At 45.4% G+C, this 288,358-nt stretch overlaps 1 long non-coding RNA gene across 25 annotated transcripts; it reads left to right on the top strand.

The window, feature by feature from the left end:
• Positions 1-104,371: 104,371 nt before the first annotated feature.
• LOC125552569 (uncharacterized) lies at positions 104,372-112,037 on the top strand. Of its 25 annotated transcripts, none has more exons than XR_015599483.1 (6): positions 104,375-105,048; positions 105,911-106,026; positions 106,127-107,326; positions 107,645-107,717; positions 107,820-108,166; positions 108,801-111,528. It is a non-coding gene; the product is annotated as an uncharacterized LOC125552569 (long non-coding RNA). The 25 variants fall into 25 exon arrangements; XR_015599489.1 differs by having other exon boundaries at positions 106,127-108,166; positions 108,801-108,953; positions 109,895-110,014; positions 110,791-111,528; XR_015599485.1 differs by having other exon boundaries at positions 106,127-108,166; positions 108,801-108,953; positions 109,895-110,014; positions 110,123-111,528.
• The last annotated feature ends 176,321 nt before the right edge of the window (positions 112,038-288,358 follow it).

Genomic DNA, 288,358 nt, shown 5'->3' with positions numbered 1-288,358 from the left:
TATCAGAAATGTTGTAGTGCTCCCACTCACTTTCTTGTAAATACAGGCTTCACCGCAAGTCTGCATAAAACTATATGCTTTGATCAACTCATCAAAGCGTATATTCCAACTCCGAGATGCTTGTACCAGTCCATAGATGGATTGCTGGAGCTTGCATATTTTATTAACATCTTTAGGATCGACAAAACCTTCTAGTTGCATCGTATACAACTCTTCTTTAATAAATCCATTAAGGAATGCAGTTTTGTTTATCCATTTGCCAGATTTCATAAAATGTGGCAATTGCTAACATGATTCGAACAGACTTAAGCATAGATACGAGTGAGAAACTCTCATCGTAGTCAACACCTTGAACTTGTCGAAAACCTTTTGCGACAATTCTAGCTTTGTAGATAGTAACACTACTATCAGCGTCCGTCTTCCTCTTGAAGATCCATTTATTTTCTATGGCTTGCCGATCATCGGGCAAATCCATCAAAGTCCATACTTTGTTCTCATACATGGATCATATCTCAGATTTCATGACCTCAAACCATTTTGCGGAATCTGGGCTCATCATCGCTTCCTCATAGTTCGCAAGTTCGTCATGGTCTAGTAACATGACTTCCAGAACAGGATTACCGTACCACTCTGGTGCGGATCTCACTCTGGTTTACCTACGAGATTCGGTAGTAACTTGATCTGAAGTTTCATGATCATCATCATTAGCTTCCTCACTAATTGGTGTAGGTGTCACAGAAACCGGTTTTTGTGATGTACTACTTTCCAATAAGGGAGGAGGTACAGTTACCTCATCAAGTTCTACTTTCCTCCCACTCACTTCTTTCGAGAAAAACTCCTTCTCCAGAAAGTTTCCGAATTTAGCAACAAAATTCTTGCCTTCGGATCTGTGATAGAAGGTGTACCCAACAATCTCCTTTGGGTATCCTACGAAGACATATTTCTCTGATTTGGGTTTGAGCTTATCAGGTTGAAACTTTTTCACATAAGCATTGCAACCTCAAACTTTAAGAAACGACAGCTTAGGTTTCTTGCTAAACCATGGTTCATATGGTGTCGTCCCAACGGATTTAGACGGTGCCCTATTTAACGTGAACTCAGCTGTCTCTAATGCATAACCCCAAAACGATAGTGGTAGATCGGTAAGATACATCATAGATTGCACTATATCCAATAAAGTACGGTTATGACGTTCGGACACACCATTACATTGTGGTGTTCCAGGTGGCATGAGTAGTGAAACTATTTCACATTGTTTTTAACTGAAGGCCAAACTCGTAACTCAAATACTCTTCTCTACGATCAGATCGTAGAAACTTTATTTTCTTGTTACGATGATTTTCCACTTCACTCTGAAATTCTTTGAACTTTTCAAATGTTTCAGACTTATGTTTCATCAAGTAGATATACTCATATCTGCTCAAATCATCTGTGAAGATCAGAAAATAATGATACTTGTCGCGAGCCTCAATATTCATCGGACCACATACATCAATATGTATGATTTCCAACAAATCTGTTGCTTGCTCCATTGTTCCGAAGAACAGAGTCTTAGTCATCTTGCCCATGAGGCATGGTTCGCAAGCATCAACTGATTCATAATCAAGTGATTCCAAAAGCCCATCAGCATGGAGTTTCTTCATGCGCTTTACACCAATATGACCTAAACAGCAGTGCCACAAATAAGTTGCACTATCATTATTAACTTTGCATCTTTTGGTTTCAATATTATGATTATGTGTATTACTATGATCGAGGTCCAACGAACTATTTTCATTGGGTGTGTAACCATATAAGGTTTTATTCATGTAAACAGAACAACAATTTATTCTCTTACTTAAATGAATAACCGTATTACAATAAATATGATCAAATCATATTCATGCTCAACGCAAACACCAAATAACACTTATTCAGGTTCAACACTAATCCCGAAAGTATAGGGAGTGTGCGATGCTGATCATATCAATCTTGGAACCAATTCCAACACACATCGTCACTTCACCCTTAACTAGTCTATGTTCATTCTGCAACTCCCGTTTCGAGTTACTAATCTTAGCAACTGAACTAGTATCAAATACTGAGGGGTTGCTATAAACACTAGTAAAGTACACATCAATAACATGTATATCAAATATACTTATGTTCACTTTGCCATCCTTCTTATCCGCCAATCACTTGGGGTAGTTCCGCTTCCAGTGACCAGTCCCTTTGCAGTCGAAGCACTCAGTCTCAGGCTTAGGACCAGACTTGGGCTTCTTCACTTGAGCAGCAACTTGCTTGCTGTTCTTCTTGAAGTTCCCCTTTCTTCCCTCTGCCCTTTTCTTGAAACTAGTGATCTTGTCAACCATCAACACTTGATGTTTTTCTTGATTTCTACCTTCGTTGATTTCAGCATCACGAAGAGCTTGGGAGTTGTTTCCGTTATCCCTTGCATATTATAGTTCATCACGAAGTTCTACTAACTTGGTGATGGTGACTAGAGAATTCTGTAAATCACTATCTTATCTGGAAGATTAACTCCCACTTGATTCAAGCGATTGTAGTACCCAGACAATCTGAGCACATGCTCACTAGTTGAGCGATTCTCCTCCATCTTTTAGCTATAGAACTTGTTGGAGACTTCATATCTCTCAACTCGGGTATTTGCTTGAAATATTAACTTCAACTCCTGGAACATCTCATATGGTCCATGACGTTCAAAACGTCTTTGAAGTCCCGATTCTAAGCCGTTAAGCATGGTGCACTAAACTATCAAGTAGTCATCATATTGAGCTAGCCAAACGTTCATAACGTCTGCATCTGCTCCTGCAATAGGTCTGTCACCTAGCGGTGCATCAAGGACATAATTCCTCTGTGCAACAATGAGGATAAACCTCAGATCACGGATCCAATCCGCATCATTGCTACTAACATCTTTCAACACAATTTTCTCTAAGAACATATCAAAATAAACACAGGGAAGCAACAACGCGAGCTATTGATCTACAACATAATTTGCAAAATACTACCAGGACTAAGTTCATGATAAATTTAAGTTCAATTGAATCATATTACTTAAGAACTCCCACTTAGATAGACATCCCTCTAATCCTCTAAGTGATCACGTGATCCAAATCAACTAAACCATGTCCGATCATCACGTGAGATGGAGTAGTTTCATTGGTGAACATCACTATGTTGATCATATCTACTATATGATTCACGCTCGACCTTTCGGTCTCCGTGTTCCGAGGCCATATCTGTATATGCTTGGCTCGTCAAGTATAACCTGAGTATTCCGCGTGTGCAACTGTTTTGCACCCGTTGTATTTGAACGTAGAGCCTATCACACCCGATCATCACGTGGTGTCTCAGCACGAAGAACTTTCGCAACGGTGCATACTCAGGGAGAACACTTCTTGATAATTTAGTGAGAGATCATATTATAATGCTACCGTCAATCAAAGCAAGATAAGATGCATAAAAGATAAACATCACATGCAATCAATATAAGTGATATGATATGGCCATCATCATCTTGTGCTTGTGATCTCCATCTTCGAAGCACCGTCATGATCACCATCGTCACCGGCGCGACACCTTGATCTCCATCGTAGCATCGTTGTCGTCTCGCCAATCTTATGCTTCCACGACTATCGCTACCGCTTAGTGATAAAGTAAAGCATTACATCGCGATTGCATTGCATACAATAAAGCGACAACCATATGGCTCCTGCCAGTTGCCGATAACTCGGTTACAAAACATGATCATCTCATACAATAAAATTCAGCATCATGCCTTGACCATATCACATCACCACATGCCCTGCAAAAACAAGTTAGACGTCCTCTACTTTGTTGTTGCAAGTTTTACGTGGCTGCTACGGGCTTAAGCAAGAACCAATCTCACCTACGCATCAAAACCACAACGATAGTTTGTCAAATAGACTCCGTTTTAACCTTCGCAAGGACCGGGCGTAGCCACACTCGGTTCAACTAAAGTTGGAGAAACAGTCACCCGCAAGCCACCTCTGTGCAAAGCACGTCGGGAGAACCGGTCTCGCGTAAGCGTACGCGTAATGTTGGTCCGGGCCGCTTCATCCAACAATACCGCCGAACCAAAGTATGACATGCTGGTAGGCAGTATGACTTATATCGCCCACAACTCACTTGTGTTCTACTCGTGCATATAACATCAAACCATAAAACCTAGGCTCGGATGCCACTGTTGGGGAACGTAGTAATTTCAAAAAAATTCCTACGCACACGCAAGATCATCGTGATGCATAGCAACGAGAGGGGATAGTGTTGTCTACGTACCAACACAGACCGACTGCGGAAGCGTTGACGCAACGTAGAGGAAGTAGTCGTACGTCTTCTCGATCCGACCGATCCAAGCACCGTTACTCCGGCACCTCCGAGTTCTTAGCACACGTACAGCTCGATGACGATCCCCGAGCTCCGATCCAGCAAAGCGTCGGGGAGGAGTTCCATTAGCACGACGGCGTGGTGACGATCTTGATGTTCTACCGTCGCAGGGCTTCGCCTAAGCACCGCTACAATATGATCGAGGTGGAATATGGTGGCAGGGGCACCGCACACGGCTAAGGAACGATCTCAAGGATCAACTTGTGTGTCTATGGGGTGCCCCCTGCCCCCGTATATAAAGGAGTGGAGGAGGGGAGGGTCGGCCCTCTCTATGGCGCGCCCTAGGGGAGTCCTACTCCCACCGGGAGTAGGATTCCCCCTTTCCTAGTCCAACTAGGAGTCCTTCCATGTATTAGGAGTAGGAGTCAAGGCAAGGGAAAAGAGGAGAGAAGGAAGGAGGGGGCGCAGCCCTTCCCCCTAGTCCAATTCGGACTAGGCCTTGGGGGGGCGCCCAACCTCTCCTATCTCTTTCCCCTAAAGCCCAATAAGGCCCATATACTCCCCGGCGAATTCCCGTAACTCTCCGGTACTCCGAAAAATACTCGGATCACTCGGAACCTTTCCGATGTCCGAATATAGTCGTCCAATATATCGATTTTTACGTCTCGACCATTTCGAGACTCCTCGTCATGTCCCCGATCTCATCTAGGACTCCGAACTCCTTCGGTACATCAAAACTCATAAACTCATAATATAACTGTCATCGAAACCTTAAGCGTGCGGACCCTACGGTTCGAGAACAATGTAGACATGACCGAGACACGTCTCCGGTCAATAACCAATAGCGGGACCTGGATGCCCATATTGGCTCCTACATATTCTACGAAGATCTTTATCGGTCAGACCGCATAACAACATACGTTGTTCCCTTTGTCAGCGGTATGTTACTTGCCCGAGATTCGATCGTCGGTATCCAATACCTAGTTCAATCTCGTTACCGGCAAGTCTCTTTACTCGTTCCGTAATACATCATCTTGCAACTAACTCATTAGTTGTAATTCTTGCAAGGCTTATGTGATGTGCATTACCGAGAGGGCCCAGAGATACCTCTCCGACAATCGGAGTGACAAATCCTAATCTCGAAATACGCCAACCCAACATCTACCTTTGGAGACACCTGTAATGCTCCTTTATAATCACCCAGTTACGTTGTGACGTTTGGTAGCACCCAAAGTGTTCCTCTGGCAAACGGGAATTGCGTAATCTCATAGTCATAGGAACATGTATAAGTCATGAAGAAAGCAATAGCAACATACTAAACGATCGGGTGCTAAGCTAATGGAATGGGTCATGTCAATCAGATCATTCATCTAATGATGTGATCCCGTTAATCAAATAACAACTCTTTATCCATGGTTAGGAAACATAACCATCTTTGATTAACGAGCTAGTCAAGTAGAGGCATACTAGTGACACTCTGTTTGTCTATGTATTCACACATGTATTATGTTTCCGGTTAATACAATTCTAGCATGAATAATAAACATTTATCATGATATAAGGAAATAAATAATAACTTTATTATTGCCTCTAGGGCATATTTCCTTCACAGCTCGGGACCCACTACCCGAGATCCGCCGGTTTTGACATCGACACCAGGCCTTCGGCATCGGCCAGGTCCAGACTGAGGTCCGGATCTGCCTGCTCCGGCTCCTCCTCGTCTCGGTCTACGGTGCCAGACCGACTCCTCCGAAGCGCGGCGCCCTCGACGGACTCCACCTCCACTGCCAGTGAGATCGGCGACCTGAAACACAAGACAAACTAAATACAAGACAAGCAGAGCCGCTCGGCAACTCGGTCCAAGCTAAGAGAAAAACTCACCTCGGCACCACCGGAACGGCGGGCCTCGCCGCCCTCTCCTGCGGCACGGCGCGCCTCCTCTTGGCGGGCAGTTTCGACACCCCGGTCGGGTCCGCCACGCGCTATGCGACGCGGCGCGATGCTATCCTTCCCATGCGGCCGCCTCACCGCCGGCACCCCTCGCAACGACCCCGCTTCGACTGCGTCGCCACCTCCTCCGCTCAGTGTTGCTACATCAATAGCTCGCGTTAGCCCCTCGAGACCGTCCCGCGACCCGGAAACTCAAAAAGAAAGCACAAGACTTACCAGCTCGGCGCCCTGCGCCCGCGTAGCAGCTGCCTCCTCCTCCCCGCCGTGGTCCTCGGGCTCCTCTAAGGCAGCGCACACCACCTACGCCCGTGCCCAGTCGTAAGGATGCCGGATGGCATTCAGAAGCACTTCCCACATTGTGTCGGGGCGGATAAGAAGATAAGCACCAGCAAAGAATGGAGACCAAGGACTCACCATCGGTGCCGGGTTCGCGCGGCTGTACGGGGCTTTCCTGAACTCCCAGTCCTTCTGCAGGTTGGCCTTGGAGATGTCGTTGACCCGGTGCGCAACCTGGTCCGCCCCCAACCGCGTGTTCGCCATGCGGTTGGGGTCCTGAAGGCCGGTCATCTGACCGATGAGGTGGCTTCGCTGCTGCAGCGGCAGCACTTAGCGGAGGATGAAGGCGGTGATAAGGTCGGTGCCGGTGAGCCCCTCCCGCTTCTTCATCACCGACACCCGCTCGCACAGGTTGAGCACCTCCTGCAATGGGCGCTTGGGGTAGTACCCCCAGTTTTGCTTCTCCTTCGGCGGCGAGTTGATGAAGGGCGGCAAGTTGATGTGGTCCGCACCGAGATTGCAGACGTAGAAGAAAGAATTTTGTCACTTCTTGGAAGAATCCTCCAGCGGCATCTTCGGGCAGTCAGCGCCCGACCGCTTGGAGATGACGGTGGCCCCACATCCGACATCTCCCCAGCCCTCGGCCCCTACTGCTTTAGGGAGAAGAAGCGCACCCAGAGGTCGATTGAAGGCTCGACCCCTAGGTACCCCTCGCAGAGGGTAACGAAGCCTGACAGCTGCACTATGGTGCCGGCGCCCAGATGATGGGGCTAGAGCTCGAAGAATCCAAGAAAACATGGAAGAAGCCGCTCGTAGGAAGCCCAAACCCGCGCTTGAAGTGCGGGAAGAAGATGACCCGCTCCGTGCCCTTGGGCCACGGCTCCCGCTCACCCTGCAGAGGGCGCGCGGCGACCTCCATCTCCCCCGGTAGGCGCTTGGTGGTGCGGAGGTAGGCAATGTCATCGAGGTTGACGGTCGAGCCCATCCACGAGCCTGACGGCAGCGCCATCGACGAAGAAGTAAGAGAAGAGGAAGAAGATGGTCGCAAGGCTCTGCTCGAAGCAACGGGTGTCGCGGTGTGCAGCATTCGCAAGAAGCGGAGGAAGGAAGACGAAGGCAGGGGCGCAGGTGAGAATGGTTTCCGATGCACCCTCCTAGCCCCAATTTATAAGCTACGGTTTAAAACGTGGGGGAGTGGTATCGTTTGCGCTCGCCTTTCCCACTTCCCCGCAATAACTGCGCACGTACGCGCGCAATAACTACCTCGAGAATGGCAACCGACTTGCGGACGCCGTAATAAATCCGCGCGCCAAGGGCGCGCAACCACGGGCCCCTACGCATCGCCCTGTCCTATCGCGCGTGTGGCCTATCAGGCCCCTCCGGCTCCCAGACACCACGTGGCGCCCGCGCGAAGCCCAAAAGATTGCCTCAAAGATTCGGTGGACTCCTCTGTTTCCCGTCGCTGTCAAGATGCCACGATCCAGCTTCCGGAAGCCGGCACACGGTGGGTGTTGCCGGACCCGGCGGCCTCAAGATTCACCTCCTTTAAAGGGGGAAACTGTGAAGGCCCTCCCATCCGAAGACGGCGGACCTTCACAGCTTCGGGGACTACTATCGGGGGGATGAACCCCGGGCAGGCAACGGAACCCGGATCCTTTTCAAAAACAATGGGGCCAGCATCGCCCCTAGAGACGGCTCACGCTTCGCCGGGTCGCTCGACCTGACCAAGCCCCCTCGACCCGGCCTAATCCCCAAGACTTCTCCAACAAGCCAGCTCAAGACAGTTGAGCTCGGCACACAAAGACTTCTCCAACAAGCCAGCTCCCCCTTGGCATGTTCCCCAACTCGGCCAAGGGTCAGCGGCCGTCCCATCCCGGCCGTACGATGGGACGAGTTGCCACCAACTAATGACCAAAGCCACAGTGCCCCGCCCATGCCTTTGGTTAGTCGTACGAGGCAACAGTGCCCCCCACCTACCCGCTGACCAGGGCCGGTGTGGCAACAGTGCCCGTCGTCAACCATGACACCAGCAAGTAGCAATCTGACGAAGCACCATTGTAGCCGACTGCTACCTCTTGAGCACTGCGTTGGTTTTCCCTTGAAGAGGAAATGGTGATGCAACAAAGTAGTGTAAGTATTTCCCTCAGTTTTTGAGAACCAAGGTATCAATCCAGTAGGAGTCTACGCGTGAGTCCCTTGCACCTACACAAAACAATTAAATCCTCGCAACCAACGCGATAAGGGGTTGTCAATCCCTACACGGTCACTTACGAGAGTGAGATCTGATAGATATGATAAGATAATGTTTTTGGTATTTTTATGATAAAGATGCAAAGTAAAATAAAAGCAAAGTAAAAAGCAACGGAAATAACTAAGTGTTGGAAAATTAATATGATGAAGATAGACCCGGGGGCCATAGGTTTCACTAGTGGCTTCTCTCAAGAGCATAAGTATTTTACGGTGGGTGAACAAATTACTGTTGAGCAATTAACAGAATTGAGCATAGTTATGAGAATATCTAGGTATGATCATGTATATAGGCATCACGTCCGAGACAAGTAGACCGACTCCTGCCTGCATCTACTACTATTACTCCACACATCGACCGCTATCCAGCATGCATCTAGAGTATTCGGTTCATAAGAACAGAGTAACGCCTTAAGCAAGATGACATGATGTAGAGGCATAAATTCATGCAATATGATAAAACCCCATCTTGTTATCCTCGATGGCAACAATACAATACGTGCCTTGCTGCCCCTACTGTCACTGGGAAAGGACACCGCAAGATTGAACCCAAAGCTAAGCACTTCCCCCATTGCAAGAAAGATCAATCTAGTATGCCAAACCAAATTGATAATTCGAAGAGACTTGCAAAGATAATCAATCATGCATAAAAGAATTTAGAAGATTCAAATATTGTTCATAGATAAACTTGATCATAAACCCACAATTCATCGGTTTCAACAAACACACCGCAAAAGAAGATTACATCGAATAGATCTCCACAAGAGAGGGGGAGAACATTGTATTGAGATCAAAAAAGAGAGAAGAAGCCATCTAGCTAATAACTATGGACCCGAAGGTCCGAGGGAAACTACTCACACTTCATTGGAGGGGCTATGGTGTTGATGTAGAAGCCCTCCGTGATCGATGCCCCCTCCGGCGGAGCTCCGGAATAGGCCCCAAGATGGGATCTTGTGGATACAGAAAGTTACGGCAGTGGAATTAGGGTTTTGGCTCCATCTCTGATCGTTTGGGGGTACGTAGGTATATATAGGAGGAAGGAGTACGTCGATGGAGCAATAGGGGGCCCACGAGGGTGGAGGGCGCGCCTGGGGGTAGGCGCACCCCCTACCCCGTGGCTTCCCTGTTGGTTTCTTGACGTAGGGTCCAAGTCTCCTGGATCTTGTTCGTTCCAAAAATCACGTTCCTGAAGGTTTCATTCCGTTTGGACTCCGTTTGATATTCTTTTTCCGCGAAACTTTGAAATAGGCAAAAAAACAGCAATTCTGGGCTGGGCCTCCGGTTAATAGGTTAGTCCCCAAAAAGATATAAAAGTGAATAATAACGCCCAATAATGTCCAAAACAGAAGATAATATAGCATGGAGCAATCAAAAATTATAGATACGTTGGAGACGTATCAAGCATCCCCAAGCTTAATTCCTGCTCGTCCTCGAGTAGGTAAATGATAAAAACAGAATTTATGATGCGGAATGCTACTAGGCATAATTTCAATGTAATTCTTCTTAATTGTGGTATTAATATTCAGATCCGAAAGATTCAAGACAAAAGTTTAATATTGACATAAAAAATAATAATACTTCAAGCATACTAACTAAGCAATTATGTCTTCTCAAAATAACATGGCCAAAGAAAGTTATCCCTACAAAATCATATAGTATGGCTATGCTCTATCTTCACCACACAAAGTATTTAAATCATGCACAACCCCGATGACAAGCCAATCAATTGTTTCATACTTTTAAAATTCTCAAAAAAATTCAATCTTCACGCAATACATGAGCATGAGCCATGGACATAGCACTATATGTGGAATATAATGGTGGTTGTGGAGAAGACAAAAAGGGAGAAGATAGTCTCACATCAACTAGGCGTATCAACGGGCTATGGAGATGCCCATCAATAGATATCAATGTGAGTGAGTAGGGATTGCCATGCAACGGATGCACTAGAGCTATAAGTATATGAAAGCTCAACAAAATAAACTAAGTGCGTGTGCATCCAACTCGCTTGCTCACGGAGACCTAGGGCATTTTGAGGAAGCCCATCATTGGAATATGCAAGCCAAGTTCTATAATGAAAAATTCCCACTAGTATGTGAAAGTGATATCATAGGAGACTCTCTATCATGAAGATCATGGTGCTACTTTGAAGCACAAGTGTGGTAAAAGGATAGTAGCATTGTCCCTTCTCTCTTTTTCTCTCATTTTTTTATTTTTTTATTTGGGCCTTTTCTCCTTTTTATGGCCTCTTTTTTTAGTCCGGAGTCTCATCCCGACTTGTGGGGGAATCATAGTCTCCATCATCCTTTCCTCACTTGGGACAATGCTCTAATAATGATGATCATCACACTCTTATTTACTTACAACTCAACAATTACAACTCAATACTTAGAACAGAATATGACTCTATGTGAATGCTTCCGACGGTGTACCGGGATTTGCAATGAATCAAGAGTGACATGTACAAAAGAATTATGAACGGTGGCTTTGCCACAAATATGATGTCAACTACATGACCATGCAAAGCAATATGACAATGATGGAGTGTGGCATAATAATCGGAACGGTGGTAAGTTGCATGGAAATATATCTCGGAATGGCTATGGAAATGCCATGATAGGTAGGTATGGTGGCTGTTTTGAGGAAGGTATATGGTGGGTGTATGATACCGGCGAAAGGTGTGCGGTATTAGAGAGGCTAGCAATGGTGGAAGGAAGAAAAGTGTGTATAATCCATGGACTCAACATTAGTCATAAAGAACTCATATACTTATTGCAAAATTCTACAAGTTATCAAAGCAAAGTATTACGCGCATGCTCCTAGGGGGATAGATTGGTAGGAAAAGACCATCGCTCATCCCCGACCGCCACTCATAAGGAAGACAATCAATAAATAAATTATGCTCCGACTTCATCACATAACGGTTCACCATACATGCATGCTACAGGAATCACAAACTTTAACACAACTATCTCTCAAATTCACAACTACTCAACTAGCATGACTCTAATAACCATCTTTATATCTCAAAACAATCATCAAGCATCAAACTTCTCTTAGTATTCAACACACTCATAAGAAAGTTTTTACTAATCTTGTATACCTAGCATATTAGGATTATTTAACCAAATTACCATGCTATTTAAGACTCTCAAAATAATCTAAGTGAAGCATGAGAGATCAATTGTTTCTATAAAACAAATCCACCACCGTGCTCTAAAAGATATAAGTGAAGTACTAGAGCAAAACTATATAACTCAAAATATATAAGTGAAGCACATAGAGTATTCTAATAATTTCCGAATCATGTGTGTCTCTCTCAAAAGGTGTGTACAGCAAGGATGATTGTGGTAAACTAAAAAGCAAAGACTCAAATCATACAAGACGCTCCAAGAAAAACACATATCATGTGGTGAATAAAAATGGGATAATTAGATTTATGCCCCTAGTTGTGTCACACTCGTCTGTTTTACCCCTAATTCCCAAAAGTCACCAGTTCTGTCCAAGTCACTTTGATCCTCTTATGTTGTTGCCCTTTGAACGTTTGACCGTCAGTTTGAAAACTTCATAACTAATTCATACAAAATCAACAGAATGCAAATAAGATTCCAAAATGTTCAGAAAAGCATCACCTATATGTCAGTGTCATTTGCATTCATGAAAAAAGTGTTGGAAAGTGCACATCTGAGTTTTAGCTCTTTTGATACCACCATGAATAGTAAACTCTAAAAAAATTCAAAAAAATTCAAAAAAATATGGTGGCAAAGAACGACAAGTGTTCTAAGTGCTTGCCAAGTTTCATTAGGGAACGACATTCTTGGAAGTCGTGGCAAAAAAATAATCTATTTTGGAGTGCTGATTGTTTTTTTTTGCCGCGGCACCCACGAATGTTATTCCCTGATGAAACTTGGCAGACACTTAAAACATTTGTCATTCTTTGCCACAAAATTATTTTTGAATTTTTTTGAACTTTTTTAGATTTTACTATTCATGGTGGTAGCATATGAGCTAAAACTCGGATGGGCACTTTCCAACACTTTTTCGTGGATGCAAATGACACTGCCATATAGGTGATGTTTTTCTAAACATTTTGGTATCTTATTTGCATTTTTCTGATTTATATGAATTAGCTATGAAGTTTTCAAACTGACGGTCAAACGGTCAAAGGGCAAAACCATAAGAGGAGCAAAGTGATTTGGACAGAACCGGTGACTTTTGGGAACTAGGGGTAAAACGGACGAGTAGGACACAACTAGGGGCATAAATCCAATTATCCCAATAAAAATATAGCTCCAAGTAAAGTTACCGATGTAAGTAGATGAAAGAGGGGATGCCTTCCGGGGCATCCCCAAGCTTTGGCTTTTAGGTGTCCTTAGATTATCTTAGGGGTGCCATGGGCATCCCCAAGCTTAGGCTCTTGCCACTCCTTGTTCCATAATCCATCAAATCTTTACCCAAAACTTGAAAACTTCACAACACAAAACTTAAAGTAGAAAATCTCGTGAGCTCCGTTAGTGAAAGAAAACAAAACACCACTTCAAGGTACTGTAATGAACTCGTTCTTTATTTATATTGGTGTTAAACCTACTATATTCCAACTTCTATATGGTTTATAAACTATTTTGCTAGTCATAGATTCATCAAAATAAGCAAACAACACACGAAAAACAGAATCTGTCAAAAACAGAACAGTCTGTAGTAATCTGTAGCTAGCGCAAGATCTGGAACCCCAAAAATTCTAAAATAAATTTCTGGACGTGAGGAATTTATCTATTAATCATCTGCAAAAATAATTAACTAAATAGTACTTTCCAAATAAAAATGGCAGCAGTTCTCGTGAGCTCTAAAGTTTCTGTTTTTTACAGTAAGATTAACAAGACTTTCCCCAAGTCTTCCCAATGGTTCTACTTGGCACAAACACTAATTAAACACAAAAACCACAACCAAAATAGAGGCGAGATAAATTATTTATTAAATAACAGCAAGGAAAAATATTGGGTTGTCTCCCAATAAGCGCTTTTCTTTTAAGCCTTTTTAGCTAGGCATTGATAATTTTAATGATGCTCACATGAAAGACAAGAATTGAAGCACAAAGAGAGCATCATAAAACATGTGACAAACACATCTAAGTCTAACATACTTCCTATGCATAGGCATCTTATAGGAAAACAAATTATCATGGCAAGCAAAAACTAGCATATGCATGGAAGAGGAAAGAAACAATAGTAATCTCAACATAACGAGAGGTAATTTAGTAACATGAAAATTTGTACCACCATATTTTCCTCTCTCATAATAATTACATGTAGGATCGTAAGAAAATTCAACAAAATAGCTATGACATAAAATATTTTCAACACGATCCACATGCATGCAAAGTTGACACTCTTCCAAAATAGTGGGATTAACATTAACTAAAGTCATGACCTCTCCAAACCCACTTTTAATAATATTGCAAACACTATTATCAATCTCATATTCATCATGGGGCTTAAATAAATTTTCAAGATCAAAAGAAGAATCACCCCAATCATGATCATTGCGACAAGTAGAGGTCAGAGCAAAACTAGCATCCCCAAGCTTAGGGTTTTGCATATTATTAGCACAATTTATATCAATAGAATTTATACTATCATCATTGCAATCATGCTTTTTATACAAAGATCCATCGGGAATCACTCCATAAGGTACTTTATCACAATTTTCAGATTCACGAATTTCAAGCAAAACTTCATAAAGATAATCTAGTGCACAAAACTCACTAGCAAATGATTCATCATAATTGGATCTCTTAAAAAGATTAGCAAGCGGATGAGGATCCATAGATCTTAGGTTCTCTGTTTAGTAATAAATAAACAACTATTACAACCATACGAGTAAACAAGAAACGGGCAAAAGAGGCAAATAGAGAAAGAGAGGGAGGATAGAGAGAGGGCGAATAAAACGGCAAGGGTGAAGTGGGGGAGAGGAAAACGAGAGGCAAATGGCAAATAATGTAATGCGGGAGATAAGGGTTTGTGATGGGTACTTGGTATGTTGACTTTTGCGTAGACCTCCCCGGCAACGGCGCCAGAAATCCTTGTTGCTACCTCTTGAGCACTGCGTTGGTTTTCCATTGAAGAGGAAAGGGTGATGCAGCAAAGTAGCGTAAGTATTTCCCTCAGTTTTTGAGACACAAGGTATCAATCCCATAGGAGGCTACACGTGAGTCCCTCGCACCTACACAAAACAAATAAATTCTCGCAACCAACGCGATAAGGGGTTTTCAATCCCTACAGAGTCACTTACGAGAGTGAGATCTGATATATATGATAAGATAATATTTTTGGTATTTTTATGATAAAGATGCAAAGTAAAATAAAAGCAAAGTAAAAAAGCAACGGAAATAACTAAGTGTTGTAAGATTAATATGATGAAGATAGACCCGGGGGCCATAGGTTTCACTAGTGGCTTCTCTCAAGAGCATAAGTATTTTACGGTGGGTGAACAAATTACTGTTGAGCAATTGACAGAATTGAGCATAGTTATGAGAATATCTAGGTATGATCATGTATATAGGCATCACATCCGAGACAAGTACACCGACTCCTGCCTGCATCTACTACTATTACTCCACACATCGACCGCTATCCAGCATTCATCTAGAGTATTAAGTTCATAAGAATAGAGTAACGCCTTAAGAAAGATGACATGATGTAGAGGGATACATTCATGCAATATGATAAAAAAACCATCTTGTTATCCTCGATGGCAACAATACAATACGTGCCTTGTTGCCCCTACTGTCACTGGGAAAGGACACCGCATGATTGAACCCAAAGCTAAGCACTTCCCCCATTGCAAGAAAGATCAATCTAGTATGCCAAACCAAACTGATAATTCGCAAAGATAACCATCATACATAAAAGAATTCAGAAGATTCAAATATTGTTCGTAGATAAACTTGATCATAAACCCACAATTCATCGGCCTCAACAAACAGACCGCAAAAGATGATTACATCGAATAGATCTCCACAAGAGAGGGGGAGAACATTGTATTGAGATCCAAAAAGAGAGAAGAAGCCATCTAGATAATAACTATGGACCCAAAGGTCTGAGGTAAACTACTCACACTTCATCGAAGGGGCTATGGTGTTGATGTAGAAGCCCTCCGTGATCGATGCCCCCTCCGGCGGAGCTCCGAAACAGGCCCTAAGATGGGATCTCGTGGATACAGAAAGTTACGGCGGTGGAATTAGGGTTTTGGCTCCATCTCTGATCGTTTGGGGGTACGTAGGTATATATAGGAGGAAGAAGTACGTCGGTGGAGCAACAGGGGGCCCACGAGGGTGGAGGGCGCGCCTGGGGGGGGGGGGGTAGGCGCGCCCCCTACCCCGTGGCTTCCCTGTTGGTTTCTTGACGTAGGGTCTAAGTCTCCTGGATCTTGTTCATTCCAAAAATCACATTCCCGAAGGTTTCATTCCGTTTGGACTCCGTTTGATATTCTTTTTCCGCGAAACTCTGAAATAGGCAAAAAAACAGCAATTCTGGGCTGGGCCTCCGGTTAATAGGTTAGTCCCAAAAATAATATAAAAGTGAATAATAAAGCCCAATAATGTCCAAAACAGAATATAATATAGCCTGGAGCAATCAAAAATTATAGATACGTTGGAGACGTATCACCGACTCGACCCGGCCACTCCATGACGATCGACAAGGTGGCCAACAGTGCCCCCGTACCCGGCGGGTCCCGCGCCCGGGGAACCCGGCGAGGCCTGGTACCCAGCGGGTCCCAGCCCTGGGTTCCTAGATGCTGACGACCCGGCCCTACAACCATGTAACATTACCATTGTACCCCTGGGGGTTGACTTATAAAACCCCCAGGAGCCCTCATGCATACGGGCAGAGCAGTGGTATCGACACAATCATCGGCGGAAGCAAGATCATCTCCTCCCGCTTACACACACACCTAGCTAGCAACACCCGAGGAGAGGGAACTACCTAAGCCTTGGCCAGCCTTCCTTCTTCCTCCATACATCTCTAGGAGCATCCCTGTACTGTTACATATAAACCACACTCGGCAGGACTAGGGGTGTTATATCTCCGGAGAGCTCCGAACCTGGGTATGTCCTGCGTCCCACGCTCGCTCATGCCGACCTCGCCTCTGGAGCCCACCAGTGACCTTGAGCCTCCTCCTCTCTTTAGCCATCCCATGGCATCTGCCGTGCGCCCACCACGACACTTCTTATCTTCAGGACGGCCTCCCGGGGCTCCAGGAGGGAGAGGCGACTATGACACCCCTGATTCAATCGTAGATTAATCATACATGCAAATGTGTACGATTAAGATCACGGACTCATGGGAAGATATCACAACACAACTCTAGACACAAATTAAAATAATACAAGCTTCATATTACAAGCCAGGGGCCTCGAGGGCTCGAATACAAGCTCGATACACAAGCGTCAGCAAAAGCAACAATATCTGAGTACAGACATAAGTTAAACAAGGATGCCTTAAGAAGGCAAACACAAATGCAACAACGATCGAAGAGGCAAGGCCTCCTGCCTGGGACCTCCAAACTACTTCTGGTCGTGAGAACTCTCCATGTAGTAGTATCCGCCGGCGGTGGCATCTGGCTCCAGGGATCCACCATCTGGTTCAAACAACCGGAAAGAAGGAAGAAGAGGGAAAAGGGGTAGAAAAGAAACCGTGAGTACTCATCCAAAGTACTCGCAAGCATCAGATCTGTACTAAGTATGCATTGGTATCAAAGGAAGGTATGTATCTGTGGACTGAACTGCAGAATGCCAGAATAGAAGGGAAGGCCGAGCCTATCAAAGACTAGCATCTTCAAGCATCTTGCAACATTCAGAAGAGTATAGAATAGTAGTTTAATTAACAAACATGTTGTAGTATTAACACCCAGATATCCTTCCTCGACTCCCTGCGAGAAAGCAATCTCAGAGCCACATATCCATCACATATCTCAAGTAACCAGTTCTAGTTGTAATAGATCAGGATACAAGTCTGAACGTCCATTACCGTGGACACGGTATTCGAATAGATAACTTCCCTATAGGGGTGCACCACATTACCCAACACGCTTGATTATTCTGGCCGGACACACATTTCTGAGTCAATGCCTAGCCTCGGAAGAACAACACGTCGCAGCCCTACCTTGGCTTAGCAGAGAGGTCCCCGCCGGTCTACATCCTAAGCACTCCGCGGTCTTGGGCCCATCTCTCATTGCACTTTGGGTCGTTGGGTGCAGGGTGGATACCAGCACCGCCTTGGATGGCCAGCATGATCCGACCCTGCCACAATGCTTAACTGGACGTCTGATAAAGCTTTGGCTGATACTACGACGTCGAGGCCCACAACTATTCTCGCGTGGTGTTTATTGTGTAAAGGACAAAGGCCAACTTAGAAAAAATACCCAAACCTATTAGTGCATTGGGGGCTCGCGGAGACGAGCAGAGACTCACGATAATGTGGCCCCGTCACCCCGTCTCGTGGGCTTACGGCAATGTCCCAGAATTCCCGGTCGTGCCTCGTAGAAAACTCGCGGGGTACTCTACGGGCCCGCCCGACTTTCACATCAACTCGTGGGTACCCCTCAGGGCCAACCCAACTTCCACAATGGTCTGAAGTAAAGTCCGGGTAACCATGTGTCCAAAACATCAAGGGGGGGGCCGAGGAATCACCCTTGATGGATTCCACTCGATGTAATCATCAAGGTGAACATAAGAGGAACCAGCCTCGAGGTTCACACTTGAGGGGTTGCACGACAGAGTCGTATCGGGAGTGGTAAAGGAGCAATCACCCTCGATGACCACGACCGAATAGCTACACTACAAAATTATCATCAGGAGTGCGTTACGAGGTATCACCCTCGACACTCGATAGTAGCTCCGCGGAGTCGAGAAACAAAAGGGGTGTGATGTGATGTGAGGTGTCAGGCTTTGGTCGTCGATCACGTTGATCGAGTCGTCAACGATGAAGCGGGGGCAACAAGGACAAGGTGGGGGTCACTGATGGATCACTAACCAACCTATACTAAGCAGTTTAGGTTAAGCAGGTAGGTAACAATAAACAAGTTACAAAAGCAGGCTATGCATCAGAATATGAGCAATCAATTACAGTAGCAAAATATAATGCAAGCATGAGAGAATGGAATGGGCGATATCGGGATGATCAAAGGGGGAGGGCTTGCCTGGAAGCCACGCTAAAAGGGAAGAAGAGTCGTCGTCGACGTAGTCAATCACAGTGGCATTAACAGCGGTCTCGGGATCTACTGGAGAGATGAGGGGGAAGAAATAATAAATATAGAGCAAAAAAAGCATCATAAGGCATAACATGGCAATACGCAGCGCTAGGAGTGTTCTAACGCGGCACTACACGATATAGGTGAAGGGGGAAAACATCCGGGAAAGTTTTCCCGAAGTTTGGCATTTTTGGACAAACGAACCGGAGGGGGCGGTTGCATGTTCGCTATGCTAGGGATGTGTGGCACATGAATAGACTGTGTATTCAGATTCGTCTCGTCTTTCTGAGCGACTTTCATGTACAAAACTTTTTCATCCGAGTTACGAATTATTTATTATGATTTTCTAAAGTTTTAAACATTTTTTGGAATTTCTGGAATTTATATTAATTCGAATTAAAATAAAAAAAACTCTAAGTGCATCGGGTGTAGTGCACCTAGAGTGCACCTAGGGGCTGACAAGTGGGTCCAGGGGGTCCCAGTTGACAAATCAATGTTTGACTAGTCAACAGGGGGTGGGACCCCTGTCATTGACTGTTTAGTCTAGTCTAACAGTTTAGTTAACTTAACTAGGTGATTAGGCTAATTAAGTTTATTTAATTAAGTTAATTGATCATTTAACTAATTAATTATTTTTAATAATATATTTTTAAAACTTCTTTTTTTAACAGGGGTGTGGGGCCCTGCCGTCATTGGCCCAAAGGCCAAGCGGGTGAGCAGTTATGGGCTATCAGGCAAGGCTGAACCCGGGCGACTGTTACGCGTGGCGAGGCGCTAGAGGCCCAGGGCGACGGCGGCGAGCACCGATGTCGGGCGGTGGCTAGCAAAAGCCCGGAGCGGCAGCAGCAGGCAGCATCGCGGGCGGAGCAGCACGGGACTGCTGCGGCGCAGGCGGGTGGCGGGGCGACAACGGCACGGCTCGGCAGGTGCGGCCAGTCGCCGACGGGGTACGCGCGGGTGGCGCGGCGGCGGGCTGCGATGCAGTAGTAGCACACATAGGCAAGGGGAGCAGGGGCGTGCGATGGCCAACGGTGGGGCGTGGGTGAGCGAGGGGGCTGTGGGAGGTTGGCGGGGCGCGGCCGGCAGCCGATGGCCGCGGGAGGAAGCAACGGCAGCTGGCGATGGCCGGAGCATGGCGTGCTCGGGTTCGTCGTTTCACGACGAAAATGAGCATGGCAGCAGCATGGTTGACACCAGCAGAAGGCCACGACCACATGGGCGTGCTTGATTGAGCCAGAGCGGTGTTATAGCTATGGCACGAGGTGTAGTGGTGGCAGGGAAGCTCGGGCAATGGTGACAGTAGCTGGAAGCAACAGATCGAGTAGCAGGTAGAGGGGATTCACGCAGGTGCTCACAGCGTTGACGAGAAGGCCCGGGGACGCCGGAGGAGCTCGAGGTGGCACGGATCGACATTGGCCGCTGAAGCCCGACGAGGAAGTCGAGGTTGGGGGCGGCGTCATGGGGCCGTTCGGCGCCGTGTGGCTCGACGAGGAGGGGTAGACGACATAGGCGAGGAATAGGGAACTCCTGGACGCCCTGGTGCAGCCCGGGGTGGTGCCGGAGCGTGCTGACGGTGGTGGCGGGACGAGCTCCCCGCTGGGGTGCGGTGGATCTGGAGGTAGGTGCGAGAGGGAGGGGGAGTGGGGGAGGACTAGGGTTCGACCCGGGGGGTTTTGTAGGGGAGGGGCGCGACCGATGGCCGCCACGCATGGCCTGGCACGGCCATGGCCGACAGATGGCCGCCGCACCCTCCCCTGTCCTTTGTAGCGTGAGGAGGGGATGGGTGAGGTGGCTGGGCCGGCCTATTTGCTAGATGGGCCATAGTGCCCAGTAGAATAGGCCTTTTATATTTTACATTTTTATGTTTTATTTATATCTTTACTACTTTGCATTTTATTTGAGCTACTAAAAGAGTTTTGTTTAATATAAAACTTGGCACAAAAATACAGGGCAGTAACTAGGGTTGGTACAAAAAAATTTCAAAGCATTTGGGAGTGTTCAACTATTTTTAGAAATTGAAAAGGTCAAATAACTGGTTGATGGTCCACTGAATAAATTTCCAGTGGCACTTTGGGAATCCAAAAGAAGTTGGTTCCAACATGAAAATTACTCAGTGATTATTTGCAACATTATGAACATTTTTGTTTGCATGTTTGAGGAATTTGAATTTTGGACTTTAATTTGAATTTAAATTTGACTTATGCCTTGGATCAGATGAGGATTAGCAACAGTAAGAGTGATGACTTGGCATCATTAGCAGAGGTTACTGTAGCTTAATTACCCATGCGTCACAATTCTCCCCCACTACAAGAAATCTCGTCCCGAGATTTAATGGGTAGAGTAAGGGGGAAAGACTCGGGAAGGGAGGAGCTCAACACATGATAGGTACATGGGGGCTATCTCAGTGAACGTGGCATCGAGGCATCTCTCGAGTTGAAATTCAAGAAAGTCATCGAGAGCAAGGTAAGAAGGCGCAATAAGAAGCTTCAAGCGGGTAGGTAATCGTTCGTTGCCTCAAACAGGGGGTGAAAGGGGTTGAGAGCAATGGGATTAAGTATTGCGTCTGATTCCAGAATAGACCACTAGGAATGTGGCTCATGAATTACATGTGAATCCAAGCACGAGGAATAACTCTAGAAAAAGGGGTGTATAGGTGAGTCAGATTTCGATCATGTGGAACTGTGGGTTATGGGCCCACCATGTGGGTTAAAAGTAGGAAGTGTGCTAACTTTTTGCGCGGTCATGATAGCAAGGCAGTCAGAGAATAACCTGCCAGTTTTGTCGGTAACAACGTCGGTACCAAGGGCGAGGGATGAAGAGGACCATTTTCCTGCTCGTTGAATGAGGCAGACCGATAGGCAAAGTTCTCGTCCATCGGTGGCTACCGGAATGTCATCAACAATAGTAACATGGTCTTACTAACAGAGTTTGTACACCAAGATGTTTACATAAGCAGGGAATTATCACTACTCAGATATGATAGGTTACAGGAAAGGTTAAACAACACAATGGAAAGGAAAGTGTAGACTCGAATCAGTTATCGGTGCTCTCGAGTGTCTAACAACTCAGAACCCGTGGAAAATTGGAAACGGTGAGAAATAATAGTTGATGAAGAACTCATAAGAAGTTATGTAGTTCTGTGATATACTCAAGATACCAGAGGGTAATAATCGATGGTAGAACAATATAGAGATTGGACAGGTGAAAAGATTTGCATAAGACAAGTACTTCAACTTGTCCGAGAAATGGGATCAACGAAGAACGATATGGTCAGAACCACGGTTGTAAAGGACCAAATATAGATACAAGATGAATTTATCACAAGGGAATTATTGTTACAACAAGAAGCTTCCATGATAAGTTCCACATCAGGTCCATGGGCATGAACACAAAGTTCAAGGTTGACTCCCACTTCTTCAATGCATAACCTTCCATTTAATTATTGTCTTCAACGAAGTTGTAGAATTGAAAATTTATCCGAAGAAAAGCCAGTAGGTATAACCCGCATAACTTTCAAGTTCACACGGATTTAGGGAAGACATAGATTCAACCCATCGGGGCATCTTAGGAACATATACCACCACTTCACAAGTAAATAACTCAGGTATGAAAGCAGCGTATGGTTGACAAGAGCTGGGGATACAATTTACCAAAGGCATTATGTATCCGAGGAAAGGCTCACAAGGTTATTGAATATGAAGGATGCTGTTAGATAAAACCCAACAAAGGATTTGACAGTTCACAAGGGATCTGATGCGAGCATCGGTACCCTACCAGAAGAAGAAATTATACAAGGAGATCAGAACATACAAACAATTGACTAATTCAAAGCTCAAATACAGAGGAATTATGATTTCCAAAATGGGGGATCAGAAGTAGAGGCTCTGATCAAAGACAAGTAAGTTGAATAGACATAGATCGATAATCAATCAAGATTTGATTTGTTGAACACCAGCTCATGTTTGGGGTGATGTATGAGCCGAAGGGAAGGATTCTAATTGTGATGGATGATTGCAAGCATTCATAAACATATCGAATCAAATGTTTAAAAATGATGATGACAAAGGATACTACTAAATATTATCAGACATATGGAAAGTATCCATAATGCAAGCAGACAAGTATTTGCAGAGCAGTAGTTGGAGAGGATTATCAAAATATCGGATAGTATTTCAAAGTACCTTGTGAATCATATGAAAAACTGGGGAAGAATGGATACCTGTAAGTGCGAGGAATTATTCGTAGGGGGGTATTCATGTGGCAAAGAACTGCAAGGCAGTAGCTCAAAGGATTCTCGAAACAACAGAGAGTATTACGAGGCATCTAGTGATAATAAGAGAAACTGAGAACAAATGTATGAATGTTAAGTGTAGTTAGTTATCCAGAAGGATATACAGGTGGTAGGGATTGCAACGACGAAGGGCACAAGGGTCTCGGGAAAACAACAGAGAGTATCTTCAGAATCTTCTGGTGCACCAAGCGATCATCTTGAGTGAGGGGCTCTCCGGGGTAAAGTATTTATGAGAACCTAGAGTTAGAGTTAGCAAAATCATTTAACCCAAATAGAAGAGAGATCAGAGTCCCAGAGTATAGACGAGGAGTAAAAGATACTAATACCACCCATTGGCGACGTGGGCCCCTAAGCCACATATCCATGTTAGTAAAATAGTTTTCAAAGACTAGACTCAACTTCGGGCAAGGAGTTGGAAAAGGGGGTTCTTGCAGGAAGTCGGCTCTGATACCAACTTGTGATGCCCCCAATTAAATCATACACTAATCATACACGCAAATGTGTACGATCAAGATCAGGAACTCACGGGAAGATATCACAACACAACTCTAGACACAAATTAAAATAATACAAGCTTCGTATTACAAGCTAGGGGCCTCGAGGGCTCGAATACAAGCTTGATACACAAGCATCAGCGGAAGCAACAATATCTGAGTACAGACATTAGTTAAACAAGGATGCCTTAAGAAGGCAAACACAAAAGCAACAATGATCGAAGAGGCAAGGCGTCCTGCCTGGGACCTCCTAACTACTTCTGGTCGTGAGCGGTCTCCATGTAGTAGTATCCGTCGGCGGTGGCATCTGGCTCTAGGGATCCTCCATCTAGTTGCAACAACTAGAAAGAAGGAAGAAGGGGGAAAATGGGTAGCAAAGCAACCGTGAGTACTCATCCAAAGTACTCGCAAGCATCATATCTGTACTAAGTATGCATTGGTATCAAAGGAAGGTATATATCTATTGACTGAATTGTAGAATGCCAAAATAGAGGGGAAGGCCGAGCCTATCGAAGACTAGCATCTTGTAGCATTCAGAAGAGTATAGAATAGTAGTTTAATTAACAAACATGTTGTAGTATTAACGCCCAAAGATCCTTCTTCGACTCCGTGTGAGAAAGCAATCTTGGAGCCACATATCCATAACATATCTCAAGTAACCAGTTCTAGTTGTAATAGATCAGGATACAAGTCTAAATGTCCATTACCGTGGACACAGTATTCGAATAGATAACTTCTCCGCAGGGGTGTACCACGTTACTCAACATGCTTGATTACTCTGGCCGGACACACTTTTCTGAGTCAATGCCTGGCCTCAGAAGATCAACACATTGCAGCCCTACCTAGGATCAGTAGAGAGGTCCCCGCCGGTCTACATCCTAAGCACTCCGAGGTCTTGGGCCCATCGCCCTTTGCACTCGGGGTCGTTGTGTGCAGGGTGGATACCAGCACCGCCTCGGATGCCCAACACAATCCAACCATGCAACAATGTTGAACTGGACGTCTGACAAAGCTTCAGCTGATACTACGACATCGAGGCCCATAACTATTCTCGCGTGGTGGTTAGTGTGTAAAGGCCAAAGGATAACTTAGAACAAATACCCAAACCCGTTAGTGCATTGGGGGCTCGCGGAGACGAGTAGAGACTCACGATAATGTGACCCCGTCGCCCTGTCTCGTGGACCTTGATAATGTCCCGGAGGAGGAAGCGGTGATCGAGGGGAAAATTCCTCTCCAGACTAGGAATCCCCTTTCCTCCTTAGATATTGTTATGGAGACTCCACCATCCTTCTCGAACCAGATGGCAATGGTGCCGGCGCAGTTTGGGACTGGAGCCCCTGGCCCGTCCATGACGATGGGCACAGAGCTTGATAGAGAGCTGCAACGTCTCCTGGCACCACTGTATCAGGGAGTTGGGGAGGCAGATGATTCAACCAACATCGCTTTGGACTTGTCCTTCCTGGAGTCCATGGCGGCGGGTGTAAAGGAGATGCAGGCCTGACACGATCAAAAGTGGCAGACGCTCAAGGAGCGTCGTGAGTCCGCCAGCAAAGTGGACCAGAAGCTGAAGGACAAATGCTTGGAGCTGCATGAATGGCATGACAAGAAGTTCAATGTGCTTATGAGGCCGCAAGAGACGCTCCTGGTGACAAGGGAAGACGTCATGGCCCGTGAAACACATCTGGTGGACTGCAAGGCACTCCTGGACGCCAGAGAACAGGAGATCTCTCTCCAGGAAGAGAAGCTTGAGGGCACCCTTCGTGCCAAGGATGACGAGTTTGAGGCTCTTGTGCGGCAGCGTACCAAAGAGCTGGAAGACAAGCATGAAGCTGCATTGGACGCCCTTGCCGTTGACTCTGCCGCTCAACTGAAGAAGCTCACTGAAGATCTAGCTGCCGCGTCTACCGCCAAGACTGACTTTGACAAGCAGGTGGCTAAGTTGGCCGAGGACCTTGCCAGGAGCACCAAGGAGGTGGAGGCCCTCAAGGAAGAAACACGGAAGGCGCAGGTCCTCCTGACCGATGTGCAGTCACAGCTCTCCTCCAAGGTCCAAAGCCTTGAGACCGCCAATGGCACCATCATAGATCTGAAGGCCACGATCGACTCTTTGGAGAGTGCGACAGAGTCTAGCGAATCCCGCCAACGGCTGCTGTCCAAAGATCTGGACACTGCCCAGCACCTCCAGAAAGATGCAGAAAACAAGCTGGCAAATCAGTCCGAGCAGGTCGATCTTTAGATCAAGAGCCTGGTTGACATCGCCATGCGCCTTGCTTCTCACATGGTAGTGATGGGCATGGATGGCCTAGCTTTCACGATCTACATGCATGAGGTTCCTAGTGCCAAGCTGGGGGTCTTCTTCAACGAGTTGATCGACAATTTGAAGGTGCACGAGGAGGGGAGGGCCAAGTGCTTTGAGGTTGAGTCTCAAAGGCTTGCTCACGATGCCCTCCTCATGGTCCTGAGCAATATCGCTTGCCGCCATCCGGACCTCGACCTGGATGACGGGTTCAGGAATCCGCCAGCGGGTGCCGACGTCACGACCACCAAGGAGAAAGCTGCTTCCCATGCCACCAGGGTCCTCCAAGTCCCGAAGGCCTCCCGCAGTCGTTAGGCCAAGTGATGGGCCTTTGTTGCTCTTGCGTTGCCCTGTAACAAAACATAACGTGTGCTTTGTGTTTTAGGCACTGTATCATGTATGCTTGTTTGGAACTAATGCCTTCTGTTAAATTCTAAATGCGTGTTTATCCCTTTGAGCTTATAAGTTTGTGTTCATATGATCAGTCCCTATGTATGTCCTGGATGCTTGCCGGTGTCATATTGCTGCTATTGTCGTAAGGGTCGGGCCCTTAACACTCATCTTGGCGTGGATGCGTCCCGACAAGTTTTTCCTAGGTAGTTCTTGACGCAGCCTCTTGTTCTACGAGAAGGGCTCGAAACAGAATGATGTTGCAGACAAAAAGACTAGCCAAGGTTCCATTAAACGAGGGTTTTCATAATACACACACTTATTAAAGCTTAAGGGATAAATGATTGCAATGAGATGTGTCAACAAGAATCAAAGGCATGTAATTAGCTTCCGGCTCACGCACATTTGGTGTGCTCGTGACGTCTGGAAGAGTTGAAGTCAAGTGAAGGATTCTATGGTTCCTGGTAGGGATCAGTACACGGCACGTGTGTCTGGAGGCCAACGGGGTATGGTGCTGGGCTCTCTCTGGTCCCCCTTTCCTTCCCTTATTCCCTTCGAACAGCTTTGGCGTCCGTTGTCGCAGGGTTCATGCCAATGTGGATAGCCTTGCCGGAGCGCGCTTGCCGAGGCATCAATCAATGGATTCATACAAGCATTTCACTCAGGATTTCCCAATGTGGGGTAAATACTGAACCGAGTATCGCGTGGTAGTCATCGACATTTACGATGCCTAGGCCAAGGCCGCTCGACTGCTGAAGAAGGAAGGGGATGGTAAAGGAGGAACCTCGTGCCCGCGCTTCTTGTCCCTTTTCTCCAGACGGCGCCTGAGCAGCGGTCACGCTGCATGGGTCACTAGGGAGGAACAGATCACCGTCGCGGCTGCGGCCACGGCGGAATGCGGTAATGGATGAGAAGGGCGTGGGGGCGGCCCCGCTTGGCCTTCGTATCTTCACAAGCACCACCGACGCCCAAAAGCTTGGGGTGGACTTCCATAGGTATGGCACGCTGCTCATGCTTTCAGGTTAGAGCAAGTGATCCCCCTACCTGGCGCGCCAAAGATGTCGTGGGAAACCATGGCCACCTATGGGACCAAGGGCCCCTTGCTGGTTTGGCAGGGGGATGTCATGTTGCACAAAGAGCAGAGGAGCGTGGGGCAACACATCAGAGATCACACGAGAAATTTTACCTAGGTTCGGGCCGCCATGAGGCGTAAAACCCTACTCCTGCTTTGGTGGATTGATGGTGGAAGAATGGTGGTGGAGAGTAGTACACTTGTCCGACAGGGTTGCCTCAGGGTGGCAGTGGCTACGCGCATGTGAATGCGTGGGTATCCAACCTTCTAACCACTATTACGGTTCCCATGGGCCTCCTTTTATAGGTTAAGGGGTCACCACAATGGCAACCTAGTCATTATGCACTGATAAGATAACAAACAGTGCTATCATACCTAACCCTACAGGCTATCAGAGTGCATTAAATGTGCCACTTCATGTCACATCGTCTCTTGCCCGACAAGCCTTGCCGGGCTGTCTTGCCATCTTCACACCTGCTCGCTCGACACGTCACAAGATGGGTGTCGTTCGTAGGTATTCCATTTAGAAATAGGTTGCCATGTGGCGAATGGCTGCCACTTAGTCACTTTTACAGCTTGACACCACATCGATTGACGATGTGGGTCGTGGTGGAGTAGTTGGGTGAGGTGATTTTGCCTCCGTGAGCCCCGGCAGGCTCTGCCGGGACGTTTTGGATGTTTTCTTCCGGGGCGACCCCACCCTTGCCGAGCTCGCCTGCCTGGCAAGGGAGGCTTTTCTCCTCGTGGTATTTTGCTTCTCTAGCTTGATCTTGGTCCTCTTGATCTGCATGTTGGTCCTTCAAAGATCTTGGTCCCTTGTGCTCTGGCACGGCCTTAGCTTGTCCGTGCATGAGTCAGGGGAAAACATATACCCCTGTCTTTGTTCCCCAACACAAGGTCAGGAATTGCAAGGTCCTCCTTCATTGGTAGCTTGACTAAAGGGTTATTTAATATATCAAGAAAAACATTTGGTGGTACCGGCTTACACTGAGACCCAGTCGGCTTAAAGCATCGGCTGGCTCGTTCTTTCTACGATCAACATGTTCCACTTGATAACCTTTTAAATGACCAGCAATACCATCAACCACCCAGCGATAAGCCGCCATGAGCGGCTCCTTAGAGTCCCAAGTTCCTGAGACCTGCTGAGCCACCAAATCTCAGTCACCGAAGCACCTAAACCGGCATAGGTTCATCTCTTTGTCCATCCGAAGACCATGGAGCAGGGCCTCATACTCAGCCGCATTATTAGTATAAGGAAACATCATCCTTAAAACATAGCAAAATTTGTCACCTCGCGGAGAAGTCAAAATAACTCCAGCCCCCGAACTTTCCAACTGCCTGGACCCATCAAAATGAATAATCCAATACGTATTATCAGGCTTCTCCTCAGGCATCTGCAACTCTGTCCAATCATTGATGAAATCCACAAGGGCATGAGACTTAATATCTGTCCTAGGCATATATTTCAACCCATGGGGTCCAAGCTCAATGGCCCACTTGGCCACTCGGCATGTGGCTTCTCTGTTTTGAATAATATCCCCTAAAGGAGCAGAACTGACCACCGTAATGGGATGACCAAGGAAATAATGCTTCAAATTGCGACTGGCCATGAACACCCCATAGAGTAGCTTCTACCAATGTGGGTACCTCTGCCTAGACTCAACTAACACCTCACTGACATAATAAGCCGGCCTTTGAACCGGATACTCCTTACCCGTCTCCTTCCTTTCCACTACAACCGCTACACTAACAGCTCTGCTGTTAGCAGCCACATATAAGAGTAAGGGCTCCTTCTCAACAGGAGCTGCAAGAACTGATGGCTCAGCCAATTGTTTTGTAAGTGCCTTGAATGCATCATTAGCAGCATCACTCCAGACAAAGTGATCTATTTTCTTCATCATCTGATACAGAGGAATAGTGTAAGTGCATCTAGTGCCCCTTAGTGATTTTGGTGTATTGAAGACTTATAGGTTAAGGGACTAATGTGTTTGTGAGTGTACACAAGTTCTATAAATCTATGAGGAGTTTGATATTTACGATGAATGTTGAACCCTAAGAATGAATGTCTTCAGTTGAAGACTTTGGTTTTCTTGAAGACTTTGAAAGTGAGGAAATTGGTGTGACCATGAAGATTTCGATATTCATGCAAGGATTATGAAGCGTGAAGACTTTTGTTTTCGTAGTTTCATTTTCTCTTTCTTGAGTCATAGGAAACACCGCACTGTTAAAGGGGGTCGAGGTAAAACTAAGGAAACACTTTCCAAGTGATGCTCATCTCAAAATCCTTCACCTATCCAATCTTTTCGAGTGAAGCCATTGGAAATCTCATACAGCTCAGTCAATTTCTTTAGTGACAGAGACAAAGATCTTCTGGTCTCTGAGGAATTTGTTCTGACTAAGGAGTTAGGAATTCACCAATGCAGATTACCTACAAGTGAGGAACATGATATCCTTGAGGAACTTGAGAGCTCAAATTTCCGACCGTTGTTGTGCTATGCGCCAACTGTCCCAAAATATCCTACCCACCTAACGGTCATATCATTGAAGGGCATTTATGTCTTATCATGTCGGGCTACTCCCTAGGCTATAAATAGCCACCCCCTACAACCATTAGTTGGTTGGCTGCTCCAACAGAAACTGACCCTTGTCATTGAGAGCATCCCATCCTTCTAGGACTTTGAGTGGAAATCATCAAGTGAGGAAAAACGCAAACCCAAACACCTACAAACCCAATGTGATTGAGCATCACTGAAGAGATAGTTCCTGTGTGGAACCGACGCTTGCTACCTTTGAGGACTATGCATCCTCCAGACGGTTAGGCATCATGGTCTAGAGAATCCAAGAGGAATTGTGGATCGCCAAGTGACTGAGTCTGTGAAGGTTTGGAAGTCACCCAAAGAATTACCATGAGTGATTTGGCGAGGTCTGCGTGATCTAAGCTCAAGGAGAATACGATGTGCACTGTGTGTCCGGGACTGTGTGTCCTCAGGTTTAAATACCTAGCCGCTCCAACCAGACGTACGACTGTCACAACAGTTGGAACTGGTCTACCAAATCATTGTCTTCACCAAGCTACTGGTTCTAGTTCCTCAACCCTTTCATTTCCTCATTCATGTGTTAATGTACTTGATCGTTACTATTTGAAGACTTTCTCAATTTCCTCAATCCTAATTCTTCAGTCACTTTGTCTTCAGCCTGCTTATCCTGTTTACATGCTACTTGTGCTCTGTGTATGTTTCATTTCATCATGATGACAATGCTACTACACTGTTATGCATGCACATGAGTACTTATTCCGCTGCTAGTAGTTTGTGACTTAGGAAATTCCTCAAGTTTAATTTCCTCAGTGACGAATTTGTAAAAATCGCCTATTCACCCCCTCTTGTCGATATAACACACTTTCAATTGGTATCATAGCAAGGTACTCCCTTGTTTTGTGTGATTTTGGTTTAACCACCTAGAGTTTTAGTTATGTTGACTACAGGCATGAGCAACATCTCAGCTGGGTGTCCTACCTTCGATGGGACGGACTACCCCTACTAGAAGAATAAGATGCGCATGCATCTTGAGGCAATTGACAATGTTCTCTGGTACGTTGTGGAAAATGGTGTTACCTCTCCATCACTCCTTCCGTGAACGATGTTGATGTGAAGAGATTCAAGCAACTCGACTATCAAGCGAAGAATATCATATGTGGCCATCTGAGCAAAGGACAGTATGGCAGAGTGAGTGCTTTGGAGACAACAAAGCTTATCTGGGATAGGTTGTCCAAGTTTAACGAAGGAGTCTCAACTCAACATGACTCTCGAGTTGATGTTCTTTGCAATCTCTTCAACCACTTCAAAAGACTCAACAATGAAAATGTTCGGCAAACCTTTGATCGCCTCACTGACATCTCAAATGAGCTTCAAGCACTGGTGGCACTGACATCACCGACCATAAGGTGGTGAAGAAATTGCAGAGATCGCTTGATTCCTCATTCGACACTCTTGCACTGATGATTCAAGAACATGGAGACTACAAGTCACTTGATCCCGCTGATATCCTCGAGAGGCTAAATACCCATGAGTTCCAACTTGCTTAGAGGAAATACCTCTACGGACCAAGCTATGGAAGATCATGCACACTGAAGGCCAAAGCAGTTTCCGTATCTCAAGGAGAAGATTCTGATAGCAGCCTTGGTGATCCCGAAGAACCGAGTCAGGTGCTAGCAATGTTCGTGAGGAAATTTCAGAAGTTCTCAAGACGTGGTCGCTTTGGAAAATCTTCAAAAGGTGATGACATGAGATCAGATTCCTCATCCCGCGACTACAAGAAGAGGACTTGCCACAAATGCAAGACACCTGTCCACTACATCACTGATTGTCCTCAATGGGCTAAGGAATCAAAGAAGAAGAAGTACAAGGATGATAGTTCTGATGACTCGAAGAAGAAGAAGAAATCTTCAAAGTCTTCATCATCAAAATCTTGAAAGTCTTCATCTCACAAGAAGAGCAGCTCCAAAAAGGCTTAGACATTCATTGCCAAGGAAATGGACTATGAAGCTGAATCTGAGGAAAATGAGGAACAGGAGGAATCTGAGGATTTAGACTCTGGTGTGGCGAGCCTAGCCCCGCTACTACTTTCGTCAGCAAGTCCATCTCAACACTGAGGAAAATGTCTTCTCCAACACTGCTGACGACGGCAATGATGACTACGCTCCCAACTATTGCTTCATGGAAAAAGGTGCCAAGGATGATCAAGGCAAAGCTACCGAGTGGGTCCTCAACAGTGGATGTACAAATCACATGACCGATGACAAGAACTTATTGATGGACACTGCTTTATCTCCATCGCATCTGAAGCATATCACCTACGCTGACAAAGGAAAAAGCAAGGTATTGGGTCTAGATAGGGTTGCGATCTCAAAGGATTGACACATGGACAAAATTATGCTTGTCGAGTCCCTAGGATTCAACCTCATGTCTGTCTCAATGCTTTGTGATCTTGATATGGTTGTCATCTTTGGCAAATATCGTTGCATTGTGCTCATGGATCTAACAATTCCAAAGTCTTCGAAGGCTTTAGGAGAGGAGACTTGTATATTCTTGATTTCTCTGGAGGACCACAACCTACCACATGTCTACTTGCAAAAGCTTCAGAAGCCTGGTTATGGATCGACGACTAGGTCATGCTGGCATGAGGAACTTACATACTCTCGTGAAGAAGAAGCACGTCATTGGCATCGAGGGTGTAAAATTCCTCGAGGACCATATGTGTTGAGCTTGTGAGGCTGGAAAGATGACCAAGTCCAAGCTTCCCTCGAAGACTATCATGACTACCACTCATCCTTTTCAATTGCTTCACATGGATCTCTTTGGCCCTACTCATTATGCCTCACTAACAAATGCCGCATCTCTATATGGCTTTTTTATTGTTGATGACTATTCTCGTTACACGTGGGTGCATATCATCACTTACAAGACTGAAGTGCAGGAAGTCTTCAAACGATTTTCCTCAAGGGCCTTGACGAACTTCGGTGTGCAGATCAAGCACATTAGGAGTGACAATGGGACTGAGTTCAAGAATACTAGTTTTCATGACTATTACAAACTTGGTATTACCCACGAGTTATCTACCCCTTATACTCCTCAGCAGAATGGCATCATGGAGCGCAAAAACAGGACTCTTGTTGAGATAGCTCGCACTATGTTTGATGAATACAACAAGATGCCTCCTCGCTTCTGGCCTGAGGCTATTGATACTGTGTGCCACATCATCAACATGGTATATCTTCACAATTATTCAAAAAGACCTCATATGAACTCCTCACTGACAAGAATCCCAATGTGAGTTATTTTGAAGTCTTCAGTGCTAAATGTTGATTAGAGATACTCATCACAATTCTAAAGTTTCACCGAAAGCACATGAAGGTTTTATGCTTGGTTGCGGAAAGGACTCACACACCTACAGAGTCTTCAACACCTTTCACCACAAGGTTGTTGAAACTATAGTTGTGTGGTTCGATGAAACTAATGGCTCGCAAAGAGAGCACCTACCTCCTGTGCTAGATGAAATGTCACCTGAGGAATCCATCAAGTTCAAGGCTATTGAGGATGTCATACCTACTGAAGAATCTACTGAAGAAGTCATTCCAGATCATGAAGAAAATCATGCTGGTGCATCTGCAGAAAATGGCTTTGAAGAAAATGCTGAGCCCAATCAACATCGTCAACCTGCTCACCCTTGCGTTGCAAATGAAGTGCACATCGAGAAAAGCATCAACGACATCAACGCACCAGGTCCTCTTACATGCTCAAGAGCTTCACATTTGTCTAACTTTTGTGGGCACTTTGCTTTTGTCTCTATCACAGAGCCCGCCAAAGTTGATGAGGCATTTCTGGAACCTGAGTGAATTCAAGCGATGCAAGAGGAATTACATCAATTCAAGCTCAACAATGTCTGGGAACTTGTCAAGCGACCAGACCCATGCAAGGACAATATCATTGGTACCAAATGGATCTACCACAACAAGCAAGATGAAAATGGCCCTGTGGTGAGGAATAAGGCTCGTCTCATAGCTCAAGGGTACACACAGGCTGTAGGAATTGATTTCGATGAAACTTTTGCACCTGTTGCTAGATTTGAGGCAATTCGCATAGTGCTTGCTTATGCTAACCATCATAATATCATCTTATATCAAATGGATGTGAAAAGTGCATTCCTCAGTGGTAAGCTTGAGGAAGAAGTATACGTTGCTCAACCCCCAGGTTTTGAAGATCCTAAGCATTCTGACAAAGTCTTCAAACTCAATAAGGCCCTCTATGGCCTCAAGGAGGCCCCTCAGGCGTGCTTGTTTATGCTTACCATCATAATATCATCTTACATCAAATGGACGTGAAAAGTGCATTCCTCATGTTGGAAATATGCCCTAGAGGCAATAATAAAGTGGTTATTATTATATTTCCTTGTTCATGATAATTGTCTATTGTTCATGCTATAATTGTATTAACCGGAAACCGTAATACATGTGTGAATACATAGATCACAACATGTCCCTAGTGAGCCTCCAGTTGACTAGCTCGTTGATCAATAGATGATTGTGGTTTTTTAACCATGGACATTGGATGTCGTTGATAACGGGATCACATCATTAGGAGAATGATGTGATGGACAAGACCCAATCCTAAGCGTAGCATAAGATCGTGTAGTTTGTTTGATAGAGCTTTTATAATGTCAAGTATTGTTTCCTTAGACCATGAGATTGTGCTACTCCCGAATACCGTAGGATTGCTTTGGGTGTATCAAACATCACAGCGTAACTGGGTGACTGTAAAGGTGCACTACAGGTGTTTCCGAAAGTGTCTGTTGGGTTGGCACGAATCGAGACTGGGATTTGTCACTCCGTATGACGGAGAGGTATCTCTGGGCCCACTCGGTAATGCATCATCATAATGAGCTCAATGTGACTAAGGAGTTGGTCACGGGATCATGTGTTATGAAATGAGTAAAGAGACTTGCCGGTAACCAGATTGGACGAGGTATGGGGATATCAACGATCGAATCTCGGGCAAGTAACATAACGATAGACAAAGGGAATTGTATACGCGACATCGTGGTTCATCCAATGAGATCATTATGGAACATGTGGGAACCAACATGGGTATCCAGATCCCGCTGTTGGTTATTGGCCGGAGAGATGTCTCGGTCATGTCTACATGGTTCCCGAACCCGTAGGGTCTACACACTTAAGGTTCGGTGACGCTAGAGTTGTTATGGGAAATTGTATGTGGTTACCGAAGTTTTTTTGGAGTCCCGGATGAGATCTCGAACGTCATGAGGAGTTCCGAAATGGTCTGGAGGTAAAAAAAATTATATATGAGAAGTCCAATTTCAGTCACCGGAATAGTTTCGGGGGTTATCAGTATTGTACCGGGACCACCAAAAGGTGTCCGGGGGTCCACCGGGTGGGGCCACCTGCCCCGGGGGACTTAATGGGCTGAATATGGGAGGGAACCAGCCCCTGGTGGGCTGGTGCGCCCCCAAGGGCCCAAGGCGCCTAGGGTTGGAAACCCTAAGGCTTTGTTTGGTTAAGCCCATCCCCAAGTGGATTGGAGGGGATTTACAGGGATTTTAGTCTATAGGGGATTAATTCCCCCTCAATCCCCTTCAAATCCACCTCAACCAAACATGCCCTAAGGGGAGGGGTGCCTACCACCTTGCTTGGGGGGCAAGTCTCCTGCCTGGCCGCCACCCCTCCCTCTAGATGCACTAGGGGGGCCGGCCCCCTCTCCCCTTCACGCTATAAATAGAGGGGGTGGGAGGGAAGCCGCACCCCTTCCCTGGTGCAGCCCCTCCCTCCTACAACACCTCCTCCTCCATAGTGCTTAGCGAAGCTTTGCCGGAGAACCACGAGCTCCACCACCACCACGTCGTCGTGCTGCCGAAGTTCTTCCCCAATTTCTCCTCTCCCCTTGCTGGATCAAGGAGGAGATGTCCCCGGGCTGTATGTGTGTTGAACGCTGATACATATCTATCGTATCTATAATTTTTGATTGTTCCATGCCCATATTCTACAACTTTTACATACTTTTGGCAACTTTTTATACTATTTTTGGGACTAACATATTGATCCAGTGCCCAGTGCCAGTTCCTGTTTGTTGCATGTTTTTTGTTTCGCGGAAAATCCATATCAAACGGAGTCCAAACGGGATAAAAACTTACGGAGACGATGCTCGAGGGGCCCACGAGGGTGAGGGGCGCGCCCTAGGGGGTAGGGTGCGCCATGGACCCTCGTGGCCACTCCATAAGGCGGTGTGTGCCCTTCTTTCTCCGCAAGAAAGCCAATATCCGGATAAAAATCGTGTCAAAATTTCAGCCCAATCGGAGTTATGGATCTCCGGGAATTTAGGAAACGGTGAAAGGGCAGAATCAGGGAGCGTAGAAACAGAAGGAAACAGAGAGAGATATCCAATCTCGGAGGGGCTCTCGCCCCTCCGCTGCCATGGAGTCCATGGACCAGAGGGGAAACTCTTCTCCCATCTAGGGGGAAGGTCAAGGAAGAAGAAGAATAAGGGGGGGCTCTCTCCCCCTCTCTCCTGGTGGCGCCGGAACGCCGCCGGGGCCATCATCGCGACAACGATCTACACCAACAACTTCACCGCCGTCATCACCAACTCTTCCCCCTCTATGCAGCAGTGTAACCCCTCTTTTACCCGCTGTAATCTCTACTTAAACATGGTGCTCCATGCTATATATTATTTCCCAACGATGTATGGCTATCCTATGATGTTTGAGTAGATCCGTTTTGTCATATGGGTTAATTGATGATCGTGATTGGTTTGAGTTGCATGTTTTATTATTGGTGCTGTCCTATGGTGCTCTTCGTGTCATGCATGTGTGACGGATCCCTGTTGTAGGGTTTGCAATATGTTCATGATTAGCTTGTGGTGGGTGGCGTGAGTGATAGAAGCACAGACCCGAGTAAGTAGGTTGTTTGCATATGGGAGTAAAAGAGGACTTGATGCCTTATAATGCTATGGTTGGGTTTTACCTTAATGATCTTTAGTAGTTGCGGGTGCTTGCTAGAGTTCCAATCATAAGTGCATATGATCCAAGAAGAGAAAGTATGTTAGCTTATGCCTCTCCCTCAAATAAAATTGCAATAGTGATTACCGGTCTAGTTATCGATTGTCTAGGGACAAATAACTTCCTCATGACAAAAAGCTCTCTACTGAAACTAACTTAGTTGTGTCTTTATCTAAACAGCCCCTAGCTTTTATTTACGTGCTCTTTATTATCTTGCAAACCTATCCAACAACACCTACAAAGTACTTATAGTTTCATACTTGTTCTAGGTAAAGCGAACGTTAAGCATGCGTACAGTTGTATCGGTGGTCGATAGAACTTGAGGGAATATTTGTTCTACCTTTAGCTCGTCATTGGGTTCAACACTCCTACTTATCGATAGAGGCTACAATTGATCCCCTATACTTGTGGGTTATCAAGACCTTTTTCTGGCGCCGTTGTCGGGGAGCAATAGCGTGGGGTGAATATTCTCGTGTGTGCTTGTTTGCTTTATCACTTAGTGGATTTTATTTGTTGTTCTAAGTTGTTCTCTATCTTTAGTTATGGATATGGAACATGAAATACCAAAAAAATTAGGTTTACTTGCTACTCATGGAGATGGGAAACCTCCTAAAACCCTCGATGCTCATTATGTGAAAGATATTATGCACTACTTTAATAATCCTTAGAAAACACCATTCAATTATATAATGGGAGACACGTTGGATCAACGTGAATACTTTAGGGATTATCGCTTGACTCCAAAAGGGAAATTATTACGGGATCAAATTTATATGTTGCATTGGTATGCTCGGCAACTATGCTTGAGATATGATTATACTTGTTGCACTAGGATGAGGCTCCACATCTTCCCTTTTCATGCAAATTTAATGATAACTAGCAAAAAGGCCCATGCGTTGCAACGGGAGAACAAAATTCTCTCATATCTTTAGCTGGGTCAGTTGGACAAACTGTGTGTGGCCGATTGGCAGGCTATGAGATCGAACCATCCCATCATCAATTTTATTTTTGCCAGCTCTCCGAAACTGCGCAACAGTGCGCTGCCGGATGGGCTTCCTCTGTTGGGCAAAAACGGATGGCAAGTAACGAAACCAAATAGCGTATGTGAAATTAATTGAAACGGGACCAAACGAAGCGGGACGAAACCAAGAATATCACCTCCCTTTAATAGTAGGTATACATGAAACCTTAGCTTCTTATGCTAATGGTATATATGATTACTATGATGTGGAACCAATAGAAGAATTTGTTGCTTTTAAGGGTGCTTGTAAAATTGAATCTTTGTTTAAAGAGTTTGAAGATTTTGATGATTGAGTTTATAGACCTAAAAATTTAGCTATCCTTAAATATTTCTATGAGAATTACAAATACAATTATGATATTGATGAATTTATTGATAAAGTCTCCGCTATCCGAGAAGAGACTAATATTTTGCAAGAGTCTATGGAAGAATAAATTGATAAAGTCTCCGCTATCCGAGAAGAGACTAATATTTTGCAAGAGTCTATGGAAGAATAAATTGATGAAACCGTGAGCTCATTGGATGAAAAAGATGATGAGGAGAGCGAAGAACAAAAGGAGGAAGATCGGATTAGCTACTCGTGCCCACCTTCTGATGAGAGTAACTCTCCAACTCATACATTATTTAATGTCCCTTCGTTCTTACCGAAGGATGAATGCCATGATAATTGCTATGATCCCGTTGATTCGTTTGAAATATCCCTTTTTGATGAACTTGATTCTTGCTATTCTTGTGGCCAAGATGCCAATATGAGTTATGCTCATGGATATGAACTTTCTATTGTTCCTTATGTTAAACATGAAATTGTTGCTATTGCACCCACACATGATAGTCCTATTATCTTTTTGAATTCTCCAAACTACACTATATCAGAGAAGTTTGCACTTATTAAGGATTATATTGATGGGTGGCCTTTTACTGTTGCACATGATAATTTTGATGAATATAATATGCATGTGCTTGCTTCTCCTACTGTGGGGACCCCGACTCATAAGTCAAGATCACCGAATGCACGTGTACAGTGATCCCAGAGATCAATGCTCACTGAACACACAGAAGTTGAATAACAAGAGTCTTACATCCATACATACCGTTTTACACAAGTAGGACCATTATGGTCAAGTCTTGAGTGTATCATCGCAGCGGAAATCTTCAATAACAACTTGGACCCAAGCCATCTGCCTTAACCCTACAGGCATTCTGACTGGGAAGCGTCCTAGCTCGCATGTTCGTCACCGAAGTATTCTTCATCATATCCTGTTTTTTTCATGCCTAGCCAATAAAATAACCAGTGGCGAGCCAATGAGTACTTTGAATGTACTCGCAAGCAACCCATGTTTTGGCTCAAGATACAACAATGCATGATATAGGTAAAAAAATTTTGCAGAAAGCTAGTTTTGAGTGCAATGACATGTTCAACAACTTGTAAGACATGCATCAGGAGAATTCAAGTAACCATGAGGACAGGTTACGGATATCAACATAAATAGAGTGGGCATCAACCCAACTCAATCATGCCAAGTCATTTGACTTGACCCAAGTAGTTCTTCCCACTTATCCAAACACATACACTGGTTTCTAAACATGTGGACGTAGCCCAAGAGCGGTTACCCAACTGTCCTTGACCGTGGACACGGCTATTCGAATATTTTTACACTCTGCAGAGGTTGCACACTTTACCCACAAGATCCGGGGAACTTCTGTGTCATCCACGACCCGCGGTACCTCAAGTACCCGGGGTAAGCACCTGATCACTATCTTTCCCTAGACGACACTAACATGGAGTCCACTCGATTGGTAGTAACCCCCGTGCCCAACATATCATAACTTAAAAATTGTGGAGCCTTGCTCCCATATTCATCACATACCACTGGCACGGGGTACCAACGGTGTGTCCGGTGCCCCATAAAAATGTTCTTGGCCGCCCTACCTGGCACCAACTCTCCCCCGTCACTAGTAATGCAGGCTCCAAGCTAGTATCGGCCTAGGTAATCAATAATGCCCTTTCCCATATAAGGGTAGAGTGGTTGCGCATGTAAGGTTGGAATAACGGTCGCAACTTAAACCAATCCGTTTTTGAAAGCAACACACACACTTGCCTCGGTACACCACTTCGTCATCAAGCGGTTACCCATCTCATTATCTCCCTCGGGCATAAGTGGCACCCGACGGGGTTTTCGAAAAGTCCTTTGAAAATACTATGTCTCCATCACCATGCATATTCCCATCCCTTTTTGCATAGCAACTACTTTAGCATCCTATCTACTCCCACTGGCATAACCCTCATAAGGAGGTAGGGTCATGCACAATGCAAGTATCAACGAGGAAGTAACGGAGGCAAACCATCAAAGTGGTTCCACCTCATCATGATTCCGTTGCAACAACAATATGATGCTATATGTCATGCATAAAAAGGGTTTCATAGACATGGTCAAAGGGCTGCTTGCCTGTTTTAACAAAGTCTTCGAGGTCTTCAAATATCTCTGGTCCAATTCCGAGCATTTCGTCTACTTCGTCAACTATCGTCGAAAGCAACCATAATAAGCAACACAACAAGGCAGAAAATAAAAGTGCTCTAAAAATATTGATTTGACTTTTCTAGGACATCTCTGGTTATATGAAAATTAACCAGAGTGGTTTCATTGGAATTTGGTCAGTGGATATTTCTAAACATTTTGATACGATGGAATCAAGGGGTTTATGGATTTGCAAGAAGTGTACAGAAATATATTTTTGAAAAATGAGCAAAGCCACCCATTTAACAAACCATGATTTTAGAAGCATCTGGGAGTTGGTTTCACTGGATTTGGAGTTCAAATGAATTTCCTATGAATTTGCAAAGTTGACAAATATGAAGAAATGTCTCATTGTATTGTGTGGCACAGAAAGTATTAAGAAAAATGTTCATAAACTAAGTTATGAACTTAGAAGCATCTGGAAATTTGAATCATGGCATTTGGATCAAATTTGAGCCCTCTGTGATTTTCTAAAGTTTATGACAGAAATGGAAAAATGGGATTTGATAAATGTTTGTGAAGAAAATCTTTATGGAAAAATGTGCAAATTGCACCATGTGATAGAACGGGAATTTATGAACTTACAGAAATTAGAATCATCAAATTTGGAGTCTATTTGAATTATTTAGGAATTTTACAATATTTATGAAAAGAAAAAGGAAGAAAGGGGGTCAACCTTATAAAGCGCACTAGGCGAAGCCCAGCTAAACAGTGCCTACTGGGCTCGGCTCAGTGGCTCAGCTGCGCGAGGGAGGAGGTGACGCCGAAGGCGCACTGCGGGAGGGCGCCACCCAGCGGGGCAAGCGGATCGGCCCGAAGCCGTTTCCACTTAACCCGACTGGTGGGCCGGCTCGGTCGCCTTTGCCACTGACGGGCGGGCCCCCGTGCCAGCTGGCGGGGCGGTCGTCCTCTACCTCCCGCTCGAGGCAGAGCAGGGGGGGCAGAGCGCACGCTGGCGCTCGTCCAGCGATAGCCGGCGCCTCCGGCCGTCTCCCGCGGCGCTCCGCCTATGGGCGAGCTCAGCGCGGAGCGGCGCATCCGCTAGTGCAGGTCACGACCGCCGGAGGGGGCCGAGGTGACCGCAGCTTTGACGGTGGAGAGGGAGGTCGTCGGCCATCCGTGGCTCTCGGCCTTCGAGCATCCCCGTGACGGTTCGAGGAGGTGGGGAGGTTCGCCGGACCACGGGGAGTCTTTGTGTGGAGGAAAGGGAGGGTGGTGTGCTCGGCATTGCTCGAATTTGAGCGAGGCGAAGCGGCGGCCGTGCGGTGGTAGGAGGAGAAGGGAGGCACGGGAGGAGGATCTGGATGCTCTAGGAGGTCACTGGGGGGAAAGAGAGAGCGAACGGTGCCCAGAGAAGGGGCTCGGGATGGTCGTTTAAGGTGGGGTGACGGTGCACCGTGGAGGAGTGCGTCGGCGAGGTCGTTGCCGTTGCTAGGGGTCATGGGGGCTCGTGTGTGCGTGTCCTGGGCGTTTGTAGATATGGTCTACGGCCAGGGGAAGGGAGAGAAGGAGCAGGGGAGAGCAGAGCATCGCGCGTGTGAGCTCGGCCATTGGAGCTCTCGGGCGGCCGGTGCGCGTGCGAAAGGAGGCAACAGGAGGGAGAAGGAAGAGGGGGACAGAGGCGTGGCGTGTCGCAGACGTCGAGGCGCATCGTCGGGCGCGCTGGGGTGGCCCGAGGTGGTCGGAGGCATCGGGCAAAAGGGCAGCTACAGTGCAAGGGCGCACTGTAGCACGCTCCAGAGCATGCATATGGCCGGCATGGCCATTTTAAAAGGTCAGGGGCATGTCCACTTGTGTCCTGGAGCTTCCTTGGATGCTCTGGAGTGGTCAGGAGCTAGGTGGGGTGCTGCATATAGAAATGAGAGAGAGAGGAGGAGTTGCCATGAGTAAATAGAGAGAAAGAGATGGGTTTTACCCCCAAATAATTGAGCTGTTGAAGGAGGAGAGTTACTGGAGGTAGGAGGTGACCTGGGGCAGCTGTGGTAAAAAGATAGGGTCATGGAGATTAGTGGAAGTGGTCAAAAAGGTGGTTTTGGAAATTTTGCAGAAGGTGTTTGTTGCTTGTTTGGGCAAGGAAAAGGATTCCATTTGGCATGAGACTTGACATGACAAAATGGACAATAGAAATAGGGTGTTTCACCAAGTTTGAGCTCATTTGGGCGAAATTGCCAATGTAACTTCGGTAAACCCTAGAAATCAACAGAAATGGACTTTCCATGATTTAGTCGTGCAAATCTATTCTCCTTGATGCACCACTTAGTGTAGTGTCATCATTTGAGGTTCTGAACATGTCCACATAAGTTGAGATCAAAATGAGAAAGTTGCCAATGTAAATTTGTTCAAATTTGGTTCTGGACAAAGAGGGTTTTGGGGCACTTTGATCAATATAACATTCTCTCCAACTTGTGCCATTTGGTCTAGATGAATAATTAGACCATTTGAGCATGTTCACAAGGTTTGAGAACATTTGGACATGTTTGGCAATGTAAAGTTGCTCAAACTTCAAAATGGACAAAAATGGTTTTGAGGAGATTTCATGGGGTTATACTATTCTCCATGACATGATACTTGGCAAGATCATCAAACATGTCATATGTGACATTCTAGAATTTTCTTGGAATTTTTGGGGAATATTTCCTTTGTAAATATTTCAAAAGCTTGAAATATCCAAAAAGGGTTTTTGAGGGATTTGACCCATATTTTGAACATGACCATGTGTTGAAACTCTTATATATGGAAAATATATGTCCACTGAGTTTCCCTGATTTTTGTCAAATATTTTTGAAACAATAAAATAATTTTTCCTATTAAAGACCATTTCTGGCCTTAAGAAAAAGCTTTTAAATAAAATAGGAAAATAACTTTCAAAATTATATTTTTGTGGTTTCTGGGTATCCTATATCTAATAGGAGTCAAATATATTTTTGGAAAGATTTTTGCTGCCCTTAAATAAGTACTTGCAGTGCAAGCCTTAACTAAGGGGTTTTTGGAAAACTAATTTTTTTGAAAATACTGTTGGGCCAAATTATTTTGCAAGAAATTATTTTTATGTCCTATACACATGGCATGATCATTGGTTCAAGAGTTTGGAGAAAGGAGAAGGAGTATAAGAGTTGGAGGATTTATTTGATTTTTAGAGCACTTGCAAACAACAAACAAAATCCAATCAAGGCAAGGTCCAAAACACTCAAAAGTTTTTGTCAAACCACATTTTATCATGATTGTTAGCTTAAGTGTAGTGGCATGAAAAACAGGGTGTGACACCTACTTGCAATTATTATGAGAGAGGAACTACATCTCCGCCTCTCTATGTTTCCAACATGATAAAATTGCAAGAAACTTCTTATGCTATGCATTGGCCTTTATTTGATGTGCATGAATTGTTCTTGTATGACATGCCGATGCATAGGAAGAGAGTTAGACTTCGTCATTGCTTGATATATGTTGCTTTTTGCTCAATACTAAATGCCAAATCATTGCTAATTCAAATTGGCTTTGATATACCTTGGGATCCAGGTGGATTCATTACTTGAGCACCTTATGCCTAACTTAATGGCTTTAAAGAAAGCGCTGCCAAGGAGACAACCCGGAAGTTTTAGAGAGTCATTTATTTTTGTTGAGTGCTTTTATAGAGTTTAAAAACAAAAAAATAAAGAGGGGAACCCAAAACTTTTCAAAAAGGAAAGTGAAAGTGAGAGAGACAAGCATTATTGAAGTGAGGGAGCTCCTTGAACTTTGTTCATGCTCGCAGAAACTTTGTGAATCTTGATTACATAAACTTTTCAACAAAAATAATTATCCCCTTGTACAATTCCATTGTATTATAAAAATAATGTGCCAAGATTTGCCTTTAGGATGTTTACATTGCTTGTTGGTTTGTGCGGTGCAAAATAGAAACTTTGGCTGTAGTGCGCGATTTTACATTTTTTACTGGAACGTCAAACGGTTATGAAACTTTTCGCACTGTCTTTCTATATAAAAAAATTCAGTTTTCCTAATTGTTTCAGAATTTTTGGAGTACCATAAGTATGGTGAATGTTCAGATTACTACAGACTGTCCTGTTTAAGACAGATTCTGTTTTTGATGCATTGTTTGCTTGTTTTGGTGAAACTATCGATTTCTATCAGTGGATTAAGCCATGGAAAAGTTATATTACAGTAGCTACAATGCAAAAACAGAATATGAATTGGTTTGCAACAGTATTTAGAGTAGTGATTTGCTTTATTATACTAACGGATCTTAGCGAACTTTCTGTTGAGTTTTGTGTGGATGAAGTGATCAAGGATCGAGGAGGTCTCGATATGAGGAGAAGGAGGATAGGAAAGATCTCAAGCTTGGGGATTCCCAATGCACCCCAAGTAAATATTCAAGGAGACTCAAGCGTCTAAGCTTGGGGAGGCCCGGAAGGCATCCCATCTTTCTTCAACAAGTATCAGTATGTTTTTGGTTTCGTTTCGTTCATGTGATATGTGCAAATCTTGGAGCGTCTTTTGCATTTAGTTTTCACTTTTCTTTTATGCACCATGCTGGTATGAGATAGTCCATGGTTGATTTATATAATGCTCGTTGCACTTCACTTATATATTTTGAGTATGGCTTTATAGAATGCTTCATGTGCATCACATATATCATTTGAAGTTTGGATTGCCTGTTTCCCTACACATAGAAAACCGCCATTTGTAGAATGCTCTTTTGCTTCACTTATATCTGTTAGAGTGTAGGCATATCTTTTGTAGAAAGAATTAAACTCTCTTGCTTCACTTATATCTATTTAGAGAGATGATAGGAATTGGTCGTTCACATGGTTATTCATTAAATCCTACATAAAACTTGTAGAGCACTGAATATGATATGTTTGATTCCTTGCAATAGTTTTGCGATATAAAGATTGTGATATTAGAGTCATGCTACTGGGTAATTGTGTATTTTAGAAATTCTTGTGTTGAAGTTTGTGATTCTCGTAGCATGCACGTACGATGAACCGTTATGTAACGAAGTTGGAGCATGAGGTATTTATTGATTGCCTTCCTTATGAGTGGCGGTCGGGGACGAGCGATGGTATTTTCCTACCAATTGACCCCCCTAGGAGCATGTGCGTTGTACTTTGTTTCGATGACTAATAGATTTTTGCTATAAGTATGTGAGTTCTTTATGACTAATGTTGAGTCCATGGATTATACGCGCTCTCACCCTTCCATCATTGCTAGCCTCTTCAGTATCGTGCATTGCCCTTTCTCACCTTGAGAGTCAGTGCAAACTTTGCTGGTGCATCCAAACCCCGTGATATGATACGCTCTATCACACATTAGTCTCCTTATATCTTCCTCAAAACAGCCACCATACCTACCTATCATGACATTTCCATAGCCATTTCGAGATATATTTCTATGCAACTTCCATCATCATCATATACATGACTTGATCATTTATCCTTATATTGCTTTGCATGATCATAAGATAGCTAGCATGATGCTTTCATGGCTTGTCCATTTTTTGATTTCATTGCCATACTAGATCATTGCACATATCGGTACACCGCCAGAGGCATTCATATAGAGTCATATCTTTGTTCTAGTATCCAGTTGTAATATTGAGTTGTAAGTAAATAAAAGTGTGATGATCATCATTATTAGAACATTGTCCCATGTGAGGTTATAAAAATATAAGTGGCCAGAGAAGCCCCCCCCCCAAAAAAATATAGAGAGGCCAAAGAAGCCTACAAAAAAATAAAAAAATGAGAGAAAAGAGAGAAGGGACAATGTTACTATCCTTTTACCACACTTGTGCTTCAGAGTGGCACCATGTTCTTCATATAGAGAGTCTCTTGAGTTATCACTTTCATATATACTAGTGGGAATTTTCATTATAGAACTTGGCTTGTATATTCCAACAATGGGCTTCCTCAAGTGCCCTAGGTCTTCATGACCAAGCAAGTTGGATGCACACCCACTTAATTTCAGTTTGAGATTTCATACACTTATAGCTCTAGTGCATCTATTGCATGGCAATCCCTACTCCTCGCATTGACATCAATTGATGGGCATCTCCATAGCCCGTTGATTAGCCGCGTCGATGTGAGACTTTCTCCCTTTTTTGTCTTCTCCACACAACCTCCATCACCATATTCTATTCCACCTATAGTGCTATACCCATGGCTCACGCTCATGTATTGCGTGAAAGTTGAAAAGGTTTGAGAACATCAAAAGTATGAAACAATTGCTTGGCTTGTCATCGGGGTTGTGCATGATTTGAATATTTTGTGTGATGAAGATGGAGCATAGCCAGACCATATGATTTTGTATGGATAACTTTCTTTGGCCATGTTATTTTGAAAAGACATGATTGCTTTATTAGTATGCTTGAAGTATTATTGTCTTAATGTCAAATGATAGACTATTGCTTTGAATCACTCGTGTCTTAATATTCATGCCATGATTAGATTACATGATCAAGATTATGCTAGTTAGCATTCCACATCAAAAATTGTCTTTTTTATCATTTACCTACTCGAGGACGAGCAGGAATTAAGCTTGGGGATGCTGATACATCTCCGTCGTATCTATAATTTTTGATTGTTCCATGCCAATATTCTATAACTTTTACATACTTTTGGAAACTTTTTATACTATTTTTGGGACTAACATATTGGTCCAGTGCCTAGTGCCAGTTCCTGTTGTTGCATGTTTTTTGTTTCACAGAAAATCCATATCAAACGGAATCAAAACGGGATAAAAACTTACAGAGATTTTTTTGGAATATATGTGAATTTTGGGAAGTGGAATCAACGCGAGACGATACCCAATAGGCCCACGAGGGTGAGGGGTGCGCCCCAGGGGGTAGGACGTGCCCTGGGCCCTCGTGGCCACTCTGTAAGGCAGTTGGTGCCCTTCTTTCGCCACAAGAAAGCCAATATCCGGATAAAAATCGTGTCAAAATTTCAGCCCAATTGGAGTAATGGATCTCCGGGAATTTAAGAAACGGTGAAAGGGTAGAATCAGGGAGCGCAAAAACAGAAGGAAACAGGGAGAGAGATTCAATATCCGAGGGGCTCTCGCCCTTCCGCCGCCATGGAGGCCATGGAACAGTGGGGAAACCCTTCTACCATCTAGGGGGAATGAGGGAGTCCTGGATTAGGAGTTATCCGGACAGCCGGACTATATCCTTTGGCTGGACTGTTGGACTATGAAGATACAAGATTGAAGACTTCGTCCCATGTCCGGATGGGACTCTCCTTGGCGTGGAAGGCATGCTTGGCAGTACGGATATGTAGATTTCCTTCCTTGTAACCGACTCTGTGTAACCCTAGCCCCCTCCGGTGTCTATATAAACCGGAGGGTTTTAGTCCGTAGGACAACATACAATCATACCATAGGCTAGCTTCTAGGGTTTAGCCTCTCTAATCTCGTGGTAGATCAACTCTTGTACTACTCATATTATCAAGAACAATCAAGCAGGACGTAGGGTTTTACCTCCATCAAGAGGGCCCGAACCTGGGTAAACATTGTGTCCCCTGCCTCCTGTTACCATCCACCTAGACGCACAGTTCGGGACCCCCTACCCGAGATCCGCCGGTTTTGACACCGACATTGGTGCTTTCATTGAGAGTTCCTCTGTGTCGTCATTGTTAGGCTTGATGGCTCCTTCGATCATCAATAGAGATGCAGTCCAGGGTGAGACCTTTCTTCCCGGATAGATCTTTGTATTCGGCGGATTCGCACTGCGGGCCAACTCGCTTGGCCATCTGGAGCAGATCGAGAGTTACGCCCCTGGCCACCAGGTCAGGTTTGGAAGCTTAAACTACATGGCCGACATCCGCGGAGACTTGATCTTCGACGGATTCGAGCCCTTACCGAGTGCGCCGCACGGTCACGATGAGCATGATTTAGCTCTACCATCAGACAGTGTTCAGGAGATCGCACCGACGACCGCTCCGACCCTCAATTCGGAGCCAATTGCGCCCTCCAGGGACGGGTGGATATACCCCACCACGGAGGCCGCATTCTCATCGGCGATCGAGCCGAGTATCGACCTTACCCTTCATGAGAGCCATGACGCCAAACTGCCGGATTCTTCCCCGGCCACAGACTCTGAACCGCTTGCGCCCGTGCCTATTGAATCCGACTGGGAGCCGATCATGGAGTTCACCTCCGCGGATATCTTTCAGCACTCGCCCTTCGGTGACATACTGAACTCATTAAGGTCTCTCTCCCTGTTACGAGAGTCCTGGCCGAACTACGTCCGGCAGGATTGGGATGCGGATGACGAAGAAATTCGCCGCCCACCCACCACCCACTTAGTAGCCACTGTCGATGATTTAACCGACATGCTCGACTTCGACTCCGAAGACATCGACGGTATAGACAACGATGCAGGAGACGAACAGGAACCACTACCCACAGGGCACTGGACGCCCACTTCATCATATGATGTATACATGGTGGACACACCCAAAGAAAACGACGACGAGGAACGGAAGGACGCAGCGAAGGTTTGTTCCCTCGAGAAGCAGTCAAAGCGGCGGCGTAAGAGCCGCTCCAAATTCCGCCTCGGCAGAAACAACGATCATATAGACCCAACGATAGAGCAGGGTGAGCCAGCGAACGACAAACACGGCATTGAACCATCGTCCGACCACGGCAACATGGAGAATCAAACCGAACAACCCGACTCCGTCGAAGATAATAGTCCGGACGACATCACACCGGACAGGCACCCGGAGCAACAGAATAAACATCAAAGGCTTGTTGCCATTGCGAGGAGTCTGAAAAGGCAGAAGCAAAGGCTCAGGGCTGCACAAGACACACTCAGAATTAGATGGAGTGAAGTACTCAACACTGGAGGAAAGTACGGCGGTAGTCGCCACACAAAGAGCTACCCGAAGCGAAAGCTGCTACCTGAATTCGATGAGGAGGCCTTAGATCCCCCACAATCAAAAAACAAAACAGCCATCCGGTCGGATAGACGACCTCGTGGCCAACATAGAGCGGCAAACGACGCCGCACACAAGCTAGTACACGATCCACGTGAGGGCTCGCATCAAAAGGACATCCCAACCAGATCCATCTACGGGCCAAGAAAGCGCGCTCCAGCATGCAATGCAACACAACAAACATCCGAACACCACGGTACACCCAAATACAGGGGTGCCGCTCACCCCCTATGTTTCACCGATGAGGTGTTGGACCATGAATTTCCAGAGGGATTCAAACCCGTATACATAGAGGCGTACGACGGAATGACAGACCCTGGTGTCTGGATTGAGGACTACATCCTCCATATCCACATGGCTCGAGGAGACGATCTCCATGACATCAAGTACTTACCCCTCAAGCTCAAAGGGCCAGCTCGGCACTGGCTTAAAAGCCTCCCCAAAAACACCATTGGAAGCTGGGAGGAGCTCGAAGACGCTTTTCGGGCAAATTTTCAAGGGACTTATGTCCGATCACCGGATGCAGACGATTTAAGTCATATAACTCAACAGTCCGGGGAGTCAGCCCGAAAGCTTTGGAACAGGTTTCTCACTAAAAAGAACCAAATAGTCGACTGTCCGCACGCCGAAGCCTTAGCAGCTTTCAAGCACAGCGTTCGAGACGAATGGCTTGCCAGACACCTCGGCCAAGAAAAGCTGAGAACAATGGCAGCATTAACAAGCCTCCTGACCCGCTTTTGCGCGGGCGAGGACAGCTGGTTAGCCCAATGCAGCACCAGCGACCCAAGTACATCCGAAGTCAGGGACGGAAACGGGAAGCCACGACGCAGCAAAAACAAGCGCCGGAATAAAGAAGACAGCCCGAAGAGCATGGCTGTAAACGCCGGATTCAGAAGCTCTCGGACAGGTTAGCAAAAGCTGCCCTCCAAAGGCAACAGAGACGAACTATCCAGCCTAAACAAGATTCTGGACAAAATATGTCAGATCCACAGCACCCCCGATAAACCCGCAAATCATACCCATAGAAAATGTTGGGTCTTCAAGCAGTTCGGCAAAGTCAACGCCGAACAGAAGGGGCAGGATACGCCAAGTGAAGACGAGGACGAGCCTCGCAAGCAAAGCACTGGGGAATAGAAGAAATTCCCACCAAAAGTCAAAACAGTAAAGGTGTTACACATGATGAAGGGAAGAAACAAAGCGGCACTCCTAGAGACACATGCCCCAGGGCCTATCACCGCAGAGTTCTGCCACTGGTCGTCCAAATCGATCACCTTTGACCTCCGGGATTACTCGGCAAGTATCCGGCATGCAGGATGGGCTGCCTTGGTGTTAGACCCGATAATTAACGGATACCACTTCACACGAGTCCTGATGGACGGCGGCAGTAGTTTAAACCTGATATATCAGGACACAGTCTGCAAAATGGGGATAGACCCAACAAAAATCAGCCATAGCAATACTACCTTTAAAGGAGTAACGCCAGGCCCAGAAGCCCATTGTACGGGCTCCCGGCTACTAGAGGTTATATTCGGCTTTCCCGATAACTTCCACAGCGAAAATTTAACCTTCCACATCGCTCCGTTCCAAAGTGGCTATCAAGCACTACTCGGACGCGAAGCTTTCGCTCGCTTTAACGCAATACTGCATTACGCTTCCCTCATGCTTAAGATGCCCGGTCCACGTGGCATCATTACAGTAAATGGAAATATTGAGCGCTCCTTGCGCGCGGAAGCCCGTGCGGCTGCCTTGGCAGCCGCACACTAAACGGCCTCACCAACTAGAGCATCTGACAGGTCATTAAGACCACGGACGCGGTTAGACGAGTCCGGTGCAGCTATATATAATTGATACAGGTTTGATGGCTATACCCCTATAACAATACAAGGGGCTCAACGCGTGTAAACAAGTGACAATAAGGCTCAACTTTACTCATCTTGAACTGTACATGGTTTATTTAGTATAACCTACCTTTTTGCACGACAACTTTTCAACTAAGTTCCTCTCTTTTACAGATGACCATCATGCTACACCCGTCCAGGATACAGCACAACGGAGACACAGGCGCAGACGTGCAGCAGGGACCCGTTCCAAGGATTCTTTTTAGATTAAGACCCTGCGTAAACCTTTTTTACTGTCTCTTGTTGATACGCATCCCCCGGATTCTCAGTACAATTGAGAAGGATGCTGACGTATTGGCATGTGGCCACTTCAGAATATTGCACGTACCTGGACACTAGGGGCTTATTACAAAGGGCTCTGTTTAGGCCCGGTTTACGTCATAAAGACCGAATACCTTAGGGAGTGTTCGATGTCGCGAGTTTGGCCTTATATGCATCAGCTCCGAATCATGTCTTTGGTCAAATGTTGGGTTTGCCTGGCTCCTGTGTTTTGCTGCCTTACGTTCCGCTCTATCGGCTAAGGCGGCACTAGGAGAACTACTGCGATTGTGCCCTGGTTCATCCGGACAAGCACCTCAGTAGAGAAAGCCAAAAACTGACTGTCATGATATAGCGTGAGACTGGTCAACCACTCGATGACCTAGTGGAATCTTCGGGATTCCTCCGCCTTAACGAAGGGCCGTTTCCCAGCCAGGCATGTACGCGCCCTGAATCCGGGTGAGCGTGGAGCCACCAGGGGCTATATAGTAGCCCCACTGTCAAACTCCTCTGGCTAAGTGAAAGTGTTAAAGCATTATAGTCCGATTGCCTAGTTCGTTGCGCTATCACCTCCTTAATGGGCCAAGACGTTGGATCAAGTGTGAACATGCGTCTTCTGCAAACACCCCCGCATTATGTGCGTGGGGGCTGAACCCGACGACTGCCATCTTTCAGGTTATATACATATATACGTAAACGGCCGCATAGGAGGCATCATAGTACTTTTGGGCAAAAGTATAAATACAGCCTTGACAAAATAAAACATTGTTTTTACAATGGGAATACATGTCACTTAAACATAATATTCTTCGAGCACTGAGACTCTATCAAACGAGCGCATTCACGAACTTCTTCAAAGTAGTGCTCGGTGGCCACTCGGCCTATGGCCGAACCCTGTGCCGCAACAGTGGTGGCATCCATCTCCGCCCAGTATGTTTTGACACGGGCAAGGGCCATCCGCGAGCCTTCTATGCACGCCGACCTCTTTACAGCATCGATGCGTGGCATAGCACCAAGGAATTGTTGCACTAAGCTAAAGTAACTATTCGGCCTTGGCCCTTTCGGCCACAGATGATCCACAACGGACCTCATGACAAGTCCGGATAACCTATGGAGCTTGGCCCACTCGGCCATTTGCTCATTCAATAGCAGCGGATGGGCTGGAGCATGAAACTGTGACCAAAACAGTTTTCCCACTTCGTGATCTTTCCGATCCTTGAAGTACTCAGCCGCATCAGCAGCACTTGCAGCCAAATCCACGTAGGTGTCCACAGAACTCCATAGCCGGTCCAGAGGTGCATACTTCGGATCCCCAAACTTAGTCCGCAACAAGAAGGGCTTCCCATATACAATATCCACAGCTTGATGCAGCTCCTCCTTCGCTGCTCTAATTTTGGAGCAAGCTTCCTTGGCAGCAACCCGAGCCTTTTCCAGGTCCGTCGCCTTCGCCCAGTTTTCTTCTTCAAGAAGCTGGTAACGGTCAGCAGCATCTTTTAACTCTATAGCCATCTTGGCTATTTTTTCTTTGCTCTCACAATACGCAGCCTGTTCGGCCCTTAACTCTTCGGTCGCCTTTAAAGCGGCCGCATTGCTACTCCTTGCTTGCTCCTTGGCTCGGGTAAGCTCTGCCCGAAGGGTCTCCACGGTGGCAGCTCCATCTGTAGTCACAACATATTAAAGATACTGGCATCATGCTGCTCTTATTATGTGACAATCACTAGAAAAATCACTTACCCTATGCCTCGTTAAGCCGCTTGTTAACAAGCACGATGTCGGTATCTGCCCATCCAGCTGCCGCTTTAGTTCGGCAAACCCATCAGTCCGGATAGCCACCGGAGCTTCAACCACCTGCACATAAAGGCAGTCTGGTTATTACCTGGGACTATGATCCTCTGTTTGCCGCCGTTTTCGATGACAACCAGAGTCTCAGGGGCTACTATCTACATAGGGCACATCTAAAAATGTGCGATACTGTCAAAAATGTACATCATTTCGTGTACCTCAAAACCCGTCAGTAGACTCATAAAGGCTTCATGCAACCCGCTTTCGACGGACAAAATCCTTTCAATCACCGTACCCATCAACGTGCGGTGCTCTTCTGAGATAGCCGCTTGCTCCAGCAGATCCCTCGGTACGTCCAACCGCACACCAGACGGTGCTGGACTCTTTTGATTGCTCTCTTCGAGAACCGGATACTGAGGACTTCGGGTGGCCATAGGATTACCTTCTGGCCTTGCCGGATCAGGAGAAGCCCTCCGCGATGACACCTTGGGGTCGCTCGCCTCGTGAGGCGGTGTGGCAGGGGGAGGCGTTTCGCTCTCCATCATCTCTGGAAGAAGATCCCCCGAAGACGAGCTCTGCTGAGAAGGGCTAAGATCCGAACTACAAGATAAATGCTTCGATTATTTTCCTCAGAAGTAAAGCGAGATATTTTCATTATTAAATACCCTTTTACTTACAGCTCAGTGGAGGGCTGGTCCCCTTGAGGGCATAGTGCGGCCAGGGTATCCCCCAGGGCAGGACCCTCCGGCGGAGATTTCTTCCCCCGTTTGGAGACCATTGTCTCCGGGTCCTCAGAGGCGGTTCTCTTCCTTCCCTGGGTAGAGGAAGTTTCAGTTCCTCCTCCCCGGCTAACCTCCTTCGCGAAGGCGCTAGCCTCCTTGTTCCCTCCTTTATCCTCTCCTGAGGGCGCTTGATAAGGTGCGATCTCCAGCATCCTGGTTAGCACGGCATTTGGTGAGGTCTCAGGGAGGGGGGCCGGACACCTGATCAACTTTGCCTTCGCTATCAAATCCTGGACAAAGAGCGGCTTTTTTAGGGCAACGTTGCTATAAATAAACGGACTGTGTGTTCGGATGCGGGGCTACTTACTTGGGTATCCGGGCGATTGCAGGTCAGACCTGCATCCTCAGTGATGTCCGGACACATTATTTGTGGCCCGAAGAACAATTTGTACATCTCTTCGTGCGTCAAGCCGAGGAAATGTTGAATAGCTCGCGGTCCTTTCGGGTTGAATTCCCACATGCGAAGGGGCCGACGTTTGCAAGGCTGGACTTGACGAACTAGCATGACTTGCACTACCATAACCAGACTGAAATCTCTCTCAAAGAGATCTCGGATACGGCTTTCCAGTATTGGCACGTCCTTGGCTGGACCCCAGCTCAGCCCCCTGCTGATCCATGACATCAGTCGTGGTGGGGGGCCTGAGTGAAAGGTGGGGGCAGCTACCCACTTGGCACTTCGGGGAGCTGTGATGTAGAACCACTCCCGCTGCCACAATCTGGACACCTCTGGGAAGTAACCCTCGGGCCATGGAGCGTCAGCAATTTTGCTTATTGAAGCGCCTCCGCACACTGCGTGCTGCCCCTCGATCATCTTCGGCTTCACATCGAAGGTCTTGAGCCACAGGCCGAAGTGAGGGGTAATGCGGAGGAAGGCCTCACATACGACAATAAATGTCGAGATGTGAAGAAGGGAATCCGGGGCCAGATCGTGAAAATCTAGCCCGTAATAAAACATAAGACCCCTAACAAAGGGATCCAGAGCGAGGCCTAGTCCTCGGAGGAAGTGGGAGACGAACATGACGCTTTCGTTGGGTTCGGGAGTAGGGACGACTTGCCCTCGGGCAGGCAGCCGATGCGAAATTTCGGCGATCAGATATCTGGCCTCTCTCAACTTCTTGATGTCCTCCTCCGTGATGAAGGAAGGCATCCACCGACCTTGAAGATTGGATCCGGACATAGTTGAAGGTCCGAAGTGCCTAAACCTGAGCTTTGGGTGTTGGAACTCGAGGCGGGAGGCGGATTCGATTAAGATCTAGAGGAAAAAGCCTTGTCCCCTTTATAAAGAGGGTGAATATCAAGCGTCCTCCTCGTAGCCGTTTGGGACTTGCCTAAGATCTAGGAGTCCTACCAATAGGCACGGTTGGGTTACCCACGTCCGTATTGATGAGAATCCCGTAATAAAGGGGACACGATCTCTGCTTCAACAAGACGTGCCAAGGAAACCACCTCGCGAAACACGCTGAGATTGGTTATGAAAAATGATTCGAATAAAGACCTGGCTGTGGTGTGATGTCACACTATGGGGTACGTCAGCAGATTAGATTTGTGAAAATATTATTCTCTCTACGGTTGTATGTGGAACTTGTTTTGCAGAGCTGGACACGATCCTCGTGTTCAAAATCTTCTATGAAGTATTTGGAGGAGGAACCCGCCTTGCAATGCCGAAGACAATCTGCACGTCAGACTCATCGTCATTGAAGCCTGGTTCAGGGGCTACTGAGGGAGTCCTAGATTAGGGGGTATCCGGACAGCCGGACTATATCCTTTGGCCAGACTATTGGACTATGAAGATACAAGATTGAAGACTTCGTCCCGTGTCTGGATGGGACTCTGCTTGGCGTGGAAGGCACGCTTGGCAGTACGGATATGTAGATTTCCTTCCTCGTAACCGACTCTGTGTAACCCTAGCCCCCTCCGGTGTCTATATAAATCGGAGGGTTTTAGTCCGTAGGACAACATACAATCATACCATAGGCTAGCTTCTAGGGTTTAGCCTCTCTGATCTCGTGGTATATCAACTCTTGTACTACTCATATTATCAAGAACAATCAAGTAGGACGTAGGGTTTTACCTCCATCAAGAGGGCCCGAACCTGGGTAAACATCGTGTCCGCTGCCTCCTGTTACCATCCGCCTAGACGCACAGTTCAGGACCCCCTACCCGAGATCCGCCGGTTTTGACACCGACAGGGAAGGTCAAGGAATAAGAAGAATCGGGGCTCTCCCCCCTCTCTCCCGGTGGCGCTGGAACGCGGCCGGGGCCATCATCGCGACAACGATCTACACCAACAACTTCACCGCGATCATCACCAACTCTTCCCCCCCTCTATGTAGCTGTGTAACCCCTCTTTTACCTGTTGTAATCTCTACTTAAACATGGTGCTGAATGATATGTCTCTAACGTATCTACTTTTCCAAACACTTTTGCCCTTGTTTTGGACTCTAACTTGCATGATTCGAATGGAACTAACCCGGACTGACGCTGCTTTCAGCAGAATTGCCATGGTGTTATTTTTGTGCAGAAATAAAAGTTCTCGGAATGACCTGAAAATCAACAGAGATTATTTTTGGAATATATAAAAAATAATTGAAGAAGAATCCACGTCAGGGGGCCCACACCCTGTCCACGAGGGTGGGGGCGCGCCTACCCCCCTAGGCGCGCCCCCTGCCTCGTGGGCCCCCTGACACTCCATCGACCTCAACTCCAACTCCATATATTCGTGTTCGGGGAGAAAAAAACTGAGAGAAGGATTCATCGCGTTTGACGATATGGAGCCGCCGCCAAGCCCTAAACTCTCTCGGGAGGGCTGATCTGGAGTCCGTTTGGGGCTCCAGAGAGGGGAATCCGTCGCCATCGTCATCATCAACCTTCCTCCATCACCAATTCCATGATGCTCACCGCCGTGCGTGAGTAATTTCATAGTAGGCTTGCTGGACGGTGATGGGTTGGATGAGATTTAGCATGTAATCAAGTTAGTTTTGTTAGGGTTTGATCCCTAGTATCCACTATGTTCTAAGATTGATGTTGCTATGACTTTGCTATGCTTAATGCTTGTCACTAGGGCCCGAGTGCCATGATTTCAGATCTGAACCTATTATGTTTTCAAGAATATATGTGAGTTCTTGATCCTATCTTGCAAGTTAATAGTCACCTATTATGTGTTATGATCCGTTAACCCCGAAGTGACAACAATAGGGACCATTACCGGTAATGACCATAGTTTGAGGAGTTCATGTATTCACTATGTGTTAATGCTTTGGTCCGGTACTCTATTAAAAGGAGGCCTTAATATCCCTTAGTTTCCAATAGGACCCCGCTACCACGGGATGGTAGGACAAAAGATGTCATGCAAGTTCTTTTCCATAAGCATGTATGACTATATTCGGAATACATGCCTACATTACATTGATGAACTGGAGCTAGTTCTTTGTACCCTATGATATAACTATTGCATGATTGATCGCATCCGACATAATTCTCCATCATCGATCCAATGCATATGAGCTTTTCATATATTGTTCTTCGCTTATTTACTTTTCCGTTGCTATTGTTACAATCACTATAAAACCAAAAATATTACTTTTGCTACCGTTACCACTACTATCATATTAATTTTCTACTAAATACCTTGCTGCAGATATTATGTTTCCAGGTGTGGTTGAATTGACAACTCAGCTGCTAATACTTGAGAATATCCTTTGGTTCCCCTTGTGCCGAATCAACAAATTTGGGTTGAATACTCTACCCTCGAAAACTATTGCGATCCCCTATACTTGTGGGTTATCAAGACTATTTTCTAGCGTCGTTGCCGAGGAGCATAGCTCTATTCTTTGAGTCACTTGGGATTTATATCTGCTTATCACTATGAAGAACTTGAAAGATCAAAGAACCAAGATTTTTCCCTCAACTACGAGGGGAGGTAAGGAACTGCCATCTAGCTCTGCACTTGATTCACCTTATGTTTTGAGTAAACTTGCGACATCTACACATGCTATTGATTCTGATAGGTCACATGTTATTGATGATGCCACTTCTGCTATGCATGATACTTATGATGAAACTACTTCTAAGCTTGATACTAATGTGCCACTAGGTGAATTTCTTGATGAACAACTTGCTAGGTCTAGAGAGAATAAAATTATTGAAACTGATAATATTGATGAAAGTGATGATGAAGAGTCTCCCCCTAGATATGAATTGCCTGTTGTCCCTGAGGGTTATGTTATGGATGAAGAAACTACTAGAGACTTCTTAGCTTGCAATGATAGATCTGATCTTAAGAAATTACTAGCTAAGCTTAAAGAAAAGTCTTTGAATGCTAGAATGAAATATGACCCTGCTTTTGCTACTTCACCTATCTTTATTACTGATAAGCATTATGATTTTCTCTATTGATCCTGAGTTAATTACTTTGGTTGAATCTGGTCCTTTTTATGGCTATGAATCTGAAACTATTGTGGCACATCTTACTAAATTAAATGATATAGCCACCCTGTTTACTCATGATGAGAAAACTCGCTATTACTTTATCCTTAAGTTGTTTCCGTTCTCATTAAAGGGTGATGCTAAGACATGGTTTAATTCTCTTGATCCTGGTTGTGTGCGTAGTCCCCAGGATATGATTTATTACTTCTCTGCTAAATATTTCCTAGCTCATAAGAAACAATCTGCTTTAAGGGAAATATATATTTTTTTGCAAATTGAAGAAGAGAGTCTCCCACAAGCTTGGGGGAGGCTTCTCCAATTACTTAATGCTTTGCCTGATCATCCTCTCAAGAAAAATGAAATACTTGATATCTTTTATAATGGACTAACCGATGCTTCCAGAGACTACCTGGATAGTTGTGTTGGTTGTGTTTTCAGGGAAAGAACTATTGATCAAGCTGAATTGCTATTGAATAATATGTTGACTAATGAAAGTAATTGGACACTTCATGAACCAACTCCTAAGCCAACTTCGAAGAAAAGTGGTATCCTATTTCTCAGTCCTGAAGATATGCAAGAGGCAAAGAAATCTATGAAAGAAAAGGGTATTAAAGCTAAGGATGTTAAGAATTTACCACCTATTGAAGAAATACATGGTCTTGATAACCCGACACAAGTAGTAAAGGTAAATTCTCTCTATAGATTTGATGAAGGTGATATTCCTCGTTATAAGTCTGCTAGCCAATGCTTAGATGAGTTTGATAATTTTATTGTTAAACAAGAAAACTTCAATGCTTATGTTGGTAGACAATTGAAACACAATGCTAATATGCTTGAACACTTGAGTGATTATATGTCTAGAGTTAAAGGTGAACTTAAAATTATTAGTAAACATGCTTCTATGGTTACCACTCAAGTAGAACAAGTACTTAAGGCTCAGAATGATTTGCTCAATGAATTAAATAATAAGAAGAATGATAATGCTGTTAGAGTTATGACTAGAGGGGGTAAAATGACTCAAGAACCTTTGTATCCTGAGGGCCACCCTAAGAGAATTGAGCAAGATTCTCAAAGAACTAATGTTGATGCACCTAGTCCTTCTAAAAGGAAGAAAAAGAAAAATGATAGGACTTTGCATACTTCTAGTGAACCTGTTGTTAACACACCTGAAAATCCAAATGATATTTCTATTTCTGATGCTGAAACGCAATCTGGTAATGAACATGAACCTAGTGATAATGTTAATGATGATGTTCATGTTGATGCTCAGCCTAGCAATGATAATGATGTAGAGATTGAACCTGCTGTCGATTTTGAAAACCCACAATCAAAGAATCAATGTTATGATAACAGAGACTTTGTTGCTAGGAAGCACGGTAAAGAAAGAGAACCATGGGTTTAGAAACCCATGCCTTTTCCTCCTAAACCATCAAAGAAAAAGGATGATGAGGATTTTGAGCGCTTTGCTGAAATGATTAGACCTATGTTTTTGCGTATGTGTTTGACTGATATGCTTAAAATGAACCCTTATGCTAAATATATGAAGGAAATTGTTACAAATAAAAGAAAGATACCGAAAGCTGAAATTTCCACCATACTTGCTAATTACACTTTTAAAGGTGGAATACCAAAGAAACTAGGACATCTAGGAGTACCAACTATACCATGCTCCATTAAAAGAAACTATGTTAAAACTGCTTTATGTGATCTTGGAGCCGGTGTTAGTGTTATACCTCTCTCTTTATATCATATACTTGATTTGAATAAGTTGACACCTACTGAAATATCTTTGCAAATGGCTGATAAATCAACTGATGTACCTGTCGGAATTTGTGAGGATGTGCCTGTTGTGGTTGCAAACGTTACTATTTGAACGGACTTTGTTATTCTTGATATTCCTGAGGACGATAGTATGTCCATTATTCTTGGAAGGCCCTTTTTGAATACTGCAGGGGCTGTTATTGATTGCAACAAAGGCAATGTCACTTTTCATGTTAATGGTAATGAGCATACGGTACACTTTCTGAGGAAACAACCTCAAGTCCACAGTATCAATTCTATTGGAAAAATTTCAACAATTACTATTGGAGGTTTTGAATTTCCTCTTCCTACTGTCAAGAAGAAATATGATATTCTTATTGTTGGGGATGTGCATATCCCCGTTGAGGTAACCTAGTGTTATTCGAAAATTCTCCGGTTTCATGTTATTCGAAATGCATTTGTTAACAAGACCTGATCAACCTTGTTAATGGATTCCTTTTGATGAGCATGAGATGGATGAAGTTAGAAAACACAACCTTCTGTACCTCCTTTTACTTTCTTTTATTTATATTGAATAAAGCAAAAAATAGTATTTTTCTGTGTGTTTCTGAATTATACATGCAATAAAATAATACCCTGAAAATAAAAGTTCTCCAAATGCCCTGAAATTTAAATATGATTTTTTCTAGAATATTTGAGAATATCTGGCACTAAGAACACAGCAGGGGGAGCAGCCACGTGCCCACGAGGGTGGAGGGCGCGTCCACCCCTTGGGCGCGCCCCTGCCTCGTGGACCCCACGTGGGCCCCCTCCACTTATTCCAGCCACCACACACTCCTTCTTCCTCCAAAAAAATCACTAGCTAGCTCAAACCCGAGTTCTTGCTCATCTTGCTCCCATTTTCGATCTCCTTGCTCAAAGGTCCATTCACAAAACTGCTTTGGGGGATTGTTCTTTGGTATGTGACTCCTCCAATGGTCCAATTAGTTTTTTTCTAGTGCTTTATTCATTGCAAATTTTTGCTGCTTAGGTGACCTTGTTCTTGAGCTTGCATGTCAAATTTATGTGGTCAAAAGTAGTTTTAATGCATGATATAGCCTCTAGACACTTATAGGAGTAGTTTCTATCAATTTTGTTGAGTTTGGTTCACTTTTATTTTTGAGTTACTAAATATTTCAGAAATTTTTTAGAGGAAGAAATATGTTTAGGAAAATGTACCAAGGTGGTTCCTCAAGGAAGCAAGGACCCAGGCCCGCAATACGCGAGCCGGACAATGAACTACCAAGGGATGCTCAAGTGCGGCCTTGTGAATGGCCGTCAGAGGACTTCATGGTTCGAGCGGGAATCAAGGAGGAATTTGAAGCATATGTGCGTAAATCCGATCTTGAGAGCTTTGTGGCAGATAAGTGTCGTCAGTACCTCTATTTGACTGATTCATTTGTGAGAAGGTTTAAATTTACATCATCACGCAATTCTCAAACTGTCCTATTTGATCTTTATGATAAATCTTATACCATGGACTTAGAAGATTTTAATACCGCTTTAAACTCCCACAGTGGGGTAATGTTAGTGAACCTCGCAAATCTGAATATAAAGACTTTCTTCCTAGTATAACTATGGGGGAATCTAGGGAAATCACGCAAGCTACCATAGGGAGCATTCATTTTCCTGCCATACATTATTTTGCTCTCTTCATAGGTAGATGCATTAACGGTAAGGATGAGGCATGTCACATGTGTGTTCCTGATCTTAGTGTTCTTAAGAGTGTTGTATTAGGAGATAGACAATATAACTTGGGGGCCATTGTTGCACGTAGGTTGCATAATAGTGTATTGATGGAGATTTCTTTGGTGGAATTTATGCAACATGTTTAGCTGATTTTCTTGAGATACCCATACGTGGAGATGATATTGAGTTGCCTCCTACTTATTTAGATTATAATGCCATGGTTCGTCATCAGTTTGTTGAGAGGAACAATCAATTCCTCCAGTACCGACTAATCTTTGACAAACGACGCACCTATCACGTTGCTCTCCCTGCTCCTACTTTCTTTGACTTTCAGGCAAAAGGGAGATATGTTATAACCAGGGAGGAGGCGACCGAGTATGAGAGGACGGCGGAGGCAGCTCGTCTCCAAGCTGCAGCTCATGAAGAAATTGCCGCCGCATCTCAGTACGACCCTAGCTACAACTTTGATCCATGGGCATAGACCAACTTAGGCCAAAAGCCTAAGCTTGGGGGAGTACATATTTCTCACCGACATTACATTCATGTTCACACACTCATGCCAGTTGTCGGTGCTCATACTTTTTCATTGTAATATCCATGCTAGTTTATTTTCATTTTCTCGCTTTCTTGTGTGTTTGAAAAACCTTAAGAAAAACCAAAAAAATAGTTCTAGCTTTCATCTAGTTTACTTTCCATGCCTATAGTAGTAGTAATTAAAAGAAAACCCAAAAAGATTTCTCGTTCTTCTTTTGCTTGTTGGGAGCTTTCCCGTGTAAATAGTTTTGTTTCTTTTCTTCACTTTGGGTGTCGAGAGGAGAAGACCATGATGAAAATGTTGAGTGGCTCTCATATGCATTTTTGTTGATCTAACATAGAACCTGTATTACCTTGTCTTCTCCCTTGAATTGAATGTTTGCAGATTCCATCTTAGTCCAATGCACGTGCACTATTATTATTTTTCACACCGTTCGGTCGTGTAAGTGAAAGGCAATAATGACGATATATGATGAACTTATTGAGATGAGAAAAGCTGGTATGAACTTGACCTCTCTTGTTTTTGTAAATATGATTAGTTCATCGTTCCTGATTCAGCCTATTATGGAAGAAACATGTTTGCAATGACAATTAGAGATTATAGTTGCTTATGCCATGCTTAATTAGCTAGGAGTTTATAATGGTTTACCTTGCGTGCCAACATGCTATTAAAATGGTTGTGATGTGGTATGCTGGGTGGTATCCTCCTTTGAACGATTCGAGTGGCTTGACTTGGCACATGTTCACGCATGTAGGTGAAACAAAATCAACATAGCCTAAACGATATTTATGTTCATGGTGAATTTTATCCTACTCATGCTTGCATTCGGTGTTGATTAATTTTAATGCATGTTCATGACTGTTGTCGCTCTCTAGCTGGTTGCTTCCCAGTCTTTTTCCAGCCTTCACTTGTACTAAGCGGGAATACTGCTTGTGCATCCAATTCCATAAACCCCAAAGTTATTCCATATGAGTCCACCATAACTACTTATATACGGTATCTACCTTCCATTCCAAGTAAATTTGTATGTGCCAAACTCTAAACCTTCAAATAAACATTCTATTTTGTATGCTCGAATAGCTCATGTATCAACTAGGTCTGTCTATATCTTCCATGCTAGGCGGGTTATTCTCAAGAGGAGTGTACTCCGCTCCTCATTCACGAGAAAATGGCTGGTCACCGGGATGCACAGTCCCATGCTCAAATCAAATCAAAATAATTGCAAACAAAACTCCCCCAGGATTGTTGTTAGTTGGAGGCACCCGTTGTTTCGGGCAAGCCATGGATTGATGCTGGTTGGTGGTGGGGGAGTATAAACTTTACCATTCTGCTTGGGAACCGCCTATAATGTGTGTAGCATGGAAGATATCGAAATCTCTCGGTTGTTATGTTGACAATAAAAGTATACCGCTCAAAATATTATTCATCTCTATTTTAAAATCGAGCTCTGGCGCCTCTACAAATCCCTGCTTCCCTCCACGAAGGGCCTATCCATTTACTTTCATGTTGAGTCATTGTAACATCCCAAATTTTCAATTTGGAATGTTATACATAGGTCATTCATGCATATCATATTTTATTGCATTTTCGTGTTGCGATCCTCGAAATTCTAAGCAACTCAAGGACCCACGGAGAGAGTTGGGGATTTCACTGTTTTCATATTTGAATTTTCCCAAATATCGAAACAAGGATCACTGTGATTTTAATAATTTTTCTCTCCAAAAATATTTCATATTAAAATTATATGAGAGGAGATAATATGACTTCTCCAAAATAAATGAAATGTTGGAGGAAAAATATTAAAATCAATTTATATATTTTATTTGGATTTTATTGCAATTTTATTCAAATTAGGAAAAATGCATGTTTTTCAAAATTGCATTAGAGGCCCAAATAAATGTTCACTTTGTCCGCTATATTTTTAGAGGACGGGGAAAATTTATTTCTGGATTTTTGGAGTCCGATTAGTATTTCTTATAATCGTTTTTCTGCGCGTTGGAATATTTTTTTAAAAAAAATTCTAACCGACTCCGGACCGTAACGGGCCAGGACTCCCCAGGCGGGCCCCTTTATAAGTCGCGCCCCGTGACCCCGCAGCCCACCCGAGCCCAGCCGCCGCCCCGTGCCCCAAACCCTAACTCTAAGCAGCAGCCGCCGCTGCTGTGCTGTGCCGCCACCCCGTTCCACCGCCCCGCCGCCGGAGTACGCCGCCGCCGCCGTCCAGTTCCACGAGGTAGCCGCCGCTTTAAAAAAAGATCAGTTTTATTTCGTAAATCTAGATCTCATTTTTTAGAATCGGTTTTGTTCCGGTTTTCTCGGTTCGGTTAAATAGCGGACGTTCATCCGTATGTTCGTTTTAATGAACGTTGTTCATCCGTTAGCCGCAGACAGCGAACATTCGTTCGTTAACCTGTCCGTCAGTTTTTCTTTTTCCAGGGTTTTCCGTGATTATTTTCGACCGTGATTTCTGCCCTATTTTTCGTTTTAGTTTATCTTTTTGCTCGTTTATCCAAATCAGGTGAAACAAGCGCCTAGATCTTCGTCTCGAAGCCCTCTTTCTGTTTAACCAACTTGAACAAGATTTTGGTACTGTAAAATTTGACTTTAGTCCAGATTAGTAAACGGATCTTGTTTCTTTCGTAGTTTGAGTTTCGTTGCTCCGTTTGATTTGATTCTTTTTGCAAACCGGAGTTCTCCAGTGGAACTTTCTGGTAAGATCTTATTATTTGAGTTTTATCTGTGCATCTTTGCTTGATTGTTTATGTATGCTATTGTTTGTTTGCGATAGAACACCCGGAGTGCGAAGCGTGCTACTACGAGTCACTAGGTTTTGCAGATCGTCAGCAAGGCAAGTAACACTTTGATCATACCCCTTTATCACCCAGTTTTTATGCATTAGTTTCAACCCTCACACATTGCATGAGTAGGATCTCTTAACATGTGGGTCTGGGAAGTAGATGATGAGGTAGAACCTATTACTTATTTTATTATTAAACCCTTGGGAGTTACTTCTACATTATGCTTATATTGCTATGCTATGCTCGTAGACGTGGATTGGGTTTGAGTGTATCCATGACAGATGTGAGTTGTTAATTAATGGTTCAACTTAAGGTGGCAACTTCAATACACATCTGGGTGGATTGCTTGTGGGCACCTGGAGAATCCAGTGTTGTCCTAGGATATCCCGGAGTACCCATGTGATCATCCCACGGTCCGCCACCCAGGCTCAAAGGGATCCTAAGATTATTCATGCAAGAAACTTCCGTGTGCAGCCACAAGCCATTATGGGCTCTATCATAGTTGAGTATGTTGTGTGACCTCTTTCAGTGGTGGGCTAGCAGATGTAGGGGAAAGTAGGTGTAACGGCCCACCCAGAGTAAAGAGTTAATGCTTCAGAAAGATTGTGTGTCGGTCATCCGTGTCTCAAACACCCTATAGTGCGAGAAATCCAACGGAGGAGATCGAGTCTTGTGGGGAAAACTGTGCAAACCTCTGCAGAGTGTATAAACTAATCATGGTTAGCCGTGTCCCCGGCTATGGACATCTTGAGTATCTGATACTTGAATTATTGATTTGATCTCATCACTCTAAGATTAATTTGTTGGGTTGATAATTACTTTTAATTGGGATTGAGTTGGAGGAACCTTCTCAATGTTGTTTCAACTACCATGATAGTTAAATAAAATATATTCCTTTGTTGTAGGGAAAATTTGGCTTTTCGCAAAAACATATTAACCATGGAGCCTCCACCAGCCATATATGCGTATAGTGATAGCATTTATATGTTCATTACTCTACTGTGTTACATTGCCAGCATATTCCATGTGCTGACCCGTTTTCGGGCTGCAACGTATCATGTTGCAGACTTTTCAGACGACGAGTAAGACGCCGTAGGTCGTTTTTCATGCACTCAGCTATGCTATTGGAGTTGATGGACTCAATTTATCTTCCAAGTCTTCCGTTGTTATCTTATTTAGATGGCCTTAAGCCATATTTATTGTAATAAGCTCTCTTTGGAGACCATCGATGTAATAATTGTGTGATAGATACTCTATTTTAAATTGTTCGAGTACTGTGTGTGTCAGCATTACCGATCCAGGGATGACACTGAAGCACAGCGACTTGACCGTCTGAGGTCGGGTCGCTACAAGATGGTATCAGAGCACACGCTAAATGTAGGACACGACCACTAAGATGAGCCATAGGTCACTCTTCTCTACTCATTTCTGACTCCTCTCCACTTTCTACTCTTTAGGATGGCGGACTCAAGGAACAAGTTTGCACAATCAGATGAAGACACACCTTTTGGACAACACTTGAAGGAAGTCACTAGGTACCTGAACATCGGAATACCAAGCTTCACCGGGACCTACACCGCCACTTTACCAGAAGAGGAGCACTGGATGATTCGAGTTCAAGTTCCAGGAAGGACATTTGCGCCAGTCACTAAATCCATAGAGTTTTCCTTTGATGCACCAACCTGGAGTCTAGGCAAGAGTATGGCAGCCCACATTCCTATAGGCCTCATTGGAGAAGTCTACAAACAGGAGTTGAAGGACACTATCTACCAGATATGTGGGCACCGAGATGAGCAATGGGGAGATGATCAGTACCAGGAAGGACATGTCTATTGCAGCATTCATCCAGGAGTTAAACCATCACATATGTCGCCAGGAGAACCAGATGTGCGCAAGCATGATAGATTTGAAGAAGGCGATGACCAGGATCACAGAGCTAGAAGAGGAGCTTAAGTCTACACGCGATGGATATGAGGAGGAAATGACGATACTAGTGGAGATGAATGACAACCTGACAAGGAAGCTTGGAGTTTTCATGGGAGACCCCGCGCCAGGAGGAGAAGACGATGAACCTAAGAAGATACATTCTGAAGACTACATCATCATCGACGACACCGACTGCGACCCTGATGATAGTGATGACGATTATGAAGACGAAGCTGGAGCAGATATCATGGAGTCTTCCACCGATCAAAATTTCTAGTAGACCACCATATGATCAAGTAGTATTTTCCCCCATGTATATAGTATACTCTGAGCACTGTAACGATAGTTAGATCGATTGTATGCCCTTACTTGATTGATTGAGTGATATGATATGATTGTGATTGTCTCATGTGCATATGGGTAGTGCTTTCTCACTAGACCTCATTCTATTCTGATCTCTTCCCTCTAAATCCATCAGATGCCTCCGAGACATGATACCGGATTTGTTTTCCCACCGGAGCTCACTCAGTTGATCCAACAGCAGAATGCCTTGATGCAGTTGTTAGTTCAGAACAAAGGCAACAACCCACCGCCACCACCTCCAGTTGACAACTTATCCCATTTTCTGAGGTTGCAGCTGCCGGTGTTTTCCAGTAGCACCGAGCCAATAGTTGCTGATGGTTGGCTGCGCAGGATTGGAAGAGAGTTGACCACTGCAGGTTGCACAGATGCTGAGAAGGTGCGTTTTGCCACACACCAATTGGATTGTAACGCCCTCGATGCGGCTATATCTCCCACGTGTCGAAGCACGACTTAGAGGCATAACCGCATTGAAAGCAATGTCGCAAGTGAGGTAATCTTCACACAACCCATGTAATACATAAGGGAAAGAGTTACATAGTTGGCTTACAATCGCCACTTCACACAATTACATGAATAAAGCATTACATCAACCAAATACATACAAGGTCCGACTATGGAACCAAAATAAAAGAAGACTACCCCAAATGCTACACAGATCCCCGATCGTCCCAACTGGGCTCTACTACTGATCAACTGGAAAACGGAACAACAAAATGAACGAGATCTTCATCGAGCTCCTCCTTGAGCTTGGTTGCATCACCTGCACGGTTCAACAGCACCTACAAACTGGTTTTGGAAGTATCTGTGAGTCACGGGGACTCAGCAATCTCACACCCTCGCGATCAAGACTATTTAAGCTTATGGGTAAGGTAAAGGTATGACGTGGAGCTGCAGCAAGCGACTAGCATATATGGTGGCTAACATACGCAAAAGGAGAGCGAGAAGAGAAGGCAAAAGCACGGTCGAGAAACTATGATCAAGAAGTGATCCTAGAACAACCTACGTCAAGCATAATTCCAACACCGTGTTCACTTCCCGGACCCCGCCGAGAAGAGACCATCACGGTAACACACGAGGTTGATGTATTTTAATTAAGGTCAACTTCAGGTTTACTACAACCGGACATTAACAAATTCCCATCTGCCCATAACCGCGGGCACGACTTTCGAAAGTTCAAATCCCTGCAGGGGTGTCCCAACTTAGCCCATCACAAGCTCTCACGGTCAACGAAGGATAATCCTTCTAGCGGGAAGACCCGATCAGGCTCGGAATCCCGGTTACAAGACATCCTTGACAATGGTAAAACAAGCCTAGCAAGACCACCCGATGCGCCGACATCCCGATAGGAGCTGCACATATCTCGTACTCAGGGCAACACCGGATAAGCAATCCGTACAACTAAAACTAGCCCTCGAGTTTCCCCGAGGTGGCGCTGCAAGGGGCTCTAGTTTGGACCAACACATAGACAAGCACTGGCCCGGGGGGGTTAAAATAAAGATGACCCTCGAGATGCGCGACTCCCAAGGGAAAAAGGCTAGGTGGCAAATGGTAAAACCAAGGTTGGGCCTTGCTGGAGGAGTTTTATTCAAGGCGAACTATCAAGGGGTTCCCATTATAACCCAACCGCGTAAGGAACGCAAAATCCGGGAACATAACACCGATATGACGGAAACTAGGGCGGCAAGAGTGGAACAAAACACCAGGCATAAGGCCGAGCCTTCCACCCTTTACCAAGTATATAGATGCATTAATTAAATAAGAGATATTGTGATATCCCAACAAAATATCCATGTTCCAACATGGAACAAGCTCCAATCTTCACCTACAACTAACAACGCTATAAGAGGGGCTGAGCAAAGTGGTAACATAGCCAAACAACGGTTTGCTAGGACAAGGTGGGTTAGAGGCTTGGCTTAGCAATATGGGAGGCATGATAAGCACGTGGTAGGCATCGCAGCATAGGCATAGCAAAAGAGCGAGCATCTAGCAAGCAAAGATATAAGTGATTTCGAGGGTATGGTCATCTTGCCTGAAATCCCGCAAGGAAGAAGAATGAGTCCATGAAGAAGACAAACGGATGAAGTCGAACGAATCCTCACAAACGCGACGTTATCGGAACCAACCCGAAGAGGCAACACCGGAAAGAAGATAACAACATAGTAAACAACCACAACATGAACATGGCATGATGCACAACCAAGTATGATGCATGTCCGGTTTAATGAGGCATGGCATGGCAAAGTGCACAAACAACACTACAAGTTAAGTGGAGCTCAATATGCATCGGGATGCATATTGACAAAACACCACATTCCATTATTTAGTTCACTCCCGGTTAGGTACTCAACAATATTAAATGTTGTTAAACATGGCAAGAGGTGAGGCATAACAAAACTACATCATCTAAACAATTTAAATGGGACCGGATATAACAAATAACGAATCCGGTAAATCCCCATATGCCTTAGTAATTTATTGCAACAACAATTTAAACATTTTAATTGTTGTTATCAAGATGCGGATGACATGAACAAGTTTATGCAATTTTTATAAAAAGTTGACAAGAGCATTATGAAGCATTTGTCACCATGGTGGAAAGAAAAGGGGTGCCACGGCAACGATAACGGTAACGGTGCCACGGCAACGTTCCGGTTCCGGTACTCGATTGAGATACTGATGCAAAGGGGAAGTGTGTGGATGCGTGCAAAAGATGGTGGGGCGCTCCTGGATACCGGGTTCCCACATGTCGGTGGCAAGGCAAAAGAGGGGCAACGTGCACCGATAGTTAAGACTCGAGGCAAAACAAGGGTGCATCTCATACAACATGCATTCGTTCGTTCATGAGCATCGTCTCGGGGTTATACCTTCAAAGCGTGCAAAATGGGACAGTTCCCGTTCGGTGCAAAGTAGAGGAAGTAGTTGTTCTCGTTTCGTAGTTGTACACACTCCGTAGGTGTTCGGGGTCACACCGAGGAACTTGTCGTCCGCGGGTTCTTCGAGGGTCGGCGGTAGTGGTACTCGGTCGTTTCGAAGAGGTACTTCGCGACATGCACGGGATGGTAGTTGTACACGGTCATCGTGGGAAGTAAAGGTACACACGAAGGTAGTCGAACTTGACGGTTCCGTTGCACGGGTCTTCGGCGACAGTAGTGGTACGTGTTTCGTAGCCGTTCGGGTCATCGTTAGAGGAACTTGACGGAGTTGAATCCCTTTGAGGTTGTCGTGGTACTTGGGGTCTTCGGACTTGCCGGTCTCGACGAAACGAAGGGGTACTTGGCGATCGACGGATGTCGTGGTTCTTGCCAGCCCGAGTCTCGGCGTATTTGGGTTCTCTCAACGTAGTTGTACCGTGTGATGATCTGGAGCGGCACCGATCTAGTCCAAGCAGCGGCTCTTGGTGATGTCTGATGGGTCTCATTTGTGGCCATGGAACAGTGGCTCCGTGAAAACAACGGAGCCAGAGGGATGCAAGGCCATGGCAACGGCAGGTCATAGCGCTTGACCGGAACCACAACCATCACGTGCTCGAGGACGGGGTGCTCGGGGTAGCGGCGAGACTTGCAGGACGCAGGTGGAGGGGTGGATGGAGACGGGCGGTGCAGCAGGGCAGGAAGCAGGAGCTGAGGGGTGACTGAGCGGAGTAGAGGAGCAGCGCTCATGCTCAGCAGCAGAGTGGCGGCTTCGCGGGCCTCAGGCGGTGGGCGACAGCAGGATCCGAGCTGCAGAGGGATGGTCTCAGGCGCGAGGACTCGATGGCGCCCGATTCCGGCGGGGTCGAGGGAGGAGCGGGCGGCGACCTCCAAGCGGTCCTAGCAAAGGAGGCAGCACCTTCGGCGGGACAAGGTGGTGGTCGTCGACGCGGCCGGACGGCGAGCCAGCGTCCAGAGGAGGCTCGGCGGAGGAGCGGCGACCGCTTGAAGGTCGAGGTCGCCGGCGGCTGGATGGAGCTACGGCAGTAGGACGCGAGCTTCGGTGGTGGCGCTGGCAACAAGGAGCAACTCCGGCGATGGCGCTCGCCAGCGCGGCACCGGAGGCGGCAGGGCGTGAGGTGAAGGCCGGTAGCATTGGCGTTGAAGATCGAGAGGGAGGAGGGGGTTCGAGCGAACGAAGATGGGAAACGAGCCAAGGCTCTCTCTCTGGCGGCGTGAGGGAACACGAGAGGGAGAGGCCAGGGTAATGAGAGAGAGAGGGCCAGCGAGCTAGGGGATCGGGCTAGGGTTATGGAAACTGGTGGGGGCAACTGGGCCTTGGAGCCAGCCCAGTGGGAAGGGCGCCAGCTGGGCCTTGGCCAACTGGTGCGGCTGCTGGGCTCCCTCTCCTTTCCAAAATCTTCCCTTTCTTAATTTATTGTTTATATAAATAAACAAACAGCAAAGGGGAAAATCTAGGGGTTTTTGGTTAGGAAAAAGAGATATATAAAAATATATATGGAACCCTGGATTTATGTAGGGTTTGAATAAATTGCTCTGGCAATTTTAGAAGGTAGAAAAATAATCAGAGTTTGAATTATTCTCAAACTTCAATCATTTTTGAACCTGACCAAAACAACTTCAAATGGGATGAAATCTGACAGAGAGGGTGTAGGAAAAAGGCAAGATTTATAGGGAAAAGATGAACATTAATGGGGGAGGAATAAGGTCGCTTGCAAAGACATGAAAGAAGAAAGAAGTGAGAGGGATGATGCATGGGTATGGCTTGAGAGAGATGACAAGGAAAATATATGAGGTTAAGTCGGATACAAGAAGAGTTGAAGAGTAATGCAATTGTGTGATGGGTGATTCCAAGTTAATGGGATATTTAAAATAGCTCCCTAATATCGGGAGGATATGTTATAAAGAGAATCACCATGTGAATTCCCTCGGTTTAAATGGATTGAAGATCCATACGGTTTATTTAGTTGAGATGCAAAAGACTTATGACATGATGACATGATGACATGATGCAAAGCACATGATGCAACGAACCAAAACGAAACACCCGACAACACTCGGAAACATGGAAGGCATCTGAAGCTCCGGTCTCGGGGCGTCACAACACTCCACCACTACGAGTGGATCTCGTCCCGAGATCTAGAATGGCACCAGAGGGAAAACGGAAGGGAAAGAGAAGAGGTAAAACTAAGTTGCTTCTTTGACAAACGAGTGAGACCAAAGAACCTTGAAAAGGTTAAGCCATTTGAGAAAAGAATACAACGGAGATGAATGAAGTTAAGAATCTCCGTCAGAAAAGAGGAACCAGGAAGAGAAACTTCGGGCAACACTCCGATTGAAAAGAAAAGAAATTGAATAAGAACTTGGTAAGGTCAGAAGAAACTTGATGAAATCACAACATACTGCCTCCGGAACTATTGAATGAATGGAAAAAGAGGTAAGAAAGATCTCAGACAGCACTCCGGTTGAAAAGAGGTGCAAGGCTTGATAAGGCGAAAAGAACTTGAGCAAAAGGGCACAACACTACGGTTAAATGGATAGGCATGAAAAGAACATGATCTTTGACCAAACGAGATGATGGGTGAAAAGAACAACATCGCAAAGCCTCCGGAATGAAAGAATAGAAGATATATAAATGAAATAGGAGAATGGAGAAGAAAATGCCAACTTCTGTCACAAAAGAGCTTGAAAAGGCATACTTAGGAGAAGGGTCAAACGGAGTTGTTGGAACACCAACAATGGAAGGACAAGCTTAAAGTGGGCTTATAGAAGGCATATCAACATTATGAGGTGACAACTTGCCACTCACGGAAAAGATTGGATTTATAAGAACAAGAAGACGAGAAACTTATTCACCGGAAGGATAAAAGAAGAACTAGGGTCCTTTATAAGCACCATAGATAGCAACAAACCTTAGGGAAGGCTTTAGGTGAACTATAACCCAAGATAACTTCAAAGAAGAGATTGATGGATTTCAAATACCTCATTCCTAACAACATGTGAATCATGAAACATGAACCCAAATTAATACCACCTCCAGTAATATGGTAGAAAGAATTGCACTCCGGAATGCAAGATGAAGAATTCTTGAGCTCCTCTGAAAAGAATCTTGATGAACGTATCGAGAACGGATTAAGTCCTTTATGGACCATCATGCAGAAACTTCATGAAGGACTCCGGTAAACAAAAGAATGATCAAACGAAAAGAAAGATGAGAAGAGTAAGGTTGAAGCCTTGCAATGATTAGATGAAGCTTTGCGACGAGATAAAGAGAAAACTTGGAACTCCGGAAAAGAAAGATGAACAAATGGAAACAAGAATTTGACGAGCCTCCGGAATAGGGAATTAATCACTCGATGAAGCAAGAATAAGAATTACGTTATGTGTATCCAGGGGTTTTTGGTTAGGGAAAAGAGATATATAAAAATATATCTGGAACCCTGGATTTATGTAGGGTTTGAATAAATTGCTCTGGCATTTTTAGAAGGTAGAAAAATAATCAGAGTTTGAATTATTCTCAAACTTCAATCATTTTTGAACCTGACCAAAACAACTTCGAATGGGATGAAATCTGACAGAGAGGGTGTAGGAAAAAGGCAAGATTTATAGGGAAAAGATGAACATTAATGGAGGAGGAATAAGGTCGCTTGCAAAGACATGAAAGAAGAAAGAAGTGAGAGGGATGATGCATGGGTATGGCTTGAGAGAGATGACAAGGAAAATATATGAGGTTAAGTCGGATACAAGAAGAGTTGAAGAGTAATGCAATTGTGTGATGGGTGATTCCAAGTTAATGGGATATTTAAAATAGCTCCCTAATATCGGGAGGATATGTTATAAAGAGAATCACCATGTGAATTCCCTCGGTTTAAATGGATTGAAGATCCATACGGTTTATTTAGTTGAGATGCAAAAGACTTATGACATGATGACATGATGACATGATGCAAAGCACATGATGCAACGAACCAAAACGAAACACCCGACAACACTCGGAAACATGGAAGGCATCTGAAGCTCCGGTCTCGGGGCGTCACAACACTCCACCACTACGAGTGGATCTCGTCCCGAGATCTAGAATGGCACCAGAGGTAAAACGGAAGGGAAAGAGAAGAGGTAAAACTAAGTTGCTTCTTTGACAAACGAGTGAGACCAAAGAACCTTGAAAAGGTTAAGCCATTTGAGAAAAGAATACAACGGAGATGAATGAAGTTAAGAATCTCCGTCAGAAAAGAGGAACCAGGAAGAGAAACTTCGGGCAGCACTCCGATTGAAAAGAAAAGAAATTGAATAAGAACTTGGTAAGGTCAGAAGAAACTTGATGAAATCACAACATACTGCCTCCGGAACTATTGAATGAATGGAAAAAGAGGTAAGAAAGATCTCAGACAGCACTCCGGTTGAAAAGAGGTGCAAGGCTTGATAAGGCGAAAAGAACTTGAGCAAAAGGGCACAACACTACGGTTAAATGGATAGGCATGAAAAGAACATGATCTTTGACCAAACGAGATGATGGGTGAAAAGAACAACATCGCAAAGCCTCCGGAATGAAAGAATAGAAGATATATAAATGAAATAGGAGAATGGAGAAGAAAATGCCAACTTCTGTCACAAAAGAGCTTGAAAAGGCATACTTAGGAGAAGGGTCAAACGGAGTTGTTGGAACACCAACAATGGAAGGACAAGCTTAAAGTGGGCTTATAGAAGGCATATCAACATTATGAGGTGACAACTTGCCACTCACGGAAAAGATTGGATTTATAAGAACAAGAAGACGAGAAACTTATTCACCGGAAGGATAAAAGAAGAACTAGGGTCCTTTATAAGCACCATAGATAGCAACAAACCTTAGGGAAGGCTTTAGGTGAACTATAACCCAAGATAACTTCAAAGAAGAGATTGATGGATTTCAAATACCTCATTCCTAACAACATGTGAATCATGAAACATGAACCCAAATTAATACCACCTCCAGTAATATGGTAGAAAGAATTGCACTCCGGAATGCAAGATGAAGAATTCTTGAGCTCCTCTGAAAAGAATCTTGATGAACGTATCGAGAACGGATTAAGTCCTTTATGGACCATCATGCAGAAACTTCATGAAGGACTCCGGTAAACAAAAGAATGATCAAACGAAAAGAAAGATGAGAAGAGTAAGGTTGAAGCCTTGCAATGATTAGATGAAGCTTTGCGACGAGATAAAGAGAAAACTTGGAACTCCGGAAAAGAAAGATGAACAAATGGAAACAAGAATTTGACGAGCCTCCGGAATAGGGAATTAATCACTCGATGAAGCAAGAATAAGAATTACGTTATGTGTATCCAGGGGTTTTTGGTTAGGGAAAAGAGATATATAAAAATATATCTGGAACCCTGGATTTATGTAGGGTTTGAATAAATTGCTCTGGCATTTTTAGAAGGTAGAAAAATAATCAGAGTTTGAATTATTCTCAAACTTCAATCATTTTTGAACCTGACCAAAACAACTTCGAATGGGATGAAATCTGACAGAGAGGGTGTAGGAAAAAGGCAAGATTTATAGGGAAAAGATGAACATTAATGGAGGAGGAATAAGGTCGCTTGCAAAGACATGAAAGAAGAAAGAAGTGAGAGGGATGATGCATGGGTATGGCTTGAGAGAGATGACAAGGAAAATATATGAGGTTAAGTCGGATACAAGAAGAGTTGAAGAGTAATGCAATTGTGTGATGGGTGATTCCAAGTTAATGGGATATTTAAAATAGCTCCCTAATATCGGGAGGATATGTTATAAAGAGAATCACCATGTGAATTCCCTCGGTTTAAATGGATTGAAGATCCATACGGTTTATTTAGTTGAGATGCAAAAGACTTATGACATGATGACATGATGACATGATGCAAAGCACATGATGCAACGAACCAAAACGAAACACCCGACAACACTCGGAAACATGGAAGGCATCTGAAGCTCCGGTCTCGGGGCGTCACAACACTCCACCACTACGAGTGGATCTCGTCCCGAGATCTAGAATGGCACCGGAGGGAAAACGGAAGGGAAAGAGAAGAGGTAAAACTAAGTTGCTTCTTTGACAAACGAGTGAGACCAAAGAACCTTGAAAAGGTTAAGCCATTTGAGAAAAGAATACAACGGAGATGAATGAAGTTAAGAATCTCCGTCAGAAAAGAGGAACAAGGAAGAGAAACTTCGGGCAGCACTCTGATTGAAAAGAAAAGAATTTGAATAAGAACTTGGTAAGGTGAGAAGATACTTGATGAAATCACAACATACTGCCTCCGGAACTATTGAATGAATGGAACAAGAGGTAAGAAAGATCTTAGACAGCACTCCGGTTGAAAAGAGGTGCAAGGCTTGATAAGGCAAAAAGAACTTGAGCAAAAGGGCACAACAATACGGTTAAATGGATAGGCATGAAAAGAACATGATCTTTGACCAAACGAGATGATGGGTGAAAAGAACAACATCGCAAAGCCTCCGGAACGAAAGAATAGAAGATATATAAATGAAATAGGAGAATGGAGAAGAAAATGCCAACTTCTGTCACGAAAGAGCTTGAAAAGGCATACTTAGGAGAAGGGTCAAACGGAGTTGTTGGAACACCAACAACGAAAGGACAAGCTTAAAGTGGGCTTATAGAAGGCATATCAACATTATGAGGTGACAACTTGCCACTCACGGAAAAGATAGGATTTATAAGAACAAGAAGACGAGAAACTTATTCACCGGAAGGATAAAAGAAGAACTAGGGTCCTTTATAAGCACCATAGATAGCAACAAACCTTAGGGATGGCTTTAGGTGAACTATAACCCAAGATAACTTCAAAGAAGAGATTGATGGATTTCAAATATCTCATTCCTAACAACATGTGAATCATGAAACATGAACCCAAATTATCAAGAATGACATAATACCACCTCCAATAATATGGTAGAAAGAATTGCACTCCGGAATGCAAGATGAAGAATTCTTGAGCTCCTCTGAAAATAATCTTGATGAATGTATCGAGAACGGATTAAGTCCTTTAAGGACCATCATGCAGAAACTTCATGAAGGACTCCGGTAAACAAAAGAATGATCAAACAAAAAGAAAGATGAGAAGAGTAAGGTTGAAGCCTTGCAATGATTAGATGAAGCTTTGCGACGAGATAAAGAGAAAACGTGGAACTCCGGAAAAGAAAGATGAACAAATGGAAACAAGAATTTGATGAGCCTCCGGAATAGGGAATTAATCACTCGATGAAGCAAGAATAAGAATTAAGTTATGCGTATCCATCACCAATTAAATTGATGAACATCAACGGATTTGACATATTACTTATTCTCGTAGAAAGGATTAAGATAGATATAGCGTCAACTTGAGAATGCCTTCAACGAAACACCGGTGGAATCGAAACAATGAATGAATTGATATGATAACGAAGGAAGAGAAGTCTTGAACGAACCACCATAAGAATTAAAATGACCAAGGAAAAGATAAGGACAACACCGGGAAGAATTAGCAAATGAACGAAGAAGCTTGAGAGAATTTAGATACATGAGAACGAAGCGATCATGAGCTAATAAGAGAATACTTGAATGATGCACCGGTAAGATTTGGAGAATGATAGCTGAAAGCTGAGAATGAATAAATCTTCTGAAATGATGGGCTTCAGAGAATCAAACAGAAAAGACTCTTGAATTGCTCTGGAAGGATGAAAAGAATTTCCACAATCAAAAACAATTATGAGAGGATGGCCTCACACTAGAATCACGAATCTCTGAGAGAATGGATAAGATATGGAGGAAAAACTCTTCTTCGGTCTTCAAAATCCGAGAATGACGACGAGAAACACCACCAAGAATTGTTGAGGCACTCCGGAATGAAGAATGGAAAAGGTTGAGCCAACGATGAAAAGAATTTAACCGATCTTGGAGAGAGGCACTTGACTGATGATAAATCATTCTTACGTCAAACTTTGAGATGAATATGAGAATAACTACGAAAATTAGAAGAGTCACGTAAGATCCTGGGGAAAAGACATGTGGGTTAGGGCCCACTCAAAAGATACACCGTAGAACAATTTAAAAGAGAGAATGCACCGGTTGAATTAAAAGACTTGAATGAGAGAACATCCTTGAAAGATCTTGAATGAATGCAGAGTGGAAACACGATTCTTTGAGATATCTTGAGCACTCCGAAACAATTAAATAACGAGAAGTGAATGAATATGAGGTGCGCCGACATGAGAAGGCATTGAAATAAGGAAAAGAATATGATCAACACCGAAAGCTTGAATTGAATCCACTGGAGAAGAAAATGAGTGACGAGAGACAAACTTGAAGCTTCGTTAGCATCTTCCTGAGAATCAATGGATAAGAACATTGACGGAAAAGAATGGAGAGACTTCACATCAATAAGATGGATACTCGATAAAGAAATCCGAGTCCTTGAAGAACCAAGGGTGGGAGGGTGGGAAAACAAAGGCACCTTGGGAAGGATGAAACAAACACCGTTGAGAGAGCTTGAGTTGATCTTGCGGATGTTGAAATGATTAGATGCACTTGAAGAGAAGCACACCGGTTGACAAGAAATTGAAATGACAAACTCGATGATCGAGAAGGATTAGTATTCACAAAGGAGTATGAGAACACCGCTTAGGCAAGGTATGGAATCAACATTTGACTTCGAAGCAACTCGAATACCACAACTCAAAACAAAACAAAGGATTGTCTTGCAACATAAGCCGGAACAAACATATGATAGAGATTTCATCCGAAGTTTTCGTGGTGGGGCCTACACGGGCTCGATCGTACATCACCATCATGTACAAGGCAGTGCACATGACATACGAAGCGTCCCCGAGTCGGCATAGCCAAGGACTCTTTAAGACACAATGAGACCACTGTAAAACCAACCGTGAATAGGCGGACAACTAGACGTCGAACCCCAATTTCATATCATACATCTGACGGAAAGATATCCTAGGAGCTACTTGAATTCCCACTTATAAACTCCCGAAATTTTCCGGTTATGCAATCAGGTGTTGGGGATACAGGGGAAGCATAATATCTCACCCAATTCTAGCAAATCCTACATCCAGCTGTATCCATCCTTCAACACATAACCAAGAAACCTTCGAAATCGTTTACCTCAACCTTTGAAAAGCATCCGTTATACGAGTTATGGCAATACTCCCGAACTCCCGCCCCAGTACTGGGTGGCGTCGAGGTTATCTCACCAACAACTGCATAAAAGAGATTTTCGATGTCGGCGAAACTCAGGTATTCCAGAACTGCAACGATAAAATTGTGACGACAACACCTCGGAGCTCAACTCCCCGGGACACTGCCACAACCCCTAAATGACAGGAGGCACCAAGAACAATGTTCTCGTCACAAAACCATCGGAACGATTCCAAGATACCCGCGTGATCCTAAAAAAATAAAAAAATTAGTGAAATTTGAGAAGAGAAGAGTCAAAACTCTACGTCAGGATGCCTTACCAGAGCGACGAAGGGACTGAGGAGTAAAAAGAATCCTACTCTCTGATATATATATATATATATATAATTCCTAATGACTCAAAACATTTTCTAGACTCAACAACGCCAGCGATTCGATCAAGCAGGGGGCTCCTAAGTCGGGGAAGGCTCTGATTACCAACTTGTAACGCCCTCGATGCGGCTATATCTCCCACGTGTCGAAGCACGACTTAGAGGCATAACCGCATTGAAAGCAATGTCGCAAGTGAGGTAATCTTCACACAACCCATGTAATACATAAGGGAAAGAGTTACATAGTTGGCTTACAATCGCCACTTCACAAAATTACATGAATAAAGCATTACATTAACCAAATACATACAAGGTCCGACTACGGAACCAAAATAAAAGAAGACTACCCCAAATGCTACACAGATCCCCGATCGTCCCAACTGGGCTCCACTACTGATCAACTGGAAAACGGAACAACATAATGAACGAGATCTTCATCAAGCTCCTCCTTGAGCTTGGTTGCATCACCTGCACGGTTCAACGACACCTGCAAACTGGTTTTGGAAGTATCTGTGAGTCACGGGGACTCAGCAATCTCACACCCTCGCGATCAAGACTATTTAAGCTTATGGGTAAGGTAAAGGTATGATGTGGAGCTGCAGCAAGCGACTAGCATATATGGTGGCTAACATACGCAAAAGGAGAGCGATAAGAGAAGGCAAAAGCACGGTCGAGAAACTATGATCAAGAAGTGATCCTAGAACAACCTACGTCAAGCATAACTCCAACACCGTGTTCACTTCCCGAACCCCGCCGAGAAGAGACCATCACGGTAACACACGCGGTTGATGTATTTTAATTAAGGTCAACTTCAGGTTTTCTACAACTGGACATTAACAAATTCCCATCTACCCATAACCGCGGGCACGGCTTTCGAAAGTTCAAATCCCTGCAGGGTGTCCCAACTTAGCCCATCACAAGCTCTCACGGTCAACGAAGGATAATCCTTCTAGCGGGAAGACCCGATCAGGCTCGGCCTGTTCCAACACATCCTCGACAATGGTAAAACAAGTCCAGCAAGACCACCTGATGCACCGACATCCCGATAGGAGCTGCACATATCTCGTTCTCAGGGCAACACCGAATAAGCAATCCGTACAACTAAAACCAGCACTCAAGTTTCCCCGAGGTGGCGCTGCAAGGGGCTCTAGTTTGGACCAACACTTAGACAAGCACTGGCCCGGGGGGTTAAAATAAAGATGACCCCCGGGATGCGCGACTCCCAAGGGAAAAAGGCTAGGTGGCAAATGGTAAAACCAAGGTTGGGCCTTGATGGAGGAGTTTTATTCAAGGCGAACTGTCAAGGGGTTCCCATTATAACCCAACCGCGTAAGGAACGCAAAATCCGGGAACATAACACCGATATGACGGAAACTAGGGCGGCAAGAGTGGAACAAAACACCAGGCATAAGGCCGAGCCTTCCACCCTTTACCAAGTATATAGATGCATTAATTAAATAAGAGATATTGTGATATCCCAACAAAATATCCATGTTCCAACATGGAACAAGCTCCAATCTTCACCTGCAACTAACAACGCTATAAGAGGGGCTGAGCAAAGCGGTAACATAGCCAAACAACAGTTTGCTAGGACAAGGTGGGTTAGAGGCTTGGCTTAGCAATATGGGAGGCATGATAAGCACGTGGTAGGCATCACAGCGTAGGCATAGCAAAAGAGCGAGCATCTAGCAAGCAAAGATATAAGTGATTTCGAGGGTATGGTCATCTTGCCTGAAATCCCGCAAGGAAGAAGAATGAGTCCATGAGAAGACAAACGGATGAAGTCGAACGAATCCTCACAAACGTGACGTTATCGGAACCAACCCGAAGAGGCAACACCGGAAAGAAGCAAACAACATAGTAAACAACCACCACATGAGCATGGCATGATGCACAACCAAGTATGATGCATGTCCGGTTTAATGAGGCATGGCATGGCAAAGTGCACAAACAACACTACAAGTTAAGTGGAGCTCAATATGCATCGGGATGCATATTGACAAAACACCACATTCCATTATTTAGTTCACTCCCGGTTAGGTACTCAACAATATTAAATGTTGTTAAACATGGCAAGAGGTGAGGCATAACAAAACTACATCATCTAAACAATTTAAATGGGGCCGGATATAACAAATAACGAATCCGGTAAATCCCCATATGCCTTAGTAATTTATTGCAACAAAAATTTAAACATTTTAATTATTGTTATCAAGATGCGGATGACATGAACAAGTTTATGCAATTTTTATAAAAAGTTGACAAGAGCATTATGAAGCATTTGTCACCGTGGTGGAAAGAAAAGGGGTGCCACGGCAACGATAACGGTAACAGTGCCACGGCAACGTTCCGGTTCCGGTACTCGATTGAGATACCGATGCAAAGGGGAAGTGTGCGGATGCGTGCAAAAGATGGTGGGGCGCTCCCGGATACCGGGTTCCCACATGTCGGTGGCAAGGCAAAAGAGGGGCAATGTGCACCGATAGTTAAGACTCGAGGCAAAACAAGGGTGCATCTCATACAACATGCATTCGTTCGTTCATGAGCGTCGTCTCAGGGTTATACCTTCGAAGCGTGCAAAACAGGACGGTTCTCGTTCGGTGCAAAGTATAGGAAGTAGTTGTTCTTGTTTTGTAGTTGTACACACTCCGTAGGTGTTCGGGGTCACACCGAGGAACTTGTCGTCCGCGGGTTCTTCGAGGGTCGACGGTAGTGGTACTCGGTCCTTTCGAAGAGGTACTTCGCGACATGCACGGGATGGTAGTTGTACACGGTCATCATGGGAAGTAAAGGTACACACGAAGGTAGTTGAACTTGACTGTTCCGTTTCACGGGTCTTCGGCGACAGTAGATGTACGCGTTTCGTAGCCGTTCGGGTCATCGTTAGAGGAACTTGACGTAGTTGAATCCCTTCGAGGTTGTCGTGGTACTTGGGGTCTTCGGACTTGCCGGTCTCGATGAAACGAAGGGGTACTTGGCGATCGACGGATGTCGTGGTTCTTGTCGGCCCGAGTCTCGGCGTATTCGGGTTCTCTCAACGTAGTTGTACCGTGTGATGGTCTGGAGCAGCACCGATCTAGTCCAAGCAGCGGGTCTTGGTGATGTACGATGGGTCTCATTTGTGGCCATGGAACAGTGGCTCCATGAAAACAACAGAGCCAGAGGGATGCAAGGCCATGGCAACGGCAGGTCAGAGCGCTTGACCGGAACCACAACCATCACGTGCTCGAGGACAGGGCGCTCGGGGTAGCGACGAGACTTGCAGGACGCAGGTGGAGGGGTGGATGGAGACGGGCGGTGCAGCAGGGCAGGAAGCAGGAGCAGAGGGGTGACTGAGCGGAGCAGAGGAGCAGCGCTCATGCTCAGCAGCAGAGCGGTGGTTTCGCGGGTCTCAGGCGGTGGGCGACAGCAGGATCCGAGCCGCAGAGGGATGGTCTCGGGCGCGAGGACTCGATGGTGCCCGATTCCGGCGGGGTCGAGGGAGGAGCGGGCGGCGACCTCCAGGCGGTCCAAGCAGAGGAGGCAGCACCTTCGGCGGGACAAGGTGGCGGTCGTCGACGCGGCCGGACGGCGAGCCAGCGTCCAGAGGAGGCTCGGCGGAGGAGCGGCAACCGCTTGAAGGTCGAGGTCGCCGGCGGCTGGATGGAGCTCCGGCAGTAGGACGCGCGCTTCGGTGGTGGTGCTGGCAACAAGGAGCAACTCCGGTGATGGCACTCGCCAGCGCGGCACCGGAGGCAGCGGGGCGTGAGGTGAAGGCCGGCAGCGTTGGCGTTGAAGATCGAGAGGGAGGAGGGGGTTCGAGCGAACGAAGATGGGAAACGAGCCAAGGCTCTCTCTCTGGCGATGCGAGGGAACACGAGAGGGAGAGGCCAGGGTAACGAGAGAGAGAGGGCTAGCGAGCGAGGGGATCGGGCTAGGGTTATGGAAACTGGTGGGGGCGGCTGGGCCTTGGAGCCGGCCCAGTGGGAAGGGCGTCAGCTGGGCCTTGGCCAACTGGTGCGGCTGCTGGGCTCCCTCTCCTTTCCAAAATCTTCCCTTTCTTAATTTATTGTTTATATAAATAAACAAACAGCAAAGGGGGAAATCCAGGGGTTTTTGGTTAGGAAAAAGAGATATATGAAAATATATCTGGAACCCTGGATTTATGTAGGGTTTGAATAAATTTCTCTGGCATTTTTAGAAGGTAGAAAAATAATCAGAGTTTGAATTATTCTCAAACTTCAATCATTTTTGAACCTGACCAAAACAACTTCGAATGGGATGAAATCTGACAGAGAGGGTGTAGGACAAAGGCAAGATTTATAGGGAAAAGATGAACATTAATGGAGGAGGAATAAGGTCGCTTGCAAAGACATGAAAGAAGAAAGAAGTGAGAGGGATGATGCATGGGTATGGCTTGAGAGAGATGACAAGGAAAATATATGAGGTTAAGTCGGATACAAGAAGAGTTGAAGAGTAATGCAATTGTGTGATGGGTGATTCCAAGTTAATGGGATATTTAAAATAGATCCCTAACATCGGGAGGATATGTTATAAAGAGAATCACCATGTGAATTCCCTCGGTTTAAATGGATTGAAGATCCATACGGTTTATTTAGTTGAGATGCAAAAGACTTATGACATGATGACATGATGACATGATGCAAAGCACATGATGCAATGAACCAAAAGGAAACACCCGACAACACTTGGAAACATGGAAGGCATCTGAAGCTCCGGTCTCGGGGCTTCACATGGATGGACCAGCAGCCTCATGGTGGGAGAATTACACAACCACTTTTCTTATAGCCAATGTCACTTGGGAGCAGTTTCAGCAAGCATTCCGCACCGCCCATGTCTCAACTGGAGCTATGAGCATGAAGAAGCGTGAGTTTAGCAACTTACGCTAGGGGAACCGTACTGTGGGGCAGTACGTGGATGAGTTTAGTAAGTTATCTCGCTATGCCCCAGATGATGTGGCCACAGATGCCGCGAAGCAGGAGAAGTTTATGGAAAGGCTGAATGATGAGATGAGTATGCAGTTAATGGTGGCAACATTTAGCAACTACCAGGAGTTGGTAGATAAAGCTCTCATGATCGAAGGGAAGCAGCAGTAGATAGAGAGCCGCAAGAGGAAGTATGGACAAGGGAAGTTTAATTCAGGAGCTCAGCAGAAGCCTCGTTTAACCCCGAACTCGGGAGGACTTACACATAACCATGGAGGACACACTCACAATGGAGGAGGTTCTCATAATCATAATGGCCCAAAGAATGGGAACAGAAATGGAGCAAGCAGCAGTCAGAACCGCTCCAATCCAGCCACACCCGCTAAGAGGGACCTTAGCCACGTTACTTGTTTCAAGTGTGGGAAGACTGGACACTATGCCACTGAGTGCCCTGAAGCGAAGAACAGAAATGGTAATGGGAACTCTGGGAAGAAGCCCAATCCATTTAACAAAGGACAAGTGAACCATGTGAACGTGGAGGAGGTTGAAGAGCAGCCAGATGCAGTTATCGGTAAGTTTTTAGTTAAGTCATTTAATGCAATCGTTCTTTTTGATACTAGCGCATCGCATTCATACATATCAAGGGGATTTGTGGATAAGTATAAGTTTCCCACTAAAGTTCTTAGGACACCTATGTTAGTAACCTCACCCGGAGCTGAGTATATGGCAAGCAGTGGATGTTTTCAGATGCCATTAACCATAGGTAGTCATGTTTTCCCATCCGACTTGATAATTCTGGAGTCGCAAGGTTTGGATGTGATTCTAGGCATGGATTGGCTATCGATGTATGGGGGAAACATCGATTGCACTAGTAAGTCAATTCTACTTACCACCCCGAAGGGAAAAAGGATCAAGTATGTATCCAGGCATGCGCCAAGGAGAAACCAAGTAAATTCCCTCTCAGGAGTTGTTCAGGAGGAAGTGTCTGTAGTGAAGGATTATCCGGATGTATTTCCAGAGGAGCTACCAGGCATGTCGCCAGATCGAGACATCGAGTTTTTGATAGAGCTGTTGCCAGGCACCGGGCCTATATCGAAGAGACTGTCGTGGTCCTAACTCTGACAGTGATGTAGGGGGGTATGTATGGAGAGGCTAGATCTCAGCTACTGGGAAGTTGTAAATACACCAAGATGTACGAGTTCAGGCCCTTTGCGGAGGAAGTAACAGCCCTACGTCTCGATGCCCGGAGGCGGTCGACTGGATTACTGGCGTGTGAATAACAGGGGTGCGAACCCTTCATACTGAGGAGGGGGGTGGCTTATATAGAGTTCGCCGGCCCCCTCCTGCCCTCAGTAATGCAGGGTTTAAGGTACATTTAAGGTTGGGCGTTACTGGTAATGCCCCTAATAAAGTGCTATAATGACCATAAAAAGACTACTTAACAGCTGACTGTTTGCCTGCGGAGTGACTATAGGTCTCCTGGCGGTCGAGTGGTTGGCTTCATGGTCGAGTGATAGCTTTCTGGTCGAGTGTCTTGAATCCGTCGAGTGGGATACCTTCAAGTCGATTGAAAGGTGACTTCTCCTAGGGATGTCCTAGGGTAGGGCTCCTTGGACAGGTCCGTGCCCCTACCCTAGGTACATGGCTTCATCATTAGCCCCCGAATGGATCGAGGTTAGAGTGGGGAAAGAGTTGGAGATCTTTCCGACTGGTTCTTTGGGCTACGTGAGCGCCTCGTTTTGGGTCAATCGTCACGGATGACGTTGCCAACCTTTTTCAGTCGCCTTGATCCATTCCAGGCCTTTCGTCGAGTGAATTTCTTTATTTGTGACATACCGAGCGTCGGCACGGGCGGGGTCTTCCATTTTGACAAGTTGTTCTGCAGCCCGCGGATGTCGTGGGATTTCGGATTTTGGGAAGCGCGCGGGACGGGAGCGGCCACAGTAATCGGAAGCGATAAAGCGGAAGCTCCTCGATCCCCGCGTCGTCTTTTTCGCCACGTACTGCGCGCGCATCCGCTGCGGGATTTGACTGGATAGTTTGGGCCTACCGGTCAGCCACTCGGGAGCGGCCCCTTATAAATCGCCGGCTCGGGGTTTCCAAGCAGTGCGCTCTCTTCTCCTCCTTTCTCCTTCCTCTCTCCCTTCGCAAGTCCTTCCGCCACCTCCGTTCTCACCCCTGCGCAGCAGGCCCGTGCGAGACTTCGCCGGCGACGATGACGAAGGGCAAGACCTCCTCTCTGGAGCGCGTGAAGAAGGCGGCGGCGCAGGGGAAGGGGAAAAGATCTGCTCGGGGCGGATCCTCCTCAAGGTCCGCTCTGCCCAAGGGCTGGATCCAGGGCGATTGGATGCCGTCAGTGATCCGGCAAGAGGATCTCGACGACATGGTCGAGGGGGGAGTCATTCCCCACGAGGCTGCGCGTCTTCCGGGGAGAGAGATCGAACCTCAACCCCGCGATGGTGAGTGCGTGCTCCTAGCCACCCACATCGACCGAGGGTTTTGTCTGTCGCCCCATCCTTTTTTCCGGAGCTTCTTGAACTTCTTCGGAGCGTAGCTCCACCACTTTACTCCCAACTCCATTGTATACCTTGCCGCTTTCATTTCCATGTGTGAGGCTTTCTTGGGTTGCCGCCCCCATTGGGGACTTTTCAAGCACATCTTTACCTGCCGTTCTCAATCGGTCAAGAAGGCAAAGTCGAGTGACGAGAAGACGTAGGTGATCCAGTTGTGCAGGGGCTTGGCGATCCAGACGAGGGGGAAGAGCTGTTTTCCATCCATTACTTTCCCGGAGTCGGTCCGTGGCTGGCAGGTGACCTGGTTCTACTGTCAGGACCAGGCGACCCCAGGACAGTCGACTGGTCTTCCTCCTTTCTCCCTCGACCGAGCTGAAAAACCTGCTTCTCTGAAAGTGGCGCCGGAGGAAAGGGCTCAAGTCAAAGTGCTGGCCGGTCGAGTGGTTGAGCTTGTCCGTGAGGGCGTGACGGGCATGGATTTGCTGGAGGTCTTCCTCCGAAGGCGCATCCAACCGCTCCAGGCTCGTGACCACCCGATGTGGCTGTACTCGGGTCTCGATGACACCACTCGGATCCACCCGGAGGAGGTCACTGATGAGATGCTGGAGGGGTGGCTGTCGAGTATCACAGGAAACAAGGACAACCCCCGAGGAGCCAGGAGGGTAATTCCACTTGACAACTCGTACGATGTGGACCAGGTATGTCTCTATGCTCCTGACTGAGGTCTTGTTTTTCTTCATTGGTCTTCTTTGATTTGGTCGATTGACCTTTGTCTTGTCTGTTGTTTTTCAGGCGACTACTGAGATGTACTCGACGCCCAATGGGGCACAGGGGCCAACTGAGGAAGGGGAGGCGAGCGGAGGTGAGAGCGGGGACGATCAAGGCGAGTGGGAGTCCGACGGTGAAGGAGAGGGAGGCGACGACATCGACTCCAGCGAAGAGGAGGAGGAGGTTGACCCCCCCCCCCCCCCCCGCCCGGAGGGGCGATCCAAGCTCACACACGATCCAGCGCGGGAGCATGGTAGTGCGACTGCTCCTGTTGGGCAGTCGTCGAAACGCCCTCGGACCTCTTCTCCTACGCCGACTGGAAAGGCTCCCAAGCACCCGCGCGCAGCGCCGTCCAAGCCGCCCAAGGCTCTGCCCAAGATGAAGATGGCCGTCCCCACCATTTCTGGGTAATAATAAAACTTGATATCCTTTGTCGACCGTGGACGGATCCTTGGTCGATCCATTGAACCAACCGACTGACTTTCAAGGCTTGCAGTGCTGCTACTTTTGAGATCTCCGCCAAGGACGACGATCAAGAGATGGAGGATGCTGTTACCTCCAACCCTGGTACGATTACTGACGTTCCGCTTTGAGTCGACTAAACATTTATTGCAACCCTGGTCGATTGAACATTTCCTTTGTAGCCCCTCCTCATGTTGTCGACCTCCCGGATGACGACAACAACGAACCGCTGAGAATGAGGAGGAACAAGAGGTCGACGGCTGACAAGACCCCCCCAACCTGCTCCGGCGTCTGAGGCCATGGCTCGGGATGGTGGTGACACCACTCGGGCTTCTGTGACTTTCGCCATTCCTCTGACGAGCGTGCGGCCTTCGGCGTCGACTGCGGATCCACCTTCGCTTTTTGCTGCGTACCCCGTCCCTGAGGACCAAGCGGCTGCTGCAAAGGAGGCTATACGCCAGGCGGGGATCATGATGGAGCAGGTGAAGATGGCTCGGGAGGCCAGCCAAGCAGCCTATGACGCGAGTTCGGCTCTTCAGAGCAACGTCCAGGTCAGTCGACTCAACACTTGGTCTGTTATGATATGCTGTTTGAAGAGTCTCTTTTCCGAAGATCTTTTGTATCTGTATTTGTACACCCACTGGGTGTGTCTGCCAATTCTTGGACGAGTGGGGGCACGCTAAGTGCACCCACTGGGTGTAGTCCCCAAGACTACGGTGGACTGCTGGCAGTCGACTGTAGTCTTTACATTGTGTTGCTGTAGTTGTATTTCTTCACTCGGTTCTTCCCCGAAGATCTTTTTTTTGTGGTCGAACCAGTGGGGGCACGCTGAGTGCACCCACTGGGTGTAGTCCCCGAGACTACTGTCGAATGTTTTTGATTCGGCTGTGGTCTTAGAAACGTCGTCATTGTCTCTTAGTTACTCGGAAGCAACTTATCTTGGACGTCTGTCGACTGATTTTGCTTTTACAGAAATCCTGCGAACTTGTAGCTCGCTATACTGAGTTGGAGAAGCAGAAGATTCAACTGAACCTTGATCTGGAGCTGGCCAGAACAGAGCTGCAGAAGGTCAGAGACGGTGCCGCAGGTAAGACGACTTTGTCGACTGGTTAGTTTTTAGGCTTGAGTACCCTTTTGCTATTTCCGATTCAATCATCATTTCTTCGCAGAAAAACTGAACGAAGCTCTGGCGAAGAAGGATCAGGACTTGGCTGCTGCCCGTAAGGAGGCTGATGACAAGACCGCTCTAGCCGTACAGAAGCTGGCTTCGGTCGACCACTTAGAAGAAGAGAATAACAAGCTGAAGACCGCTCTGAATGAAGCCAACAGGGAGTGTTCACGTTGGAAGAAGGAGAACCTCACCCTGAACGAGAAGATGGAAGGCATCGCTCGCAGGAGGGACGACCTGGAGAGCTACTTGAGGAGCCTCGCCAAGAAGTTGTACATCAAGCTTGAAGGTGCACATTCAGTTCCGACTGGTTTTTTTTTGTGTCGACTCAGTCTATGAAAATTGACTTATCCTTGGATCGTGTATGCAGAGCTTTGCCAGAACTTTGAAGAGGAGACTGGGCGGATCGAAACAGGTTTGGATCCAATCAACTCTCCCGTGAAAGATGAAGCTGCCATGAATCTGCTCCTACTGGAATCTCGCATTGACGACGTCGTGGACTACTTGGCTCGACTGAAGGTTGCCATGTCACGGATCAACCCGGCACTTTGGCCAGAGGCTACGCTCCAAAATGATCTCGAGTCTCTGATGACTCGACTTAACGGAATCCCTGACCGAGTGCAGGAGTGGAAGAAGTCTTCTGCTCGGTGTGGCGCTGATGTGGCTCTGTCTCTGGTCCGCGTCCATTGCAAGGAGGCGCGAGAAGAGAAGCTGGCCGCCATCCAAGTTGCCAATACCAGGAAGCACAACTTTCAAGATTTCATGGAGACTTTCATCGCTGCTGCCACCCGTATTGCAGACGGGATCGACTTGGATGAGTTCGTCGCCCTTCCAGTCCTCCACCTGAGGAGTAAAAAACTTTTGAGCTCCACTTTAAATTTGCCTCGGAATGCCGAGTGGATTTTGTAACCGTTAAACTCCGTCGAGCTGAGGGCTCGATTGCTTTGGCCTGAGGTCTGGGACCTTTAGGTCTTATCTGAATTGTATTTATCGTTGAATATCTTCATGGATGATCCGTCGAGTGGAACTCGATCTTCACTTGAAATAACTTTTGTATTTGTGGTGCAGCTCCGAAGGAGAAGGTAGCAGTCGATTTGCACCTCGTCGTCCTTGCGAATTGGGTTGTGTCTTGTACTTAGGCAAGCGCTGGTCTGCAGCTAAGCCCCCGAGTGGGAGGTTTGCTCTCACTCGGTAGGATTTTTAAACACTTAGGCGAGCGTTGGGCTGCAGCTAAGCCCCCGAGTGGGAGGTTTGCTCTCCACTCAGTAGGATTTTTTCAAACTTAGGCGAGTGCCTGACTGCAGCTAAGTCTCTAAGCGGGAGAACTTAGGCGAGTTCTGGACTGCAGCTAAGCCCCCGAGTGGGAGGATTGCTCTCCACTCGGTAGGATTTTTTCAAACTTAGGCGAGTGCCTGACTGCAGCTAAGTCTCTAAGTGAGAGAACTTAGGCGAGTGCTGGACTGCAGCTAAGCCCCCGAGTGGGAGGATCGCTCTCCACTCGGTAGGATTTTTTCAAACTTAGGCGAGTACCGGACTGCAGCTAAGTCTCTAAGTGAGAGAACTTAGGCGAGTGCTGGACTGCAGCTAAGCCCCCGAGCGGGAGGATCGCTCTCCACTCGGTAGGATTTTTTCAAACTTAGGCGAGTGCCGGACTGCAGCTAAGTCTCTAAGTGAGAGAACTTAGGCGAGTGCTGGACTGCAGCTAAGCCCCCGAGTGGGAGGATCGCTCTCCACTCGGTAGGATTTTTTCAAACTTAGGCGAGTGCCGGACTGCAGCTAAGTCTCCAAGTGAGAGAACTTAGGCGAGTGCTGGACTGCAGCTAAGCCCCCGAGTGGGAGGATCGCTCTCCACTCGGTAGGATTTTTTCAAACTTAGGCGAGTGCCGCACTGCAGCTAAGTCTCTAAGTGAGAGAACTTAGGCGAGTGCTGGACTGCAGCTAAGCCCCCGAGTGGGAGGTTTGCTCTCCACTCGGTAGGATTTTAAACACTTAGGCAAGCACTGGGCTGCAGCTAAGCCCCCGAGTGGGAGTCTGGCTCTCCACTCGGTAGGATTTTTCAAACTTAGGCGAAACGGATTCGCAGCTAAGTCACCCACTGAGGGATTTCGCACGCAAACAAAAGTGACAGCAATTATTGGAACACTCTTGTCTTTGATAAAAATGAACTGCGGGATTTTTTTTTCTTATTACATCCCGTCCAAGGGAGAACTCAAGTGTAAAAGGGGCGGAGTAGTTCCGCATTCCAAGCTCGTGGCTCGTCGATCTGGCGATCAACATTGTAGAGGTGATATGCTCCATTGTGGAGGACTCTGGTGACGATGAAGGGACCTTCCCAAGTAGGAGCAAGTTTGTGTGGTTTCTGTTGATCCACCTAGAGGACCAAATCTCCTTCCTGGAAGGCTCGGCTCTTCACATTTCTGGCATGGAATCGATGCAAGTCTTGCTGATAGATGGTCGATCTGATCATAGCCATTTCCCTCTCCTCCTCTAGGAGGTCGACTGCATCTTGCCGGGCTTGCTCTGCTTCGTCTTCGTTATAAAGCTCGACTCTGGGGGCGTTGTGAAGTAGATCACTCGGCAGGACGGCTTCAGCTCCGTAAACCAGAAAAAATGGCGTTCTTCCGGTCGATCGGTTCGGGGTGGTCCTCAGCCCCCACAAAACCGACGGAAGTTCATCGACCCAAGCGCCTGCTGCGTGCTTGAGATCACGCATCAGTCGAGGCTTCAATCCTTTGAGAATCAGACCATTTGCTCTTTCAGCTTGTCCATTCGACTGGGGATGGGCGACCGATGCGTAGTCGACTCGAGTGCCTTGAGAGGCGCAAAAAGCTCTGAACTTGTCCGAATCGAAGTTTGGCCCATTGTCGGTGATGATGCTATGCGGGACTCCATATCTGAATGTTAGCCCTCTGACGAAACTGATAGCAGTGCAAGCATCAAGATTCTTGATAGGCTTAGCTTCAATCCATTTGGTAAACTTGTCGACTGCCACAAGCACATGAGTGAAACCACTTCTGCCTATTCTCAGTGGGCCAACCATATCTAGTCCCCAGACAGCAAAGGGCCAGACGAGTGGAATAGTCTTCAGGGCTGATGCAGGCTTGTGTGACATGTTGGAGTAGAACTGGCACCCTCCACACTTGTCGACTATCTCTTTTGCCATCTCATTTGCTCTTGGCCAGTAAAATCCTGCTCGGTATGCTTTAGCCACAATGGTCCGAGAGGACGCATGGTGACCACAGGTCCCCGAGTGGATATCATTAAGGATCATCTGACCCTCTTCTGGTGTTATGCATTTCTGACCGATTCCAGTCGCGCTTTCCCTATACAACTGTCCCTTTATGACTGTGAAGGCCTTGGATCGGCGGACCATCTGTCGAGCCTCTTCCTCGTCCTCCGGGAGTTCTTTCCTTAGGATATACGCGATGTACGGTATCGTCCAGTCGGGAGTGATTGCCAAGACTTCCATGATTAGGTCGACCATAGCAGGAACTTCGACTTCAGTCGGATCTGTGGCACTTTTCAGTTGTGGGGCTTCTTCTGTGAAAGGATCCTCCTGGACTGACGGCGAGCGGATGTGCTCCAAAAACACATTGCTGGGAATGGCTTCTCTCTTGGAGCCTATCTTTGCCAGATCATCAGCTGCTTGATTTTTCAGTCGGGGGATGTGATGAAGCTCTAACCCCTCGAATTTCTTTTCTAGCTTTCTTACTGCGTTGTAGTAGCCAGTCATAGCTGGGCTTCTGACATCCCACTCCTTCATCACCTGATTAACCACCAAATCTGAGTCGCCGTAGACCATGAGGTGCCGGACGCCGAGTGAAATGGCCATGCGCAACCCATATAAGAGTGCTTCATATTCTGCTTCATTATTGGAGGAATCGAAGTGGATCTGGAGAACATATCTGAGCTTATCTCCTCGGGGGGAGACCAATACTACCCCAGCGCCGGAACCATTCAGCATCTTAGATCCATCGAAGAACATGGTCCAGTGCTCCGAGTGAACTTGAGTCGAAAGCTGCTATTCAATCCACTCGGCGACGAAATCTGCAATTGCTTGGGACTTGATAGCCTTCTTTGCTTCAAACTTGATATCTAGGGGGAGGAGTTCAATCGCCCACTTAGCCACTCGACCAGTTGCATCTCTGTTGTGCAAGATCTCTGACAGTGGAGCGTCGCTGACGACTGTAATGGAATGGTCAGAGAAGTAGTGTGCAACCTTCTTCGTGGTCATGTAGATCCCATATACAAGCTTCTGGTAATGGGGATATCTTTGCTTCGAAGGGGTCAAAACTTCAGACACATAATATACTGGGCATTGAACTCTGAAGGCATTTCCTTCTTCTTCCCACTCGACCATGAGTACTGTACTGACAACTTGTCCAGTGGCCGCAATGTACAGCAACAGAGGCTCTTTACTGATTGGGGCAGCAAGCACCGGCTGGGTGGAGAGCAGAGCTTTGAGCTCTGCAAACGCTGCGTCAGCTTCTGGAGTCCACTCGAACTTGTCAGACTTCTTCATCAGTTGGTAAAGAGGCAACGCCTTTTCACCGAGACGAGAAATGAATCGACTTAGAGCGGCCAAGCAACCTGTAAGTTTCTGGACATCGTGTACACGCACAGGGCGCTTCATCCGGAGTATGGTGCCAACTTTCTCGGGATTGGCGTCGATTCCTCGTTCGGAAACGAGAAAACTGAGTAGCTTTCCACCTGGAACTCCGAATGTGCACTTTGATGGATTGAGCTTGATATCGTACCCCCTGAGGTTAGCAAAGGTTTCGGCAAGGTCAGTCAGTAGGTCGGAACCTTTCTGTGACTTAACCACAATATCATCCATATATGCTTCTACGTTCCGACTGATCTGAGTGAGTAAACACTTCTGAATCATCCTCATGAACGTGGCTCCAGCATTCTTGAGGCCGAAGGGCATGGTGACATAACAGAAGCACCCAAATGGGGTGATGAAAGCCATTTTGATCTCGTCGGGTCCATACAGACGGATCTGATGGTACCCTGAATAAGCATCTAGAAAAGACAAACGCTCACACCCCGCGGTCGAGTCCACTACCTGGTCGATGCGGGGGAGAGGGAAATGATCTTTCGGGCAGGCCCGATTGATGTGTTTAAAGTCAATGCACATGCAAAGTGACTTGTCCTTTTTGGGGACCATGACAACATTGGCGAGCCACTTGGAGTGGTAAATCTTTCGGATGAACTCCGCTGCTAAGAGCCGAGCCACCTCCTCGCCAATAGCTTTCCTCTTCTGGACGGCGGACCGTCGAAGATGTTCTTTCATAGGCTTGAACTTCGGGTCGACTCGTAGACGGTGCTCAGCCAGCCCCCTGGGAACTCCAGGCATGTTAGAAGGCTTCCATGCGAAGACGTCCCAGTTCTCACGGAGGAACTGGATGAGCGCTTCTTCCTATTTGGAGTCGAGCGTCGTCGAGATGTGAGTCGGAGTAGCGTCGGGGTCGGTCGGGTGAATGTGCACTAGCTTAGTTTCACCGGACGACTGAAAAGCAGATTCTGAAGCAGGCTTCTTGGCTCGTAGCAATTCACTCGGATCAGCAGTCTTCTGGTACTCTTGTAGCTCAACAACTGCCATCTGAGCGTCAGCAATCTTCGATCCTTTCTGAAAACACTCTTCTGCTTTCCTCCGATTGCCGGTAACGGTGATCACACCTCTGGGGCCGGGCATCTTCAACTTGAGATACACGTGGCATGGTCAAGCCATGAAGCGTGCATAAGCTGGCCGGCCCAGAATAGCATGATAAGCACTTTGGAAGTCCACAACCTCAAATGTCAACTTTTCCCTGCGGTAATTCTTTGAATCACCGAAAACCACGTCGAGAGCAATCTGGCCGAGTGACTCGGCTTTCTTTTCAGGAATGACTCCATGGAAGCTCATGTTGCTGGAACTGAGCCTGGACATCGGAATGCCCATCCCTTTCAATGTTTCAGCATACAATATGTTCAGGCCACTGCCACCATCCATCAGGACTTTGGTCAGTCGAGTGCCTTTGACAACTGGGTCGACCACCAAAGCTTGCCTCCCAGGGGTGGCAATGTGCGTAGGGTGACCGGACTGGTCGAATGTGATGGCAGTCTGAGACCACTTCAGATAACTGGGTGTCGCTGGAGCAACCATATTCACCTCACGGTTAATGACTTTCAGTCGACTTTTGCTTTCGACATCAGCAAAAATCATCAGGGTGGAATTGATTTGGGGGTATCCATCGTCACTGTCTTCCTTGTCCTCAACTCTGTCCGACCCTTTTTCCTTATCTTTGGACTGTTTGCCCTGAAACTGCTGGATCAGGAGCCGACACTATCGAGTGGTATGCTTTGGGTAAATAAAATTACCCTCCTCATCTTTCTTGGTGTGGATGTGACATGGCAGATCCAAAACATCATTTCCATCTTGATCCTTGACTTTCTTGGGCTTCCAGGGGCCTTTGGGTTTTCCCTTGAAATTTCCCTGGGTTGCGGCCAGGGCCTCCCCAGGGGCGGCCGGCTCGGCCTTCCGCTTCTGCTTCCGACTGGAATTGCCTCCGGTTTCCTGGGCGACTGCTTTCTGCTTGCCACTCCGGAGTCGATCTTCATCTTCTCCGTTAGCGTATTTGGTGGCAATTTCCATCATCCGATTCAGGGACATTTCTCTGGTCCGACCGAACTTCAGGTTCAACTCTCTGTTCTTGACGCCTTCTTTAAAGGCACAAACTGCTTGGTGATCCGGTACGTTCTCAACTGTGTGATGCAAAGTGATCCACCTCTGGATGTAATCCCTCAGAGTTTCACTCGGCTTCTGCACGCAAGACCGCAATTTTGTAAGGCCTGCGGGTCGCTTGCATGTTCCCTCAAAGGTTGTGACAAACACTCGGGAGAGATCCTCCCAAGTGTAGATGCTGCTGGGTGCTAACTGATTCAGCCACGCTCTGGCCGAGCCCTCTAACAGGAGAGGCAAATGCTTCATAGCCACCTCATCATTGCCACCGCCAATATGTACAGCCACTCGGTAATCTTCGAGCCAAGTGTCAGGCTTAGATTCACCGGTGAACTTGTTGACTCCAGTCGCCAACCGAAAGTTGGGAGGAATCACCGCGCCCCTGATGGCTCGACTGAAACACTCTGGCCCTGAAACACGTATTCTGCTGCTGGCGGGCGCATCTCTATTCTGGCCTTCTCGATGAGCCCTGTTCCTGTCAACCAAGCCTTGAACGAGGACAGATCTCGCGTCAAAGCCTGGGTCCCTGGGGTCGACGGGAATCCTCTGCCCAACGCTATGAGGGCGCCTGTCATCTCGACGTCGAGGCGCATATGACCCACTCCTCGGGGGAGGGGTTGGCACTCGACGTCGATCATCACGATCGGATCGGTGATCATACTGCTCATTCCTTCTGTACTGATCATGCCGGTCGCCACGTCCCTCACGCCTCGGGGGCGACCACGGGCTGTGAGCCGACTGGACTGTATTTGTTGCAATGGATCGACTGTGGATTCTATTCCGCGACTGCGAAATAGCGGAATTCTGGTTTCCCGCCGCCCGGAGCAACGCTCTGATCTGCAACAAGCCCCTGCCAGCCTCCGACTGGGAGGGCTGAATTGATTCTGCTATATGGGCCGCGGCGGCCAAATTCTGAACTGGGGTTCGGTATACCTACGTCGGTGGGAAGAGCTGACGTCGACTAGACCCGGGAGCCCGCTGACGCGCTTGCTCGTCGAGTGCTCGCTGGAGATTCTCCAGTCGAGTGCGCTCGGCCAAGTTAGCCAAGCGCGCGTCCTCCAAGGCCCGGGCCTCGGGGGTCTCTCCGACGATAGGAGTGTGGAGTGTGTCCGTGTTCCAGCGGCGAAGCTCCTCTCGCTGTAATGACGTGAGAGGTTCGGGGAGATACTCATCGTGGGGATGCGACGGGTCGCCCCCACCCGCGCCTCCATCAGCGCGAGGGAAACCGGGAGGACTGTGCGTTCCATCGACCGCCAGGATCTCAGCCGCTGGGTCGCTGCTGTCGCACTCGGATGCGGTCTCCGCAGAGCCAGTCGACAGGTCGAACAGGCCGCAGAGGGATTCGTCGGGCTCGATTTCCGCGACTTGCGGGGCGGCCGACTGGCGAGCCACGGCATTCCTCACCCACCTCTGAAGTCTCGACCGACCGGAGCGCTTGCGCCGGTGGGAGACAGAGTGGGGAGACGATATGGGGGCCGACCGATACTGGGCCGACGGCTGCCGCAGGAGGACGCCACGAACGCATGCGCGGAAATGCATCGCACCGCGGACGGGGAGCGCGTCGATGTCGAGTGGCGCCTCCTGAAGCCAGGCGGAGTCATCGGCGATGAACGTGAGCGCGCCGAGGCGGATCTCGGCCCTCCACTAAAACTCCGCACGAAACCATGATCAAAGGGATCGGAAAAATCACAACTTCTCCAATCAGGCGCTAAGATTCCTGCCCCACGGTGGGCGCCAACTGTCGTGGTCCTAACTCTGACAGTGATGTAGGGGGGTATGTATGGAGAGGCTAGATCTCAGCTATTGGGAAGTTGTAAACACACCAAGATGTACGAGTTCAGGCCCTTCGCGGAGGAAGTAACAGCCCTACATCTCGGTGCCCGGAGGCGGTCGACTGGATTACTGGCGTGTGAATAACAGGGGTGCGAACCCTTCATACTGAGGAGGGGGGTGGCTTATATAGAGTTCGCCGACCCCCTCCTGCCCTCAGTAATGCAGGGTTTAAGGTACATTTAAGGTTGGGCGTTACTGGTAACGCCCCTAATAAAGTGCTATAATGACCATAAAGACTACTTAACAGCTGACCGTTTGCCTACGGAGTGACTATAGGTCTCCTGGCGGTCGAGTGGTTGGCTTCATGGTCGAGTGATAGCTTTCTGGTCGAGTGTCTTGAATCCGTCGAGTGGGATACCTTCAAGTCGATTGAAAGGTGACTTCTCCTAGGGATGTCCTAGGGTAGGGCTCCTTGGACAGGTCCGTGCCCCTACCCTAGGTACATGGCTTCATCAGAGACCATATCGGATGCCCGCGAATGATCTGGAGGAGATCAAGAAACAGATTAAGGAGTTATTGGAGAAAGGTTACATTTGACGGAGTTCATCACCTTAGGGAGCCCCAGTGCTCTTGGTTGAAAAGAAGGATGGATCGTTGAGGATGGTTGTTGATTATCATGCGTTGAGTGAAGTGACGATCAAGAATAAGTACCCGCTGCCGATGATTAATGATTTGTTTGACCAGCTGCAAGGAGCTAAAGTGTTTTCGAAGATCGATCTATGATCAGGATACCACCAGCTGAAGATTCGAGAGAAGGATATACCTGAAACAGCTTTTACCACAAGGTACGGGCTTTATGAGTACACGGTTATGTCATTTGGATTGACTAATGCCTCTGCCTATTTCATGAGCATGATGAAAAAGGTGTTCATGGAGTTCTTGGACAAGTTTGTTGTGGTGTTCATTGATGATATCTTGGTATACTCAAAGGATGAAGAGGAACACAAGGAGCATTTGCGTTTAGTTCTCGAGAAGCTCAGGGAGCATCAGTTGTATGCCAAGTTCAGCAAATGTGAGTTTTGGTTGAAGGAAGTTGGATTTCTTGGACATGTTATATCAAGAGAAGGTATAGCGGTAGATCCTACCAAAGTTGAATCAGTCACTGAGTGGTTGTCACCCACCTCAGTTGGAGAGATCCGCAGTTTTCTTGGACTCGCGGGATACTATCGGAGATTCATTCAGAATTTTTCTAAGATTATGAAGCCTATGACAACATTGTTGAAGAAGGACACCAAGTTCCATTGGACTAAAGAATGTGAAGCAAGTTTCTAGGAGTTGAAGAAACGGTTGACTACAGCCCCAGTGCTAATTCTGCCGGATATACGCAAGGATTTCCAAGTGTATTGCGACGCCTCTCGCTTAGGACTTGGAGGAGTACTTATGCAAGACGGAAGAGTTGTTTCGTATGCCTCACGACAACTTCGACCGCATGAGTTGAATTATGCCACGCATGATTTGGAGTTAGCAGCTGTAGTGCATGCACTCAAAACCTGGAGACACTTTCTTATTAGAAACCGTTGTGATGTGTACACGGATCACAAGAGTTTGAAGTATATTTTTACTCAGAAGGAGTTGAATCTCAGGAAAAGGAGATGGTTGGAGCTCATAAAGGATTATGACGTGAAGCTGCATTATCACCCAGGCAAGGCCAATGTTGTAGCAGATGCTTTGAGCTAGAAAAGTTATGCTAATACCTTCTTAAGTAAAGGATTCCCAAAGGAGTTAGCAGAAGATCTCAGGGAACTCCGTTTGGAGATTGTTCCTAGAGGTTTTGTTACAACATTGGAAGTTCAGTCGACATTATTGGGAAAGATTCAAGAAGCTCAGGAAGAAGACAAGGAAATTACCGAGATAAAGGAGAAGATGGCTGAAGGCAAAGCCAAAGGTTTTCGTGAGGATGAGCACGACACCTTGTGGTTTGAGGACCGTATATTTGTGCCCAACAATGCCGAGATCAGGAAGTTGATACTTCAGGAAGCTCATGACTCACCATACTCGATACACCCCAGAAACACCAAGATGTATTTGGATTTGAAGGAGCGTTTCTGGTGGACTGGAATGAAGAAGGATATTGCCGAGTATGTAGCTGTATGTGATGTATGTCAGAGATTAAAGGCAGAACATCAGAAGCCAGCAGGATTACTGTAGCCTATGCCGATACCCGAATGGAAGTGGGATAAGCTTGGCATGAATTTCATCACCGGATTACCCAGGACCCGATCGGGATATGATTCTATCTGGGTAGTAGTGGATTGCTTGACCAATATAGCTCACTTTATCCCAGTGAAAACCACCTATACAAGTGCGAAGTTGGCCAAGATATACATGACAAGGATCGTATGTCTGCACGGAGTTCCGAGGACCATCGTATCAGATAGAGGAATATGGTTTACTTCAAAGTTTTGGCATCAGTTGCACCAGACTTTGGGAACCATATTAGAATTCAGTACATCTTTTTACCCGCAGGCAGATGGACAGACAGAGAGAGTAAATCAGATTCTGGAGGACATGTTGAGAGCTTGTGCGCTAGATTATGGATCCAGTTGGGATGACAACTTTCCCTACGCGGAGTTCTCATCCAACAATAGTTACGAGGCCAGTTTGAAGATGGCACCGTTCGAAGCCCTGTATGGAAGGCGGTGCGGAATACCGTTGATGTGGGATGAAGTTGGAGACCGTCGGTTGTTCGGACCGGATTTGATTAAAGAGTCAGAAGAGAATGTTAAGATGATTCGGGATAGACTGAAGGTAGCTCAGTCCAGGTAGAAGAGTTATGCAGATTCAAAACGCAAGGAGGTAGTCTATGAAATCGGAAACAGAGCATATCTGCGAGTGTCACGTCTGCAGGAGTTAAACGTTTTGGAGTTAAGGGAAAGTTAGCCCCGAAATTTGTAGGACCATACCGAGTCTTGGAGCGCATGGGAGAGGTTGCCTACAAGTTGGAGTTACCCGAAGGACTGTGAGGAGTTCATGATGTATTTCACATTTCCCAGTTGAAGAAGTGTCATGCAGAGATGGACGATATTCCTCTGAGAGATACAGTGCCCCTGAAAGCAATTCAGTTGGACAGTGATTTGACATATGATGAGAAACCTGTCAAAATTCTCGAGTTTGCCAGCCGAGTTACTCGCAGCAAGGTTATCAAGTTCTGCAAAGTTCAGTGGAGCCACCATACCGAGGATCAAGCCACCTGGGAACGAGAGGATGATCTACACAAAGACCACCCACACCTATTTTCTAGTCAACGCTAATCTCGAGGGCGAGATTCATCTTAAGGGGGATAGGTTTGTAACATCCCAAATTTTCATTTTGGAATGTTATACATAGGTCATTCATGCATATCATATTTTATTCCATTTTCATGTTGCGATTCTCGAAATTCTAAGCAACTCAAGGACCCACGGAGAGAGTTGGGGATCTCACTGTTTTCATATTTGAATTTTCTCAAATATCGAAACAAGGATCACTGTGATTTTAATAATTTTTCTCTTCGAAAATATTTCATATTAAAATTATATGAGAGGAGATAATATGACTTCTCCAAAATAAATGAAATGTTGGAGGAAAAATATTAAAATCAATTTATATATTTTATTTGGATTTTATTGCAATTTTATTTGAATTAGGAAAAATGCGCGTTTTTCAAAATTGCATTAGAGGCCCAAATAAATGTTCGCTTTGTGTGCTATATTTTTAGAGAACGGGAAAAATTTATTTCAGGATTTTTGGAGTCTGATTAGTATTTCTACACGACTCCGGGCCGTAACCGGCCAGGACTCCCCAGGCCGGCCCCTTTATAAATCGCGCCCCGCGACCCCGCAGCCCACCCGAGCCCAGCAGCCGCCCTGCGCCCCAAACCCTAACCCTAAGCCGCCGCCGCCCGCGCCAGCCGCTGCCGCTGTGCCGCGCCGACGCCCCGTTCCGCCGCCCCACCGCCGGAGTACGCCGGCGCCGCCGTCCCGTTCCACGAGGTAGCCGTCGGTTTTTTTAAAAACCGATCGGTTTTATTTCGTAAATCTAGATCTCATTTTTTAGAATCGGTTTGTTTCGGTTTTCTCGGTTCGGTTAAATAGCAAACGTTTGTTTGTACGTTCGTTTTAACGAACGTTGTTCATCCGTTAGCCGCAGACAGCGAACGTTCGTTTGTTAGCCTATTCGTTAGTTTTTCTTTTTCCAGGGCTTTCTACAATTATTTTCGATCGTGATTTCTGCCCTGTTTTTCGTTTTAGTTTATCTTTTCGCTCGTTTATCCAAATCAGGTGAAACAAGCGCCTAGATCTTCGTCTCGAAGCCCTCTTTCTGTTTAACCAACCTGGACAAGATTTTGGTACTGTAATATTGGACTTTAGTCCAGATTAGTAAACGGGTCTTGTTTCTTTCGTAGTTTGAGTTTCGTTGCTCCGTTTGATTTGATTCTTTTTGAAAACCGGAGTTCTTCAGTTGAACTTTCTGGTTAGATCTTCTAATTTGAGTTTTATCCGTGCATCTTATCTTGATTGCTTATGTGTGCTATTGTTTGTTTGCGATAGAACACCCGGAGTGCGAAGCGTGCTACTACGAGTCACTAGGTTTTGCAGACCGTCAGCAAGGCAAGTAACACTTTTGATCATACCCCTTTATCACCCAGGTTTTATGCATTAGTTTCAACCCTCACACATTGCATGAGTGGGATCTCTTAACATGTGGGTCTGGGAAGTAGATGATGAGGTAGAACCTATTACCTATTTTATTATCAAACCCTTGGGAGTTAGTTCTACGTTATGCTTATATTGCTATGCTATGCTCGTAGACGTGGATTGGGTTTGAGTGTATCCATGACAGATGTGAGTTGTTAATTAATGGTTCAACTTAAGGTGGCAACTTTAATACACATCTGGATGGATTGCTTGTGGGCACCTGGAGAATACAGTGTTGTCCTAGGATATCCTGGAGTACCTATGTGATCATCCTACGGTCCGCCACCCAGGCTCAAAGGGATCATAAGATTATTCATGCTAGAAACTTCCGTGTGTGCAGCCACAAGGCATTATGGGCTCTGTCATAGTTGAGTATGTTGTGTGACCTCTTTCAGTGGCGGCCTAGCAGATGTAGGGGAAAATAGGTGTAACGGTCCACCCAGAGTAAAGAGTTAATGCTTCAGAAAGACTGTGTCTCGGTCATCCGCTTCTCAAACATCCTGTAGTGCGAGAAATCCAATGAAGGAGATCGAGTCTTGTGGGAAAAAGTGCGCAAAACTCTGCAGAGTGTATAAACTAATCATGGTTAGCCGTGTCTCGGTTATGGACATCTTGAGTATCTGGTACTTGAATTATTGATTTGATCTCATCACTCTAAGATTAATTTGTTGGGTTGATAATTACTTTTAATTGGGATTGAGTTGGAGGAACCTTCTCAATGTTGTTTCAACTACCATAATAGTTAAGTAAAATATATTCCTTTGTTGTAGGGAAAAATTGGCTTTTCGCAAAAACATATTAACCATAGAGCCTTCACCAGCCATATATGCGTATCTCTATTTTTAATGAAGCAGTTGATAGTCTTCACCGGTCAATTTTCGTCCTATTAAAAACGAGTTTTTTTCATTCCCAATCCCACCTCCCACATCCCAGCTATTCCGCCCTGAAACCGCGAACCAACCTAATTTTTTTTGTTAGCGATGCAGGCCACGATCCGCCGGTCGATTCAGAAATAACCGGTGTGAAGAAAATCTACGAAAATTAACCGCTCCCCTCCATCTATTTCCTACGATCCCTCAAGGACGCCCCAGCCCCCGAGACGAGCCGCCGCCGAGATCCGAGACGATCCGCCGCCGCCGAGGACCGAGTGGAACCGCCGCCTCCACGTCGCCGCCGGCGGCGCTGGCCAGGCTCCCCACCGATGGGCGCGCCGGGTCGCCGCTCCTCGAGGCCAGTTCCCCTCGTTGCTCCAGATCGCGCCTCAGTTTGTGATCCCTTGGGGATCCTGCCAGGCCGCCGCCGCCGAGGACTGAGTGGAGACGCCGCCTCCACGTCGTCGCCGCCGGCGCTGGCCAGGCTCCCCACCGATGGGCGCGCCGGGTCGCCGCTCCTCGAGGCCAGTTCCCCTCGCTGCTCCAGATCGCGCCTCGGTTTGTAATCCCTTGGGGATCCTGCCGGTGCTTGAGGCGTCCGCGATGGTGCGGACTCAGGACCGAGCGGTGGGGCACATCATGCGTTCTGGTTGAGAGATTGGTCAGGCTGGCGTGGGAACTGAACTGCCGTCGATGGATTTTTTTGGTAGCTTGGCTGCATGTTGCTTCAGATTTGGTACTACCCCCATCTCTCTCTCTCTGTTTGTGTGTGTGTGGGCGTGCGCGCGAAGCAGTCGATCTCTAATTGCCGACTGCCGACCCATCGCCCCAATGGCCGTCGCATCAGTTCCATACCGCTACAGCACTGCCAGCCACCGTCGTTGTATTGCCTTGGATTCAGTTGTGGCTTCGGCTGGAACGGTGTTGTCTGATGCCCTGGTCCAAGCGGGTTTGGTCCGCTGATGCCAGGTATGAGATGCTCTTGAGACTGATCGCGCCATGTGGGCATGCGTGTAATGGGTATCATGGTCTGTAGAGGCAACCTTTTTTGGGTAGAAAAATGAGGGGTGATGATGATGATCAAGATAGTCGTGTTGTATGGGTACTAAATAGACCCTGAATGGGTGACCATGTTCGGGTTGCCCTTACAGCCCACACTTACCTCTCTTGCAGCCTGTTCAATTCATCGCCAATGTTGGATTATCTGTCCACGGTCGTTCTGACAAGTGCAAACCATGGCAGTTCTCTTACACTGTGATGGGTAGATTATGCAGCAAAAGATGTGAGTGTTGGGCTTGAGATGAAAGACAAAACTGAGTCCTCTTTTGCTACACTACAGATACTCATTGTTTCACAGTTGAGTTGCATTTTGTTTTGGATTTGGTATAATCGTCATCACACTCTCTTTCTCAAACACTAAACCAAATCAGTTGCATTACATTTTACCTCAAATCTTTGTCTATAGTCACTTATAGGATTAGAAGTTTGAATGAGCACAATCTGTATTAAACAGTATCTGCCCTTATTATTTTTGACATGAAAATGATGTTTGCTTTACATTGAGCAACCACCTTATGTCCTTTAATATGTAATTGCAGGTAGTACATTGTAGATGCTGATCCAAAATGCATAGAAACATGGGTAGAGATGGGAACTATCAAAGCAATTGGAACTATCTGGGACGAACAGCGTCATCATCTTATACTGCTAACATGTAATACTTCATTTATGTACAACATAACGATGCCTCTTATGTATCTTTCTATTGTATTGAAACCATAACGCAATTAACTGTTGAATTTGCCCTGCAACAGGATTGACCGATCTAGGAGATACTTATGAGCTTCTGAAGCTCGATTGTTCAGATTATCATGGGCGAGATGACAATGAAGAGCCTGATATAGTAAGTGTCGATCTTCTGATCTTGGCATATAGCAAGTGTTTAGCTTCATAAATGAGTTCTGTAGTATGTGCCTTTCTTCTCCATAACTGGATGAAACATATGATTCAGAGGTCGAGGTCCTCTAAATGGAATTTGCAGACATTATCCTCAATAATTGAATTTGTACCAAACTTGATGGGTAACTTTATTTTAATATTCTGCTGGCCGTCATTTGCTCTATTTGTTTATTTATTTTCCTAGCAACTATGTGCTGTTACAAGCTTCATTCTGAATTTTGATGTAAATCTCATGTTCCTAGGTCCACCATGACATCAATGCACCATTGTCCCGCTATTTCATTACACCGGACAGTAATCATATTTTACTGGCAATCAGCTAATCAGTGACTATAGTGATGTTCTCATCATCAAGGCACTGCAAATAGGTGTTTGTGTAATTAAATTAGACATGTGGCCAAATTCTTCTAAAGATGACACTGATATTCTCCATCAAAGTACTGAATATGACTTCCGCTGACAGTACTCATAGTTATGCTTCCGTTACTGAAATCTTCATGAGTGTGGATCCTATATGATTCTCTTCATATAAAATACTACTATTTTGGGAAAGGCATCTAGCTGAGTTTTAATGAAACTCTTGAGCGAAAAATATTTCTAACGGTGTTAGAACGACAACTGACAAGGACTGCCACGATTAGAGCTACCATTTGGCCCCATGTTTCAGTATGCAGTCAAGCATGCAATAAAGGTAATGACAGGGCATTTTGTAGTTTCGGGTAGTGCATGTAGTTTTCGCCAAATTGTATGTTACAGTTAACATCGTAGGAGATTGGAATTCTGAATTTGGATGCTTTCATGCATATCGAAGAAGTAGAATACTCCCTCCGATCCAAATTACTTGTCGTTGAAATAGATGCATCTATAATTGACATACATCTAAGATACATCCATTTCAGCAACAAGTAATACGGATTGGAGGGAGTATCAATTTTGCTGTGTTGAAGTCGTTATGGAGGTGACAAGGAATCTATATTGCTCTGTAGATGACGACATTGTGCATTGCAATATATATTGCTCTGTAGAAAAATACATTTATGTGGAGTATGCTTCAGGTAATTCACCAATGCATTTGTTTCATCATTTCTTTTTGACTATTAACTGCGTGAGCAAGTGTCTAATAATAGAAAAGTTCCCCATTGGGTCGCTACTACAACTAAATGGGCTTGTGAATAGCTGTAGAACGTACTCTATTTTGTTCCCCGTTGAAGGGCAATGTTCCTGTTGGTCTCTCAAAAGAACTGAAAGAAATGCAACCTTGACAATTGAATGCCCACATTCCTTGTTGGAGATCATAGAGCTATATACATTAATGAGTTATTATGTTGATGCACATTGCATTGCATTTACTAAACTTGTTTTCTTCTTACCAGATTCAGTGGTAATGTAATTTTGGTCGGGCAGGGGTTTGTGAAGAAAACTAGCAAGGTTCATAGATGCACCCAGGTGGAATGTTTACTTTCCAAATGTCAAGTATTTAAAAAAAGTTAGACATATAAATGTCTGAGTCCTTTGTGTTCTTGTCAAATATCATGCAAAAATGATAAGGAGGACGAGGTTATGAGGTAATGTGCTCGGGCGGGAGGAAGAGGTACTGGTTCAAACCATGAAAGTTCTTAGCTCATAATTGCTACCAATTCTACAGAAAAGGTTGTGATTTTGTTAACCTGACTAGAGCTTTCATGTTATGTCAGTCCTTTATTTAGATGATTTAGCTGTTGACCTACCGTTCCTTTCTAGATGATTACTTGCAGTTCTTTTACTAAGGCAGTGCATCTAGGGTTTCTTTACTTGCTCACTGACCATTCAGTTCAATGACGGCCAATGCGGTAGAATCGAGGCTGCAACTCTAGCACTTCAAAGAGGAAAAGAAAACATGACTACTTCATGGCGAGGTAAGGAGTGGCTTAATTGAATCTGCTACATTGTTATTTTTACATTGAGATTGCAATCATACAAGGACTATTATTGATTATTCAATGACTCGATGTTAATTTTGATTTTAATTATACTGGTGAACAACTTAAAGATGTCGTAATATAATTATAGCAAATATATTATGGTATATTTCCTACAGAGATCAAGCAGAGCTAATCTACCGACTTCAGATTACTCTGTGCGATAGTGTGCAACTTTCGGAAGTACATTTTTCTCTTATAAAATCAATGATGAGTGGTCCATTAGGTTTCTGTGATTAAAAAGGTTGTAGACAACTTCACAAGAAAAATCATTGGAGCTTGGTCTTGGCGATTACATTTTCAATTAGGTATTCCAGTCTGAAAGGGAGATTATTTTGTTGATGGTACAGGATGGTGCAATTTTTATGATTGATTGCCTTATTACTGCTGAATATTTGTGATGTTGGCCTGTTTGGCGCTTGTTATTGCGAGTCCTTATTTGTTCGGGCTTCCCTTCTGCTTTATCTCTTATTACGTGACAACTTTAGCTTTGATTTTTGTCTCTCTGGAGTTCCCTAAAGAATTCCCCCAACTCTAAATTGTACCAATGCAAAGTTATTACTTTGAGCAGAGAAGAGGAGGGCAGCGAGGAGCGAACATGGGGATGGGTGGCTGGGGCGTTTCTTGCACGAGGATGGGGAAATTGGAGTTATCCAAGACCGGAAATGTCCCTGTTGCTCTTAGGAAGGATACTTTATTTTTCAGTCATTTGCTATTACTCCAAGTAAGAACTGCGATTTTGCAAAGAGTAAGCCATTTCTTGTGAATCTTGTAAGTTTCTGCATTTTGTAGTTCAAGAGCTCCTGGTTTGGTTTGGCCTCGATCCAAACACGTTGTTAGACTTTCAGTCCATGGGCTCGGTAAATCGAGATCGAGAGACGTCGTAGACTTTCAACCCATGGCCTCAGTAGATCGAGAGAGGGAGAGAGTAGTTAGGTGGCGGCGGCGGCTCCGGAGCACGAGTGCGACAGCGGCAACAGAGCATGAGCGGGCATGGACTGGGGACTAGAACATGGATGTGGAAGATGGAGCGACATCTGTGGTGCGACACCGTGTGGCGGTTGTCCGAGGTGTTGTCGATGTGGAGCGGTGCCATTTGGACTGAAGCCTAGCATCCTAAGATGGCAGGCTGGTGTCAACGCCGCTAGGGGTGGTGCCGATGGAGACGCTGGGACGAGGTAGCGATGTAGGGGTCGAGAGTAGCTGTTGTATGTGTGTGTGTCCCCTCCATTGATTTGTGACCAAGCCCACGGGAAATCTAGCCAGCAACTGGTAGTGTCTTTCTGAATTGTGGAGTCTTTCGCTGAGGCCATGCATTGAGAAGGTGAACTTCTGATGCATCTATCATCCATGGGCTAAAAATTGAATTATCAACAAGTATGATGATAGCCAGTGTTACTGTGATCTCCAAAGAACAATAACTATGCAACATAGTGCTGAACTTTGACATTTTCGTTTTGTTATAAATTTCCTTTTAATATTTCGTAATTTATTTAATTAATCTTTCTATTAATATTTGGTTTCACTATAGTAAATTTATTTGAAGGTCTCCATGATGGCATAATTCAATGTAGATTGATGTGTCGATTATTTTGGCATGCATTTATTTGCCCAACATTACCTAGATACTTAGTGCCATTACAATGACATCCTGTTTTATTTCAGAAAGTGATTGCTCCATCACATACACATTAAAAGAAATTGCACAACTGCACCATGGCTATCCAGTATATCAAGCAAGATTAATCTAAACATACCTTACAACATCTCATTACTCCCATCGAGGTAATCTAAACATGTTCTTAATGGCGACAAATTTGAGCAGAAGATATTCTTAATGGCAACAAGTAACTAATTCTTTCGTTTCTATGGAATATGTAAATTCATATGCAGGTAAGCAGGTTAATCTAAACATGCCTTACAGTATCCCATTACTCTTGTTGAAGTTTTATACTGTTAGATTTCACCTTTGTTTGTATTAAATATCTGAAGTAACGGAGCTTGATTTTCAGTTTTGATTTTTCACTCACTTCATAGCCAACATTACAGTGGTATATGTTGTATGTATTTCAGCACTATACTTTTCCCTCGGTCTATATAGTTACTGTTACTTGCCTAAAAGACCGGGAATTTTCGCTGTTCCGTTTCAACAACATGGTATAAATCTAAATAGTTACTATTACCTGAGGACAGCTTGTCTTCCCCAACATGGGATTTGTTGTTAACTCTACTCATCTTCGATGTTTATACATGATTGGCAAGTGTCAGCAACTTATCGTGTTCACTTTTGGTTAGCAAAGGTTTTGATATAACAGTCAGATATTTATGTTTGGGATTAGCTCATAGGTTAGACTCTGGGTTCCCTTCCCCTCTGTCGATCGCTCCAGCAGCGAGAGGGTGGGGGAGCCCCTGTTCTCTGCTTTGGTGTGTATATAGGGTGTGTGGGTTGGTTTCTAGCTGGCAGCGCTCAGGAGGCAGATGTGCTGCCGATGCGAATAAATTTGGTGTTGTTCCTTTCCCTATGCGTTGTCATCCTCTGGGCCTTGACGGGGTGCGTGCAGATTGGTGTCTCGGGATCCGTTGGACCTGTCGAGCTTTGGTGTTTCTGGGTATGGCCATCGCGATGGAGAAGGTTGCCATGCCGTGGAGATTTCGTCTCCTGGCTTCGTCCCCATGGTGGCTGGGCGTGCTTCATCCCTCATCATGGAGCCTAGGAGTCATGTTCAGGAGTTGGAGCGGCGCCAGATCTCCCCGTGTCTCGTCCTTAGTGGTTCTTCATCATGTTGCATCTCCGGTGTGCTGGTCCGACTGGACCGAGGTTGACGACTTCCTGGCTGCAAAGAACCTGTCTACACTCCACAAGATCATGCCGGCAAAATGTAGAGCGGCGCCTGATCTCCCCATGCCTCGTCCTCGGTGCTTCTTTGTCATGTTGCACCTTCGGTGTGATGGTTCTACTGGACAGAGGTTAACGACTTCCCGGTCGCGAAGAATCCGTCCGCACTCTACAAGGTAACGTCGGCTCCATGTTGGAGCGGGAGCGCGCCTTGAGCCCGCATCTGAGTTTGTTGTATCTGAGTTTGCGGTGGGTCGAAGCCCCAAGGACTCGATTGTGATTTGTGTTTTCTCTAGGGTGCTTATACCACTGGTGTTCTTTAATATATGACCTGGGTCTTCTCCACAAGAAAGGGTGATATCTATCATTTGTAATGCATTGCACACTACAGAGTTATGTGTTTGTGCTACTTTCTTTATTTTGTGCATCAGATATGAAAGTCTACATCGTTGGATTTCATTTTTATTTTGAAAACCCATTGCAAGTGAAGTTGATTTCAATTATTTCTTGTATATTATTGGCTACTTTTTTTATATATGTGAAATTTGACATGCCTTATGCTTATATATGCAGCCGGTAATTTTTTTAAAATGCCCGTGGCAACGCACGGGCAGTCTACTAGTAGTGATAGCATTTATCTGTTCATTACTCTACTGTGTTACATTGCCAATATATTCCATGTGCTGATCCGTTTTCGGGCTGCAATGTATCATGTTGCAGACTTTTCAGATGACGAGTAAGACGCCGTAGGTCGTTTGCCATGCATTCAGCTATGCCGTTGGAGTTGATGGATTCACTTTATTTTCCAAGCCTTCCGCTGTTATCTTATTTAGATGGTCTTAAGCCATATTTATTGTAATAAGTTCTCTTTGGAGACCATCTATGTAATAAGTGTGTGATTGCTATTCTGTTATGAATCCTTCTAGTACTGTCATCATCCTCTTATTAAAAAGCATCAGTTGGAGAGCACCATTGTCATTTGCATCCATTACTGTTAGTTTACATTGAGTATGACTTGAATGGATTTCTTTTACCATGAATTACAATTTCCAGTCAGCCCTTGATCTTCAGGGGTGCTCTGCATTTATGTTTTGCTATCTCAGAAAGGGCTAGCGAGATACCATCTTGTTATATCATATTATGTTGTTTTGAGAAACTGTTGTCATCTGAAATTTATTATTATTGCTCGCTAGTTGATTATGCCACTGATATGAGTAAACATGAAACCAAAATGTTATTGTGAATATGGTTAGTTCATAATCTTTGCTGAAAATATCAATGCTGGCTTTACATATTTACAACAACAAGGGCAAACAGAATTTGTAAAAGTTTTTTCTTCATCACTTTCAGTTTGTCAACTGAATTACTTGAGGACAAGCAAATGTTTAAGCTTGGGGGAGTTGATACGTCTCCAACGTATCTACTTTTTCAAACATTTTTGCCCTTGTTTTGGACTCTAACTTGCATGATTTGAATGGAACTTACCCGGACTGGCGCTGTTTTCAGCAGAATTGCCATGGTGTTATTTTTGTGCAGAAATAAAAGTTCTCGGAATGACCTAAATCAACGGAGATTATTTTTGGAATATATAAAAAATACTGGAAGAACAATCCAGTCAGGGGGTCCACACCCTGTCCACGAGGATGGGGGCGCGCCTACCCCCACTGGACGCGCCCTCTGCCTCGTTGGCCTCCTGACGCTCCACCGACCTCAACTCCAACTCCATATATTCGTGTTGAGGGAGAAAAAATTAGAGAGAAGGATTCATCGCGTTTTATGATACGGAGCCGCCGCCAAGCCCTAAACTCTCTCGGGAGGGCTGATCTGGAGTCCGTTCGGGGCTCCAAAGAGGGGAATCCGTCGCCATCGTCATCATCAACCTTCCTCCATCACCAATTCCATGATGCTCACCACCGTGCGTGAGTAATTCCATCGTAGGCTTGCTTGACGGTGATGGGTTGGATGAGATTTATCATGTAATCGAGTTAGTTTTGTTAGGGTTTGATCGCTAGTATCCACTGTGTTCTGAGATTGAAGTTGCTATGACTTTGCTATGCTTAATGCTTGTCACTAGGGCCCGAGTGCCATAATTTTAGATCTGAACCTATTATGTTTTCATGAATATATGTGACTTCTTGATCATATCTTGCAAGTCAATAGTCACTTATTATGTATTATGATCCGTTAACCTCGAAGTGACAATAATCGGGACCATTACCGGTGATGACCGTAGTTTGAGGAGTTCATGTATTCACTATGTGTTAATGCTGTGGTCCGGTACTCTATTAAAAAGAGGCCTTAATATCCCTTAGTTTCCAATAGGACCCCACTGCCACGGGAGGGTAGGAAAAAGATGTCATGCAAGTTCTTTTCCATAAGCACGTATGAATATATTTGGAATACATGCCTACATTACATTGATGAGCCGGAGCTAGTTCTTTGTCACCCTATGTTATAACTGTTGCATGAGGAATCGCATCCGACATAATTATTCATCACTGATCCATTGCCTACGAGCTTTTCACATATTGATCTTTGCTTAGTTACTTTTCCGTGCTATTTTTACAATCACTACAAAACTATTACTATTACCTTTGCCATCGTTACCACTACTATCATATTACTTTGCTACTAAATACCTTGCTGCAGATATTAAGTTTCCAGGTGTGGTTGAATTGACAACTCAGCTGCTAATACTTGAGAATATTCTTTGGCTCCCCTTGTGTGGAATCAATAAATTTGGGTTGAATACTCTACCCTCAAAAACTGTTGCGATCCCCTATACTTGTGGGTTATCACTGAACGCTATATATATATTCCCAATGATGTATGGCTATCCTATGATGTTTGAGTAGATCCATTTTGTCCTATGGGTTAATTGATGATCGTGATTGGTTTGAGTTGCATGTTTTATTATTGGTGTTGTCCTATGGTGCTCTCCGTGTCGCGCAAGCGTGAGGGATCCCCGCTGTAGGGTTTGCAATATGTTCATGATTTGCTTATGATGGGTGGGGTGAGTGACAGAAGCACAGACCCGAGTAAGTAGGTTGTTTGCGTATGGGAGTAAAAGAGGACTTGATGCCTTATAATGCTATGGTTGGGTTTTACCTTAATGATCTTTTGTAGTTGCAGATGCTTGCTAGAGTTCCAATCATAAGTGCATATGATCCAAGAAGAGAAAGTATGTTAGCTTATGCCTCTCCCTCAAATAAAATTGCAATAATGATTACCAGTCTAGTTATCGATTGTCTAGGGACAAATAACTTTCTCGTGACAAAAAGCTCTCTACTGAAACTAACTTAGTTGTGTCTTTATCTAAACAGCCCCTAGCTTTTATTTACGTGCTCTTTATTATCTTGCAAACCTATCCAACAACACCTACAAAGTACTTATAGTTTCATACTTGTTCTAGGTAAAGAGAACATTAAGCGTGTGTAGAGTTGTATCGGTGGTCGATAGAACTTGAGGGAATATTTGTTCTAACTTTAGCTCCTCGTTGGGTTCGACACTCCTACTTATCGAAAGAGGCTACAATTGATCCTCTATACTTGTGGGTTATCAAACGGGGAGGCACCGTCCGTTCGGCGCTTGGATCGGATCTTCCGTGATTTGAATCGCGCGAGTACGACTCCATTGACCGCGTTCTTGTATCACTTCCGCTTAGTGATCTTCAAGGGTATGAAGATGCACTCCCTCTCTCTCATTGCTAGCATCTCCTAGATTGATCTTGGTGACACGTAGGAATTTTTTTGAATTATTACTACGTTCCCCAACAGTGGTATCAAAGCTAGGTCTATGCGTAGATTCTATGCATGAGTAGAACACAAAGTAGTTGTGGGCGGTGATTTGTTCGATTTTCTTACCGTTACTAGTCTTATCTTGATTCAGCGGCATTGTGGGATGAAGCGGCCCGGACCGACCTTACACATACGCTTACGTGAGACTGGTTCCACCGACTGACATGCACTTGATGCATAAGGTGGCTAGCAGGTGTCTGTCTCTCCCACTTTAGTCGGATCGGATTCAATGAAGAGGATCCTTATGAAGGGTAAATAGCAATTGGCATATCACCGTTGTGGCTTTTGCATAGGTAAGAAACGTTCTTGCTAGAAACCCATGGCAGCCACGTAAAACATGCAACAACAATTAGAGGACGTCTAACTTGTTTTTGCAGGGTATGCTATGTGATGTGATATGGCCAAAAGGATGTGATGAATGATATATGTGATGTATGTGATTGATCATGTTCTTGTAATAAGAATCATGACTTGCATGTCGATGAGTATGACAACAAGCAGGAGCCATAGGAGTTGTCTTAATTTATTGTATGACCTGCGGGTCAATGTAAATGACATGTAATTACTTTACTTCATTGCTAATCGTTAGCCATAGTAGTAGAAGTAATAGTTGGCGAGACAACTTCATGAAGACACGATGATGGAGATCATGGTGTCATGCCGGTGACGAAGGTGATCATGCCGCGCCTCGAAGATGGATATCAAAGGCGCAAGATGATATTACTCATATCATGTCACTTTATGATTTGCATGTGATGTTTGTCATGTTTACATCTTACTTCCTTAGAACGACGGTAGCTTAAATAATGTGACCCCTCACTAAAATTTCAAGAGATGTGTTCCCCCTAACTATGCACCGTTGCGAAGGTTCGTTGTTTTGAAGCACCACGTGATAATCGGGTGTGATAGATTCTAATGTTCGCATACAACGGGTGTAAGCTAGATTTACACATGCGAAACACTTAGGTTGACTTGACGAGCCTAGCATGTACAGACATGGCCTCAGAACACGAGAGACCGAAAGGTCGAACATGAGTCGTATAGTAGATACGATCAACATGGAGATGTTCACCGTTGATGACTAGTCTGTCTCACGTGATGATTGGACACGGCCTAGTCGATTCGGATCATGTATCACTTAGATGACTAGAGGGATGTCTATCTGAGTGGGAGTTCATTAGGTTATTTGATTAAATGAACTTAATTATCATGAACTTGGTCTAAAAATGTCTTTTACGATATATCTTGTAGATCAAATGGCGCACGCTAATGTTGCCCTCAACTTCAACGCGTTTCTAGAAAAACTAAGCTGAAAGACGATGGTAGCAACTATACGGATTAGGTCCGTAACTTGAGGATCATCCTCATAGCTGCCAAGAAAGCATATGTCCTTGAAGCACCGCTAGGTGACGCACCCATTTTCCTAGCAACTCAAGATGTTATGAACGCCTGGTAGTCACGCAGTGATGATTACTCCCTGGTTCAGTGCGGCATGCTTTACAGCTTAGAACCGGGGCTCCAAAAGCATTTTGAGCAATACGGAGCATATGAGATGTTCCAAGGGTTGAAAATGGTTTTCCAAGCTCATGTCCGGGTCGAGAGATATGAAGTCTCCGACAAATTCTACAGTTGTAAGATGGAGGAAAACAGTTCTTTCAGTGAGTATATACTCAAAATGTCTGGGTTGCACGACCGCTTGTCTCAGCTGGGAGTTAATCTTCCAGATGACTCGGTCATTGACAGAATCCTTTAGTCGCTTCCACCTAGCTACAAGAGCTTTGTGATGAACTACAATATGCAAGGGATGGAAAAGTCCATTCCTGAGTTATATTCAATGCTGAAATCAGCGAAGGTGGAGATCAAAAAGGAACATCAAGTGTTGATGGTGAATAAGACCACTAGTTTCAAGAAAAGCAAGGGTAATAAGAACTTCAATAAGGACGGCAAGGGAGTTGCCGCGCCCGGTGAATCAGTTGTCGGGAAGAAGCCAAAGAATGGACCCAAGCCCTAGACTTAGTGCTTTTATTGCAAGGAAAATGGTCACTAGAAACGGAACTGCCCCAAGTACTTAGCGGATAAGAAGGCCGGCAACGCCAAAGGTATATGTGATATACATGTTATTGATGTGTACCTTACCATCGCTCGTAGTAGCTCCTGGGTATTTGATACCGGTGCGGTTGCTCATATTTGTAACTCAAAACAGGAGCTGCAGAATAAGCGGAGACTGGCGAAGGACGAGGTGACGATGCGCGTCGGGAATGGTTTGAAGGTCGATGTGATCGCCATCGGCACGCTACCTCTACATTTACCTACGTGGTTAGTTTTAAACCTCAATAATTTTTATTTAATGGCATCTTTGAGCATGAACATTGTATCTGGATCTCGTTTAATGCGAGATGGCTACTCATTTAAATCCGAGAATAATGGTGGTTCTATTTATATGAGAGATATGTTTTATGGTCATGCCCCGCTGGTCGATGGTTTATTTTTATTGAATCTCGAACGTGATATTACACATATTCATAGTGTGAATGACAAAAGATTTAAGGTTGATAATGATAGTCCCACATACTTGTGGCACTGCCGCCTTGGTCACATTGGTGTCAAATGCATGAAGAAACTCCATGCAGATGGACTTTTGGAGTCTCTTGATTATGAATCATTTGACACGTGCGAACCATGCCTCATGGTAAAAATGACCAAGACTACGTTCTTCGGACAATGGAGCGAGCAACCAACTTATTGGAAATCATACATACTGAGGTGTGCGGTCCAATGAGCATGGAGGCTCGCGGTGGCTATCATTATGTTCTCACCCTCACTGATGACTTAGGTAGATATGGGTATGTCTACTTAATGAAACACAAGTCTGGGACCTTTGAAAAGTTCAAGGAATTTCAGAGTGAGGTAGAGAATCAACGTGATAGGAAAATAAAATTCTTATGATCAGATCGTGGAGGGGAATACTTGAGTCACGAGTTTGGCACTCACTTAAGGAAATGTGGAATTATTTCACAGCTCATGCTTCCTGGAACACCTCAGCGTAATGGTGTGTCCGAATGTCGTAATCGCACTCTATTGGATATGGTGCGAGCTATGATGTCTCTTACCGATTTACCACTATCATTTTGGGGTTATGCTTTAGAGACTCCCGCATTCACTTTAAATAGGGCTCCGCCGAAATCCGTTGAGACAACATCGTATGAATTATGGTTTGGGAAGAAACCTAAGCTGTCGTTTTTGAAAGTTTGGGGATGCGATGCTTATGGTTAGACACTTCAACCTGAAAAGCTCGAACCCAAGTCGAAAAAATGTGTCTTCAAAGGATACCCTAAGGAAACTATTGGGTATACCTTCTACCTCAGATCCAAAGGCAAGATCTTTGTTGCCAAGAATGGATCCTTTCTGGAGAAAGAGTTTCTCTCGAAAGAACTTAGTGGGAGGAAAGTAGAACTTGATGAGGTACTGCCTCTTGAACCGGAAAGTAGCGCAACTTAGGAAGATGTTTTTGTGGTGCCTGCACCAACTAGAGAGGAAGTTTATGATGATGATCATGAAACTTCGGATCAAGTTGCTACTGAACCTCGTAGGTCCACAAGGACACGTTCCGCACCAGAGTGGTACGGCAACCCTGTTCTGGAAATAATGTTGTTAGACAACGGTGAACCTTCGAACTATGAAAAAGCGATGTTGGTCCCGGATTCCAACTAATGGCTTGAAGCCATGAAATCCGAGATAGGATCCATGTCTGAAAATGAAGTATGGACTTTGACAGACTTGCCCGATGATCGGCAAGCCATAGAGAATAAATGGATCTTTAAGAAGAAGACTGACGCGGATGGTAATGTGACCGTCTATAAGACTCGACTTGTCACTAAGGGTTATCGAAAAGTTAAAGGGGTTGACTACGATGAGACCTTCTCACCCGTAGCGAAGCTGAAGTCCGTCCGAATCATGTTAGCATTTGCCGCATTCTATGATTATGAGATATGGCAAATGGACGTCAAACGACATTCCTTAATGGTTTCCTTAAGGAAGAATTGTATATGATGCAGCCGGAAGGTTTTGTCGATCCTAAGAATGCTGACAAGGTATGCAAGCTCCAGCGCTCCATCTATGGGCTGGTGCAAGCATCTCAGAGTTGGAGCATTTGCTTTGATGAAATGATCAAAGCGTTTGGGTTTATGCAGACTTATGGAGAAGTCTGTGTTTACAAGTGAGTGGGAGCTCTGTAGCATTTCTCATATTATATGTGGATGACATACTATTGATGGGAAATGATATAGAACTTTTGGAAATCATAAAGGCCTACTTGAATAAGTGTTTTTCAATGAAGGGCCTTGGAGAAGCTGCTTACATATTAGGCATCAAAATCTATAGAGATAGATTGAGACGCCTCATTGGTCTTTCACAAAGCACATACCTTCACAAGATATTGAAGAAGTTCAATATGGATCAGTCCAAGAAGGGGTTCTTGCCTGTATTGCAAGGTGTGAGATTGAGCACGTCTCAATGCCCGACCTCAGCAGAAGATAGAGAAAAGATGAGTGTCATCCCCTATGCCTCAGCCATAGGGTCTATTATGTATGCTATGCTGTGTACCAAACCTGACATGAACCTTTCCGTAAGTTTGGTAGGGAGGTACCAAAGTGATCCCGGTATGGAACACTGGACAGTGGTCAAGAATATCCTAAAGTACCTGAAAAGGACTAAGGATATGTTTCTCGTTTATGGAGGTGACGAAGATCTCGTCGTAAAGGGTTACATCTATGCTAACTTAGACACAGATCTAGATGACTCCAAGTCACAATCCGGATATGTGTACATTTTGAATGGTGGGGCAGTCAACTGGTGCAGTTGCAAGCAAAGCATTGTGGCGGGACCTACATGTGAAGCGGAGTACATAGCTGCCTCGGAGGCAGCACAGGAAGAAGTCTGGATGAAGGAGTTCATCACTGACCTAGGAGTCATTCTCAATGCATCGGTCCCGATGACTCTCTTCTGTGACAACACTGGAGCTATTGCCCTTGCCAAGGAGCCCAGGTTTCACAAGAAGACCAGGCATATCAAGCGTCGCTTCAACTTCATTCATGAATATATTCAAGATGGAGACATAGATATTTGTAAAGTGCATACGGATCTGAATGTCGGAGATACGTTGACTAAACCTCTTCCACGAGCAAAACATGATCAACACTAGAACTCTATGGGTGTTCGATTCATCACAATGTAACTAGATTATTGACTCTAGTGCAAGTGGGAGACTGTTGGAAATATGCCCTAGAGGCAATAATAAAGTGGTTATTATTATATTTCCTTGTTCATGATAATTGTCTATTGTTCATGCTATAATTGTATTAACCGGAAACAGTAATACATGTGTGAATACATAGATCACAACATGTCCCTAGTGAGTCTCTAGTTGACTAGCTCGTTGATCAATATATGGTTGTGGTTTCCTAACCATGGACATTGGATGTCGTTGATAACGGGATCACATCAATAGGAGAATGCTGTGATGGACAAGACCCAATCCTAAGCGTAGCACAAGATCATGTAGTTTGTTTGCTAGAGGTTTTCTAATGTCAAGTATTGTTTCCTTAGACCATGAGATTGTGCAAGTCCCAAATACCGTAGGAGTGCTTTGGGTGTATCAAACGTCACACCGTAACTGGGTGACAATAAAGGTGCACTACATGTGTCTCCGAATGTGTATGTTGGGTTGGCACGAATCGAGACTTGGATTTGTCACTCCGTATGACGAAGAGGTATCTCTGGGCCCACTCAGTAATGCATCATCATAACGAGCTCAATGTGACTAAGGAGTTGGTCATGGGATCATGCGTTACGGAACGAGTAAAGAGACTTGCCGGTAACGAGATTGAATGAGGTATGGGGATACCAATGATTGAATCTCGGGCAAGTAACATGCCGATGGACAAAGGGAATTGTATACGGGATTGATTGAATCCCCGACATTGTGGTTCATCCGATGAGATCATCGTGGAACATGTGGCAAGCAACATGGGTATCCAGATTCCGTTGTTGGTTATTGGCCGGAGAGATGTCTCGGTCATGTCTACAAGGTTCCCGGACCCGTAGGGTCTACACACTTAAGGTTCGGTGACACTAGAGTTGTTATGGGAAATTGTATGTGGTTACCGAAGGTTTTTCGGAGTCCCGGATGAGATCCCGGACATCACGAGGAGTTCTGGAATGGTCCGAAGGTAAACATTTATATATGAGAAGTCCAGTTTTAGTCACCGGAATAGTTTCGGGGGTTATCGGTATTGTACAGGGACCACCGAAAGGTGTCTGGGGATCCACCGGGTGGGGCCACCTGCCCCGGGGGACTTAATGGGCTGAATATCGGAGGGAACCAGCCCACCAGGAACCAGCCCCTGGTGGGCTGGTGCCCCCCCCAAGGGCCCAAGGCGCCTAGGGTTGGAAACCCTAAGGGGAGGGGGCGCCTCCCACCTTGCTTGGGGGGCAAGTCTCCCCCCTGGCCGCCGCCCTCCCTCTAGATGCATCTAGAGGGGGCGGCCCCCTCTCCCCTTCACCCTATAAATTGAGGGGGTGGGAGGGCAATTGTAACGCCCCAGATATACTTTCCATATCTGTATCCAACTCTTGCCGTTTCCGGCGTTAACTTATATTTATTTCTCGGATTCGGGTCTTTTTCTCCGTGTGTTGTTCTCGTTTTTCGTGCATCGCATATCATGTCATCACGTGCATTGCATTTGCATACATGTTCATCTCATGCATTCGAGCATTTTCCCCGTTGTCCGTTTTGCATTCCGGCGCTTCGTTCTCCTCCGGTGGCCATTTCTAGCTTTCTTTCGTGTGTGGGGATTAAACATTTCCGGATTGGACCGAGACTTGTCATGCGGCCTTGGTTTACTATTGGTAGACCGCCTGTCAAGTTTCGGGTCATTTGGACTTCGTTTGATACTCAAACGGTTAATCGAGGGACCGAAAAGGCCTCGTGTGTGTTGCAGCCCAACACCCCCCAAATTTGGCCCAAAACCCACCAAACTCTGCTCCATGTCCTAGAGCGTTCGTTCACGATCGCGTGGCCGAAAACCGCACCTCATTTGGACTCTCCTAGCTCCACTTATGCCTATAAATACCCCCCTCCCGTTTTCGGATCGTCTTCCTCCTCCGAAACCCTAGTTTTCCCAGATCCGCCGCTCCACCCGCCGACGGACACGTCCGAATCGGGCCGGACGTGTCCGCCCCGCCGCCTCCAGCCATCCAGCGCCCGCCACGTGGCAGGCCAGCCACCGCCGCCGCCGCGGCCCGCCAGGCCCAAGGCCGGCCCCCGCCTCCACCTCGCCTGGGCCGCGCCCCGCGCCTTCTCCTCCCTCCACGCCGGCGCCCGAGCCGCCCAGCGCCGCCCCGCGCCATCGCCGGCGAGCGGTCCGCCCGGCTGCCGCCCAGCCCCGCCGCTCGGAGGTCGCCGCCTCGCCGCCCGATGCCGGTGGTGGTGCCCCTCGTCGCCAAGGCCACCACCGCGGCGCCCCTCCACTCCGGCCGCCACTCCGGCCGCCTCCTCCCTCGTCGCCGGCGAGCTCCGGCCGGCGATCCTCGTTTTTCGCGCGGGTGCTACAGTACTGCTACAGTAAACCCTAGATCTGAGGGTTGACTTTTTCCCTCTCCCTCCAGATTTTTATACTATGTTTGACTGCTCGTATCTCCGCAACCGTAGTTCCGTTTTGGGCATATGATATATCAAAATCTTCGCCTCGACGAGTACATCATTTCATTCCATTGCATCATTTGCATTTGAGGTCATCTTGTTGTCCAAAATGCTGTTAGAAGGAGGCTTCGTGAGTTAAATTGCAGATCCGTTAGTTCATCATGCACTTTTGTCATTTTTGCCATGTTTAATTCGTGCATGATATGCCTGTGCCCCTTTGGGATGAATTGTTAAGCATTTTGTCTTCTTTCCAGAGGTTTCACCCATGAATTTTTAGGATGTGTGTGTTGTCTTGTGCAAGCTTGCGAAGAGAGGTACCTGAGATTGCTGATTTCAGGGACTTAGTGATTTTCACCAAGTCTGGGATATTTTAGTTCATGATGCTATATGTCCAGCTTGTTTCCTAGTGATCCGTGCCTCTTTTGAGGATGATCAGTAAGGGAGTTTTGATACTTATGTTATACTCTATCCATCCATGTCATTGTTTGCATATATGGAGTGCTACAGGTTGACTCAATCGAGCTCAACTTTTGCTTCGTTGTTAATCTGGGCAGATTGTCAACTTGTTTGCGATTTTGCCGATGCTACCGTTAGTGTTCCATGCATGCTATGCCTTTGTTCTTGCCATGTGTAGCTAGCATATTGTGCCTTATTGCTGGTTACATGCTTTCCTTGCTATGACTTTCACCATGGTGAGTGCATCGAGCTCGTTTACATGCCTTCGTGAGTTAAATTTCTGCATGTCTCAGTTTTCACTAAGTCTGAAAACTGATTGTGTTCGAGCTATGTTCGTGAGCTCGGTAGAGTATTTTGTGAACCCTTTTGGCCCCAGGTCACTTTGGGTCTTTTGTTAAGCTTGTTGAGTATTTTGCTGCTCCGAAGAGAGCATCGTGATCTGAAATTTCAGACAAGTGTTAATTTCACTAAGTCTGGAATCTGTTTTGCATTTGCGTTTTTGCCATGCTTGTTTGAACCTCATAATGGATGAATTGGCCGTGGCTCAGTGCTAGTCTTTTGTTAAGCATCTTGTGGGCATCCCTGCCATGTATTTTGTTGTCATGTTTGGTGGCTGTAGCATGTTCATTTCGTTGCATTTAGATGCCTACTTGCTGTAAATCGCAGACCGGTGTCATATCTTAAAACGCTTGCCATTTCCAAACCGTAACTCCGATTCCAATGATCTTTATATCGTTTTCAAGCGATTTCATCTCCTCTATCCAGTGGCACCCTTGGAATTCCAAGTTGAGGCCAGGTTCATGCATTTCCTGTCATATCTTGCATTTTGCATCCTGCATCGCATCCCGCATAGCATGTCATCATTTCATCATATTGCTTGGTCTTGCACGTGGTTGATTGTATCCTTGTTACTTGTTTGTCTTGTTGGGTAGAGCCGGGAGACGAGTTCGCTACCGAGGAGCCCGTTGAGTTTGCTTGTGAGGATCCAGTCAACTCTGACAACTGTGCAGGCAAGATGATCATACCCTCGAAATCACTACTATCTTTGCTATGCTAGTTTGCTCGCTCTTGCTATGCCAATGCTACGATGCCTACCATTTGCTTGTCAGCCTCCCAATTGCCATGCTGAACCTCTAACCCACCTTGTCCTAGCAAACCGTTGATTGGCTATGTTACCGCTTTGCTCAGCCCCTCTTATAGCGTTGCTAGTTGCAGGTGAAGATTGGAGCCGTTCCTTGTTGGAACATTTATTTACTTGTTGGGATATCATTATATTGCTATGTTATCTTAATGCATCTATATACTTGGTAAAGGGTGGAAGGCTCGGCCTCTCGCCTAGTGTTTTGTTCCACTCTTGCCGCCCTAGTTTCCGTCATATCGGTGTTATGTTCCCGGATTTTGCGTTCCTTACGCGGTTGGGTTATAATGGGAACCCCTTGATATTTCGCCTTGATTAAAGCTTTTCCAGCAATGCCCAACCTTGGTTTTACCATTTGCCACCTAGCCTTTTCTTTCCCTTGAGTTCTGCAGACTCAAGGGTCATCTTATTTTAACCTCCCCGGGCCAGTGCTCCTCTGAGTGTTGGTCCACCTGTCAGCTACCGGTGGCCACCAGGGGCAACTTTGGGCTGGCCTACCCGTACCTAGGACAATCTGAGTGTGCCCTGAGAAAGAGATATGTGCAGCTCCTATCGGGATTTGTCGGCACATTCGGGCGGTGTTGCTGGTCTTGTTTTAACCTGCCGAAGTGTCTTGAGTTACCGAGATACCGAGTCTGATCGGAACGTCTTGGGAGGAGGTCTTTTCCTTCGTTGACCGTGAGAGCTTGTCATGGGCTAAGTTGGGACTCCCCTGCAGGGATTGAACTTTCGAAAGCCGTGCCCGCGGTTATGGGCAGATGGGAATTTGTTAATGTCCGGTTGTAGATAACTTGAACCTTAATTAATTAAAATGAATCAACTGAGTGTGTTGCCGTGATGGCCTCTTCTCGGCGGAGTCCGGGAAGTGGACACGGTGTTGGAGTAATGCTTGCGCAGGTTGTTCCTCTAGATTCTCGCTCGCGCCTTGCCTCCTCTTCTCGCTCTCTTTTGCGTATAAGTTAGCCACCACATATGCTAGTCGCTTGCTGCAGCTCCACATATACTTGCCTTATCCATTCCTATAAGCTTAAATAGTCTTGATCGCGAGGGTGCGAGATTGCTGAGTCCCTGTGGCTCACAGATACTATAATTCCAGATGCAGGTCCAGGTGATCCCGCTCCAGGTGACGAGTACGAGCTCAAGTGGGAGTTCGACGAGGACTCTCAGCGTTATTATGTTTCCTTTCCCGACGATCAGTAGTGGTGCCTAGTTGGGGTTATCGATTCAGGGCCTTGTCGCATGTTGGGGGTCTTTTCTATTTTGGCACCGTAGTCGGGCCATGAGTGATTTGTATGATGGATGTTATTTATGTACTTTGATGTGACGTGGCGAGTGTAAGCCAACTATGTACCTCCCCTTTATATTATTTATGTACATGGGATGTGTGATGATTTCCTGACTTGCGACATTGCTTTCAATGCGGTTATGCCTCTAAGTCGTGCCTCGACACGTGGGAGATATAGCCGCATCGAGGGCGTTAAAAGTTGGTATCAGAGCCTTCCCCGACCTTAGGAGCCCCCATTGCTTGATCGTTTTTAGCAGCCGAGTTGTGTCTAGAAAAATGTTTTGAGTCCTTAGGAATTATATATCGGAGAGCTTAGGAATTCTTTTTACTTCCCAGTCTCCTCATCGCTCTGGTAAGGCTTCCTGACGTAGAGTTTTGACTCTTCTCTTCTCAAATTTCACTAAATTTTTTTTAGGATCACGCGAGTATTTTGGATTTGTTCCGATGGTTTTGTGACGAGAACATTGTTCTTGGTGCCTCCTGTCTTTAGGGGTTGTGGCAGTGTCCCGGGGAGTTGAGCTCCGAGGTGTTGTCATCACAATTTTATCGTTGCAATTCTGGTATACTTGAGATTTGTGCGCGACATCAAAAATCTCCTTTATGCAGTTCGTTGGTGAGATAACCTCGACGCCACCCAGTACTGGGGCGGGAGTTCGGGAGTATCGCCATAACTTGTATAACGGATGCTTTTCGAAGGTTGAGATAGATGGGTTTCCGAAGGTTTCTTGGTTATGTGTTGAAGGATGGATACAGCTGGATGTAGGATTTGTTAGCTTGAGTGAGATATTATGCTCCCCTGTATCCCCAACACCTGATTGCATAACCGGGAAAATTTCGGGAATTTCATAGGTGGGAATTCAAGTAGACTTAGGATATCTTTCTACAGATGTATGATATGAAATTGGGGTTCGACGTCTAGTGGTTCGCCTATTCACGGTCGATTTTACAGTGGTCTCGTTGTGTCTTAAAGAGTCCTTGGCTATGCTGACTCGGGGACGCTTCGTATGTCATGTGCACTGCCTTGTACATGATGGTGCTGTACGATCGAGCCCGTGTAGGTCCCACCACGAAAACTTCGGACGAAATTTCTATCATGTATTTGTTCCGGCTTATTCCGCAAGCCAACCCTTGGTTTTATTTCGAGTTGTGGCATTCGTTTTGCCTCGACGTCATATGTTGATTCCATCCCTCGTTGTTGTACCCCTTCTACCTGATTCTTCGTGGCTTCGCAATTTAGGAATATGTGACCACTTCAAGAGAAGTGCATTCGTTCATTTTGTTCGGATGTGAAGACTTTATGTTGCAATTATCATTCCGTTGGATTCAACTTCAATATTTATCTGTCTATGTGCTAACGGTGGTCAACCTCTTCAGGATGGCTCCCGCTAAGAGCACCAGTCAGAATCAGAATCAAGATCCGCCACCGCCTCCACCTCCTCCAGAGGCATGGAAAGCTGTGATGGCCGCAACCAATGCAAACACTCAGCTGATCATGCAAATTCTCCAAGAGCGCAATCAAGGCAGTCAAGGGAATCAAGGCAGCAACCAGGGTCACTTTGCTACACTCAACCAGTTCCTTGCTAACGGGCCAAAGACTTTCAGTAATTGTGTTGAGGCAACCGATGCTGACGATTGGCTTGTGGATCTGTGTAGGCATTTCGAGTGCAGTAACGTCAGGCCTGAGGACTTTGTGAAGTTCGCTTCCTTCCAACTCAAAGATCAAGCTGCAGAATGGTTCCAGCAGTACAAGGATTCCAGAGGTGGACGTGTTATCACTTGGGATGATTTCCGTCGAGATTTCCGCGCTCATCACATTCCTCAAAGTGTGGTTGAAAGCAAGCGTGAGGAATTCCGCAATCTGAAGCAAGGCTCCTTGTCTGTCTATGACTACAACAAGTTGTTCCAGAAGCTCGCCCGTTTTGCCAAGCAGGATGTTCCTGATGAGAAGAGCATGATCTATCAGTTCAGGGGTGGTCTTCGTGAGGAAATTCAGCTCGCTCTTGTCCTCTTTGAGCCGTTGAGATACGATGAGTTCTACAACATGGCACTGAAGCAAGAGGCTGCTCAGTTGAGGTGTGATGCTTCCAGGAAGCGAGTCAGAGACACTACGCCTTCTTCCTCTACTCAAGTGGCCAAGCAGCAGAAGTTTTGGCTTCCTCCTCCTCCGTTCCGTCAGCCGTATCAGCAGAAGAGCAAAGGTGGCAGTGGTTCTTCCCACCCACCCAACCCAGGCTTTCAGAACAAAGCTTCGTCTCAAGCTCCAAGATCGAGTGCTCCGTATCACCGTCCGCTTTCAGAGGTCACGTGCAACAAGTGCCAACAGAAGGGTCACTATGCCAACAAGTGTTTCAACCAGAGGCATCTTCCTCCTCCTCCTCCTGTGAGATCGGCAAGTACAGCTGTGGTCAAGCATAACCCTAAGCACGCCAAGGTCAATTTGATGAATGCAGCTCAGGCAGAGGACTCGTCAGATGTGATCATGGGTAACCTTCCTGTTAATGATATTCCTGCAAAAGTTCTTTTTGACACTGGTGCATCGCATTGCTTCATCTCGAGACCGTTTACAAATAGGCATGAATTGGTTTCACAAGTTTTGCCTAGTCCTTTAGCAGTTGTCTCTCCCGGCAAGCGCATGCAGGCTAACTCCATCGTTCCGGATGTTTCTATCACTTTGGGTGACTACAAGTTTCTGTCTTCTCCAACGGTTCTCGGTGACTCGGATATTGATCTTATTCTCGGGATGGATTGGCTTTCTAAGCACAAGGCACATCTTGATTGTGCAGCCAGGCAGATCCAATTGACTCATTCGTCTGAGGATGTAATTATCTTTGCCGCTCGGGATAATACTATCCGTCTGTTTTCTCTCAATGAGAAGGGTGAATTGGATGCCATCTCTCAAATTCCTGTCGTTTGCGAATATCAAGACGTCTTTCCAGAAGAGCTCCCAGGAATGCCTCCGCACCGGCCAGTGGAATTCGTTATTGAACTTGAACCTGGCACGGAACCTGTGTGCAAACGTCCTTACAAGCTCGGACCTGAGGAGTTGAAGGAGCTGAAGAAGCAACTCGATGAGCAAGAAAGATTGGGTCTCATCCGGCCTAGTACTTCTCCGTGGGGTTGTGGTGTTCTTTTTGTGAAGAAGAAGGATGGTTCGAGCCGACTTTGTGTTGATTACCGTCCAGTGAATAAGAAGACCATCAAGAACAAATACCCACTTCCCAACATCAATGAGCTGTTCGAACAACTCAAGGGTGCCCAAGTATTCTCCAAGCTTGATCTCCGTATGGGTTATCATCAGATTCATATTCGTGAGCAAGATATTCCTAAGACGGCGTTCAGAACAAGCTTTGGTTCATATGAATACACCGTCATGTCTTTTGGCCTCGCCAACGCTCCTCCGACGTTCTCTCGCATGATGAACTTCATCTTCAACGCCTACACCAATGACTTCGTTTTGGTCTATCTCGACGACATTCTGGTTTTCTCCAAGAACAAGGAAGATCATGCCAAGCACTTGCGTTTGGTTCTCGATAAGCTCAGGGAACATCAGTTCTATGCCAAGTTCTCCAAGTGTGAATTTTGGCTCGATGAGGTTCTTTATCTTGGTCATATCATCTCTGCCAAGGGCATTTCCGTGAATCCCGAGAAGGTATCCGCAATTTTGAATTGGGAACCTCCTCAGAATGTGAAGCAACTCCGCAGTTTTCTCGGTCTCGCAAGCTATTGTAGAAGATTCGTTGAAAACTTTTCCAAGATCGCGAAGCCTCTCTCAAATCTTCTTCAGAAGCACGTCAAGTACGTTTGGTCTCCGGAGTGTGATATTGCTTTCAACACTTTGAAAGAGAAATTGATCACTGCTCCAGTTCTGACTCCGCCTGATGAATCCAAGCCGTACGAGGTCTTTTGTGATGCCTCTCTCCAAGGTCTTGGCGCAGTATTGATGCAAGAGAAGAAAGTTGTCGCTTATATATCTCGCCGGTTGAAGCCTAATGAGAAGAACTACCCCACTCATGATCTTGAGTTGGCGGCAGTTGTGCATGCTCTTTTAACTTGGAGACATCTTCTATTGGGAAGAAAAGTGGACATTTTCACTGATCACAAGAGTCTCAAGTACATCTTCACTCAGCCTAATCTCAACCTAAGGCAAACTCGATGGGTAGAAATGATTCAAGAGTATAATCCGAGTATTGAGTATACTCCAGGCAAGGCCAATGTGATTGCTGACGCTTTGAGCAGAAAGGCCTATTGCAACAGTCTGATTCTCAAGCCCTATCAACCCAAGCTTTGTGAAGCTTTCCGCAAGCTGAATCTTCAAATTGTTCCTCAAGGTTTCCTAGCCAACCTTAGATTGCTGATTTCAGGGACTTAGTGATTTTCACTAAGTCTGGGATATTTTAGTTCATGATGCTATATGTCCAGCTTGTTTCCTAGTGATCCGTGCCTCTTTTGAGGATGATCAGTAAGGGAGTTGTGATATTTATGTTATGCTCTATCCATCCATGTCCTTGTTTGCATATATGGAGTGCTCTAGGTTGACTCAATCGAGCTCAACTTTTGCTTCGTTGTTAATCTGGGCAGATCGTCAACTTGTTTGCCATTTTGCCGATGCTACCGTTAGTGTTCCATGCATGCTATGCCTTTGTTCTTGCCATGTGTAGCTAGAATATTGTGCCTTCTTGCTGGTTACATGCTTGCCTTGCTATGACTTGCACCATGGTGAGTGCATCGAGCTTGTTTACATGCCTTCGTGAGTTAAATTTCTGCATGTCTCAGTTTTCACTAAGTCTGAAAACTGATTGTGTTCGAGCTATGTTCGTGAGCTCGGTAGAGTATTTTGTGAACCCTTTTGGCCCCAGGTCACTTTTGGTATTTTGTTAAGCTTGTTGAGTATCTCCATCCCATATTATTACTTGTCATGTTCAGGTCATGTATCATGTTGTTTTGCTGCTCCGAAGAGAGCATCGTGATCTGAAATTTCAGACAAGTGTTAATTTCACCAAGTCTGGAATCTGTTTTGCATTTGCGTTTTTGCCATGCTTGTTTGAACCTCATAATGGATGAATTGGCCGTGGCTCAGTGCTAGTCTTTTGTTAATAATCTTGTGGGCATCCCTGCCATGTATTTTGTTGTCATGTTTGGTGGCTGTAGCATGTTCATTTCGTTGCATTTAGATGCCTACTTGCTGTAAATCGCAAACCGGTGTCATATCTTAAAACGCTTGCCATTTCAAACCGTAACTCCGATTCCAATGATCTTTATATCGTTTTCAAGCGATTTCATCTCCTCTATCCAGTGGCACCCTTGGAATTCCAAGTTGAGGCCAGGTTCATGCATTTCCTGTCATATCTTGCATTTTGCATCCCGCATCGCATCCCGCATAGCATGTCATCATTTCATCATATTGCTTGGTCTTGCACGTGGTTGATTGTATCCTTGTTGCTTGTTTGTCTTGTTGGGTAGAGCCGGGAGACGAGTTCGCTACCGAGGAGCCCGTTGAGTTTGCTTGTGAGGATCCAGTCAACTCTGACAACTGTGCAGGCAAGATGATCATACCCTCGAAATCACTACTATCTTTGCTATGCTAGTTTGCTCGCTCTTGCTATGCCAATGCTACGATGCCTACCATTTGCTTGTCAGCCTCCCAATTGCCATGCTGAACCTCTAACCCACCTTGTCCTAGCAAACCGTTGATTGGCTATGTTACCGCTTTGCCCAGCCCCTCTTATAGCGTTGCTAATTGCAGGTGAGGATTGGAGCCGTTCCTTGTTGGAACATTTATTTACTTGTTGGGATATCATTATATTGCTATGTTATCTTAATGCATCTATATACTTGGTAAAGGGTGGAAGGCTCGGCCTCTCGCCTAGTGTTTTGTTCCACTCTTGCCGCCCTAGTTTCCGTCATATCGGTGTTATGTTCCCGGATTTTGCGTTCCTTACGCGATTGGGTTATAATGGGAACCCCTTGATATTTCGCCTTGATTAAAGCTTTTGCAGCAATGCCCAACCTTGGTTTTACCATTTGCCACCTAGCCTTTTCTTTCCCTTGGGTTCTGCAGACTCAAGGGTCATCTTATTTTAACCCCCCCGGGCCAGTGCTCCTCTGAGTGTTGGTCCACCTGTCAGCTACCGGTGGCCACCAGGGGCAACTCTGGGCTGGCCTACCCGTACCTAGGACAATCTGAGTGTGCCCTGAGAAAGAGATATGTGCAGCTCCTATCGGGATTTGTCGGCACATTCGGGCGGTGTTGCTGGTCTTGTTTTAACCTGTCGAAGTGTCTTGAGTTACCGAGATACCGAGTCTGATCGGAACGTCTTGGGAGGAGGTCTTTTCCTTCGTTGACCGTGAGAGCTTGTCATGGGCTAAGTTGGGACTCCCCTGCAGGGATTGAACTTTCGAAAGCCGTGCCCGCGGTTATGGGCAGATGGGAATTTGTTAATGTCCGGTTGTAGATAACTTGAACCTTAATTAATTAAAATGAATCAACTGAGTGTGTTGCCGTGATGGCCTCTTCTCGGCGGAGTCCGGGAAGTGGACACGGTGTTGGAGTAATGCTTGCGCAGGTTGTTCCTCTAGATTCTCGCTCGTGCCTTGCCTCCTCTTCTTGCTCTCTTTTGCATATAAGTTAGCCACCACATATGCTAGTCGCTTGCTGCAGCTCCACATATACTTGCCTTATCCATTCCTATAAGCTTAAATAGTCTTGATCGCGAGGGTGCGAGATTGCTGAGTCCCTGTGGCTCACAGATACTATAATTCCAGATGCAGGTCCAGGTGATCCCGCTCCAGGTGACGAGTACGAGCTCAAGTGGGAGTTCGACGAGGACTCTCAGCGTTATTATGTTTCCTTTCCCGACGATCAGTAGTGGTGCCTAGTTGGGGTTATCGATTCAGGGCCTTGTCGCATGTTGGGGGTCTTTTCTATTTTGGCACCGTAGTCGGGCCATGAGTGATTTGTATGATGGATGTTATTTATGTACTTTGATGTGATGTGGCGAGTGTAAGCCAACTATGTACCTCCCCTTTATATTATTTATGTACATGGGATGTGTGATGATTTCCTGACTTGCGACATTGCTTTCAATGCGGTTATGCCTCTAAGTCGTGCCTCGACACGTGGGAGATATAGCCGCATCGAGGGCGTTAAAGCAATCGCGCCCCTTCCCTGGCGCAGCCCCTCCCTCCTCCAACACCTCCTCCTCCTCCGTAGTGCTTAGCGAAGCTCTGCCGGAGAACCACGAGCTCCACCACCACCACGTCGTCATGCTGCCGGAGTTCTTCCCCAACTTCTCCTCTCCCCTTGCTGGATCAAGAAGGAGGAGACGTTCCCAGGATGTGAGTGTGTTGAACGCGGAGGCGCCTATTGGGGAACGTAGTATTTCAAAAAAAATTCGTACGATCACGCAAGATCTATCTAGGAGAAGCATAGCAACGAGCAGGGAGAGTGTGTCCACGTACCCTCGTAGACCAAAAGTGGAAGCTTTAGTAATGCAGTTGATGTAGTCGAACGTCTTCGCGATCCAACCGATCAAGTACCAAATGCACGGCACCTCCACGATCTGCACACGTTCAGCTCGGTGACGTCCCTTGAACTCTAGATCCAACTGCGGCTGAGGGAGAGTTTCGTCAGCACGACGGTGTGGTGACGGTGATGATGAAGTTACCGACGCAGGTTTTCGCCTAAGTACTACGACAATATGATCGAGGTGGAAAACTGTGGAGGGGGGCACCGCACACGGCTAAGAAAGCGACTTGTGTGTCTATGGGGTGCCCCCTCCCCCGTATATAAAGGAGGGGAGGAGGGGGCCGACCGGCCTCTAGGGGCGCGCCCAAGGGGGGGAATCCTACTCCTACTAGGAGTAAGTTCCCCCCTTTCATAGTCCAACAAGGAGGGGAAGGAAGGAGGAAGGGGAGATAAGGAAGGAGGGGGGCGCCGCCCCCACCCCTTGTCCAATTCGGACTGGGGTGCGCGCGCCACCTCCTGGCCGAAACTCTCCGGAACACTTCTGGTGTCTGAACAACATGGTCCAATATATCAATCTTTATGTCTCGACCATTTCGAGACTCCCCTTCATGTCCGTGATCTCATCCAGGACTCCAAACAACCTTCGGTACATCAAATCACATAAACTCATAATACGAATCGTCATCGAACGTTAAGCATGTGGACCCTATGGGTTTGAGAACTATGTAGAGATGACCGAGACACTTCTCCAGTCAATAACCAATAGCGGAACCCGGATGCTCATATTGGTTCCTACATATTCTATGAAGATCTTTATCGGTCCAACCGCACAACAACATACGTTGTTCCCTTTGCCATCGGTATGTTACTTGCCCGAGATTCAATCGTCGGTATCATCATACCTAGTTCAATCTCGTTACCGGCAAGTCTCTTTACTCATTCCGTAATGCATCATCCCGCAACTAACTCATTAGTTACATTGCTTGCAAGGCTTATTGTGATGTGCATTACCGATAGGGCCCAGAGATACCTCTCCGACAATCGGAGTGACAAATCCTAATCTCGATCTATGCTTACTCAACAAATACCATCGGAGACACCTGTAGAGCATCTTTATAATCACCCAGTTACGTTGTGATGTTTGATAGCACACTAAGTGTTCCTCCGGTATTCGGGAGTTGCATAATCTCATAGTCATAGGAACATGTATAAGTCATGAAGAAAGCAATAGCAATAAACTAAACGATCATAGTGCTAAGCTAACAGATGGGTCTTGTCCATCACATCATTCTCTAATGATGTGATCCCGTTCATCAAATGACAACACCTGTCTATGGCTAGGAAACTTAACCATCTTTGATTAACGAGCTAGTCAAGTAGAGGCATACTAGGGACACTCTGTTTGTGTATGTATTAACACATGTACTAAGTTTCCAGTTAATACAATTCTAGCATGAATAATAAACATTTATCATGATATAAGGAAATATAAATAACAACTTTATTATTGCCTCTAGGTCATATTTCCTTCAGTCTCCCACTTGCACTAGAGTCAATAATCTAGATTACATTGTAATGATTCTAACACCCATGGAGTCTTGGTGCTGATCATGTTTTGCTCATGAGAGAGGCCTAGTCAACGGGTCTGTAACATTCAGATCCGTATGTATCTTGCAAATCTCTATGTCTCCCTCCTTGACTTGATCGCGGATGGAATTGAAGCATCTCTTGAGGTGCTTAGTTCTCTATTGAAATATGGATTCCTTTGCCAAGGCAATTGCACCAGTATTGTCACAAAATATTTTCATTGGACCCGATGCACTAGGTATGACACCTAGATCAAATATGAACTCCTTCATCCAGACTCCTTCATTTGCTGCTTCCGAAGCAGCTATGTACTCCGCTTCACACGTAGATCCCGCCACGACGCTCTGTTTAGAACTGCACCAACTGACAGCTCCACCATTCAATATAAATACATATCCGGTTTGTGACTTATAGTCATCCGGATCAGTGACAAAGCTTGGATTGATGTAACCATTTACGACAAGCTCTTTATCACCTCCATAAACGAGAAACATATACTTAGTCCTTTTCAGGTATTTCAGGATGTTCTTGACCGCTGTCTAGTGATCCACTCCCTGCTAAACTAATTGCAAGGCACACATCAGGTCTGGTACACAACATTGCATACATGATAGAACCTATGGCTGAAGCATAGGGAATGACTTTCATTTTCTCTCTATCTTCTGAAGTGGTCGGGCATTGAGTCTGACTCAACTTCACACCTTGTAATACAAGCAAGAACCCTTTCTTTGCTTGATCCATTTTGAACTTCTTCAAAACTTTATCAAGGTATGTGCTTTGTGAAAGTCCAATTAAGCCTCTTGGTCTATCTCTATAGATCTTGATCCCCAATATATAAGCAGCTTCACAGAGGTCTTTCATTGAAAAATTCTTATTCAAGTATCCTTCTATGCTATTTAGAAATTCAGTATCATTTCTGATTAACAATATGTCATCCACATATAATATCAGAAATGCTACAGAGCTCCCACTCACTTTATTGTAAATACAGACTTCTCCAAAAGTCTATATAAAACCATATGCTTTGATCACACTATCAAAGCGTATATTCCAACTCCGAGATGCTTGCACCAGTCCATAAATGGATCGCTGGAGCTTGCACACTTTGTTAGCACCTTTTGGATCGACAAAACCTTCTAGTTGCATCATATACAACTCTTCTTTAAGATATCCATTAAGGAATGCAGTTTTGACATCCATTTTCCAAATTTCATAATCATAAAATGCGGCAATTGCTAACATGATTCAGACGGACTTAAGCATCGCTACGGGTGAGAAGGTATCATCGTAGTCAACTCCTTGAACTTGTCGAAAACCTTTCGCAACAAGTCGAGCTTTGTAGACAGTAACATTACCGTCAGTGTCAGTCTTCTTCTTGAAGATCCATTTATTCTCTATGGCTTCCCAATCATCGACTAAGTCAACCAAAGTCCACACTTTGTTCTCATACATGGATCCCATCTCAGATTTCATGGCCTCAAGCCATTTTGCGGAATCTAGGCTCATCATCGCTTCCTCATAGTTCGTAGGTTCGTCACGGTCAAGTAACATGACCTCCAGAATAGGATTACCATACCATCTGGTGCGGATCTTACTCTGGTTGACCTACGAGGTTCGGTAGTAACTTGATCAGAAGTTTAATGATCCTCATCATTAGCTTCCTCACTAATTGGTGTAGAAATCACTGGAATTGATTTCTATGATGAACTACTTTCTAATAAGGGAGAAGGTACATTTACCTCATCAAGTTCTACTTTCCTCCCACTCACTTCTTTCAAGAGAAACTCCTTCTCTAGAAAGGATCCATTCTTAGCAACGAATATCTTGCCTTCGGATCTGTGTTAGAAGGTGTACCCAACAGTCTCCTTTTGGTATCCTATGAAGACATATTTCTCTGATTTGGGTTCGAGCTTATCAGGTTGAAGCTTTTTCACATAAGCATCGCGGCCCCAAACTTTAAGAAATGACAACTTGGGTTTCTTGCCAAACCACAGTTCATATGGTGTCGTCTCAACGGATTTCGATGGTGCCCTATTTATCGTGAATGCAGCCGTCTCTAAAGCATAACCCCAAAACGATAGCGGTAAATCAGTATGAGACATCATAGATCGCACCATATCTAATAAAGTGCGGTTACGACGTTCGGACACACCTTTGCGCTGTGGTGTTCCAGGTGGCGTGAGTTGCGAAACTATTGCGCATTATTTCAAATGAAGACCAAACTCATAACTCAAATATTCACCTCCATGATCAGATCATAGTAACTTAATTTTCTTGTTACAATGATTTTCCACTTCACTCTGAAATTCTTTGAACTTTTCAAATGTTTCAGAATTATGTTTCATCAAGTAGACATACCCATATCTTCTCAAATCATCTGTGAAGGTCAGAAAATAACGATACCAGCCACGAGCATCAACACTCATTGGACCGCATACATCAGTATGTATTATTTCCAATAAGTCTGTTGCTTGTTCCATTATTCCGGAGAACAGAGTCTTAGTCATCTTGCCCATGAGGCATGGTTCGCAAAGATCAAGTGATTCATAATCAAGTGATTCCAAAAGCCCATCAGCATGGAGTTTCTTCATGTGCTTTACACCAATATGACCTAAACGGGAGTGCCACAAATAAGTTGCACTATCATTATTAAACTTATATCTTTTGGCTTCAATACTATGAATATGTATATCACTAATATCAAGATTTAATAAAAATAGACCACTCATCAAGGGTGCATGACCATAAAAGATATTACTCATATAAATAGAACAACCATTATTCTCTGATTTAAATGAACAACCATCTCGCATCAAACAAGATCCAGATATAATGCTCATGCTTAACGCTGGCACTAAATAACAATTATTCAGGTCTAATACTAATCCCGAAGGTAGATGTAGAGGTAGCGTGCCGACCGCGATCACATTGACTTTGGAACCATTTCCCACACGCATCGTCACCTCGTCCTTAGCCAATCTTCGCTTAATCCGTAGCCCCTGTTTCGAGTTGCAAATATTAGCAATGGAACCAGTATCAAATACCCAGGCGCTACTACGAGCATTAGTAAGGTACACATCAATAACATGTATATCAAATATACCTTTCACTTTGCCATCCTTCTTATCTGCCAAATACTTGGGGCAGTTCCACTTCCAGTGACAAGTCCCTTTGCAATAGAAGCACTCAGTCTCAGGCTTAGGTCCAGACTTGGGCTTCTTCACTTGAGCAGCAACTTGCTTGCCGTTCTTCTTGAAGTTCCCTTTCTTCCCTTTGCCTTTTTTCTTGAAACTAGTGGTCTTGTTAACCATCAACACTTGATGCTCCTTCTTGATTTCTACCTCCGCAGCCTTTTGAATTGCGAAGAGCTCGGGAATTCTCTTATCCATCCCTTGCATATTATAGTTCATCATGAAGCTTTTGTAGCTTGGTGGCAGTGATTGAAGAACTCTGTCAATGACACTATTATTTGGAAGATTAACTCCCAGTTGAGTCAAATGGTTGTGGTACCCAGACATTCTGAGTATATGTTCACCGACAGAACTACTCTCCTCCATCTTGCAGCTGTAGAATGATAACCCACAAGTATAGGGGATCGCAACAGTTTTCGAGGGTAGAGTATTCAACCCAAATTTATTGATTCGACACAAGGGGAGCGAAAGAATATTCTCAAGTATTAGAAGCTGAGTTGTCAATTCAACCACACCTGGAAACTTAATATCTGCAACAAGGTATTTAGTAGCAAAGTAATACGATAGTAATGGTAATGGTAGCAAAAGTAGTATTTTTGGTTTTATAGTAATTGTAACAGTAGCAACGGAAAAGTAAATAAGCGAAGAACAATATATGAAAAGCTCGTAGGCAATGGATCAGTGATGGATAATTATGTTAGATGTGATTCCCCATGCAATAGTTATAACATAGGGTCACACAGAACTAGCTCTAGTTCATCAATGTAATGTAGGCATGTATTCCGAATATAGTCATACGTACTTATGGAAAAGAACTTGCATGCCATCTTTTGTCCTACCCTCCCGTGGCAGCGGGGTCCTATTGGAAACTAAGGGATATTAAGGCCTCCTTTTAATAGAGTACCGGGCCAAAGCATTAACACATAGTGAATACATGAACTCCTCAAACTACGGTCATCACCGGTAAGTATCCCGATTATTGTCACTTCGGGGTTAACGGATCATAACACATAATAGGTGACTATAGACTTGCAAGATAGGATCAAGAACTCACATATATTCATGAAAACATAATAGGTTCAGATCTAAAATCATGGCACTCGGGCCCTAGTGACAAGCATTAAGCATAGCAAAGACATAGCAACATCAATCTCAGAACATAATGGATACTAGCTCGATATCCTGTTGTAGAGAACTTGACACTTAAGTTAATTAAAATGAATCAACCACGTGTGTAGCCGTGATGGTCTCTTTCCGGCGGAGTCCGAGAAGTGAACACGGTTCTTGTGTTATGCTTCATCATACGCCTCCCATGGATTGATAAACCTTAGGTCATCCACTTGAGGGAAATTTGCTACTGTCCTACAAACCTCCGCACTTGGAGGCCCAACAATGTCTACAAGAAGAAGGTTGTGTAGTAGACATCAAGCTCTTTTCTGGCGCCGTTGCCGGGGAGGTGAGTGATTGAAGGTATATCTTTAGATCTTGTAATCGAATCTTTTTGTTTCTTGTTTTAGCACTAGTTTAGTTCATAAAATAGAACTACAAAAAATGGAATTGAGTTTGCCTCACACGCTTCATCTTTTTAATATCTTTCGTGAGAATGATGGAAAGGAAAATTGTGCTCAAGTGCTAGAATAAGAAGTCTATAAAATGTTTGGCACTAAATCTTTGAATGATGAGCATGATTGCAATGTTATTAATATGAACTCTTTGAATATCCATAGTACTAGTGATGATTGCACTAGTCATGATGAAAATATCTCTTATAAGCATATCGATTTTTGTGGAGTGCATAGAGTTTTCAAGTACATACCAAACAGGGAAGATAGATTCTGCAAGAGGCATAAGTATTTGGAAACTAAATGGTTGCAAGAAAGGCTAGATGTTTGTGCTGAAAATTTAAACTTTCTTAGCCGTACTTGTGAACTTTGCAATGAACGTGATCATTTCAGTACCCAATGCAAATTGTTTCATGATCGTATCATGTCCAAAAATTGTGATGAATTGATTTCCCTTGCACATCACAATGAACTTAGTTTGCTCTTGAGTTATGAAGAAATGAAACGTATATCTAAGGTTATTCCAAAATTTTCCCTTGATAGAGTTCTTAATTTTGATCTAGAGGAAATTTATATGTATTGTGCGGTGAACTGCATTGAAAATCCTTATATTGCCAAGTATATAAAGAAAAAAAACAAATAGAGGATGAAGAGAATACTAATGAAAGGGAAGATACTTGCCAATATCCTCATATTATTTCTTATGATGAATCAGGTAATGAGGAGGAGCCTTCTATTCAACCAATCTCATTAATAAGGAGCTCAAAAAAGAGGGTTAAACCCACACATGATGTGAAGAAGAAAAAGAAAAGAAGGATAAGTAAAGGTAGAAAGGTATCTCTCCGAAATGATGTTGCTCCTATTTCTCATAGTGATGATGATAATTGCTATACTATTGGTGCTATCCATACTATTAATGATGAGAGTGATTATGCTTATGATATGAAAAGGCCCAAGCTTAGGGCTGCTACATTTGATGAAGATGATGTTTTTGAGAATATATTTGCTGCAATTAATGTTTTTACCAAGCTTGGGGATGCTAGGTTTAATAAATATGATATTTTTAGTCTCCCAAGTTTTGATATGCAAATTTATAATGATGATAGCATGCCTCCTACTTATGATGATTATATTGATGAAAGTGGGTTTGGAAGAGTGTCAACTTTAGGAAGTAATGATCCCACTATTTTGGAGGATGTTGAATCTTATTATGATAATTATGAAAGTGCATTTGGAGAGGTCATGACTTTATTTAGTGATGATTCCACTATCTTGGAAGAGGTTTCAATCGATTATGATGAGAACAAAGTTGCTACTTATGATAATTATTGTGATGATACATGTGCTATAAAAAGTAGTGATGGTTATATTTGTAAAACTTGTCATGATTATGGTTACCCTTTTTCTGAACATTACTCTTTTAATGTGGAAACAATTTATAGTATTCGAGTCTCTTATGATACTCCCACTATTCCAATTGAGAAGAATTTTGCTTATGTAGAGAGTAGTAAATTTTCTATGCTTGTAGATCATGAAAAGAATGCTTTATGTGATGGTTATATTGTTGAACTCATTCATGATGCTACTGAAAATTATTATTCGGGAGGAATATATTCTCATAGGAATTGCAATAATATCAGTTTCCTCTCTATGTGCTTAAAATCTAGAAGTTATGCTTGTTTTGCTTTCCTATTCAAGTTGATTCTTGTTTCCACAAGTTGTTTGCTCACAAAACCCCTATGCATAGGAAGTTGTTTAGACTTAAATGTGCTAGTCATATTCTTCATAATGCTCTCTTTATGTTACAATTCTTATCTTTTATGTGAGCGTCGTTGAAATCATCATGCCTAGCTAGGGGCGTTAAACGATAGCGCTTGTTGGGAGGCAACCCAATTTTATTTTTGCTCCTTGCTTTTTGCTCCTGTTTAGTAATAAATTAATCATCTATCCTCTGTTATGATTGTGTTTTTTATGTTTTAATTAGTGTTTGTGCCAAGTAAAGCCTTTAGGATCTTCTTGGGTGATTTTTATTTGATCTTGTTGTAAAAAACAGAAAGTATGCGCTCATGAGAATAATTTTCATTTTTTACCAGAGAGCGATAAAATACCAATTACACTTGCAGTATATTAATAAACAAATTGCCTAGGACTTCCTAATTTCTCAGGATTTTTGGAGTTACAGAAGTATTCGAAACCTACAGATTAGTACAGACTGTTCTGTTTTTGACAGATTCTGTTCTCTATGTGCTGTTTGCTTATTTTGATGAATCTATGAGTAGAATCGAAGGGTATGAACCATAGAGAAGTTGGACTACAGTAGATATTACACCAATATGAATTTAGAATGAGTTCACAACAGTACCTAAGTGGTGATTTATTTTCTTATACTAACGGAGCTTACGAGTTTCTGTTAAGTTTTGTGTTGCGAAGTTTTCAAGTTTTGGGTAAAGATTCGAAGGACTATGGAATAAGGAGTGGCAAGAGCCTAAGCTTGGGGATTCCCAAGGCACCCCAAGGTAATATTCAAGGACAACCAAGAGCCTAAGCTTGGGGATGCCCCGGATGGCATCCCCTCTTTCATCTTCGTTCATCGGTAACTTTACTTGGAGCTATATTTTTATTCGCCACATGATATGTGTTTTGCTTGGAGTGTCATTTTATTTTCTTTTGTTTTGCTTAATGTTCGAATAAAATACCAAGATCTGAAATTCTTAAATGTTAGAGAGTCTTCATATAGTTGCATAATTATTCGACTACTCATTGATCTTCACTTATATCTTTCGGAGTAGTTTGTCATTTGCTCTAGTACTTCACTTATATCCTTTTAGAGCACGGCGGTGGTTTTATTTTGAAGAAATAGATGAACTCTCATGCTTCACTTATATCATTTTGAGAGTCTCTAAACAGCATGGTAGTTTGCTTCGGTTATGAATTTAGTCCTAATATGATGGGCATCCAAGAGGGATATAATAAAAACTTTCATATAAAGTGCATTGAATACTATGAGAAGTTTGATCCTTATGATTGTTTTGAGATATGAAGATGGTGATATTAGAGTCATGCTAGTTGAGTAGTTGTGAATTTGAGAAATACTTGTGTTAAAGTTTGTGATTCTCGTAGCATGCACGTATGGTGAACCGTTATGTGATGAAGTCAGAGCATGATTTATTTATTGATTATCTTCCTTATGAGTGGCGGTCGGGGACGAGCGATGGTCTTTTCCTACCAATCTATCCCCCTAGGAGCATGCGCGTAGTACTTTACTTTGTTACGATAACTAATAGATTTTTGCAATAAGTGTGTGAGTTCTTTATGACTAATGTTGAGTCCATGGATTATACGCACTCTCACCCTTCCACCATTGCTAGCCTCTCTTATATCGCGGATCTTTCGCTGGTATCTTAAACCCACCATATACCTTCCTCAAAATAGCCACCATACCTACCTATTATGGCATTTCCATAGCCATTCCGAGATATATTGCCATGCAACTTTCCATCGTTCTGTTTATTATGACATGCTTCATCATTGTCATATTGCTTTGCATGATCATGTAGTTGACATTGTATTTGTGGAAAAGCCACCGTTCATAATTCTTTCATACATGTCACTCATGAGTCATTGCACATCCCGGTACACCGACAGAGGCATTCATATAGAGTCATATCTTGTTCTAAGTATTGAGTTGTAATTCTTGAGTTGTAAGTAAATAAAAGTGTGATGATCATCATGAAGGAAATGTGCCCTAGAGGCAATAATAAAGTTGTTATTTATATTTCCTTATATCATGATAAATGTTTATTATTCATGCTAGAATTGTATTAACCGGAAACTTAGTACATGTGTGAATACATACACAAACAAAGTGTCACTAGTATGCCTCTACTTGACTAGCCCGTTGATCAAAGATGGTTATGTTTCCTAGCCATAGACATGAGTTGTCATTTGATTAATGGGGTCACATCATTAGGAGAATGATGTGATTGACTTGACCCATTCCGTTAGCTTAGCACTTGATCGTTTAGTATGTTGCTATTGCTTTCTTCATGACTTATACATGTTCCTATGACTATGAGATTATGCAACTCCCGTTTACCGGAGGAACACTTTGTGTGCTACCAAACGCCACAACGTAACTGGGTGATTATAAAGGTGCTCTACAGGTGTCTCCAAAGGTACTTGTTGAGTTGGTGTATTTCAAGATTAGGATTTGTCACTCCGATTGTCGGAGAGGTATCTCTGGGCCCACTCGGTAATGCACATCACTATAAGCCTTGCATGCATTGTAACTAATGAGTTAGTTACGGGATGATGTATTACGGAACGAGTAAAGAGACTTGTCGGTAATGATATTGAACTAGATATTGAGATACCGACGATCGAATCTCGGGCAAGTAACATACCGATGACAAAGGAAACAACGTATGTTTTTATGCGGTTTGACCGATAAAAATCTTCGTAGAATATGTGGGAGCCAATATGAGCATCCAGGTTCCGCTATTGGTTATTGACCGGAGACGTGTCTCGGTCATGTCTACATAGTTCTCGAACCCGTAGGGTCTGCACGCTTAAAGTTCGGTGACGATTGGTATTATGAGTTTTTGTGTTTTGATGTACCGAAGGTAGTTCGGAGTCCCATATGAGATCGGGGACATGACGAGGAGTCTCGAAATGGTCGAGGCGTAAAGATCGATATATTTGACGACTATATTCGTACATCGGAAAGGTTCCGAGTGATTCGGGTATTTTTTGGAGTACCGGAGAGTTACGGGAATTCGCCGAGGAGTAGACGAGTCTTATTGGGCTTTAGGGGAAAGAGAGAGGAGAGGCTGCACGCCCCTCAAGGCCTAGTATGAATTGGAGTAGGGGGAGGGGCGGCGCCCCCTCCTTCCTTCTCTTCTCTTTTCCCTTTCCTTCTCTCCTACTCCTACTACTTGGAAGGGCTCCTAGTTCTACTAGGAAAGGGGGAATCCTACTCCCGGTGGGAGTAGGACTCCCCTAGGGCGCGCCATAGAGAGGGCCGGCCCTCTCCCTCCTCCACTCCTTTATATACGGGGAGAGGGGCCCCCCTTAGAGAGACACAAGTTGATTAGTTGATCTATTGCAGCCGTGTGCGGTGCCCCCCTCCACCATATTCCACCTCGGTTATATCGTAGAGGTGCTTAGGTGAAGCCCTGCATCGGTAGCATCATCATCACCGTCACCACGCCGTCGTGCTGACGAAAATCTCTTGTGAAGCTTTGCTGGATCGGAGCTCGCGGGATGTCATCAAGTTGAACGTGTGCAGAACTCGGAGGTGCCGTGCGTTCGCTACTTGGATCGGTCGGATCGTGAAGACGTACGACTACATCAACCACGTTGTGCTAACGCTTCCGCATTCGGTCTATGAGGGTACGTGGACACACTCTCCCCTCTCGTTGCTATGCATCACCATGATCCTGTGTGTGCATAGGAATTTTTTGAAATTACTACGTTCCCCAACTGTGGCATCCGAGCCAGGTTATTGCGTAGATGTTATATGCATGAGTAGAACACAAGTGAGTTGTGGGCGATACAAGTCATACTGCTTACCAGCATGTCATACTTTGGTTGAGCGATATTGTTGGATGAAGCGGCCCAGACCGACATTACGCATACGCTTACGCGAGACTGGTTCTACTAACGTGCTTTGCACACAGGTGGCTGGCGGGTGTCAGTTTCTCCAACTTTAGTTGAACCGAGTATGGCTACGCCCGGTCCTTGAGAAGGTTAAAAAAACACTAACTTGACGAACTATTGTTGTGGTTTTGATGCGTAGGTAAGAACAGTTCTCACTCAGCCCGTAGCAGCCACGTAAAACTTGCAACAACAAAGTAGAGGACGTCTAACTTGTTTTTGCAGGGCATGTTGTGATGTGATATGGTAAAGACATGATGCTATATTTATTCTATGAGATGATCATGTTTTGTAACGGAGTTATCGGCAACTGGCAGGAGCCATATGGTTGTCGCTTTATTGTATGCAATGCAATCGCCCTGTAATTGCTTTACTTTATCACTAAGCGGTAGCGATAGTCGTAGAAGCAATAGTTGGTGAGATGACAACGATGCTACGATGGAGATCAAGGTGTCGCGCCGGTGACGATGGTGATCATGACGGTGCTTCGGAGATGGATATCACACGCATAAGATGATGATGGCCATATCATATCACTTCTATTGATTGCATGTGATATTTATCCTTTATGCATCTTATTTTGCTTTGATTGACAGTAGCATTATAAGATGATCTCTCACTAAATTTCAAGATAAAAGTGCCCTAATTATGCACCATTGCCAAAGTTCGTCGTGCCCAGACACCACGTGATGATCGGGTGTGATAAGCTCTACGTCCATCTACAACGGGTGCAAGCCAGTTTTGCACACGTAGAATAGTCAGGTTAAACTTGACGAGCCTAGCATATGCAGATATGGCCTCGGAACATTGAGACCAAAAGGTCGAGCGTGAATCATATAGTAGATATGACCAACATAGTGATGTTCACCATTGAAAACTACTCCATTTCACGTGATGATCAGTTATGGTTTAGTTGATATGGATCACGTGATCACTTAGATGATTAGAGGGATGTCTATCTTAGTAGGAGTTCTTAAGTAATTTCATCAACTGAACTTTAATTTATCATGAACCTAGTCCTGATAGTATTTGCATATCTATGTTGTAGATCAATAGCTTGTGATGTAGCTCCCCATTTATTTTTGATATGTCCGAGAGAAAAATAAGTTGAAAGATGTTAGTAGCAATGATGCGGACTAGCTCCGTGATCTGAGGGTTATCCTCATTGTTGCACAGAAGTATTATGTCCTTGATGCACCGCTAGGTGACGGACCTATTGCAGGAGCAGATGCACACGTTATGAACGTTTGACAAAGCTCGGTATGATGACTACTTAATAGTTTAGTGCACCATGCTTTACGGCTTAGAACTGGGACTTAAAAATTTTTTGAACGCCATGGAACATATAAGATGTTCTAAGAGTTGAAATTGGTATTTCATACTCATACCCGTGTCGAGAGGTATGAGACCTCTGACAGTACTTTGCCTACAAGATGGAGGAGAATAGCTCAACCAGTGAGCATGTGCTCAGATTGTCTGAGTACTACAATCGCTTGAATCAAGTGGGAGTTAATCTTCCGGATAAAAAGGTGATTGACAAAGTTCTCTAGTCACTATCACCAAGTTACTGGAACTTCGTGATGAACTATAATATGCAAGGGATGACGAAATTAATTCCCATGCTCTTTGCAATGCTCAAATCAGCGAAGGTAGAAATCAAGAAATAGCATCAAGTGTTAATGGTCAACAAGACCACTAGTTTCAAGAAAAGGCAAAGGGAAAGAAAGGGAACTTCAAAGAAGAATAGCAAGCAAGTTGCTGCTCCCATGAAGAAGCCCAAAGCTAGACCCAAGCCTGGAACTGAGTGCTACTACCACTACAAAAAAATACACTTCCATGATGATACATGTTTGTCACAGTAGGTCGCATTTTCTGTCATGCATGTACATCCATGACGATTTTATGACAGAATCAAGATAGTCATACCTGTGCTGTCATAGAAGTGTTCCATGACATTACCAAAATTATCATCACGGAAGTGTCCACTTCCATGACGATAAATCCCGCGTCACAGAAGTGCTTTCGTCAAGGGTGACCAACACATGGCATCCACCGTAACGGAATGCCGTTAAGCTATCGGGTCGGGTTTTGGATTCGATAACCCGTTAACAACCCCGACCAATGGGGATTTTCCACATGTCAAATCATCTTTGGCTGGAGGAAACACGTGTCGGCTCATCGTTGGGACAGATGTCATCCACTCATTGGACAGAAGGCGCCTATGATACGTCGACACGTGGCACGGCCCAACAGAGGCCCATTCCTATGAAAAGGCCGCCCCGTTTGACTTGGTCAAAAGGTGGCGGGCTGGCCCATGTAAAGCCTGTTAACGGTCTGTTCGCATATAGCCCATTTACAGCCCGCTAACCCAAGGCCCATTACGCCCTATCCGAATTAGGCCCAGTAGCGTCATCTGGGCCACACAATATGATTCCAGCCCGTTTTCACTTCTGGCCCATGTATGGTCCATGGTGTCCTTCGGCCCATATGAGGCACTATGTAACTCTTGGCCTATTAACGGCCCATGGCCAAAGAAAGTTATCCTGAAAAATCATATAGTCTGGCTATGCTCTATCTTCACCACACAAAATATTTAAATCATGCACAACCCCGATGACAAGCCAAGCAATTGTTTCATACTTTTGATGTTCTCAAACTTTTTCAATCTTCATGCAATACATGAGAGTGAGCCATGGATATAGAACTATAGGTGGAATAGAATGGTGGTTGTGGAGAAGAAAAAAAAGGAGAAGATAGTCTCACATCAACTAGGCGTATCAACGGGCTATGGAGATGCCCATCAATAGATATCAATGTGAGTGAGTAGGGATTGCCATGCAACGAATGCACTAGAGCTATAAGTGTATGAAAGCTCAACAAAAGAAACTAAGTGGGTGTGCATCCAACTCACTTGCTCACGAAGACCTAGGGCATTTTGAGGAAGCCCATCATTGGAATATACAAGCCAAGTTCTATAACGTAAAATTCCCACTGGTATATGAAAGTGCCAACGTAGGAGACTCTCTATCATGAAGATCATGGTGCTACTTTGAAGCACAAGTGTGGTAAAAGGATAGTAGCATTGCCCCTTCTCTCTTTTTCTCTCATTTTTTGTTTTTTGTTTTTTTGGCCTCTTTTTTCTCTTTTTTTTTATTTTTTGTCCGGAGTATCATCCTGACTTGTGGGGGAATCATAGTCTCCATCATGCTTTCCTCACTGGGACAATGCTCTAATAATGATGTTTTGGGGAACATAGTAATTTCAAAAAATTCCTACGCACACACAGGGTCATGGTGATTTATAGCAACGAGAGGGGAGAGTGTGTCCACGTACCCTCGTAGACCAAATGCGGAAGCGTTAGCACAACACGGTTGATGTAGTTGTACGTCTTCACGATCCGACTGATCCAAGTACCGAACGCACGACACCTTCGAGTTCTGCACACGTTCAACTCGATGACGTCCCACGAGCTCCGATCCAGCAAAGCTTCACATGAGAGTTTCATCAGCACGACAGCGTGGTGACGGTGATGATGATGCTACCGATGCAGGGCTTCACCTAAGCACCACTACGATATAACCGAGGTGGAATATGGTGGAGGGGGGCACCACACACGGCTGGAATAGATCAACTGATCAAGTTGTGTCTCTCCAAGGGGTGCCCCTCTCCCCATATATAAAGGAGTGGAGGAGGGAGAGGGCCGGCCCTCTCTATGGCGCGCCCTAGGGGAGTCCTACTCCCACCGGAAGTAGGATTCCCCCTTTCCTAGTAGAACTATGAGCCCTTCCAAGTAGTAGGAGTAGGAGAGAAGGAAAGGGAAAAGAGAAGAAAAGGAAGGAGGGGGTGCCGCCCCTCCCCCTAGTCCAATTTGGACTAGGCCTTGGGGGGCGCGCGGCCTCTCCTCTCTCTTTCTCCTAAAGCCCAATAAGGCCCATCCACTCCCCGGTGAATTCCCGTAACTCTTCGGTACTCCGAAAAATACCCGAATCACTTGGAACCTTTCCGATGTCCGAATATAGTCGTACAATATATCGATCTTTACGTCTCGACCATTTCGAGACTCCTCGTCATGTCCCCGATCTCATCCGGGACTACGAACTACCTTCGGTACATCAAAACACAAAAACTCATAATACCGACCGTCACCGAACTTTAAGCATGCGGACCCTACGGGTTCGAGAACTATGTAGACATGAACGAGACACATCTTCGGTCAATAACCAATAGCAGAACGTGGATGCTCATATTGGCTCCCACATATTCTACAAAGATCTTTATCGGTCAAACCGCATAACAACATATGTTGTTCCCTTTGTCATAGGTATGTTACTTGCCCGAGATTCGATCATCGGTATCTCAATACCTAGTTCTATCTCATTACTGGCAAGTCTCTTTACTCGTTCCGTAATACATCTTCCCGTAACTAACTCATTAGTTACAATGCTTGCAAGGCTTATAGTGATGTGCATTACCGAGTGGGCCCAGAGATACCTCTCCGGCAATCGGAGTGACAAATCCTAATCTCGAATTACACCTACTCAACAAGTACCTTTGGAGACACCTATAGAGCACCTTTATAATCACCCAGTTATGTTGTGACGTTTGGTAGCATACAAAGTGTTCCTCCGGTAAACGGGAGTTGCATAATCTCATAGTCATAGGAACATGTATAAGTCAGGAAGAAAGCAATAGCAACATACTAAACGATCAAGTGCTAAGCTAACGGAATGGTTCAAGTCAATCACATTATTCTCCTAATGATGTGATCCCGTTAATCAAATGACAACTCATGTCTATGGCTAGGAAACAAAACCATCTTTGATCAACGAGCTAGTCAAGTAGAGGCATACTAGTGACACTTTGTTTGTCTATGTATTCACACATGTACTAAGTTTCCGGTTAATACAATTCTAGCATGAATAATAAACATTTATCATGATATAAGGAAATATAAATAACAACTTTATTATTGCCTCTAGGGCATATTTCCTTCAGTCTCCCACTTGCACTAGAGTCAATAATCTAGTTCACATCGTCATGTGATTTAACATCAATAGTTCACATCTTTATGTGATTAGTTCACATCTCCATGTGACTAACACCCAAAGGGTTTCCTAGAGTCAATAATCTAGTTCACATCGCTATGTGATTTACACCCAAAGAGTGATCATGTTTTGCTTGTGAGAAATTTAGTCAACGGGTCTGCCACATTCAGAGCCATATGTATTTTGCAAATTTTCTATGTCTACAATGCTTTGCACAGAGCTACTCTAGCTAATTGCTCCCACTTTCAATTTGTATCTAGATCGAGACTTAGAGTCATCTAGATCGGTGTCAAAAGCTTGTATCGATGTAACTCTTTACGACGAAATCTTTTATCACCTCCATAACCGAGAAATGTTTCCTTAGTCCTCTAAGGATAATTTTGACTGCTGTCCAGTGATCTACTCCTAGATCACCATCGTACTCCTTTGCCAAACTCAGCTAAGGTATACAGTAGGACTGGCAAACAGCATAGCATAATTTATAGAACCTATGACTGAGGCATAGGGAATGACTTTTCATTTTCTTTCTATTTTCTGCTGTGGTTGGGTTTTGAGTCTTTACTCAACTTCACACCTTGCAACACAGGCAAGAACTCCTTCTTTGACTGTTCCATTTTGAACTACTTCAAAATCTTGTCAGGGTATATACTCATTGAAAAAACTTATCAAGCGTCTTGATCTATCTCTATAGATCTTGATGCTCAATGTGTAAGCAGCTTCATCGAGGTCTTTCTTAAAAAACTCTTTTCAAACACTCCTTTATGCTTTCCAGAAAAATTCTACATTATTTCCGATCAACAATATGTCATTCACATATACTTATCAAAAATGTTGTAGTGCTCCCACTCACTTTCTTGTAAATACAGGCTTCACCGCAAGTCTGTATAAAACCATATTCTTTGATCAACTCATCAAAGTGTATATTCCAATTCCGAGATGCTTGCACCAGTCCATAGATGGATCGCTGGATCTTGCTCACTTTGTTAGCACCTTTAGGATTGACAAAACCTTATTGTTGCATCATATAACTCTTCTTTTAAGAAATCCATTAAGGAATGCAGTTTTGACATCCATTTGCCAGATTTCATAAAATGCGGCAACTGCTAACATGATTCGGACAGAGTTTTAAGCATCGATACGAGTGAGAAAATCTCATCGTAGTCAACACCTTGAACTTGTCGAAAACATTTTGTGACAATTCGAGCTTTGTAGATAGTAACACTACTATCAGCGTCCGTCTTCCTCTTGAAGGTCCATTTATTCTTAATGACTCACCGATCATCGGGCAAGTCAATCAAAGTCCACACTTTGTTTCTCATACATGGATCCCATCTCAGATTTCATGGCCTCAAGCCATTTCGCGGAATCTGGGCTCATCATCGCTTCCTCGTAGTTCGTAGGTTCGTCATGGTCTAGTAACATGACTTCCAGAAAGGATTTCCGTACCACTCTGGTGCGGACCATACTCTGGTTGTCCTACAAGGTTCGGTAGTAACTTGATCTGAAGTTTCACGATCGTCATCATTAGCTTCCTCACTAATTGGTGTAGAGATCACTAGAACTTGTTTCTGTGATGAACTACTTTCCAATTCGAGGGAAGGTACAATTACCTCAAGAAAGGATCCACTCTTTAGCAACCAAGATATTACCTTTCGGATCTGTGATAGAAGGTGTACCCAACAGATTTTTTTGGGTATCCTATGAAGACGCAATTTTCCGATTTAGGTTTGTGCTTATCAGGCTGAAATTTTTCACATAAGCATCACAACCCCAAACTTTAAGAAATGATAGCTTAGGTTTCTAGCCAAACCATAGTTCATACGGTGTCGTCTCAAAAGATTAGACGGTGCCCTATATAATGTGAATGTAGATGTCTCTAATGCATAACCCCAAAATGATAGTGATAAAGCGGTAAGAGACATCATAGATTGCACCATATCTAATAAAGTACGGTTACGATGTTCGGACACACCATTATGCTGTGGTGTTCCAGGTGGGACGAATTTGTGAAACTATTCCACATTGTTTTAATTAAAGACCAAACTTGTAACTCCAATATTCATCTCCACGATCAGATCGTAGAAACTTTGTTTTCTATCATGATGATTTTCCACTTCAATCTGAAATTCTTTGAAATTTTCAAATGTTTCAGACTTATGTTTCATCAAGTAGATATACCCATATCTGCTCAAATTATCTGTGAAGGTTAGAAAATAACGATACCCACCGCGAGCCTCAACACTCATCGGACTGCATACATCAGTATGTATTATTTCCAACAAGTTTGTTGCTCGCTCCATTGTTACAGAGAACGGAGTTTTAGTCATCTTACCCATGAGGCATGGTTCGCAAGCATCAACTAATTCATAATCAAGTGATTCCAAAAGCCCATCAACATGGAGTTTCTTCATGCGCTTTACACCAATATGACCCAAACGGCAGTGCCACAAATAAGTTGCACTATCATTATTAACTTTGCATCTTTTGGCTTCAATATTATGAATATGTGTATCGCTATGATCGAGATCCAACAAACCAATTTCATTGGGTGTATAACCATAGAAGGTTTTATTCATGTAAACAGAACAACAATTATTCTCTAACTTAAATGAATAATAGTATTGCAATAAACATGATCAAATCATATTCATGCTCAATGCAAACACCAAATAACATTTGTTTAGGTTCAACACTAATCCAGAAAGTATAGGGAGTGTGCGATGATGATCATATCATTCTTGGAGCTACTTCCAACACACATCGTCACTTCACCCTTAACTAGTTTCTGTTCATTCCGCAACTCCCGTTTCGAGTTACTACTCTTAGCAAATGAACTGGTATCAAATACTGAGGGGTTTGCTATAAACACTAGTATTGTACACATCAATAACATGTATATCAAATATACCTTCGTTCACTATGCCATCCTTCTTATCCGCCAAGTATCTAGGGCGGTTCCACTTCCAGTGACCATTTCCTTTGCAGTACACTACAAAAAAAGACACATCCGTGACATTTTGGGACGAACGAATTTTTTTCTGTCATACATATGACACTTCTATGACGATAATTGTGACAAAACTCGGTATCATCATAGATGTGGTGGGCTCCTACTTCTATGACAGAAAATGGGCTTTTCGTCCTGGGCGGGCCGGAGACGCAGCTGCATGACATTCTTTGGGCCATCCATGACGGAAAAAACCGTGGTAGAAGCGAGGGGGGATTTCGGGGAGTTCCCGGTTACAGTGGGAGGTCGGGGGCCGAGCGATGCACGTTTCTCTCGTACACGTACGCGCATGTGTGCGAGGCGTTGGCTCTAACTGAACCCGAGCAATGCGTTGGTCTCTAACTGAACCCGAGCGATTGCACTACAGGCTGCGCATTACTGAACCTGATCGAGCGATTCCTTCGCTACTGCTGCTAACTGAAGCCGATTGATTGGATGAACAGTGACCGTTGCGCGGGGGGGGGGGGGGGTGGATGAACAGTGAGCGGTTGCGTTGCCTCTGGATGAACAAGACCCCGTGGTGTGGAGGGCTGGATGAACAGTAGACGGTGGAGGGGTGCCCGTGGAGGGGTGGTTGAACAGGACCCCCTGGTGTGGAGGGCTGGATGAACAGTAGACGGTGGAGGGGTGCCCGTGGAGGGGTGGTTGAACAGTAGCCGATAGAGTAGCGCGTGATGAGGACATCAATACCATTGTTACACCCACAGCCCCTACTGTTACATATACTGGACCAATTACTAGAGCTCACGCGCGCCAATTAAATTACCAGGTACTTTCGTTTCTTGGTAATGATTCTAATGTTCATGAGATTATGATGCTGCCTAAATTGGATACATTTGTTTTGCTTACAAATGAAGGGCCTAGCTTGGAGAAGGATGAACATTGGAGCAAGAACACGCATGGAGTTGATGGCATGCGCAAGGGGATCAAGAACGGAGTTACAAGTGATGATTTCAGGACTTTGAAGCCGCCATAAGGAGTGCATGAAGCTTTGGACGAAATATACAAGATGCCACTTCATAATATTCGTCCATAGGCTATTCTAGGTGCTGCGTCACCTTATTAATGGGCCAGGCCCATGTAATTTCGAAATACTTAAGTATAGGCTATTTTTAGAGTCCGTATGTGTGGGGAAACAAGAGTTAGGGTTGGTTTCGGACCCCACCCTCAAGGGCCACGAAATTTCCCCCTCTTCCTCCATATATACAGCCCTTAGGGCGTAGTTTAGACTTTGGGTTTTGTTTAGATTAAAAGTTCGCCATAGCTGCAACTTCGCGTACTTCGTTTTTGTCCAACGACTAGACCAAGACGTCACAGAACCCCACCTTGATCAATAAAGCTTTCATCTTATATTCGCAATATCACGATTGCAATCTCAGTTTCTTGCTTGTTCTTTGTTTGCTCGCAGGAAACAGACCCTCGTGGTCAGGTTGATCGTGCTCTGGCATGGTCAATAACCCTCGGAAGTTGGTTTAGCGATTGCCAAGGCGCGACGTCTCGCACGTTCGTAGTCGGATCGTCAAGGTCGACTCCCACAGAAAACGATAGCCACCATCTCATCGAAACATTGGGACACCTTAGCCTCTATCAAGTGGTATCAGATTTCCAGGTTGCTCGGTGAGATTTTACAGTTTTTCGTAGATTAGATCGAGTCTGTTCATCATACCTACAGTCCACGAAAAAGCCAGAAAAAAAATTAGGGTTAGTTCATCATATCCGAACCAATCTGAGCCTTTGCATAATCTTTTTAGGGTTTTTGCTTTGTTGAATTTGCGGTTGCATCGTCGTGTCAAGTTGCTGGTCTTAGAGTCTAGTCTTTTAGAGTTTCGAGTTCTGGTCATAAGTTGTCACGCCGCCGCCGCACCATCATCATCGCCTTGCCATCTACCACTTTTGCTTATCCGCCACCGCTCTGAATCCATATCCATATACCACCACCAATCCGTATCCATATACCACCACCGCTACCATATACCACCACCGCTGCCATATACCACAACCATATATCCACCACCAATCCGAGTTCTTCTCATATTAGGTTTGTTCTTGAGATCAATCTAAATTCCGATTCGTGTTTCCTTGCCTGCGTAGGTCTCGAAAAAAAAGAGTCTGGAGACCCCCGGGCAGTTTTTAGGCCAAAATTTTCACGGGCAATTTTTTTTCCCTATCCTATTTTTAGGCTTTTCTGAGTCTTTTGAGCCACGTGACATCATAGTGATTTTTTGTCGCACTTTTTCGTCGTCGCTGCCCTGATTTCCAAAAAAAGTGAAAAAAAAAATTCGTGCCCATCCTATCAGTTTGACGAGGGAAGAGTTTTGAGACACTCGCCATTATAGTGATTTTTCGCAAAAAAAAGAGGAGCGCAAAAAAAAAGAGTTCCAGAGTGTGCTTTTCCCTTATTTACGTGCAGCGCCGTGATTTTGTTAGTGTTCTAGGCTCGCGTCTCTAGCACGGTCTAGCCTAGGACCAGCACAGTACCGTCGTTGAGCGTTTATTCAACTTTGCATCTCTGAATTGATTATTGCTGACCCTTTTGCTACCATACTATAAGCCTTCCCAGCTCCACATACATCTACGTCGTGCGTTTGACTCTCCCTGTCAATCGCTCTATCCAAGCTTTTGAGATTTTTGACTACAATGGTTGCCGATCACCGCCTGCTGCTGGGTAAGAACTCGTAAGAATTTGAGATTTGCTTGACGGATTTGTGACACCCGCCACCACCACCACTTGTTAGTAGTCTGTAGGATCATCTTCTTGTGTGTTTCTATTGCTGCTAACCATGCCAGGATCACAAGCCGACGAGACTGACTGGGAGAACTTGACGAACAAGGAGCTTCATGATACGTTTCAGCAAATGATGAGTGTACAGGTGCAAGATGTGATAAACAGATTTGAAGAGGCCATGGAGAAGATAGATGGCATGGAGAAGACGTTTGAAACAAAGCTCGATAACAAGTTTGCTGAATTGCTTTCGCGTTTTCCACCACCACCACCGGCTGCTCCTGCCGCACCTCTGCAACAACAGCAACAACACCGACTACCTCCACGTCGGGAAACAGCCCTCCGCCGAGCGAGCCGTGTCCCTCTTCAGTCGGGCCAAACTGCTGGTGCTGCTGTTGATACTTCTGTGGCTCCTACTGCTGATGTGGAGGAGGATGATTATGTGGGAGATTATGAGGATGAGGTTGATCAAAATCATAACTACGTGCCACCACCAGCACAGCAACCACCAGGTCGTCCACATGCAAATAATGGCAATGGTAGGGCTCACCCTCAGGTACGAGATCATGACCATCTCCCTAAACTAAAATTGAATATTCCACCATTTGAGGGTAGATATGTTCCTGATATATATCTTACTTGGGAGTTAGAAACTGAACAACGATTTACATGTTTACAATATCCCGAGGAGAGACGTGTTCCTGTTGCTGTTTGTGCTTTCACTAGTTTTGCATGTGTTTGGTGGTCTGAGCATTGTAGATTATATCCTATTCCGACTACTTGGGCTGCTTTGAAAACTGCTATGCGTACTCGTTGGGTTCCACCATATTATCAACGTGAATTACTTCAAAAATTGCAGCGCTTAAGATAGGGAAAAAATTTCTGTAGAAGAATATTATCAGGAATTACAAACTGGCATGATTAGATGTGGTATTGTTGAGGAGAATGAAGCTATGCTTGCACATTTTATGGGTGGATTAAATAGAGAGATTCAGACGATTCTAGAGTATAAGGAGTATACTAATATCACTCGTTTATTCCATCTTGCTTGTAAAGCTGAATGTGAAGTGCAGGATCGACAGGCATTGGCGCGGACTAACTTTTCTGCAGGTCGACCTTCATCATGGACACCACGTGCATCATCTACTTCCACACGTTCTGCTACACCGGTGCCTCCGTCGACTGCCACCTCCAACCGTGATACAATAAAGCAGGCACAATCACCACTATCTGCCAAGAGCACACCTTCTGGGCCTGCAAAGAGCTCTTCTTCATCCATGGCATCAACAGGGCAAACACATGATATTATTTGTCGACGTTGCAAGGGTGGAGGTCATTATGCGAGAGAATGCCCATCTAAGCGTGTGATGATTGTTACTGAGGGTGGTGGGTATGAGTCCGCTAGTGACTATGATGAGGAGACTTTGGCTCTTATTACACGTGAAGAACACGGTGGAGACGATTCTGATCATGAGACGCAATACATGGCTCCTGAAGATGCTGACAGGTATGAATGTTTAGTTGCTCAACGTGTTTTGAGTGTGCAGGTTACACAAGCTGAGCAAAATCAGAGGCATAATTTGTTCCATACAAAGGGAGTTGTGAAGGAACGTTCTGTTCGCGTGATCATAGATGGAGGGAGCTGCAATAACTTGGCTAGCATGGAGATGGTGGAGAAGCTATCTCTCACCACAAGACCACATCCACATCCTTACTACATCCAATGGTTCAACAACAGCGGCAAGGTTAAGGTAACACGTACTGTTCGTGTGCATTTTAGTATCTCTACATATGCTGATTATGTTGATTGTGATGTGGTACCTATGCAAGCATGTTCCTTATTACTTGGTAGACCATGGCAATTTGATAAAAATTCTGTACACCATGGTAGAAACAATCAGTATACTCTTGTTCATAACGATAAAAATATTACTTTGCTTCCTATGACTCCTGATTCCATTTTGAAAGATGATATTAATAGAGCTAATAAAGCAAAACAGGAGACAAATAAGAGTGAAAATTAGATTGTGGCAAAAGAATTTGAGCACCAAATGAAGCCTAATAATAAACCATCTACTGTTGTTTCTGAAATTAAATTGAAAAGTGCATGTTTACTTGCCACCAAATCTTATATTGATGAGCTAGATTTTAGCAAATCTGTTTGCTATGCTTTTGTGTGCAAAGAGGCATTATTTTCATTCGAGGACGTGCCTTCCTCTTTGCCCCCTGTTGTCACTAACATTTTGCAGGAGTTCGCTGACGTCTTTCCACAAGACGTGCCACCGGGATTACCACCTATTCGAGGGATTGAGCATCAAATTGACTTAATTCCCGGTGCTTCGCTACCCAACCGTGCACCATACCGTACCAATCCAGAGGAGACGAAGGAGATTATGCGTCAAGTACAAGAACTGCTCGACAAAGGTTATATACGCGAATCCCTTAGTCCTTGTGCTGTTCCTATCATTTTAGTGCCGAAAAAGGATGGTACATCGCGTATGTGCGTTGATTGTAGAGGCATTAATAATATTACTATTCGTTATCGTCATCCTATTCCTAGGCTAGATGATATGCTTGATGAATTGAGTGGCTCTACAATATTCTCCAAAGTTGATTTGCGTAGTGGATACCATCAAATTCGTATGAAGTTGGGTGATGAGTGGAAAACAGCATTTAAAACTAAGTTTGGATTATATGAGTGGTTAGTCATGCCTTTTGGGTTAACTAATGCACCTAGTACCTTCATAAGGTTAATGAACGAAGTTTTACGTGCTTTCATTGGACGATTTGTGGTAGTTTACTTTGATGACATATTGATTTATAGCAAATCTTTGGAGGAACATTTGGAACATTTACGTGCTATTTTTATTGCTCTACATGATGCACATTTGTTTGGAAACCTTGGAAAGTGCACCTTTTGCACCGACCGAGTATCTTTTCTTGGCTATGTTATTACTCCACAGGGAATTGAAGTTGATAAAGCCAAGATTGAAGCTATTGAGAGTTGGCCGCAGCCCAAAACGGTCACACAAGTGAGGAGTTTCCTTGGCCTCGCTGGTTTCTATAGGCGTTTTGTGAGAGATTTCAGCACCATTGCTGCACCTCTCAACGAGCTTACAAAGAAGGATGTGCCTTTTGTTTGGGGTACCGCACAGGAAGAAGCCTTCATGGTATTGAAAGATAAGTTGACACATGCTCCTTTACTCCAACTTCCTAATTTCAATAAGACTTTTGAGCTTGAATGTGATGCTAGTGGAATTGGATTAGGAGGTGTGTTATTACAAGATGGAAAACCTGTTGCATACTTTTCTAAAAAATTGAGTGGGCCTAGTCTGAACTATTCTACTTATGATAAAGAATTATATGCTCTTGTTCGGACCTTAGAAACATGGCAACATTATTTATGGCCCAAGGAATTTGTTATACATTCTGATCATGAATCTTTGAAACACATTAAAAGTCAAGCAAAACTGAACCGTAGACATGCTAAATGGGTTGAATTCATTGAGACTTTCCCTTATGTCATTAAACACAAGAAGGGTAAAGAAAATGTTATTGCTGATGCCTTGTCTCGTCGTTATACTATGCTTTCACAACTTGACTTTAAAATATTTGGTTTGGAGACCATCAAAGATCAATATGTTCATGATGCTGAATTTGAAGATGTATTGCAGAATTGTAAGGAAGGGAGAACTTGGAACAAGTTCGTTCTTAACGATGGATTTGTGTTTCATGCTAACAAGCTATGCATTCCAGCTAGCTCCGTTCGTCTTTTGTTGTTGCAGGAGGCGCATGGAGGAGGATTAATGGGACACTTTGGCGTCAAGAAGACGGAGGGTATACTTGCTACACATTTCTTTTGGCCAAAGATGAGACGGGATGTTGAGCGTTTTGTTGCTCGCTGCACTACATGTCAAAGAGCTAAGTCACGACTCAATCCTCATGGTTTATATATGCCTTTGCCTGTACCTAGTGTTCCTTGGGAGGATATATCTATGGACTTTGTTTTAGGTTTACCTCGAACAAAGAAGGGGAGGGATAGCATATTTGTTGTCGTGGATAGGTTCTCGAAAATGGCACACTTTATACCATGTCATAAAAGCGATGATGCTGTTAATGTTGCTGATTTGTTCTTTCGTGAAATTATTCGCTTACATGGTGTGCCAAATACTATTGTTTCAGATCGTGATACTAAATTTCTTAGCCACTTTTGGAGATGTTTATGGGCTAAGTTGGGGACTAAGCTGCTTTTTAGTACTACTTGTCACCCCCAAACTGATGGACAAACTGAAGTAGTCAATAGAACATTGTCTACTATGCTTAGGGCTGTTTTGAAGAATAACAAGAAAATGTGGGAAGAATGCTTGCCTCATATTGAATTTGCTTATAATCGTTCATTGCATTCTACTACTAAGATGTGCCCTTTTGAAATTGTGTATGGTTTCCTACCTCGTGCACCTATTGATTTGTTGCCTCTTCCATCTTCAGAGAAGGTTAATTTTGATGCTAAAGAACGTTCTGAATTGATTTTAAAAATGCATGAGTTAACTAAGGAAAACATTGAGCATATGAATGCTAAATATAAACTTGCTGGAGATAAGGGTAGAAAACATGTTGTGTTTGCGCCTGGAGATCTTGTTTGGTTACATTTGCGTAAAGATAGATTTCCTAATCTGCGCAAATCAAAGCTAATGCCACGTGCTGATGGTCCTTTTAAGGTGTTAGAGAAAATAAATGATAATGCATATAAACTTGAGCTACCTGTAGATTTTGGGGTTAGTCCCACTTTTAACATTGCAGATTTGAAGCCTTATTTGGGTGAGGAAGATGCGCTTCCGTCGAGGACGACTTCATTTCAAGAAGGGGAGGATGATGAGGACATCAATACCATTGTTACACCCACAGCCCCTACTGTTACATATACTAGACCAATTACTAGAGCTCGCGCACGCCAATTAAATTACCAGGTACTTTCGTTTCTTGGTAATGATTCTAATGTTCATGAGATTATGATGCTGCCTAAATTGGATACATTTGTTTTGCTTACAAATGAAGGGCCTAGCTTGGAGAAGGATGAACATTGGAGCAAGAACACGCATGGAGTTGATGGCATGCGCAAGGGGATCAAGAACGGAGTTACAAGTGATGATTTCAGGACTTTGAAGCCGCCATAAGGAGTGCATGAAGCCTTGGACGAAATATACAAGATGCCACTTCATAATATTCGTCCATAGGCTATTCTAGGTGCTGCATCACCTTATTAATGGGCCAGGCCCATGTAATTTCGAAATACTTAAGTATAGGCTATTTTTAGAGTCCGTATGTGTGGGGAAACAAGAGTTAGGGTTGGTTTTGGACCCCACCCTCAAGGGCCACGAAATTTCCCCCTCTTCCTCCATATATACAGCCCTTAGGGCGTAGTTTAGACTTTGGGTTTTGTTTATATTAAAAGTTCGCCATAGCTGCAACTTCGCGTACTTCGTTTGTGTCCAACGACCAGACCAAGACGTCACAGAACCCCACCTTGATCAATAAAGCTTTCATCTTATATTCGCAATATCCCGATTGCAATCTCAGTTTCTTGCTTGTTCTTCATTTGCTCGCAGGAAACAGACCCTCGTGGTCAGGTTGATCGTGCTCCGGCATGGTCAATAACCCTCGGAAGTTGGTTTAGCGATTGCCAAGGCGCGACGTCTCGCACGTTCGTAGTCAAATCATCAAGGTCGACTCCCACAGAAAACGATAGCCACCATCTCATCGAAACATCGGGACACCTTAGCCTCTATCAGCGCGCGGTGGAGGCTGGATGAACAGGAGCCCGTGGAGGCTGGAGGAGGTCGACGGTAGCCCGTGGAGGCTGGAGGAGGTCGACGGTGGAGATGAAAAATATCATGTGGAGTCCCGTTTTGCGGTACGCCACACCCCTCCCGATGAACAGGACCCCCGTTTCGACCGTAGCGCTCCAACACAAGTCCGTTTCCTCCGTTTTGCGGTACGCCACACCCCTCCCGATCAACAGGACCCCCGTTTTGACCGTAGGAGGTCCGTTTCCTCCGTTTTGCGGTACGCCAGACCCCTCCCGATGAACAGGATCCCATTTCAAACGTGGCCGGTTGAACACAAGGCCGTTTCCTCCGTTTTGTGGTACGCCAGACCCCTCCCGATGAATAGGATCTCGTTTCGAACGTGGCCGGTCGAACACAAGGCCGTTTCCTCCATTTTGCGATACGTCAGGGCTCGTTTCCATCGCCTGTTCCGTCCAAGCCCTCCCGATGAACACGACCACGCATTCCATTCCGACCCAGCCGGTTGGCTCCCACGCGTTCCGTTGCCTCCCAATGAACACAACACATTCTGTTGCCTGCCCATGAACACGACGCATTCCGTTGCCTCCCCATGAACACGACGCATTCCGTTGCCTCCCCATGAACACGACGACGATGCTATTTCTCCGTTCCGACCCAGCCATGTACACGAGCCCTGGCCGTACGTATGCGCGAGTAGGCGTTCGAGACCCCGCCCGTATGTACACATACGTGGCCGTATTTTCTTTCTTGCACCCTGGCCGTTGTACGTACGTGTACATGCTACGTGTGTGCCTCTACTACGAGACGTGCGCGCCTCTACATCGACCAGTATGTACGTACACGTTCGCGACCAGAATGACAACGCTACGTACGCTTCGACTAGGTGGGTCCCGACTGTCAGGCACTTCCTTGCGTGCGAAGATGTAGCTGGTGGGTCCCAGCAGTCAAGGGGTGAATCATTTTGTTTTTTGTTTTGCCCGGACGCACTTCCTTCCGTGCAAAGGTGTAGCTGGTGGGTCCCAGCAGTCAGGGGGAAACGTTCTTTCGCGAAATACGGTTGCCCGTTTGGTGGGTCCCTGCTGTCAGGTGGAGGAATAATTATTTTGCACGTAATAAGGAGGCACTTCCTTGCTGCGGCCGTGGACCAAACTGTCAGCCTCTCCACGTACAGTCCACGTCCGACGGAAGCCGTTCCTTGACCACGTTGACCACGCCGCGCCGAGAGCACTAGGGCGGTAGACGACGACGAGGCCTAGGAAGGGGACGACGCGGAGCCGGGGAAGACGCGGCAGTGGATGCCCACGCGTAGAGGAGTACAAGGGTTCACTGGTTCGCTGCGGTGTGAGGCTGCCGTCGCCGCAGAATAACAGGGGTGTGGGTGAGTAGAGGGATGGCCTGGCCAGCGGTGGGAGTAGTAGGGGGCGGTGAGGCCTCCGCCATGTCGCAGCCGGCCATGGGAGGCAGGAGCACGAGGCACGACCGGCGCTGGTTTGGGCGGCTGGAGCAAGAAGACCAGAGGTTGAAGAAGCACTATGGTCGTTGGATGGACATCGTATGATCACTGGAGCTAGAATCGTGCATATTGACTAAGTTGACAAAGCCCTCCGTCCCCGTCAACTTAGTAGGCCCACAAGTCAGCCTGCCACTATACTGGGTCCCAGCTAACAGGGGGAGTATTCATTTTTTGTGCATAATAAGGAGGCACTTCCGGTGGGTCCGAGCAGTCAGCGGCGGTAACGTTTTTTTCGCGAAATACAGAGGCCCTTTCGGTGGGTCCCTGATGTCAGGTGGAGGAATCATTATTTTGCGCGTAATAAAGAGGCATTTCCTTGCGTGCGGCCGTGGACCCAGCTGTCGGCCTCTCCACATACAGTCCACTTCAGATGCATGTCGGTCGTTGACCATGTTGACCAGGCCGCGCCGAGAGCACCAGGGCGGTGGACGACAGCGAGGCCTAGGAAGGGAACGACACGGAGGCAGGGAAGACCCGGCAGTTGTTTCCCACGCGGAGGGGAGTACGACTGTACGAGGGTTTACTGGTTCGTCTGCCGTTGCCGGAGAATAACAGCAGGTGTGGGTGAGTAGAGGGATGGATAGGCCAGTGATGGGAGTACGGTGGGGCCGTGAGGCCTGCGCGGCAGCAGAGCCGGCCGCGGGGAGGAGGGAGCAGGCAGTCCCGCCGGCGCTTGTTTGAGCGGCTAGAGCAGGAAGAGCAGAGATTGAAGAAGAGCGACGGCCGTTGGATGGACATCGTACGGTCATTGGAGCTAGAATCGTTCATATTGACTAAGTTGACAAAGCCCTCCGTCCCCGTCAACTTAGTAGGCCCACAAGTCAGCCTCCCACCATGGTGGGTCCCAGCTAGCAGGGGGAGTATTCATTTTTCTGTGTGTAATAAGGAGGCACTTCCGGTGAGTCCGAGCTGACAACGAGGGGAACGTTTTTTTCATGAAATACGGTGGTCCGTTCGGTGGGTCCCAGTAGTCAGGGGCAAACATTTTTTTCATGAAATACAGTGGCCCGTTCGGTGGGTCCCAGCTGTCATGGGGGAAACATTTTTTCCACGAAATACTGGTGGCCAGTCTGGTGGGTCCCTGCTGTCAGGTGGAGGAATAATTATTTTGCGCGTAATAAGGAGGCACTTCCTTGCGGCTGCCGTGTACCCAGCTGCCTGCCTCTCAACGTACATTACTCTTCCGATGGAAGTCGGTCGTTGACCACGTTGACCATGCCGCGCCGAGAGCACCATGGCGGTGGACGACGGCGAGGCCTAGGAAGGGGACGACGCAGAGCCGGGGAAGACACGACAGTGGATGCCCACACGGAGAGGAGTACGAGGGTTCACTGGTTCGGTTGCGGTGTGAGGCTGCCATCGCCGCAGAATAACAGGGGAGTGGGTGAGTGGAGGGATGGCCTGGCCAGTGGTGGGAGTAGTATGGGGACGGTGAGGCCTCCGCGGCAGCACAGCCGGCCACGGGAGGCAGGAGCATGCGGCACGACCGGCGCAGCTTTGGGCGGCTGGGGCAAGAAGACCAGAGGTTGAAGAAGAACTACGGCCGTTGGATGGACATCGTTGACCACGCCGCCCTGAGATCACCAGGGCGGTGGACGACGGCGAGGCCTACGAAGGGAACGACACGGAGCTGGGGAAGAGATGGCAGTGGCTGCCCACGCGGTGGAGAGTATGAGGGTTGACTGGTTCGGCTGCGGTCGCCGGAAAATAACAGGAGGTGTGGGTGAGTAGAGGGATAGACAGGCCAGGGATGCGAGTATGATGGGGACGTGAGGCCTGCCCGGCAGCACTGCCGGCACGGGAGGAGGGAGCAGGCGGTTCCGACGGCGCTGGTTTGGGCGGCTGGGGCAGGAAGATCAGAGACTGAAGAAGCACGATTGCCGTTAGATTGACATCTAACGGTCTCACGCTGGTAGAGTCGATTGTTGACTAAGTTTATTTTTTGAGAAACCTTGTGTACGAATGAACTTAGTAGGCCCACAAGTCAGCCTCCAAATCTGTGGCAGACAACATAAATCCCATTTGCTATTTTTTATAATTTGCAGCCCATTTGCTAATTCTTAAGTAATTTATTACTGCCCATTTTCTGCCCAGGACCACAGTCAAAAAGTTAAACCTTATTTTGCATATTTCGGTGGAGTCCGAACTGTTGTAATCCCGAAATGATAAACATTTTTAAGAACTTATTGATTTGCCAAAAAATCGTTTTGTTTTTGTAAGCAAATAAGACGTGGGACAATTGAGGTGGTTTAAGGGAAAACCAGTGGTAAAAAATCAGCGCTGGGTGGGAAAAAACAACAAAAATAAGGATGTAAATATGAAAAGGGAATTTTATGTGTTTTCAATATAATGAGATGTGTATATGAACTAGTAAAACTATAGGTAGAGATTAGAAAACAGATGTAGGACATGCATTTCAAGAGGATAATAGAACTGGGCTGTGTGTTTGATTCAGTAAAAAAACTGCCTGCGGATGTTGTAAGACAAAATATAACTAACGCTGGCGGGCCAGAGGCCAGTAGATACCTGCTGGATCTTTGTGCCCCGTTGTTGTCATGGGCTAGGCCCGTTTAAAACAAAACCAACCCTGGGCAGTCTACAGCCCAGTTGAAACTTGCTCGACCTGAAAAAACATTATACGTGCTCAATAAACGAGAGAATTCTGCAAGTACAGAATGATAACTGGGATGCAGCACAGATATTGTTTTTTTATCATGATAATAAGTGCATGCACTTGTTTCGAAAATTTGGAGAACTAGGAATTCGAACGGCGGGTGCTTATGCTACCCATCAAATAAAAATCAGGTGCCTGAAAATTTGTTTCGAAACAAATAATTCAGCTTTATATCCACGTCGACCCTTGGCATGATGGTTGGAAGCAAATGCAAGTTCATACCAAAAGATCGTTAACAACAATACCAACTTGCGGACGACAAGGTAGTACAACTACCAATACCAAACTAACTTATAATCTTTTTACTCCTGGCCCTAGTGTTCGTCTGGTAGAAAATCTTGCAGAGGACCAGCTCCCGCTCCTTCTCTTGCTCCAGGTCCCCGAGGTGGTACTGGTGCATCACCCAGTTGGTCCTCTGCTGGTCGAAGTTCTTGTTGGTGTGCAGCACCAGAACCTTTTTTGATGCCCGTCTGCCGGCCGTTGACCATCACCGGCAAGGTATTGCCGGTCTTGTGCCACATCGCGTGCATGCCGCACTCCGACTGTATCTTGCGACGCGTCCACGTGCCCCTTTTGAACGCCCTGAATTGCGCTGGAAGAAATACTTCCTTAGGCCACTCAGTGTGATACCTGCAGTATTGTGGAATACAGATTTTAGTGTACCTAGTTGGCATTTTCATAACATCTTCGGCATGTTGCAGTCACTTGTTTCACTTTTTATTAACTGTCAAATTGTAATTGCTTCACCAGGTATGCGTCTAAAAAGAAAAATAGAGCTATAAACAAAGGAATATGTTTGTGCAAGTAGACGGCCTATCGGTGTCTTACCTGGAAGTTTCTCAGGTTGGGTGTAGCATATGTCGTGCTCGCTATCGAAGGTTGCTATGAACAAATCGATGAGAGACTGAAATCTCGCACTGTCAGCACTCACTTTGGCCTCAAGGTGCTCGATCAGCTCCTGATCCATGGGATCAAACTTTACGCCAGCCGGCAGCACCGGCCAATCCTTCTTCGGCTTGCATCGATAATTCCAGTTATATGGTACTCAATGTATGATCAATCGACTGTTTTAAGTGAATGATGAAAGATTTCGGCAGATAAGTGGTACTCCAAATCTGAAGTCCAGAATACCCGAACACGCCACCGGGATTCGTGTGTCACCTCACGCGCAGCATGTTGTCACGTCATTTCAATGTGTGGACATGATGAATAATTTGACCGACGTATACTAGTACTGCTACTGTACTACTTACTAGTCGTATTTAGTGTCACAATTTATACATAGGTTTAACTAACAAGTACACACTTGAAGCCTAACTGATATATATATGGCTTCTGCACATCATCTCCATCATCATTATCAGTACATCCTACACAGGTGAGTTAGGATGCACTTGATCCCAGGAAGGTATCTATCCTTCAAACCAGAGAAGTGCTTCAAACTAACAACAGTACATAATATCCAACAAAAGAGGGTCGTGCTATAGCAGCAGAATACATGGCTCAGTCTAGATATCAGCACGAATCAAGTTGTGCATATTTGCTGTTGGCATGAACCACATCGCCACATGTTGGGTTTGCAAAAGCCATCCATCGCATGGAAGCTTGATGCCTTTCACACACTGAAGATTATCTGGCAACAAGCTGTGTCGACGAATCTCTGGATATGGTGATTCATGAAACCCATGGTATGATGTGTAAACATATCCCCCCTCGCGAATGGAAGTTGCATAGCACAGTAATCATCGCCGGTGATATGATCGATGATTGGTTGGATGATCGGATAATTGAGCCCGAGGAACAAGGAGTGGTTGCCGAGGCTATAAACCCGCCTCCAGTTGAATACGCCTGGCCCGACGGAGCTGGGATCTTTCTCAAACACGAAGCAGCCATAGCCATCAATGTCACGAACGCCCCATGCATTGTACTGCATGTGGTTTGATGTAATGGTTTGGTCAATTTGGTACGTGCGAATGAGCATCAAATGACCGCCGTTAGCTGAACGAGTGATAAACCACCACCCATCGGCTGGTATGATTCCAGGTCCTGGAATCATGAAGGCCAGCGCATTTGCGTCTGCTGCAACAATTCAAATTGGAGACCAAAAGGACAATAATAAACAATCATGTTCAGAGTATGTGTGGAATTAAGATTATTATAACAGTGACACATATCATAGACAGAGAATTGCAATGTCGTGGTCATAATCATACCCCAAGTTAAAAAAAATAAGCCAATGGCTTTCATATTCTAGGAATATGTCATGGTTCAAACATCATGTAACAATGAGAGGAAAATAGCTATGACAGTGCCTACTCATATTCTACCATAGCACTTACTACTACTGTTCTCATATCAACTCTAAGCAATAACATGCGTTGTTATAAAAATCTTGTAAACGAGAGTAACATATAGCAATCATGATGTTATGCTCATAATATGTATTCTAACAATCATTAGATGCCAATTGTTCTCATATCAACTCTAACAATAACATGTGTGGTCATAAAAATCTAGAAAATGAGAGGAACATATAGCAATGATGTGGTTATAGACATGCTATACATTCTAAATTTGTAACAAATGAACAGGCAGTCGTATTCATAAGGTAAAGATGAGATGAGATAGAAAAATTACACGACGATAGATTCCACCAGTATAGGCAGCCAATCTGTCGTCGACCGCGTAAACGATGCCATCATGCACTATAGCATCAGACAGAAATGTTGCCTCAACAGGATTGATGATGCGCCATAACCATGTATGGCGACCGGATTCCAGATAGACTAATCCCATGTTGAACAAGGCAATGAGCTTGTAATCCATGTAGTCTTCTGATGGTGTGGGCACTTCGCAGATTACAACTTTCTGCAAACAGAGGTTGAGCCAAAAGCTTGACGTGTCTCGTGCGTAGTAGGCAGGAGTGTCCGGCGGGTCGCGAGGCTTGATGGTGGCGGTATCCAACGATGGAAGGGTGATCTCTCGCTGGGTGTAGATATCCATGAGACGCCACGGACTACCGGTGTGGTGGATGAGGACGATCCAGTTGGCCTTCATGCCCGCCCAGTAGTGGCCGCGCATGAAGGACAGGTGGATGGGTAGTGGTAGCATGTCGAGGGGCACCACGGCAACCTCCGTAGGATCGTCAAGCCGGTGTCTGGGCCACCTGTGAGGATCGGGCATCAGCAAGCAGGGTGTCTTGAAAAGAGCCGGCCGGTTGCAGGCGAGTAGATGGTACAAAGACACCGAGAATGCGTCCAGACGGACGGTGCTGAGTAGGTCCATACAACTACAGATCTGCTCCAAGAGAACATCGGGGAGGGAATTCCAATCACGGCTCTGTGTGTCAGTCGGTTCTGCCATTGGGGTTTTCGGTGCCTGCGAGCCAGCGGGGAAGTGGATTCGGGCGGGCAAGCGAAGAAGCTTCTCCTCGTGTGGCCGAGCAATGAGCGGGGGATATGGTATGCGCGAGCTACCAAGGAAGATGGCGTGGGCGGACGAGCAGTGAGCGGGGGTAAATGGTGTGCGGCCGACGATGGGGGAGAGAGGAGGAAGAAGAAGAGATGGCAGTACTAGGTAAGGTTGATTTAGTAACACCAACACGCTGGTTCAGCTTATTAATTACGTGTCCCATCTGCTGCAGCGTGTATTGTCACTTCACTGCGAAGACTAGTTGAATAGTTCTCTCTGACCGAGATGGGGAATAATGGATCGCGAGGACTTCCTTTCTACAGTATCCCTATGCCTCTACGCTCACTTCACTCATTTTGCTCCGTACTAGTCACTTGTTGAAATCTGTAGAAAGACAAATACTCCATATTTGTGAACAGAGGGAGGCTTTTACTCCGTACTATTTGGGAACGGAGGGAGTATCACCATATGGAGGGAACATAGGAAGCTTGAAATATGAACATGTCAATGGGAGGGAGTAAGCCCCATGCATGCATGCATGCATGCAACATAAAACACTCACATGTACACATGGACGCACGCAACACTCACGCACCCATGCGGCACACAGCACACGACACAGCACACACGCTCACGCTCAAGTGCTCAACCTACTCCCTACGTCCGTGAAAGACTATACATTTAGAGATTTACACATTGACCAGGGCATAATTAACGCCCAAAAGTAGCAGACTTATGCATGCATGCAACCATTGAGATAAGAAGATTAAATGAAGGCCATTGCATGTTGTAATTAAGGATAGACATGTAGCCTATACCTACAGCACAAGTTGGTGCATTAGTCAATCAATATCGATTTAGATTAAAGGCTAAATGCATTGGAATTGTAGATGTACATCATGTACTACACTCTTTGTTTTATAGCCGATGTACACTCTTTGTTGGAAGACCGAGGGAGGACACGTGCATGCACTCACATACACAGCCAGGGCGGTTCGCGCACAAGGGTTGGGCTCGTGTCGCGCCTACGTAAAGTTTTGTTTAACTGATTTCTTTGCTCTGCCAACTGACAGGTGGGACCCAGAAACCAGGTGACAATTTAACCAGTCAACAAAGTGCCATGTTGACTATGTGGCCAGTTAGTAGGGTGCAATACGGTGCTCTATGATGAGCTAGTGATCGAATAATCGCCGCAAAACTATATATAGTGACCGTAAAGAGCGTATTGTTACATACGTTGACCGCCAGTGTATTTTTCTCGTTTCAAATTAAGCCATATTAATCGGAAAGGACGTAGTATGGACTACTAGTACTAGTACTAGTACTGCTTTGATGTGTCCCGTCAACTCGCCGAACGAGGAGAAGCTTGCTTACTACGCCTCTCACTCGCCCACGCGCGCGGTGGTTCACGGGATGAGGAGAGGGTTTTGACTACAGCGCCCTCTCCCTCTCCCTCTCCCTCGCCCTCGCGGTGGACGTGCATCAGTTCAATCGGTGTCAGATTGCCAGAAGCATATTGTACTGTAGTATCATCATTGTTGGACCTTCCGAAGAGGTGAAGAGCCAAGTGCAAGGTTCACACGAGTACGAACTGTTGAACCTCCCGAAGAGGCAAAGAGCCAAGCTCAAGGTTTTATAGGAGTTGTCGTCCTAGTAGGAGTGTACTACAACTATAGCGAATGATGCTACTGTATGATGCCGCCATGTCGCGTATATACAAAACTGTGCCACCTTTTTTTCTAAAAGAGCGTGTTGGAGCCCGCGCAACAACCACACAAGTTGCACGTACACATAACACATTTACTAGTAATAAATTCTAAAGGACAAATGCCAGTATGCCACACAAGTTCATCTCCAATTCATGTGATAAATTTGTGTACGACTAGTCTACATATATTCACAGCGCTACCGTTCACAATTACCGTACTCCACTTACACGTTATAGATGGGTTACATGTCCTCCTCCAGGTTCCAGTCCCAGGTGTTCTTCCTGGATGGCACGATCCATAGCGGTGGGCAACGGGAATCATTGTCGCAGCTTTCTAGTCTGGTTCCACACAATGGAGACTCATCCAAGCTGAAGCGGCAAAAATCAGGGATAGCGTGTCCCAGCATGTCGTTCATCCGGCGGTGCGCACAGAAGACACAACCATGCTTCATGAACGGCAGGTCTTCCGTGTCGTGCACGGAAGGTGTCATCCGCTTCACAATGGGGTAGTTGTCCCCAATGAAAAGCGAGTACTCTCCAAGAGTGTTCCTCGGCACCCACGTAGCATCACGGGGGTCGAGCTCGACGCCGTTCATCTGGTACATGCGGCATCCCAGATCTGGACACATGGTGACGTACATAGTCAAGGTCCATGCATAATAATGTTGTGCTCAAATATGGCGGACAGTAATACTGTGCAGGAAATAGTACTACTCTGGTATAGAGGAAGTAAAATAACCGGCTTATTATATATAGCCACTCTTGGCTACATGGATGAGATAGTAAGACATGGAAAAACAAAAATGGTGGCGGCTAGTGGGTTCAAGTCTTCAAGGGCCTAGCTAGCTATACGCGTCCTCCAAGGTAAAAAGTACTCCTACTAGTACTACAAAGTATAATACTGGTACAACAATGAAAGAGAAGGCGAGAGGGTTAAAAAATGGAATACCTGGGTAGATGGTGACGGTCCGATCGTGGTAGATTGTGTGACCATGTTGCACATTAGTGGTACCATGGGTAACGACTGCTAAGATAGTTGATCCCAATATGCCAAAGTCAGCTACAAGGTTCCAGGTTAGACCGAATCGCGGATGCAAATGCACATCCAGGATCGGCGATCTTATTTTGATCGGGGGATGACTGGTCCCTGCAAAATAATGGAGTACCGTTAGGGATGCAAATGATGGTTTGTGCATTCCGTTTGTAATCTCCCGTACCGTAGGATGGCAACCAGATGAAACAAGTCCCCTGGCTTGTCACCGCGAAGATGCGGCCTAGATGGCGCACTGCGTCTTCGAACATGTAGGGGAACAAATCTGCCGCCACCAACATGCGCCAGCCTTTGCCGTTACTGCCTCTTGCATTGATGGCAACCCTTAGGTCGAACATTGCGATGAGATAGTAATCGTCGTAGCCGCGTCGCTTTGTCGGCGGGTCCGCCATTGCTATCTTCTTCAATCTCATGTAGGCATCATCATACGTATTCAAGCCCAGCCAGTCCGGAAGGCCGATCCCAATGGTGGAGAAGGGGTCTACCGGAACGGCCGCACTGTTGTGGATGTTGTGCAAAATGATGGTGGTATCCGGCCAAAGGTATGCAAGCAAATCTTCGTTAGCACCGACCCAGACCTATATATAAGACGGTGGGCAGCGGAGAAATTACGAGATGGAAATGGAATAACTAAGTACTACATGATCAAACTCTATTACTGGCCTGCTCATCGGACAAAATCCGACTACCTCTCAACGTCGGGAACTCTAGCGGAGTCAACATGCAACCATGGCCAGGGAGCGGTGGACTGTTCGAAGGATTGTCCCATAGAAGAACCTTCTCCTCGAGGACGCATGGAAGACCAACAAGCATGGCCTGTTTAAGAAGCGTCTTGAAAAAGTTGGTGCAGGAAGCACCAAGTCTTGTGGCGGTGAGGACGTCGGAGCGGCGTGCGATTTCTCCTACAGGATCGTCGTCCAAGGTCTCCCAGCCCCGACGAGGAGGAGAACCACTTGGCAAATCCATGGGAGCAGCGACGAACTGCCTTCTCTCCGGGGGAGGGGAACTGGCGAGGAGGAGATAAGAGCGTAGTAACCGCAGGGCCTCGTCCCTTCCAACTGTAAATTGTTCCTCAGCGAAGGGGTGAGGCTATTATTTACTACTAGTACTCCCTCCGTCCAGGTGCATAGGGCACCTAAGAAATGGCACTGTGAACTAGGCATATGTTGATTGGACGCTCATCACGTTTTTCTCTCCCTCTAGTTAATCCCGCATTAAGTGTAATGACGATAGGACTAACCATGCATAGGCTAACGGATTGTTTCACACAATTCTTTAGGTCCAGCTTGCATGCATGCAAAGAAGAAGTAAATGGTAGAGGCGGCTGATTGGTTTGCATATGGAAGGGAGATAAATGTGAAGCTGAAAACGCTAAGTGCATTGGAGTAGGCATACGAGTCATTAGTGCTAACTAATGAAGGGCGACTAATATACTTGAAAATCCCAAATTCTCTTAAGTGCCTTATGCACCTAGATAGAGGGAGTACTAGCATTATGGAACGTTATGGGATTGCATTATACTATAAATAATAGAACTAGTAAGAAATTTTTGGCACTAGGTAGTAGTTTTTGGCGTGGATTAAGAAATTTTGGGTATGTTTTTGCCATTTTTTGTACACGCCAACTAGTGTCAAAAAACGTCTTACATTATGTGACGGAGGAGTACATACTCGTACTGTAGCAGTACTAGTACTACTTTTCTCAACTAGTAGTGCGATGTAATGTACTTCTAGTCTAGTCTAGTATAGTGCACCAGTTTTGAACTCTTGAATCTCAGGGCCAAGGAGCTACAGTTGGAAGTGGAGGTACTACTGTTCTCTAGAACCATCGATGTACTATCAATGCAGGGGACGTACACCTGCGCAGTGGCCTAGTGGGTACTCTCAGTGCTCTATTCAGCCGCTCCTCTCACGTAGCTGGCCTACTCAGCCGCTCCTCTCACGCACACACTAGCAGCCTGTTTATCAGCGATGGTTACTGCGGGAGCAGAACATTTGAGTTATTTGATACAGCGAGACTAGGCTTTTCGCTTCCATTTGTGGAGGTGTAATGGATCTCGTCGAACTTTGTTAGTAGTTCCTTTTTTATGAATGAGATGAAGCAAAGCTTTTGCCTCCGTTTAAAAAAACACGTCAAGAGGAATTTATTTTATAGTAGAGCCGATAATGGAGTGAAGTCCATGCGTGCAACGCCACAAGCTACAGAGTAGTAGAGCACTTTACGTACAGAGCCATATTGCACAGTTCCCAATGCCCCGCCAGGCTTTTCCGGCTCCTCGGGCTTAATTGGGAGGCGCTAGTTTAAATATGCTACTAGCTGATGAGGAAGCTGCAAGCGAGGTGCGGCTAGGGCGAGCACGCGAGCCACGGGATGCTGGGAAGGAAAACCCGTTCATGTGGATAGGTTGTCCAGTGCACCCAGATTGTGGGGCCACACGTCCTTTTGACTTCAAAACTCAAACTACCCGTGTAAAATATTGGCTCACAGTGAAGTGTAGTAGTACTATTTAAAAAAAAGGTCGCCGTGCGTTCGGCCGGGATCGAACCCACAAAACGAGGTATACACTCCCACGACCACTAGTAGTACTCGTTGGAATACAACGCAACCTAGAATCGCCTTTTGTCGCTAGTAGTATGTACATTGTTCCTTACAAGAAACCCCTAAGAGCATGGTTAATAGTATAGCCAGCTGCTGGCTATAAGCCAGTGCCATGTCATCTACAACCCATCTTATAGCCGACATGTACAATAATAGATCAAAAGAGTGTACTACTTTTTTATTATGTGGCCCACTTCTCATTCTCACAAAGTGCCTAGGAGCACGTGCTAGAGCTGGCTTTTCACGAAGAGCACGCTTACCTTCTCTCTCCTCTTCTCTTTCCTCCAACTAAGCAGAAATATACTGGTTTATTTCTTATAGCCCGCCGACTCAACTCTATTGTACTTGCTCTAATAATGCAAGAAACCACTAAAATGCCAAGAAACTACTACCACTTGCATACATGGCAGACTTAAGATAAGACTACCTTCTCAACCATTGTACATGCTCTTACCAACAAAAATCCTCTAGTGACCTCCTACCTACGGCCCGTCCACCTAGTCATCCTCGGCCATGGGAGGCAGCTACCGCCACAGGCAGAAGGCAAGGTCAAAACCACCGGTGGTGCGGAGCCCATGTTGTGGCAGCCCGGATGCCAGCTCCGTCCGGCGCTCGCGGCCACTAGCTAGCCAAGATAGCTCCGTCCAGCTGCTTGTCTGCAAGGTTTGCGAGCTAGATTGGCACGGCAGTGCGGCGGCTTGCTCGCGCGCGCCGCGCTAAGGCCAGCCATCTGGTCGAGCGAAGGCCAGCGCGGCGGCTTGCTCGCTCGTGAGTCACGCTCGGGCCAGCCTGCCAACCCGTGCGGAGGCCAGCGCGGCGGCCGGCCCGTCTGGCGGAGCGGCGGCCAACTCGCTCATCACCGGCGCCACCGACGAACACGCATCAGTATTGTTTGAAGTAATGTTCAGGAAAAATAATGATTTGAGGGGGAATAATAGGATAGAAGGTCAGATGGAGGTCCCTCGTGTCAACGGTCAAACAAAATGTGTTGGTTTAAGCTGCCTTGTCAGCACGGACGTGTGGGCCAACCCTGTGATAAATGGGTTTAAACGAACCTAATCAGTAGGAGTATTAGGTAGTTTTTGGCGTGGATTAAGAAATTTTGGGTATGTTTTTGCTATTTTTTGTACAATAGATTCTTCCTAGGGCTGGTTGAAAGTGGTAGTTTTTTGTTAAATACTCTACATATTGTAAGTAGGAGTGGAAGTTAAGCTTTGGAAGCCAATAAGCAAGGCTAGTTACATGGTGCATATGTGTACATGATTGAAAGTAACTATCAACCATGAGTGACTAATATCTTGATGGAAAACTCGAAACTATGGAATACTAGGAAAAAATGCATGGTTGGAAATACTAGCAATGTTCATGTCCGTTGCAATGAATCATAACTAGAATAATACTTATTCACAAACTTGGTACAAAACACTCTAATTTTGATATACATATGTCACTAGAGATATATTATGTTTCAATTAGAATATATGCCTTGGGCAATTTTGGTGAGGTCAGGGAGGGATGTGGTTGGTTTTAAGATACTAATTATGGTTTTTTTTGCAAATTGGCAGACAAGTGGGATGTTGGTGAGAAAAGGCAACAACTTACCTCGCAATCGTTAGATGTAGATCTAATGGTCAGAAACGACGGATGGCAGACACACCAGCATTACCAACTTAGTCTTGTGTAGGAGTACTAGCAAGATCAAGATGCATTTTTTTATAAAACACTTGTTTTGATTGACCCTTGCGGGAGTAATCTCATGTGTAAAAACTAATGATATCTCGAGAAATATGAGATATGGTGAAGAGGAGTGGGGTGTGGTGGTGGTTGGTGGTCGGACTGAGCGGAGGCATGGGGATTGATGACGTCGGCAGCGGCCACCAGGCCAGTTTGTTCTAGAGGCTTCCTTTCTTAATTGCTCAACAATGAGGTTTGTTGGAGATAAGGATGAACGAGGGAAGGCCTTGTCTGCAAATGTGGAGAGGGGTGTAGGTATCTTTTAGTTTAATTTCCATCCGTCAGATATAGATCGGACGGTCTATATTGCAAGATGGCACACGTACCATCATCACCAACTCGGTTTCTTATAAGAGAATAAATATAAGTATGGAGATACAAACATATTATCGATACTTGCTTCCGTAAACTAGCATCTACATTCTATTCAACGCCTTGGCATGTGGGGCCTTAGCACAATGACTTCTCGACTGTGTAAAACAAAGATTTTCCCGTCGCCGACAAGGAGGGGGTGACGGCGGCGCACTTTTTGGCTTGCTCTAGTCCTAGTAGTCATACTAGGTGGTCTAAGCACGTGTAGATTTATTCTTTTTCACGTCTCGTGTTTGCCGTACTGCCACGACTGTTGATGAATAGACGGTAAGTTATTCACGGGGAAACCCTTGTTGAGCGTGTTTGCGAGAGAGAGAGAGAGAGAGACAGACAGTGTGCGTGTGTGATATGTTAGAGTCTGAGGCAATGATAACAGATTCTTTGTGTCTATGTGTGTGGAGGATAGAGAGAGACATGTACATGGGGCTTTGTGTTGTGTGACGTGGAGACACATATACATAATTAGAGAGTGAGTGTGTGAGATACACATGCGGACATGAGGAGAGATGAGGATCCAGATAAATGGGTGTTTGTGCGTGTCTGTGTGTGTTTGTGCACGCGTTTGTGTGTGAGAGGGAGAGAGTGTATGTGGAGTAGAGAGACCACTGATGATGTAAACCTAGTATAAGGGAAGGGGGAATGGTGTGACATGTGTAGTAGCGAGATAGCACGGGTGCGGGCGGGGGGAGCAGACTATTTGGAAGAGACATCGAGTGTGTGTGTGGGAGAGGGGTGTGAGAGCGAGAGAAAGAGAGAGCTAGCGACGGAGAGAGAGAGAGAGAGAGAGGAAGAGAGAAAGAGATATAGGAAGAGAGGGGGCGAGAGGGGTCGTTTGTGTCCATAAATGGCGTATAGATAGGGAGACAATGTTGGTGTTGTCCGAAATTGGCCTATGAAGGAGACGCAAGGGAAGCGAGTCATCGTGTGTGTGATAGGGACTTCATGAGAGATCTAGAATAGATGGTGTAGAGAACAATGTGCGAAATCGAGAACGATTATACATTAGGGAGCTATGCAAAGAGTCACGACATATATGTATACAGGGAAGGAGCTGGGGCGGGTCCGCATGTGGGAGAGATAGAAAGAGGAGAGTGGTGCACAAGGAGACAAAGTGTGCTTGTTTGCAGTGGGGTGGTGTGTGAGGTGAGTGCGCGAGAACCACATAACTAGGGAGATAGATGTTTGGGGGCGACGTTTTGTGTGTATGGGAAATATACACTCTACATAGTGCTTGTGCTTGGGTAAGAGAGATAGCGGGAGACCTAGAGAGTGAGGGAAGATATTGTGCATGCCCAAGAGACAAAGTGATAGAGACCTATGTTGGGGTCCAGACTTTACAAGAGAGAGGGGTGTTAATGTGCTCGTGTGTTGGTGTTTGGGGGAGAGAACAACTTCTCTATGTGTGTGTGTGTGGTGGTGGGGGGGTGGGTTGACTTCAGATAAAGAGTGAGGTGTCTATATTTGAGGGACTTTAGCATAATTGAGATATTGTGCACTCATGGTTGATCAATTTGTTTCACAGTTTGTACTATGAGATAAGATACTTTTGAATATGCGTGATATACCTTGATGTACCAGAATTACAAATCAAAGATTGGAATTTTGGAATTTGACTCCATCATTAGCTTTTGTAATTCATTTAAACAGAGGTACATTTTTTAAGCCGGGATTTCGTGATTTCAAATTCATATATCAAACCTAGAGATATACACATACGGGCATGTTCAAACTTTATAATCATCCACTTTATTCATACACATACACATTTTTGCTTTGGTCATCATATTTAGGATAAACACATTTGGAATTTCATTTGAATTGGACCGTATGATGGTATTTGCTTGTAGTAGCTCAATGATCCATATTTGAATTGAATGGACAATCTAAGTTTCGAGTTGGAGACATTGATTTTCAAAACTTGCACATTTTTTTGCGTGCAAAACAAACAAATTGTCGGCCATGATATCATAGTCGGCCCTACGAGAGCAGAATACTTATAATTTTAGGTGCCAAAAGCTTTCAAACTTCCCGCTCACATCGAAATATCATGCGCCCGAAAGTTTAGCCCTGCGATATTCCTGTTTTACCCCTGCCACATGAACGGAAAAGGGCTGCTTTGGTAACTCCATTGTTTTCCCCTCTTTGCCCCCAACATTCTTCCCCAGAGCCCCTCCCCTTCCCCTCCCCGACCCTCCCAACCATGGCAAGCCGCCGAATCTAGTCCTCCACCGCAGCGGTGGACCTCACACCCCGCCGGATCTACGTTCCGCACCTTGGAACACCCAACTGCCAACTCACCACTTCACCGGAGCCGCTTCAGCGACTGGCTTGTCCACCGCTCCAGATCTCCTTGACCGCCATCATGGTCCACCGCACCGGATCTGCTTAACCGGCGCCCTCGTCCACCACAGTGTAGGCCCTTCGCTGACTCCCTCGTCCGCCCCTTCTCTGGCCCTTCATACAAGCCCTCGTCCGCCGCAATAGATCCGCCTCACCGAAAGCATTGTACAACGCGCCCGCCGAAGCCTTCGTCCACTGCACTGGACCCGCTCCACGGACGCCATATTCAACTCCACCGGCCCTGCTTTACCGACGCCGCAGCCTCATCAGGTTATTTTGATTTGTACTCCTTTGGTTTTTCTCTTTATCGTGCAACTGTTCACTTACCACAGATGAGCTTTCTTGTATGTCGACAGGCGCCGCAACCGTAGCACCGGAGCCGCTTCAGCGACGGTGACAGCCGGCCCAAACTCAACCGCAACACGAGCACCATCGATGATCCTTAAGCTATCAAGTATGACAACGATACCCATACGCCGCCGAGAATAAGGTACTATTATCCAACGGCTGGCGCCTATGTTCACTTTCCTAGCATAAGCACCGCACCTTTGAATTTCTTCAGGGCATCATTCAGTTTTTCATGAGACACGTTATTCTGCTTGCACCTGTAGGGCCATACTTCTAGCAGTGAACATGTTACATGTGCTAAATTACATACCAGTGCACATATAGTTAATATGCTTTAGTTTTGTTCGAATGCCACCTGTTGGTTCCATCAGACTGCTTAATGTTCTCTATGCTTAATTACACATCAGCAAACTAGCATGTGGTTCCACTGCTTTTTATTCGTTTTACCCTACATTTTCTGATGCTAGCTATTACATCACTGCTCCGAGCCTCTGTTCATTACTTGTTTGTGTGTTCTTGATCTTCCCAAGTTGCATGAATAATTTGATGCTTCTATTAATTATGGAGCTGCCAACCCCATCAAGCAAAATATTTGTTCTTTTGGGGCTGGTACCTCGAACAAGCATAAAAATAGAGGGAAGCAGATATATTGTCGTGTATGCACACACCCTTCTTTCATTAGTTTAGATGAACCATTGATGATCAATTCGGACCAGTGCATGCGATTAAAATTAATTTTACCTAAATCGATGGTGCAGAATAAACTACAACAACTAGATTTGCAACCACAGGATGCTGACGATATCTTCAAAGAACATTGCAACAGCAGCTAGGCTTCACAGCAACATATGGTAAGCCAGTTTGTTTTAGTACATGTGAAATGTAATGCGAGTGGGCTGCTTTCTTGGCTTGTGCCCTCAACGTGTAATCGTACCGAATTACAAATAGTTTAGTTGTCTGCTTTGCTGTATTGCTTGATTCGAATGCTTATTTTTTGTTACGCTATACCTGAGTTGGCCAATATGTCAGCAGTGCCTGATGTACTATCGTAAAGAAATGCATTCCTATTTCATTTGAGTCCTTAACTTTTCCTCTCAACTTCATCACAAGACTGTCTTCGTAGTTTATATGAGGCCACACTGTTAAGTGCTTTCTCGGATTATTTCAACTGCTTAGATGCCTTGGCAACTTAAATATAGCGGTTGTACACTCCCTTTCAACTAGGGATGTAAATTGGGTCCCGTTTAATCCCGATTAAAGTCCACTAGTGGTATGATAGTTCAAAAGAGCTTTTGTTTTTTGAGGAAAATGAACTAGGGAGGTAGCAAAAACTAACTAGATGGGACTGGCGGATGTCGTTTATTTGCCACTTACATTCCTAGTTTCATCTTACCATTTTAATTTCTTTTCGGCTGATGCTGCTTCGAACCATTTAAATATAGTTTGCCATGCTCGGCAATAATTCGTGTGTCGTTTACCATGTAAGCTTACTGCCTGGATCATACGATAACTATCTCTTACTGATGTCCAGTGGAAACCTTTCAAGATGCCGTTCACACTAGGACACAATGTACAATCCTAGAATCTATTTCTGGAAGTAGTGCGCCATCCATGTTACCAGATGGTAGCAGTTCAGAGGCAACACCGCCGGAGAGCAATCTGAGCACAGATATTATAGTGCTTGAGGCTCTACTAGACGCAGAAAGAGATGGTGTGGCTGCCATGAATGAGGTAATCTTTATCTTGAGGCTGGAAATTACGGAATTAGCGGCACGCATTATGCAAGCAACCCAAGAATTGGAGGAAGTAAGAATGTTGCATTTGAAGACGGAGGAGGTCCTGCTGTTTCTGCTATCTGAACCCAAGGTAATCCCAATTCTTCTTTAGATACCAGTTGAAATTGCCATTAGATTATTGTACTTGCATGTTGTGTCATGTCTCTGAATGGATTATGTTGCAAGACCCCCTATGTTGTCCATGTGTTGTAATGATCCGAATTTTTTAGGCGAGGTAATCCTCAGTACTTGTATGATTGACATAAGGTGAACTGTTTTTTGTGTGAGCATATTGTATTGGATGAAATAACTGTTTGACTCAGAGTGTATCCAACCTACTGAATTCGAAGATCACGGCATTTCTAAATCATAATCATATATAAAGGTGGAATAAATCTTTGTTATGGTTTTGAAGAAATAAATACAAAACGTATAATTATCTGTGGATATTCATAATCGAATACAAATTGGATTTGAATTTAGTTTGCTAGGTCCCAGGGCAAACGTGAATGCTAATTCTCCCAAGTTTTGAACGAAGCGGCTAAACACCCACTATAATTTGTGGGCTGCCCGAAGCAAGTGTTTGCGAGATGGAAATTACTGTCTACCCCTGACACTTGACATCCTTATCGACCGGATTTACACTGCTGTCGATAGGGGTAGACTAGTAACTTCAATCAGACATGACACGACGGCCTCTGAGCCCATTCAGACATGGTGGGCGCCAAACTTGGGCGGCAAAACACATTTGATTCAAGCTCATCCGATAGACATGTGTCTCTTCCTCCATTTCCCCATTCATACACGGTGGGCAGCAAAACAAACTCTCCTCGTCTGAAATCGATGTAGGCTAATATTTTAAATAGGGGCAGACGTGTAACTTCCATCAGACGTGACACAACCGCCCTACCTGTCAGCCCCATTCATACATCGTGGGTGCCAACCGTGGGCGGCAAAACACACTCTCCTCGCTCGAAATAGTTACCGGCAAATATTTGGGAGATGCCAGATTACTGTCCTATCCCCAACCGACGCGATGTCCGAAATTTTAAACGGGGGATAAGTTCGTAACTTTCCTCCATTTCAGAGAAGCGCGTCCCAAAGTTTGAGATCCCCCTCCCCTCCATTTCCCCATTCATCCACCGTTGGCGGCACGACAACCTCCGCACTGCGGCCAGCCTCCTCCGTCCGCCACCCCATCCTCCACCTTGCCGGAGCCGCTACCCCTACCCCGTCGTCCACTGCAAGAGATGGACGTCTCTCATCCACGCCGCTGGACCAGGATCCTTTCATCGCCTCCTCTCACTTCATCGGCGCCGTCGTCCACCTTGTCATTGCCGCTCCTACGACCGCCTCGTCCACGGCAACAGGATATATCCCCCGACCCGGCCGTCTGCCGTCTAAAGTCTTCTTCCCTGCCGCCGACAGCCATCGCACCCGCAGCACCCTCAACGTATCAGCATAGGCCTACATGGCGTCGCAAGAGAGGTGGTACTCTTCCATATGTGCTTAAGTTATTGATCTCACCCGGAAAATAGATCGTAATTTGTTTACTGTACTTTTCTTGTCCGTACCAAATCGTAGTGGCTAGTTGAAAGCAAACATTGGTTGCGAAGTAGCTTTGTCCGGTTTGCACCTTCAGATCCGCCATGGCACGGGCACTATACTTGTAAAGATTATGGTTTCCCCCCTTTATATTCACTACCATCATCGTAGGTGCTTCGTGTCGTGCTAGCACTGCTCCTCAAGACCTCAACCCAAAGCTTACGTGTTGAAATATGAATCTGATATGATGCTCATATCACTAAAACAGAGAATGTTTAATTGGTCACCTAATGTTCCTATATTCGTTTCAAAAAGCATGTGCGCCACCCACTGGTCCATCTAGTTCCACTTTCTTGATTTTTCTCTTGATGCTTAGGGTTTTCCCCTTTTATCTACTCTACTATGATCTGCGTAGGTGCTTTCTGTCGTACTAGCATTACTCCACCCTTCAAGCTAAACAACACAACACTCAGAATTCGAAAGCTTAGTTGTTCAAATATGATTGTGATATGATACTGATATTAGTTAACCGACACATTTGCTTAGCTAAAGGTCCCACTTGAGTTTCCAAATGCATGTCGCGACATATAGAGAGACAGCATAATTGCATTTCTTTGTCACTTGTTGACCGTACTTTCTTGTCCATACCAAATCTTAGTTGTTATTTCAAAGCAAACATCGGTTGCTAACTACCCTTTGTGTGGTTTGCAGCTTCAGATCTGCCATCACACTGCCACGGTCAACACTGTACTCATCATGCTTATGTTTTCCCCATTTTATGATGACCACAATCAGCCTACGTGGTTCGTGTCGTAATAGCACTGCTCCACCCATCGAGCTAAACAAGCTTAGTTGTACAAATTCATATCTGATATTATTGCTGATATTAGTAAAACTGAGAGATGTTTAATTGGTTAGCTAAATGTTCCTACTTTAGTTTCGAAATGCATGTGAGCCACATATAGAGAGACCGGAAAGAATAGTATTTCTCTGTGTGCTCTGGTTCATCATGGGTGGCCAACCGACATTGTATTGAAAGACTTGTAATATCTTCAATCTACTTGCTCTTCTGCTCTTCTTTAAGATGATACTCTTCTCTTGCGGTCGACTGGTCAGGTCGACTTGTTCTTCTTTACTATATGTTGAAGCTATCATTTACGAAGTGTCATCACTTATGGAGCTCTCATATTTTGAGTAGTAGGCCACATTATATTAATGCACACAATGAATTACAGCATGCATGGCATCTTTTAAAAGAATTGCAGAGATAGCACAAAGGGGTTTACAGGGAGGCAGTATTGGATTAGAATCACTTCTGCATTACAAAGAAAATCTCACTTGTTTTTATGTTTTCATGCATGTCAGATATTGAACATTATCAAAATGAATATGAGAATGGGCGCACGAGAGGAATATTGCGGAACGATCCACTGGCTAACAAACTTGGCATGGTGGAGGATGGCCTATCTTATTCACCATCAAGGTGCTTGCTCTAACTTTGCAAAGTTGTATTGGTCACACATATTTTGCATCTGACCTCTTGCATTACTTCTACTTTGTTACAACATCTGCTTAGTTTAAGCATCATATATGAGTATATGCCATACCTATCCATTTTCTGTACCTATTCCATGTGTCGTCACACTATGTTTTTCCAGTCAAATGTTGTTCTTTCGTAATAGATGTCCAAAAGGAAGAGGGTGAGTGTAGATCCTCAAGGAGTACAAACTAGGTATTTGGAAAAGGTAGTGATACCTGTTAAATCAGATAGATCAGCAGCCACAGAAAACACAGGCCCAACTGTACCACACTTTACCCCTACTCCAGTGGCCAAACCCCTATTAGAACTGCTGGGAGCCCAGTGTCAGGTACTGTCTATGATATCAATTCAAAATTTGAACTCCTAAATTTCTGCTTGTGCCCTTCTCTCTTGTATGAAAACTAATTTCAGATGAATCTCCTTGCTCAAAGGATCATACGATCTCAAAACAATAATGGGCTCTGCATTGCTCTTGTCAGTACCTCTCTCCCTTTTGCCTTGTAACGCTGTACTTAATTAATTGCTATTTGATTATGTATCATCAGTCTGCACCTGAGCTTCATTATCCTCTGTTTCTTCCAATATTATTTGATCTATATTTACTCTTTGCAAAACATAGAATAATGGCAACGCTTATAAAGAATTTTCTTTGGGGAATTTATTGAATTATCCTTCCATCAACATGGAGAAGGGCTTTGTCCAGCCCGTGTTAACATGTAATGTAAGTTCATCCTTCTCAAGCCTTCAAACTTTGTTCTAGTATAGATTTGGATAGGCATCATTTCCTCCACTGTTGTTTGCTTGCTGTTTACATCTGATTGGATGTTTGCAACAACTACCAGTTTCAAATTGTAGTTGTAAAAACATGTTCCTTATGCAGAACAGATCCATTTATTTGCTTATATAATTGTGAAACCTGTTACGTGTCTCCTTGTTTCTCTTTCAGACTCGTATCTCTTACGCCAGGCAGAACTTTAGGGAAGATAGTGAGCCAAACCATCTTGAGGACAGCGAGATGACCCCAAGGTCCTGTCTTGATGAAGACAGTGAGTTGAAGCTACTCACCAGCAGGTGTGAGACAACCTCTGTGCAGTCGCTGTCTCAATCAGTTCGACTTCTTCAGTCTCAACTTAAAGCGGAAAGGCTTGCTTCAGCTCAGCTCCGACTTGAAGTCAAAGATGCAATGAAGATGTCAGAGGACTGATGTGTGCACCATCATGCCTTAAATCTAGTGTTGATGCATCTATCGTTCACACAACTGAGGTCTACTCCACTTCTTCAGTTATTTGGGGGGACCGACCTGGCCAGGCCTAGTGCCTTCTGAAGTGCTCTTAGTTTTGTATATTCTTTTGTCGGCGCGTTTATTTGCACTGGTGGCGAACTTTGATGCCCAGTGGATGTAATATGTGTGATAGCCTAGCGTAAGTTGCTTGCTTATTTATTTCCTTGTTGTCTTGTTTATTTTTTTGCTTGTAGTCACTGTAGTTCTTTTTCCGCGGTTTGCTAGTGGCTGCAATAACCTATTTTTTAAAACTAGGCCACAATAACCATGGGCTAATATTTACTGTAGTGACACTTGGCCTCCTACGGGCCGTAGAAACAGTGGGCCTTCTACGGGCCGTAGAAATAGTGGGCCTTCTATGGGCCGTAGAAACAATGGGTCTTCTACGGGCTGTATCATCAATGGGCCTTATACGAGCAGTATGATCGATTGGCCAAACATGGGCCAATAACAGGCCGCATTATGGCCGTAAACGGGCTATATTTGGAATCGTCCGTCCATGGGCCGACCATAATGGGCCATCGTTAATAGGCCGTATTTGATGACGCTATGAAAACGGCCCAACGTATTAACGGACCACAAACGGGCCGACTGTAACCACGGGCTGAATTTGGCTGATAAGCAGAAAATATGTTATTTTGAGAAGACATGATTACTTCGTTAGTATGCTTGAAGTATTATTATTTTTATGTCAATATTAAACTTTTGTCTTGAATCTTATGGATCTGAACATTCATGCCACAATAAAGAGAATTACTTAGAGAAATATGTTAGGTAGCATTACACATCAAAAATTCTGTTTTTATCATTTACCTACTCGAGGACGAGCAGGAATTAAGCTTGGGGATGCTGATACGTCTCCAACGTATCCATAATTTTTGATTCTTCCATGCTATTATATTATTTGTTTTAGATGTTTATGGGCTTTATTATGCACTTTTATATTATTTTTGGGACTAACCTATTAACCCAGAGCCCAGTGCCAGTTTCTATTTTTTCTTTGTTCTAGTGTTTCACAGAAAAGGAATATCAAACGGAGTCCAAACGGAATGAAACCTTCGGGAGCGTGATTTTTGGAACGAACATGATCCAGGAGACTTGGAGTTGAAGTCAAGGAAGCTTCGAGGTGGCCATGAGGCAGGGAGGCACGCCTGCCCCCCTAGGCGCGCCCCCACCCTCGTGGGCCCCTCGTGGCTCCCCTGACCAACTTCTTTCACCTATATATATCCATATACCCTAAAAACTTCGGGGATCAAAATAGATCGGGAGGTCCGCCGCCAGAAGCCTCCGTAGCCACCAAAAACCAATCTAGACCTGTTCCGGCACCCTGCCGGAGGGGGGAATCCCTCTCCAGTGGCCATCTTCATCATCCCGGTGCTCTCCAATGCGAGGAGGGAGTAGTCCACCCTTAGGGCTGAGGGTATGTACCAGTAGCTATGTGTTTGATATCTCTCTCTTGTGTTCTTGAGGTGGTACAATCTTGATGTATCGCGAGCTTTGCTATTATAGTTGGATCTTATGATGTTTCTCCCCCGCTACTCTCTTGTGATGAATTGAGTTTTCCCTTCGAAGTTATCTTATCAGATTGAGTCTTTAAGGATTTGAGAACACTTGATGTATGTCTTGCACGTGCTTATCTGTGGTGACAATGGGATATCATGTGATCCACTTGATGTATGTTTTGGTGATCAACTTGCGAGTTCCGTGACCTCGTGAACTTATGCATAGGGGTTGGCACACGTTTTTGTCTTGACTCTTCGGTAGAAACTTTGGGGCACTCTTTGAAGTTCTTTGTGTTGGTTGAATAGATGAATATGAAATTGTGTGATGCATATCGTATAATCATACCCATGGATACTTGAGGCGACATTGGAGTATCTAGGTGATATTAGGGTTTTGGTTGATTTGTGTCTTAAGGTGTTATTCTAGTACGAACTCTATGAACGGAAAGAATAGCTTCATGTTATTTTACTACGGACTTTTGAATAGATCGATCAGAAAGGATAACTTTGAGGTGGTTTCGTACCCTACCATAATCTCTTCGTTTGTTCTCCTCTATTAGTGACTTTGGAGTGACTCTTTGTTGCATGTTGAGGGATAGTTATATGATCCAATTATGTTATTATTGTTGAGAGAACTTGCACTAGTGAAAGTATGAACCCTAGGCCTTGTTTCAACACATTGCAATACCGTTTGTGCTCACTTTTACCACTTGCTACCTTGCTATATTTATAATTTCAGATTACAAAAACCTTTATCCACCATCCATATTGCACTTGTATCACCATCTCTTCACCGAACTAGTGCACCTATACAATTTATCATTGTATTGGGTGTGTTGGGGACACAAGAGACTCTTTGTTATTTGGTTGCAGGGTTGTTTGAGAGAGACCATCTTCATCCTACGCATCCCACGGACTGATAAACCTTAGGTCATCCACTTGAGGGAAATTTGCTACTGTCCTACAAACCTCTGCACTTCGAGGCCCAACAACGTCTACTAGAAGAAGGTTGTGTAGTAGACATCACCGAACGCAGGGTCCCTCGGACTCTAGATCTGCACACGTTCAGCTCGGTGATGTCCCTCGAACTCTAGATCCAGTTGAGGCCGAGGGAGAGTTTCGTCAGCACGACGACGTGGTGATGGTGATACAAGTGCAATATGACCGAGGTGGAAAAATGTGGACGGGGGCATCGCACACGGCTAAGAAATCAACTTGTGTGTCTTTGGGGTGCCCCCCTCTCCCGTATATAAAGGAGGGGAAGAGAGGCCGACCGGGCTCAAGGGGCGCACCCAAGGGGGGGAATCCTACTCCTACTAGGAGTAGGTTCCCCCCTTTCCTAGTCCAACAAGGAGGGGAAGTAAGGAGGAAGGGGAGAGAAGGAAGGAGGGGGGCGCCGCCCCCACCCCTTATCCAATTCGGACTGGGGGCGCCTCCTCCTGGTCGGCCCTCTCTCCTCTGAGGCCCATGGTGGCCCATTAACTTCCGGGGGGGTCCGGTAACCCTCCGGCACTCCGGTTTTATCCGAAACTCTCTGGAACACTTCCGATGTCCGAACAACATGGCCCGATATATCAATCTTTATGTCTCGACCATTTTGAGACTCCTCGTCATGTTCGTGATCTCATCTGGGACTCCAAACAACATTCGGTACATCAAATCACATAAACTCATAATACCAATCGTCATTGAACGTTAAGCGTGCGGACCCTATGGGTTCGAGAACTATGTAGACATGACCGAGACACTTGTCCGGTCAATAACCAACAACGTAACCTAGATGCTCATATTGGTTCCTACATATTCTACAAAGATCTTTATCGGTCAAACCGCACAATAACATACGTTGTTCCCTTTGTCATCGGTATGTTACTTGCCCGAGATTCGATCATCGGTATCATCATACCTAGTTCAATCTCGTTACCGGCAAGTCTCTTTACTCGTTCCGTAATGCATCATCCAACAACTAACTCATTAGTTACATTGCTTATAAGGCTTATAGTGATGTGCATTACCGAGAGGGCCCAGAGATACCTCTCCGACAATCGGAGTTACAAATCCTAATCTCCATCTATGCTAACTCAACAAATACCATCGGAGACACCTATAGAGCATCTTTATAATCACCTAGTTACGTTGTGACGTTTGATAGCACACTAAGTGTTCATCTGGTATTCGGGAGTTGCATAATCTCATAGTCATAGGAACATGTATAATCATGAAGAAAGCAATAGCAATAAACTAAACGATCATAGTGCTAAGCTAACGGATGGGCGTGTCCATCACATCATTCTCTAATGCTGTGATCCCGTTCATCAAATGACAACACATGTCTATGGCTAGGAAACTTAACCATCTTTGATTAACGAGCCAGTCAAATAGAGGCATACTAGGGACACTCTGTTTGTTTATGTATTAACACATGTACTAAGTTTCTGGTTAATACAATTCTAGCATGAATAATAAAAATTTATCATGATATAAGGAAATATAAATAAAAACTTTATTATTGCCTCTAGGGCATATTTCCTTCAGCGCCGTCCGTTCAGCGCTAGGATCGGATCTTCCGCGATTTGAATCACCGCGAGTACGACTCCATCGACCGCGTTCTTGTAACGCTTCCGCTTAGCGATCTTCAAGGGTATGAAGATGCACTCCCTCTCTCTCGTTGCTAGCATCTCCTAGATTGATCTTGGTGACATGTAGGAATTTTTTTGAATTATTACTACGTTCCCCAACACCTCAATGGTAAGCTTGAGGAATAAGTATATGTTGCTCAACCCCCAGGTTTTGTAGATCCTAAGCATCCTCACAAAGTCTTCAGACTCAATAAGGCCCTCTATGGCCTCAAGCAGGCCCCTCCGGCGTGGTATGACACTTTGAAGGAATTACTCATGAAGAAAGGCTTCAAACCCAGTTCACTTGACCCAACTCTTTTCACCAAAACCTATGATGATGAATTATTCGTGTGCCAAATATATGTTGATGACATTATCTTTGGCTGTATTAACCAATGTTACAGTGACGAATTTGCCTATATGATGAGTGAGGAATATCAATTGTCTATGATGGGAGAATTGAAATTATTCTTAGGTCTTCAAATTCGTCAACAACGCAATGACATCTTCATATCTCAAGGGAAATACCTCAAGGATGTGTTGAGGAAATTCTGCATGCAAGATTGCAAAGGCGTCAAAATCCCTATGCCCACAAATGGCCATGATTGGCTCTTTATTATACCTATGTGCATCTAAGCCAGATATTATGCTTAGTGTTTGCATGTGTGACCGTTTTCAAGCTACACCGAAGGAATCACACCATAAGGTTGTGAAGCATATTCTTTGATATCTAGCTCACACTCCAACACTTGGATTATGGTATCCCAAGGGCTCAGCTTTTGATCTCATTGGATATTCTGACTCTGACTATGCTAGTGATTGTGTGGATCACAAGTCAATATCAGGCACATGCCATTTCCTCGGGCGATCCTTAGTATGTTGGTTCCCGAAGAAGCAGAACTGTGTATCACTCTCTACTGCTGAAGCTGAGTACATTGTTGCTAGTTCTTGCTGTGCTATTTGCTATTGATGAAGCAAACCCTTAAGGACTACGGTATCAACGTGAAGAATGTGCCTCTCTACTACGACAACGAGAGTGCCATCAAGATTGCTCATAACCCAGTTTAGCACTCGAAGACAAAGCCGATCCAGATTCCTCATTATTTTCTTCGAGATCGTGTGTTGAAGGGCGACATTTCTATCGAGCACGTGAAGATTGAAGAACAGCTAGCAGGATATCTTCACAAAGCCCTTGGATGAGAAGATATTTAGCAAGTTGTGGTGTGAGCTAAATATCTTAGAATCCACAAATGTTATTTGAAAAGTACACACATCCTAACACGTATGCAAAATTGATGACTTAGATGTGCAACACACGAAGTAACATTTTTCTTCAATCAATGAAGACTAACCCTCTAAGTGTGAAGAACTTAATGAAGAATTTGATTCTCAGATCCCTACGACAATTGTACACGGTGTCTGAAGTCATCATTCTTATACGATGGGTCACGCCACCAATAAAAGTTGAAAATCTTCAAATTTGAGTTTTTCTTCATTTTGAAAATTCTTCAAATTTTCAAATTCCTCAATGTTCAAATTCTTAAACTATGCAAAGTCTTCACCCTTTTCGACTGGTGTTCTTCATTGACTATTTATATACATATTTGTGTTTTTCATGTCCTCAACAGCATTCACTTATTGCTAATTCTACAAGTTGATTTTTTCGTCTAAGTGAATGTGATCGGACCCTTTTCCCCCCTCTATGCTAAACTCAACCCAGTCTGTTCACAAATTCTTCATGTGTGTTCTATTGGAAATCTGTTCAAAAACTTCACTGTGTCCTTGTGAGCTGAAGAATTTGCGAACGAAACCTTAAAATATTCATATGTGATTTTCGGCTTTTTCCGCTCAAACTGTTACACATCCCACGGTAAGATAAACTACTCACCCATGATCTACCTCAATCCCCACCTCTCAGTACATGGGTGACACATGTCCCTAGGATGGCAAGGGTCAGGGGCACGTTCATCCAATTTCCTCGGACAAGCGGTTTTCACCTCAGCTATAAATACCCCTCGCCCTCCTCAAACCTCATTTACTTTGATCCATCTCACTCCCCTCGCTTGAGCTCTCTGACCTAGCGCCGCCGCTACTCTCCATCGTTGCCGGTGAGGAAGAGCTTCACTGCCTCAATCTCGTCACCGCCAAGTTAGGGCGTGGGAGATCGGAACGGACGAGCTTCTCCAGTACTACTCCCAGTTCGTCGTGTTCTTCGTCCAGGGTAATTAAAATATGATTTTACTACCCTAGTTTATTCTGATGATTTCCACAAAATCTTGTTTATTCTTCAACTTCTGAATCCTTAAACACCCAAATGCATATGTTCTTGATTTGTTTCTGTAAGCTATGTTTTTCCTCAAGATTCCTCAGTTGTGTGGATTCTCAAATCTATACAACTCTGGAACCTAAGTCAAGAACGCTTAGTGAAATTCCTCAAGACATCCATGGTCAAATTCCTCAAACTTGATTCTTTTGAAAAAATTCTGAGAATGCATATGACCTCTCCAAATTCTTCGCACCTATACTCTGTTCACAGGTAAAAAATGCCCGCTACTGAATCACTAGGTTCTTATCAACTTAACTCATTTGCAGCGTTCCTCGAAGACAAATTGCATACCTCCTCAGAAACTTCAATTGTTCAAAATCCTCAAGTGTAGAAAATGGCTGATGGTAAAAGACCTCAGAAGGGAGGAAAGAGGCCAAAGACAAATACAACTTTTGAAATCCCTGAAGACATCTATGATGAGTATTGCACACCTGATAAAGCCAAGCGTGGAAAGGAAAACAAATATCAGTGCAAAGTGCATATTCAGAGGATTGATAGGAGATGGGCAAGATAATGGAGGGAGTATCGATACTCCCAAGTACATGAAGAAATTCGAAGTACACCCTCCATGCCCAAGACCTCCATTGGCTCCAGGCCAAGAAGTTGATCCCTCAAGCATCAGGAGAGGTGAGGATTTTCCCAAGGAATGGGCCAAGCGCCAAGCCAAGTTGGCTAAATGGCAAAAGAAGCAGTGAAGAAATTAAACGAAGATTCTGCTAGCAAACCTAAGAAGCCTTTGCCGAAGAAATTAGCAGTAAAGCCAAGTTCCTTAACAGCAATGCCCTCACGACCAAGTTCTTCAAAGTCCTCATAGCCAATTCCTCAGGCAACCTCTTCAAGCGCAGCTCCAACTCCCTCTGTTGCCACAAAACCCTCAACTGCTGCTGCAAAGTACTCAATACCCGCGCACCTTGCCTCGTGCCAATGGACTACAGGAATATCAATTGCTTTAGGAGCATCTGCAAGTTCTTCAGCTCCTCCACAGTCCTCAACAAGCTGAACTCTGTTGAAGAAAAAGGCCGCTGCTGGATGCGGCTCGAGGCCAAGTCCTCACAAGAAACAAGTCGCCTTCCAAGTTTCGTCTGATGACGATGAAGATGATGATGAAGAACTTGCTGAGATCATCAGAGACATGCAACAAAGGGCCACTAGAGCCAAAGGTAGTGCCGTGCCTCTCTTACTGGACCCGAAGAAGTTCCTCAATTTCATTGACCTATGGCACAAGGACCCTAACACTCCTCTGCCTAACTTAAACCTCACGCCTGGCCAAAGTCACATGTTGGCGGCTTTCATTAATGAAGAAAATGGAAATTTGAATAGGGGAGGAAAGTCAAGAAAGCTCAGTACAAGAAGGAGCGATTTCTGAAGAAAAATGTTCTGAACTTATCTCCTGATGAACTTGTTGCTCTACAAATAGAAATCAAAGGCCTCAGTGATGAATTTGACATATAGTATGCTGATTGGCTAGGTGCGAAAGTCACATTGGTCAAGCTCACCAAGACCCTCACACCAAATGTTGCAGCTACATCGCAACAAGAAATTCCTCAAGCTGAGGCATTTGCTCAGCCTACTGAAGAGAATGCCAGCACAACTGATGAAAATCAGTCTGTTGAAGAAACTGACAGTACCAGGGCTGCTGAAGAAATTCTAGCTCCTGAAGAAACTGCTAGGGCAACCTCCATTGTTGCGCTTGAAGAACAACCCAGGCCAGTCGAAGCATCTGCTGTTGTGCCTGAGGAAATTGAATAAGATAGGGCACTGCATCAGTTGTGCCTTAAGAAACCGCACTGATTTCATCTGCTCCTCCTGCAAAGTCATCACAGATGAATAAAGTCACTCTTCCTTCTACATCAGAAGCAAAGAAAACTAAGGCTGCAGAGAAGGCAGCTGTAAAGAAAAGGAAAGCATCAGCAACTACAGAGTCTTCAGCTCCTAAGAAAGTGAAGACTTTGATGAGCTCATTTACCAACCCCATTGATGTTGTTCCCATCTCAAGCATGCCATCAAAGGAGATTGTTCCCTTTGGTGAGGAATTTGTCATACCCGATGACACAGATGAAGAGAATCCCTCTGCTGCTATGTCAGACCGGTTGGATGAAGAAACTGAAGTGGATGATATCCCTTCAACCCCGCGGGTATCATTGCCCATGCCTCAGTTCACAGCTGAAGAGGCAGGCATTGAAGAACTAGATGAAGAAGATGAGGATGTGGACATTGAGTCTACAACCCATGTTTTGAATGATGACTACTTGGAAAGACATCATCCCAATTCACCATTGAACACTCCTCTGCATCAGATTCCTTTGTCCCTCGTGCAAACTGAAGAAATTCATACAGGATTTGAAGAACGTCCAACTTCACTTCTCTCTATCCCAGAAGAAGCTCCAGCTACTATTGCTGAAGAAATGGAGGCCAAGACTGTGGCTGATGAATCTGCCGCTGAAATTCCTCGGTCTGTGGCTCCAGAGGATGTGCGCCAAGAGGCTGTGAAGCCTTCAATTGTGAATCTTCAGCCCAAGCCACAAAATCCTCATACCAAGAAGAAAAAATTCAAAGCTGATGATTTCTTTGCTGAGCATCATTTCTTCACAGACTTCAATCCCCATGACTCAGCAAGACTTCGATGCAAGCGCTTCTAGATAGCCAGTCAGATGAACTTTTATTCTTCACTCCTATTTGATAAGGACAAGGTATTTGAGCATCTTCAAATTCCTCACGTGGATATGGAATCACTCCCTTGCTTCTAACCAGTCCTAAGTGTTCTACATGACGCTAGGCTGTTAAACTTCTGCACTGACATCTGCGACTGGAATGAAGAACTCATTATTCAATTATATGCTACACCGCACCTCACTGGAAATGTGGATGATGTGAATTCATGGGTGCTTGACTGGATGACTGAGAATACTCATTACAAAGCTCCGGCCTCTGAATTGCTTCACGTCGTCCTAGTCAGTCCTCCGGTTGAAGGCACAAGACTCATTTATGAGGAACCTAAACTTTCAAATCACTTGATGCAAGTGTTGATGAAGCCATTGAAGCCTGGCCAAGCTCCAAGGACCACATTCCTCGTGAAGGAATTGATCTATGTGCCAAGGACTGTGTATCGCATACTGACCAAAACCCTTAGTCCAATCAGGGGCCACAACTCTGATGAAGAAGAGGTTGTTGGCATCATGAAGAATCTGTTGCTCAATATCATACATGGTATTCCTATCAACTACCATGATTTCTTTATGAGGACTTTGGCCAATGCTGCTATGTCACCTTTTGAGTTGAAGCCTTATATATGCTCCATGAATTATGAGATTCATCAGATCAAGGTCTTCAATTCATTACCAGGCTGACGTTCAAAATCATCTCAGCTATTTGCCACCTATTGAAGTTCTCAAAAGGACTATTTCCTCAGCTGATGAGAAGGGCAAGGCTGCTGTTATTGATGAAGGCACTCGTCCATTGGATGGACGGTTTCGCAAAGCTGCATCCTATTCCACCAATGATGACTCTGCAACACAAGATTCCGCCGCAAAATCTTAAAAGGAAAATCCTCAAGCCACTGCTCCGCGTGTGATGACTGATCGTGAACTTCTCCCTAGTCTTCATCAGAAAGTTAATTGAAATCACAAGTGGGTCAAGCGTTAGTTTGGTGCAATTCTTCAGAACATGACTGTCACGCAAAACACGGTGAAGAAGAACCACTACTACTTGCATGAAGTCTTTGATCACACTTGGGCCATATTGTCTCACCTCTACGGTGATGAAGATCTCAAGGAGATGGGTTTCCAATAGGACTTTGACTGGTCTCAGCCACCTTCGAAGAAATTCAAGAAGGTCGAAGTTCCTCAGCTGGTCACCAGTTCATATTCTTCATCGCGCGAGAGGGATGAAGCTGAAGACTTGAACGACACTGCGACAGGCCCTACTTCAACGAACGACCCCAACAACGTTGGCGCTCCTCCATCGACTTCATGATGATATTCTTGACGGGCGTTAGTCCTCATTTTCATCCCTTTTAGCCATTCGATGACAAAGGGGGAGAAATTTGAGTTAGTCTTCAAGTGGTTCTCTTATATATGGGCGTTTTTCGTTAAGTTACAACTCTTGCTCTTCTGAGGTGTTTGCTCTGATGAGTTGTAAACTTAAGTCATATGGTTGTATGACTCTTTTGAACTGCTTTCTGCATGCTTAATTCCTCAATTACCTTAATGCACGCATGTTGAATTCGTCAGAGTCCATACTTCATCATGCATCTCAAATTCTTCATATCATATGTTAAATGCGTGTATGAATTACAAGATATAGGGGGAGATCTCCATGATATTACTCTACAATGTGCATTTGCAATCCAAAGAAAATTCCTCAAACACGCACATCTTCAGGGGGAGTTCTTCTATATCTTGCAATCAAATTCCTCAATATCAGTATTTACAATTCATATGTTTATCCCTGTTGAAAACATAACCTATTTGTCATCAATCACCAAAAAGGGGGAGATTGTAAGTGCATATAGTGCTCCTTAGTGATTTTGGTGTATTGAAGACTTATAGGTTAAGGGACTAATGTGTTTGTGAGTGTACACAGGTTCTATAAGTCTATGAGGAGTTTGATATTTACGATGAAAGTCGACCCCTAAAAATGAAAGTCTTCAGTTGAAGACTTTGGTTTTCTTGAAGACTTTGAACGTGAGGAAATTGGTGTGACCTTGAAGATTTCGATATTCATGCGAGGATAATGAAGCGTGAAGACTTTTGTTTTCATAGTTTCATTTTCTATTTCTTGAGTCATAGGAAACACTGTACTGTTAAAGGGGTTGAGGTAAAACTAAGGAAACACTTTCCAAGTGATGCTCATCTCAAAATCCTACACCTATCCAATCCTTTCGAGTGAAGCCATTAGGAATCTCATACAGTTCAGTCAATTTCTTCAGTGATAGATACGAAGATATTCTGGTCTCTGAGGAATTTGTTCTGACTGAGGAGTTATGAATTCACCAGTGTGGATTACCTACAAGTGAGGAACATGATAGCCCTAAGGAATTTGCGAGCTCAAATTTCCAACCGTTGATGTGCTATGCGCCAGCTGTCCCAAAATATCCTACCCACCTAACGATCATATCATTGAAGGGCATTTTTGTCTTATCATGTCGGGCTGCTCCCTAGGCTATAACTAGCCGCCCCCTACAACCACTACCTGGTTGGCTGCTCCGAGAGAAACTGACACTTGTCATTAAGAGCATCCCATCCTCTGAGGACTTTGAGCAAAAATCATCAAGTGAGGAAAAACCCAAACCCAAACACCTACAAACCCAAAGAGATTGAGCATCACTGAAGAGATTATTCACGTGTGGAACCTATGCTTGTTACCTTTGAGGACTGTGCATCCTCCAGACGGTTAGGCGTCATGGTCTAGAGCATCCAAGAGGAATTGTGGATCGCCAAGTGACCGGGTATGTGAAGGTTTGTAAGTCACCTGAAGACTTACCACGAGTGATTGGGTGAGGTCTGTGTGATCTTAGCTCAAGGAGAATAGGTGAGGACTATGTGTCTGGGACTATGTGTCCTCAGGTTTAAATACCTAGCCGCTCCAACCAGTCGTACGACTGTCACATCAAACTGGTCTACCAAATCATCGTCTTCACCAAGCTACTGGTTCTATTTCCTCAACCCTTTCATTTTCTCATTCATGTGTTGATTTACTTGATCGTTACTGTTCGAAGACTTTGAATGAAGACTTTCTCAATTTCCTCAATACTAATTCTTCAGTCACTTTGTCTTCAGCCTGCTTATCCTGTTTACACGCTACTTGTGTTCTGTGTATGTTTCATTTCATCATGATGACTATGCTACTACTCTGTTATGCATGCACCTGAGTACTTATTTCGCTCCTAGTAGTTCGTGACTTAGGAAATCCCTCAAGTTGAATTTCCTCAGTGACGAATTTGTAAAAATCGCCTATTCACCCCCTCTAGTCGATATAACGCACTTTCAAATAGCCTTCTCTCCTAGGCGGCTTATAAACCGGCTAAAAGCCGCAATACGACCCACCAAATGTTGGACATCATTAACGCATGCTGGCTTAGCCAATGAAGTGATAGCCTTGATTTTTTTTCAGGTTAGCTTCAATACCTCTCTCAGAGACCAGAAAACCCAAGAGCTTGCTTGCAGGCACACCAAAAACACATTTGGCCATGTTAGGCATCATTTTGTAGACCCGGAGGTTATCGAAGGTCTCCTTCAAATCATCTAGCAAGGTTTCCTTCTTTCTAGACTTCACAACAATATCATCCAAATAAGCATGAACATTGCGTCATATCTGGTTGGGAAGACAATTCTGAACACAACGTTGATAATTCGCCTGGGTACTCTTGAGCCCAAAAGGCATAGACACATAGCAGAAAGCTCCAAAGGACGTGCTAAAAGATGTTTTCTCCTGGTCTTTAACTACCATCTTGATCTGATGATAACCAGAATAAGCATCTAAGAAGCTCAAACGCTCACAACCCGCTGTAGCATCAATGATCCTATCGATATGGGGAAGAGCAAAAGGATCAGCTGGGCAAGCTTTGTTAAGGTCTGTGTAATCCACACACATACGCCAAGTGCCGTTCTTCTTAAGTACCAGCACCGGATTAGCCAACCACTCAGGATGAAGAACTTCAACAATAAGCCCGACCACCAAGAGCCGGACCACTTCTTCTCCAATGCCCTTGAGCCTGTCCTCGTTAAAACGACGAAGGAATTGGTTGACCAACTTAAACTTAGGATCAATATTAAGAGTGTGCTCAGCGAGTTCCCTTGGTACACCTGGCATGGCTAAAGGCTTCCATGCAAAGATGTCCCATTTCTCATGGATGAACTCGATGAGCGCGCTTTCCTATTTCGGATCCATATTGGCACTAATAGTGAACTGCTAAGATGAGTCGCCAGGGACAAAGTCAACCTGCTTAGTATCATCCGCTGATTTGAATTTCAACAAAGGGTCATGCTCTGTGGTTGGCTTCTTCAATGGAGTCATATCAGCCAGGTCAACATTGTCTTTATAAAACTTAAGCTCTTCTATAGCACAAGCAGACTCGGCATAAGCAGCATCACCTTCTTCACATTCCAAGGCTATCTTCCTGTCACCGTGTACTGTGATGGTCCCTTTACGACCCAGCATCTTAAGCTGCAAATACACATAACAAGGCCGCGCCATAAACTTGGCGTAAGCCAGCCGTCCGAACAAAACATGATAAGGGCTCTTAATTTAACCACTTAAAAATTTAATGTTTCAGCCATGTAATCGTGTTCATTGTCAAAAGCCACCTCCAAAGCTATCTTACCCACTAGATAAGCTGACTTACCAGGCACTACTCCATGAAAAACTATAGAGGACGGCTTAAGATCTTTGTCAGTCAAATTCATCCGGTGAAAAGTGTCATAATAAAGGATTATCAACCTGGGGAGCTACCACCAAAGCCAGCTGACCCAGATTATCAATCCGGGGTGGGTGATCCTCACGGCTCCATACAATCGGCTGTTGTGACCATTGTAAGTATTGAGGGACCACTGGCTCAACCGCGCTCACCACTCATTTATGAACCTTCTGATCTCGCTTGCATAGGCTTGTGGTGAAAACATGATATTGGCCACTGTTCAGCTACTTCGGATTACTCTGATACCCTGACTGTTGTTGTTGATTCCCCTGATTGGGTTGCTGGTTATAATTGCCCTGATTGCCCTGGCCTTGAAATCCAGAATTTGAGCCGCCAAACCCAGGCCCATGAGAATCGGAACCTGACCCGCCATGTGGGCCATTATTGTTATTGTGGTCCTCACGACAGCCAGCATTCTTATATTCCTTCATGATATAACAATCTTTCCATAGGTGAGTCGACGGTCTATCTTGGTAGTTGTGCTTTGGGCAGGGCTGGTTCAACATTGCTTCAAGGTTGAATCTTGATCCTCGAGGGAATGGCTTACCCTTCCGACGTTGATCGTTATTTTGTGCATTAGCATTAGCCACAAAATTGGACCCACCGTCAGGCTGCTTGGGTTTACCATTACTACCCTGGTTATGACCTGCCGTGTTTGACTGCTATCCTTTTCCATCGCCGTTTTTCCTCCCCTTGCTGGACTTCCCCTCGTCAGACCTAGGGTCTTTAGTATTGTCAGAGTCGGGTATTTGATGAGAGCCGCCATGAGCTCCCCCATGTCATTGCAGTGATGTTTGAGCCGGCCTAACTTTTGCTTGAGAGGGGTAAAACGACAATTCTTCTCCAAAATCCAAACAGCAGAACCAGCGTTGATGCTATCCGATGAGTGGATAATAGCAGAAACCTGTCGAACCCAATGGTGGATCAACTCATCCTCGCGCTGGACGCAAGAGTCTAGGTCGATGATCGACAGAGGATGTTTGCACGTGTCTTTAAAATTAAGAATAAAACGCGCTTTCAACTCTGCCCATGAATTGATAGAATTAGGGGGCAATCCCTTCAACCAGGTTCGAGCTGGCCCATCCAACATCATGGTGAAATACTTGGCGCACATAGTGTCATTGACATCTAACATCTCCATAGCTAACTCGTAGCTCTAAATCCAAGCTTCTGGAGGCTGATCAACAATGTAATTGGGGACTTTTCGAGGACCCTTGAAATCCTTAGGCAACCGCTCATTGCGAAGAGCCAGGGCCAGGCAAGGCACCCCCATTGTCCTAGAAGTCATCCCAGCTTCTATAGAGGCTGATGGGTTACACTTGAGCTGTTGATGAGCCGCTAACTGAGCTGCCAGCTCCGCCTCTTGACGTGCCCTAGCCTGATCCATGAAATCTTGAACATTGTTGTCATCATGCGGCGGGTCATGCCCACACGGTTGGTTCTGGCACCGGTCGCTGCTGGAAACCGCCGGTGACTCAATGTGCCGACTATAACTTCGTCTGGGGCATGGGGTTGAATGAATTCGCTCACGGCTATATGAATAAGCCGCATGCTGAACTACCAGCATTTGAAGAAGCTCCGCTGCTTTTCGGGTCTCGACCGCAGTGGGAGACTCGCCTTCTACTGGGAGAGCTGCCAACCTCGGCAATCATGTTATCCAGCGGATTGGAAAAATGATGCGGCGGTGTTATCACCTCCTGAGGCGGGGTTGTGTTCAAACGGGGTAGGTCTGTTACACGCGGTTGAGCTGTTACCCTAGTCACGGGTGCCTCGACAGCCTGGGTCACACTGGGCGGGTTACTTGATCCTGCCCCAGGTGTACTGAAAAGATTTCTGTCCTCGAACTATGTAGGTAGACGGCTCTGGTATCTGCGTAAAACCCCATTTGATGCATTCTGGTCCAAGCTTAACCAGAAAGCTTCTGTTTGAATCCGTTATGACTCGGCTTCCAGCGCAGCTCGCTCTGTTGCCATCCTAGCGTTCTCGGCATTGAGCTCCTCCTTTGCCTAGCCACCTCATCTCGCAGTTTCGTGACTTCCACATTATGTTGTGCTTGAGTCGTCGGGGTTACTTCTGCAGCCAACAATGTTGCCAAAGAATCCAAGAGTTCAGACAAAACTTGAAGCGGCGGGCGCACAGGGCCGCTCGCCCTGGCCGTCGCCACGGTCGTTGAACTAGAGTTCATAGACATAGTCGTTGATGAATTCAACATTTGTTGCGGGCCGGCCATGAAGATAGCAACTCTGCTCGACGGCTCGTAGGGGTCCGAAATACTGTCACCATCGAAACAGCCCCCAAGCCCGCCATCTTGCAATTGATAGATCAATTCAGTTTCGCCGGTTGAGGACTCATCACCTAAGTAGATGGTTGTCTCTCCTCCTGACATAGAACCTTCTTCGAGATCCACCCCATGAACAAAGCCAATGAAGGCAGGCTTCCTGGCGGGTTGGATCTTGGCGGGTCATGCACGCTGAGCCGTCTCGATCGTGTCGGTGCAGTTGTCCGGCTCAGGCTCCGACTCTCCAATCTTGCCGATGAAGACGTGAATTCCGCCGAAGGGGACCCGGTACCCGTAATCGATTGAGTCGGCCTCAGGGCCCCATCTAGCATCGTCGATGTAGATCTTGCCACAACGACTCTTGTTTATCCGGCCCATGGCGTATCCCTTGATCCCTGAGAAGCTGCCCTTTAAGAACTCAAAACCACAGTCCTGTGGCCCCACGGTGGGTGCCAACTGTCGTGGATTTGTCACAACAGATGCCCTAGTGAATGGACTTAGGTGTGGAGCCATCACAACTAGGTTAGCTTGAAGGGTTGAACGGGACAAAATGACACAAGGAGTTTACCCAAGTTCGGTCCTTCTCAATGAGGTAAAAGCCTACGTCCTGCTTCTAATTGTATTGCTTGAGTTTCGATTACAAGGGAGCGAATACGCTTGTCCTAGTTCTTGATTGATTGTTTCTTGAGTTAACCCGCTGCTAGGTCTCACCTTTATATACAGAGTTAGAGACCTGGTGGCTTACAGAGTCCCGGCCGGCTCACACAGCGTGACCGGCTCGGTTTCTAACTAGCCCTGCCTTACAGCACAAGTCTTCCTATGATGGTTCACAATCCCAGACCTTGGGCCCTTACCAGGTCTGCCTCCTAAGAGCCACCGTCTTCATACCTCTTCCTGGGCCTCCTTGGACTTTCTTCATGTTAAACCGACAATCGTGTAACTTGGCCCCTCCTCGGTGGGTCACACCTCGAAGTTATATCCCCCAACACCCGTTGTCGTGACAAGGCCATTATGAGGCAGGTTGGCCTCACCATGTCTGATGGCTCTGAGGAGATGGTCACTGATGAGTAGGCTTGGGTCCATGTGCATTGCCCGTGGACTGATTCTGATGATGGCACTGGAGGCCCTACACCTGCTGCAGAGGAGTCTTAGGAGGAGGAGGAGCATGATTGGTGATGTCCTGGAGTGTTGCTACCACTGTTTTTCGTAGGTGTCTTCTCTACCCTTTTGGTGTCTCGATGCCAAAGGGGCAGAGAGAGTAGGGATTTGTAGTGTGTCATGAGTTGAATGTGTTTCTCTATTTGCAGTTTCTTTCCTCGCTCGAACTCGTTTGCTTTGTTTTATGTTCGTTTCATGTGTTCAAGACCGTATGGTGTGATACATATGAGCTACCTTATCTCTATCTATTTATGTCAAGTACTTTATGTTAGTTATTTCCTATGAGATGCATCCTATGCTTATGCTCTTATTCATATGCTCTCCTACTATTACTTGCATGCTTTCATCTTACTATGTTTATGCTAGTATGGCTTGGTCTAAGTGGGTGTGCATCCAACTTGCTTGCTCACGAAGACCAAGGGAAATTTGAGGAAGCCCATCATTGGAATATACAAGGCAAGTTCTGTAATGTAAAATTCCCGCTAGTTTATGAAAGTGACAACATAGGAGACTCTCTATCATGAAGATTGTGGTGCTGCTTTGAAGCACAAGTGTGTAAAAAGGATAGTAACATTGTCCTTTCTCTCCTTTTCTCTCATTTTTTTATTTGGGCCTTATTTTTTTGGCCTCTTTTCTCTTCTTCTTTTTTCGTCCGGAGTCTCATCCCAACTTGTGGGGGAATCATAGTCTCCATCATCCTTTCCTCACTGGGACAATGCTCTAATAATGATGATCATCACACATCCTTTTACTTACAACTCAAGAATTACAACTCAATACTTAGAACAAAATATGACTCTATGTGAATGCCTCCGGCGGTGTACCGGGATATGCAATGAATCAAGAGTGACATGTACGAAAAAATTATGAACGGTGGCTTTGCCACAAATACGATATCAACTACATGATCATGCATGGCAATATGACAATGATGAAGCGTGTCATAACAGACGGAACGGTGGAAAGTTGCATGGAAATATATCTCGGAATAGCTATGGAAATGCCATAATAGGTAGGTATGGTGGTTGTTTTGAGGAAGGTATATGGTGGGTTTATGGTACCGACGAAAGTTGCGCGGTACTAGAGAGGCTAGCAATGATGGAAGGGTGAGGGTGCGTATAATCCATGGACTCAACATTAGTCATAAAGAACTCACATACCTATTGCAAAAATCTATTAGTTATCGAAACAAAGTACTACGTGCATGATCCTAGGGGGATAGATTGGTAGGAAAAGACCATCGCTCGTCCCCGACCGCCACTCATAAGGAAGGTAATCAATAAATAAATCATGCTCCGACTTCATCACATAACAGTTCACCATACGTGCATGCTACGGGAATCACAAACTTCAACACAAGTATTTCTCAAATTCACAACTACTCAACTAGCATGACTCTAATATCACCATCTCCATATCTCAAAACAATTATCATGTATCAAACTTCTCATAGTATTCAATGCACTTATATGAAAGTTTTTATAATGCCTAAGAGAAAATTGCCATGTTGTTCTAAAGGACTCTCAAAATAATATAATTGAAGCATAACAGATCAATTATTTCTATAAAATAGAACCACCGCCGTGCTCTAAAAGATATAAGTGAAGCACTAGAGCAAAAACTATATAGCTCAAAAGATATAAGTGAAGCACATAGAGTATTCTAATGAATTCCTATTCATGTGTGTGTCTCTCAAAAGGTGTGTACATCAAGGATGATTGTGGTAAAATAAAAAGCAAAGACTCAAATCATACAAGACGCTCCAAGCAAAACACATATCATGTGGTGAATAAAAGAGGGGATGCCTTCCGGGGCATCCCCAAGCTTAGGCTTTTTGGTGTCCTTGGATTTTACCTTGGGTTGCCTTGGGCATCCCCAAGCTTAGGCTCTTGCCACTCCTTGTTCCATAATCCATCAAATCTTTACCCAAAACTTGAAAACTTCACAACACAAAACTTAACAGAAAATCTCGTGAGCTCCGTTAGCGAAAGAAAACAAAACACCACTTCAAGGTACTGTAATGAACTAATTCTTTATTTATATTGGTGTTAAACCTACTGTATTCCAACTTTTCTATGGTTCATAAACTCTATTACTAGCCATAGATTCATCAAAATAAGAAAACAACACATGAAAAACAGAATCTGTCAAAAACAGAATAGTCTGTAGTAATCTGTAACTAAAAAAAACTTCTGAACCCCAAAAATTCTAAAATAAATTGCTGGACGTGAGGAATTTATTTATTAATCATCTACAAAAAGAATTAACTAAATATCACTCTCCAATAAAAATGGCAGCAATTCTCGTGAGCGCTAAAGTTTCTGTTTTTTACAGCAAGATCAAAAAGACTTCCCCCAAGTCTTCCCAACGGTTCTACTTGGCACAAACACTAATTAAACACAAAAAAACAACCAAAACATAGGCTAGATAAATTATTTATTACTAAACAGGAGCAAAAAGCAAGGAATAAAAATAAAATTTGGTTGCCTCCCAACAAGTGCTATCGTTTAACGCCCCTAGCTAGGCATAAAAGCAAGGATAGATCTAGGTATTGCCATCTTTGGTAGGCAATCCATAAGTGGATCTCATAATTGATTCGTATGGTAATTTAATTTTGTTTCTAGAGAAGTGGTCCATGCCTTTCCTTAACAGAAATTGGAATCTAATATACCCTTCCTTCATATCAATAATTGCACCAATCGTTCTAAGGAAAGGTCTACCAAGAATAATAGAACATGAAGGATTGCAATCTATATTAGGAACAATGAAATCTACGGTCACATAATTCATATTTGAAACAATAAGAACATCATTAATCTTTCCCATATGTTTCTTAATAGTGGAATCCGCAAGGTGCAAGTTTAAAGAGCAATCATCAAATTCATGGAAACCTAGCAAATCACACAAAGTTTTTGGGATCGTGGAAACACTAGCACCCAAATCACACAAAGCATAGCATTCATGATCTTTAATTTTAATTTTAATTGTAGGTTCCCAGTCATCATAAAGTTTTTTAGGGATAGAAACTTCCAACTCAAGTTTTTCTTCGTAAGATTGCATCAAAGCATCAACGATATGTTTAGTAAAAGCTTTATTTTGACTATAAGCATGAGGAGAATTTAGCACGGATTGCAACAAGGAAAAACAATCTATTAAATAGCAATTATCATAATTAAATTCCTTGAAATCCAAGATAGTGGGTTCATTGCTATTTAAAGTTTTAACCTCTTTAATCCCACTTTTAACAATTTTTGCATCAAGATCTAAAAACTCTGAATTATTGGGACGCCTTCTAACTAAAGTTGACTCATCTCCAGTCCCATAATTATCAAGATTCATATTGCAAAACAAAGATTTAATAGGGGACACATCAATCACTTTTAGATCTTCAGATTTATTATCATGAAAACTAGAAGAACACGCTTTTATGAAGCAATATTTTTTAGCATGCATCCTAGCGGTTCTTTCTTTGCACTCATCAATGGAAATTCTCATGGATTTGAGAGACTCATTGATATCATGCTTAGGTGGAATAGATCTAAGTTTCAAAGAATCAACATCAAGAGAAATTCTATCCACGTTTCTAGCCAACTCATCAATCTTAGACAATTTTTCTTCAATCAAAGCATTGAAACTCTTTTGCGAACTAATAAATTCTTTAATACTAGATTCAAAATCAGAGGGCATCTTATTATAATTTCCATAAGAATTGTTGTAGGACTTACCATAATTATTAGAGGAATTACTAGGAAACGGCCTAGAATTAAAATTACCTCTATACGCGTTGTTACCAAAATTGTTCCTACCAACAAAATTCACATCCATAGATTCATTATTATTCTCAATCAAAGTAGACAAAGGCATATCCTTAGGATCAGTAGGAGCACTCTTATTAGCAAACAATTTCATAAGTTCATCCATCTTTCCACTCAAAACATTAATCTCTTCAATTGCATGCACCTTTTTACTAGTAGATCTTTCAGTGTGCCATTGAGAATAATTAACCATAATATTATCTAGGAGTTTGGTAGCTTCTCCTAAAGTGATTTCCATAAAAGTGCCTCCCACGGCCGAATCTAAAAGGTTTCTAGAAGCAAACTTCAATCCGGCATAAATTTTTTGTATAATCATCCATAAATTCAAACCATGTGTAGGGCAATTACGTATCATTAATTTCATTCTCTCCCAAGATTGTGCAACATGCTCATGATCAAGTTGCTTAAAATTCATAATATAGTTTCTAAGAGAGATGATCTTAGCGGGAAGAAAATACTTAGAGATAAAAGCATCTTTGCACTTATTCATGAATCAATACTATTTTTAGGCAAAGATGAAAACCAAGCTTTAGCATGATCTCTAAGTGAAACGGAAATAGTTTAAGTTTAACAATATCATTATCCACATCTTTCTTCTTTTGCATATCACACAAATCAACAAAGTTGTTTAGATGGGTAGCGGAATCTTCACTAGGAAGGCCAGAAAATAGATATTTCATGACAAGATTCAGCAAAGCAGTATTAATTTCACAAGATTCAGCATCGGTAAGAGGAGCAATCGGAGTGCCAATAAAATCATTGTTGTTGGTATTGGCAAAGTCACACAATTTAGTATTATCTTGAGCCATCGTGACAAGCAAGCAATCCAACACACAAGCAAACAAGCAAAGAAAAAGCGAACGGAAAGAGAGGGCGAAAGGAAAAGAGGGCAAATAAAACGGCAAGGGTGAAGTGGGGGAGAGGAAAACGAGAGGCAAATGGCAAATAATGTAATGCGAACAATAAGAGTTGTGATGGGTACTTGGTATGTCTTGACTTGGCGTAGATCTCCCCGGCAACGGCGCCAGAAATCCTTCTTGCTACCTCTTGAGCACTATGTTGGTTTTCCCTTGAAGAGGAAAGGGTGATGCAGCAAAGCAGCGTAAGTATTTCCCTCAATTTTTGAGAACCAAGGTATCAATCCAGTAGGAGACCACGCGTGAGTCACCTCATACCTACACAAACAAATAAGAACCTCGCAGCCAACGCGATAAAGGGGTTGTCAATCCCTTCACGGCCACTTACAAGAGTGAGATCTGATAGAGATAATAATAATAAGGTAAATATTTTTGGTATTTTTATGATATAGATTGAAAGTAAAGATTGCAAAATAAAATAGATTGGAGACTTGTATGATGGAGAATAGACCCGGGGGCCATAGGTTTCACTAGTGGCTTCTCTCAAGATAGCATAAGTATTACGGTGGGTGAACAAATTACTGTCGAGCAATTGATAGAAACGCGAATAATTATGAGAATAACTAGGTACGATCATGTATATAGGCATCATGTCCGTGACAAGTAGACTAACTCCTGCCTACATATACTACTATTACTCCACACATCGACCGCTGTCCAACATGCATCTAGAGTATTAAGTTCATAAGAACAGAGTAATGCCTTAAGCAAGATGACATGATGTAGAGGGATAAACTCATGAGATATGATATAAACCCCATCTTTTATCCTCGAGGGCAACAATACAATACGTGTCATTTCCCTTTCTGTCACTGGGATCAAGCATCACAAGATTGAACCCAAAGCTTAGCACTTCTCCCATTGCAAGAAAGATCAATCTAGTAGGCCAAACCAAACTGATAATTCGAAGAGACTTGCAAAGATAAACCAATCACACATAAAAGAATTCAGAGGAGATTCAAATATTGTTCATAGATAGACTTGATCATAAACCCACAATTCATCGGATCTCGACAAACACACCGCAAAAGAAGATTACATCGAATAGATCTCCAAGAAGATCGAGGAGAACTTTGTATTGAGATCCAAAGAGAGAGAAGAAACCATCTAGCTACTAGCTATGGCCCCGAAGGTCTGAGGTAAACTACTCACACATCATCGGAGGGGCCATGGAGTTGATGTAGAGGCCCTCCGTGATCAATGCCCCCTCCGGCGGAGCTTCGGAAAAGGCCCCAAGATGGGATCTCTTGGGTACAGAAGGTTGAGCGGTGGAAATAGGGTTCCGTGGTGCTCCTGGATGTTTTCGGGGTATATATACATATATATAGGAGGAAGAAGTAGGTCGATGGAGCAACGAGGGGCCCACGAGGGTGGAGCGCGCACCCCCTGGCTCGTGGCCTCCTCGATTGTTTCTTGACGTCCACTCCAAGTCTCTTGGATCACGTTTATTCCAAAAATAACGCTCCCAAAGGTTTCATTCCATTTGGAATCCGTTTGATATTCCTTTTCTGCAAAACACTGGAATAGGCAAAAAAACAGAAATTTGGGTTGGGCCTCCGGTTAATAGGTTAGTCCCCAAAATAATATAAAAGTGTAAAATAAAGCCCATTAACATCCAAAACATATAATATAATAGCATGGAACAATCAAAAATTATAGATACGTCGGAGACGTATCATCCACTTGAAGAGAAACACGCCGGTTGAAAAGGATTGACATGACAATCTCGATTATCATGAAGCATTAGTATTGACATAGAAATATGAGAACACCGCTTAGGAAAGGTATGGAATCAACACTTGACATTGAAGCAACTCGAATACCACAACTCAAAAACAAAACAAAGGATTGGCTCGTAGAATAAGACGGAACAAACATATGATAGAGATTTCATCTGAAGTTTTTCATGGTGGGGCCCACACGGGCTCGATCGTACAGCACCATCATGTACAAGGCAGTGCAGATGACATATGAAGTGTCCCCGAGTCAGCATAGCCAAGGACTCTTTAAGGCACAACGAGACCACTGTAAAACCAACCATGGATAGGCGGACCACTAGACGTTGAACCCCAATCTCATATCATGCATTTGTCGGAAAGATATCCTAGGAGCTACTTGAATTCCCACTTATAAACTCCCGAAACTTTCTGGTTATGCAATCTGGTGTTGGGGATACAGGGGAAGCATAATATCTCACCCAAACTAACAATCCCTACATCCAGCTGTATCCATCCGTCAACACATAAACAAGAAACCTTCGGAAATCATGTACCTCAACCTTCGAAAAACATCTGTTATACAAGTTATGGAAATACTCCCGAACTCCCGCCCCAGTACTGGGTGGCGTCGAGGTTATCTCACCAACAACTGCATAAAAGAGATTTCGATGTCGGCGAACTCAGGTATTCCAGAACTGCAATGATGAAATTGTGACGACAACACCTCAGAACTCAACTCCCCGGGACACTGCCACAACCCCTAAATGTTAGGAGTCACCAAGAACAATGTTCTCGTCACAAGACTATCGGAACGATTCCAAGATACCCACGTGATCCTAGAAAAAATTTCGTGAAATTTGAGGAGAGGAGAGTCATAGCTACTATGTCAGGAGACCTCACCAGAGCGACGAAGGGACAGAGGAGTAAAAAGAATCCTACTCTCCGATATATATAATCCTAAGACTCAAAACATTTTGTTCTAGGCTCAACAACGTCAGCGATTTGATCAAGCAGGGGGCTCCTAAGTCGGGGATGGCTCTGATTACCAACTTGTAACACCCACAATTCGGCTATATCTCCCACGTATCGTGGCACGACTTAGAGGCACAACCACATGGTGGTTTTGTCGCAAGAGGGGTAATCTTCACACAATCCCATGTACTGAATAAGAAAGGGGTAAAGACTTGGCTTACAATTGCCACTTCACACAATACATAAATAACTCATACATCATCCAAATACACTCAAAGACCGACTACGGTCAAATCTGAATAAAAAAGGAAGATAAACCCCAAATGCTAGATCCCCGGTCGTCCCAACTGGGCTCCACAACTGATCAACCGGAAAAGACACAAAACAACGATCAAGATCTTCATCGAGCTCCCACTTGAGCTCGGTTGCGTCACCTGCACTGGTATCACCGGCACCTGCAACTGTTTGGAAGTATCTGTGAGTCACAAGGACTCAACAACCTCACACCCGCGAGATCAAGACTATTTAAGCTTATGGGTAGGATAAGGTAATGATAAGGTAATGAGGTGGAGCTGCAGCAAGCACTAAGCATATATGGTGGCTAACATACGCAAATAAGAGCGAGAAGAGAAGCAACGCAACGGTCGAGAAGCTAGAAGTGATCAAGAAGTGATCCTGAAACTACTTACGTTCAAGCATAACACAAGACCGTGTTCATTTCCCAGACTCCGCCGAAAAGAGACCATCACGTCTACACACGCAGTTGATGCATTTTAATTAAGTCAAGTGTCAAGTTCTCTACAACCAGATATTAACAAATTCCCATCTGCCACATAACCGCGGGCACGGCTCTCGAAAGTTTATACCCTGCGGGGGTCTCCCAACTTAGCCCATCACAAGCTCTCACGGTCAACGAAGGATATTCCTTCTCCTGGGAAAACTCGATCAGTCTCGGAATCCCGGTTACAAGACATTTCGACAATGCTAAAACAAGACCAGCAAGACCGCCCGATGTGCCGACAATCCCGATAGGAGCTGCACATATCTCGTTCTCAGGGCAACACCGAATGAGCACTCCATACAACTAAAACCATCCCTCAAGTTTCCCCGAGGTGGCGCTGCAAAGGACTCTAGTTCGGACCAACACTTAGAGAAGCACTGGCCCAGGGGGTTGAAATAAAGATGACCCTCGGGAGCATGACTCCCAAGGGAAAAGTATAGGTGGTGGTGATGCAAATGGTAAAACCAAGGTTGGGCCTTGCTGGAGGAGTTTTATTCAAAGCGAACTGTCAAAGGGTTCCCATAACACCCAACCGTGTAAGGAGCGCAAAATCAAGGAACATAACACCGGTATGACAGAAACTAGGGCGGCAAGAGTGGAACAAAACACCAGGCATAAGGCTGAGCCTTCCACCCTTTACCAAGTATATAGATGCATTAATTAAAATAAGAAATACTGTGATATCCCAACATATCCATGTTCCAACATGGAACAAACATCAACTTCAACTACAACTAGCAACGCTATAAGAGGGGCTGAGCAAAAGCGGTAACATAGCCAAACAACAGTTTGCTAGGAAGGTGGGTTAGAGGCTTGGCATGGCAATATGGGAGGCATGATAAACAAGTGGTAGGTAGAGCGACATAGCGATAGAACGAACAACTATCAAGCAAAGATAGAAGTGATTTCGAGGGTATGGTCATCTTGCCTGAGTTCCGCAAGGAGGAAGAACGAGTCCATGAAGAAGACAAACGGATGTAGTCGAATGGATCCTCACAACTCCGGAACAAAACCGAAGCTAACGAGAGAAGCAACCCAGAAAGAAGCAAGCAACATAGTAAGCAACCATCACATAAACATGGCATGATGCACAACCAAGTATGATGCATGTACGATTTAATGAAACATGGCATGGCAAAGTGCACAAACAATACTACGAATTAAGTGGAGCTCAATATGCAACGAGTTGCATATTGACGAAACACCACATTCAATCATTTAGTTCACTCTTGTTTATGTACCCAACAATATTAAATGTTATTAAACATGGAAAGAGGTGAAGCATAATAAAACTACCTATCTAGGCAAGTTTAAATGAGGCCGGAACAACAAGCAACAAGTCCGGAAAAATCCTCATGTGCATATTTTAAAGTTGGTACTGTTCTGCCCTATACACAATTTTTGAGTTATTAAACATGCAAAGTAATGCCACCATGTTAACCTATGCATTTTTCTACCCCATTTACATATATAATTTATATAAAACCAAGCTACGGTTATTAAGTTATGAAATAAAACATTTTAGCATGGCATTTAAGAAAATTAATGCAAACAACAATTTAAACATTTCAAACATGCATGAAAGTTGGATATTGTGAAACTAGATGAAATTCTAGTCATTTTACATATATAAGTTGTTTTAATCCGATGCATGGTGTGTTAGTTATCAAATGCATGAACTAGAGGGACTAATCTGTAAAACCGGTTTTCTCTGGAATAATTAGGAAATTCGCAGATCTGGAAAAAACCCTAAGCAGGCCGACACCGAACCACATGGGCCGGCGCAGAAAACAATAGTGCGCAGTGGCGCAGGATAGCATGCGGGTGCTCACCAAAGGGGCCTTGGGCCACATCTGGTGCTGGGCTGGATGGACGTTGGGCCGGCTGGGTGAACGCGCGACGACAGGGTTGTCTCATCTCTGCTCGAACTGGAGCAAGGGAGGCAGAGGCTAGCGGCAACAAAGATCGGTGACGGGACAGCGTTCCGGTGTGGTGACACGACGGGCTCTGGGCGGAACGGACGCGGAGCCGACGGATCCGGAGTGGAGGAGGCCGGATCTGGCTCTGGGGGTCCATTTCCGACGACGGCGATGACCGGTGAAGCTCTGGCGAGCTGTTACGCAGAGAAGGCGGCGGCTTGCAGGGGACCTCCACGATGGTGCGTCCTGCGAGAGAGAACGGGAGTGAGAGTGGGGCACGGGAAGGAAGGAGTGGAGAGATAGGGAGGCGGGGTCCTCAACTCCAACGAGGGGCGGACGACGAGGAAGGTCGGCGCTGGCGCGGGGAGGCGAGGTGGTGCGGCAACCGGGTGCGGGAGCGCGGCGGCGGGGAGCGGGAGCCACGTGCGACGGCGCGCGGGCTCAGGGATGAGCCTCGATTGGCTTGGCGGGCCTCGCCCGGGCCTGGGCGGGCACGCGGTGGTGGGAGCGGGGCAGGGGGCGTGTGGCAGCGCCTGGTTGGCCGAAACGGCGATCAGGTGGCGGCGCGGCCACTGGGACGCCGACAAGTGGCGGAGGAGGAGGGGCTCGGCGCGGAAAACGATGGGGCGGCGGCGGCTGTAGCTGTGGAACAGAGGTAGGGGAAGGTTTAGTGGTAGGTTTAGACTAGGGTTGTCCAAATTAGGAAGGAGGGGTGTTTATATAGCAGGTTTGCTAGGGTTAGGGTTTTTTTTGGACCCTCCGATGACGATCGGACGACACCGGTCACAAGGGGGGTTAGGTGGCCTTAGCTGGGTTGTGTAGGGGTGGTTGGGCTGAGAGGAGAGGGGAGAAGTGCAGCCCGACAAGGTTTCTAGAGACCGAAAACGTCCGATGAAAAGACCGGCTATACTGTCGCTATATATTTAACGGTTGGGCTATCAAACGAGCTCCGAATGTGACGAAAATTGACATGCGCTCCACCGACAACATAACAACACCGCATGCCAACTTTCATCCCATTCCGAGAACATTTTCCGGCCACTTATAAAATAATATTTCGGACGTGCCGCGGGTGCGTGCGAGTGTGGGCGCACTCAGAACGGACAACGGAAAGAACTGGGAGACCTGGACGAATGCAAGTTTTGAAAACATGATGATGCAAAGCACATGATGACATGACAAGATGCAACACGCAAGCGAATGACAAGGAAACAATAGCGAATAACTGGAAGACACCTGGCGCAACGGTCTCGGGGCGTTACAATGGCAGCCCTTACAGCACTAATGACCCGCTTCTGCGCGGGCGAGGATAGCTGGCTAGCCCGTAGCAGTAATAGTACCAGCAACCCCGGCACTTCCGAAGCCCGAAACAGCAACGGAAGGCCCCGACACAACAAACATAAGCGTCGGAGCAACAATGATGATACAGAGAATACGACAGTCAACGCCAGATTTGGTGGCTCCAAATCCGGTCAACGGAAGAAGCCATTCAAACGAAACAAAGACGGTCCATCAAGCATGGACCGAATACTTGATCGACCCTGCCAGATCCATGGCACCCGTGATAAACCTGCCAACCATACCAAGAGAAGTTGTTGGGTCTTTAAATAGGCCGGCAAATTAAATGCCGAACATAAGGAGAAAGGGTCGCCCAGTGAGGATGACGACGAGGAACCTCGCACACCGAAAACAGGGGGTCAGAAGAAATTTCCCCCCGAAGTCAAAACGGTGAACATGATATACGTCACCCATATCCCCAAGAGGGAGCGCAAGCGTGCGCTAAGGGACGTTTACGAGATAGAGCCAGTTGCCCCAAAATTCAACCCATGATCAGCCTATGCAATCACCTTCGATCGTAGGGACCATCCGACCAGTATCCGTCACGGAGGGTCGGCCGCATTAGTCCTCGATCCAATCATCAATGGATTCCACCTTACGTGAGTCCTCATGGACGGCGGTAGCAGCCTTAACCTTCTCTATCGGGACACAGCCCGCAAGATGGGTATTGATCCGTCAAGAATCAAGCCTACTAAAACTACCTTTAAAGGAGTGATACCCGGTGTAGAGGCCTGCTGCACTGGCTCAATCACATTGGAAGTGGTCTTCGGCTCAGCGGACAACTTCCGCAGCGAAGACTTGATCTTTGATATCGTCCCCTTCCGCAGTGGCTACCATGCACTGCTCGGACGAACCGCGTTCGCTCACTTCAATGCAGTTCCGCACTACGCCTATCTCAAGCTCAAGATGCCCGGACCACATGGTGTTATAATAGTGAATGGAAACATGGAACGCTCCCTCTGCACTGAGGAGCACACCGCGGACCTGGCAGCGGAAGTACAGGGTGGCCTCATTAAGCCAACTATTACGTCGGCGGCCAAGTCCTCAGACACTGTCAAACGAGTCTGGACTACCCCATTGTACGACAGTCCAGCTCGTCAGGAGCCCGATTAGCAATCCGGCCTCCATCTCATCCCCTACCGAATTGTGGCATATGTGCCATGCGTACATAATTACGCACTAAAAATACCATGGGAAAGGATGGAGGCACAATAAGGACAATGCCTGCAATACGGCCAGACCCTACCAGGAAACTCACATTCCTCTTCCTTTTTTCTTTTTTTCCTTTTTATTTTTCTTTCAGGTTCCCTCAAACCACATCACCCTTTCGACGGTACCGAAGCCTCTTTTCGTGGCCTATTATGAAAACACCGGTCGATGTTCCTCTCAAAGGACAATATACCAAGGAGAAAAGAAGCATAGACGCATACCAGAATACCTAAAGGATCCTTAAAGATCACCCCGTCCGTGTTCAGGATGCACGCACGGCTTCCCCTTGTGTTCGGCATGTAAAATGGCCTTGTTGCTTATTGCACTATTTGTATCAATACGTCTTGACGTACCAATCAGACTACTATGGAAACAGTTTTTTGCCCAAACCTATGTGGCGTTGGCGTACCTCTCAACATATGTTTCCCTGTTTTTGTCCGGTTGTCATGTACACCTTGGTATGACCTAAATCGCCAGGGGCTTTATTAAGCCACGTACATCTTTCAAATATTAAAAATCCGAACACTTCAATAGTGCAATTTGGCGTCCTGAATATAGCATTATATGCATTGGCTCCGAATCATGTCTTTGGTCAATAGTTGGGTTGCCTGGCTCCTGTGCTTACTACCTTGCGTTTCGTCTGATCGGCTATGGTAGTAAAGGGAGAACTACTGTGGTTGTGTTTCTGGTTCACCCGGACAAACACCTCAGTAGAGAAAGCCGAAAACTGATTGTCATGATGTGGCGAGAGCTGGTCAGCTATTCGGTGACTAAGTATAAATCTTTAGCGATTTTTTCCGGATTATGCGATAGGCCGGCCTCCACCCGGTCAGGCATTCACAACACCCGAGTTCGGATAATCGAACAATACTAGGGGCTGCGTCGGCACTCCCATTATAAAACTCCTATGGCTAAGTGAGGGCGATAAAGCCGTATAGTCCGATTGCCTGGTTCGCCGCACTAACACCTCCTTCACGGACCAGTACGATGGATCAAGTGTGTTTTAAGTGCTATCCCGAATACCCCCATACTACCTACGTGGGGGCTGAAGCCGATGACTGACCAACTCTTAGATATCATAAATGGCCACACAGGAGGAGATATTTTTATAAGCAATATATAATACATAAGCCTTGTCTCATGATGTAGGAGTAGAAAACATAACTACATTCATTCAAATATGATGTCCTTCGAACATTGGCCCTCTACAATGTGGGATCCTTTCAGGACATCATCAAAGTACCGCTCCGGCGTGTGATGCTCTTTTCTAGCAGGGGGGGGGGGCTCAACCGCAAGCTTAACGGCATCCATCTTCACCCATTGCACCATCACGCGGGCGAAGGCCATCCGCGCACCTTCAATACAGGTCGACCGCTTCACGACATCAAGTCGAGGGCAGGCGCTAACCAGCCGCTTGATGAGACCAAAGTAGCTACTAGGCATGGGTTCGACGGGCCAGAGACGGATTATCAAATCCCTCATGGCCAATTCAGCCACCCTGTGCAGTTCGGTCCATTGCTTCAGCTAGTCGCTGAGGGGCACAGGATGCTCTGGCGCAAGGTACTGCGACCAGAACAGCTTCTCCATTGAGCTTCCCTCTTCGCCCGGAAGAACTCCACGGCATCAGCAACACTCCAGGGCAGGTCCGCAAACACTCCTAGAGAACTCCAAATCCGGGTTAGAAAGATGTACCTTTTCTTCACAAATTTGCTCTGCAGGTTAAAGGCCTTACCCGCCACAATTTGCCTTGCTTCCTGGATCTCCCGGACAGCGCTTTGGGCTTCGGCCCGGGCTTCTTGTGCACTTTGGAGTGCCATAGCAAGTTCGGAGTTCTGCTCCGAACTCTTGCGCTCTAAGGACATTTGCTTATGGCATCCTTGAGCTCTTGCTGGACTTCGTCCACTCGTGATTCATGTTTAAGGCGGGAGGCTCGTTCCTCCTCCGCCTCCTTCCTGGCCTCAGCTAGCGCACTCTTGAGGGCCTCGACCTCAGACGTGTCAGCTACAAACATAATTATGAAACTCATTGAGATACTATATCATAGCTGGCATCGTTTCAAGATGTGCTTCGGTATTACATACCTTGCTTTTCTTCTAGCTTCCGCCTTAGCTCGGACGCTTCAGTGGCATGGGCAGCTGACGCCTGCTTCGTAGCCTGCTTGTTCAAATAGATATATGTGTTAGTTTCCTGCATGAGTTACTAGATCCTCTGTTTGGTTTTCTTTCCGAACACCGAACAGAGTCTCAGGGGCTACTATCTATACACAGGCATTCATTTTATACAGTTAAAAGATACTATAAAACATACCTAAAAGCCTTTTAAAAGGCTAGTGTAGGCTTCGCTCAGTCCACTTTTCGCGGACTGAACCTTTTCAATCACCATACCCATAAGGGTACGGTGTTCTTCCACAATGGTGGCGTTCTGAAGCGCTCTCACCAGAGTGTCTGGCGCCTCCGCATTGACAGAGGATGCCAGTGTTATAGGTGCACCCCCTTCTCGCGAAGAGGGTTTCTCCTCTGTCTCCGGAACCGTGTGGGTTTCCGAAATGACATTTGGTTGGGGCCAAACTAGACATGGCCCCCGTCTCCAGTCTCCATGGGGGTCGGCTCCCCATGTTCTTGGCAGCCTCCAGCACCTCTCCCTGTTCCGGAAGGGTCCTTTGGGACGACACCTCGGTGTTGTCCACTGCAGGGGGGAGGAAGCTGGTGGAGGCAAATCGCTCTCCATCATGTTTGGACCCAGCGAATTCCCAAAAGAGGAGGATCATTGGGGAAGGACCTTAACCGGACTGCAGCATACAATTTAAATGCATTACAACTATAAGCCAGAAAAGCCGGACATATATATACCTTTGAGTACTTACGATCCAGCCAGGGGCTTCGTCCTGGGGCGCCACTCGTCGGCTCCGATTCGGAGTCATCTGTAAGGGACATCCTCCCTTTCTTGGACGCCTCCGCCTCTAGATCGGCGGAGGCTACCCTTTTCCTCTTCTCCCCCTTGCCCTTCTCCTTGGCCTTCTTTTCCAGCACTTGGTATGGCGCCGGCACTAGCATCCTCGTCAACAAAGGAATAGCTTTGTCTTCAGGCAGCGGATCCGGAGAGTAAATCCGTTCCGCTTTCTTGGTCCAGCCCTGCAAAGGAAAATGGAGAGTTTAGTGTGCTCCATGGGCTCGCAAAGTAGTGTTACCAAAGAACTTAAGGCGGTCACAACATGGGTGCTGTCGTAGCCGAGGTCTTCGGTTGTCTCTGGATCCGGACATGGCTGGAGTACTCTCTGGGAACGGAGTGGATCGAAGCTTGAGTGCTGGAGCTTGAGGGCGGATGGACTGAAGAAGGGGAAGGCGTGGGGTGAAAAGGAAGGAATCTTATCTCCTTATAAAGATAGTGGATATCATGCATCCCCCACGAGCCTTAAAGCTCACCTATTTCCAAGGGGTCATGCGAGATGGCACGGTTGGGTTTCCCATACTCGTATTGATAAGAATCCCATAATAAGGGGGTGTCACAGCCCTAGTTTAGCCTTTGCCTGTCCTTGCATGATCACCATGTCTAAATTCTGAAATTTGAATTGAGGGAATTTTAAAAGCCTCAGAAACCTTTTAAAAATAACCAACATTTAAATCTCATCAAATGAGTCCAAAGAAATGTTCCTGTTACTCTGTGAAAATATTGGTAAGAGGTAAAAATTCAAATCAATATTTTTGGAATCACAAAAATATTTATTTTGGGCCTTTGACTTAAACCAATGACATATTTGAGTTGAATTTATTTCTGTTATATAAGAAATAAAGTTCAAATATTTTTGTAAGTTGCCTGTGACCTTCGACTAGTTCCCGAGCTCACATAACAATCTACAAAAAGTTAAAAAAATGATTTGATGTTTTAAATCAAATCAAAACCAATTGCAGAAAATAGAAAACATTAATTGCCAGAAGGACGCCGGGCGTGTGCTCGCCGTGCGCACACACACGCCCGTGCCACCTCCTGCCTGCTAGCTTGCGTGGCGCCGCGGACAGACCCGCGAGAGCCGTCTGGATCGCTCTGACCGCCCCGCCATTCTCCCCCTCGTCTCCCTCTCGCCCTCTCCTCCATGGACGAGACGCCCGCGAGCTCGCTGCCGCCATAGCCGCGGCCACCACCTCTCCCTCCTCCCCTTGAGCAGTCCAGGAGCTCCGAATCATCGCCGTAGCCCTCTCCGTCGGCTCAGGCGATCGGAAGAGCCCCGACGCGTCGTCCTCGACCTCATCTTCTTCCTCGGCCATGGGAGATCGCAACCGGGATTCCGATGCCGTCAAGCATTCCTCGAGCACGCTGACCCACTCCCCGTCCTCCCCGTGAGCTACTGCGTCTCCCCCCTCTCCTCTCTCTGCTTTTTTTGCGACCCCAACTAGCTTCACCGCCGTGCCCGAATCTCGCCGCCGCCGTGCCATGTCACTGCCGCGGCCAGAGCTGCCTCCGCCCGCTTTTGAGCGTGTCGCCATTCTCACCGTGCTCCCAGGAGCCGAACGCATGCACCAGCTCCTCCTGCCGTGCTCCCTAACACCGAACCCGAGCTCGCCCGTACTCCGGCCGCTGCCACGAGCTCAACTCCGGCGAGCTCGCTCCACCCCAGCTCCTTCCGCTTGCCCCATTAGATGTGCGCGAGCCCCAGCTACGCGTAGGACCAAACCGCGGTCGATTTGGTCGCCTGTGGGCGATTCCCGAAGCCCTCCGCCGTCTCTGTCGTCACCGGCGACGAGCCGTTGACCTGGTCCGGCGGGTTTGACCCCGATTGACCAGGGTTTGACTTTCCCCCTGACTCACTAACACGCGGGCCCGGCCCTACTAATTAATCTAGGATTAGTACTAATTAAACCAGGATAGTTTAGTTAGTAACTGACACGCGGGACCCAGTGGTCAGATTTGACCTGGGCCGCTCCGTTGACCGCTGACGTCAGCGTGATGTCATGATGACGCAGTAAATCATTTACTGGATTTTGTTTAATTCTAAATAACCAGAAAATCCAGAAAATGATTTGAACTTCAAAAATTCATAGAAATTCAACCGTAACTCCAAATGAAATAAGTTATATATGAAAAATTATCAGAAAAATCCAAAGAATCTGAATATGGCATTTTCATGCATGTTTGAACAAGTTAAACTCACTGAATAGGACAAATGATGATTAGGGCAATTTATGAAATAACATTTGGAGTTGGAATTTGATCTTGTTTGAGTTCCACTTCAATTAACTTGGCTAGATATTGCATTAGGTGAATTCAGTACCTTAACATGACATGTCATTCATGTGAATGTGCATTGCATTGATTGTGTTCCTTCTTTGCTAGTCGGTGGTTGTTCCCCCTCAGTAGACGTATGTTCCGACGATGAGTTTGATGACACCGATGAAGAGCTACTATCTTCAGAAGTGCCAGGCAAGCAAAACCCCCTTCTTCATTCCGATATAATCCCACTCTCTCGCTCCTGCTCTCTTTTACTGCATTAGGACAACAATGTTTCAACTGTTACATGCTGCGGTAGTTGAACCCCTTTCCTCTGCATGACCTGTCATTGCCACAGTAAATAGATGAAACCCACTAGCATGAGTAGGAGTTGTTTGAGCCCTGATGTGCCTAATCATTCATGCTTGTTGTCATGCCTGCTACTGCTTAGAGTTGAGTCGGGTCTGATTCATCGGGAATGAATTGGAATATGGTGAACATGTCCTACTATTGAGAGCTAAGTGTGTGAACACGATTTGGTAAAGGTAGCGGTGAGAGGCCATGTAGGAGTACATGGTGGGTTGTCTCATTGAAACCGTCCTCAGGAACTGAGTTCTGTGTTTGTGATCCATGAACAGTTACTACCACACATTGGGCTCCGGGCACTCCAAGCTCTCTCGACTTATTAATCAACTTGATCTCTGTCCAGGAGTTGCAACTAGTTTCTGGTGTTTGTAGGTAGTGTTAGTAGTCTACCAAGTGGCACCCGGTACAGGTGGGCTTGGGACAGACTAGGCACAGTGGCACGGTGTACCAAGTGGCACCCGGTTGGTGGGCTTGGGAACCCTGCACACATCGTTTGGGGCCGTGAGCGACACCCCGGCCGGATCTCCTTGCGGATGGAACCCGAATAGGCGATAAACATGGACTAGAGACTTGTGTGGTTAGTCAGGTCGTGGCCGACTCCCTCGCCAGGCTTCCGCTTGAAGGTTGCCGAGGTACATGACGTGTACATGGTGGTAAGTGGCGAAAGCATGTGTGAAGAAGTACACCCCTGCAGGGTTATCATTATCTATTCGAATAGCCGGATTCCTCGGATATGGAAACTTGGACCCCTTGCATAGTTCATAGACAAGTGAAAGTGGATACTCTAAAATGCACAAGATAAGCGTGAGTGCTATGGATGGCGTTCTCGCAGGGAGACGGGAGCGGATCCATACTGGTGTATTGGTATGGTGAATTTGTGGACTCGTGTGCGCCACCTCAAAAGAGTTACTTGCAGTCGTAGTTCAGGGTAGCCACCGAGTCAAAGCTGGCTTGCTGCAGTTAAACTCCACCACCCCCTTTGTTGATACCGATGCATATGTAGTTAGATCTGATGTAAGTCTTGCTGGGTACATTTGTACTCACGTTTGCTTAATTTATGTTTTGCAGAGAGACTCCAGTCTCGCTAGTAGTTCTGCGTGGACTTCGACGTTTAGCTTGTTACCTCAGCTACGATCTTGTGCCCTTGGCAGGATCTGGTAGATAGTCAGGCTTCTCAGCCTTCTTCATTTGTAGTTGTCTGTACTCAGACAAGTTAAGCTTCCTCATGTGCTTGTTGCTTGTATGCTCTGTATGTTGGGTCATGAGACCCATGTTTGTAATATCTCGCTCCTCGGAGCCTAATGAATAAATACTTGAGGTGTAGAGTCTTGTTGTGATGCCATGTTGTATTTACACATATCGAGCATATTGTGTGTATGATTGAAATGCTTGGTATGTGTGGGATCCGACAATCTAGTTGTTTATCCTTGGCAGCCTCTCTTATGGGGAAATGTAGTCTAGTGCTTCCATGAGCCATAATAGTCCGCTACAGCCCGGTTCACCGGAGTCCTGCTAGCCCAGCACTACTGCTCAGGACACTTGACTGGACGGCATGTATTTCACTTCGTTCCTGTGTCTGTCCCTTCGGGGAAATGTCACGCGGTGACATCCGGAGTCCTGCCTAGCCTGCTACAGCCCGGGTTACCGGAGTCCTGTTAGCCCAGTGCTACAGCCCGGATTCACACGCTGCTGGCCGACATGCTCGAAGTTGATTCATGTATGCCTGTCCCCATGGGTTAGTGCCGCTTTGGGTTCACGACTAGCCATGTCGGCCCGGGTTCTCTGTCATATGGATGCTAGCGACACTATCATATACGTGAGCCAAAAGGCGCAAACGGTCCCGGGCCAGGTAAGGTGGCACCCGTGGGAATACCGTGCGTGAGGCCGCAAAGTGATATGATGTGTTACATGCTAGATCGGTGTGACTTAGGATCGGGGTCCTGACAGCTTTGGTATCAGAGCCTGACTGCCTGTAGGATTACCAAGCCAAGCTGGTCGAAGTTGAGTCTAGAAATGCTTTAGTTATATGAGGGAATTGATTGTGGAAGGGAACATAAGGCTCTTTTTACTCCTTATCCTCATGACCTTCTGATCTACGTCATCTTATCTTTTCTACGGGGTTAAGAGCTAGGCTTCTCTTCTATCTCTTAGGATGACGTGTTACTAAACCGTAGTTGCCTAGGATTGTTGAGTTCAAGCCTCAGTTCAGTTCCTACTACTTCCATATGTTCATAGCTGGCCTCAGAACCTTGATATTGTGATGTTGAGTGCTTATGCCACCATTTTGCAGGATGTCTCAAATTATTTTGAGCATTTACAGCCGTTATGCTGTCCGAGTCATCCCAGGTTTCTAAATAGTCTGATGCATTTGCAAATCCTTTCTCTCCATTCCCGATGTCCTTTTGGTCAGAATAAGCACACTAATCGGTCAGTTGAGGTACTCTGTTGCCTCGACATGTATGTTGGAGCTATTATTATGACCCTAGGTGTTTTAGAGAGTCACCTAGTAATCTAGCAATGCTTTGTATTTCCGGTGTGATGATTCTGGCCATTGTTCTTGAAAGCATCCCGTGATGCCATTTAGTAGTAGGTATTCTACTCCTGGGTTTTCGAACCCGAGATTCACCCTACTTCGTGTTGATAGTATTTGCTAGTTCCCTTAAGATATTAGTAACCTTGCGACAGTCCTCGAGGTCCGTGGTATTTCCTTCTTCCAAATACCATGAACCATTAAGGCAGATGTTCTTTGAACCAAAAGCTCACAATCAGAGTACTCTTGAGGAGTTCTCCATCCATAATTGTGAATCTGCCAATCCTTCTTCTTCTGCATGGGTTATCTGGAAGAAATATGTTGAACTCGTTCGACATACTAATCTATGCATCCACAACTCAGAAAGTTATATGTTCCTTTGAGTTGTCCCCCTCCAGTTATATCCCGACCTTCATCTATCAATTGATAGTCAGGAGTAGTCGTGCACTCGTGTTATCGATGCCTATTACTCTTGTGGTTCGTCAAGCCATTCTATTCCGGAATGACTAGGAGAAACAAACTCCAGTACCTCATCCATATCTAGGAATGGGTCAAAACAGTTGTATTCCACAGATCGAAATGCCAATCCAGCTTTTGTTCTATTCTACCTTGGAGTATTGCCCTCTTGATGCTAGGAATGTCATGATAATTGCACCAACTCTTATAAATTCTTGTTACAGTGATACTTCTCGCCATCATTATTCATTCCTCGGTGTCGTGTTGTCGCAACCAGAATGCCGACAAGTGAATCGTGATGTGTGACATCAATACTCCTAGCAACTCCGTTGCTTGATAGTTAATGGACAATAATTTCATTCTTAGCATGATGGTTATTGAATCATCATTCTAAGATTGATCGTGCTACCTAGTCCATTTTTCCTGGTGCACTCCTCGATCAATGAGATAGGATTGTGTCAATTCCTCACTCTTTTTGATCATATCATCTTGCCCTGAAAAGCAAGGTTGATCTCGAGCTTAGTAACATATCGGTGGTTCATGATTTTCCGAATATCTTCTCAGAAGTATTACCTGGTTGTCACCTGACCGCTATGTTGAGTTCGTGATCAAGTTGATTTTCTTATAAATCACTCCTTCTCCAGGAATCTGTGTTGGATATCCCTGAGCTAGTTGGTTGAGCTAGACAACAACTTGGAGAGTTGGAAGATAAAAGCTTGTCTGACTTAGTTCATGTCAAGGGATATCTTTTTGTGTGTGTGTGTGTGTTGAAGAAAGATGATATCTCCATCGATTGGTCCTCGTGATCAGTTGTTGGATCTATTGCCTTGTCAAAACTTTGACTTGAGTATGGGCTATCGTCAAGTCAAATCAGAGCCAACGATGTTCGTAGTGGTGTCTTACCCGTGGTTGATCCCTCGGGCATACACCATTATATCTTTTGGTCTGACCAATGCTATCACCGTGCTCACATGATGGTGGAAGTCCAGTGATATGGAAATTCTGATGAGTTGTTGTTGAGCCCATCAGCAGCATTTTGTCTCCCCCATGATTCATGCTAAACATCAACCTAGTGTTGAAAATTTTATAAGCAATGCCTTTGTGTTCCGTTCATGAAGCTTATGCTTGGATGGAAGAAGTGACTTCCTCGAATTCATGTGCATTTGGTGCAAGTTACCACCGTGAGTTCGAGAAAGATTGTTTTTGTTTCCCCTGGAATCATCCCATGTCAGTCATGCATATGTGCGAAGTATTCTATGGTCTGGAGACTTGCAACCTTCATTCTATATGTATCCCTAGCACACCAAGCCACTGATTGCATTGTTCAAGGAGAAGAAGTTCCTTCTTAAGGCATGCCTTATACAAGGACTTCAATATCCTCGTTGATGGTTCCCAACCAGAATTCGGTAGTGTTTCATTGTAAGACTACCATGTGGTCATGCTTGTCTGGGACAGCGTGTTCACATGTTTGTAGCGGAACCCGCTCATGTTTTGGAGCATGCTATCGTAGTTCATCTCCCGAGATTCTCACAATATCATCTCGTCGATTTGTGTTGCAAACTTTCTTTCCAGACATGCTGATGTCTGAAGTGTCCTGTTACCAACCAGATCTGAATCTCCGGCAGATATGATGGTTCGAAAAATCCCCAACATTTGCATTTTGTTCCCAGCTCGCACCACCATTGTGCCATTTTTCCCATGGACTACCTTCTCGGTAATTCCTGGTCAGGATCATCTTCAACAGTGGTACTACCATGGGTTCCATCCATTTCCGATGATAAGCAAAGTCATCCATTGCGTTGTCTTCAACAAGGTAGTCCACATCATCCATCCTAGTCTGAGTATGCAATTTCTTCGAGCTCTTTCAAACAATCAATTGTAATTTGCCTTAAGCTGGTATGAAGAGCTTCAATGATCTATGGATCAAAAGTAATTCTTTTTGCCACTTAAGGGAATAGTTCTTCGAGTCACCCATTCCAAAGTGCCTCGTTACGGGATCATGGCAATCAATCTCCTCGCTACCTTGAAACCTATGCACCATCCTACTTAAGCGTGGGAGTGTTTTCTACCAAATTGAACTTTCATCATTTGTTCTTTCCATCCCTTTTGATGTGTGTTTGTGTCTTGGATCAAGAGATGATTCAACGTCTCATTTCCATGAGCTAATCGTGTATCGCCTGATCTTTGAGAAGATCATTTTCTATAGAGTTTCCTTCTATCGTCATCATGTTGGATGAAGATCTCAAGAGCAAGGATATCAATATAAACATGAAGCAAGGAATCAACGTTCCTATCAAGGGCAATTGGATCATGAAGATTGTGTTGGTCTTGTGTCCCCTCTATCTTCTTACCTCACGTCTTGAATCTCGGGACGAGATTCTTGTTTAGTAGGGGTGAGTTGTCACAGCCCTAGTTTAGCCTTTGCCTGTCCTTGCATGATCACCATGTCTAAATTCTGAAATTTGAATTGAGGGAATTTTAAAAGCCTCAGAAACCTTTTAAAAATAACCAACATTTAAATCTCATCAAATGAGTCCAAAGAAATGTTCCTGTGACTCTGTGAAAATATTGGTAAGAGGTAAAAATTCAAATCAATATTTTTGGAATCACAAAAATATTTATTTTGGGCCTTTGACTTAAACCAATGACATATTTGAGTTGAATTTACTTCTGTTATATAAGAAATAAAGTTCAAATATTTTTGTAAGTTGCCTGTGACCATGGACTAGTTCCCGAGCTCACATAACAATTTACAAAAAGTTAAAAAAATGATTTGATGTTTTAAATCAAATCAAAACCAATTGCAGAAAATAGAAAACATTAATAAATAGAAAAAAACAGAGAGAGAGAGAACCTACCTGGGCCACTTACCTGGCGGCCCATCTGCACTGGCCCAGCTGACTGGCGCTGCCAGTCGTCGTCTCCACCGCGCCAGAAGGACGCCGGGCGTGTGCTCGCCGTGCGCACACACGCGCCCGTGCCACCTCCTGCCTGCTAGCTTGCGTGGCGCCGCGGACAGACCCGCGAGAGCCGTCTGGATCGCTCTGACCGCCCCGCCATTCTCCCCCTCGTCTCCCTCTCGCCCTCTCCTCCATGGCCGAGACGCCCGCGAGCTCGCTGCCGCCATAGCCGCGGCCACCACCTCTCCCTCCTCCCCTTGAGCAGTCCAGGAGCTCCGAATCATCGCCGTAGCCCTCTCCGTCGGCTCAGGCGATCGGAAGAGCCCCGACGCGTCGTCCTCGACCTCATCTTCTTCCTCGGCCACGGGAGATCGCAACCGGGATTCCGACGCCGTCAAGCCTTCCTCGAGCACGCTGACCCCCTCCCCGTCCTCCCCGTGAGCTACTGTGTCTCCCCCCTCTCCTCTCTCTGCTTTTTTTGCGCCCCCAACTAGCTTCACCGCCGTGCCCGAATCTCGCCGCCGCCGTGCCATGTCACTGCCGCGGCCAGAGCTGCCTCCGCCCGCTTTTGAGCGTGTCGCCATTCTCACCGTGCTCCCAGGAGCCGAACGCATGCACCAGCTCCTCCTGCCGTGCTCCCTAACACCGAACCCGAGCTCGCCCGTACTCCGGCTGCTGCCACGAGCTCGACTCCGGCGAGCTCGCTCCACCCCAGCTCCTTCCGCTTGCCCCATTAGATGTGCGCGAGCCCCAGCTACGCGTAGGACCAAACCGCGGTCGATTTGGTCGCCTGTGGGCGATTCCCGAAGCCCTCCGCCGTCTCTGTCGTCGCCGGCGACGAGCCGTTGACCTGGTCCGGCGGGTTTGACCCCGATTGACCAGGGTTTGACTTTCCCCCTGACTCACTAACACGCGTGCCTGGCCCTACTAATTAATCTAGGATTAGTACTAATTAAACCAGGATAGTTTAGTTAGTAACTGACACGCGGGACCCAGTGGTCAGATTTGACCTGGGCCGCTCCGTTGACCGCTGACGTCAGCGTGATGTCATGATGACGCAGTAAATCATTTACTGGATTTTGTTTAATTCTAAATAACCAGAAAATCCAGAAAATGATTTGAACTTCAAAAATTCATAGAAATTCAACCGTAACTCCAAATGAAATAAGTTATATATGAAAAATTATCAGAAAAATCCAAAGAATCTGAATATGGCATTTTCATGCATGTTTGAACAAGTTAACCTCACTGAATAGGACAAATGATGATTAGGGCAATTTATGAAATAACATTTGGAGTTGGAATTTGATCTTGTTTGAGTTCCACTTCAATTAACTTGGCTAGATATTGCATTAGGTGAATTCAGTACCTTAACATGACATGTCATTCATGTGAATGTGCATTGCATTGATTGTGTTCCTTCTTTGCTAGTCGGTGGTTGTTCCCCCTCAGTAGACGTATGTTCCGACAATGAGTTTGATGACACCGATGAAGAGCTACTATCTTCAGAAGTGCCAGGCAAGCAAAACCCCCTTCTTCATTCCGATATAATCCCACTCTCTCGCTCCTGCTCTCTTTTACTGCATTAGGACAACAACGTTTCAACTGTTACATGCTGCGGTAGTTGAACCCCTTTCCTCTGCATGACCTGTCATTGCCACAGTAAATAGATGAAACCCACTAGCATGAGTAGGAGTTGTTTCAGCCCTGATGTGCCTACTCATTCATGCTTGTTGTCATGCCTGCTACTGCTTAGAGTTGAGTCGGGTCTGATTCATCGGGAATGAATTGGAATATGGTGAACATGTCCTACTATTGAGAGCTAAGTGTGTGAACACGATTTGGTAAAGGTAGCGGTGAGAGGCCATGTAGGAGTACATGGTGGGTTGTCTCATTGAAACCGTCCTCAGGAACTGAGTTCTGTGTTTGTGATCCATGAACAGTTACTACCACACATTGGGCTCCGGGCGCTCCAAGCTCTCTCGACTTATTAATCAACTTGATCTCTGTCCAGGAGTTGCAACTAGTTTCTGGTGTTTGTAGGTAGTGTTAGTAGTCTACCAAGTGGCACCCGGTACAGGTGGGCTTGGGACAGACTAGGCACAGTGGCACGGTGTACCAAGTGGCACCCGGTTGGTGGGCTTGGGAACCCTGCACACATCGTTTGGGGCCGTGAGCGACACCCCGGCCGGATCTCCTTGCGGATGGAACCCGAATAGGCGATAAACATGGACTAGAGACTTGTGTGGTTAGTCAGGTCGTGGCCGACTCCCTCGCCAGGCTTCCGCTTGAAGGTTGCCGAGGTACATGACGTGTACATGGTGGTAAGTGGCGAAAGCGTGTGTGAAGAAGTACACCCCTGCAGGGTTATCATTATCTATTCGAATAGCCGGATTCCTCGGATATGGAAACTTGGACCCCTTGCATAGTTCATAGACAAGTGAAAGTGGATACTCTAAAATGCACAAGATAAGCGTGAGTGCTATGGATGGCGTTCTCGTAGGGAGACGGGAGCGGATCCATACTGGTGTATTGGTATGGTGAATTTGTGGACTCGTGTGCGCCACCTCAAAAGAGTTACTTGCAGTCGTAGTTCAGGGTAGCCACCGAGTCAAAGCTGGCTTGCTGCAGTTAAACTCCACCACCCCCTTTGTTGATACCGATGCATATGTAGTTAGATCTGATGTAAGTCTTGCTGGGTACATTTGTACTCACGTTTGCTTAATTTATGTTTTGCAGAGAGACTCCAGTCTCGCTAGTAGTTCTGCGTGGACTTCGACGTTTAGCTTGTTACCTCAGCTACGATCTTGTGCCCTTGGCAGGATCTGGTAGATAGTCAGGCTTCTCAGCCTTCTTCATTTGTAGTTGTCTGTACTCAGACAAGTTAAGCTTCCTCATGTGCTTGTTGCTTGTATGCTCTGTATGTTGGGTCATGAGACCCATGTTTGTAATATCTCGCTCCTCGGAGCCTAATGAATAAATACTTGAGTCGTAGAGTCTTGTTGTGATGCCATGTTGTATTTACACATATCGAGCATATTGTGTGTATGATTGAAATGCTTGGTATGTGTGGGATCCGACAATCTAGTTGTTTATCCTTGGCAGCCTCTCTTATGGGGAAATGTAGTCTAGTGCTTCCATGAGCCATAATAGTCCGCTACAGCCCGGTTCACCGGAGTCCTGCTAGCCCAGCACTACTGCTCAGGACACTTGACTGGACGGCATGTGTTTCACTTCGTTCCTGTGTCTGTCCCTTCGGGGAAATGTCACGCGGTGACATCCGGAGTCCTGCCTAGCCTGCTACAGCCCGGGTTACCGGAGTCCTGTTAGCCCAGTGCTACAGCCCGGATTCACAAGCTGCTGGCCGACATGCTCGAAGTTGATTCATGTATGCCTGTCCCCATGGGTTAGTGCCGCTTTGGGTTCACGACTAGCCATGTAGGCCCGGGTTCTCTGTCATATGGATGCTAGCGACACTATCATATACGTGAGCCAAAAGGCGCAAACGGTCCCGGGCCAGGTAAGGTGGCACCCGTGGGAATACCGTGCGTGAGGCCGCAAAGTGATATGATGTGTTACATGCTAGATCGGTGTGACTTAGGATCGGGGTCCTGACAGGGGGCACGATCTCTGCTTTGAAAAGACGTGTCATCGGTGGTTGCGTCTCGAAACGTGAAACGGGAGGCCGAAAAATGGTTTGAAATAATAGACTGTCCGGACGTAACGTCTCACCAGTGAAATCTTCGAAGGACAGAGCTTATCTGTATTCTAATTCAGAGGTATGACTGCTGTACAGAGCCGGATATAGTGCTGACGATCAACTGCTTTGAAGAATTCGGAGGAGGAACCGGCCTTGCAATGCCAAAGACAATTTGCGCGCCGGACACATCATCATTGAAGACTGGTTCAGGGGCTACTGAGGGAGTCCTGTATTATGGGGTCCTCGGGTGTCCATGCTATGTGATGTGGGCCAAACAGATGGGCCGTGAAGATACAAGATCGAAGTCCTTCCCTTGTGTCCGAATGGGACTCTCCTTGGCGTGGAAGGCAAGCTTAGCATGAGGATATGAATATTCCTTTCTCTGTAAACCAACTCTGTACAACCCTAGCCCCTCCGGTGTCTATATAAACCAGAGGGTTTAGTCCGTAGAGGCTAGATCACAATCATAATCATACAGGCTAGACAATTAGGGTTTAGCCATTACGATCTCATGGTAGATCAACTCTTGTAACCCCTATACTCATCAAAGTCAATCAAGCAGGACGTAGGGTATTACCTCCATCAAGAGGGCCGGAACCTGGGTAAACATCATATCCCTTGTCTCCTTATCCTTAGACACACAGTTCGGGACCCCCTACCCGAGACCTGTCGGTTTTGACACCGACAGTCGGGGCTAGGGTTATAGGTTTAGATGGGCTTAGGGGATGGATGGGCCGAAATAGTTGGGATGTGGCGCTGGGAGATCTCTCTCGTAATTCTCCTCTCTATTCTTTATCAGAAAAGCATTAGAGAGTAGAAAAGGAAGAGAGGGTTAGGGAAAGAATTTGAGCATGGGGTTAATTTTCCCGGACTCATAAAATGAGCTTGATCCAAGAAAATAGAAGTGAGTGTGGGCGTGAAGTTTGAATTCCACCTCATTTGAATTAATTCAAATGGGTTTGAACTAGGACTAGGATTTAGAAGTTCCCAAAAATGTTGAGAATTTAGAAAGAGCCTCGATAGATGGGAAAAGAATTATAAGCAAGGTTAGAGAGTCAAAACTTGAAGAAGGAAAGGCCAAGGGATTTAACATGCATGTGTGTTGTGGTAAATTCCAAATTAATGGAATATAATTTTATAGCTCCCTAATAATATTGGGAGGATATATGTTATAAAGATAAATCACCATGTACATTTCCCTCGATTTAAATGGATCGAAGATCCATACAATTTATTTATGAGAAAACATTTAAGTTGGTAATGATGACATGATGCAATGCAAATGATGCAATGAAGAATGCAACAAACAAAACAAATCACACGGCAACAATGAAATAACTGGAAGACTTCTGGAGCATCGGTCTTTGGTCATTACAAACTCCCCTTCAGCTACTGAGCTACCCCCTCCCACAAGAACACCAGTCCTCATGGTTGAGGGGTGCGCTCCCATGAAGGAGGAGGTGCCGCTAGTCATCGTTGCCGAGCCCCAGGATCCAACTTGGGCAAGGCACATAGTTCATTTCCTCCAAACCGGAGAACTTCCTAAAGAGCAAGAAGAAGCAGAAAGAGTAGGCCGGAGGGCCAGTATGTATCAGTTCATCGATGACACACTATACAGAAGAAGGCCCAACGGTGTGAAACTTAAGTGCATTTACCGGGAAGAAGGAAAGGAACCGCTGGCAGAAATACACAAAGGCATGTGTGGCTCCCACATTGGATCAAGGGATTTGGTTGGGAAAGCATTCCGACAAGGATTTTATTGGCCCACAGCCCTCCAAGATGTGGTCGAGCTAGTCACCAAATGTGAAGCCTGCCAGTTCCATTCCAAGAACATCCATCTGCCTGCCCAAGCTCTTCAGACAATCCCTTTGTCATGGCCGTTTTCGGTCTGGGGGCTCGATATCCTCAGCCCTTTCCCCCGTGCTGCCGAGGGCTTTGAATTCTTCTTTGTTGCAATCAACAAGTTTACAAAGTGGCCGGAAGTAGAAGTCGTGAGGAAGGTGACTGCTCAGTCAGCTATCAAGTTCTTGAAAGGGTTGGTGTGCCGCTTCGGGGTCCCTGACCGGATCATCACTGACAACGGCACCCAATTCACGAGTCGCGCCTTCATGCAATATGTTCATGCCCTCGGAAGCAAGATCTCATTTGCTTCTGTTGCACATCCCAGAAGCAATGGACAAGCTGAGAGGGCGAACACTTAAGTGTTGCGAGGACTCAAGACAAGAACATTTGATAAGCTACAGAAATGCGGCAGGAGATGGATAGATGAGCTGTCGGTGGTCCTTGGTCCCTCAGAACGGTACCAAATCGAGCTACTAGGCACACTCCCTTCTCCCTAGTCTATGGGGGTAGAAGCAGTTATCCCCACGGATCTTATTTATGGGTCACCTCGAGTGATTGCCTATGATGAAGTAGCGCAAGATCAGCACCGGCGTGACGACGCTGTGCTTCTCGAGGAGAACCGTCTCCGGGCTGCTACGCGTGCTACATGCTACCAGCAAGCACAGCATCGCTATCACAACCGCAGGGTACATGCCCGGTGTTTTGAGGAAGGCGACCTTGTCCTTAGGCGCGTTCAGTCTGCCAAGGGTACAAATAGTTGACGCCAAAGTGGGAAGGCCCTTACCGGGTAGTATGAGTCACCAGACCTGGAGCAGCCCGTCTGGAGACCGGAGATGGCATTCAATTGCAAAACTCATGGAATATTGAGCATCTCCGCAAGTTCTACCCGTAAGGCGCGGCTATTGGGCCCTGCCCGGCAGCCACCCTTTTGTACAGGACTTTGCCTCAGTTGCATGTAACCCCTGATACAAAGCTAGCCTCAGACCCTGAGCAAGCGAGAAATAAATGAAGCGCTGGAGGCCCCCAACAAGTTGCATGCATGCATAAGCATATCATGAGCATCACATGTTCATGTAGATAAGATCACATCTGGCATCATTTTCATCTACATAAAATGCAGACTCCTGCCGTGGACTTGGTCCTCGAGAGGAGATAAGAAGATGAGCCTGCATTGCGATCTCCGGCAAGACAAACCGATAAGTTCTTTCTCTTATCCATACGTGTTTTTTAAGTAAGGACTTGTGCATAAGAAAACCTCGATGCTTTTCAAAACTTAGGTGCTCCCATCCTTTGACTGGAGCGTTGGTTCGGTCAGGATGGTCAAAGTGGCTTTTGACAAAAAATGACTGGCAGGGGGCTCGTCCCTCTTCATGCTTTGTGCCGGGTAGGCCTAACTCCGTGGCAACAAGACTGAGGGGACCGGCAGGATAGCTTGCCGGGGAAACTTGTTTATTTTAAAGTATAGAGGCATCCCACCTCTGCATGGACATACTACATGCATGAGTCCCTAGCAAAGTTTATCTTTTTCATTAATGTGCTGATCAAACAAGTACAAACCTTACAGGACAGAAACATGGATTAAAGAGATTACATAATTTGAACTAAAATTTGGCAAGTTCCTACAGATTTAAGATTGAAAAAAGATAAGTGCCTCGTGATGCCCTCTTGTCCCTCTCCCCCTAGGCACTGCGGCAGGAGGTGGAGAGGGCAAAGGGGCGCCAGGGCAGAAGCCGGGCCTGACCCTGTCGGGCTCCAGGAGAGGTAGCCCGGCAAGAGCGTAAGGGCGCGGACGAAGGCAATGGTGAAGAAATCGGCGGAGACGACCAGTCAACCGCCACCACCAGGGCCAACAGGACGTGGTAGGGCGAACGAAGCTGCAGCCCATGAGGAAGCCTGCCGGAGCCCAGCTGGAAGGCTGCTGGAGGACCCGGAAGCACCACCTCCACTCCTCCTCCCAACTCCCCATCAAACCACCTTGCCGGAGAGGAGATGCAGATGGTGCTATCGCCACCTGACAGTTGCGGTGCGGATGATGCTCAGCCGGAGTCAGAGTCGTCGCCCTTCCGGTTGGCACCGTCGTCATCGCCGTCACTATCCTCCTCTTCGCTGTCGCTCGAGGAGGAGCTTTCATTGTCGGTCAAGCTCTCCGCGCAACACCCTAAGCAAGAACCCGTGCTCCCAAAAGCCTTGACAGAAAGGAAAATGGCCTCCATTAACTTAAAATGGAGGACGTGCCCTTCCGACAAGCTGTGGGCGCGGGCAAAAGTCTTAGCCTCGACGGAAGTACATGACCTAAGGGGCAAGGCAATCTACATCCACCCATATGTTGCCATTCCCACAGCCCCTCATGTGCAGTTTCAACGCCCGCGGCTGCTCGAGCTCCATCGACCTTGCAAATGGGGTGGGGAGACAGAGACGGGCGTGCGGAGGCTTGTACAGCCTGATGACTAACTCCAAGGGCTGGTCCCCAACGTGGCCTTCCATCGGGGGAGGAGCGTCCGACACAGGCGCCGCCCCGTCCCCCTCATCTCGTGCACCACGACGACCTCGGCCACATCCCCTTCCGCCTCCTCTCGCCGCGGGCTCAGCCCCCGCATCATCAGAAGGAGGAGGGAGGCGTTGTCGAGCAGAAGTTCTCGTCGCCACTGGAGCGACACCAGATCCCCGACCTCTCGCCATGATAAGCAGAGGCTATGGTAAGAATGGGGGGAGGAGAAGGTGCGGGAAAGCGTCTCTCCCCATGTCCCGTTTTATAGGCAGGCGAGGGAAGGGGTCGGGTTTTTCCATGGAGGTTGCCGCCCCATTCGACCAATCCGACTCCTCCTCACCGTTAATGGCTCGAAGAATCAAGGCCGACCCTCTGCTCCAATCCATGGCGCCTGGCTTTCTGCCATGGCACCCATTCCCGTACCCTCTGCATCTGCCACCAACCCTGCGCAATGCATGTAGTACACGCGGCAAAAGCGATTGGAGCGAGAAGAATAGTGGGATGGCTTTTACTGCCCCGTGAACATGGGACGTGGGTACTCCGCAAGGCATGGCCCGTTATCTGCCCCACTACAATTGGCATTATATGGCGCGCGGAAGAGCCGGAGACTGGCCCGGGCTCAGGTTAATGAAGAAGCAAAGAAGATATCAAAAGGGCAAGCCACCACTACGCTCATGCCTGTGCACTGGCTAGGGCATACCCCGACGACGCCCGGCAACGCATTCGGGCCAGGTCCGGGGGCTCCTGTCGGTGCAACAAACCCTGAGTCTATTGCCCAGATTGTGCACATGCCTAAGGACAAGTTTGCAGCACCCAAGATCAAACCAAGCACTAAGGATCAATCCTTTGAAGAATCAAAGTGCAGATCAAGACGACCAAGTCGAGCCAGAGAAGCAAGATATCACTAAGGGAAAAAACCTCCCTTGCCGGGCAGTCAAGCCTGGCGAGGTCGGGGTTACCCTGGAAGCAAGCCTCCAGACCGTATCGGCAGGCCTGCCAGGGCTTGCGGAGGTGAACTACTCCACCGCACCACCTCACAGCGACGCACGTCATCGATCGGTGCGGTGTCAAGCCCCTAAGTGACTAAGTGGCTGCTTCCTCCCACATGGCAGTCACTTCCTACAGAAAACACCTCCAAATGACACCCGTCCTAAGATGTATCAAGCAAGCAGGCGCGAAGCTGGCAAAACAGCCCGGCAAGGCTTACCGGGCATACTGTGATGTGACACTGAACAGCGCATTTAATGCACTATGTCCGCCTATAGTGTTAGGTATGATAGCATTGTTTGCTATCTAATCAGTGTGTAAAAGACTGATTTGCCACTGTGGTGACCCCTTTATCTATAAAAGGAGGCCCATTGCAACCATAGAGAGGATTCGGACTCTCGCATATTCATACGCGTGTAGCCACTCTCGTCGCGTTCTCCACCATTATCCACCATCAATCCACCAAAGCAAGAGTGGGGTTTTACGCCTCACGGCGGCTCGAACCTGGGTAAAACTGCCCGTGTGATCTCTGTCGTGCTGTGTTATGCTTCTCCGCTCTTTGTGCGACGTGCCCATCCCCCCGCCGAACCATAAGGGGCTCATAGCCCCATAGGTGGTCGTGGTTTCCCACGACACGGTGGAACCGCCTGCTACCGCCTCCCATAGTCGGTTGTGCTGTCGGATAGGCCTCACGGCCCCACCATACTCGCATTCCTGGCTTGGCTATCCTTCTACTCACCCACACCTCATGTTATTCTTCGGCGACAGCAGCCTCACACTGTGGTCGAACAAGTAAGCCCTCGTACCCACTCCGCTTGGGAAACAACTATCGAGTCTTCCTCGGCTTCGGGTCACTCCCTTACTTGGTCTCGCTGTCGTCCACCGCCTTGGTGCTCTCGACACAGCATGGTCAACGAACGACATCCATCGGAAGAGTACTGTATGTGGAGAGGCTGGCAGCTGGGTCCATAGCCGCACGCAAGGAAGTGCCTCCTTTTTTGCGTGTAGGAAGTGCCTCCTTATTACGCGCAAAACAATCATTCCTCCTCCTGACAGCTGGGACCGACTGGAAGGGCCTCTGTATTTCACGAAAAAAACATTACCCTCGCTGACAACTCGGATCCACCAGCTATTACGCACAAAAATAATGAATACCCCCGCTGCTAGGTCGGTCCCACCATATTTTGAGGCTGACTTGTGGGCCTACTAAGTTGACGCAGACGCATGGCTTTGTCAACTTAGTCAATATAAACGATTCTAGCTGCAGTGACCGTACGATGTCCATCCAACGATCGTCGTGCTTCTTCAACCTCTGGTCTTCTTGCTCCTGCCGCCCAAACTAGCGCTGACCGTGCCGCCTGTTCCTGCCTCTCGTGGTCGGCTGTGCTGCCACGCAGGCCTCACCACCCCACCCTACTCCCACCACTAGTCAGGCCTTCCCTCTACTCACCCACACCCCCTATTATTCTCCGGAGACGGCAGCCTCAAACCGCAGCCGAAGCAGTCAACCCTCGTACTCCCCTCCGTGTGGGCATCCACTGCTGCGTATTCCCCAGCTCCGGGTTATTCCCTCCCTAGGTCGTGCCATCATCCACCACCTTGGTGCTCTCGGGTGGTACGGCGTCGTCAACGCGGTGAATGAACGACAGCCATTAGAAGAGGACTGGAAGTGGAGAGGCTGACTGCTGGGTCCATGGACGCACGCAAGGAAGTGCCTCCTTATTACGCGCAAAATAATGATTCCTCCACCTGACACCTCGGCCCTACCAGAAGGGCCTCTGTATTTCGTGAAAAAAACACCCCCCTGACAGCTGGGACCCACTGGCTTTATCTTCGCACGGAAGGAACTGCCTTCTTACCCCTGACAGCTGGGACCCACAAGGTTGAAGCGAAGGTAGCATTATCTGTCTGGCCGCGAACATGTACGTACATAGCGGTCGATCGGTCTCTCTGCAGTGACATAACGTGGCTGAGTAAGGAGCGGCATGTGTTGAAGTAGAGACGCCGACGTAGCATGTCACGCAGTCCCGTCTATATCGTGTACATGCACGTATGGCCACGCTGCAAGATAATAAATATGGCTACGTACATACATACGGGCAGGGTCTCTAACACGTACAGCGATGTCATCCTGTTCATGGGCAGCCAACCGGCTGGGTCAGAATGGAGTAAACAGTGTCGCGTGTTCATCGGGAGCCAACCGGCTTGGACAGAACAGCTGAAACGAGGTCTAGCATACGACAAAACGAAGGAAATGGCCTTCTGTTCGACAGCGTACGGTCGATACGGGGTCCTATTCATCAGGAAGGGTCTGGCGTACCACAAAAGAAGGAAATAGACTTCTGTTCAAGTGCCTATGGTCGAAATAGGGTGTTGTTGATCGGGAGGGGTGTGGCGTGCCGCAAAACGGAGGAAACGGACTTGTGTTGGAGCGCCTACGGTCGAAACGGGGTCCTGTTCAACGGGAGGAGTGTGGTGTACCGCAAAACGGGACTCCATGGGCTACTGTTCATCCACCGTCGACTTCCTCCAGCCTCCACCTGCTACTGTTCATCCACCGTCGACTTCCTCCTACCTCCACTAGCTACTGTTCATCCACGGGGGTCCTGTTCATCCAGCCTCCACCAGCTACTATTCAACCAGCCCTCCACGGGGTCCTATTCATCCAGCCTCCACCGGCTACTGTTCAACCAGCCCTCCACGGGGTCCTATTCAACTAGCCCTCCATGGGGTCCTATTCAACTAGCCCTCCATGGGGTCCTATTCAACTAGCCCTCCATGGGGTCCCTCCATCGGCTACTGTTCATCCACCCCCACCTCCTCGATTGGGGTCATGTTCGTCCAGTGGAAACGGCCTCTGCTACCACAAGATCCTGTTCATCCCCCACCGGGAACTGTTCATCCAACCCCCATCGGGAACTGTTCATCAATAGTAGCTTTAATCGGCTTCAGTTAGCAGCAGTAGCGAAGGAATCACTCAGGTTCAGTTAACAACAAGGGATCAATTGAGGTTCAGTAACGTAGCTAGTGCAATTGCCCAGGTTCAGTTAGAGCCCAACGCCTCGCACACACGCGCGTACGTGTACGAGAGAAACGCGCAAACCTCCATGCATCGCTCAGCCCCGACCACCCACCGTAACCGGGAACTCCCCGAAATTTTCCTCGCCCTCGCTTCTACCATGATTTTCTCCGTCATGGACGGCCCAAAGAATGTCATGCAGGTGCGTCACCGGCCCGCCCAGGACAAAAAGCATATTTTCTGTCATGATTTTTTTGTCATAGAAGTACGAGCCCACCACATCTATCATGATACCGGGTTTTGTCACAATTATCATCATAGAAGTGTCATAAGTATGACAGGAAAAAAAATTGTTCGGCCCAAAATGTCACGCATGTGTCTTTTTTTGTAGTGCCTGCAGGGTTGATGGTGGTTTAAAAAAAGTTGTGTGGCACGATAGCAAGAGTAGCCTCTTTAATTGAACAAAATAAGGATAAATATTGATGTTAATTTTGTTCCTATGAGTAATTTAACAACAGTGCTTATATGGGTAGTTTTGGGAACAATCATGGATCATATTCTAATAATTAACTTTCTTGTTGCAGTTGGTCTTTGTGCCAATGGCGTGGCTGGTAATTTAGAAGGTTACTTGTGCTTGCCAATTATAGTAGCATTGGACAATCAAATACATGCTTCATATCCATACACATGGGCATGCCTAGCACATGTGAATACATAGGCGAGAAACAGCGCCATCAACAAGTACTTGAGGGTGCACCCAATAGGCTGCAGCGCCCAAAGGAAGGTCAGGCATCTCAAACCCAACATCTACGCTAGCCGGATAAACTTAAGGCTAGGGAGATATGCAAACACATGCAATTCCGGCAAATGCTCTGTTGAAATTAGGGCAGAGATCCCAGTATGGGACATCCGATGAGATCATGGCATTGAAAGGCCGGGCAGACATCCCAACTCACGCCATCCGACCAAAGTTGTGTGACATGCAGGTTGTGCCCGGTCTTTCTATTGACCCGGCTGTTGGGTTGCTTTGACTTGCAAAATAAATAGAAGGGATTCTATAGGGTTGATGACGATTTTGAGGAAGTTGTGTAGTTCCACAACATGAGACGGATCGACAGCTAGCAACCGGCAATGCCTAAGTTGTATGTCACAAGACATATATTTTTGGATTCATATTCGAAAGGGGTTTCAATTATACTACTTTTGTGGTATATAACTTACTGTCTGATATTTAAATCAAAGGTCAAAGTTTGACCCAAAATACAAGTGAGAGTAATAAACATGGAGGGAGGTAGTACCTCGCTTAACATCTGGCCTGTAGTTGGTCTCTAGTTAATTGGCTACCTTTGGGCATTAATCATTTGCAGACACTCAAGGACAAAATCCTTCAAATAGTTTGCTTAGCATAGCTGACCTGTAGTTGGTCTTTGCGCCAACTCTTCAAATACCTCACTTGGCTTCCATTTTATGTTTCACATAGTTTTTAAAATTCCTGGCTGTAGTTGGTCTCTATGCCAATTGGCGCAACGGGTATACAAACATTGTATGAACATAGTAATATTGCATTTGTTAATCATTAAGAGACAGTTGAGGAAAAAATTCCTTCAAATTCCTCTCTTAGTTTTTGAGTTGGTGTTGGCCTCTACGCCAATTGGGGCAACATGTCATCTATTAGTTCAAGAAATACGTAGGAATAGAATAAACGATAATACATGGTGCTAAAGCAGCATGGTCAAGCAAGATCCGACTAGGTCCAAAGGATAGTTAGGTCTTGCTCGACCATGTTAGGAGACAAGCGGGCGAAGCGGCTGTTGGTTTGCCCTGGTCGGCCAAAGAAGGACATGTGAAAATATCATCGTTACCTATCATTGGTAAATGCACATGGCAGATAGAAATGCATTATGAGCATAATCACATGCATATCATTTGCATGAAACATCCTTGAAATAGTTCACATAACTTCTTTTTCATGTTTCAAATAGTATGCTCTTCTTTATATTATGGAATTGTTTTTGTGCTCCAAGGTCGGGATAGATGGGAGGGTCATTGGACATGTGTATAGGGGAATCTCTTTGTTCTATCTTGGTCTACAAGTAATTTATGTCCAGCTATAATAGAAATTGTCTAAGATAGACATGCCAATGCAAACATGGATGCAATTAGAGTAAAAAATATGAAGCTAAGAAAGACACCCATTTACTTCAATGGGTCACCTGCACCGTCCTGCATTACACCGGGCATAATAAGAGTGATACATTCACAATAATGGCCATACTTTGTCTTTTCAAATAGTTCACTCAACTTCCATTTTATGTTTCAAATAGTTCACTTAGCTTCGAGTTGTAGTTGGTCAGTTATTCTCTTGAGGTAGTTCACTTGACTTCCGTCCTATGATAACCCAACGGATCACTTCCAAAGAAAGCTGTGTGCAATGATCCTTATCAGGGCAAATGTGTGAAAATCTGTCTAGAAGTCCTAAGACACGCCATCCAGCCATACCACGATGTTGAAAGGCTAGGCAGACATGCCATCACACACCATCCGGATAGAGTTGTGTGATGTGGGAGTTGTGCCCAACCTTTATATTGACCCAACTATTGGCTTGTTTCGGCCACCAAAAGAAGGATATGGGATTCTGTCATTGGTAAATACAAACACGATACAAAGATGGTTATTTTCTCTCATGAGAAACATCCTTTTGTCGTTTGATGTTTCAAATAGTACATTTAACTTCTGGGTTGGTCGCATTGAAAGTCAGGAAAATATTGTGTCATACACACTCCGGCTAGAGTTTGTGACGTGGGGGTGTGCTTGGCCTTTATGAATCTGTGCAATTGGTATTTGGGTTGTTCTTACTGGCGAAAGTTTGTCATTTGTAAATTTACAAATGTAATCAATTGTAGTACATGTACAAGAAATGTCTCTACGCTGATCATTGTGGTTGGTTTCTTGAAATAGTTCACTTAGCTTCCATTTTATGTTTCAAATAATCTGCTTAACTTATGGCTTTCAGTTGGTCTCTCTGTGCCAGTTCACTTAACTTCCGGCTTTCTGTTAGAAATGTTGCACATGGCATTGTCTATCTTTAAGGTTGTAGTTTCAATTACTTCCTTAAATTTTGGGCTGCAGTATCATGTCATCAATCACATAGAAACCTATGGGAAATGATCATTGTCAAGGCAAATATAGATGGAGTATGAATATAATTGCAAATAAAGATGCAGTATGAATATAATCATTTTCAACGCTTCAAACTATTTGCTTTACTTCCATTTTATGTATCAAATAGTTCACTTAACTTCGAGGATGCAGTTGGTCTCTGGGCCAATTGGCGCAACGTGTCCTCTAGTAAATGTAATGGATAACCCCTTCATAGAGGAAAGCAAAGATTGTCATGCGCTTGAGAGGAAGAAGGTTGGTTTAGCTCTCACTACCAAGCCTTCAGGTTATTGCTGATGAATTTAGTGAGTGGAAACAATAATTTACCACTGCCCCTTGTGGCGGTGAAGTGTACCTATGTATCTTTTTATCTTGATCTTTTTAATATTTTTTCATCTAGGACCACCATCACGAATTTGTGGAAAATTACTATTCCCAGGCAACACAAACCTAAACAATGCAATTTTATTTGGCAATTTAAATTTGCCGAGCCGAAGAGAAATTACATGAAATGAGCTTTCTCAGTCATACAGGAGGGTAAAGTGGACACTTGTTGGATTGGCTTCGTTTAAAGGATGCATAATTAGTATTCATGCTTAGTATAAAGGTTTTGGCTAGCAAAGTCCCTAAACGTAAAATTCTTGTTGAAGGGCCCATGACTAATAAATTTATTATAGACCACATATACATGTGTACCTAGTTGTCCTCCATGCCTAGCGAGAATAATTTGTCCATGTTTCTAAAATTTGCAATTGAAGTTAGAATAGATAATAAAAAAAGTAAAATGGAACACTCATGACATAGTCCCACATCACGAGATACATCGATAATATTACTTTGAAGGAGTCATAGCACACTTCTCAACTTTTAGAAAATAAATATTACACTAAGACGATATAAGTAATGTAAAAGATGTGTTAAGTATCATGCAAGATACCTGATAACCTACCCAAAGCTTCAAGGAACATAGGAGGGAGAGATGCCTATTACCACTTTTTTATATCATGTTTGATATTTTTGTGATGAAGATGATGGAGGCTTGTTATTAAAGATTTCACACAGCTCCTAAACCTCCTCCTTCAGACTTTTGATTCTTTCAACACAATTTTGCACAGCATCGAGGACCACATATATGGTTGTATAAAGATTTGTGATGGCTTTTATAAGGTCTTTGTTGGTAGGGCCCCAAATACTACTCCCTTAAGCTTCTTTAACATTTCTCTTCAAGGGGATTTTGTGATCCCAAGGTCCCATCATAAGAAGTCAAGTAATATTTTCCATATGGAAGTTATGAGTCATGTTGGAAAAAGAGTTTTCATGCAACCCCACCGAAGTTCTTGGTGCTATCTCACGTCTAGGAGCATTCCCATGTAGGGCCTTGTCATTTTATTGGTGTCCCGAGTGACCCTTATGCTTAAGACAAAACACTTGGTGCTAGAGGAGAAGGGATGTTAAATTCATCACCGAAGACCACCAAGATTCTAGGAGCTTCTTTCTTGCCCTTGACCTCCATTTTCCAAAACTCATCGACACCTTTGCATTGATAATTGGTCCTTCTAGTCGGATTCGGGTAAAGACATGGTACATGGAAAATACGCAAAACCATGATTGAAAAGCGCTCAAAACAAAAGAGAGGAATCTGCGATACGATGTTTGGAAAATTTGGGAAACATATATAGGGTGTTCTCGTGCAAAAGCGACTAATACACAAAATTAGAGATGGAAGAGGACTCATGTGGGACAAGTCTCCCTAAAATCCAAATTCTTGGGTGAAGCGGTAGAGGCCCATAGGGGTGTCCTCTGCACTCTTTTCGTTAATATTCCTTTTCTTGTATCAAAATTGCCATATATAATTATTATTTTAATTTTTTATATGATTACATACCTTTTTCCTTACCTAGAGTTTTCCACCTTCCGGAAGGTTCATGTTCCAATTCCATATTAGTTCATCCAGGGTGATCAAGTGTAGTACATTTTCCTCCACTCTTATGAGATATAAGATCATAGATCAGGTAACGTTTATGTCTCTACCAGTTTACGACCATTGGCTTATCATTAACATCACCATCAAGTCTTATCTCTCCTAATTGGTAAATGTCAACAATGGTATGGGGGGCATCCCATTTGGATAGGACTTTACCTGCAAAATGGCTGAGATAAGATTTGTATAAATCACTTTATCCCTAATTTCAAATCCCTATTTTATAATTTTTCTATCATGCCACATTTAAACTTTCTCTTTAAATAACTTGGCATTCTCAAAAGTATCATTCCTCCATTCATATAAAAGCACTTAAGTCTAGCAATCCTTTTTCGCCAGCTTGTTTTAAGTCCAAACATGGTTATTTGATTGCCCAATAGATTTATGATCTATCTCTAAAGGAAGGTGACAATCTTTTGCACAACCAATTATATAGAAGATGTAGCCATAGTTTTTTATTAGTAGTCCTATAAGTCGCCATTGCATCATTTAATTTGTTTCCTAGCCTTTTATTTCCCTATTAATTGTCTTTTGCCAGATTAACTTTATTTCTGTACTAGTTAATTATACTTGACCAGTGGACTGAAGATCATAGGGTGAAGTAACTCCAACGTTAACATCATACTTAGCTAAAACTTTCTTGAATGCATTAAGAATAAAATCTGAAATGCCACACGACATAAGATATTTAGGAACTCCAAACTTTGGAAAAATAACATATTTAGCATTTTAGTAGAGGTTTGATGATCAACACTTTTAGTACAAAGTGGTAATGACCGGATTTTGGTACAAAGTGCTAATGTCACAGACCACTTCTATTTCGAGATCTTACCATTTTCTATAAACTACTCTATGCCTCGTAGAAGTAAATGGTGTCAAGTACTGCTAAAAAATCTTGATCATGTTATTTAAAGAGACATGATGATGTGTTGTTTAAAAAATGTAAGCAAAAAAGATAAGTTGTTAGGAGTCTACAATGTGTTTTTGCTTAGTATTACAAAAGAATTACGTGGATAAATGGATGGCATCATTCATATGCCGCTAAGGTATCTGTTTATTTTCCTTTCTATTTCCATGATACGTTCGTATGATCAACCTTCTTGTTAACAATTTTTTAACAAAACATTCTAAAATAGAAATCCCATAAATAGTAGCTATAATCCGTTTTCAGAACATGCAAAAGATTTGTCTATCATTATTAAGCAAGCAAGGGTATATATAAAATTATGGCCATGTGCCAATGATGCAGAGGTCGGAGCCTTTATCCACCTTTTTAAAGAAGGGTATTTTTTGCAACTAAACTAATTGAGACTATCACCAACCAAAAAAGAACAATGTGATCTCTTGATGAAACCTGCATGTACGTGCATGCACTGCTAACTTAAATTCTACCATAATCTTGCCCATCACCAGCTGCCATGAGTTGGCGATGTTGTCAAACACTCTGGAGTTCCTCTCGAAGCTGATGTTGTATACAGAGAGCATGATCAGCCTGTTGAAGAAGGGCCGTCACTTTGCCAGGATCGCATTGCTAGTAGTAAAGCACCTAATTGCCACGTCAGGGATGAAGTAATGGACTGGTTATTGAGAGAGGCAAACGAGTTAATACAAATTGGTCTAGATTAGGGGCACTATATCACAAGATGTTCAATCATCTCTGGCCCTTGACAGAAGTAGAGCGGGCAGTGTGGTTGTTGGTGCAGTCCACGCCTCTCCAAGCTACCTGAGTCCAATAGTGATTATGAAGGGCAATCCACACAAACAACTTACCTTGTAGATGGGTGAAGGAAAACCAAAGTTGCTCGGCCCCAGCTGGCCAAGGAAGAGATTAGCATAACTGCATAAGTGAAGCGCGAAGAAAGCCGACCATTGCTCTGAATTTCCCTAGTGAAATTGTCTTCAATTGCCAGATTCAGATCCGTGGTTTGAATTCTCCCGATATGTCGCGGAACTGGGTAATATCATGGATAGAAAGCTTCCCTTTGATATTCCGGATCCACCGATTATCCTGGAAGGCCTTCAAGAAAGTGTTGAGGTGCACATGCTTTAGGACAAATGATTATAGCTCCAGCGCAATCTATCGAGCAGAGAAGCCCTTGGTCCAGCCATCATTCCAGAAGGACATTCTCCTTTCGTTCCCAAGAATGCCCTTGGTGGATTCACACACCAAATTCACGGAAAGTTTTGGAATTGGTAGTATAAAGTCCACGGATGGTCATCATCAATCCTAGAACGCCAGCCCCAATGGGTCCAAAGTTCTGGGCCGAGGAGCATTGGATTATGTAGTCAGAGCCCCTCAAAAACCTTATGTTTGCAAACTGAATTCCATGCCACCAAATAGTGCCCTCCTCTTACCTCCGCGCATCTTCGGCACAAAAAGTCACGACACAGCTTATTGAGACATTTGAACATCCATGATGGCAAGTCTAATGCCATCACAGGATACACAGATGATGACATCATCACCGAACTTGTAAGAACTAGCCAACCACTTTGTTTGAGGAGATGTGTTTTCCAAGTTGGAATCAACACCGCAACTTTATCTACCAGAGATTGGAAGACACATTTGTGAAGGCCTAGAGACTTGCAAGGGAAAGACAAAATGTAGCTTTTTTTCCTTTGTGAAGTGACATATCAATTTGTGTATGAAAGGATGGTCTCCACATTACATCTTTCCTTTATGATGCACCGTGTGTGTGTGTGCGCGCGCGTGCGCGCGTGAAAGGATGGTCAACACATTTAGGCAAGGTACAATATAAAGCACATTGTATGCAATCACTAATAGAAGCATGCATATACATCATGAAATAAGACTAACACGTCCGAGAAAATTGTACAATATATAACATAGAAAAGTCTATGCAAAGTAGAAAAGTCACATTTTGACCACAGGATAGTTATTTTACAGAACTGGGCATCGGGTAAAATAGTTTTTCCCAAGCATTGAGCAATTAGGAAACACTATTTTATATCCACATAAAAGAAAATAGCGATTGTATAAGTTTGCAGATTTGTTGTCTTAGAAATGCTTGTTGATGTAATTAGTGGAGTTTGACACGAGGCAGGTCGGTAATTAAGTAGTATATACTTCTTATCACGTTTTAAACTCCCATGGCTGAGCTATTTTACATTTATATATGACTGGGTAATCAAATCTCTGCTTCCAAAATCTCAAGGTGTATAAGTGTGAGGAACACGTGTGTAGCTTCTTTGTACCCGTAAGGCCGTAATGCTGCAAGCACTAATTCTGCATCTCATCCCATGTTAGGAGAGAGATGCAGGAATCTATAATCTATAATACCTAATAGTTGATCTTCACTAACTCTGATTCTCTTAACACGAAACCCTTCACGTCATCAAATGTGCCATGATATCATTCACTAAAACTATTTTGTAGCACATATATACTCCAATTTAATTGTTTCATCTTCAATGGTCCAACGTACATGCATGTTCTCACACATACTTAATTACTTTCAAAAATAATAGATTTTGATTTAAATCATTTCATTCATATAAAATTTATTTATTTATTTGCAGGAAAAACTTTCAATCTATTCATCTTCAGTCTTGGTAGTATAATGAATACTAGAAATAATAAAAATTACATCCAGATCCGTAAACCACCTAGCGACGACTACAAGTACTGAACATATAAAATTTATTTAAAATAAGTACCTATACTAAAGTGGGAAGCTTTTCATTTTTCTGTTTTTTTGACTTTTTTTTACCTTCTACTGTTCAGTTACATGGCCAACTATGAACAGTGCTAATAAATAGTAATCATGCGTGGGTTTGAAGTGTATTGACAAAGTAAAGACTTTGTACGAAACTAAAATCCAAGGATGCATATAGCAGCTTTGGTGCCAATGTTTTTCATTGTACAAACAGGTCTTGTGACAGTTTTTTGTATGCAATTTTTTTTTTGAATTATTGGCGCCAACAATTCCCAGAACAGTAACTTTGTATGCAACCGTGCTTTATGCGATCAATGTTTCCATGAATAAACCGGATTATACCCATACCCACCAAGAAAAGAAAAGTACTCAGTATGAATAGTACCCGAAATGTAAACCGAAACAGTCCCAACACAGTGCATCAGCATGAACAATAATATGAGGGGGGAAAGGAAAACCTGAATTTTTTATTTATAAAAGCAATTAAGGATTGGATTTTTAATATTACCTACTTTTGAGAAATTATGTGGGGTGTATTACACCTGCTGTAGGTTGGTTTACCCCAGAAATATCTCGATCTGGGTCCCACCACTCCCTCGCAGGCCACTCTTTATGAGACATCCTCGACCGCTTTCTCGTCCTAAAACAATTCTTTTTAATGCCTCTCCTTTCTCCTGCCCTATCTCTCTCCCAATTCTTAATATGTTTTGTTTCCCTGTAGGTAAATATGCAATAAACATATTTAGATATTTTTTTACTTGGTCAATGTTTAACTACTACAATTCTTTATTAAGATAACTGTGTTCATACAATCTGATCTGATTCATTTATCCATGTAAAGAGTGCAACATGTAAATGAACGGAAACATGCTACTACGATGTTTCAGTTCTCTGCCTACATACTCCTATGTTTTTTTTTTCATTTTTTTGCTACAATAAATACATCATTTTTCACGGTCATGCCACATAGACTCTTTACTATGCCAACACACTTCAAACGTAGTAATCAAAGGTATACTATATAAAAGCGATGAAGCTTTGATTTTCCTTCTCTAATGACTTTTTTACTGCTATTGTGTGGAATTACGAATCCAGCCAATGAACAATACTTGGAACATTGCATCCATGCAAACAATATCTGAAACAATACATTCACATGAACAGTTCTCCAAACTACAAACTGGAAACGTAAGCACGAATAAACAGAGCAGTGATCCAGAACATTGCCAAAATAGTAAACCCGGAAATGTAACCGACACAATAGCCGAATTGTAAAACCGGAGCAGTAAACCCGAATAAACTGGATCAACAAACCCAAATAAACTGGAAAAGCAATAACAATAAACCGGAGCAGAAAAACATAAATGAACCAATAACAGTAACCCCAAACAACAGACCAGAATAGTAAACGGAAACAATAACCGACATACGCACGAAATATCAGATCTTATGGAAAAAAGTTCGTCATCACCTTCTAGCTCCACTGCCATTAAGCAGTTATATGCACCCAGGCCCAACCAAACACTCTTCTTTCTCCTCTTTACTACTAACTGATGAAACGTAAGTATTAGAAGAAAATGAGGTATATATAGTCAAAGTTTATTTTACAATATAGTTAAGAAACAATATAGCACTAATTCTACTTCCGTTATTGAATGTCGCCAGGCCTCATATATTGAAGAAATTCTACAAGAACAAAAAAAAGAGCAAAACACTATTGATTTACCCACAGGCAACAAACTAAAAAAATCAATTTGTTGCACCGTACTTACAATGATTTGTTCTGCACCTATTATTTAATTCTTTACCATGAATAAATCATGGTTCATTCAAAATTTCAATCGCATGATCCTTAAAACACCTCCTTTCTACATAAAAAAAACATGAAATGGACGTCACCAACAACCGTCTTGGCCACTCTATACAAAAAACAAGACAAGTGTTTCTACATGCAAGGACAAAAAATAACTACGGCGAATGTAAACGTATTGCACCAATGAATCTTGCTAAAAGGAAACTACATCTTCTTTCCTTCCTATAAAACCTCTAAAAAAACAGAACCAACCGACTAAACAGAAAAAGAACCGCATGCAATGAAATTAAAAAATTGAAGTATTTATCCAAAATATAAATGAGGCTTGCCACGGGCGCGGCGTGCGCCGCGCATCTTCGACGCTAGTTAATCTTTAAAATCTCATGACAATGCGCGGGAGAGGGGGTTATTTTTTAAAATGTTGGTAGTTTAGCTACCAAATTCATTGATCAGTGAGGAGAAAAGCGAGCTACAGGGGAACCCAAGGTGGTCAGCGCCAAGCGGCTCCAGTAAGAGGAAAAGAAATAAGGAAGAAAGAGGAAGGAAAAACAAGTGAAAACACCCAGCCTGGGTTGAACGGTATACCCGCTCCTGCCAGATTCCATAGCTTTGTTTCATCTCTCACTTTTTGCACAAAAGCTTCCTGTCTCATGAACTCCTGTTGAAAGACTCTTCTGTTCTGCTCCCGCCAAAGCTCCCAGGACATCAACTGGATCATGGATAGTGTTCCTTTTTCGTCTCTTTTGTTGCTCTGCCAACACAGCTTGGAAGCCAATCCTTAACATTAGCCAATCCGTTTCATGAATCAGGCAACAGCGCCCGCATACGTGACAGGGTGGCGATCTTCTGCCAAGCATACCGAGACCAAGGGCATTAAATCAGAAGGTGTGGCACTGTCTCAAGGTTTCGCTTGCAGAGGGGGCAGAAATAGTTATTTTTCCAGCCTCGACGCAGCAGGACGTCTGCTGTCAGAACCTTACCCAACATGGCAGTCCATAGGAAGAAGCCACATTTTCCGAGTGTCCATGCCGCCTATATCAGATTGAAACCTTTCATTAGAATTGCGTCCTCGAACTGCAGCAAGTATGCGGATCTCGCGGAGTACTCGCGGGACGGCGTGAAACGCCAAGAGATGGTATCCGACTGCTCCTCCAGCAGCACCACCTCATCAAGCATGGCAGCCAAATGAGTTAGTTCAGGCAATTGCTTGTCAGATAGGCCAATGGCGAGGTCCGAGAGCCAAGTTTCAGCTCTCATGGCTTCTTGAACAGTGCGAATTTTTTGAGTTGAAATCTTGAAGAGTGATGGCGCAATGACCTTTGGGCACTGTCCACCGAGCCATCGGTCATGCCAAAAATTCGTTTTTCTGCCATCTCCAAGGAAATCACTTGGTGGGATGGAGTAGTTTGGCGTGGTGTGGCAGGCTGGCCCTTGAATGCAGGCGCTGCCCCTGGTGTCACATGCAGATTTCACCTGTACCACGGACCGTAACTCGAATTTGTGTGATGAGGGATACTTTGACCGGAACGCCGGCCCTTCTCTGTTATGTCTGACAGTATGTCTCTGTCCAACCAAGATGGCGACGTGGGAGAGGTCAAAAGACCCTTCCGTCATGTGCAGATTTTGAGCAAATGGTGGATCTTCCATCTGATTACGAGGACAGACGAAGAACTTTGTTACTCCTAAGCTTGTTTGGAGCTGAATAGTGAATACGGCTGCCAATAGCATGTTTCATAGAGTTTCGAAAAAAAGAGCATGTTTCATATATGTTGAGTATATGTGTTGTGCATACATGTGTATTGGACCCATCTTCTAGTCGCCTTATATAGTTGAGATCGTGGCCCACCTTATACATCATATATACGTGCGTTTGCACCTAAATAATATATCGTGTAATTCATATATCATACATGGTGTCAGTTTCCAAGGTTCAACCCTAGCTTCCGCCCCGTCGTCGCCGCCGCCGCGCACATCTTCCGCGCCCGCCGCCGCCGCTCCTCCCTCCTCCTCGCCGCCGCGCTCCACCCCTTCCCTACCCGCGCCGCCGCCGTCCCTTTGATGCTGTCGCGCCTCCCGCAACACCCCCAAGCGTCGCCGCCATCTGCCTCCCTCCCAGCCGCCGCTTCCCCTGGCCGCTGCTGCCGCCCCCGCTACCCCCGCCCGAACTCTCCCGACCCCCGCCCTAACCCTCCCGACCCCCGCCCTAACCCTCCCGAGCCGCGCCCCACCCGAGCCCATCCGCTGCCGCCACCCGAAACCAAACCCTAACCCATGCCCAACCCTAGCCGCACGACCCTAGCCACCATGTCGTCTGTCACTTCGTCCGCGTCCACCAACTCCAACCCGTTCGCCGACGCCAACCCTCCGGACGTCAACGTCATCCGTAACCTCAACATCTACGAGCGGGTGCCGGTTCGTCTCTCCCAGACTGACTCATCCTACTACATGTGGAAGACGTACTTCTCCCTCGTGTTCCGGGAGTACCACCTCTTTGATCATATGGAAGGCTCCGTCGACTCCAGCCTCGTCCCCGAGTTCCATGGCTGGTCCACCATCGACACCACGATCATCCGGTGATTCTTCCTCACCATCTCGCTAGACCTCTTTCAGACGGTCATGCAGGACGGTGATGACGCCCACGCCGTGTGGACCAAGCTGAACGGGCTCTTCTCTGACAATCAACTCCAATGTCATGTTTTTTTGCAGCAAGAGTTTTTTGGGTGCCACCAGGACAACTCCTCCGTCGACGATTATTGTCGCTGCCTCAAGACTCTCGCTGACGAGCTTCGCGATGACCTCCTCCTCAGCACGCTCACCGCCGGGCTCAACGAGGACTTCGGCAATGCCACGACGAACCTCACCCTCATCCCCGAGCCCTCCTTCGCCAAGTTCATTGCGTACCTCCGGCTGGAGGAGCGGCGGATGAAGCAGGTGAAGGCGCGGTCCATTCACACCGCCCTCGCCACCTGCACCACCCGTGACGGGCCTCCGCCGCCCCGCGCCATCAGGCGCCGCACCCCGCGCCGCCACAGGTGTACCCGGCGCCGCAACAGCAGTCCGGGCCGCTTCCTCTCCCGTACGGGCCTCCCGCCCCTCCTGCGCCTCCCACCGAACGGTGTCATGGGGGCCGGCGCGGTGGCCGGCGCGGCAGTCAGTAGCAGCTGCAGGGCACTGGCGCGCCTCGTCAGCGGCAGCAGCCGCACCTCCAGGTGCCTCCTCCATGGGCCACCGGATACAACCTGTTGACCGGTGTCGTTCATGCATACACCACGCCGGTCCCATGGGCCCCTGCGCTGACCCTTCCCGTGTCGCGTCTGCCGGCGGATCCAGCGTACTACGCGGCTCCGCGGTCCTATGGAGGGTAGCCACTGCCGCAGCTAAGCGGCGGTTACGGCTTTTCGATGGCGTCACCGCCCCCCTCGCCGTCGCCGCCATCGGCGCCTTGGGATCCGGCACTCCTCGCCGCGCTACACATCGCCCCTACGCCGAACAACTACACTGGCGGTGGTGATTGGTACATGGACACCAGGGCCACGGCTCACATGTTTGCTCATCCTGGTAATCTTGCCTCCTTCACTCCCGTCACCATCGATCGCCGCATCATTGTCGACGACGGTTCCACACTTCCTATCACACACGTTGGGCACACTTCTTTTCCTTCTAATTCCATGCCTTTATCTTTGTCTAACATACTTGTGTCTCCTCATATTATTAAGAATCTTATTTCTGTTCGTTGTTTCACTCGTGAAAATCCTGTCATCATTGAATTTGACGAGCTTGGTTTTTGTGTTAAGGACGCTCGAACCAGGATGGTACTCCACCGATGTGACTGCAGGAAATATGCCCTAGAGGCAATAATAAAGTTGTTATTTATATTTACTTATATCAAGATAAATGTTTATTATTCATGGTAGAATTGTATTAACCGGAAACTTAGTACACGTGTGAATACATAGACAACAGAGTGTCCCTAGTATGCCTCTACTTGAAAAGCTCGTTAATCAAAGATGGTTAAGTTTCCTAGCCATAGACATGTGTTGTCATTTGATGAACGGGATCACATCATTAGAGAATGATGTGATGGACAAGACCCATCTGTTAGCTTAGCACTATGATCGTTTAGTTTATTGCTATTGCTTTCTTCATGACTTATACATGTTCCTATGACTATGAGATTACGCAACTCCCGAATACCGGAGGATCACTTAGTGTGCTATCAAACGTCACAACGTAACTGGGTGATTATAAAGATGCAAGATGCTCTACAGGTGTCTCCGATGGTATTTGTTGAGCTAGCATAGATCGAGATTAGGATTTGTCACTCCGATTGTCGGAGAGGTATCTCTGGGCCCTCTCGGTAATGCACATCACTATAAGCCTTGCAAGCAATGTAACTAATGAGTTAGTTGCAGGATGATGCATTATGGAACGAGTAAAGATACTTGCCGGTAACGAGATTGAACTAGGTATGATGATACCGACGATCGAATCTCGGGCAAGTAACATACCGATGACAAAGGGAACAAACGTATGTTGTTGTGCGGTTTGGCCGATAAAGATCTTCGTAGAATATGTAGGAACCAATATGAGCATCCAGGTTCCGCTGTTGGTTATTGACCGATGAAGTGTCTCGATCATGTCTACATAGTTCTCGAACCCGTAGGGTCCGCACGCTTAACGTTCGATGATGATTGGTATTATGAGTTTATGTGATTTGATGTACCGAAGGTTGTTCGGAGTCCCGGATGAGATCACAGACATGGCGAGGAGTCTCGAAATGGTCGAGACATAAAGATTGATATATTGGACCATGTTGTTCGGACACCGGAAGTGTTCCGGAGAGTTTTGGATCAAATTGGAGTGTCGGAGGGTTACCGGAACCCCCCCCCCCTGGGAAGTTAATGGGTCACCATGGGCCTTAGAGGAGAGAGGGCGGGCCAGGAGGTGCCCCCAGTCCGAATTTGACAAGGGGTGGGGGCGACGCCCCCCTCCTTCCTTCTCTCCCCTTCCTCCTTCCTTCCCCTCCTTGTTGGACTAGGAAAGGGGGGAACCTACTCCTAGTAGGAGTAGGATTCCCCCCCCTCTTGGGCGCGCCCCTTGAGGCCGGCCGGCCCCCTCCTCCCCTCCTTTATATACGGGGGAGGGGGACACCCCATAGACACACAAGTTGATTTCTTAGCCGTGTGTGGTGCCCCCTCCACAGTTTTCCACCTCGGTCATATTGTCGTAGTTCTTAGGCGAAGCCCTGCGTCGGTAACTTCATCATCATCGTCACCATGCCATCGTGCTGACGAAACTCTTCCTCGACCTCAGCTAGATCTAGAGTTCGAGGGACGTCACCGAGCTGAACGTGTGCAGATCGCGGAGATGTTGTGCGTTCGGTACTTGATCGGTTGGACCGCGAAGATGTTCGACTACATCAACCGTGTTACTAAACGCTTCCGCTTTTGGTCTATGAGGGTACGTGGACACACTCTCCCTGGTCGTTGCTATGCTTCTCCTAGATAGATCTTGCATGAGCGTAGGATTTTTTTTGAAATACTATGTTCTCCAACCGTGGCATCCGAGCCAGGTTTATGTGTAGATGTTATATGCACGAGTAGAACACAAAGAGTTGTGGGCGATAATAATCATACTGCTTACTAGCATGTCATACTTTGATTCGGCGGTATTGTTGGATGAAGTGGCCCAGACCGACATTACATGACCGCGTTCGTGAGACTAGTTCTACCGACGTGCTTCGCACACAGGTGGCTAGTGGGCGTCTGTGTCTCCAGCTTTAGTTGAATCGAGTGTGACTACGCCCGTCCTTGTTGAAGGTTAAAACATCACACTGGAAGAAAAATCGTTGTGGTTTTTGATGCGTAGGTAAGAACGGTTCTTGCTAATCCCGTAGCAGCCACGTAAAACTTGCAACAACAAAGTAGAGGATGTCTAACATGTTTTTGCAGGGCATGTTGTGATGTGATATGGTCAAGACGTGATTATATAAATTGTTGTATGAGATGATCATGTTTTGTAACACAGTTATCGGCAACTGGAAGGAGCCATATGTTGTCGCTTTATTGTATGAAATACAATCGCCATGTAATTGCTTTACTTTATCACTAAGCGGTAGCGATGGTCATAGAAGCAATAGTTGGCGAGACGACAACGATGCTACGATGGAGATCAAGGTGTCAAGCCGGTGACGATGGTGATCATGACGGTGCTTTGGAGATGGAGATCAAAGGCACAAGATGATGATGGCCATATCATATCACTTATTTGATTGCATGTGATGTTTATCCTTTTATGCATCTTATTTTGCTTAGTACAGCGGTAGCATTATAAGATGATCTCTCACTAAATTTCAAGGTACAAGTGTTGTCCCTGAGTATGCACCATTGCTACAGTTCATCGTGCCGAAACACCACGTGATGATCGGGTGTGATAAGCTCTACGTTCACATACAATGGGTGCAAGCCAGTTTTGCACACGCGGAATACTCGGGTTAAACTTGACGAGCCTAGCATATGCAGATATGGCCTCGGAACACTGAGACCGAAAGGTCGAGCGTGAATCATATAGTAGATATGATCAACATAGTGATGTTTTCCATTGAAAACTTCTCCATCTCACGTGATGATCGGACAAGTTTTAGTTGATATGGATCACGTCATCATTTAGATGACTAGAGGGATATCTATCTAAGTGGGAGTTCTTAAGTAATATGATTAATTGAACTTTAATTTATCATGAACTTAGTACCTGATAGTATTTTGCATGTCTATGTTGTTGTAGATTAATGGCCTGTGCTGTTGTTCCGTTGAATTTTAATGCGTCCCTAGAGAAAGCTAAGTTGAAAGATGATGGTACCAACTGGGTCCGTAACTTGAGGATTATCCTCATTGCTGCATAGAAGAATTATGTCCTGGAAGCACCGCTAGGTGCCAAACCCGCTGTAGGAGCAACACCAGATGTTATGAACGTCTGGCAGAGCAAAGCTGATGACTACTCGATAGTTCAGTCTGCCATACTTTACGGCTTAGAATCGGGACTTCAACGACGTTTTGAACGTCATGGAGCATATGAGATGTCCCGGGAGTTGAAGTTATTTCAAGCAAATGCCCAGATTGAGAGATATGAAGTCTCCAATAAGTTCTACAGCTGCAAGATGGAGGAGAATAGTTCTGTCAGTGAACATATACTCAGAATGTCTGGGTACCACAACCACTTGACTCAACTGGGAGTTAATCTTCATGATGATAGTGTCATTGATAGAGTTCTTCAATCACTGCCACCAAGCTACAAAAGCTTCATGATGAACTATAATATGCAAGGGATGGATAAGACAATTTCTGAGCTCTTCGCAATGCTAAAGGTTGCGGAGGTAGAAATCAGGAAGGAGCATCATGTGTTGATGGTTAACAAGACCACTAGTTTCAAGAAAAAGGGCAAAGCGAAGAAAGGGAACTTCAAGAAGAATGGCAAGCAACTTGCTGCTCAAGTGAAGAAGCCCAAGTTTGGACCTAAGCATGAGACTGAGTGCTTCTACTGCAAAGGGACTGGTCACTGGAAGCGGAACTACCCCAAGTATTTGGCGGATAAGAAGGATGGCAAAGTGAAAGGTATATTTGATATACATGTTATTGATGTGTACCTTACTAATGCTCGTAGTAGCGCCTGGGTATTTGATACTGGTTCTGTTGCTAATATTTGCAACTCGAAACAGGGGCTACGGATTAAGCAAAGATTGGCTAAGGACGAGGTGACGATGCGCGTGGGAAATGGTTCCAAAGTCGATGTGATCGCGGTCGGCACGCTACCTCTACATCTACCTTCGGGATTAGTATTAGACCTGAATAATTGTTATTTGGTGCCAGCTTTAAGCATGAACATTATATCTGGATCTTGTTTGATGCGAGACGGTTATTCATTTAAATCAGAGAATAATGGTTGTTCTATTTATATGAGTAATATCTTTTATGGTCATGCACCCTTGATGAGTGGCCTGTTTTTATTAAATCTCGATAGTAGTGATACACATATTCATAGTATTGAAGCCAAAAGATATAAGTTTAATAATGATAGTGCAGCTTATTTGTGGCACTGCTGTTTAGGTCATATTGTTGTAAAGCGCATGAAGAAACTCCATGCTGATGGGCTTTTGGAATCACTTGATTATGAATCACTTGATGCTTGCGAACCATGCCTCATGGGCAAGATGACTAAGACTCCGTTCTCCAGAAAAATGGTCGTGCTGGCCAGGAAGTGGCGCGCGCCCCCCAGTCCGAATTGGACAAGGGGTGGGGGCGGCGCCCCCCTCCTTCCTTCTCTCCTCTTCCTCCTTCCTTCCCCTCCTTGTTGGACTAGGAAAGGGGGGAACCTACTCCTAGTAGGAGTAGGATTCCCCCCCCCCCTTGGGCGTGCCCCTTGAGGCCGGCCCGCCCCCTTCTCCCCTCCTTTATATACGGGGGAGGGGGCACACCATAGACACACAAGTTGATTTCTTAGACGTGTGTGGTGCCCCCCTCCATAGTTTTCCACCTCGGTCATATTGGCGTAGTGCTTAGGCGAAGCCCTGCGTCGGTAACTTCATCATCACCATCACCACACCGTCGTGCTGACGGAACTCTCCCTCGGCCTCAGCTGGATCTAGTGTTCGAGGGACGTCACTGAGCTGAACGTGTGCAGATCGCGGAGGTGCCGTGCGTTCGGTACTTGGTCGGTTGGATCGAGAAGACGTTCGACTACATCAACCGCGTTACTAAACATTTCCGCTTTCGGTCTACGAGGGTACATGGACACACTCTCCCCGCTCGTTGCTATGCTTCTCCTAGATAGATCTTGCGTGATCGTAGGAAATTTTTTGAAATACTATGTTCCCCAACAGTGACAGCCCCGATGAGCTTTATCCGGTGCATTCGCCTTCATCCGCCACCATCACACCGGTTGCTCTGTCCACTGGCATCGATCTCTGGCACGCTCGTTTGGGTCATCCCAACCCCGTCACACTTCGTCATATTCTTAGGAGTTTTAGTTTCTGTTGTAATAAGATAGAGGATCACACTTGTCATGCCTGTCATGTCGTCAAACATGTTCGCCTTCCATTTAATAACTCCACCACCATTGCTTCTTTTCCCTTTCAGTTGATTCATAGTGATGTGTGGACCTCTCCAGTTCCTAGTAATTTGGGCTACTTATAATATCTGGTTATACTTGATGATTATTCTCATTATGTGTGGACCTTTCCTTTGCGACGGAAGTCGGATGCACTCTCCACTTTGACAGGCTTTTTATTCCTATGTCAGCACGCAGTTTGGGCGTCCCATTCTCACTCTTCAGACCGACAACGGAAAAGAGTTCAACAACCTGGCTTTCCACACCTTTTTGTCGCACCATGGCATAGTTTTTCATCTCGCATGCCCGTCACAGAAGAACGGTCAAGCCGAACGCGTCCTTCGCACTCTGAACGACTGCGTACGCATGCTCCTGTTCCATACTAACGTGTCGCCTCGCTTCTAGCCACCCACTTGCTACCGCTTCACTTCTCCTTAACCTTTGACCCTGCCGCCCATAGTGGAACTACGCACCTCATCACCTTCTCTTTGGTACACCACCGTCTTATGATGGTTTGCGTATTTTGGGGTGCCTCTGTTATCCTAGCACTGCTGACACTGCTCCTCATAAACTTGCACCATGTTCTGTTGCATGCATCTTCATCGGCTACCCTTCTAACTCCAAGGGCTATCGGTGCTATGATCCCATCTCCCACTGTGTGTTCACTTCCCGGCACGTTTATTTTGATGAGCATGTGTTTCCGTTTCAGCAGGTACCCCCGGCTGTTCCTCCCACCACTAATGATGCGGGTGCCTCGACACCTCTCCCAGGGCGCTCGCGCGCCGCTCTTGGCCCGCAATGGCTTTGAGGCGCGTCACCTGCTGGCGCCCTTTGGCTTGGCGCCCCTGCCTGCGGCGCCTCCCATGCCCGCGGCCCTGGCGCCCCCTCTTCCCGCGACTCCCATGGCCGCGGCTCCCGCGCCACCCGCGGCCTCGGCGCCCGTGGCTCCGGCGGCTCCGGCTCCTGTGGCCGAGCCATCCGCGGTCGGTCCGGTCACCCATGCCCGTACGGGCATTTTTCAACCGAGCTCGCGCTATGCCTCGAACGAGTACGTCCACGCGGCATCCACCTCTACGCCATCGCCATTGTCGTCCTCCATTCGAGCTACTCTTTGTGACCCACTCTGGAAGGCCACGATGCAAGAGGAGTTTGATGCGCTGTAGTGCAACCGGACATGGCAGCTTGTTCCCTGTCCCTGACACGCCAATGTGATTACCGGGAAGTGGGTCTTCTAACAAAAGCTCCGTCCTGATGGTACCCTTGACCGTTATAAAGTGTGATGGGTTGTTCGTGGCTTGCAGCAACGTGCTGGCATCGACTTCACCGACACCTTCACTCCGGTTGTTAAGCCCGGAACGATTCGCACGGTTCTCCATATTGCGTTCTCCTGTTCTTGGCTGGTGCACCAGATGGATGTCTCCAACGCCTTCCTCCATGGTCACCTTGAGGAGCAGATCTTCTGCCAGCAGCCCACGGGGTTTGTTGATCCAGCACTTCCCGACCATGTGTGCCTACTTTCGCGGTCCTTGTACGGAGTCAAGCAGGCTCTACGCGCTTGGTACCAGCGCATTGCGGTGTTTCTTCACCAGCTCAGGTTTCTCTCCACCTGCTCGGACGCATCGCTCTTCATCTATCACCAGGGCTCCGACACGGCTCACTTGCTGCTTTATGTCGATGACATCATCCTGACAGCATGTACGGCTGGTCTTCTCAATCAGCTCACTGCTTGTCTTCGCGCTGAGTTCGCCATCAAGGACTTGGGTCCTTTGCACTACTTCCTCGGTGTTGACGTGGTGCGACGTCCGGATGGCTTCTTCCTTCATCAACGGAAGTACTCTCATGAGCTCCTTGATCGTGTTGGCATGCTTAACTGCAAGCCCGTCGCTACGCCTGTTGACACGAAGGCCAAGCTCTCTGCCACGGATGGTTCTCCTGCTTCGGATGCTGACTTCTACCGGTCTGTCGTTGGTGCTCTTCAGTACCTCACTCTGACTCAACCGGAGATCTAGTATGTCATCCAGTAGGTGTGTCTTCGTATGCATGCTCCTCGGGACGTTCACTGGGCCGTTATCAAGCGGATTCTTCGCTATGTCTGTGGAACTATGGACCTCGGCGTCACACTACATGCCTCCGCCGACACTGCCCTCACCGCCCACTCCGATGCAGACTGGGCGAGCTGCCCGGACACTCGTCGCTCCACCTCGGGCTACTGTGCCTTTCTTGGACCCTCGCTCATCTCGTGGTCGTCCAGGCCGCAGCCTACGGTCTCTCGCTCCAGTGCTGAGGCTGAGTATCGTGCTATGGCAACGTCGTCGCCGAGTGTTCGTGGCTTTGCCAGCTGCTTCAGGAGCTCTCTTGCCATGTGGATCATGCCACGGTAGTCTACTACGACAACGTCTCGGTGGTCTACCTCTCCGCTAACTCGGTACATCATCGTCGGACCAAGCATATTGAGTTGGATATTCATTTTGTTCGGGAACAGGCGGCTCTTTGCCATATTCATGTTCTACATATTCCTACTTCCCAACAATTTGCAGATATCATGACCAAGGGCTTGCCTACGACGTCATTTGAGGAGTTCCTGTCCAGTCTTTGCATCAGCAGCAGTGTCGTTTCGACTGCGGGGGGTGTTGAGTATATGTGTTGTGCATATCTCTGTGTATTGGGCACACCTCCTAGTTGCCTTGTATAGTTGAGGTCGTGGCCCACCTTTGTACAGCATATATACGTGTGTTTGCACCTGAGTAATACATAGTGTAATTCATACATCATACAACGGAAACCAACAACTTATCGAGAAAATTTTCATTTGCCACTTATAATGGACCTAAAAACTTTTGTGATGCACGCAGGAAATAAGGGGATGTAGGTTTGGATGACTCGGGGACGACGCCCCTGTCGTTGTCACTGCCGCTGCCTGGCCCTGGCCTTGCGGCCGCCGACGCTATTGCCATGTGCGTCACCCATGTGTGTTATGGCCCCGCTGCGGCTTTGTCCGCCTGTCTGCCGTCCGAGCCTCGTGCTCCTGGCAGCCCTGCTAGGGTTTGGATCCATAAGGATATTGAGGAAATACATGCGGACATATGCGGGCAGGAGGTCATCATCGGAAAGAAACTGACCGCAACAACATGAAGAATCGCAGATCGGGTCGCCGGTGTGACATGGTCAATTCAGAGAAGAATCGTAGATGGATCCCGCGTTCGGCTATTGTGCAGTTTGACCCTGGGGGCATGCCAATTTATCCTAGGTCTGAGTGCACCTTCAATCCAACCACATCAACACCATCTCAAATCTTAGATCTCCATCGCAACAAAGTACCAGTACATAACCAATCAAACCCTCATGCAGGCCCCCGGTGTCTTATTTGGCAGTTCTTGAGGATGGTGGGGGTGAACAAGGGGCATCCGTTGAGGAGGCCACTCACCCAAAGCCATCTACCAAGGCCGCCGACGAGACTGCTGGGGGAGCTTCATCCATGATGTTAAACGTCGCGGCACAAAGGAGCCCTATGATCCATGGGTCTGGGACTACATGGCCATTGGAAAGGCTGGCACCCTCATCTCTGACTAGGACATTGCCGCTGCCAACAGTGGGTGCCACGAACTGCCTCAATTTAAGTATTATGAGTTGGAATTGTCGAGGCGGGGGACTGCTCGAGATCTCAAAAGTTTGGTGCAAGCTCACTCTCCAACCATTGTGTTCCTTTGTGAGACTAGGCAGCCCAAAAACAAAATGTATAGGTATCTGTCTCGGTTAGGTCTAAGTGGTTTTGAGGCAATCGATAGTGTTGGTCATAGCAGTGGCCTAGCTCTCTATTGGAATGAGTCTCTACATCTTGATGTCAAGGATATGAATCAAAGGTATATTGATGCGCATGTGTGTGTGTGTCTACTTATGAGTCTCCGTGGAGACTCACTTGTGTCTACGGCAAACCCAGGACGGAGGACTGTCACCTCATGTGGTCTCTTCTTTGCAATCTTCACCAACAAGTGGACATGTCATGGGTGGTGATTGGCGACTTCATAGAAGCCATGTGGGGGATTCGAACACTTCTCCGCAACATCATGATTCGCATGTCAAATGATTGATTTTTGTGATGCGCTAGAAGTTTGTGGCTTGGGTGATCTCGGTTTTGCAGGACTGCTCTACACATATGATAATCGGCGCAGTGGACAGGTGAATGTCAAGGTTCGTCTAGACCGTGTTGTTGCAAACAACTCCTAGAGGGATATGTTTGAGCATGCAAAGGTCGAGCATTTGGTGGCACCTAGCTCGGACCACTTACCAATCTTGCTACACTGCTCGAGGCAGGAGCCTGCAAGGAAAGAAGAAAGGTAGTGCCGCCAATATAAGGTAATGTGGGAAAGGGACCCCTCGCTGCCGGAGGTAATTATGAACACCTGGATGGAACTGGGCTCTATGATTAATCTTGGTGCTATTGCTTCTAGTCTTGGAAATATGATGAAACAGTTACAGAACTGGAGATGGAAACAATTTGGTAATGTCATCAAGGAAATTAATAAGTCTCTCTCTCGTTTAGAGGAACTTATGTCAATGAATGCAGATAGGAAAGAGATTCGTGAGGCTACAGATAAGATTAACGAGCTCCTATACCGTGAAGAGATGATGTCGATGCAGAGGTCACGGGTTGCTTGGCTGAAAGAAGGGGACCAAAAAACTTAATTTTTCCACAGGAAAGTTGTGTGGCACGCAAGGAAGAACCACATAAAATCGCTAGTGGATGGAACAGGAACTGTGCACAGGGACCATGCTCCCATGGCGGCCATGGTCACAACCTATTATGGAGTTATTTCATGTGGATGATTCTTTATGTCCGGACCCAATGATTAATTTAATTAATACTTGTTACCGACTGTATGAATGATGTCCTTTGCGCAGATTTTTTGGAAGGAAATAGCTGACGCCTTGTTCCAGATTGGGACACTGAAGGCATTGGTTCCAGATGGTTTCCCTGCTTGTTTCTTCCAACGGAATTAGGCAGTAATGCGGGAGTAGGTTATTGCAGGGGTTAAGGAGTTTTTTCGGACGGGGATAATGCCAGAGGTGGTGAATGATACCGCCATTGTTCTCATCCCAAAGGTGGACAATCCAAGAAGTTGACAGAGTTTCGGCCTATCAGTTTATGTAACGTTCTTGATACCCCACAAGTATAGGGGATCGCAACAGTTTTTGAGGGTAGAGTATTCAACCCAAATTTATTGATTCGACACAAGGGGAGCCAAAGAATATTCTCGAGCATTAGCAGCTGAGTTGTCAATTCAACCACACCTGAAAGACTTAATATCTACAGCAAAGTAGTATGGAAGTAACGGTAACGGTGGCAAAAGTAATAGTAGCAGTTTTATAGCAATCGTAACAGTGGCAATGGAAAAGTAATGAAGCAAAGATCAACATGAAACGAGCTCATAGGCAATGGATCAATGATGGATAATTATGTCGGATGGCATTCATCATGCAATGGTTATAACATAGGGTGACACAAAACTAGCTCCAATTCATCAATATAATGTAGGCATGTATTCCGAATATAGTCATACGTGCTTATGGAAAAGAACTTGCATGACATTTTTTGTCCTACCCTCCCATGGCAGCGGGGTCCTATTGGAAACTAAGGGATATTAAGGCCTCCTTTTAATAGAGTACCGTACCAAAGCATTAGCACTTATGAATACATGAACTCCTCAAACTATGGTCATCACCGGGAACTGTCCCGACTATTGTCACTCCGGGGTTGCCGGATCATAACACATAGTAGGTGACTATAACTTGCAATATTGAATCAAGAACACAAATATATTTATGAAAACATAATAGGTTTAGATCTGAAATCGTGGCACTCAGGCCCTAGTGACAAGCATTAGGCATAGCAAAGTCGTAGCAACATCAATCTTAGAACATAGTGGATACCAGGGGTCAAACCCTAACAAAACTAACTCGATTACATGGTAAATCTCATCCAACCCATCACGGTCCAGCAAGCCTATGACGGAATTACTCACGCATGGCCGTGAGCATCATGGAATTGGTGATGGAGGATGGTTGATGATGACGATGGCGACGGATTCCTCTCTCCGGAGCCTAGAACGGACTCTAGATCTCCCCCCCCCGAGGAAGAATAGGGCTTGGCGGCGGCTCCGTATCGTAAAACGCGATGAATCCTTCTCTCTAATTTTTTTTCTCCCCGAACGTGAATATATGGAGTTGGAGTTGAGGTCGGTGGAGGTCCAGGGAGCCCACAAGGACAGAGGGCGCGCCCTAGGGGGGTGGGCGTGGGCGCGCCCCCCACCCTTGTGGCTAGGGTGTGGGCCTCCTTCAGTTGATTCTTTCTCCAATATTTTTTATTAATTCCAAAAATGCTCTCCATAAATTTTCAGGTCATTCCGGGAACTTTTATTTCTGCACAAATAACACCATGGCAATTCTGCTCAAAACAGCATCAATCCGGGTTAGTTCCATTCAAATCATGCAAATTAGAGTCCAAAATAAGGGCAAAAGAGTTTGGAAAAGTAGATATGATGGAGACGTATCAACTCCCCCAAGCTTAACCCATTGCTTGTCCTCAAGCAATTCAGTTGACAAACTGAAAGTGATAAAGAAAAACTTTTACAAACTCTGTTTGATCTTGTTGTTGCAAATATGTAAAGCCAGCATTCAAGTTTTCAGCAAAGATTATGAACTAACCATATTCACAATAACATTTAGGTCTCACATTTACTCATATAAATGGCATAATCAACTAGCGAGCAATAATAATAAATCTCAGATGACAACAATTTCTCAAAACAATCATGATATGATATAACAAAATGGTATCTCGCTAGCCATTTCTGAGACCGCAAAACATAAATGTAGAGCACCCCTGAAGATCAAGGACTGACTAGACATTGTAATTTATTGTAAAAGAGATCCAATTATAGTCATACTCAATATAAATTAATAGCAATGCATACAAATGACAGTGGTGCTCTCTAACTGGTGCTTTTTATAAGAGGATGATGACTCAGCAATAAAAGTAAATAGATGGGACTTTCACAGAGGGAAGTAGGGATTTGCAGAGGTGCCAGAGCTCAAGTTTTGAAATAGAGATAAATAATACTTTGAGTGGTATGCTTCCTTGTCAACATAACAACCAAGAGATCTCGGTATCTCCCATGCTACATAAATTATAGGCAATTCCCAAACAGAATGGTAAAGTTTATACTCCCCCACCACCAACAAGCACACTCCACGGCTGGTCCGAAACAACGGGTGCCGTCCAACTGACAATAGTCCTGGGGGAGTTTTGTTTGCAATTATTTTGATTTGATTTGAGCATGGGACTGGGCATCCTGGTTACCAGCCATTTTCTCGTGAATGATGAGCGGAGTCCACTCATCGTGAGAGTAACCCACCTAACATGGAAGATATTGACAACCCTAGTTGCTACATGAGTGATTCGAGCATACAAAACAAATTATCATTTGAAGGTTTAGAGTTTGGCACATGCAAATTTACTTGGAACGGCAGGTAAATACTGCATATAGGAAGGTATGGTGGACTCATATGGAACAACTTTGGGTTTATGGAAGTGGATGCACAAGCAATATTCCCGCTTAGTACAAGTGAAGGCTAGAAAAAGACTGGGAAGCGACCAACTAGAGAGCGACAACAGTCATAAACATGCATTGAGAGTAACCAACAGTGAGTGCAAGCATGAGTAGGATATAAATCACCATGAACATAAATATCATGGAGGCTATGTTGATTTTGTTTCAACTGCATGTGTGAACATGTGACAAGTCAAGCCACTTGAATCATTCAAAGGAGGATACCATCCTATCATACTACATCACAAACATTTTAATTTCCATGTTGGAACGCAAGGTAAACCATTACAAACTCGTAGCTAATTAAGCATGGCATGAGTAACTATAATCTATAATCTCTAATTGCCATTGCAAACATGTTTCATTCATAATATGCTAAATCAGGAACGATGAACTAATCATATTTACAAAAAACAAGATAGGTCGAGTTCATACCAGCTTTTCCTCATCTCAATCATTTCATCATATATCGTCATTATTGCCTTTGACTTGCACGACCGAATGGTGTGGATAATATAACAGTGCACATGCATTGGACTAAGCTAGAATCTGCAATATGGGCTCTATGTTAAATCAATAATAATGCATATGAGAGCCACTCAACATTTTCATCGTGGTCTTCTCCTCTCGACCCCCAAAGAAAAGAAAAGAATTTCAAAGAAACACACGGAAATATTTTTGGAGTTTTTGTTTTTCTGAAGAAAGTAAAACAAGAACGAGAAAAACTATTTACATGGGAAAGCTCCCAACAAGCGAAAGAAGAACGAGAAATCTTTTTGGTTTTTCTTTTAATACAACAACTAAGCATGCATGGAAAGTAAACTAACTACAACTAATTTTTTGGGTTTTTCTTAAGGTTTTTCAAACACACAAGAAGAAAGCGGGAAAAACAAATAAACTAACATGGATAATACAATGAAAGAGTATGAACACCGACAACTGAAATGAGTGTGTGAACATGAATATAATGTCAGTGAGAAATACGTACTCCCCCAAGCTTAGACTTTTGGCCTAAGTTGGTCTAAGGCCACGGCTGGCCTGGCGGATATCCAAAATTGTAGTCGGGGTTGTGCTAAGATGCATTGGCTACTGCCTGAAGGTTGGCAGCATGGAGGCGAGCAGCCTCCGCTGGTCTCTCACACTCATTTGCCTCTAGTTATAAAATATCGCTCATTTGCCTGAAAGTTAAAGAAAGCAGGAGCAGGAAGAGTAACATGGACGACGCGCCGTCTATCAAAGATTAGTCGGTACTGGAGGAAATCTTCATTCCTCTTAAGAAACTGGTAGTGTACCATAGCCTCATAATCTAGAAAATCAAGTGGCAACTCAATATCATGCCCCCTTATGGGTACACCCAAATAATTAGCTAAACGAGTTGCATAAATCTCACCAAATAAATCTCCATCTTTAGCATTATGGTGTAACCTCCTAGCAATAATAGACCCTAAATTATATCGCTTATCACCCAACACTGCACACTTGAGGACACTAAGATCCGATGCACAAAGGTGGCTATGATCATGTTTACCATTAATGCATCTACCTATGAAGAGAGCAAAATAATGTATGGCAGGAAAATGAATGCTCCCCATGGAGGCTTGTGTGATATTTCTAGTTTCAACGGTGATGCTAGCAAGGAAATCATTATATTCAAATTTGTTAGGCTCACTAAGAAGGCCCCATTGTGAAATTTTGCATGCATCACAGAAGTCTTCTAGGTCCATGGTATAAGATTCATCATAAAGGTCAAACAGAATAGTATGAGTATTACGCTTAGATGAAAACTCAAACCTCCGCAGAAAGGAATCGGTGAGATAATGATATTGTAAGGACTTGTCTGATATGAAGTCCTCAAGGCTAACATTTTGTATGTACGCATAGAATTCATCCTTTAAACCTGCACGAACCATAAATTCATCTGATGGCCATTCACAAGGCTTCACTTGAGCTTCTCTTAGTGGTTCAAGCTCCAGTTCGCATATCGCATGCCTCGGTGCTTGCTTCCTTGAATAACCACCTTGGTACATTTTCCTAAACATTTTTCTTCGTCTGAAAATTTTCCAAAATTTTTAGTGACTCGAAATAAAAGTGAAGCAAACTCAACAAGATTGATAGCAACTACTCCTACAAGTGCCTAGAGGCTATATCATCCATCAAAACTACCTTGGACCATATAAATTTGACATGCAAGCTCAAGAATAGGGTCTCCATAGTAAAAAAATTGCAATAAATAAAGCACTAGAACAAAAACTAATTGGACCATCGGAGGAGTCACATACCGAAGAACAATCCCCAAAAGCAGTTTTGTGAATGAAGCTTTGAGCAAGGAGATCGAAAATGGTAGCAAAATGAGCAAGAACACGAGTTTGAGCTATGGAGTGATTTTTTCTGGAGGAAGGAGTGGATGGGTGATGTAATAAGTGGAGTAGGCATGTGGGGCCCACAAGGGTAGGGGTGCGCCCCAGGGGGTGGGCGCGCCCTCCACTGTAACACCCCGGATGTGATTTACCCAATATGTACTCCAACTCTTGCCGTTTCCGGCCTTAAGTTATTTTATTTTCTCGGGTTCGGGTTTTGGTCTCCGTGTGTTATTATCATTGTCATGCATCTCATATCATGTCATCATGTGCATTGCATTTGCATATGTGTTCATCTCATGCATCCGAGCATTTTTCCCGTTGTCTGTTTTGCATTCCGGCGCTTCGTTCTCCTCCGGTGGTCATTTCTACCTTTCTTTCGTGTGTGGGGATTAAACATTTCCGGATTAGACCAAGACTTGCCAAGCAGCCTTGGTTTACTACCGGTAGACCGCCTGTCAAGTTTCGTACCATTTGGACTTCGTTTGATGCTCCAACGGTTAACCGAGGGACCGAAAAGGCCTCGTGTGTGTTGCAGCCCAACACCCCTCCAATTTGGCCAAAAACCCACCAAAACCCTCTACATCATCTAGATCGTTCGATCACGATCGCGTGGCCGAAAACCACACCACATTTGGACTCTCCTAGCTCCCTCTATGCCTATAAATAGGTCCTCCTCCCGAAATCCGGATCTCTCCCCCGTCCAAACCCTAAAACCACCTCGCGCCGGCCGGACACGTCCGAATCTGGCCGGACACGTCCGCCGCCGTCCACTCGCCCTCTCCCGTCGTGCCACGTGGCTCCCCGCCGACCCGCCGCCGTCGAGGCTCGTGGGGCCCAGATCCGGCCCCCGCGGCCCGAAGCCGTCCGCCGCCCGCGCCCGAGGCGCCGCCCGACCGCGCTCGACGGCCCCGCCGCCTCCGCCGCGCGCCCTGCCGCCGACCTCACCGCTCCGGCAACCTTCACATCCGGCCGGCCGGCCGCCGCCTTCGCCCACCGCCGCCTCGACGACCGTCCAAGACCGCGCCGCCGTGCCCCAAGTCCGGCGAGCCGCCCCGGCCTCTTCTTCCCCGACAGCTCCGGCCACCGCCCCTCTTCTCCGGCGAGAGGATCCGGCCATCCTCGTGAAATGTGCCCCGGATCTCAGATCTGGATTCAAAACCCTAGGGTTGACCTTTTTTCTCCTAAGTCTGCAGATTATTTGCTCTTGTTCATCGTGCTATAACTCCGCATCCGTAGCTCCATTTTGGGCATATAGCATATCAAAATGTTCATCTCAGAGAGTACATCATTTCATTCCATTGCATCATTTTCATTTGAGTTCATCTTGATGCCCGAAATGCTGTTAGAAGAGTGCTACTTGAGATAATTATCAGATCTGCTGCTCCATTTAGATATTTGTCATTTTTGCCATGATTAATGTGTGCATGATATGCCCATGAGCTCTACATGTGTTTTGTTAAGGGTTTTGCCATCTTTCCATAGGTGCAACCCATGTATTTTTGTGATGTGTGTGGTGACTAGCACAAGCTTGCAAAGTGAGGCACTTGGTAATGCTGATTTCAGGAACTTAGCATTTCCACTAAGTCCTTGATCTGTTTATCTCATATGGTCGTATGTTCATGTTGTTTCCTAGTGATCCGTGCCTCTTTTGAGGATGATCAGTAAGGATGTTTTCTTAATCTTGTAGTGCTCTATCCATCCATGTCTTCATTTGCAATTATGGAGCACCCTAGCTTGAGTCAATCAAGCTCTACTTTTGTCATTTCGTGAATCTGGGCAGATTGTCTACTTGTTAGCGATTTTGCCGATGATGTTGTAGTTGATCCGTGCATGCTATGGTTTTGTTCCTACCATGTCTACCTTGTATTTTGTGTATTCTTAATGGGTGCATGCTTAGATTGTCATGACTTGCTCTGTAGTGAGTGCATCGAGCTCGTAAACATGCCTACTTGATATCTGTTTCAGCATGTTCCAGTTTTCACTAAGTCTAAGAACTGATTATGTTTTTGCCATGTTCACATGCTTGCAATTGTATTTTCTGATTCCTTTTGGCTCAAGGTCACTAAGGGACTTTTGTTAATCTCTTTGAGTAGCTCCATGCCATGCTTTACTTTTCCATGTTCAGATCCTGTAGCATGTAGTTTTGTTTCTCCAAAGTGTGCTATCTGATCTGAAATTCCAGACAAGTGTTAATTTCACTAAGTCTGAAACCTGTTTACCAAATGCATTTTTGCCATGCTTGTTTGAACCTGTTAATGGATGAATTGGCCGTAGCTCAGTGCTAGACTTTTGTTAAGAATCTTGAATGCATCCCTGCCATGTATTTTTATGCCATGTTTGAGTGATTTAGCCTGTTCATCTTGTTGCATTTAGATGGCTACTTGCTGTAAATCGCAGACCGTGGTCATATTTGAATCGCTTGCCATTTCCAAACCGTAACTCCGATTCCGGCGTTCTTTATATCGTTTTCAAGTGATTTCATCTCATCTTTCCAGTGGAACACTTGGATTCCCAAGTTGAGGCCAGGTTCATGCATTCCTTGTCAAATCTTGCATATGCATCACATTTTGCATCCCGCATAGCATACCATCTTTGCATCGTGTTGTTTGAGTTTGCACGTGGTTGATTGTGTCCTTGTTGCTTGTTTGTCTTGTTTGGGTAGAGCCGGGAGACGAGTTCGCTAACGAGGAGCCCGTTGAGTTTGCTTTCGACGATCCAGTCAACTCTGACAACTTTGCAGGCAAGATGATCATACCCTCGAAATCACTACTATCTTTGCTATGCTAGATGCTCGCTCTTTTGCTATGCCATGCTACGATGCCTACCACTTGCTTTCAAGCCTCCCAAATTTTCATGTCAAACCTCTAACCCACCATGTCCTAGCAAATCGTTGATTGGCTATGTTACCGCTTTGCTCAGCCCCTCTTATAGCGTTGCTAGTTGCAGGTGAAGATTGGAGACCGTTCCTTGTTGGAACATTATTTACTTGTTGGGATATCATTATATTGCCATGTTATCTTAATGCATCTATATAATTGGTAAAGGGTGGAAGGCTCGGCCTCTCGCCTAGTGTTTTGTTCCACTCTTGCCGCCCTAGTTTCCGTCATATCGGTGTTATGTTCTCGGATTTTGCGTTCCTTACGCGGTTGGGTTATAATGGGAACCCCTTGACAGTCCGCCTTGAATAAAACTCCTCCAGCAATGCCCAACCTTGGTTTTACCATTTGCCACCTAGACTTTTCCCTTGGGTTTCGCGGACTCAAGGGTCATCTTATTTTAAACCCCCCGGGCCAGTGCTCCTCTGAGCGTTGGTCCAACCTAGAGCACCGTGCGGGGCCGTCCCTTGGCAACTTGGGTTACGTTGGCTCCCGTACCCTTAGCTTATCCGGTGTGCGCTGAGAACGAGATATGTGCAGCTCCTATCGGGATTTGTCGGCACAGCGGGTGGTGTTGCTGGACTTGTTTTACCATTGTCGGAGTTGTCTTGAAGAACCGGGATACCAAGTCTGATCGGAACGTCTCGGGAGGAGGTCTATTCCTTCGTTGACCGTGAGAGCTTGTCATGGGCTAAGTTGGGACTCCCCTGCAGGGATTTGAACTTTCGAAAGCCGTGCCCGTGGTTATGGGCAGATGGGAATTTGTTAATGTCCGGTTGTAGATAACTTGAACCTTAATTTAAGTAAAATGAATCTACAGTGTGAGTTACCGTGATGGTCTCTTCTCGGCGGAGTCCGGGAAGTGAACACGGTGTTGGAGTAATGCTTGCACAGGTTGTTCTCTAGTTTCTCGCTCGCGCTTTGCCTCCTCTCTCGCTCTCTTTTGCGAACAGGTTAGCCACCATATATGCTAGTCGCTTGCTGCAGCTCCACATATATTTACCTTGCCTTACCTATTAAGCTTAAATAGTCTTGATCGCGAGGGTGCGAGATTGCTGAGTCCCTGTGGCTCACAGATTACTATTACACCAGATGCAGGGCCTGATGATTCCGCTCCAGATGACGCGCTTGAGCTCAAGTGGGAGTTCGACGAGGACTCTCAATGATACTACGTGTCTTTCCCTGATGATCAGTAGTGGTGCCCAGTTGGGATGATCAGGACCGTGTCGCATGTTGGGTTATCTTTTATTTTGGTGCCGTAGTCGGGCCATGAGTGTTTGGTTGATGTAATGTTATTTATGTACTTTGATTGACGTGGCGAGTGTAAGCCAACTATGTATCCCCCCTTTTATTATCTATATTACATGGGATGTTGTGAAGATTGCCTAACTTGCGACATTGCTTTCAATGCAGTTATGTCTCTAAGTCGTGCCTCGACACGTGGGAGCTATAGCCGCATCGAGGGCGTTACAAGTTGGTAATCAAAGCCTTCCCCGACCTTAGGAGCCCCCACTGATTGATCGTTTTTAACAGCCGAGTTGTGTCTAGAAAAATGTTTTGAGTCATTTAGGAATTATATATCGGAGAGTTTAGGAATTCTTTTTACTTCCCAGTCTCCTCATCGCTCTGGTAAGGCATCCTGACGTAGAGTTTTGACTCTTCTCTTCTCAAATTTCACTAAAAAAAATTTAGGATCACACGGGTATCTTGGAATCATTCCGATGGTTTTGTGACGAGAACATTGTCTTGGTGCCTCCTGTCAGGGGTTTTGTGGAGGTGTCCCGGGGAGTTGAGCTCCGAGGTGTTGTCATCACAATTTTATCATTGCAGTTCTAGAATACCTGAGTTTAGTACGTCGACATCGAAAATCTCTTTTATGCAGTTCGTTGGTGAGATAACCTCGACGCCACCCAGTACTGGGGCGGGAGTTCGGGAGTATCGCCACAACTTGTATAACGGATGCTTTTCGAAGGTTGAGGTAGATGGTTTCCGAAGTTTTCTCAGTTATGTGTTGAAGGATGGATACAGCTGGATGTAGGATTTGCTAGATTTGGGTGAGATATTATGCTTCCCCTGTATCCCCAACACCTGATTGCATAACCGGAAAGGTTCGGGAGTTTCATAGGTGGGAATTCTTGTAGCTCTAGTTTTTATTCCATGGATATTTGGTTTGAGATTGGGATTTCTTACCGAGTATTCGTTCTTGATCCGTACCTTGTTGATTTATTTCTCTACCTAAATTCTAAGTGGCTTCTCAATTTATGGATATGTGACCATTTCAAGAGGAATGCATTCGTTCATTTTGTTCGGATGTGAAGACTATATGTTGCAATTTTCATTCCGTTGGATTCGGCTTCATTTTATCTGTCAATGTGCTAACGGTGGTCAACCTCTTCAGGATGGCTCCCGCTAAGAGCACCAATCAGAATCAGAATCAGGATCCGCCACCACCTCCACCTCCTCCGGAGGCATGGCAAGCTGTGATGGCCGCAACCAATGCAAACACACAGTTGATCATGCAAATTCTTCAGGAGCGCAATCAAGGCAACCAAGGGAACCAAGGCAACAATCAGAATCACTTTGCTACACTCAACCAGTTTTGCTAACGGGCCAAAGACTTTCAGCAATTGTGTTGAGGCAACTGATGCTAACGATTGGCTCGTGGATCTGTGCAAGCATTTCGAGTGCAGTAACATCAGGCCTGAGGACTTTGTCAAGTTTGCTTCCTTCCAACTCAAAGATCAAGCTGCAGAATGGTTCCAGCAGTACAAGGATTCCAGAGGTGGAAGTGTGATTACCTGGGATGAATTCCGTCAAGATTTCAGAGCTCATCATATCCCTCAAAGCGTGGTTGAAAGCAAGCATGAGGAATTCCGCAACCTGAAGCAAGGCTCTTTGTCTGTCTATGGCTACAACAAGTTGTTTCAGAAGCTCGCCCGCTTTGCTAAGCAGGACGTCCCTGATGAGAAGAGCATGATATACCAGTTCAGGGGTGGTCTCAGAGAAGAAATCCAGCTAGCTCTTGTTCTCTTTGAGCCCTTGAGGTACGATGAGTTCTACAACATGGCATTGAAGCAAGAGGCCGCTCAACTGAGGTGTGATGCTTCCAAGAAGCGAGTCAGAGACACTACTCCATCTTCCTCTACTCAAGTGGCCAAGCAGCAGAAGTATTGGCTTCCTCCTCCTCCGTTTCGTCAGCCGTATCAGCAGAAGAGGAAAGGTGGCAGTGGATCTTCCCACCCACCCAACCCTGGCTTTCAGAACAAGACTTCGTATCAAGCTCCAAGATCGAGTGCTCCGTATCACCGTCCGCTTTCAGAGGTCACGTGCAACAAGTGCCAACAGAAGGGTCACTATGCCAACAAGTGCTTCAACCAGAGGCGTCTTCCTCCTCCTCCTGTCAGATCGGCAAGTACAGTTGTGGTCAAGCATAACCCCAAGCACGCCAAGGTTAACATGGTGAATGCAGCTCAGGCAGAGGACTCGCCAGATGTTATCATGGGTAACTTTCCAGTTAACTCTTTTCCCGCAAAAGTTCTTTTTGACACTGGTGCATCGCATTGTTTCATGTCAAGATCATTTGTTTCCAAGCATGACTTCGTTTCACAAATGTTGGGTAAACCTATGGGAGTGCTTTCTCTGGCTAAGTCTATGAGGGCTACTTCAATAGTCCCGGATGTCTCTATCATGATGGGTGATTTCAAGTTTCTGGCTTCCCCAATGGTTCTTGGTAACTCAGATATTGATCTTATTCTCGGGATGGATTGGCTTTCTAAGCACAAGGCTCAGCTTGATTGTGCAGCCAGGCAGATTTAATTGACTCATTTGTCTGAGGATGTAATTGTCTTTGCTGCGAATGATGATACCATCCGTCTATTTTCTCTCAATAAGAAGGGTGAACTGGATGCTATCTCGCAAATTCCAGTCGTTTGCGAAAATCAAAACGTCTTTCCAGAAGAGCTTCCAGGAATGCCTCCGCACCGGCCAGTTGAATTCGTTATTGATCTTGAGCCCGGCACGGAACCTGTGTGCAAGCGTCCTTACAAGCTCGGACCTGAAGAGTTGAAGGAGGTGAAGAAGCAACTCGATATTCAAGAGAGAATGGGTCTCATCCGGCCTAGTTCTTCTTCGTGGGGTTGTGGTGTTCTTTTTGTGAAGAAGAAGGATGGAACGGACCGACTTTGTGTTGATTACCGTCCATTGAACAAGAAGACCATCAAGAAAAAATACCCACTTCCCAACATCAATGAGCTGTTCGAACAACTCAAAGGTGGCCAAGTATTCTCCAAGCTTGATCTCCATATCGGTTATCATCAGATTCGAATCCGTGAGCAAGATATTCCCAAGACGGCTTTCAGGACAAGCTATGGGTCATATGAATACACTGTCATGTCTTTTGGCCTTGTCAACGCTCCTCCGACTTTCTCTCGCATGATGAACTTCATCTTCAACACCTACACCAATGACTTCGTTTTGGTCTATCTCGACGAGATTCTGGTTTTCTCGAAGAACAAGGAAGATCATGCCAAGCACTTGCGTTTGGTGCTCGATAAGGTCAGAGAAAACAAGTTCTACGCCAAGTTCTCCAAGTGCGAATTTTGGCTCGATGAGGTTCTTTATCTTGGCCATATCATCTCTGCCAAGGGCATTGCGGTGAATCCTGAGAAGGTGTCCGCAATTGTGAATTGGGAACCTCCTCAGAATGTGAAGCAACTCTGTAGCTTCCTCGGTCTCGCAAGCTATTGCCGAAGATTCGTTGAAAACTTTTCTAAGATCGCGAAGCCTCTCTCAAATCTTCTCCAGAAGCACGTCAAGTACGTTTGGTCTCCGGAGTGTGACATTGCTTTCAACACTTTGAAAGAGAAATTGGTCACCGCTCTAGTTCTGACTCCGCCTGATGAATCCAAGCCGTACGAGGTCTTTTGTGATGCCTCTCTCCAAGGTCTTGGCGCAGTATTGATGCAAGAGAAGAAAGTTGTTGCATATACCTCTCGCCAGTTGAAGCCCAACGAGAAGAACTACCCCACTCATGATCTCGAGTTGGCGGCAGTTGTGCATGCTCTTTTGACTTGGAGACATCTCTTATTGGGAAGAAAAGTGGACATTTTCACTGACCACAAGAGTCTCAAGTACATCTTTACTCAGCCTAATCTCAACCTCAGGCAGACTCGATGGGTCGAAATGATTCAAGAGTATAATCCGAGTATCGAGTATACTCCAGGCAAGGCCAATGTGATTGCTGGCGCATTGAGCAGGAAGGCTTACTGCAACAGTCTGATTCTCAAGCCTTATCAACCCGAGCTTTGTGAAGCTTTCTGCAAACTTAATCTGCAAGTTGTTCCTCAAGGTCTCCTCGCCAACCTTCAAGTCTCTCCTACCTTGGAAGACCAGATTCGCCAAGCTCAGCTTCTTGATGCTATGGTGAAAAAGGTGAAGATTGGGATTGCCAAGAGTCAACCCAAGTACAAGTGCTACCGCCTTGATGACAAGGATACTCTCTTCTTCGAGGATCGTATTGTTGTCCCAAAGGTGACCTTCGTAAAGTGATCATGAACGAGGCTCACAATTCTCTCCTCTCCATCCACCCTAGGAGCACGAAGATGTATCAGGACCTCAAGCAGGCTTATTGGTGGACTCGAATGAAGCGCGAGATTGCTCAGTTCGTAAATGAGTGTGATGTCTGCAGAAGAGTGAAGGCAGAACACCAAAGGCCAACAGGTCTCCTCCAACCTCTTGCCATTCCAGAATGGAAGTTTGACCACATTGAGATGGACTTCGTGACGGGGTTTCCAAAGTACAAGCATGGCAATGATGCTATATTGGTTGTCATCGACAAACTCACTAAAGTGGCTCACTTTCTGCCTATCAAAGAGTCAATCACTGCAGCTCAATTGGCGGAACTCTATACCTCTCGAATTGTCTCTCTGCACGGTATTCCACAAGTGATCTCTTCAGACCGTGGCAGCATCTTTGCCTCCAAGTTTTGGGATTCTTTTCAGAAGGCCATGGGCACCAACATCCGCTTCAGCACAGCTTTCCATCCTCAAACTAGCGGTCAAGTCGAGCATGTCAATCAGATTCTTGAAGATATGCTCAGGGCTTGTGTGATCTCCTTCGGCATGAAGTGGGAGGATTGTCTTCCATATGCTGAATTCTCCTACAACAACAGTTTTCAAGCAAGTTCGGGCAAGGCCCCATTTGAAATTCTGTATGGCAGGAAGTGGCATACCCCTCTCAACTGGTCTGAAACCGGTGAACGTCAGCTTCTCGGAAATGACTTAATCACAGAGACAGAGGAAATGTGCAAAGTCATTCGAGATAACCTCAAAGCAGCCCAATCCCGCCAGAAGAGCTACTATGATAGTAAGCACCGTGATTTGGCTTTCGAGATCGGAGATCATGTTTACCTCCGCGTCTCTCCTATGAAAGGTACTCGTCGCTTCGGTATCAGAGGGAAGCTTGCCCCCAGATACGTTGGACCTTTCAAGGCTGTCAGCAAGAGAGGCGATCTCGCCTATCAACTCGAGCTTCCTTCAAACTTTGCAAATGTTCATGATGTGTTCCATGTCTCTCAGCTCCGAAAGTGCTTCAAGACTCCTGACCGCACCGTCAACTTCGAGGACATTGAGCTCCAAGAAGATCTCTCTTATCGTGAGCACCCCGTTGCTATTCTTGAAGAGACTGAACGCAAGACTCGCAACAAGTCAATCAAATTCCTCAAAGTCAAGTGGTCACACCATTCCGACCGTGAAGCTACCTGGGAACGCGAGGATCACCTCCATTCTGAGTACCCGGCGTTCTTTCAGTCCTAGATCTCGGGACGAGATCCTTTCGTAGTGGTGGAGTGTTGTAACACCCCGGATGTGATTTACCCAATATGTACTCCAACTCTTGCCGTTTCCGGCCTTAAGTTATTTTATTTTCTCGGGTTCGGGTTTTTGTCTCCGTGTGTTGTTATCGTTGTCATGCATCTCATATCATGTCATCATGTGCATTGCATTTGCATACGTGTTCATCTCATGCATCCGAGCATTTTCCCCGTTGTCCGTTTTGCATTCCGGCGCTTCGTTCTCCTCCGGTGGTCATTTCTACCTTTCTTTCGTGTGTGGGGATTAAACATTTCCAGATTAGACCGAGAGTTGCCAAGCGGCCTTGGTTTACTACCGGTAGACCGCCTGTCAAGTTTCGTACCATTTGGACTTCGTTTGATGCTCCAACGGTTCACCGAGGGACCGAAGAGGCCTCGTGCGTGTTGCAGCCCAACACCCCTCCAATTTGGCCCAAAACCCACCAAAACCCTCTCCATCATCTAGAGCGTTCGATCACGATCGTGTGGCCGAAAACCGCACCTCATTTGGACTCTCCTAGCTCCCTCTATGCCTATAAATAGGTTCTCCTCCGAAAATCCGGATCTCTCCCCCGTCCAAACCCTAAAACCACCTCGCGCCGGCTGGACATGTCCGAATCTGGCCGGACACGTCCGCTGCCATCCCCTCGCACTCTCCCGTCGCGCCACGTGGCTCCCCGCCCACCCGCCGCCGTCGAGGCCCGTGGGTCCCAGATCCAGCCCCCGCGGCCCGAAGCCGTCCGCCGCCCACACCCGAGGCGCCGCCCGACCACGCTCGCCGGCCCCGCCGCCTCCGCCGCGCGCCCTGCCGCCGACCTCGCTGCTCCGGCGACCTTCGCATCCGGCCGGCCACCGCCGCCTTCGCCCACCGCCGCCTCGATGACCGTCCAAGACCGCGCCGCCGTGCCCCAAGTCCGGCGAGCCGCCCCGGCCTCTTCTTCCCTGAAAGCTCCGGCCACCGCCCCTCTTCTCTGGCGAGAGGATCCAGCCATCCTCGTGAAACGTGCCTCGGATCTCAGATCTGGATTCAAAACCCTGGGGTTGACCTTTTTTCTCCTAAGTCTGCAGATTATTTGCTCCTGTTCATCGTGCTATAACTCCGCATCCGTAGCTCCGTTTTGGGCATATAGCATATCAAAATGTTCGTCTCAGAGAGTACATCATTTTATTCCATTGCATCATTTTCATTTGAGTTCATCTTGATGCCCGAAATGCTGTTAGAAGAGTGCTACTTGAGATAATTGTCAGATCTGCTGTTCCATTTAGATATTTGTCATTTTTGCCATGATTAATGTGTGCATGATATGCCCATGAGCTCTACATGTGTTTTGTTAAGGGTTTTGCCATCTTTCCAGAGGTGCAACCCATGTGTTTTTGTGATGTGTGTGGTGACTAGCACAAGCTTGCAAAGTGAGGCACTTGGTAAAGCTGATTTCACGGACTTAGCATTTCCACTAAGTCCTTGAGCTGTTTATCTCATATGGCCATATGTTCATGTTGTTTCCTAGTGATCCGTGCCGCTTTTGAGGATGATCAGTAAGGATGTTTTGTTGATCTTGGAGTGCTCTATCCATCCATGTTTTTGTTTGCAATTATGGAGCACCCAAGCTTGAGTCAATCGAGCTCTACTTTTGCTACTTCGTGAATCTGGGCAGATTGTCTACTTGTTAGCGATTTTGCCGATGATGTTGTAGTTGATCCGTGCATGCTATGTTATTGTTCTTGCCATGTCTAGCTTGTATTATGTGTATTTATTGATGGGTGTATGCTTATATTGTCATGACTTTCTCCGTAGTGAGTGCATCGAGCTCGTAAACATGCCTACTTGATATCTGTTTTCAGCATGCTCCAGTTTTCACTGTCTGAGAACTGATTATGTTTTTGCCGTGTTCACATGCTTGCAATTGTATTTTCTGATCCCGTTTGGCTCAAGGTCACTAAGGGACTTTTGTTAAGCTCTTTGAGTAGCTCCATGCCATGCTTTACTTTGCCATGTTCAGATCCTGTAGCATGTAGTTTTGTTGCTTCGAAGTGTGCTATCTGATCTGAAATTCCAGATAGGTGTTAATTTCACTAAGTCTGAAACCTGTTTACCAAATGCATTTTTGCCATGCTTGTTTGAACCTGTTAATTGATGAATTGGCCGTAGCTCAGTGCTAGACTTTTGTTAAGCATCTTGAATGCATCCCTTTCATGTATTTTTATGCCATGTTTGAGAGCTGTAGCATGTTCATCTAGTTGCATTTAGATGACTACTTGCTGTAAATCGCAGACCGTGGTCATATTTGAATCGCTTGCCATTTCCAAACCGTAACTCCGATTCCGGCGTTCTTTATATCGTTTTCAAGCGATTTCATCTCATCTTTCTAGTGTCACACTTGGATTCCCAATTTGAGGCTAGGTTCATGCATTCCTTGTCAAATCTTGCATATGCATCACATTTTGCATCCCGCATAGCATACCATCTTTGCATCGTGTTGTTTGAGTTTGCACATGGTTAATTGTGTCCTTGTTGCTTGTTTGTATTGTTTGGGTAGAGCCGTGAGACGAGTTCGCTAACGAGGAGCCCATTGCGTTTGCTTTCGAGGATCCAGTCAACTCTGACAACTTTGCAGGCAAGATGATCATACCCTCGAAATCACTACTATCTTTGCTATGCTAGATGCTCGCTCTTTTGCTATGCCATGCTACGATGCCTACCACTTGCTTTCAAGCCTCCCAAATTGCCATGTCAAACCTCTCTAACCCACCATGTCCTAGCAAACCATTGATTGGCTATGTTACCGCTTTGCTCAGCCCCTCTTATAGCGTTGCTAGTTGTAGGTGAAGATTGGAGACCGTTCCTTGTTGGAACATTATTTACTTGTTGGGATATCATTATATTGCCATGTTATCTTAATGCATCTATATACTTGGTAAAGGGTGGAAGGCTCGGCCTCTCGCCTAGTGTTTTGTTCCACTCTTGCCGCCCTAGTTTCCGTCATATCGGTGTTATGTTCCCGGATTTTGCGTTCCTTACGCGGTTGGGTTATAATGGGAACCCCTTGACAGTCCGCCTTGAATAAAACTCCTCCAGAAATGCCCAACCTTGGTTTTACCATTTGCCACCTAGCCTTTTCCCTTGGGTTTCGCGGACTCAAGGGTCATCTTATTTTAAACCCCCCGGGCCAGTGCTCCTCTGAGCGTTGGTCCAACCTAGAGCACCGTGCGGGGCCGTCCCTTGGCAACTTGGGTTACGTTGGCTCCCGTACCCTTAGCTTATCCGGTGTGCTCTGAGAACGAGATACGTGCAGCTCCTATCGGGATTTGTCGGCACAGCGGGTGGTGTTGCTGGACTTGTTTTACCATTGTCGGAGTTGTCTTGAAGAACCGGGATACCGAGTCTGATCGGAACGTCTCGGGAGGAGGTTTATTCCTTCGTTGACCGTGAGAGCTTGTCATGGGCTAAGTTGGGACTCCCCTGCAGGGATTTGAACTTCCGAAAGCCGTGCCCGCGGTTATGGGCAGATGGGAATTTGTTAATGTCCGGTTGTAGATAACCCTAACCTTAATTTAAGTAAAATGAATCTACAGTGTGAGTTACCGTGATGGTCTCTTCTCGGCGGAGTCTAGGAAGTGAACACGGTGTTGGAGTAATACTTGCGCAGGTTGTTCTCTAATTTCTCGCTCGCGCTTTGCCTCCTCTTCTCGCTCTCTTTTGTGAACAGGTTGGCCACCATATATGCTAGTCGCTTGCTGCAGCTCCACATATATTTACCTTGCCTTACCTATTAAGCTTAAATAGTCTTGATCGCGAGGGTGCGAGATTGCTGAGTCCCTGTGGCTCACGGATTACTATTACACCAGATGCAGGGCCTGATGATTCCGCTCCAGATGACGCGCTTGAGCTCAAGTGGGAGTTCGACGAGGACTCTCAACGATACTGCGTGTCTTTCCCGGATGATCAGTAGTGGTGCCCAGTTGGGATGATCGGGACCGTGTCGCATGTTGGGTTATCTTTTATTTTGGCGCCGTAGTCGGGCCATGAGTGTTTGGTTGATGTAATGTTATTTATGTACTTTAATTGACGTGGCGAGTGTAAGCCAACTATGTATCTCCCCTTTTATTATCTATATTACATGGGATGTTGTGAAGATTGCCTAACTTGCGACATTGCTTTCAATGCGGTTATGTCTCTAAGTTGTGCCTCGACACGTGGGAGCTATAGCCGCATCGAGGGCGTTACATCCACCCTTGTGGCCAGCTGGTAAGGCCCCCTGGTGTGTTCTTAGCACCAGAAATTCTAAAATATTCTATAAAAATCATATCAATTTTTGAGGGCATTTGGAGAGCTTCTATTTTCAGGACATTTTTTATTGCATGGATAATTTAGAAAACAGACAGAAAATACTAATTTTGCTTTATTTAGTCTAAATAACATAAAGTAAAAGATGGGTATAGAAAGTTGTGCCTTCTAAATTCACCCATCTCATGCTCATCAACAGGAATCCATTAACAAGGTTGATCAAGTCTTATTAACGAACTTCTTCCTAATGACATGAAACCGGAGAACTTTTGAATAACACTAGGTTACCTCAATGGGGATATGCATGTCCCCAACAATAAGAATATCATATTTCTTGACACTAGGAAGAGGGAATTCAAAACCTCCAATAGTAATAGTTGAAATTTTTCCAATAGAGTTGATACTATGAACTTGAGGTTGTTTCTTTGGAAAGTGTACCGTATGCTCATTACCATTAACATGAAAAGTGACATTGCCTTTGTTGCAATCAATAACAGCCCCTGCAGTATTCAAAAAGGGTCCATCAAGGATGATCGACATGTTGTCGTGCTCGGGAATATCAAGAATAACAAAGTCCATTAAGATAGTAACGTTTGCAACCACAACAGGCACATCCTCACAAATACCGATGGCTATAGCAGTTGATTTATCAGCCATTTGAAAAGAGATTTCAGTAGGTGTCAACTTATTCAATTCAAGTCTACGATATAAAGAGAAAGGCATAACACTAAGACCGGCTCCAAGATCACATAAAGCAGTTTTAACATAGTTTCTTGTAATGGAGCATGGTATAGTTGGTACTCCTGGATCTCCAAGTTTCTTTGGTATCCCACCCTTAAAAGTGCAATTAGCAAGCATGACGGAAATTTCAGCTTCCGGTATCTTTCTTTTATTTGTAACAATATCTTTCATATACTAAGCATAAGGAGGCATTTTAAGCATATCAGTCAAACACATACGCAAAAAGATAGGTCTAATCATTTCAGCAAAGCGCTCAAAATCCACATCATCCTTTTTCTTGAAAGGGCATGGGTTTTTGAACCCATGGTTCTCTTTCTTTACCATGCTTCCTAGCAATGAAGTCTATCTTATCATAATGTTGATTCTTTGATTGTGGGTTATCAAGATCAACAGCAGGTTCAATCTCTACATCATTATCATTACTAGGTTGAGCATAAACATGAACATCATTATTAACATTATCACTAGGTTCATGTTCATTACCAGGCTATGTCTCAGGATCAGAAATAGAAATATCATTAGTATTCTCAGGTGTATCTAAAACAGGTTCACTAGAAGCATGCAAAGTCCTATTAGTTTTGTTTTTCTTGTTATTACTTGGACTAGGCACATCAGTTTTAGTTCTCTGAGAATCTTACTCAATTCTCTTAGGATGGCCCTCAGGATACAAAGGTTCCTGGGTCGTCTTACCACCTCTAGTCATAACCCTAACAACATTATCATTATTCTTACTATTCAACTCATTAAGCAAATAATCATGTGCCTTAAGTACTTGTTCTATACTTGAGTTGCAACCATGGAAGCATGTTTACTAATAAGTTTGAGATCATTAATAGTTCTACTCATATAATCACCCAAGTGGTCAAGCATGTAAGAATTATGTTTCAATTGTCTACTAACATAGGCATTGAAATTTTCTTGTTTAACAATAAAATTATCAAACTCATCCAAGCATTGGCTAGCAGACTTATTATTAGGGATATCACCTTCATCAAATCTACGGAGAGAGCTTACCTCTACTACCTGTGTCGGGTTATCAAGACTGTGTATTTCTTCAATAGGCGGTTAATTCTTGACATCTTCAGCTTTAATACATTTTTCTTTCATAGATTTCTTTGCCTCTTGCATATCTTCAGGACTGAGAATAGAATACCCCTTTTCTTCTGAGTTGGCTTAGGAGTTGGTTCAGGAAGTGTCCAGTCATTACCATTACTCAATATATTATTCAATAGCAATTCAGCTTGCTCAACAGTTTTTCCCTGAAAACACAATCAACACAACTATCTAGGTGGTCTCTAGAAGCATCGGTTAGTCCATTATAAAAGATATCAAGTATTTCATTTTTCTTGAGAGGATGATTAGGCAAAGCATTAACTAATTGGAGAAGCCTCCCCCAAGCTTGTGGGAGACTCTCTTCTTCAATTTGCACAAAGTTAAATACTTCCCTTAGGGCAGCTTGTTTCTTGTGAGCAAGAAAATATTTTTGAGAGAAGTAGTAAATCATATCCTGGGGACTACGCACACAACCAGGAGCAAGAGAATTAAACCATAGCTTAGCATCACACTTCAATTAGAAAGGAAACAATTTGAGAATATAGTAATAGCAAAAAAAATCATCATGAGCAAATAGGGTGGCTATATCATTCAATTTAGTAAGATGTGCCACAACAGTTTCAGATTTATAACCATAGAAAGGATCAGATTCAACCAAAGTAATTAACTCAGGATCGACAGAGAATTCATAATCCTTATCAGTAACAAAGATAGGTGAAGTAGCAAAAGCGGGATCATATTTCATTCTAGCATTCAAGGATTTTTTCAGCTTAGCTAACAGTTTATTAAGATCCTCCATATCATTGCAAGCAAAGAAGTCTCTAGCAGTTTCTTCATCCATAACATAACCTTCGGGTACAAGAGGCAATTCATATCTAGGTGGAGAATCATAATCTTCATCATCAGTTTCAGTAATTTCATTCTCTCTAATCCTAGCAAGTTGTTCATCAAGAAATTCACCTAGTGGCACAGTATTATCAAGCAAAGAAGTAGTTTCATCATAAGAATCATGCATAGTAGAAGTGGCATCACCAATAACATGCGACATATCGGAATCAATAGCAGGTGTAGGTGTCGCAAGTTTACTCAAAATAGAAGGAGAATCAAGTGCAGAGCTAGATGGCAGTTCCTTACCTCCCCTCGTAGTTGAGGGATAGATCTTGGTTTTGTTGTCTTTCAGATTCCTCGTAGTGATCAACAGATATAAATCCCAAGTGACTCCGAGAATAGAGCTATGCTCCCCGGCAATGGCGCCAGAAAAAGGTCTTGATAACCCACAGGTATAGGGGATCGCAACAGTTTTCGAGGGTAGAGTATTAAACCCAAATTTATTGATTCGACACAAGGGGAGCCAAAGAATATTCTCGAGTATTAGCAACTGAGTTTTCAATTCAACCACACCTGAAAGACTTAATATCTGCAGCAAAGTATATAGTAGCAAAGTAGTATGGAAGTAACGGTAACAGTGGCAAAAGTAACGGTAGCAGTTTTGTAGCAATCGTAACAATGGCAATGGAAAAGTAACGAAGCAAAGATCAATATGAAACGAGCTCGTAGGCAATGGATCAATGATGGATAATTATGTCGGATGGTATTCATCATGCAACGGTTATAACATAGGGTGACACAGAACTAGCTCCAATTCATCAATATAATGTAGGCATGTATTCTGAATATTGTCATACATGCTTGTGGAAAAAACTTGCATGATATCTTTTGTCCTACCCTCCCGTGGCAGCGAGGCCCTATTGGAAAACTAAGGTATATTAAGGCCTCCTTTTAATAGAGTACCGGACCAAAGCATTAGCACTTAGTGAATACATGAACTCCTCAAACTACGGTCATCACCGGGAAGTGTCCCAACTATTGTCACTTTGGGGTTGCCGGATCATAACACGTAGTAGGTCACTGATACGTCTCCATCGTATCTACTTTTCCAAACACTTTTGCCCTTGTTTTAGACTCTAACTTGCATGATTTAAATGGAACTAACCTGAACTCACGCTATTTTCAGCAGAATTGCCATGGTGTTATTTTTGTGCAGAAATAAAAGTTCTCGGAATGACCTGAAAATCAACGGAGAATTATTTTGGAATGTATAAAAATACTGGAAGAAAGATCCACGTTAGGGGGCCCACACCCTATCCAGGAGGGTGGGGGCGCGCCCTACCCCCTGGGCGCGCCCCCTGCCTCATGGGCCCCCTGATGCTCCACCGACCTCAACCTTGACTCCATATATTCACTTTCAGGGAGAAAAAACAGAGAGAAGGATTCATCGCGTTTTATGATACGGAGCCGCCGCCAAGCCCTAAACTCTCTCTGGAGGGCTGATCTGGAGTCCGTTCAGGGCTCCGGAGAGGGGAATCTGTCGCCATCGTCATCATCAACTTTTCCCCATCACCAATTTCATCGTAGGCTTGTTGGACGGTGATGGGTTGGATGAGATTTATCATGTAATCGAGTTAGTTTTGTTAGGGTTTGATCCCTAGTATCCACTATGTTCTGAGATTGATGTTGCTATGACTTTGCTATGCTTAATGCTTGTCACTAGGGCCCGAGTGCCATGATTTCAGATATGAACCTATTATGTTTTCATCAATATAAGAGAGTTCTTGATCCTATCTTGCAAGTCTATAGTCACCTATTATGTGTTATGATCCGTTAACCCCGAAGTGACAATAATCGGGATACTTACGGTAATGACCATAGTTTGAGGAGTTCATGTATTCACTATGTGTTAATGCTTTGGTCTGGTACTCTATTAAAAGGAGGCCTTAATATCCCTTAGTTTCCATTAGGACCCCGCTGCCACAGGAGGGTAGGGCAAAAGATGACATGCAAGTTCTTTTCCATAAGCACGTATGACTATATTTGGAATACATGCCTACATTACATTGATGAACTGGAGCTAGTTCTGTGTCACCCTAGGTTATGACTGTTACATGATCGATCGCATCCGACATAATTCTCCATCACCGATCCAATGCCTACGAGATTTTCATATATTGTTCTTCGCTTATTTACTTTTCCGCTGCTACTGTTACAATCACTACAAAACCCAAAAATATTACTTTTGCTACCATTACTTTTGCTATCGTTACCACTACTATCATATTACTTTGCTACTAAATACCTTTTGCAGATATTAAGTTTCCAGGTGTGGTTGAATTGACAACTCAGCTGCTAATACTTGAGAATATTCTTTGGCTCCCCTTGTGTCGAATCAATAAATTTGGGTTGAATACTCTACCCTCGAAACTTATTGCGATCCCCTATACTTGTGGGTTATCAAGACTATTTTCTGGCGCCGTTGCCGGGGAGCATAGCTCTATTCTTTGAGTCACTTGGGATTTATATCTGCTTATCATTATAAAGAACTTGAAAGATCAAAGAACCAAGATTTTTCCCTCAACTACGAGGGGAGGTCGGGAACTACCATCTAGCTCTGCACTTGATTCACATTCTATGTTGAGTAAGCTTGCGACACCTAAACCTGCTTCTGCTATTAATTCTGATATGTCGCATGTTATTGATGATGCCACTTCTCCTATGCATGATACTTATGATGAAACTACTTCTATGCTTGATACTACTGTGCCACTAGGTGAATTTCTTGATGAACAACTTGCTAGGGCTAGAGAGAATGAAATTATTGAAACTGACAGTATTGATGAAAGTGATGATGAAGATTCTCCCCCTAGATATGAATTGTCTATTGTTCCTGAGCGCTATGTTATGGATGAAGAAACTGCTAGAGACTTTCTTGCCTGCAATGATAGAAGTGATCTTAAGAAATTATTAGCTAAGCTAAAAGAAAAATCTTTGAATGCTAGAATGAAATATGATCCTGCTTATGCTACTTCACCTATCTTTATTACAAATAAGGATTATGATTTCTCAGTTGATCCTGAGTTAATTACTTTGGTTGAATCTGATCCTTTCTATGACTATGAATCTGAAACTGTTGTGGCACATCTTACTAAATTAAATGATATAGCTACCCTGTTTACTAATGATGAGAAAACTCGCT

The sequence above is a fragment of the Triticum urartu genome, chromosome 1A (genome assembly GCF_056163025.1).
Source record: "Triticum urartu cultivar PI428250 chromosome 1A, HENAU_Tu73, whole genome shotgun sequence".
Lineage (NCBI taxonomy): Eukaryota > Viridiplantae > Streptophyta > Magnoliopsida > Poales > Poaceae > Triticum > Triticum urartu.
Note: the sequence above shows the minus strand (reverse complement) of the source record. Positions and strands in the feature narration are given on the sequence as shown.